The 288,358-nt window shown below is 36.4% G+C and overlaps 4 protein-coding genes across 5 annotated transcripts; 3 read left to right on the top strand and 1 right to left on the bottom strand.

Moving 5' to 3' along the window:
• The first annotated feature begins 5,421 nt into the window (after positions 1-5,421).
• Positions 5,422-68,547, top strand: LOC125242686 (myoneurin-like). Its single transcript, XM_048151554.1, has 9 exons — positions 5,422-5,745; positions 41,510-41,532; positions 51,846-52,006; positions 55,971-56,162; positions 58,289-58,919; positions 59,499-59,689; positions 60,061-60,147; positions 66,560-66,989; positions 67,242-68,547. Exons 1-9 carry the CDS (start codon positions 5,714-5,716, stop codon positions 67,391-67,393), a joined length of 1,899 nt encoding a protein of 632 aa, XP_048007511.1. The 5' UTR covers positions 5,422-5,713; the 3' UTR covers positions 67,394-68,547.
• Positions 68,548-78,596: 10,049 nt separating this feature from the next.
• Positions 78,597-80,659, top strand: LOC125224615 (zinc finger protein OZF-like). The gene is made up of 2 exons (XM_048128037.1): positions 78,597-79,206; positions 79,271-80,659. The coding sequence occupies exons 1-2, from the start codon at positions 78,597-78,599 to the stop codon at positions 79,735-79,737; spliced, it is 1,077 nt and encodes a 358-aa protein (XP_047983994.1). The 3' UTR covers positions 79,738-80,659.
• An 18,590-nt stretch (positions 80,660-99,249) lies between these two features.
• On the top strand, positions 99,250-198,605 carry LOC125242685 (acetylcholinesterase-like). Of its 2 annotated transcripts, none has more exons than XM_048151552.1 (7): positions 99,250-99,389; positions 149,864-151,194; positions 166,037-166,179; positions 168,887-169,039; positions 189,499-189,662; positions 191,903-192,060; positions 193,582-198,605. In XM_048151552.1, exons 2-7 carry the CDS (start codon positions 150,009-150,011, stop codon positions 193,692-193,694), a joined length of 1,917 nt encoding a protein of 638 aa, XP_048007509.1. In that variant the 5' UTR covers positions 99,250-99,389; positions 149,864-150,008; the 3' UTR covers positions 193,695-198,605. The 2 variants fall into 2 exon arrangements, with proteins under 2 accessions (XP_048007509.1, XP_048007510.1); XM_048151553.1 differs by lacking the exon at positions 99,250-99,389 and adding an exon at positions 132,145-132,248.
• Positions 198,606-212,265: 13,660 nt separating this feature from the next.
• On the bottom strand, positions 212,266-276,513 carry LOC125224803 (corticotropin-releasing factor-binding protein). Its single transcript, XM_048128263.1, has 7 exons — positions 276,181-276,513; positions 252,230-252,335; positions 251,348-251,508; positions 247,522-247,717; positions 238,747-238,925; positions 223,913-224,021; positions 212,266-213,880 (listed from the first exon to the last, which is right to left on the bottom strand). Exons 1-7 carry the CDS (start codon positions 276,247-276,249, stop codon positions 213,711-213,713), a joined length of 990 nt encoding a protein of 329 aa, XP_047984220.1. The 5' UTR covers positions 276,250-276,513; the 3' UTR covers positions 212,266-213,710.
• Between the last annotated feature and the right edge of the window lie 11,845 nt (positions 276,514-288,358).

Here is a 288,358-nt window from a genome sequence, read left to right as displayed (position 1 = left end):
GAAAAAATCAAACTTCTATGCCAAAGAAATCAAAAGATACAGCCGTTTATACCGCAAACTTTCGTCACTCGCAGAGCACTTAAAACCGACATCCCATAAACTAATAATCTTGAAATTTTTTACGAAGCAATGTCTTATAGCAAAGAAAAAGGAAAAATTAAAAATTCCGGAACCCGTAAGTAAATTATTACTTACATCATATAATAAAAATATTTTATTGGTGCGCAAAAGGTTTATTTCTTATTAATATGATATTTGAACCAAGACTGATAAGTATCACTTAGCTACCGTTAAGAGGGTTCCAATTCACAGTGAATAGCTAATTATTACTGCAATATACACGCAAAAATAGTCAAAACAGGATACTTTTCCATTCAATAACCGATTTTTATAGCTCTCAAATGTATATTGAGTAACGCTCGACTCTCACGCAGTGGATTCTCGGAAGAAGGCACCTACCGCCTTCCGAAGCCACGTTTTGCCACCCACTGAATGGGAACTCTGCAACTTGGCACGTTCATTCGACTACATGTTAGCCTATATGCTTGGGAACCGATTGTGGCAGTAATGAGCACAGCGATCTAGAATATTTACTATGTTTTTGGGTACCTAAGGGACTGAGCAATTTTATACATATGTACGTTGGGATAGATAGGTATCTGATGAATAGGCTACTTGACCCTTTTTTAAAGTCTGTCTTATATGTCTTAAGTACTGTCCAATTAACCGAAATAAAATAGTACCATATTTTATTATGACCTAAAAACAGCAAAAAATATTTTTAAAGTATACTTTTAAGTAATCTGGCGAAAACAACACAGTCATGTTGATCTATAGATTATCTGTGCATCAGGTCATTCTACTCGAAAACAACATTTTCTGACTTTTAAGTAGGGGGAATCCGCTATGAAACGGACGGGTTATGAAACGGACACATCGATATTTTTAAAAAATCGAGAGAACATGTTCATGTGTTATGGTTATTGGCAACGCTGATGATGATGTAAGCCCACAATAATGACATATCCCGGCGGTCATTACTTAGTTCACTATTTCGCACATGTAGAACCGCGCAAGTTTAGTAAAAAATGTAGTACTTATATTTGTAAACTGATTTAAAATTCCATAAAATTTTAAACTACAATTGTAAGGATTCTACTAGTTCCGATATATGCTCCAAAAAATACGGCACGGTGAGACATAATCTTATCAATACTTAATTATTTGGAATTTGGGTTGAATGCTTATAGGTGAGATGCGCAATGAATCGGACAGGTACCGCGGCATTGAAACGGACGTACAATAATCTACCAGTACTGTAGCTTTTTTTAACCGGTTTTATTTATTTTCATCACTATCAGATGCCGCCAAAGAATAGGATTCGTCCAGAAAAAGCTGCAGTAAAGTCTGCTGTAGAGTTTTTGTAGTTGTTAATTTTATGACCTCGGTTTAGGTTCTACCAAAGTAATTGCCTTATTCAAATAATTATCATTATGTAAAAACAGTAACTTTGTCAAACATTGAGTATTTATGTGCCTCAAAGCAAGGCATTGGTTCCTTGTCCGTTTCAAGACACCCACTGTCCGATTCAATGCTACATGGTTATGTAACGGACATCATCATCCTCCTTGCGTTATCCCGGCATTTGCCACGGCTCATGGGAGCCTGGGGTCCGCTTTGACAACTAATCCCAAGTTATGAAACGGACATAAATAAGATAAATCAAATATTGATTTTTCTCACTAAAAATGAAGTTTCATTAAATATGGTGCATTAATAATTATACTATAGTGTATCCGAAATGTATAAGGAAAGTTAACAAGTTCCTAAGTTTTTAACTACAGTATGTAATCTTGCTTCAAAGTTAAGTGTCCGTTTCATGGCGGATCTCCCCTATGTGCCATTAAGTTCATTATGTCAGTGATTGTTTTGACATGAAGTAAGTTCGAATTTGATGACGTCACTACATCGCTGATAGCGTTTTCGGCGGCCAAAATAAAAATAATAACTACACACATTTTTAGTCGAAAATACGTAGTAATCATACCTTTTTAATACACAAAATCTATAAATATTGGTTTCTTATGTCAAATACTATAGAAGATAATCATTTATTGTGCCAAATGTGAGTCTAGTAGCCTATTTGTTCAGAAGTACAAACATAATAAGTTTATTTATACCTCGTATTCCTCACTGTCATAATTTGGGACAAGCAAAGAGAAAAAACATCTACCTATTTTGAAAATATGTATAACAATTTGACCCCTTGGGTAAAGATTTTTCATACGTATGGGTTTTTGTAAACCTATATACCGGGTGAGCCATGTAACAAAAGCTAAAAATCAGACTAAGCTCTAAACTATACACTGAGAGAAAATACAACCAGTTTTCATGTTCGTTCAACAAGTTTTTTGGTTAAAATAGCGCCTACGTGCTCTTTGGTTCAAACAACAAGCTACTTGTCATTTGAATCGGCAATATATTTGAATCAACAAGTCGATTTTATAATAACAACCTGACACATAGTATTGTTTTAAACATACGTTTGGCTGATTCAAACGGATAAACCGCAACAAGTCGAACTTGTTAAATTCACAATGCAAATTTCTCTCAGTGTATGATACTAGCTTTTGCCCGCGACTTCGCTCGCGTTAGAAAAAGACAAAAAGTAGCCTATGTTACTCTCCATCCCTTCAACTATCTCCATCTAAAAAAATCACGTCAATTCGTCGCTCCGTTTTGCCGTGAAAGACGGAAAACAAACAGACAGACACACTTTCAAAAATTAAAGACTTCATAATTTTTAAAAGTCGCTGAACAAATGTTGGTCAGTTTCAGGAGTATAGCCTACAGTTTAATTTTTTGCTTTTCTTACAGGTCCCACAACCTTTATAAGACTGGACAGGGCAGGCTCAGTGGGTAAAAGTAATAGTGCTCGACAGCGTCCCAGTACTTAGCCCTTTTCAATCTTAAGTCATTTTCAATGAATGTGAGAGAAAGATGTGATTTATTGGGCATTAGTGCCTTGGGTAATTACTGCCGCTGGGTCAGTGTCACATTGTTTTCCTAAATTTGTTTTCTGTCTGTAAATACTATTTATATTTTTATCTCGATCTACAAATTTAGTTAGCGTTATTTTCGCAATTTAAACGAAATTATCTTTTTTACTCAAAACAAATAACTGAATACCTAAACTATATGTACATTTTGATTGTTAATATATTACTAACAGTGTTTACTTTCATAAGAAATGAAAGAATTTGATTATCTAATGTAATTGAAATTAAATCGCCTAGCAGTATATTTAAATGCCATAATTATTGCAACTAGCGTGAAATTTGCACGAATTACTTCTAAACCAATACGATATGGTAGATGCAGCACATTTGGTTTCTGGGAATATTACACAAAATAACACTTGTCCGGTGTAGCGTTTCTTACACAAACGTTTACCAATGATTTGACGACGAAGTAAGACACTAATATTAAATATAAGTACCTAAAGTTAAGCTCAGGTTTTATAAACATATTTTTACTGTATTTTTACGTTAAAAAAAATCTATCTGTTCCCTTAGCTATTTTTTGTAATTTTGAAGTTAATTCACTAGATGGTGTCAGTACAATAAAACACTATTTTCAATTAATTAATACAAATAAATTTAAATCAATAAATAAATATTATAGGACATTCTTACGCAGATTGACTGAGTCCCACGATAGACCCCACCCCACGGAGTGATTTAATCCGAAATCTTAGTATCTAAGCCTTAAGTATTGTCTCACCTGATTGAAAAACTGACTACTAAAAAGCTACATGCATGAACTATTTCAGACGCCAAAATTTTATATTAATTATTCAAAAAGTTCTCAAATTATTCCACTTTTAAAAATAATCTCTTATTCTGAATACAAGAGTTGAAAACTGTAGACGGTCAAGCGATTTTTGTCACTAAAAAGGCGCGATATATCTACGGGAACTTTACCCCTAAATTTTTAAAATTTACTTACCGCCTTTTACTATATTTACTGACAATATTTGCTTGACCGGCCGTCTAGGTATATTAGATTCCTAAATTTTAAATAAACCACGTGAAGGAAAGCTCTTAAAGACAATATCCAGAAGTTTTTGAAATCGTAACCAAATGCCAACAATGAAAATGATTGATGCTGGCACTTCTGCTTGAGTGAACAATCTAAACAAGTCGGTGCATTCGGTAGCCGATCAATTTTCAATTACCGTCTTATTATCTGGGGTACTTTCACTCATTCGAAGGCTTAATTAATTTACTTAATAAAAAACGTCAATTGATTTTTTTTGGCCGCATTGGTTGCAGTATTCTTTGATATTTTTGTTGATATGATATCAGGATTTCCTAAAATTATTGCCAGTCACTACTGCGAAATCCTGATTTTAAATTGGTTGGGGAGCTCATATTAGATGGCTTATATTATTCCTTATTTATTGTATTATTATATTTTGTATTTTTGACATGTGTTGTTTATGACATTAAAGGTTTTGAATTGAATTGAATTGAACTGAATTTAAGTTTACGTTCCTAACGCAAGTGCATGCAATGTACAGTCAACCAGTTTGAAACCTACCCAAATCAAATTATCCATGTTAAGTATTTTGCTTTTTAGATTTTTTAACTAGTCACACTACGATATAAATATGTAATTATAATGTATTATCTATTTCAGTTTGAATTTATAAATCTTATTCTTATTTATGTTATTTACTCTAAATAAGTTTGAAGTATAATAACATAAAGTTGGATAAAGTGCAAGCGGCAATGAATTAGCGCGGAGTCATTATCCGGGGTACTTTCACTCGCCGAATTAGACAAAGCGACCCGGCGCCGCGCCGGGCTGCAGTTTCGGTGCAGGAACAAAGGCCTGACTTGCAGGACTGAGGCTGTTTACTTGCAATTAAAAATAAGTAGGAAGTTATTACGAGAAAAATGTTTTATTATTTAGTATTAAAATATTAGGTATTAAAAATGTAATTAAGTTTTTTTATATACCTACATACTTGATTATCATGTTTTCATATTACATTTTTAGAATACTGGCATAAAATTAAATGTTCAATTTAAATATTTTAAAATTTTAAAAAATATGTTCAATATTTTTTTTCAGTCTCGTATAAAAGTTTGCAGTGCAAACATTAGCAATCAGAATGGTATTTCTGTTTATGCAACAATGGTGCTACGAGTTTTCAATAAGCGGCGAGTGAAAGGCGACGGCAGTGCGCTTGACCGTCTCGGCGCGAGGACGCAAGGGCGCCGTGCGTCTTGCCGAAATTATTCGGGGCTCGCTGCACAATCGATTTTTCCCGTCCGATGCGGAAAATTCTTCGGGGCGGGGCGGGTGTAGCGCGGCGGTCGGAGAGGGGGCCCCGGGGGGGCAGGGGGGCAGGCGGAGTGCAGCGGGGCGGTGCAACGCGCGCCGCCGGCCCGGCCGTCGACGGGCAGACAGTAGGACGGCAACGCCACTGCGAGTCGGTGACCAAGGCGCGAACAGCGCGCTCGCACTGTGACATGTAGCGCGGCCGCCGCGCTCACCCTCGCGACTCCACCGTCGGTGGCGGCGCGCCGATGCGCCTGCCGTCCCGCGCCGACGACGCCCGCGCCGCCGTGACCGAACCAACGCGAGTACCGAGTGAATCCCTCTCTTGGACCTGAAGCGAGCCCTTCAGCCCGACGACCGTCGGATGGAACCCCGAGTGCGCCGATTCGCATCAAGGTTAGCTGAATATTTGAATGTGAGTGTTGTGCACCGGCCGGCCAGCTCGCGCACCCCTTTAACCCCCTGATCGCGGCTACATACGACACTGTAATTGCCTATAGGTGGGCTCGGAACACGTGAAAGGGTGACCGCGAGTGACTCATATGAATTTCCACAGCCAGATTGCGACTAATCTTTTTTACAACGAAGAAAAAAATATGGTTATGATTCTCACCCTGCATTTATGTATGTATTCATGCATTTTATCTCTCATGGTGTCTAGACAGGTTATTTAAATATAGGTACACGTCAGACCATTTAAAAGTCACCTATAATTCTAGACCGTAACGGTGCACTATTGTCAAAACTTTGGGCGATTTCCGTCTATTTGTTGTTCGACAGTTGAAAAAAGTCATTAGGTATAGTCTGTCTGTAGTGTTTTGGCGCGAGCCGCCTTTGGCCGCTGAAACCACAGTAGAGCGACGGCAAGATGCACTCCTGTAAGTTTTTGTTCGATTTATTTTAAGAAGTTAAAAAGTATGCGAAAATTCTAACCAAAACTTACAATATTATTATTGTTTCAAGTATACAATTATTGATTAATTAAACACGCGTTGACAAGCTTTTTAGTTGTGATTGACTCAATGTGTTGTAAATTTTGCATGAATTAGTGTAACTGTAATTTTAATAAGTTATCTTTCAGTCTTTAAATTATTCTCTAACAGTTAATGTCATGTTTTGGAACTGATTTAAGCCTTTAGTTTGGATTTTAATTTTAGTAGAGTTTAAGTTTAGTAGAAGCGGATTTGATCTTAGACAAGTGTATCAATAAGTATTTTAGAAGTTTTTTTTGTGCGTGTGAATACTTTTCGATGTAATAACGGAATGTAAAACAGATCTAGTTTGCCCTTTAGAGAGCAAGGTAAGACAATCGCTTTTGTTTATAAAGCAGTTCCTGAATCAAGTCTTAGTTTCCGGTTATTAAAATCGACTCATTTAGGATGAAACTAGGCAAGAAAACGCAAAAAATAACTGAAAACATGAAACAGATAGTTTTTAAAGAATGCCTATAGTAATATCATCATCATCATCCTCCTTGCGTTATCCCGGAATTTTCCACGGCTCATGGGAGCCTGGGGTCCGCTTTGACAACTAATCCCAAGATTTGACGTAGGCACTAGTTTTACGAAAGCGACTGCCATCTGACCTTCCAACCCGAAGGGTAACTAGACCTTATTGGAATTAGTCCGATTTCCTCACGATGTTTTCCTTCACCGAAAAGCGACTGGCAAATATCAAATGACATTTGGCACATACGTGAAAAACTCATTGGTGCGAGCCGGGGTTCGAACCCGCGACCTCTAGAACGAAAGTCGCACGCACTTACCGCTAGGCTACCAGCGCTTCAATGCCTATAGTAATATAAGTACATACAATAGTTTATATAGAACCTATTTATGTTCTGTCTACGTTTTGCGTTAAACAGCTGTATAATCAAGTACAAATACCTAAAGTAACGGGAAATAAAACTATTAACAGATTCACAGGAATTTATAAGACACGCGCGCTATTTTTAATAGGTTGTTCCTGTAAACGTTTTCAAAAATGGAGTTTCAAGTAACTTTTAGAAGAAAATTAAGTCAAGTATACTTTATTTAATGGAATTTATATCAGTGGAATCTAAATAAATATAATTACAATGAAGGCAAGTGATCAGTAACTCACACTAACTAACTTGCGCTATGACATAGGGTTCCTCAAGAAGCAGGCATTTAGGGTTCTCAAAGGTCGGCAACGCATAAGTGATTCCCCTGATGTTGCTTATGTCCATGGGCGGCGATGACTGCTTCCCATCAGGCGGCTCGTCTGCTCGTTTGCTGTTTATTTCATAAAAAAAACTATCCTTAGCATTTATTGTTAAACATATAAGCAAAACATATAAAAATGCTTTATAAGTGAGTACAATTATCACGTAAACACGTCCGTCACTGAAGCTTAATAACAAATTAAATTAGAATAATAACAATTAAATGATTGAATACATAGTGTCATTTCAATTGCGATGCTAGTGGATGCACTAATTGCCCTATGCTTCCATATGGCCAAATAGGCAAAACTATACATTTTTATAAGTCTTGCAACCGCATCACAGAAGTGGTTTGATAGTAGCAGTTATTTTTATCCTCATAAACCGTTTCCGTCACTAGAAAACAGTTTAATTTAAAAAAAATGTTTGGGCGAAAGTTCAATGTCCGTAGAAATTTTGAATCGCGCCTCTTTCAAGTGACAAACTTGCCCAGATTGTTCCTCTACGCAGCGCCGGCGCTGCACGCTGGCCGAGCTACGTTGGCGTAGCGTTCGAAAGTAGCCAACTGCCGCTGGGTTGTCGATGGCAGTGGACATTTTGACAAATTGTCATGTTTTTATTGTCGTTTAGTTTAAAAGGGGCTTTTTTTTACACAGATGCACGACATGTGGTAAGCTCAAGAAGGATTGATGTGAGCAATCATACGACGATATCTATATACGGGTATTAAATGTTTTTATTGGATACATAATTATAAAAAAAAAAAATACTAATCATGAACTAAAACCTTAATCTATAAAATTCGATAAGGTAAAAAAAACAATTCAAACCCAACAAATACCAAATCCAAGGTGGATTTCATCATAATTATGAAAGAAGAAAGAAATATTTAAATTATATTTTGATAAAATAAGATATCTAGAAACGTACGACCTAATCGTCTTATCATAATTATTTATGTAATTAAGTAAAAAAAGAAGAATAACAAAAATTATTCTTAAGACATTTTAAAGACATTTTTCATAGTTACAATAATTCAACGTTAATAACACATACAAAAAATACAACAAAAAACCTCAGACATCATAAATACAATTTATACTTAACCTAAAATTAAAACTAAATATAAAATACTCACTACTTTAATCTATAAATAAATACCTAACTAAACAAAAATATTAAAAACTAGGTGAACTCCTTAGGCATGGTGCCGTAGACACTGGCAGAATTTCTAATATACTAGGAATATATGTACAAATATTTAAATAGAAAGTTTTTTAACGTATTTCTCAAAAAAGTACTTTTATAATGTACGAGTGCATACATTACATATACAAACATACTTGAATTATTTCCTTCCTATCTGTACTTAATAGATTAGTGTCAGTTTATTCCACTCAGTTCTTTACCTTTTTACATTCTAGTGGCCCGTTAATTTCTTAATTTCCTTTGTGGGACGTAATTGAAAATTTTATTTAGTTTATTTATTTGAAAAATGATCTCAAATAAATGAAAAGTACATATTGATTTCACAAATAAACTAACTAAACTATAAACATAAATATATAAAATACTAGGCAGCAATATTTGGCTCTGTAGAACTAAACAGAAAATGACAAAACAAATATTATTAGTAGTAATGTAATTTGCGTTTTACGAAAATTACAACGTTAAAAACGTTTTTAAGGTTAAGAACTACGAGTTTAAAAGCGTTCATTGTAGGTACTACAAAGACACAGTCTTTAAATTTGATTGTGAATAATTTAATCTAATATTTTCTTTTTAAATTATACCTATCGTATTCGTTGACTAAATATTGAACACTATTATAAAAATAAGTACTACCAAGGACCCGGCATAGTTTTGTGAGCAAATTATTTGTATAGGATTTTTTTAAACCTTATTTTAATCAATCATAAATATCTGCAAACAATATTTACTATTTATAAAATAACTATGCTATTTATTTAAATTTATTATTTAAAGGTATATGCTTTGTTCTATTTTCGGCTGGGTTGCAGTATTTATCAAATAGTTAATATTGCTGTAGTCACTTCTTTCATAGACTTATATTAGTTTTTTGGTCATGCTTTATATAAAAAAATGTATTGGAGATGTGTATATATTTAGTAAAAGTTAACATCAAGATTTTTTAAGTATTTTTATGCTGATTTTCCGGACTTTGGTCTGGGCATTGCATAATTATATTATGGAAAACCTACTTGTATAGGTACGCGGTATCGTAAATCAAGATCGATATTGATTTTGGCAATACCTAGAAATATAGAACTATGGATAATACCGCATGCGTTAATGTTGTGACTGAAAACTCTGCAGCTATATTTCGCACAAAGTGGACAGTCTGTGACTTTGAGATACCTTGAAATTGCGAAGTAATATCGTTGTAAGTCTGCATTGGTTAATAAATTTAGCATTGTTTGGTTTCGTCAACTGTAGACAAATTGTATCAAAAGATATCTTTATTAAAATTAATAATTTCTCATATCACGCAAAATACATCAAATACTACTCTCACAGGGGTCTCTTCAACGTCCAATCGTGTGTTGCCTCCTGAGGGCCTACCATTAACCAGGTTTGACGTTGTTTTCTCTTATTCGCACTTGTCTTTTGGTAATTACAAGTATGACAGGCAGGTAACACCGTTCGCGGTAGACCTTCCGTCTCCTGCTCAAACTCACATCTAAGGATTTCTTGTGACCGTGCCTAGATCCAGATTCTTGCGGTCACATATCTGCATATTTCTAATATGGTACCAACAATATTCGCCATAGCGTTTTATTTATTTTGAAAATAAGTAGTTAAATTAAACTTATTTATAGCCAGGGGGCCGATTTTTGAGTCTCACGGCTTTCGAATTCAGAAAATTGTCACTGAAAATAATAGGCAATTCACCGTTTTCAACCGGTATTTTAGTGACAGTGAGACTCAAAAATCGGCCCCCAGGATAGTCTCGATACGATCTCGCATCATGTGCCGCTTGTATCAATTTCACGAATAAAAAAAAAACCATACTTATTTGCCTAATATTATGAACAATTTTACTGAAAACAATTGTTGCTATTGTTAAATATTACATAAGGAGATAAGTAAAAATTTAAAATGTTGAAAATGAAAGATATGCTTATTTTTTTTAGATAGCCATTAATACGTTATATTTAAAATAATACAAAGTTTTAGAAACCTGTTTTATGAGAAACAAACTGATTTCGTGACACCACTGAAATTGCTAGTGAATAGAAATATCAGACACGTATTTTTTTAGCTCCTCTGTATTATGTTATGTATAAGAAGTGTATAATTCATAAAAAGTGCTATCTAGCCACTATCACAAAGGGGTTAGGCGATTGCGTGACAAAGTTATGGCTCGAGCATGAGTCAGTCATGAACATCATAACTGTTTAGGTTTGAATTCTAGGGAAGAATTAGTGATACTAGGAAAAAAAAAAAAAACTAAAAACATTATAATTGATCATTGGTATATGTAATACTAGGAGACAACCGCTCCGGTTAATATTTATTTTGTATGCAAGACTTCATAATTTTTTATTACTTATATACATATAAGCCTTTTGAATCACTCTATGTATTTAAAAAAAAACCGTATCAAATTCCGTTGCGTAGTTTTAAAGGCTAGTCATACATAGGATAGGCAGCGAGAAGCGACTTTGTTTTATTTTATATTATTTAAATATGTAGTGATTAGTGATATCACTATGTTGCTGTATTTAAAACATAATTACAACATATACCTATGAAATAAAACGTCATAAAATTATTACAAGTTACATCCACAGTTCCTTTTGCACACATTTTTTTATTCAGTAGTTTAGAAAGTTTTTTTAGTAGCCAAACATTTTGACAGCCTAAAAATCGAATAAGACGAAACAGGCAACAACTATTACAATTTAAAACTAGCAATAAAATAGTATTTACCTAAGTCAATTCAGTATTAGAAAAAGGTACAAATTAATTATTGCGCACATACATTGTAGAACCTTAGTACTAGATTATTATATGTATATCAAAAAAACCGCAACACGTTAGTCTAATATTTTATGCAAATGCTAATTGGCATTTAATTGCAAATAATTTACAACGGTTTTGCATGAAGGAGCTTCATTGAGGCATCCTATAGGTAATTAGGTACTTATATTTAAATTGCGTCTAGTCGTGGGACAGGAAAGGTGTAAACGATAACAAACAGAGCGCTGTCCGCTTATGGACGTACCCTTAATTGTACACAAACTTGGCAAGGCCGCCGTTTGGCTTACTACAAGTGTGTAAAACAATAGTAATATACGTAGGTATGATTTAATAGTGTTCATCAGAAACGCGTTTTAAGGATTTGGCACCCCGGCTTTTCCATCCAAGAAAGTACCTAAATAATTAAATTTAAGAAAAAGTCGGCTGCAGCGCCTAAAAAGAACCTGCCTTCCCAGGCCATGCACTGGTTGGCCCTATAGGGCATATACATATGTTCATATCACAATTTTGGTTTTCTTTCAAACCTTTAATTTCTGAGAATGGCACTGAAGCTTGAACAGTTTCATGCGATGTGCTTACCCCGTTTTGAGAATATAGGCGGAATGAATAAATATATTTTAATTTAATCGATTAAGTTGCTTACATGTTTAGTAATAAGTTGTGCTTATTGAATAAAAATAAATTATTTAAATTAGCATTTCAATAAATATTTTTCTCTCAGGCCGAGTACATATAATACATTTAATGATGACAACGTATAAGTAATATGTATGTAGTTAATATAAATAATAGTCTCCACCTGTAGCAATTGTAAGACTCGTTTTATGCAAGCATTTGATTATTAAACTAGAGGATATGAAATTATGGTAACTATTCACATTTTAATACAAACTTATCATGCAAATTAGAGGATTAGGAGGAAGGATTGACACTCCTAAAAAAATAACTAAATTTGAGAGTTTTTTTATACACATATTTATGCTGCGATTATTAAAACATTAGTCATGTTCTGGAAAGTAAGTAAGTGTGTGGGTTTGAGAGTGATTAACATGCTTTATCTGTGGCGTTAAATGATACAAACAGCATCACACCTGCCCCACAGATTAAATTTAAATGCATTAACAATAATGTTATTTTATACTAATCTCGTGGTAAGGGTACGCACCCATACCATGAATTTGACACTGCACAATGCGCATTCCCCAGCGAACGCGCAATCAACTTTTTTTGCATCTTGCAAAAAAGGTACGATAAACTAGAATATTAAAACTAAATTCCCTTAACGAAAACTTATTATTTACTGTTCAAACAAAATGTAATAAGACATTTATAATAAGAGTTTTGAATGATTCACGGTTAGTTTCGTTACATTTATATTGACCAGGATATAGACCGTGATTACCTTTTCGGTTTTTGTCAAGAATATCGGTAGCTTGGCAAAAACCAAAAAGGTAACCGCGGTCTACATACTCGTATATGCAGCGTCAATATATTAAAAACTTGTCCATACCAATCGCGGAAATAAAAAGATATATTTTTTTCATTCGGGAACGTTCGGATTTCTGAAAGCATCGCAATAGCAAGAATCGCAAGAATTCTTTACTTCATGTCCATGTTAAATATTTTAATATTCATACATTTTAAAACTCACCAGCATTCAAACTTATTCTGATTTCTGTCAAGGCGACAGTTTCGCGAGGGGATTTTTCCATTTAATTTTTATTTATCTTGCACTGTACAATGATAAAGCTTGTTTTTTTCTACTTTTGGTAGAACTGTATATGACCATGATTAGATCGAGAATATAATTATTATAGAAAATTACTGTTCAAGTAAAATGTGTATTTGTGTAGTCACTTCTCTCGGCATGAGATTAAAACTTTTGAACATCAGTTTTGACAATTTGGCACATACTCGTACCTACTCATATTGTACCGTTAATTTAATATTTGTGTTAAAATTTTCAAATCGTACTCGTAATATAAGCGCTATCGAGACTACCATAATATTTCTTGATGGCTTCGAGGTATGTTTTTTTTCTTAGACTTTATATCTGTCTATTCGGAGTTGTGCCGTTGGCTTCATGTAATATGGAAACTTTTATTTTGTCGTATTATATTTGTCATTATGTATTTTACAGGCGCAATGACAAATGCAAATGACAACGGGTCGTAAGATCAAATCCTGTCATTACTAGACTTTTTTTGAAATTGCCAACACCATATTATTTAATTTTAAATAACTTATTAGATTTTTTTTATTATAGGTATAAAAGTAAACTCGGTAGTAACATACCTAAACCTAATTAAGCAAAACATATGATGATTTTTGGACAAGTTTTTTTCACTATTCGAAAAATTATCAATATTCGTATTGCAGCTCTTTTTTTAAAATACTTGCATCATAAAACAACGTACCTAGTTTTTGTCAGTACAATTTGAAATGTATCATACAAGTGTTAAAGCTGCCTATGTAAATACATTCTTATATATTCTTGTGTAAACACGTAGGCAGCTCAATTTTATGAATACCTATATTAGATATGATCCAAATATGCATGTAACGCTTACAAACGATATACATATTTTTATCTGAAGGATGTCTAGGAAAAGTCGTGTATCCACGCGCGCATATTTCCTATACTTTTATAAAAGTTAGTCGTTATGTAAAATATCGACATGAATTAATAATATTAATGTGGCAAGATATTGTTTTCGATTTTTTTAATGCAATTAGTAACTGTCTATACCTATAGAAAGTTTCAATAAACATCGTAGAAAAGACATTTTTGCTTATCTCTATTTGGCCCGAAGCATTAAGTCCGCCGTTTGTACATTTTTGTTGTTTGTGCAAAAAAGTTTAAATCAATAAATAAAAGCTGCCACTTGACATTGTCACAAAATCTTTAACCTATAGTTATTTCGGCTAAAGCACTCAAACTAACCGTTCAAATTGGCAATTCAGGTCGCTAAAACTAGAATGTTTAGGATGAGAGATCGCATCGCGGGTGGGTGCAACGACGCTAGGTCGCGTGGCATTGACGCGGAATCCATCCGCGTATATTTCGGGCATGGCAACTGTATCTGCAATCGAAAAAGTCCGCCGTCTACGCACTCATGCAAGCCGCACCAACACACATGTAGAATAGACAGGCCAGTTCTAACTTACACATATCATTAGGACATCTGAAGATTGTCATTCGGATATCGTGCTTGCGTGTAGCTGTACCGGCACAGGCGAGACGAACGACGACTGCATGACATCTTTCGGATATCGTTCTTATGTCGGGGAACATTTGAATTGACCGTATAGGCGTAGATTTCGTCTACACGCGCGGCGCGAGCGCACCGGCCAGACTTTACCCTTGAGAGCATGCCGTTACGAAAATTGGTGCATTGATAAAAAATGTGATAACCTAATTAACCGGTGCTAGAATGTCGCGGTGTTAAACGTGTCAGCCATCGATGTCTGGGGGGTACGCGATCACTCTATAAATAGAACAGGCATTGAGTCATATACATACATTTAAATAAGAGGTATTCACTTATATGTATTATTCATTCTCTTCTATGATATAAATATGTAGGTACAATACTTTTTTTGCACATCTAACGTGCTATACAAATAATTATTTTATTGACACTTCTATACAACCACATGATTATATCGGTAAGATGTCAATGCGACGAGATCGTGAGATATATTATTATTATGTCAGTGTCAAAAGTGACTTTTCTTAAGACCCCTTACTCCTTAGAGCGCTCATCAATTTCACGAAACGGCCATCGATAGATGGCGTTGGCGCTCGGTACGCGAGCACCGGCAACTCAACGCGCGTTTCAACGCAGACACGAATAATCTTGATAGTTTTGAATTAAATTGCTAATAACATAATTTTCAATTTTATATGGGGACTCTTTATTTAATTTCATATTCATGGTATGGTAGTAGTAAATAAGGTATATGAATGTAGTAAAAGTATAGTATTAGTCTACATGTACATATATAAATTCAGGTTTCCTAATTGATTGATTCAACAACCAACACCGCTGAGCCGAAACTACGAAAGCTAGAAAGTCGAAATTTGTATAGATTGCATTAACAAAATTTCGAAGAGATAAGAATCGATTATGAAAATTTACACCCCTAGTAGAGGGAAAAAGGGGGTGAAAGTTTGTAGCGGGATCAATTTGTTTTTTTTTTTATTAGGAAAATTTTAGTTAGGAACTTGAAATTAGAGAATAGTTTAATAGTGATTTCTGTTTTTTAGGGTTCCGTAGTCAACTAGGAACTCTTATAGTTTCGCCATGTCTGTCTGTCCATCCGTCCGTCCGTCCGTCCGTCCGCGGATAATCTCAGTAACCGTAAGCACTAGAAAGCTGAAATTTAGTAACAATATGTACGTCCCATTAATGCAAATACCGACTAAGTGACTTTTTGACGAAATCGGGTTTTTAGCACCTATAGAATAAGGTTTTCAAGGGCTACAATATGTTAAAACCCATGTATTGATACGACGCTGCATTCAAAAGATAGCTTTCGCATAAAGTTACTTAATGGTCAATTTGTTGCATTATAAAGTGCCAGAATGTGATATGAATATTTAATATAAACTTTTATGCTTTATCCGCCAAGTAGAACCTTTTAATGGTGTATAGTGTTTTTTTGCATTTAAACATTTTGTTAAAGTAGCCATCTTATGTTCTACAAAAAAGTTTAATGTGTACATATTTGATTTTTGCAAATAAAACTATCAACAAAATTCTTTATTTTAAGCCAGGCTAAATACACCAAATGTCTTTAAGATGTTTTTCCAGAAGATGTTTGTTTACAAACATCAGCAATGTCATTCTACCAAAAAGTTGTATAGGGACTATAATTCGTTTTGCATGTAATGTGACGAAGGAAAGGATAACGATCTATTACTGCAAATACGGACTATGTGTAAATAGGCGATTTTGAGATAATGCGGTTTTAAAGTTTGAAGGCACGTTTTATATGAAAACATGAAGAAATGTACGTTATGTGTATGGCATTTTAAAACCTATATTTTTTTGTTTACTACTTTGTCGTATATATATTCAGAATGTATTTAGTTGACGATCAAATACGATTTAATGAAACAGTCAAATACCTACTTAGTTGGTTTTTCCTGTAGAAATAAATGTTTGCATATTTCTCTTCTTTATACATATAATCCATTATATATGATGTTCTCGTGATTAGCGTGCGTTGAGAACCTCTTCCTTTTTTTTTAAATAGGTTTATAATACAATAACACAAACGGTTTAAGCTACAGGAATCGAATTTAGTGTAATTTTATGTTTCATAACTTCGATGACCGTTACTAATTACAGTGTTACATTTAAATCAAATCTTTTTGCCACTTCACCGACTGGTAAAGGCTCTCTTAGTTCTTCGAAAACGGACGAGAGAGTTGCATTTTATCCACAAAATCTTGTAGATTGCATTAGTGCAAAGTTATTTCATACTAATTTTAATTTGGTAACCTAAGCTGGTTGGCAAATAACCTTAAATTAACCTTTGAATTACGATAAATAATACAAATCGGTTCAAACGTCTGTGAGTAATCGCATAACATGTATCGTTGTTTTAACAACTCGAAGTGGAATTAGCCTACGAAACTAAATTCACTGCGCCAAAGTCACTGTATTGTAGACGTAGGTAGATGATATTCTTATTAATAAAATAGTGATAAAGTTATTAAACGTCATCTTCATCGATGCTGATTCCCATACAGCGACATCTAGCATCTACTCGTATTTTGAACGCCTTACCAGTTGAGGAGGGTAATAGATATAAGCTTAAGTTAAAAAATTGGTTGATAGAAAATGTTTTCTACAACCTAAATGAGTTTTTTCTGAAATATCCCGGGTAATAATTATAAGTTAGCCAGTAAGCTAATATAGTCAGTAGTTTTTAAGAATATTGTACGCTCGAAATGGCAACTGTTGATACTGTATTTCCTGTATATTATACCATCTTAGTACACAGTTAACAATGAATAAACTTTACTTTACTTTACTTACTAGCATACCTACGGTACGAGTAGACTTCAGATGTCACAACTGTGTACCACTTCACCAACTGCAGTATTAATTGATTGAAACCACCCATGGTACTCTTTAGGTATGAAATCTCTGTCACAAAGGCTGCATAAAGCCTTGAGGATACTTAGCTGGAGTCGAGCCGCGTCGTATCGAGCCCTGCATACATTTACAATGAACGATCAATCCGATTCGACGCGTCGCTAATGGACGTAGTTTCATAAGAAATTCAGAAGGCGAATTAATGAGATTCGACTCGACGAGTCTAGTGGGCACCAGGCTTAAGTTCATGTCGAGATCTGGATCACAAGGCAAGGAAATCAACGCCACAAATTGAACTCCAGTTCAGTAGAACCACCTCAAACCTCTTAACGTATTATACCATATTTCTATCTCGGTCTAAAGCTCGATAAAGAACTAACTATCTCTGCGTTCAAGAAAATGGACTTACGCAGACTTTTTGACAAAGGTATCATAACTAAATAGTACCATGAGTGCTTCCAATCACTTAATACCTAGTTAGTCTAGCATTGGCAGCCGTGTTACGGATGTGTTTGTATCGAATTCCACCAGCGATGAACATGTTGATTAATAACTTTTTATCACTCTTGCGCAGTAAGTGTGCAATCGCACGCAGGAGTATCAGGAGTAACAGAAAAAACTTTTTCCCAAGGGAGTGTTCAAATTTGTATTTTGGACTACCATAAATACTTTTTAATCTTTTTATTGCAAGTGTGACGAAAAACACTGCGTATAACTGGGGGCGTAAGAATATTGCAAACTTGATTGCTTTAAATCGCCCCAGAAACCCATGTAATTACCGTCACACATTACTTTTTCTAACTTATTACCTCATCTATGCCTACATTTTAGTTACTTTGGCGTAAATGATCACTACAAAACTTTAAATAAACTATTACTTCAGGTTATTGAGCATACAAAAACTATTTACCTATATTAAATGTAACAGTGTAGATAGTGAAATTTTGAACATAAATTATTTCGGACGTCGGATTACTGAGACAGTGAACTAGTATGTAGTAAGTACCTATGCATATTATGCTATTACCCAAAAACGCATTAACCGATTTGTAAAATTCTATTTGTCATTTCAAGAGGATGCTATTGCGTTACTTCTTGTTAAATTTTACTGAAATCGGTTAAAGTATTTTGTGAAAAATCTCCTAAAACCGGTTGAAAAGGATTTTTTTCAAAAAATTTTTTTTGAGAATAACCCTTCAAAACCTCAAATAAAGTATTATTAATGGTTAGTAATGTTAAAAAACTTTTTATTACAAATGTAACACTTTAATTAACAATGATAAGTGAAGTTTTGTAACATAAAATTAGAGCAGCTATATTTTCTGCAGCTAAAACCGCCTATGTCATTGAGAATATTTAATATATTTTGAAATAAGTTCAAAACTTTTGTATATTTTTTCTTTTTTTGCAAATCATAAGTAAAGTGTATGAAAATCAAAGCTTAATCAAAGGGAAACACTGCTTTATATGTATTAATAAGAGAAATATACACATTTTTATTTCTACAGGAAAAACCAACTAAGTTTGCTACTATTTTTTTAAGTCGTAGTTTTATCGGCAATCAAATACAGCCTGGATATTTTTTACTATTAAGTATTAAACAAGACAATACGGGCTGTAGACTGCTGTATACAAATAGTAATTTTTTTCATGTTATCATATAAAATCATACCTTCAAATATTAAAATCGCATTATCTCAAAATCACTTTTTTGCACATAGTCGGTATTTGCAGTAAGGGGACGTGTATATCAATCACGTCAACAAAGTGCAAAAATGAAAAATGGAAAAAAATGTTTTATTAGTGTAAAGTGTAAAGTGGGGGCTGATTTTTTTTTTCATTCCAACCCCAACGTGTGATATATTTTTGGATAGGTATTTAAAAATGAATAAGGGTTTACTAAGATCGTTTTTTGATAATATTAACACTTTCGCTACCAAGAACCCGACTGTCGGGCACACCGCTCGTAGAAGCGTAGCCGATTACATGGGTTTCCCCGTATGTAGCGAAAATGTCGTAGCGCCGCGTAGAGCCCGGTTTCGAAAGTGTTAATATTTTCGGAAATTATCACAGTTATACTGACTTTCATATTTTTATAAGAACAGCATGCACTTACGTCCAGAACAGTGACATTTGGTGCATTGGAACTGCTCATGATGTGTCACTTTTTAACCGTCGCCTCAAATCTGAGAGATTTGAGGCGAGGTTCTCAATTCGTCTGTATGTTTATTTATTTTTTTCATTTTTTTATGTTTGTTCCTCGATATCTCCGTTGTTACTGGACCGATTTAAAAAAAATATTGAATGTATATGAATACAGATTGGTCCCATTTTTCTCAGAACCCAGTTCTGATGATGGGATCCTGGAGTAATCGAGGGAACTCCTCGAATCTGAAAGGCATACGTATGGTGATTTTTGTGTTTTTAAAGGAACAGCATGCATTTAGGTACGGAACAGTGACATTTGGTGCAGTGGAACTGCTGATGATGGCCAGAACGGAACTTCTCAAATCTGAACGGCACGCTTATAGTGACTTTGGTATTTTTATAAGAACAGCATGCACTTTCGTCCAGAACAGTGACATTTGGTGCAGTGGAACTGCTGATGATGGTCAGATCAGAACCGATCTTCTCAAATCTGAACGGAACACTTATAGTGACTTTGGTATTCTTATAAGAACATCATGCACTTACGTCCAGTCCAGAACAGTGATATTTGGTGCAGTGGAACTGCTGATGATGGTCAGAACACTCAGAACCAAACTCTTCAAATCTGAACGGCACGCTTATAGGGACTTTGGTATTTTTATAAGAACAGCATGCACTTACGTCCGGAACAGTGACATTTGGTGCAGTGGAACTGCTGATGATGGTCAGAACCGAACTCCTCAAATCTGAACGGCACACTCATAGTGACTTTGGTATTTTTGTAAGAAAAGCATGCATTTAAGTTCAGAACAGTGACATTTATTTAGTTATGTTTGTTAAGCATAATTATTGAGTTTTCAAGTCAAAGTTTGTCAAGCTTCGATTTCTTATAATCGGATTCATGAGGAATTGAGAAACTCTCAAACCTTAGCGTTATACGTATATTGATTTGTGTTGCCATCAAATAATTAAAGCATTAAAAGCAGTTTAAAAAAATACCTACACATTTCTACATAATCCAACATTCGCAAGTAGCTTTCACCACAACCCGAAAGGCGGCGGTTTTTTTTTTTCTTAAAAAATATTAAACGTTTTTTTATGGGATAGGAGGCAAACGAGCAGATAGGCTGCCTGATGGTAAGCGATCACTGCTGCCCATGGACACCAGAAGCACCAGAAGTGTTGGAGGTGCGTTGCCGGCCTTTAAGATGGATGTACGCTCTTTTCTTGAAGGTTTGATGATCGCATTGGTCCGGAAATACCGCTGGCGACAATTCATTCCACAGTTTAACTGTGCATGACGTGACCAAATTTGCAAAACGTTGCGTCTTAGAAACATTTTAAAGGGTGAAAATCAAAATATGTACACCGTGTCCAATAAGTTTGAATACAGCACAAATAGCCAATAAAACAAAATGAACAAATAGTTACTACATTATTATTATATTTTATGAATGGCACTCTTATTTACTACATTCACAACAAATGTTTTGGAATAACTCCAGCATTAACTTGTTTACCAGCCTCAAACGCTTCTCAAACGGATCACACGCGGCACGCACCGTTTTCTTCACATTTCATCCCAAATACTCTCAATAATCTTTTTGAAATGATCTAGGTTTATGATTTTATAAAAATTTAGTCTTCAAAGCATGTATGACCATACAAAGTAGTCTAATACGCCTAAACCTGGAGGCCTGGGTGGCCCCTCATGTTTCGGATAAAAAACTGCCAAATTAGTCTGAAACTACGCTAGAATACCATTTGCCGAATGTGCTGGAGGTGCGTCTTGTTGGGACACATGATACTCATTCCCAAGCATCCTTTTTAACTTTAAGGCATTTTTTTCTCCAAAACCTTGGTTTTAAAGAAAAAAACGTTGATTTTAACGCTTTTATTTGTAAGTACTGAAGGTAGTTTACCTCGCTTACATACTGCATCCCACACCTGGGCCGATGGTGAGCTCTGGAACCTAGGCACATTTTTCTAGTTGCCCGGAACGTTATCTATCCTCGGTACCCATAATAGTTTATTTTGGACACGTGGCGTCTGTTTTATCACATACAGATTCTGCTTATAAAAAATAACTCGTCACCTGCGTGCCGAGCAAGTATTTTGTTGGCACTTTACCTCTTTGTTTTTCTTAGACACTTCGGAAATTTCATGAACTTTGTGCTTGTATTTTATTAAAAGGAATATACTCTTCAGTTTAAATAAGAATTTGATGGCCTGTGATCCCTATATCTTTAGAACTGAGGTAAAATGTGAGTATTCGGACTTATTGGACACGGTGTACATGTTCGTTCTAAAAGTAGCTGATCAAGCATCGTCGGTTTGGAAAGCCTGCGGTAAAATTTTTGCTCATTACTATACATATTCGATATAAAGGGTTTTGAGATTTAGGAAATAAAACAACGCTTCATTAGATTTAATTTAATAGCATTATGTAATTATAATCTCAATGTAAGTGAAAGCAGTCTTATTTACAATAAACTTAAAAGCGGAAACAAATATATGCAGAAAGAAAAAAAAGAAGCTGTCAATACTGAATCCCCTAGGGTGGCTATGTATGAATAGCACAGAAAAGTATTAAAATAAAATAAAAACCGGCCAAAAGCGTGTCGGGCCACGCTCAGTGTAGGGTTCCGTAGTTTTCCGTATTTTTCTCAAAAACTAACCTATAAAGTTCAAAACAAATTTTCAAAGAAAGTTTTTGTAAAGTTCTACTTTTGTGATTTTTTTCATATTTTTAAACATATGGTTCAAAAGTTATAGCGATTATTTCCGAAAATATGAAAATTATCAAAAATCGATCTTAGTAAAACCTAATTCATTTTTAAATACCTATCTAACAATATATCACACGTTGGGGTTGAAATGAAAAAAAATATCTGCCCCTCTTTACATGTAGGGGTACCCTAATAAAACATTTATTATTATTAACGACCTTCCACATATTTATAATGAGCCCAAACATGATGGGGTTATGATGAGGAGAATAGCAGTTCTGTTGACCACCTCCTGACTCCATCATGAGAACTTGGACCTCGTCTAGTTCGATGGTGCTCGTCAGCCCAAATCTAATGAGCCCGAACATGATGGGATTATGATGAGGAGAATAGCAGTTCTGTTGGCCACCTCCTGACTCCATCATGAGACCCTGGACCTAATCTAGTTCGATGGTGCTCGTCAGCCCAAATCTAATGAGCCCAAACATGATGGGGTTATGATGAGGAGAATAGCAGTTCTGTTGACCACCTCCTGACTCCATCATGAGACCTTGGACCTCATCTAGTTCGATGGTGCTCGTCAGCCCAAATCTAATGAGCCCGAACATGATGGGGTTATGATGAGGAGAATAGCAGTTCTGTTGGCCACCTCCTGACCCCGTCATAAGACCTTGGACCTCATCTAGTTCGGTGGTGCTCGTCAGCCCAAATCTAATGAGCCCAAACATGATGGGGTTATGATGAGGAGAATAGCAGTTCTGTTGACCACCTCCTGACTCCATCATGAGACCCTGGACCTCATCTAGTTCGATGGTGCTCGTCAGCCCAAATCTAATGAGCCCAAACATGATGGGGTTATGATGAGGAGAATAGCAGTTCTGTTGACCACCTCCTGACTCCATCATGAGACCTTGGACCTCATCTAGTTCGATGGTGCTCGTCAGCCCAAATCTAATGAGCCCGAACATGATGGGGTTATGATGAGGAGAATAGCAGTTCTGTTGGCCACCTCCTGACCCCGTCATGAGACCTTGGACCTCATCTAGTTCGATGGTGCTCGTCAGCCCAAATCTAATGAGCCCAAACATGATGGGGTTATGATGAGGAGAATAGCAGTTCTGTTGGCCACCTCCTGACCCCGTCATAAGACCTTGGACCTCATCTAGTTCGGTGGTGCTCGTCAGCCCAAATCTAATGAGCCCAAACATGATGGGGTTATGATGAGGAGAATAGCAGTTCTGTTAACCACCTCCTGACTCCATCATGAGACCCTGGACCTCATCTAGTTCGATGGTGCTCGTCAGCCCAAATCTAATGAGCCCAAACATGATGGGGTTATGATGAGGAGAATAGCAGTTCTGTTGACCACCTCCTGACTCCATCATGAGACCTTGGACCGCATCTAGTTCGATGGTGCTCGTCAGCCCAAATCTAATGAGCCCGAACATGATGGGGTTATGATGAGGAGAATAGCAGTTCTGTTGGCCACCTCCTGACCCCGTCATGAGACCTTGGACCTCATCTAGTTCGATGGTGCTCGTCAGCCCAAATCTAATGAGCCCAAACATGATGGGGTTATGATGAGGAGAATAGCAGTTCTGTTGACCACCTCCTGACTCCATCATGAGACCTTGGACCTCATCTAGATCGATGGTGCTCATCAGCCCAAATCTAATGAGCCCAAACATGGTGGAGTTATGATAAGTAGAATAGCAGTTCTGTTGAACATCTCCTGCCTGACTCCATCATCATGAGAACCAGAACCTCATCCTGGTCCCAAAATATAATAATAATTCAAACTCTCAACAAACTTCACGTATAACTTAAAATCCAAAATCATATGAAAAGCATGTCGAATGCTAAAATTGCATAAGGTGTAAAAAGGATCAAGATTTGTTTAGTCGCAGTTTACGGCACTTCTCGGAACTATCGAGCTGCTTACGAAAGCTAGGTGCGCCGGACGATCAAACGCAGGTCCGTTGTCTTCGAGCGCTCGGCGCAGACTGAGCGGGCTCGCGTTAGCACAGTGTCTTTTATTCGAATTTTAGGTGTTTTAAAAACATATCTTTCGACAGAAAGGTATGTCTTATATGTATGATTTTTTTCTTATAGGTCAATAAGAAGTTCTAGTTTAGGATAATATTATTTAAGAGTTACAAAAAATGCAGGAATCGCAGGAAAAATACATAATGTAAACCTCTTTTTATCGAAAAAATGGGGAGGATACGGAAGGTTATTTATCCACCATTTCAAGTAAATCTTAAAATGTCAAAGTATTAGCTAACTCGTACAGGATATAACAAATAGGATTGTGATCATTTATTACCCCAAATAACATTTTTAACAGCACAATCACGATTCTAAACGAGCTATCCCACTATGAAAATTGAAAACGTCTTCCGAAAAAACTGATTTTTCGGAAGTATAAAAAGACATATTTTAAAGTAGTACCAATTGACTTTCTAGCTTAAGATATGTACTTTTAGGAACATTATCATTTTTTTAATAATCATTTATAGTTTCTTTATAATTTTGAATGAAAAAGGTTCTATTTTGCAAAAAACGCTCGTCTTTAGGAATAAGGCCTCTTAAAATTACCTGCTTGTTTTTTACTCGGACATAACATTTCATCCATATTGTATGTTATTTATAGTATACTTTCAATACAGAGGTCGCGAGTTCGAACCCCGGCTCGTACCAATGATTTTTTCGGAACTTATGTGCGAAATGTCATTTTGATATTTGCCAGTCGCTATTCGTTGAAGGAAAACATCGTGAGGAAACCGGACTAATTCCAATAAGGTCTAGTTACCCTTCGGGTTGGAAGGTCAGATGTCAGTCGCTTTCGTAAAACTAGTGCCTACACCAAATCTTGGGATTAGTTGTCAAAGCGGACCCCAGGCTCCCATGAGCGAGATGGATAATGATTGTATATTATTTTATTTATGTTTGATCGTATTTTTTTTTTTATTTCGAATCGGCTCATCAGAGGTAAACTTTAACGTTCGTAATTTAACTTAAACATAACATCATTCCAGAATCATCGTTCAAAATTAAGTACTAAATTGAATATTTTAAAACGATCGTCTAGCCGGACAGGTAAACTAATGACACCTATGTAATGCGAGAAAAAAATAAGTCACCTTGCATTGTGAAAATGTTAGTTATTCTTAAAATTTAGCACCCAACCTTTTAGCGTTTTGTGTATAAACGTTATGCGCAATATGCAACTTGCCATACGACTAACATGAGTAAATATTGAGTGTATCAGTTAGGCACTAGAAACAGCCTAGTTATTTTAACTTTTTTTTATTTTTTTTTTATTATTATAAATGGGCTTACTCTTGACCACAGACTAGCTAAAGGCAAAGACGTGGCCTACGATGGAGTGAGCTCGCCCAGAAGATGCCTGTTCACTCTTGATTTGAAGGTTGCCGGGTTATATGAGCTCGGAAATATAGCCGCCGGCAAGGAATTCCACTCCTTGGCAGTGCGCATAAGAAAAGAAGAAGCAAAGCACTTTCACGATTTTAATTCCTTATTTAAATTTATCTGACGTTTCGAGGACGGCGTTGTCCCCGTGGTCTCGAATGAGACTGGCTAAAGACAAAATTGACAGAATCAACATTGAACAACCCGCACTTGGTTTTGTTTATTCACTTGACCGGTACGCACTATGGATGTCACTGTGCCAACAAACAACACTCATGGTGTGACATTTTCAGTACGAGATATTAGAAAATGATGTGATCTAAAATAAAAACCGATACTATGTATATGAAATAAGGGTCATACGACGACCGTTCTGGCCTGACCCTGCCCGATACGCCGCGGTCCCGGGTTCGAATCCCGGTAAGGGCATTTATTTGTGTGATGAGCACAGATATTTGTTCCTGAGTCCTGGATGTTTTCTACGTATATAAGTATTTGTATATTATATTATATTATATCGTTGTCTGAGTACCTGCAACACAAGCCATCTTGAGCTTACCGTGGGACTCAGTCAATCTGTGTAAGAATGTCCTATAATATTTATTTTATTTATTTATATTGAAAAATTAAAAACACATAGTAGGTATTTACATTTTTGGTGGCTATTTAATTATAATTGCATAAAAATGTGACCAGTAAAACGTCAATTTAAAGCATAATTTTATGTGGTATAGTCCCGTAGTAGTGTATAATGTAATGAGGTAGTATCTAGTCGGTCTGACGCTTACGTCCTTTTGTATTTAAGCTTGCGCCTACGCAGCTCAGCGTCGTCATAGAGTATATGACAAGATACAGACGACTATATAATTATACGGTCAAACAAGAACATACTACCTAAACTTAAGATTATGGCTTGGATGAGCAGATTAGATTATATTTTAGTATTAAACAATGTATTGTACAATATTATAGTTTAGCCTGCGAGACCCTGAAAGCATTTGTTTTGTTTTTGAATTCGGAACCCTTTGTTACTCAATAATAATTCGAAATAAGTTTTGGAAATTGTACAAAAAAGAGAAAAATAAAGTACATAGTTTTGAATTGACCGCGACGCCAGTCCTCACGATTTCATATTGATTCCATATTAGTAAAGACATATGTAGCTCCGTATAGACGGATAAAGTCTAAGAAAAAAACGTACCTCAAAGCCCTAGAGAAAAAGGTACGGTGGTCTAGATGGCGTTACGCCATTGGGGAACGCTCGGCTAGATGGCGCTAATATTAATACCTATTTGACATTTTAACACATAATATCAAGCTAACAATATGGCCCAAATTGTCAAAACTGAGGTTCAAAAGTTTTAAGCTTGTGCCGAGAGATGGCAGTCTATGCACTGTGATTACACGTTTTACTTTGACAGTAACTCTCTATAATACTCGATGCTCTTTGATATTAGCAAGTCGTTTTGACAGTTCTTAAAAAGAAGCTGATTTGACTAGTAGGAAACTAGCCTATTATCTATTGAATAGGTACAGTCAACCAATTGGAACCCTAGGCCACTCTACAACCATGTCAAAATGACAAGCAGTAAGAGATTTCTTACAATCTGATTTATAACGTCACTATGACATAGTTCTACAGTGGCCTTAGGGTTCCAATTGGTTGACTGTACGTATGTATGAATGAACTAAATTTCAGGGATAAAAAAGCGAATGTTAGAGGGGAGTAAATCTAGATATAATTAGTAGATAGTAAATTTAATTATGTTTGTGACACTGCAAGTTGCAAATAATATTTAGATAAATATGCTTCCATTTTTCGAGCTCGAGTTTGTTATCAATTAAATAGAACTAAAGAAGGGCATTCACAATTTGAGGAAAGTCTTTTCTAAAGAACTTATTTCTCTATGTCAATAAGTGTTATTCCTTTATGAAAACATAGAATGTAATAACTTATATTAATATTAAATCAAAAGCGCCTGGATAATACCATTGCTGTCGCGAGATCGCACATCGAGTCTTTGAGTTCATGAACCCTGCAGTTATCGCGGTAACGAAAATATCAAATCCGGGTGTATAGCCAAGACGCCAATCGTTTTCGCTGTACGAATGGAATCTTTTGACTTGACCCTCTTTTGAGCTTTTGGCCATTTATGGGTGTATGGATCAAATCAAATCAAAATATTCTTTATTCAAATAGGCTTACAATAAGCACTTTTAAATTGTCAACAATGTACAATATTCATCTTATTCTAAATATCAGAGCAATTCATTGGTGCAAGAACAATATTGTTTTAAAACTACATTGAATTAATAAAATGATATCAATCTAAATTGTATAAAAAAATACTAGTCTAAAAACTTCTAGAATAAATTCTAAATGTCAAAAAAAAATTGTATAAAAATACATTGAATTATCAATATCATCATTAATAACCTATATAATTAATTGTTATCAGCGATTCAGCGAGATCTTTAGAGCGTTGATAGGTTTTACGGTTACTGGAAGAAATTACGTTGTGTAACACAATTGTTTACATATTTCGTCACTCGTCAAATGCACTTACGGGATTCGAACCCAGGATATCGGCTTCACCTGTTAGGCCAGGCCGAGCCGGCTCTTTATCTGCTGCCAGTAACGCCATATTTTCAAAAGTTGTACGCTTTTACATAGTACACTGAGAGAAAATACAACCAGTTTTCATGTTCGTTCAACAAGTTTTTTGGTTAAAATAGCGCCTACGTGCTCTTTGGTTCAAACAACAAGCTACTTGTCATTTGAATCGGCAATATATTTGAATCAACAAGTCGATTTTATAAAAACAACCTGACATCATATTGTTTTAAACATACGTTTGGCTGATTCAAACGGATAAACCGCAACAAGTCGAACTTGTTAAATTCACAATGCAAATTTCTCTCAGTGTACGACATTTTTTTACTTCATCTTTAACCTAAAAATTAGGCAACGATATGCATTTAAGGGTTAAGGACGCTCGTTGATGTCTACTAAAGGGCTATCCTTTTTCCTTCCCAAATACTCATATCTCGTCTTAAAACGCTATTAGAAATGAGTGAATGATTTTTTATGAGATAAGAGGCAAACGAGCAAAACGGTTTTCTGATGGTGACACCAGAAGGTCCAGAAGGGTTGGAGTTGTGTTGCCGGCCTTTACGATGGAATTACGATCGTTTTCTGAAGGTCATATCGGTCCGGAAAATCTCAGGCGACATTTTTATTATGTCTTAGTCACTAGTTTTAAACGTTGACGGTTATTGCGAAAAATTAAGTTTTAAATGTGCCCCCGACATTTCGAGGATAGCGTTGACCCGGTAGTCTTGGAGATAGTCACTAAAGTTGACAGCAACATTTTTAAGGGGGGGACTTATCCGTGGTGATTTGAGTAAGTGTTTGATAAGTAAGCATGTAAGTTATATTTAAACTAGTCTAAAACAAAGCAAGTCGTTGTCATCACTAAGTGGCAATGTGAAAAAAATGCCAGACAAATATTGTGACAAAAAAGTCTAGTTTTTTTCCCCATACCAAATATTCTTGACTTAACTATGCCTAACGTCACGCGTCATGTTAGCAAAAAACAACTTACTACTAGTTGCAAATAGACAACGTAGGAAAAAAGTTACGTAGGTATATTGGTAAGGTATGGTGCATGTAATTACCCATACAACCATTTCAGTCGCAAAATCTTCAAATCAGTAACTAACTGTCAAATGTGACATAACGCGTGGTAACGGCGTGCAAACAATGCGACCGTATTGATACAATAACAAAATGTAGTCGTCGTGTGCACTCGTTACGGTAACAAAATGTGTACGAATTTGTGGCTGTCAATGTCACTGTCAGAATGACTTTTAACGACACTTTATTAGTCGACGTTTGCACACATAACGGTAACAACATGTGGACGAATTTGTGGCTGTCATTGTCACTGTCAGAACGGTTTCTGACAGTGACATTGACAGAATTTGTACACACATGTGTAGGTCTGATTACCGAACTGCTCCTAAACCACTGTATCCGCAAATGACAATCTGAAATACGAAGGTTTCTCAAACTGTCTCGTGAAGTTGTGGACTGGTTGCTTTGAATCATTTAAATATGAGCGAATTAAATAATAATAAACGACGACGACCATTTAAGCACTCTTCGACATTTTATAGAAATGTGGGAAAGTTAAGAAAAGTGCAGAATGATAATACAAATAGATAAGCACTTTATAGTTACTTAATGTATTAAATATATAATTTTTAATTCTTATTGATAAAAATGAAGTGTAGTGTTGCTTTACACAATAAAAGTAGGAATCAAATGAAATAGAGTATTTACTGTGATATTAATAGAATTTCTGTTGCGCAATGATAGTTTTTTCAGTACAGATGCTGCTTTTTTTAACGCAGTAGTGCGAGCAAATCAAGCAATGATTCATTTCTTGTCTGGTCGAAACTCTTAGCTTAGATTTAGGTACTGAAAATCGTCGTACGATACACGTGCGAAAAGAACATTCACAACTCGTGTCGATTTAAAACACTCCCTTCGTTCGTGTATTAATTTATTGCTACTCGTATCGATTTTCCTCTTTTCCGCACTCGTATCTACAAGTATTTTGTTTGGGTTACAAAAAACACATTATTTACTCTACTACGTTTTATTTATGTCTCTTTAACATTACAAATTTGTAGACATTTATCTATACAAAAATCTTGACAAAAGAAGTACAGATCGCTGAAATGAATGTTGATAGTAATATTAATGAAGACTACTTCAACAAGTGTCAATTGTGAAATGCCGCACAATACTAGTTGCTCTATAGAAGACCATAATAATATGATCCCCGATCCTTTACAACCCAGCAGCTCGGTACGCACGTTACAATTTTTTTTAAATCTTCTTTAGTGAGGGCAACTGAGTACGACGGCATATTTAATTGTTTATAAAGTTTGAGGATACCTGAAAAAAATGAATACAAGAAGCCATTCTGCTTTCGGTCACGCGTGTACGCTGCGACCATTTTGCGACCGTTTGTTGACCGTTTGGTGACCGTTTGGCGACTGTTTTTTACATGGAATATTACCGTCTTAATCCATATTTTAACAACTTTATTGCTTTTCTAGGCATTATTTTTATTATTTCAGTATAGTATATGCACCAGAGCACTAAAACTTCACCAATCAATATACATAACACGCAAACACCGAGTAGTCAATAATATTATTACTGGTTAAACTGAGGTAAATTGATGGCGCGTTGATAAATTTAGACTTATTTTATGAAATCACTCGAGCAATTTAATTGGCCATGGTAATTAGCCCACATTATATTACAAATGCAAACAATATCTATCTTTAACAAATTCTTACGCCATTACATTTTAATGTCAAATGATTTTATTTATTTTTTACTTTGACGTCTCTGACAGTCGCCATTTGAAAAGAATGAAATGAACGAATGATTTTGGGAAAGTAGTCGCCAAACGGTAACAATGTGTGCACGCGTAGTGCACACTTCTGTCACTTCTGTGACCATTTGTGCCTGTTACCAATCGTCCCCATTTGGGTCGCCGCGACTAAACGTCGACCGTACTGCGACTAAGCATTGAGACCCGAAGACCTGTGTGTACACAAAATAGGAGGATTTGCGTAGGAACGGCGACCGATTATGGTTATATGGATAACTTAAGTCTAGTTACATATATTATCTATTTTGGTGTAAATCTTTTTAATTCACATAAAGTTTTAATACACACTTTTATTTCTGACCGTACTAAAAGTAAGGAAGAAACTTTTTGAGAACATCTATTTATGGTTTTTTTATACAAGAGGTCAAAAATCTTAGGATTACAATGACCATTTCATTCTTACGTCAGTTCGACTCATGGCCATCAGAAATAAGGAAGTACCTTTCAGCAATTTTCACCACTGATAAAAAAAATATTTAAAGCGTCTAGACAATTATGTAGGTACTTGTTTTGTTCGGTGTTATTAAAAAAAAATATAAATGAAATATGTCAATTGTGTTTTGATTATACTTAATTTAGGCTCTATAGTCGTTTTACTTGCCAATTGTTAATTTATATATTTTATCGTCTGCTTTTTTTAACCTTCCGTATTTTTTTTATCACTTGTTAGTTTCATTGGTATATCAAAGCTGGAAGTCACCAGGAAAGCGCGGCATTTTATTCCTTCTATGTTTTTATTATAAACACAAAAAGCAAAAAGAAACGAGTTTCTAATGGGTTGGCGACACGCACGTGACACTCCTTGAGTTACAGGCGTCCATAGGTGACGGTGACCGCTTTCCATCAGGCGGACCGTATGCTTGTTTGCCACCGACGAAAAAAAAATACTTATGTAATTTGTCTTGTATGTGTACGAATTAAAAATATTATATTCTAAAATATTAAAACTAGATTCCTCTCGTCACATCACCATCCGACACAACAGCAAGCCATCCGCCTCTGCATGGGGCTATAAAAACGCACGCACTGTCATTTTCTCGTTCGGCCATTCTCATCTCTATAGCAAATAATGGCACAATTACGCTGCGCGCGTGTGTGCGTCAGTCACGAGTCTCGCCTTGGGTTCAGGGGAATAGTTGCTAATGCTTACCATGCTCGGGCTTTAAACATTTAATGACTAAAAAAATAGGCAGCGATATGCTCTTAGATTCAGATTAATCATATTTACGAATCACATGAATAAGACAAACAAACAAAGACATTTTAACCCTAGCTACCCAGAAATAGACCAGTCCAAAACTTGATTTATTGATGCTACATACAATTGTACACCATGACAAGCACTTCTCAACTTAAAAATGGTAGTGACCAGTTATCGTAATAGTTTAAAATGGTATTAGGTTTAGTGGTCAACTCGTGGCGTAATGTTTTTAAATAATTGTAAACACTTCTTAATAGCAGAATCAGGGTATTCCCAGTCTATGGTTGTTTATTGGTAAATTGGTAAATAATAGTTGAGATAATATCAAAGAAAATATGAAGAAAAGCCTACAAGGTCTTCTGTCTATCACCTTAAACCCGAAAAAAGGGGATAAAGTGTGTACGGGGGAAGGAAAAAATCATTTGTGCATTAAATGCCTGCGACAACGTTTTTTAAGCGCTCTCTGTTTCGGAGTACTTATCAACAACTGGTGTGAATATAGCAGAATGATGTTCCTTTAAAGACTAAGATACTTTTATTAGAGTCAGTCTACGCTAGTACAGCGAAGTAGCCTGTCTAAAGAAATTGACTTCTGATAGCAAAAATCATGTCCCACTTTATAGTCTGCGTCGCGTGGCGAATATTAATTGTGCTACCTGTATGATAGCCTGAGCTATGTTAATCATACATAACAATTTAAAAATGTATATGTAGCTACCGAGGTGATCGAAGCTACGAAAAGTCACGTCACACATATACACCGAGTTTTTTTTGTTTTCCGTTAAATTGACACGTAGGCTCATTATCAGGAACCACCCTGTATATAAATCACTTTTAGTTAAATTTGCAAAAAAATTTTTCCTCATTTTATACATAATACTTAAATGAATTTATTAGTGGGAGAGACCCTTAAGAATAACACTCCAGTTGAGGAGTGTCTTTTCAAAAGGACTTATTTCTATAAGTCAACAGAGGTTATTTTTATCTATGTCTTCCTAGAGAAATAAACTTTGTTGACTTATAGAAATAAGTCCTTTTGAAAAGACACTCCTCAGTTAGTGTCAAGTGATTGACGGCACATGTCAAAACAAATAACATAAGGAATTGGTAAAGGCTGTCACACATGTGTTCAGTAATTATCTTTATTTTTTTAATAACTCGATAACCGTAAGAGATAAGACGCTAGTTTCTTAGAGAAATTAATTGTATTTGATCTAAAGAACCCTCCCTTAAAGTTAACGGAATTCAATAAAAACAGGGTGTATTATTATATATATTATTTTACTTTCGATTGGTAAGTAGTTTCCGTCAAAGATTATCATATATAGGCTGGAATCCCAAATAAGTAAAATATCACTACTACATTTGTCATTTCGAGATCTCAACTTGCCCACATTCGCACATCGATATGAATATATTTACTATGTACTCGTATTTACACTAATGCATTTATGACTTACCATAATGTGTAAAGTTGTAAAGACAAATCCTTGCATGTTCTAAGTGACAAATTAAGTCCAAGGTTTTATAGGAAACAGTATTTCTGGTCTTTTGTTTGACTCAAGATGTCTGGGATATAAAATGTCTCATTATTCTCGTAATATTTCATGTTAGTTATCATTAATAATTAATTAAGGACAAAATAGGTATTGTTTTTATTTATTTACCTTCTTTTAAACACGCTATCAGTATTTATTTAACTATAATAATAGGCATTACAGGTAATTTTATCAAAAGCCTGCATCTCATAAAGGGGTAGGCAGAACACATGAAACTACAGAAGTTTCAGTGCCACTTTTGGCCCTTAATTAATAAGGTTGATAAGGTTGAGTTAATAAGGTTGAAAGAAAAAAAAAAAAAAATTGTGATATTGCATGCCAGCCTCATGGCCTACGCGACGTAGGCTATGCCACAATTTAACCCATACAAATATTTGTAAGGTACAGTCAACAACACATGCCGAAAACATGTACAGGCAATAAAGTTCTATATACATCTTTTTGGCACTTTGTCTGTATTCACAGCTGTGTTGTTGACTGTACCTACAGCGGGACAAATCTCGACTGGGGGGGAATTGTAATTGGTCCATTTTTTCTATGTTTTATAATGTTTACGTTATATATGGTAGGCGTGTTCAGTGGATACATGTAGAACTCAAAATCATAGTGTAATAATGGAAAAAATAGATCAGTAATAATTCCCCCCCCCCCCCCCCCCCCCCAGTCGAGATTTGCCCCGCTGTACTTTACATAATTATGCTCCAAAGCTCAGTACTTCTGAAGAAAAATTCTGGGACTTGAACATTTCACATCAAGCATAATTGCATGACGTGATAATTAATTATAGTTTGGAAAAGTTTTCACTGTAGGATTCTACTTAGGACTGTAGGACTCTCCTTCGTTCAGTCAGCTATATATTCACTGTTACAGATTTACCGATACGCGTGAGTGAGCCAAATAAAACAAAGTTTAATTACCTATCTGTAAACAAAAGATAGGAACTGAAAGCCTTCAACAAAACTGCGAGCACTAACTAGTAGAAAAAAAATCTAAACAACAACTAGAGCAAAGGCCCAGAGCCGTGTAGATTGAGATTGAGAAAACAAGGTCAAGCGCCTGGTAAAAGTTATGGCCGGCTGATATGGTCTAGCAATGATGATGGTCAACTCCTTACAGTATTTTCTAACACAATAAAAAATTGTCTTGAATATTTAAGAAAAGTTAGTGGAACTTATTGCTTTCTTTTTTTTTGGTAGTGGATAAGTGGCCGTCGGGGCGATCAAGCAAATATGCAGATATTAAACGCCTACATTATCCCATATGCAAACATTATTTATTTATTTAAACTTTATTGCACAACCAAGAAACATGTACATATGGCGGACTTAATGCGCATTGTAATATGCCTACTTGAAAAATAAATATTTCATTTTCATTTTCAATGCTAAAAGGCATTCTCTACCAGTCAACCATTGGGTTACACAGATATATATAATTATGTTGTGCAGGAGAAATAATAGCTAACAGAGACAAATATAATCGTGACATCAAACATAAATTTACAAAACTAAGGTTGAATACTAATACTTATATAAATTTATATAAAGATAGATTAATAATTATATATAATTATACATTATCCCATATGTTCATTTTAATATTTTCGATTTACAATCTAATTTTTGACGATCATGATGAGAAGGTAAACATAACTTTGTAAAAAACTTTGTAAATGTAACAAATTTATAGTGTAATTTTTATCATGAAATAAAGAAATCTAAATCTATCTAAATCTAAATCTATATTAAACCTTGAGAATATTAGGAAGGTGTACCGGTTCCGGACTCCTTAGTCTATATTATAGCAAATTTAAAGTGAACCTAGATGCCCATTACTTGTGGCACGTGATAAAGTTCAAGTTACAGTTGACTAGTAATGATTTTTTGCCAGTTTGTCTAATTTTAGAACACGGCAAAAATAAACCAACAGCGTCAAAAACGGTTCCAAACAAGACGAGTAAAAGCGAGACCATTAAACGGCTATTATTTTCCGGTTTCATGGATTTTTTTATACGTATCAATTGAAGCCGCGACTTTGCTATGAGATTATATGCTTTAGTTCAATTCTAAGAAAGCTTATAAAAGTAACGACTAACACATTAGTGAAGGTACTTAATCAGTCCAAGCATACCTATTTAATACAGTAGCAGACGCGGAAAAAGTTGAAAGAACATTGAACTTATAGAACTTACCGGTTTTTTAGTACCCTAATTGGAGAATACCTATGAGTGGATTGAATAGCGGTGTTACAGTAGCGAAAAAACCGGCCAAGAGCGTGTCGGGCCACGCTCAGTGTAGGGTTCTGTAGTTTCTTGTATTCTTCAAAAACTATTCAACTTATCAAGTTTAAAATAATTTTCCTAAAAAGTTTTTTATAAAGATCTACTTTTGTGATTTTTTTTTCATATTTTTTAAACTTATGGTTCAAAAGTTCGAGGGGGGGGGGACATTTTTTTTTTACTTTAGGAGCGATTATTTCCGAAAATATAAGCATTATCAAAAAACGGTTTTAGTAAACCCCTATTCATTTTTAAATACCTATACAACAATATATCAGACGTTAGGGTTGAAATTAAAAAAAAAAAACACTCCCCACTTTACGTGTAGGGGGGGTCACCCTGATAAAACATTTTTTTCCTTTTTTTATTTTTGCACTTTGTCGGCGTGATTGATATACATATTGGTACCAAATGTCGGCTTTCTAGTGCTAACGGTTACTGAGATTATCCGCGGACGGACGGACGGACGGACGGACAGACAGACATGGCGAAACTATAAGGGTTCCTAGTTGACTACGGAACCCTAAAAACAATTGTACGATCGAATTCACAAACCGTGAGCATGCCAAAAATATATTTACACGTGTCTATGGCAATGACCATAGGGGTCGCAAAGGTAGCTATAATTAGAATTTTAGTTTGTAAACATGTTTGTGGACGCGACTTTACAAACGATTGAGACCTTAAAGCTTTGCAAGAAGGTATAAGAATGGTCAGTAGGTAATGTGGAGCGTCGGACATAAGAAATGGCACGAGGCGGTAGTTGAGTTCATGAACCTGGAACTCACTATTACTCCGTTTTTTTTTTCAAGATTAGAGTATATAATAATGGCCGATTTCACCTAAAATTCATCAAATATTTCAGTCATCTCTAAACAAAGGTCTTCGAAATAAGTTGTTCATGTTACGGTTAAAAGAGTCAAATATGTTATCTTTTAAGTTGTTTTCCTAAAAACCGCACGTTTTTTCTAATAATTCTAAAAAAACGGAGTATAGGCCGTTAACATACATAATTATTATATAGGTACAAGTACCTATACATAGACATAACATACATTTTACATATTATAACTTCACACCACCCAGAAAGGGGAAGGCAGAGAATATGACACGTTTCAGTTCCACGCTTACCAATTTACGGGTAGAAAGAAAATGAACTTGTGATATTGCAGTGACAGGCTGCCAGCCCATTGCCCACACCATAATTGAACCCATATCCCACGGTCGACTTCGACACCCACGGGCGGAAACGGGGTGGTGATATTCTTAAGTTCAGTCGTGAGTTCAGTCCTATCCAGGTCTCATACTAAGTACCTATTTACTGAAAATTCTGATTAAGGGATTCGAACCACGGTTTAGCAGGCAGGGTCACTTCACTACCTGGTACGCAAGACCAGTCATCAAATACAAAAAAAATTACTAAAGAGGCAGGTTCCTCATCAAAACTAACTAGGTATCTTTGGAGTGACTATAAGATGTTCGAGGTATAGCCACAAATTCGAAAGGTTATAGCCTACTTGCTTTTGCCTGCGGCTTCGCTCGCGTTAGAAAGAGACAAAAAGTAGCCTATGTCACTCTCCGTCCCTTTAACTATCTCCACTTAAAAAAACACGAAAATTCGTCGCTCTGTTTTGCCGTGAAGGACGGACAAACAGACAGACTCACACACTTTCCCATTTACAATATTAGTATGGATACTGTCATACCTGTCTAGATTTCTCAATTCGAAATCTCGTATCACATAAAATTATATTCTGAATCTAGAAATTAAAAGTCAGTCGACTAATAGGCCGTTAGGTAGACGGGTTTTGCGGCCAGACGAAAAAAAAAGGTTGAGACTAACACTTTGTGGCTAGGTAGGTATTTCCAGTTTTTTGTTAGTCTGGTAATCTCAAAGTTACTTAGACAAAATACAAATGTTCTATAGATGTGTCTTTATTCAATCAATGTATAACACATTAAGCTTAATAGAGAGGCGTTAAATAAATTTACAGCTACAAAATATATCACACTTTTAAGGAACCAATTAAAAAATGCTACATTTCTTTAAGTACTTGACTGTCAAGGCTCATTTTACAATCAGTCAAGAATATTATCGTACAGTTCTTAAAGAAATTGAAACCAAAAAATCTACATTTTTCACGAATATTTCTTCAGATGACCGTGGTGGTGGTGTTGACTCCATTAAAATTAGACTATTTCAACTGTTGATAATGGTTTTTAATCATATTTTAGGAAACTTTTATGAATTTATAAAAATATAGCTGTACCTACATGTAAAAAAAAACAAAGGATACATAAATGGCACGCTGATAAATGATAAAATCCTACTAAAGAATGCTTTGGGAAAAATATAACATACTTGTACAGACCGTTCTTAGAAGTAACCAGGTCCGTCCATAGTTGCATTTGACCTACATAGTTAACCCGAGGTCATTATTGTTCCCCCATCCCGTTTTGCTGGTTTTGCTAAATAATAACTTATCGTATAGTTTGCACGTGTGTATAAACATGTCAAATACGCATTGATGCATCGCACCGTATCGGTACATTGCACATAAATTGATATTTTCGACTTGTCATCCGGAAAACATGGTTTGAAAACAATAATTTTGAATTTATTGCATCGATGTTGAAGTCGGATAGGCGTTACCTCGCGCCCCGTGCAAAAATCAACGTGGGTGCAAGTTGCAACGCGCAACATTATGCTTTACGCCAGAAACAACACGCAGTGTGTTTATCTAGTTCTTGATTATATGTATACGTAATGTTATTGTATTGAAACAATTTCTGTAAAGACGATTTGAAAAATTGAGTTTGATGTCTTCATCAAGCAGTAAAAAAAGGCAGAACCGACACGTAAGTAGAACTTCCACCGTCATGCTCATACCTACGAGTAAGTAATTAACCTACACTTATAAGCTAACTTATCTCTTTTGAGTGCGATTAAGACTAAGGGCTAATGTCATAAGTAAAGCACAATAATGTTCCAATAAACTTCCTTGAATCCCAAATATACATATAAAAAATATAAATTAACGATGTTCTTGACTATTCCAGATTTGAAATCGATATTATAACAAGTTCTCGAGATATTTAGCAATTTGACTGACGGATTGGCTGACGTCACATATAAGGGTTTCTTTTATAACTTTTTGGTACGAAACCCTAAAAATGTAGCAATTTCGATAACATTGACCTTCACGAACTCATTTTCCTTAACACACACCGGGAGATTTAAATGTTGTCGCTGGACTTAATCAGAAACGGGAAACTGTAATGTGTGTTGTACATTATCACAGCGAGATATGCTATGAAATGTAATGTTAATATAATTAGTATTGTTACGCCACAGTTTAAACCCTAAGGTACAGCGGGGCAAATCGCCACTGGGGGGCAATTGTAACTAATCATTTTTTTCCATTATTACAATATGATGTTGAGTTATACATGTATCCACTGAATGCGCCTACCATACATATCCGGTGTACACTCTATTTAATAATGCAAAACATCGTAAAACAAGGAAAAAATGGACCGGTTACATTTGCCCCCCAGTCGAGATTTGCCCCGCTGTGCCTTATACGTTTCTGTTGAGTAGTAAGATTCAGATAAAAGACCCTCACTTTGAAAAAAATCACTTGGCTTTTTATTAATCTCAAGAGAGAACTCAACGATTTTAAGCTTGAATAATGTATCAGAATCCATACTAATATTACAAATGGGAAAGTGTGTGTGTCTGTTTCTTTGTCCGTCTTTCACGGCAAAACGGAGCGACGAATTGATGTGATTTTTTAAGTGGATATAGTTGAAGGGATGGAAAGTGACATAGGCTACATTTTGTCTGTTTCTAACCCCCACTTCTCTAAAACGGGAGGTGGAAGTTTGTATGGGGCATTCCGCAATTTTCTAATTTAACGCGAGCGAAGCCGCGGGCAAAAGCTAGTATCTTATAAATTTTATAATATTGAATACAAGAATGTAAGTATAAAAGTTAACTTTATCCGAAAATACGCGAAGTTACTTATACTTACGTACTTAGATTTTATACAGAATGACTGGCACAATGACTAGTCAGGGCCTCACGAAAGATGCGTAAAACTTTTTTGTTACGTTCTGTTTTTTTTTTTGTACGGTCGTTGAAACATGACAACAGGAGGAAAACCAGAAATCTAACTCTGACCCATTGGGGTCACATACACATTGGTGTAGTTACGATCCTTAAAATGCAATTTCAAATATTTTTCCCCACAAGGCTCTATTTTTCCGAGTTCTGTTCTGTACCAAAAAGGTATAAAAGGAATCGTTATGGTATTCGTCCGTTTTCAGAAATCGATGCGAACCGCGTCAAGAGATTATCAAGATTTTACAGTCAACTGACAATTATCATCAATTGTTACGCCGAGATAACATGCATTTCTGGTTTCGTAAAGTCTTCCAAATATATAATTTAATGGTATTTAAGCTATGTCCAAGGTATGTTTAATTTGGGATTTTGTCACTAAAATACCGGTGGAAAATGGTAACTTGCTTATTATTTTCAGTGACAATTTTCTGAATTCGAACGAGTGAGACTCAAAAATCGGCCCGCTGATCTAACATGGTCGTGTTTAAGTCTAGTTTGATATATGGACGTCACCGTAACATTTTATCAGATAATATGCGTATTGATCGTTATTTACGACGCCAAGCCGACGCCGGCGTCACCTGAAATCATTAAATTTTCAGCAACTGTTGATAAGGTCGCAAACGGATGTCCAATACATATGGCAGGAGGCAACTGTTCAAAGATATCGATAACTACAATCAGAAGGGCTTAAGAGCCATAGTTGCAGCGGAGATAAAAGGCAGGTCATGCCTGAAACGCGCGTACTAGCTATACAATCAATTTTTATCGGGGAAAATGAGATACTGTACGTACGTATGTCCTGGGTCTGAGAAATAAACTAATAAGAAAACTATAGGGTATTAAAAAAAGGATAATTTATAAAATATAAGTTACATTATGACAGTTTTGAAAATTTTAATTTTAATTTCAGACACATATACCTAAGACGAAAACGTGAGTACGTATAATTATTTTCTAAGAACCTGGTCATATTAAGACTCGTTCAGATCCGATTTCATCCAATCATAATTCAAGTTCGTCTTTGTTAGGTACCTATTTGAAATGTAGTGAATATTAACATTTTTATTTTATTTGACTAACAATTTTTTTTAAATCTTCAATTTAAGGTATGGGATATGTCAGCCTTTTAAGTCCTTTCGGTTCCGCGGACCCGCACGGCGCGTACGCATTAGTTCGCACGACCTTGATCTCCACGCAGCGCGCTCGGAGTTGCGCGTGTAACTCGTAATATTAGCACCGCCGCGCATGCGAACTGCATCCTCTATAGAATAAGGCGGTGCGTACACTAGATCCGGATGCGGCTCAAAATAGCGCACGTAGGCCATATCGCGTTCCATATAACACGAAACTCTTGCGTTTAGTGCACCACCTATTTAATGCGTTCCCGCGATATACATAATATTTCACTTAATTTAATTCATAATTCATAATTCTTTATTGCAAACCATGGTTACAGTACAGGTATTGAATGTAGTATGATGTCTCACATGGACCCTGCAAGGGCACAGCATATAATAACTTATCATTAAATTTAATTATTATTATTTAAAAAAAGAATAAATTAAACATTGAAAACATATATATATAGCTAAAAAAACATTAATCCATAGAATTTCTCATAAAATAAAATAGTACTTTTTCCCGAAGTTTTTCCAGAGAACAGTCTTCCGTGATCATAGCTAGTGGAAATTGATTGACACGTCGGGAAAAGGTAAAATGATATTATCCAATTGTTTTCTTTAAATATCGGGTTTCCAGTGGTAATGCAATATAGAAATCTGCGATCTATTAAACTATTTAGTTGCCCTTCCAACTTAAACTACAGGGCGCATTCTGATTTTATTCAGATCTGTATATGCATTTTATTTATCACTGTCAGTCTGTCAGCTAAAATGTCACTTTGTGTCTTCTTTTCGGTAGTATAAGGAAGCTATTTTAGGGCGAAGCCCTTATTAGCCGCGTTTGAAGCGTACCGTGCGTTCAGTAGTTGATGATGAGACGAGCCATCTGCGTCTCCTGCATCTCCAAAAAACTCAACCAGGCTCTAGTATTATCTGCCCCACGTAACGTGATGGGACTCTAACGATGTACCTAAACATTTGCAACTCAAAAATGTCTTGGCTGTCCACCGATTAGACTCTGCTACCCTACATACATTCCAGGCAGAATCCGCACGTAATAAATAAGCCTTGTGCATCCTGAGTTTTATGCAAAAGGTTGCTGCTCTGCAAGCATTCACCGACAGCCTCAAAATACAGATGAAATGTCGAACTGTTGTTCTGGATAGTGGCATGTTTGGAAGTGATGAACGCTATGTCGTTCGTGATTCGTCCTATTTTGCTGACAACCGAGATCTCGTCGCCTGAAACTGGCTCGGGACTGGCAGCGTCTCTGTGGAACTGCCACTGACACGTGCAAGCGTCGCTGGGGCAGAAACGAGCATATATCACACGCATCACGACTCGGGCCGAAAATGTATAAAACCATATGTCTTTCTATGTACGCATTAGTTCGAACGACCTTGATCTTCACGCAGGACGCTCTGACTTGCGCGTGTAACTCGTAAATATATAAGAAAGTGCTAAATTTCTGACGTCAGAGTGCGTACCTACACCATTTTTGTGCTTATCATGTCATTCACAATCAGAAGATCATAACTAAATGCGTTTATATCAATCTTACTCATATCCGAGATGACATGAGCGATAATTGATTTCTAGAAGACTTTTCGTCAAAATTACTGAACCTTATCTTATCTTGTTATTGTGATCACAATACAAATGTATGTACTAAATGCTATTTTTATACATATTAAAACTGTGGAACAAAATGTGAAAGTGGAACTAATTTTTTATGCAGAATACTAATAGTGCAACTAAAGTGAAGGAAACTAAAGTGAAGTGCAGGAAAATGGTAGGGGTAAACAAAATGGTTAAAAGGGGTAGGTATGACATCTTGTTGGAAATTGTAAATTGTTCTACTTTTTTTAGAACTTCATACCTTGGGAAACCTCGGCATCCCGCTCCTCATTCCATAGTCAGGGCATCCATCAAGAAAATTTATCTCAACGATATCTTCTTCATACACATGCAGTTAATAAGTAATTCAATTTTCCCACCTAGATATTGACACTATGAAGAATATTTAATAAATAAATAAAATAATAAATAAATATTGGGGGACACCTTACACAGATCAACCTAACCCCAAACTAAGCAAAGCTTGTACTATGGGTGTTAAGCGACGATATACTTACTTATATATATAAATACATACATACATATATACATAAAAAACATCCATGACTCAGGAACAAATATCTGTGCTCATCACACAAATAAATGCCCTTACCGGGATTCGAACCCGGGACCGCGGCTTAGTAGGCAGGGTCACTACGCGCTAGGCCAGACCGGTCGTCAACATATTTTTCATCATCATGTCATTTTACTTTAAACATATTTTAAGCAGGTTACTCACGTATTAAAGTCGATAAAACGCTCGACATGTTTCGATCCATTTCCGAGGATTTTTTTCAAAGAGGACCCCGCCTTTACTCGTCGAAATATTTTTAAATATGTTTGAGTCTCATGGGAGTTTTATATGTAGTTAAAATATTTTACTTTAATAATAACTTTAACAAACCCTCAAAGCGATTGCTAATAAAATCGTTATCTAATAGAAGAGTTAGAACTATTCAGCAAAAAGTGACGCAAACGTTATAGATAAATTAATAGTTACGTATGTACAAGATAAGGTGCTGCTAATACGAAATATCAAAGATACAAAATAGTGACGGCGTCGCGTCGTTGGACGCATACGCCCTACGCGGTATAAAATCTATTCATATGTAAAAAATAGTAAAGTATCGGCAGTGAAATAAATTAAATTATTTCAATAAATAAATAATTTGATGGAGCTTAAATTTTAATGTGATGTAACAATGTGAAAATCAAATGTGAAAGAGCAATTGACCTGTGACCTAGTAATACATAATAATGTTTAAAACGACGAGTTGTAATCACATACACATGGTTCTGTAAGTAATAAGACAATTTATTTTGCTACCAAAATTTACAAAAAACTAGAAATAAACCCCATTTTTTTTATTATAATTTATCATACTGGGTGGTTATGATTTTTTGAAACTTTTTATCTTTGAGAATTCTGGGGTCAAGAATTTTAATTCTTGAAAAAAAAAAAGTATTTGGTTTTAGGCATGATTTTTCTGCAGCAGGATCCCTACAACTAGGTAGTGCACACATCGAAAAAATATTCAGCTTATTCACTTGGACACAAATTTCAGTTTTTTTTAGAACATATTTATATGTGTAACCATGCTATGGAATGTAAAAATTCTGAAATAAATGTTGATTGATGTATATAAAAAGTTATAATTACACACTTATCGGCATAGCCTCGTCCTTTAATCGGACACTCCTAGTATGTCCACTCCTTAAACGCAATAGCTTGACAATTGTGCTGCGAAGGTCACACATGAGATCAGCTGACGCCATATTGACTGTGTGGTTTACATCTACAAGTGTAATCGCGTTCTACGGTAATCCTGAAGACCTACGTTACATGTAAGTGTATAGGTACATGTAACCAGCATAAATAAAATTACCTACACCAAATAGTTAAATGTTATACCTACTTAATTATGTATTTAAAAATAAGTTAAAGTTACGTTGTCAGCAGCTGTCATCAATCATGCAGTTGTACAGTTAACCAATTGGAACCCTAGGTCACTGTAGAACTATGTCATAGTGACGTTATAAATCAGAAATTTATTACTGCTTGTCATTTTGACATGTTGTTGTAGAGTGGCCTAGGGTTCCAATTGGTTGACTGTACATGGCGGAACTGACGTTTTAACAGACTCAAATCTGTATAAAATTCTTCAACTCGCTATAGGTTCAATTTGACCCTTAATAATGCATTTTTTACTTTTCTCTTTATTTTGAATGCCGTGTATGTTAAGTGTTAAAACATTCAAGGCTGGAAATGTTGAATCTTATAAATTGAAATTTTATTATAAATTGAAATAGATATCATACACGAAAGAAAAAAAAACGACAAGGCCCACTTGGTGGCCACTGGTGAAGACGTTAGCCGCGTAAGCTGAAGACCCGGGTTCAATTCCCGGCTCGGGCACCAGTGGGCCTTGTTGTTTTTTCTTTCGTGTAATATCTATTTCAATTTATAATTTATATAATATAGTAGTGTGACTACTTGAAAAAATAACAAATCAAAAAATATGTAATAAAATAATTTGATTTGTTGAATTTGTTCCCTAGTTGAAACTTTATAGTTTAAGTAGAAGTAGTTCGATTTCTATTGGTAACTTCAGATACATTTTGAGCACCGCCAAAAATATTCACATCTGTCGGTCAAAAATTTATTTCGCGTGTTACGTAGAGACGTCATGTTAATACGAGTAGTTATGTATGTATAACTGTCAATAAAAAGTTTCAAAACTTGAACTAGAACTTCTGATACTAATTAAATATCACGTAATCCTTTAGCATCCATTGAATATAAATGGGTACCTACCACAAGTCAGTAGTCAACGTAGTAATGTGGGTACAGTCACGTGCTTGACTGGCGTTGCTGATGCTCTAGTAAGTGATAGTACTGATAGTAGATATATAGAATTGGGTATGACTATGTGTGTAAGACATTTTTTTTTTCAAATAGAAAATTACCTGATCGCTACGTTGCGGAAAACAGCCCGAACTATATTAGGTATACAATCCCTAATTAATATCCAAAGCTTGGAAAAATGGCCGTTATTTAGAAAATGTTACCTTGTTCTCTACACCATAAACTTATATTTGGTATTTACTTCTGTCAACGTTTAAATATGGCACAACGTCTCTAGACTATGTACGAACAAAACCATTCATAAATGGGTCCTAAATTTTAGTCATGACTTCAAAAAGACTGGCGTTTTCCGAGCCAGCCTAACAAAAATCCAGCAAAAAACATAGGTCATACACATGCGGTCAAAATAATAATTAAAAATAGAATTCGCGTCCGCCTATCAGCGGAGTGGGGCGCAGACGGCGCGATGACATCACACGGTGCAGTGCCGCGACCGGCAGCTATTACGCAACATACGCCCTTGATCTTGACTGCGTTTGCGCCGAGCGAGCGCAAGTATGGCGCTCGCCGGCTTAGCTCCTTCGGAAGATCGACGATTTCTCCCTAATTACGCATGGTGTGAGTTTTGGTTTTTTTAGGGTTCCGTAGCCAAAATGGCAAAAACGGAACCCTTATAGTTTGTCCGTCTGTCCGTCTGTCCGTCTGTCCGTCTGTCACAGCCGATTTACTCTTTATAACTACGGGGTATAAAATTCTAAAAAAAATAGAGGTGATGCATGCTAATTAACTCTTTCAACGATTTTTGGTTTGATCAAAGTATCTCTTATAGTTTTTGAGATAGGTTGATTTAACTGTAATTTTGGTTAAGTTATTGGTTTATTATATTTGCTGCTACGGAACCCTTTGTGCGCGAGCCCGACTCGCACTTGGCCGGTTTTTGTATTATCATTTTGAGCGTTTGAATGCAACATACCTGTTAGAGGTATCCAGATTTTTTGCGAACTTTCGCTACGTTTTTCATTGTAAAACGTATCACGCTTAGCATGGGCGACATAGGCCTATTTTGAAATTGAATTTTTATGAATCGGTTTAGTTGTTGTATGAAGTAAACCAGTTACATACGTGTTTGTAGATACATATTATAGTGTAACATGCATGGTTGCTAAGTATGTACGGTAAACACAATGCGGTTGGTTCCCATTAACAACGACGAGTAGGTAGATATGCATATATATGCATATCGCTATATTATGCGGCATTGGCTAAAAGTATTTTCAGATTTTTTATCAAATAACAAATGAATTTTATTAAAAAAAATATGAGTAGGTAAATAAAAGAAACTCTTACACGTGTCTCGTGTTATCAAATAAACGAGGTAACGCCCGGATATCTTGTAAAAATAAAATATATCTTCATGTCAAGGAGTCAGACGCGGACATTTTCAGTACCTAATACCCTTGTCTGTTACGACATATCTTGATAGCGAAAGTAGGTATGTACTTGTATGCTCTATTGATCAGATAGATAGTTAAATAGTAAGTTACTATTTAGGTTTAGTAATTCCATTTTAATGACAGTATGGATTGGTATGTATATTGGTTTGATTTAATATGATTTATTTTCTCTTTTATTTTTTTGATTTTATATGAAGCTGTAATAGCTTCGAAAAATTATGTCTAAGAACCGCAAGTCTCTCGCGGGCTTTTAACAGAGGTCAGTAATTATAATTACACACAAATGGTATTTCTATTAGTAAAGATTCCATCACGATTTTAGATCCTGTACCCGCTGGGATTCCCTGACTGCGCGGTTAGATTTTATGATAAAAAAAAACGGTAAACTAGGCCCACATCAGCGTGCTGCGAACCATATAAAAAGTCCTTAACTTAAAAGTCCTTGGCCTGCTATTATCATACAAACCGACACGTGTAAGCCTTATCAGTACGATAAACCAACAAATTAGCAAAAAAAACTAAAATTTTAATCAAAACAATATCCTATCATACAGTTATTACTAAGACAGCTGATAAAATAGTAATGATGGCATTAAATATAATACATAGATAAGTGATAGGTAATGTTAAGTCATTGCGCGTGTAAAATAGGCCTCTGGACGCTGATAACGGATACACGTGCGTATGCTGTATGTTATGTACCTAAATGTGTGAATATAGTTCCTATAGTCTGATACGTCTCGCGCAGCGGAAAGAGACTTATAAGCGTATGAACTGCGAACTTTTTATGGCGTTCTGGATTAGCATTGCAGTTAGTCACGACGCAGTGCGATCTTAGCTTAAATGTAGCGTATGTGACGGGAAAACCAGTCTCATTGTATTATATCTACATATGTATTATACGCAGATCTTAGGATGTTACAGCTTAAACTATTTTGTTCATTGTCAATTTATAGTTTTCGAACAAAATCTATAAGGGATCGTGCTAACAGGCCGAACAGGCGGGTAGAAACATATTGCGTATTGTAGGTATAAATTCGTATGTGGGACAACCGTCGTCGCTCAAATTACTTGAAGGTGCCTTTCCTTTTTATCTAAATGCGATAATAAATCCAAATTTGCGATAACTAGAAACACATCGGATTTGTAATCTGCAATTGGTTAAACTCCACGCCTCAATTTGATAACTAACCGTATTTTTACCAATAATAAATACATGATAACTTCTGTGTAAACAAGTTAGGTACTTAATTAATACCATAAGATTATATTATGTAGCTAGGTACTTTTGGCTAGTTGTTAGGGAAATAAAGATAATAAAATCACTGCCAAAAGTTCCATAATACCGTGTAGGCTTGTGTCGTTCACGAACTATGAACTGTTAGGAATAAAATCCCATCAATGACCGAAATGAACTGAATCTTTCCGTGCTCTGAGAATCGGTCTTTGCTCATTTAGTTCAGTATAGGATCGGCGAGCGCGAGCGGTTTGGATCGAGAACGAGTGTGTGACTGCGCCGACCGAGAGCGAGAGGCTACTTAGCAGAGCTACAAAAAAACGTCAAGTTTTCATATTCAACTTCGGTTACTTACAACCTTTCGACCCGGAATGTTACTATCTGTGGACTATTCGTATCATTTTGACACTATTCGGTCCCATTCCTTCTGATCTTTCCGACCGCAGTGGTCGCTGATCTGGCTGAACTAAATGAGCAAAAGACCTAAAAGAGCGAACTAGTTCGTGGGAGCGATTGAACGAGATCGGAGCGCTCCGATCAACGAACGAAACGGCACAAGCCTAATACCGTGGCACAAAAAGTCAATCAATCAATTGGAGCGCGCGGTTACAGCCAAAATGAGCCATTATTTTTTTTTTTACTTTTTGGAGACATGAGTACCTATATATTTAGGTACTTTTGGGCACATTTTTCTGAGAATTGTTTATACTTTCACGCCTCTTATACCTACTATACATGAAAGAGTGTATTAAATTTTTTCCAAATCGTCACTTTTTGTCTGGAGGTTTGTTTTTAATGAATGAAGGTGACACTCTGGAAAATTACGTAAAAGTACCTACATATGATTGTGTGTAAAATGAGTCCAAAAAGTCAATACTTTTATGAAAAACACTCAAATATCAATTCTTCATTCATTCTTACAAAGTGCCTCTAGGTATTCGATTAGGTAGGTACTGTGCCGTGCGTGCCGTCGCATGAAGGGTTAAAGGTTTTGAACCATCGTATATAGATTTAACCCTTAAATGCATGAATTTTTCTTTTAACGAGATATGAATATATGTGATAAACAATGGTTTTCTGACTCTGGGAAAAATAATAAAAGAAATATTCAATACCGATTTTAATACTAAATCAGTGTTAGAAGTTAAATAGGCCAAAACTTATTTGTATAAATATTATTAAATATATAATTATTGGTAAGTTTTATTTGTAAAGTTTGACTACTATTAGAAAGGTACACTATTTGTGAATCCCCATGATAAATTGTTTAAACATAAACTAATTACTAACTCCGAAAAAATCTGCCTAAATCACATGCTAAAAATCGCCTAAATCACATGCTAAAAATCGCCATCATCCTGTTTTTTCACACTTTTCCGCCATTTCACCTTTATCCTTAAATAATAAATAGTAAATCATAATATATATTATTTATTAAATAAAAATAAATACTGAATAATAATTAAGCTATAAATGTGATTTTGGATATCTACATATTGAGCCACAGGCCATCATATATATGATGCATATATACATCACCATGCATTTAAGGGTTAAATAACCAAATTCCCAGAAAACGGGCCTATAATGGCCTTTTTTTAGTTCCACGAATCGAACCCACCTTTGCCAGCCAAGGTTACGGGGAGCTAGTCTATTTTGGGTTTTAGAAATCGGTTAAGTAATAGCCAAAAATCGAAATGGTAAACCTGTTTGTATGCGATATAGGGTTAGAATTTGTGAAATAAGAACTTATGCGCATTTCGCTACGTACGATCAACTTATTTGAATCATAATTAGGTCACTCTAGAACCCTGTCTTATTGACACCGTGCATTATTGGCCATAGAAGTCACTTTTGACGTTGACTGTGAAAAGGTTCTACAGTGGCCTAGAATTCAAATTGGTTGACTATATCCTGACGCATGTCAATCTTAGTTTTAAGGTAGCATATCCACGAACGCATCGAACACGTATTTATGTCGAAATCAAAAATATTATTCTGGCTAACATGAGCTTTAATTACGTTACTCGATAGAGGAAAATGTATGTAATTTTTGGTTTTAGTAACCGTTTAGGGCCGTGTTCACTTTGCTATTGTTCACAACATCGCGCAATGTATATTTAACGTACGGAAGTACTCACGTTAATATATATGGTGTGACATGAGGAAACCGAAAGATTTTAACTACGTATTTCAGAGGGCAAAATAAAGATAAAATGTTATATGACGTCAAGCTAACTTCGCCAAAAAAGTTTTTTTTTGTGTAATTTTTTTTTTAGTTTTTTTTATGTATTTTCACAAAAAAGTAAATGTTATTCGTAAAACTGGCACTTAAAATAAAAATTTACATTAAAAAAAAAAAATGCTTTTTTGCAAGTTGTTAGTTATTTTTTGACATCTATCAACGAGGATAGTTAGAATCTATCCTCGTAATGTTATGTCCTATATAAACCATCAAAATAGCGTTTTGTTCTGAGAAATAATAAGTAACTGTTATTTTTTGAAATGCTTATATGAAAGTAGGCGAAATCCAGAAAAGTTTATATGACATTTATTTTTTTAATATGATGAGGAATACGCTGTTAAAATTATTCGCTTTCCTCATGTTACACCGTGTATGTTGCGATTTGCGACATATTTCGAGTCATAATTATGTAGACCCAACATCAGGCAGGCAAACGATGAAACGTCAGGCTGTCCTTTTCGCACTATTTGTAAGTGCGAAAAGGTCGGCCTCGTTATCGTTTATCGCGCGACCATGCTATCGGTGCAGGAATGAGTCCAATTGACTCGAAACATATCGCCAATCGCGATCGCCAATACGACCATTTGAATAATGAATAGGTCTCACGAAAGTGTAACGTCTATTAATGCATTAAAAACTCATGCTAACGATAATCCTGTGTGAGACATAGACATGTAAATAACATACGATTATCTATTGTTTACAGCGGCGGGAGCTAGCTCAGACATGGGAAGTGAGCACTATTGCCTAAGGTGGAACAATCATCAGAGCAACCTGCTGGGTGTTTTCAGCCAGTTGCTTCACGACGAGAGTCTGGTAGACGTCACGCTCGCCTGTTCCGAGGGCGCCTCCATAAGAGCTCACAAGGTATGTTTAACTTTTATAAAGTAGGCTATAGAAATCTGAACTGCAACAAAACATGTTTGCTAGTTTATGTCAGTTATAAACTGAAATAGATACCATACACTAAAGAAAAAGCGATCGAAGCCCACTGGTGGCGAAGCCGGGAATTGAACCCGGGTCTCCATCAGCTATCGCGACTGACATGCTCAAGCCACTACACCACCCCGACCGCCCGAAGCCCGAATGCACCCGTCGAAATTTCTCTAGTGTATGTTATCACTTATCTCTGAAGGCTAGGCGCCTTTGACCAACTCTAACGCCGTGGCTTGCGTGGGCGACGGTCGCGCGATGGTCGCGCGACGGCGATGCGACGCATACGAAATCAAACCTTATCGATATGGTATGGAAGTATGAGACGCGACGGCGACGGTCGCGCGACGGTCGCGCGATCGTCGCCCACGCAAGACACGGCGTAAGGGCGAGCAATGTGGGCTTGCATCTCCCATATGAATCCTTTTGCAGGATTACGCCATAGCGAGAGAGATGGTCCCAGCACCATCCCAGTCCCAGCCCACAAATCTCAAAATATTTAATAAAATAATTTGATTTGTTTCCTACATACTACAGTTATTTTCAATAAAATTACGAACGTATATTTGGTGTTCCAAATAAAAATGTAAGTATTAGGTAGGTACTTAAAAATTGGATCAAAGGCACAATGTTTGTCTCGAACGCTGCGCTCTCACTGAAAGAAATAATTGCTTTTCATCCCTCGTTTTACTTAGTAATATCTGGGCGACCGAGCTTCGCTCGGTTCTATTTTAATATATCACGTCTTTAGATAAAAAAAAAAACTCTTATAAATACAAAAACAAAAAAAAAAGACAAAAAACAAAAACTTAATTTCTGACCGGGATTCGAAACCCTGACACCTACGATCTATCTGCGTACATTAGACCGACCTCGTGCGACTGAGCTAAGCGGAATCGATGCGCGCGCGGCGAAATTAAGGACCATATTTTACGTTTACAAATGCGAAAGAAAAACTCATGAAAACTCGAAAATTCGCGTTTTCCGGGATCTAAGGCTACGCTAGATCGATTTTTCACCCCCGAAAACCTCCACAAAACAAATTTCAGCGAAATCGTTAGAGCGGTTTCCGAGATCGTCGGTATATATAAATAAATAAATAAATAAATAAATAAATAAATAAATAAATATACAAGAATTGCTCGTTTAATAGTATAAGATTCTATATGTATTAGGTATTAAAGTGACATTGCGGAAAAATGAATTATTGGGACACCTTAACACAGATCAACTTAGCCCCAAACTAAGCAAAGCTTGTGCTTGTACTGTGGGTGCTAAGCGACGATATACATACTTAAATAGATAACTACATTTTAGGACGATTTAATTAAAGTACAGCGGGGCAAATCTCAACTGGGGGGTAATATTAATCCATTTTTTCCATTATTACACTATAATGTTGAATTATACCTACACGTATCCACTGAACACGCCTACCATATCTAAACCGGCGGACACTCTATTTAATAATGCAAACATTGTAAAACATTGCATTATTAAATAGAGTGTCCGCCGGTTAGATATGGTCCAACATTGTAAAACATGGAAAAAATGGACCAGTTACATTTGTCCCCCAGTCGAAATTTGCCCCGCTGCACCTTACTATTTTTCTTAGCAAATCTTATACATAATGCAAAGACATATATTATGTAACTCCGTATAGACGGACAAAGTCGTACTCGTAAGAAAAAAACGTACCTCTAAGCCATAGAGAAAAAGGTACGGGTAGCCTAGATGGCGTTACATCTTTGGGGGACGCTCGGCTAGATGGCCCTAATATTGATATTTGACATTTTGACACATATCAAGCTAAGAATATGGGCCAAATTGTTAAATCTGAGGTTCAAAAGTTTTAAACCTGTATCGAGAGATGGCAGTCTATGCAATATGATTACACATTTTACTTTGACAGTAACTCTCTATAATACTCGATCCTCTTTGAATGCAAGTAATAAAATAAAGGAACCACCAGTTTACTAAACAAAACGGTCATGATTTAGTATTTGCTGAGATAAATCAAATTGGCAACTGTCAAAAATGTACAATACTCACCTCGTCTTGTCCCTTTAATTTGTTGGTTGAGGCCCGCCTCTGCTAAAACAGTTTAGTTACTTTGCGATTTTTTCCTGGCTTTTGTTAAAGCGTAAAAAGTATGAAAACAACACAAAAACTACCATCCGTTGATCTATTTAATTACACGTTGCTGAATTAGGTACACGAGCTGAACGGGCGGTGGTAGACTCAAACGTTAACCCGGCGACAAGTACAGATTGTACCCATAAGGTGGTATTAGGATACACTACGCGATAACATTTTTATCTTCACCACATTATAAGGATAGCTGTATTCAAAAATATATTTCACGTTAAAAACTAAATTTTGTGCCTCGCACAACTAAACTGTGGGATAAAGTGTCACCAAGCGGTATAGCACTACTATCGTTCTCGCGCGCGTCAAGCGCTACCTACTTCAAGTATGAATTCAAGTGAATAGGCTGTCAGTCTTACCATTTATCTTCTCATTTGTCTTTATACCAAAAATAATTAATGCATTACGTAATACAATCTAAAAAGCGTCAAGTCTTTTCAAAAGCTCGCTCTCCGAGATCACGGTTGCTTCGAGATCTGCATTTTTTTTATTTGATTTTCTTAGCACCCCCGCGGAGGGTGTTGAAAATTTTTTTTTGATTTTGTACTTTTTTTTGCGAGAGTAGCTTTCCTACCAATTAGGAAAAACAAATCATGTAGTGTATTCAATTATTGCTTAGATTGTTTACTTAGGCATTTAATTTATTAATTTATTTAGCATTTTGCATTAGGTCAAGGTATGACATTGGATTAAACAGTAGAATCGTAAATAAATACAGGAAACTATTATACACGTGTATTCTTTTTTTGTCATTGCATATAGGTTTTGCATAATAATTACATAACGGTTTCATACAAAATATGTGACATCGGATTATTCGGTTATCTATATTAAATCGAGGGAACGGGATGTAGGTATCAGTGGTTGAAATTAATTATTGCATTGTAGACATGATTTCGTTCATATCAATAATTATATTAAAACTGTATTGATGGATGGTAAAAGGTTTGGTAATTCAATTTGGACAAATAAGCTGTTGGGTCTTAAAACTATAGCTGCATTTCTTATCCACTTTTATGCGATAAATAAGTCTATAAGAAATAATAGTTGCTAAGCGTTGCATACCTAATCATCAGAAAAAAATATTATAGAGCTTGAGTTTTTACCTAATTATAGGGCCTGAGTTTTGAAATTTATTATACTTTCAATGTTTCGAGGACGACTTTGTCCCCGTGGTCTCAGAGAAAGCTAAAATTGACATTTTCTAGCTGCGCGACTCTTCCCTCAGACCACGGGAACAAACGCCATCCTTGAAAAGTTACCATCGACGATTTCAAAATCATCATCATTCACACATTCGGGCCGATTTTTGAGTCTCACGCGTTCGAATTCAGAAAATTGTCACTGAAAATAATAAGCAAGTCACCGTTTTCAGCCGGTATTTTAGTGACAGAATCCCGTATGCGAGATTCAAAAATCGCCCCCCTGATCCCAGTCATTTGAGGTCGGCGCTGTATGTCTGTTTTGTCCTTCTTTCACGACAAAACGGAGCGACGAATTAATGTGATAGTTACAGGGATGGAGAGTGACGTAGGCTACTTCTAGCCCCCCCTCCACTTCCCTAAAATGGGGGGGGGGGTGGAAGTTTGTATGCAGTATTTCGCAATTTTCTCATTTCACGCGTCCGAAGCCACGGGGAAAAGCTATATATTAGGGTTCCGTATCAAAAAGGTACAAAAGGAACCCGGTGCCGCTCTATCCGTCTGTCTTGTGTGTTTCTGCTTTAAAATAATTATATTTCTGACTACAGGTCGTTCTGTCTGCGTGTTCATCCTACTTCCGTTCGCTGTTCGTGGACCACCCGTCGCGGCACCCCATAGTGATCCTCAAGGACGTGGGTCTGGAAGAACTGAGGACCCTGGTCGACTTCATGTACAAGGGGGAGGTCAACGTCCAGTACTGCCAACTGCCCGCGCTCCTCAAGACTGCTGAGAGTCTTCAGGTATGATACTTACTACGGAGTAGTACGGAGACGCAATGATCCTGAGTGATCTTGGCGTCTGAAGCCTTTACCAGAAAGAAACCTAATTTTTTAAAAGGGGTTCTCTCAAACTTTGTCAGTTGCAGAGAGGATTGTTCTCTTTAATCCCTTCTTTAATGCCTTCTCAGCCTTCTGGCATTGAGTTCGCTTTTTGTACACTGTGCACTGCGCAATAAAGTGTAAATAAATAAGTAATCTCAATAAAGGTGGCATTACATTGACAGATTAACACGTTCGCGGACGCTCAGTCACCCTCTGGGACACTAATATTTTGTATGGGAATTTTTCGACTGCTATAGCATACCTGTCCTTAGACAGCTTATAATATTAGGGTTATTATGTGACGAGGAACGCTATAGCATTCGGATGCTATAGCATACCTAACAAAATACAGAGGTAAAATTTGATCTTATGTGACACCGTATGCTATAGCATACGATGCTATAGCATACCGTGACACAATACTGAGTCAGAATGTGATCTTATATGACACCGTATGCTATAGCATACGATCCATAGATGGTGATAAGGCAGATTCATTCTGTAGAATCATATCAAATAAAACATTTAGTGTTTCTGGCTGCGGGGATGATGCCCACAAATAAAAGTATAAAGCTTGTTCACGAATACAGAGTTTTTTGGTACAAGAAGAATTGTCTAAATGTGTTCCTACAGATTCTTTTGGAGTACCTAACTTTCGTTTCGTCAGAACTGTAGTCACCCGTTTCGTCATTGAGACTAGAATAATGTTTGTTCAAACCTGCTGTTGTATAGGTGCTAAAGGCCTTCGTTTGGTGCGATGATTTCTGGGTAGAACTCATCCACTACCTCTCACTACGCGATGATTCGCCCAGCTTTATATACTTTTTTACAAGCATCTAAACCAAGTTCAAGTAGTTAAACACCAACATAATTCACTCAAAAAGACATAATTTAACGTAAACAGTCGGTATCAACCAGAAATAGGGTTTATTCACAATTATATGAGCAAAGCAATGACTAAGTACGAAGGAAATTACTCAAATAATAGGTATAAACATGCCTCGGTTTTCTTAATTTATCGTAACCAAAATCACGGTGTATTATTATAAAACGACAGTGGACATGTTTGTTAACAAAACCGCAACACAAAAATATATAGAAACTGTAAAAATAATTACTTATGATTTTTTAACACTTTCGCTACCAAGAACCCGACTGTCGGGCACACCGCTCGTAGAAGCGTAGCCGATTACATGGGTTTCCCCGTATGTAGCGAAAATGTCGTAGCGCCGCGTAGAGCCCGGTTTCGAAAGTGTTAAACAATCCGTAAAATTGCGTTTGCGCTCGAAATTTGGCCACATTTCACGGGCCAACTCCCGGTGACACTCGCGGGGCTACTGAGCAAATTTACATACAAAGAGGTATTCTATAGCATACGCGTTACAAAAAGGTGAACTCGATTTGTGACGCCACAGCATATTTTTTAACTGCGATAAAACTATGTAATGTTGCAGTATGCATACTATGATTCTAGTGAATGGTAGAGGAAATGTTGGTGAATAATATTATACTGTGAACAAGCAGATTACTAAGCAAACAGACGCAGAAATTCAAACCAAATAACGTATTCTATAGCATACGCGTCACCAGTAGTAGTAGGTACAAAAACGTATGCTATAGAATACGCGTCCGCGAACGTGTTAAGATGGTTAGAATTTGAGAATTTCTATTCTCCAGGCCCCGTAGCCGAATGGCATTTCTCCGACGCCAAACGAAAGCGATACGCCGCTGGCTCTGTCGCGCCAATACGCAAGCGCGATAGAGATAGATATCTACTAGCGCTTCGTTTCGTGAGCGTTTCGTGAGCGATTGTGCCATTCGGCTAGCCACCCTGGTCACGCCATGCCTCTCAGTCTTCCAAGTCGTAACATAACTACACTACTACTAAGATGTGCGTTAAGATTTTGTGTTTTTCAATAGATTAATTTAGTATTTTAGTAGTATTATCATGTCATGGGGATTTTGGAGTACCTTAAGCAGTAATTATTTAATTATTTAGTAGATACCTAGCTCAATAATTAACCTGTTTTTTTTTTACTTTACAGGTCAAGGGATTAGCTGAAATGACTACATTAAGTGCAGCTGGTATCGATACAAGGAACGTTCCTGAACCAATGGATGAGTGCCAATCCCAGGACACGAAAGAGTGTCAAGAATCCCACGAAAGACTAGACGGTAACGAGAAATGGGAAAGAGAAGAAAGGCGCGACGCGAAAGATTTGCGAAGTGAGAGAGAACACAAGGATCGAGAGACAAGAGAACCTCATCCAAGAGAAAGTCGGGAGTCGAGGGAATCGCACAGAGAGCATAGAGAACCGAGAGACTTAAGAGAACATCGTGACCATCGCGATGTTAGGGAGCATAGAGAGGCGAGAGAGCCGAGAGAAGCACGTGAACCTAGAGAAAATAGGGAACCGCGAGACCATCGCGAAGTTCCAAGGGATTTAAGGGACAATAGAGAAATTCGAGAGTCTAAAGAAATAGAGTCATCGCCTCCAAGAATATCACCATTATTGTCGGTTCGGAGATTTAGAAATGAGAACTCCACAGAACCTCCCACCCTAACGCATCCTCCCCTACCGAAGGATGAGCCGCCTGACGAGCCAATGCGTCCTTCATCGCCAGAGGACGACGCAGTGTCAATAAGATCAAATGGGGCGCAAAACGAAAACATTGGTCAGTACAAAACTATACTTGTTACACAAAGTTAAGTTTACTTACAGCAATTTTATCATTAAAAATCGGTTAAGCCTTTTCCGTCACTAAAAAATTCAAAACATGTAATTAGATTATAGGCGCGAATGATTACCGGCGTTTTTTTATTTTATATGGGCGTCACTTTCGCCTAAATTTATCAAATTTGTCTACTGAAAAAATTAGTGTGTCTGGATAAATTTGATAGTGTAAACAATTTGATTACTTTAGAACGGACTTTGTGCTGTCACTGTCACTTGTCAGTCAGTGTCAACTGTCAATGTCAAAATAGAAATCCGAGCCTATCGACGGCATCGACAGTGTTTATTTATTGTAATAGCATTAAAAACTCTCAAATAAAATAAAACATGCCGATTCTGGAAAATAAGAAATTTTGGATTATGAAAATCATCTATTTCTGTCAACAAATCATGCTGTTTCCGACTTGAACATCATGTAAATAACATAAACTTTACCATTCTTTCTACGAACTGAACGAGGCAAAATAATGCCGCAGCGATGTTTATAGACAAAACTAACATTTAAAAAATCACGTTTCAGGTATAAACATGACTATAAACAGTCACGGCGTGCTGGGGCCGCGATACTCGCCAGTGGAGCAGCGTCTGAGCGTTCTGAACGCGATTTCACACCCTGGTCTACCTCACCCGTCACACGCGTCGTTGCCCAGTCCACGCAATGAGCCAATAGCAGGCCCGTCGGGTCTGCCGCCGGTGCAACAAGTACCCTTGGTAAATTATTCCTTAGCTACTAAATTGTAAAGTGTTTGCATTGAGCTACCGCCTCAGGAGGTCTGTTTAGCCTCCGGCCTGGCAATTGAATAACAAATGTAGTCCTACAATGACTACATCTACATCTACAAATAGATAATTATATATTCTGATAAAATATCTGAAATCTGTTTTAGAGCAAAGCTTTGTCTCCACAATATTATTTTCTATAATTATAACCTCTGTTATGTTTAGTGATTTGTGTCCTGTATTGCATCATCATCCTTCTTGCGATATCCCGGCTTTTCCATGGCTCATGAGAGCCTGGGGTCCTCTTTGACAACTAATCCCCTATTGAATATTAGTAAAACTGCTTCTGTTAACAATTCCAGTCATTGAAAAAGGAAGTCGACTGGGATCGGAGTAATGAAGACAAAGGCGGCGAGTCATCCACAGACTACCGAATACAGCATGAATCTGTGAGTATTCCGTACATTTTATTTGTGTTGTACTCAGCTGATAACGACCTTAGTAGGACAGGTGCTTTACAAAGGTATTTGAAATGCCCCCTTGATCCTCGTAGATAACCAAGTTTGATAACTGGCTTTGTATGAGGAAAAAATATTCTTCTTTGCTTACCCGGTTTGGAAACAAGAATTTATTTCTCCTCGTAGAAAACCCTTATTTTTTGCAGTTTTCTACAAAGAATTTATTTTCTTCTTTGCTTACCCGGTTTGGAAACAAGAATTTATTTTTCCTCGTAGAAAACCATTATTATATGCGGTTTTCTACGAAGAATTTATTTTCTTCTTAGCTTACCCGGTTATGAAATGGGATTTTTTTTCCTCTCATACATTAAACCTATGAAGAATTTTTTCTTCTTATTGTTATGAAAGATTTTTTTTTCATTATTGTAAGTTTTCTATGAAGATTTTTTTTCTTCATAGCTTACCTGGTTATGAAATGGATGGGTTTATTTTTCCTCATTGATAACCACTACCTACATATTTCATGCAGTTTTCTAAAGAGAAAATTATTTTTCACCACACCGACTGGTTTTACTAGCCAGCTTTGGGGCATCAAGTTGTGATTTGTAAGGAATAACTTTGCACTCTTGAGATAAAATGCAACTTTGTCATTTGTTTTTGAAGTATTAAGAGAGCCTTTACCAGTAGGTGTGGTGAAAAAGAATTTTCTCTTTAGAAAACTGCATGAAATATGTAGGTAGTGGTTATCAATGAGAAAAATAAACCCATCCATTTCATAACCAGGTAAGCTAAGAAGAAAAAAAATTCTTCGTAGAGAACTGCATACAATAATGGTTTTGTATAAGGAAAAAAAATCCCATTTCATAACCGGGTAAGCTAAGAAGAAAAAAATTCTTCATAGAAAACTGCATACAATAATGGTTTTCTACGAGGAAAAATAAATTCTTGTTTCGAAACCGGTAAGCAAAGAAGAAAATAAATAGTTCGTAGAAAACCGCATATAATAATGGTTTTCTACGAGGAAAAATAAATTCTTGTTTCCAAACCGGGTAAGCAAAGAAGAAAGTAAATTCTTTGTAGAAAACTGCAAAAAATAAAGGTTTTCTACGAGTAAAAATAAATTCTTGTTTCCAAACCGGGTAAGCAAAGAAGAATATTTTTTCCTCATACAAAGCCAGTTATCAAACTTGGTTATCTACGAGGAACAAGGGGAAATGCCACATTTATAATAGAAATAAATTTTATAAATGATTTCATTCCGGTCACACTAAGGTCTCAGTTAGTGCCAGTTCATATTGAAAGGGAGACCTTGTGGTGGTTGCTTACATTGTAGTAGGTTCTAATAGTTCTAACCACATTTTGCCATGTGATAAATAAATAAATACTAATGCGGAAACTGCAATGGAAGCACTGACTGCCATAAGGTCCCTTTTAATGTAGGCTGTCACAATTTTTTGAAACAATTTTATATACATATGTGAGTGTGCACAGGAAAACGTCCCACTTTGTCGATTGCTATAAAGCCGCTTTGTCAGTTTATTCATATAAAGATTTATGTAAATCTCGCCTTAATTGTGACCAACAAAGTGAGACGTTTTACTAAACAGACATTATATGTATGTTTATTTACCTTTTGAACACTGTTTATAAGCCAGCAAACTGTATATTAATCTGACATAAAGAGTAGTCAGCATTAACTAAGAGACAGTCTGAAAGTTCAAGATATGCAAAATCAAAGAAGAAAATCTGTTTGTCTGTTGTCAATCATTGATAAGTATGTAACTTATCTGTATGATATAACAAAGCTGATTGAGTGATTATGATACTGCATAATAAAGCCTAACTTTTTATATTTATTTATATTTTTTATATTTATAATTGTTCACAATAAATATCTGGGAGGTCCTATCACTTAGTAAGTACTATTATTAAGGATAAGGATATATGTAAAATAGAATTTCTGTACTTCATATTGAGTCCCGAAGGCATCAGAATATTTCACAAAAATGGTAATAATGAGTCATGTACAGACGCCTCTGAACACGACTCTATTGTCAAGGTGATAATATGTGGTCAGATATTTTTGCGCGCCCGGGCCCCTCAGATATGGGCATTTTCAGAATTTGGGACACCCCAATCAGCGAAAGTTGTTAAAAAAAATTCACTCACTGTCAGTTTTGTGACGATAATTAAGCATGAAGTTTTCATAAAATTATTGTTTTTGTGTTAATTACATAAACTTTAAGCGATAATCTACATTCAGAATGTGTAAAAAGTAAATTTTTAGACAGCTTGTATGCTTAAAATTGTCGTCACAAAACTGACAGCGAGTTAGTTTTTGTTAACAACTTTCGCTAATTGGGGTGTCCCACTTTTCGGGATTTACTCACAAAATGAATTATTTTCTTAGAAATTATTTTTAAGTTTATATTGTATTTTTAAGTACGGTCTCGGTGGTTTACCACTTTTTAACTCTATTTGAAACACACAAGGTCGAAAAGTGGTAAACCACTTTTTTGGTTGACTGTACACACTTTTTATTAACTTTTTGAGCTTAATTTTAAGTTAATAAAATGTAAATAAGTTTGGTGTTGGTGATGTGAAGCTTGCTTACTTTAAGTCCCTTTGGTGTTCAAAAGGTTTCAAAAGATTATATTTTAGTCTTCGAACTTTGTAGTCTGAAATATTTTCTTTTTAAATAATGTATACCATGTCGTTGTAGACTAGTTAAGTAGTTATTTTATTTAAAGTTATCACAAGTTTTGAATGTGTCAGAGTTACAACATTTTTAGTAAATTGACATTATTTATCTTTATAAAGTAGACTATGTATATCGTCACTACTTTAAAAAAATCTCGTATCACGCTGTTCCTCAAAGTTAAAACGCAGTAAGTCTATATGCATTCCATACATACTTACTACAATTTTCTTTTCATTGTCAGACGAAGATATGTTTTTTTAAAAGTAGTGACGATATGTATTGACTATGTCGAGAAATATATTTGCCTTTACCATTTATTCAATCAGATTTTTGATCACTCTTCTATGTTTCGTTCTTCATTAATAAAAATTTTCGTTTATTAAAATTCATACGAATTAATTCCCAATACTTAAAACTGAGTACGGTTAAAGCAACCAAAATGTTGTGATAACTTTCATGTGTGTCTATGTGCATTGTGCATGTTGTATATATTATCTACTTACTACTTTTTCATATATAAAAATACTTGTTACATTTCTGCACAAAAAAAAACATATCATATCAAAGACAAACTTATGGCATGGCCAAGCAAAATACATGATACTCGTGTATCTTTCTCATTAAAATATTTAGTATAACACTTTAAGTTCTCGCGTTTGGACACATTTTTTTTTAAAGACACACGGGTCGACCACAATAAAATAACATTAAGTATTACCTTTTATCCAACGTTTCGGTCAGGTTGCACTAGCCGTGGTCGCGGAAGACCAAGCCGAAACGTTGGATAAAAGGTAAATAATGTTATTTTATCGCGTTCGACCCGTGTGTGTCTTTCAAAAAATATTTATTATTTCTGTAGGTGCCATAGGTTCAGAGAATGGAAAGTCGTAGTGCTTTTCCAAAAAAAGAAACAATTATTCTAGTACTGTTTGCAGACTACGTATACAAACCTACCTGGCAGTTAACTTTCAATTCTTTCAAAATCTGCGTGGGTAGCCGAATGCACAAACGCTCACGAAATGAAACGCTCGTAGATATCTAAGGTCAGTGTGGAGAAGACCGTCTACCCAGAAAGACCGTCTACTGAATATAACTTTTGTATTTATATATCTATCACTTCTTTCTTACACCTCCGAAGGTATACCAGTTTTTCATCCTTAATCCATTGGGCTTCAATAGATATCCCTAGAACGAACTAGAGTTAACAAAAAAACTTGATTCGTGTTTCGAACTCGACCATCGAGTTCAACAAGGTTACTATTTGTGCATTATGTATATGTAACGTGTTAATTTAATAATCGTTCTTCCTGTCTAGTACAATTATTAATGCTCTTAAAACGCGTTCAATTTATTGTTTTATGTCCTGAAATATGTAACTTCGAAATTGTGCCTAGTCGGAAAGACCGGCATGTCTTATACTTTTAAACGAGCAATTCTTGTATATTTATTTATTTATTTATTTATTTATTTATTTATTTATTTATTTATTTATTTATTTATTTATTTATTTATTTATTTATTTATTTATTTATTTATTTATTTATTTATTTATTTATTTATTTATTTATTTATTTATTTATTTATTTATTTATTTATTTATATACCGACGATCTCGGAAACCGCTCTAACAATTTCGCCGAAATTTGTTATGTGGGGGTTTTCGGGGGTGAAACATCGATCTAGCGTAGCCTTAGATCCCGGAAAAAGCGAATTTTCGAGTTTTCATGAGTTTTTCTTTCGCGGTAGTAGATAAACGTAAAATATGGTCGTTAATTTCGCCGCGCGCGCATCGATTCCGCTTAGCTCAGTCGTACGAGGTCGGTCTAATGTACGCAGATAGATCGTAGGTGTCAGGGTTTCGAATCCCGGCCAGAAATTAAATTTTTGTTTTTTGTCTTTTTTTTTGTTTTTGTATTTATAAGAGTTTTTTTTATCTAAAGACGTGATATATTAAAATAGAACCGAGCGAAGCTCGGTCGCCCAGATATTAAGAGTAAAGCACCTTTTTTAGGCTTAATGGGAAATAAGTCGAGTTTAAACGGGTGTTGTAGGTTAATTTTAATTATAAGTTTCGGCTTTGCTTTTGTCTGGACCTGAAAAAAGAAGGTTATCAACCTCATTTACGGGACATATGACGGTCTTACCTTATAAATAGCAAAATGCTGATATGTTGAAAATATCAACGTTATTTGTTTTAATATCTATCAAATTACTCCCTGTTATTACAGAATGAACATGATTTTGATACTTATTTCCATATGAAATTACGCGACAACGAGCACTAGACGGTCTTTCCGTACTCAGCGCGTGGGGATGGTCAACCCGCCGAGTTAAAAAAGTGATTTTTATCACATAAGTTTACTTTAATTCACCAAAGTATTATAAAAGCTGTGTAGAATATAAAATTTGCTAGCCTATAGGACCATGCGGATCACTCCAGACTACTTTAATAGTCTAGTTTTATCCACTCAAACTTTATTTCAAATAAAGTATGCCGGTCTCGCCCGCACTGACCTTATGTCTATCGCTCTTGCGTATAGGCGCGACAGAGCCAGACTAACTTTCGCGGCGTTTCGTTTTCGTTTCGCGTTGTAGAAATGCCATTCGGCTACGGGGCCTGAAGTTACTGAGCCAGACTACCTTTCGCGGCGTTTCGTTTTCGTTTCGCGTTGTAGAAATGCCATTCGGCTACGGGGCCTGAAGTTACAGAGCCAGACTACCTTTCGCGGCGTTTCGTTTTCGTTTCGCGTTGTAGAAATGCCATTCGGCTACGGGGCCATATTTATTTTATTGGTTTTACTTTGTTATTCACTCTCATCTCACGTTATATTTTTTTATATTGGTTTATTTTTCACTGTTATACTGTCTCCTCATAATTAAAAATAATATTAAATGTATTTAAAAAGGTAAGGTCGCGTAGCTTTTTTACACAGCTTTACTTTTATGTACCTAAACCTAACTAATATAGATATTGTGCGTAGTAGATAACTCATAATGAGTAAGTTTATTTTACAAATTTATCTCATGCAAAAACAAACTCAAATTTTCACATAAAAGTTTTGCGGTTAAAATTCTCTGGGCCTTGCCTTTTTCTTTTGCCTAGATATAATATATTACCGTCCCCTCCCCTTTTAATATTTCTATACTAAAAGGTCCTTATTATAAGAGCTTCGATTCGCATTACTAATAAGACAATTGGTTGGTCCTCCAATGACATCCCTTGCCCAATCATTATGCAGTGTAGTTATTGGTGTTTTAAGTTGTGTGGACGTTGATTTCCAATTCAATGCATGCTTTTTTGATATGCTGCGCTATTTTGAACATCGAGTACTATGCCTTGCTGTCAAGAAGTTGACCTTCATATTGTTGGCCATCATTTTTATATCCATTCATTTTGTTTGATATGTATTTTGGGCAGATGTATATTTTAACTTTGGCCATATACATGCATTTGTTTGAGTACGATTCGGTGATTCAGTGAGCGCGTTGCTAACCAACAAGGCATTACGCGTCGTGGCTCCCGCGTATCTCCTGCACTTTTATTGGGCAAAAATGAGCGTCAACTTCTTAGATAGACGATTAAAAATTAACCAAGACTGCATTACCATTTAGACAGTAGTGGTAGCGATATTGCACACATTTTGGTCCGTGGACAAAATTGCAGACGAAAAAAGAAGTTGATGTTCTTTTTTGTGGTTGCAGGAGTACGAAGGGTCCGCTAGGGTGCGAATTGAGGAGGGGGAGAGAGGGTACCCGTGCATACACTGCGGCGCGGCCTTCCCCCACCAGAGCAAACTAACGCGGCACATACTGACCACGCACACGCTCGACACCCTCAAGTATCGGGACGCTATACTCGGGAGGCCGCTGGGCCTGCCGATGCTGGGTCAGTTCGCGGACCCGCCCTACATGTCCATGCCCACTGAGGAGTCGCCCATAGACCTGGACATAGGACCCGTGGAGCCCGGGAACGTGGTCTTGTGCAAGTTCTGTGGCAAGAGTTTCCCGGATGTGTCGTCGTTAATAGCCCACCTGCCGGTGCATACGGGCGACCGACCGTTCAAATGTGAATTTTGCGGAAAGGCGTTTAAGCTGAGACATCATATGAAGGACCATTGTAGAGTGCATACGGGTAAGTTTCTAACAAATTTCTTAAGAATTCATTTACTTATATTCAAAGTTTTGAGCATCTGAGCGTCACAAGAACATCAACCCACCTATGTACTAAAGGAGCTCAAAAACCGAGCAAAAATGCCTATCATAATTAATTATTGATGAATAAAAGAAACTTTGTACTAACTATTAGACGTTTTGTGCGCTGAAAGCATTTAAGTACTACCTAAGTACCTATCACAATATTAATCTTCCAATATCTTAATTACAGGTGAAAGACCTTTTCGGTGTGTGTTGTGCGGTAAAACCTTCTCTCGGTCGACTATCCTGAAGGCGCATGAAAAAACCCACTACCCGAAATACGCGCGAAAATTCCTGTCACCGAGCCCAGTGGACACCGAGGAGGAAAGCCCGCACCAATGAGTATGGGATCGCTATAGTGTACAATTGACGCGCGAGTGTATATTTACCAATAATATACCATATTATTGGACATAGTCAATGAGCGAGCAGTGGTAGAATTGAACAAATGGAGGACAATATGTTGTAATTTATTAAGAATGTGATTAAGCGCCGCAACTGTGATCTGAACGATATGAATAATATTTGATATTTCACTAATAGATAATTGACACAAAAGTGGTTACTTCTCCGTTTTCTTATTGAAGATGAGCGTTTAATTTTTCTCATTTCGTCTGCTTATGTTTTATAAGCGTTTGGAACGTTAGGTGCTTTCTTTACGCTTTAGGTAATATGGAAATCTCGTCGTAGGATGAGTCTTGTAGACGGCATAGCCAAAGTTAGCTAGTGAAGTAAAACTTCTTTTTTTAATATTATTTGTTTTATATTTAAAAGAACGGTTTCATATGGAGAATGCGCTCATTTTTCAGCTTCTTATTTTGAGAACGTTCCTTAAATGAGCTCTCATGTTTGTTTGCCATTTCAAAGCTTATTAATATCTACTAAACGAGGACTGTAAAATAATTGATTTAGAGCTGACGTAACCTTTAGAGACTTGCATTATTAAATTTATAAGTAGTTCATCTCTCAGAGTTGATTTGATAAACCCAATTAAAGATTGATAATGAGTGCTTTAAGTATTATTATTAGAGACCATAGAACAATTGCACTCAATAAAATATAGTTTGTAATGATTAAAAATTAGGGATATGAGATTTTTACTAATTTTATGTCTTTTCGAAGTAAATGACGCACGCTCCCCTGAGGTAATTCAAAAGCAATATTACGACATATAAAATGTACATAACATATAGTTTGATAATATCGGATTTATAGGAAATTTATTAGAACGTAAAAATAATGCTTCAGTAGCTCCGTATTTGGTAACTTGGGGAGGGTTGTGGATGTGTGATCCTGGGAATCAAAGCTTTAAACGCTGTTTCTGTTCTGTCCGAATATAGTCTATGCCTCTTCACCCACGGTTCACTCGGTCGGAAACACCGTTCTGGTTCCGCGGATTATATTGGCTACCATGCGCGTCAACTTGAGATGCAAGAGGCATAGCCTGAATATATTAATATATATCAAATTTTCAATCTATTTTCATACTGCAGAACCATATTAGTGGAGTAAAAGTAAGGTACCCTGGACATAATTCAATAACTCGTCCTTTTTGATATTTTATTGGGTATTATTATTAAGCATCAAATAGTAATTATGTACATAGATAAAAAAAAAGACGATCGTATTCATATCTTATAAAAATCATGAGATAAAGTACATTATCCCACTTTTCGCTAACAGCAAAATAGTTAACCGAAAACTTTGTTAGATTAACTTTGTGGTGCACTCAGATGCGATCAGTTATTAGCGATATTACACAGAAAATAAATCTGATTGTGTACTTTTTTTACCGTTTTCATTTAATGTGAATATCTAGGTAGGTAAAAATGGTGACCATGATATATATATCAATTTGCATTGTATTAAGTATATATAGACATTTAACACCGATCTTAAACATATATTTTTAACGCTTAAATAAACATGAATTTCTCAGTAGGTATAAATTGTAACTGAGATTTTTTTGCTTAAGACCAGGTTTTTGTGTACTATAATCATGATTTTATCAAAATTAATACTGTGAAGGTCGCGCTTAAGAAACTGTAAATGTCAGTAATTTAAAAGGGTGCAAAGTTGTCGTAGAGCGGCTGTCGCGGGGCGGGGGAGCGCGCGGGGCGCGGGCCTGGGAGAGCGCGCCGCGCACCGGCCGCGTCACCGCGGCGGATCGGTTAATAGGTTAGGGACGTAAGGTACCGGCCACACCAGAGCGTCGCGTGTCTCGGGGCGCGGACGGACGTCCGCGCCACGCCACCTGAGTGTAATTCAAAAATCGTCTCCTCAGTACATTTTGTATAGGAAGGACGTAAGACGCGCCCCAGGCGGCGTGGCGGCGGCGTGGCGCGCGCCGCGCCGCCTGGGACTTGGTGCCAATAGGACCATCTCGGGGTTATACCCGTTCGATTAAAAAAATAATTTGAAAATCGGTCCACGATTCTCGGAGATATCGAGTAACAAAAAAACCGACCAAGAGCGTGTCGGTCCACGCTCAGTGTAGGGTTCCGTAGTTTATCGTATTTTTCTCAAAACAATTTTCCTAGAAAGTCTTTATAAAGTTCTACTTTTTTGATCTTTTTTCATATTTTTTTAAACATAAGGTTCAAAATATAGAGGGGGGGGACGCACTTTTTTTCCTTTAGGAGCGATTATTTCCGAAAATATTAATATGATCAAAAACCGGCCAAGAGCGTGTCGGGCCACGCTCAGTGTAGGGTTCCGTAGTTTTCAGTATTTTTCTCAAAAACTACTGAACCTATCAAGTTCAAAACAATTTTCCTAGAAAGTCTTTATAAAGTTCTACTTTTGTGATTTTTTTCATATTTTTTAAACATATGGTTCAAAAGTTAGAGGGGTGGGGACGCACTTTTTTTTTTTCTTTAGGAGCGATTATTTCCGAAAATATTAATATTATCAAAAAACGATCTTAGTAAACCCTTATTCATTTTTAAATACCTATCCAACAATATATCATACGTTGGGGTTGGAATGAAAAAAAAATCAGCCCCCACTTTACATGTAGGGGGGTACCCTAATAAAACATTTTTTTCCATTTTTTATTTTTGCACTTTGTTGGCGTGATTGATACATTGGTACCAAATTTCAGCTTTCTAGTGCTTACGGTTACTGAGATTATCCGCGGACGGACGGACAGACAGACAGACAGGGGGAAACTATAAGGATTCCTAGTTGACTACGGAACCCTAAAAAACATTCAGTCGAATTGAGAACCTCCTACTTTTTTTGAAGTCGGTTAAAAAAACAACCTTTATTGCCGGCCGGCATACGGCTAACCGATTGAAACAGAAACATAAATGAAAAGAGAGGGCGAACGGCGACACCTGTGTGTCGGCGATTTCAAAGGTAAGCGCACGTGCACCCGATCTCGCTACCTACGCCCAGGTGCGGGCGCGGCTTTCGACCTTCGCGCCGTGCAATAGAATTTAATGTCGGCTGCTCGTGTGCGGTCTGTTTGTTTTATAGAGTGGCGGCATTTTCAACATCAAAGGGCAAAATTCTGCAAAATTTTGTGCAAAATTCTGTTATATCAATAACTTCTCACGTCACTAGATTATCGACTTTGAATGTCGAGTATATTTATAGTATCATCACTTTATTTCAGTGTACGAATTTCGTATGTGTTAAAAATCATTGTTCTAGCTTCATAAACCAGGGAGGAAATAATGGAGAGCGTTTATATGTCTTGTTTTGCCTTAATTCAATATCATCACATATTTTTGTTGCTGATAAAATAATACATCCTATATATCAAGGCCTTGTAGCTCGGCGAAAGAATCGTGATCGCGGAGTGCGCCGGCACTGATTATAATTATTTTGTCCAGTTATTATAATAACCTATACAAAAAGTACCGATAGAATAGGTATTCTAATCTATATCTGCATAGAACTATTTAAAACAAACCACAAAAGTTCATAGTTGATCGTTATTGGTACAGTCAGCAACTCAGCTGTGAATAAAGATAAAGTGCCAAATATATGTATACACATACCTTAATGTACCAAGTACCAACACTTGTACAGGAAATAAAATACTCTATACATATTTTTGGCACTTTGTCTTGCCAGCTGTGTTGTTGACTGTACACGATCTAAAAAGGAGCCGAACGGTTATTATAATTACGCGGCGACTTGCGTAGTCGGCGGCCGCGCGATACATAGTGCTGTCTCTGTTCAGGCCCCGTAGCCGAATGCCATTTCTCCGACGCGAAACGAAAACGAAACGCAGTCTGGCTCTGTCGCGCCAATACGCAAGAGCGATAGAGATAGATATCTACTAGCGTTTCGTTTCGTGAGCGTTTGTGCCATTCGGCTACGCACCCTGTTCTCACTACCACGAATTTGAAGAACAATATTGCTGTCTCTCTCAATCTTTAGGCGTCATTCATATATTACGTCATACTAAATGTGACAATCCATGTTAAAGGATTAAAAAAGCGTGACATTGGGGGGTCCAAATAGTAGTCCATAAACCACGTCTTTGACCAACGTGAGTGATATCTCTGTCACTCTTTACGTCTTTACTAACAGAAATTTAAATAACAATAGTGCTATCTCTGTCACTCTTTACTAACAGAAATTTAAATAACAAAAATGCTATCTCTGTCACTCTTTACTACCAGGAACTTAAATTATTATAGTGCTATCTCTATTCTCTGTCACTCTTTACTATCAGGAACTTAAATTGTTATAGTGCTATCTCTGTCACTCTTTACTACCAGGACCTTAAATTATTATAGTGCTATCTCTGTCACTCTTTACTGTGTGCGGGAAGTGCACATACCACGAGTTTGACTAACATGAGTGCTATCTCTATCACTCTTTACTACCAGGAACTTTAATTATGATAGTGCTATCTCTGTCACTCTTTACTACCAGGAACATAAATTTTATTATTACAGTGCTATCTCTGTCACTCTTTACTACCAGGAACTTAAATGATTATAGTGCTATCTCTGTCACTCTTTACTGTGTACGGGAAGTGCACATACCACGAGTTTGACTAACATGAGTGCTATCTCTGTCACTCTTTACTACCAGGAACTTAAATGATTATAGTGCTATCTCTGTCACTCTTTACTTCTAGGAACTTAAATATTTTTTTCGGTTTCGGTTTTGGTCTTGGTTTCGGTTTCGATTTCGGTTTTCGTTTCCATTCCCGTTTCGGTTTCCGTTTTCGTTTTCAGTTTTGTTTTTGTTTAAACTAACAGAACTAAAACTAAAACCAAAACCAAACCAGAAACGGGAAACCGGATATCGGATACCGTATATCGGATGCTGGTTACCGGTTACTGTCTACCGTTTACCGGATACCGGTTACCGTCTACCGGTTACCGGTCACCGTTTACCGGATACCGGTTAACGGTCATTGGTTACTGGTTACCGGTTACCGGTCACCGAATACCGGAGACCCGTCACCGGTTACCGGTTACCGGATACCGGTTACCGGATACCGGTTACCGGATACCGGTTACCGGATACCGGTTACCGGATACCGGTTACCGGATACCGGTTACCGGATACCGGTTACCGGATACCGGTTACCGGATACCGGTTACCGGATACCGGTTACCGGTTACCGGATACCGGTTACCGGATACCGGATACCGGTTACCGGATACCGGTTACCGGATACCGGATACAGGATACAGGATACCGGATACCGGTTACCGGTTATCGGTTACCGGTTACTGGTTACCGGGTACTAGATACCAGAAACCAGGTTTTGATTTCTGGTTTCTCATGTTACAACGTGTATAGATTAGTCGATACCAAGTCGGACACTTCCGATTAGGCGATTTCGGCTCGCATTGTTACGCAGCATTCGAGTGTTGAGTTTCTCACACATGAGGCCCCCTAATAAAATTTGTACCACTCATATTATTGATTTGACTCTCGCAACACAAACACCTCATGCCCACACAAATACACACAAAATAAAATCATTCACAAACTTCAAATCATTCAAAAACTCAACAGTCACACGCGCTCCTCGCGGTCCTCTAAGAACTCCCTCGCGAGAGTCGACACTTCAAAATGAAGCGACATCGCATCGGCTCATCATCCACAAATCCGAAAAGATCCACCGATAAATTTGTACCGGAAAGACCTCACCGCGACAATGTCATATTACCCAAATTACTTCAAAAATCCTCTGAAAGTGAAACAGTTCATTAGGTTTACCGTAAGAGTGAGTGAGACAGACACGCACTGTGCTTCAAATTTGCCTCGCCAAAATACGTTACACACGACTCGAAAGAATACAGTCTTAAGCGCCGCAAGCTTTCATACATATTACGTTGTTGTGATCCAAGCATCTCGTCAAGCTCGATAGGTACTATTATTGAGCTAACGACTTGACCAGTTTAACGTGACCTATCGGACTAATTGATTTGTATGACTTTTGTCACTTGTAATAAGGGAGCTCTCTTATACTGGACGGTGAAATATTTGTTATCGAAGCGTTTTGAAAACGCGGCGCCCTTGATATGAAACACGTGTTGACGACTCGCCGCCCGTTCCCGCTACTACTATACTAGCTATACCTACTCTGTGCACGACCTTATTCTGCAGGTAATAACGTTCATATTAAAGCGCAAGTAAGAAAAATATCAATTAAGTAATGAATCTTACATATTTGTTGTTTAATTGATTTCGTATAGTACTAAGAATATATTAACGGCAAAATTTACCATCTTTCAATTTAGTTAGGTATTTTTCCTTTCCTAAAATTATCAATATTTAAGATTTTGAACAAGCGCCAAAAGTATTGGTATAAGTTTTAATAATTTATCAACACACGTAATATTATATTCATAATAAATTGCAGGATTACGGTTAACAATATTTTCTAGTGAAATACGCCTGAAAATGTGTAACTTACTAAACCTTCTTTATAAATGATAGTTCTGTATGAATTATTTATAAAAATTAGATGTTTTTATATGAAATGCAGGTGTCACAACATAATACAAGCACTTTTTCCGGATTACATTTAATACTTTAGTTATAAAATCAAAAAATATTCAAAGTTCGTTTTTATTTTTTTTTAAATTGAATCAGAACCCTAATTTGATTAATAATTTGTATTTTAACTATCACTAATGATACTTTATACGACAGAAAAAGAAAATTACGGTTATCGAATTATGTCCAGGTCAAGCTATTTTTCCTGGTCTATATTGTTTTATTGTACAGAAAGTTTCAAATGCTTTATTACTTAAATATAGTGAAAGTTGAATCGTTGATAACGTATTCGGTTAGTTAAATATTAGATCAGCTATGCCAGTTTACGTTTATTACAATTACAATATACAGTACAAGTTTTAAATCTGTTATTACGAAGCATTTGAAACTTGTCTCACAACCACTGTGTTCAATAAATTCAACAGAGTCAAATACAGGGATACTTTATGGATTATAACATTAATTTTAATTCACATTTATTTGACTACTGACTGTACTGTGTACTGTACAGAGGTTTATCGACCACAAACATAAGACCTATAATTTAACCAATGATTTTTGAACTAAAGCTTTGATTTGGTACTGATTGGAAAGTTAGCTCACTTTAGTCGTAAGTTTTCTTGATAATATTTTAACTTTTTGTTCTTTATTGCCTACGGTACTCCCTCGTTCGTGCAGTTTTGATTATTTAAATTAAGACCGAATATCACTATTGTAAAAAGAAACGAATACATAATAGATAGTAAACTAGTCGATAGATAAATACCCTTATAATGATTTTCAAAATCTATGTGACCTAAGTACATGGGGACATATCATCATTTTAACTATCAAAAAGTGTTTTTGCACTTGTATTAACATACGTAATTTGTTTAATTTTTGTATTGTTGGATTAGTAGAGTAAAATATATTTAATGTCAGATTCTGTTTAAATCTAGGCGTTAAACACCTCTTAACGTGTATAAGGGGGTTCGTAGCTGTTTATTTTGGAAAAATATCAAATGAAAGTATTATAGTTAATTAGGAAAAGAACTGTGATATATAAAAAAGTAAGGACACCATCTGGGAGTTAAAATTTCGATCTCAGAATGTGATTTGAGCCGTTTTCGTGTTTGGGACCTAAATGGTCGATGTGATTTAAAAAAAATATTTTGTGATTAAACCTATGGTTTTAGTAACTCGTCTTTTAATTTTTACTTATGGAGATTTATGAGATAAAATTAAGTATCTAAATTTAGGTTTAGGCCTCTTCAAAACAATTTTATTATAATGGTCATTATTACATTTATAATGTATAGAACAAATATAATTTAAAAACGCGACTTCGACGTTTGTTTTCGATATAGGTTCCTTTTTTAGGCGTTTTGTAGTAAAGAACTTAAGTGCTGCACCGTACCTTAAACGCCTAAGATCATTCCGAAATGATTCCAGTGTGGGCAAAAATATTATTTTTATGCAAATGCCACCGATATCTCGTAGTTGTACTTATAATGTATTTGTTAAGTATCAGACATAGGAATCCGTGGGGCAAATTTTCTTGACAGGGACTTTCTATATCAATGATCATTTTTAGTAGTGGTCACTTATATATTTGCTTGTAAAAATACGTTTTTATTATAAGTGTATATAACCATAAATAACTCAATTATCGTTTTTACGTGTTTGAAATTTTACTTGTTTTTTTTCTTTATGACTCCCATCTACTACTGTTAAAATAAACCAGAATTTGTTCCATAATAATTTCATGTTTGTCTTCAGAACAACAGTTATAAAAAACACACTATTTTGTAGGCTATCTCTGGATATAGAACGAGCATCGATAATTTTGTTTAACGATACAGGAAGTCCCTTCCTGTCAAGGTAATGTGCTCCACAGATTCTTATGTCTGAATAAGTATACTGTCTGTATGACCATTGTCCTTATTTCTTTATGTTTGGGAGTACCGTTCGCATATATTCATGCTTATTTGATTCAATGGAATGTAAAGATACTAAAGATATTCTAATTGTATTGAAATTATGATGTGGTAGTGTTATAGGAGCTCTTCCAAACGCACGTGGTAAGGATAATTAGGTATAGATTGCGCAGTAACTGTCTACGACACTTTGTTTAAATGGTTTGGAGAAATGTAAATGTGACTGTGCGCGTCTACATTTAGGATCACTTATAAATAACTTTGAGTACATTCCACTTAAACTGTATGGTACATTTTCTTGTTTCATTTCTAAGTGTTTGTCGTTTGTGTTTAGTTGGCGCAGTCGGTAGGGATGGTTCACAACTTTACTATATACGAGTAATAGAAAAAGTATGTGTTGAAGAAGAATATGTCTCTTAAATTATAGTACATATTTTTACATAATACATCAGACTTATAATAAGGAAAACAAAAGATATGCGATTGCAAACATGAAACGACAAATTACTATTAAATAATTATTTCATGTAAAATTAAATTGTTCAATATCATGTGTTCAAAAGAGCAGTTTGAATTTTATGGAGTAATTTAAAGTACTTTCCCTTATCTAAACTATTAGTGAATTTCCCTCGTCGTGGAGACGGGGCAACCAAATTCAAAGTTGGTATTTAAATTTATAAATTGTAAATGCATTTTAGAAATAGATTGGTAGATGCGCTACTTCCCGGAGCTAGATTGGTTAAAAATGTCTCAAAGGCAAGAAAATGAAAAAAAAAATACACGAGAATGTTGCTATTTGAAAAGCTGCACTCTTTTTATTTTTTGGAGTCTAACGTTACCAAACTTTATAGTAATATGAAAACCTTGATTAATGTTCCTCTTCTTATTTTAAGAAAGATTGAATATTTACAATTTACATAAATAAATAATAGCAATAATATCAATAATAATGAAGCGAATTATCAAATTTGTACGAGTTTTTATCGAAATAGTTTAATAATAGAACAGAATACAGTTGAAAGGCTATTTTGTTTCCTAACTTTCAGAGGTACTATTTATTAATAATCAATTAATATTTATGAATGATAATATTAATAGAATTATATCTTTATGTATTGACGTTGTAAATAGGCAGTATGGTGAATGTTGTTAGTCAATTGTAACATACATACAAGAACAATAGATTCTACGACCCCCAAGTGCAGTTATTCAAATCTTAACATTAACTAATGTTGCCACGCCCTGCGATCACTCACGCCGTTAGCACAACTACATTTAATATATACATATAAGCGTATATATGTATATATGGTTATTTAGAAGTTTTTCTTAAGTATCTACAGTGCATGATATCTGAAACACTAGCACGATCTCTTGTTTTCAAAATTAGATTTAATGTAGATTCATTTTATATCAAATTGTGACCACAGTTTTATATTTAGAGTGCCTCTTGCCTATACAAGACTTATATAAAGGCTGCAAATCACGGAATATTATATGTAGCGAATAAACTATAGTAAAACTTAAAAGTTGTACATTTTATGGTGAAAATTGTAACTTGAGTTATGATATGTAGCCAGCGGGGCGAAGTATGTTCTAGAAGTTCGGGCCGAGCGTTCCCGTGGACGACGGGCGCTCGACTACTCCGAGGCTAGCGCATTCCAATCTTGTGATACCCCTCGCGAACAGCCAGGGGTACTTTTTACATACATTAACAATAGTTTTATTTAAACTAGCCTTTAGTATATTACACTAAGTTTCGTCCACGAGAGTTGTGTAGGTATTGTAGTGGGAGCGTTAATTGTTACTTTTAATTAACCTACCATTTTTAAGTGGCATACCTAAATATAGAACTTAATTGCAATTTTTCTAAGTTCCTGTAGGTTTATTGTATATTGTACAATTTGTTTTAATAATAATGTGTTTAATATAAATGATTTAGATTTAAAATGTTTGTGACTACTATATTTGTTAGCGTAATATTTAAAACAGCATTGGCTACAAGAGACAGACGTGACAAACATAACGTTAGGTCACAACAATAAATATTTATCTGGTAACAATTTTATTTTGAGTGCACTAGTAACTTTGCTGTTTTGCAAATTATGCTAGCAACCATTTTTATTCAGCACAAGTTCAAATAATGTAGGTCCACTTAATTTATAGAATTGTTTCTTCACCGAGAAATCGATGGATTTTCATAAGCTGTTTTATTTAACAATCATTGTTGACATTGTAGATTAGAGAAAATCTGTTTTGCCTTTTAACAATATTATCTATTGATAGTTCATAATGTTGTAACAAAAGCTGAATTTTGTTAAATATATATTGCAGCAATCATAGTTACAGAATATCAAAAAGATCGAGGATCAAATTGGTGTAATGTTTCGTCAATTGTGCAACAGTCTTAACCGAGACCCTTTGCTGTTGACTTTTGAAACAAATATAAGCATATCATAGCTGTAAAAATACAATTTTGACAAATAAAAGCTCTACAATCATTACAAAACTCGTCTTTTCTTCCTAATCCTTTTAAAATGTTTATTACAAGGTACGTTTGATTCGTTTACTATAACTCTTACGAAAATACTGTGTTATTAGACTTATGACTAAATAAGCAATTATTTATTTTACAGATGTGTCTGGACATGACATGCAGGTCACCGAGCATCCCGAGCCCTATTCCACCGCGAAGCCCTACCGCGCTACCGATCTGGTCGCCATTACTGGCGTTGCAAGCGTGCCGCTTACGCAGGTACCTTAGCGATGACTGCATGACTTACCAAAACAGGCACCTCCTGCACTCGGAGCGACGCCGGTGCGGGGTCTGCCTCGCCTCCTTCCCCTCCACCTGGCTGCTGGAGCGCCACGCCGCCCTGCAACACGCCTCGCAGACCTCATGCGACGACAAACCATTCGTCTGCGAACAATGTGGACAGAGCTACAGATACAGGTCCGCTTATGTCAAACACAGAGAGCAAAATCACCGAGCCAGGCTGCCGGCTGACAAACTCTTCACCTGTGACGTCTGCGGAATGCAGTTCCGCTACCTCAAGTCGTTCAAAAAACATCGCCTGAACCATACTTTAGAGCGACTTCACACAAAGAACACCGACCAGAGTGACAGTATGGATCAGGTTTCTAGCACAAACGAGGCTCTGTTAGGGCGCTGTGGCGAAATGGACCTATCCATTAAAAAGAAAAACAGACCCGAGAGCACCAGAAGCCCCCCGATAGAAGTTCACGACGAACAAGACAGTACCGTCGATTCGAACGGCCCATCGGACTCCATAGTGACAGTTGACGATTCGACCGACTGCAGAAACTCTAGTGCCGAAAGTGAAAGCAAACGGGACGACACTCCCTCGGGGGAGAGAAGGCGCGTTCCCGTCTCATTTGCCAGCGTTAGCTCAATCGCAGACAGTTCAGAAAGCGAGTCTCGAGCTGATAGCAAACACGACAGCGCCAGTCCACATTCGGGGATTATGGGATTCTTGCAAAATGACGACAGGGCACGCGATAGAGAGAGGAGGATTTGCATGCCCATTTTGCGGGAAATGCGTTAGGTCCAAAGAGAATTTAAAGTTGCACGTGAGGAAGCACACAGGGGAGCGTCCGTTCGTGTGCTTGTTTTGCGGACGAGCGTTCGGGGGCAAGAGCGACCTGACGCGGCACCTGCGCATCCACACAGGCGAGCGGCCGTACCACTGCGAAGCGTGCGGCAAATGCTTCGCACGCGCCGACTACCTGTCCAAGCACCTCACCACACACGTGCACAACGCACGCTGATGCGCCGCGCCCGCGCCCGCGCCCGACGCCCCTGCTCCGACCGCGCCGTCCTCCGTTCAATATTCGCATACCTCTATATTTATTGACCGAGTCATATTATAACATTAAATCGGAATATTTTTTAAAACATTTTTAAACTTTACAAGACGATATTAAGCAGGTTTTATTAAATAGCTCACAGGACTGTTTTTATTTTAGAGTTGTTTATGGATAAGTAGTTAATTGAGTAATTTTTGATAATTATCTAAGAGGATACACTTTCGAATGCTAGAGATGACAAGAAGTGGTTGCAGAGTAATATGCCGTTGATCGTTTGTAAGCTTTACAGACTTTATAGACTCACGATATAAATCGTTTGCATGTCAGTGTCAGGATGATAGACCTGGTGCCGTAGCCGAATGGCATTTCTGCGACGCGAAACGAAAACGAAACGCCGCGAAAGGTAGTCTGGCTCTGTCGCGCCAATACGCAAGAGCGATAGAGATAGATATCTCGTTGGCACAAACGCTCACGAAACGAGCGTCTCGTTTCGTGAACGTTTGTGCCATTCGGCTACGTAGTACCTTGATTTTAATATTTGTGTGTTTTTTAATATTTCTTCCTTTAAGTTTCTTCCACGCAGAAACCCACATCTACGACATTATTTAAAAGGATTGGTGTTTGACTCTTAATTGTTTTTTTTTTTCTCGCTTTTCATTTAGTTGTGTTGTAATTCATACTTGGAAAGTGCAACGGTATCAATAGGTACTCAGTTTCGAATAAGAATACTTTAATGAATGAAGAGCGAAGTTCACCGTCCTATATATCTGATTCTTACGACGGAAAAGGATAACCATAAATATTTTATAAAATTACCTTCTTTTACTTACTTAGGTTTAGTATAATTTCACAAGTCAACCAGTTAGGGTGTAAGGGTAATTTTATTTATAGGTAACTGTACACTATTCCGGGATAGTAAAATGTGGTACATTATTCCGGGATACTTTGGTTTTTGTCGCAAAATAAGGAAACTATCAGTAAAATCTTAATTTAAGGCAGTATTTTATTAACTATAGATCAAATAGTAGTTATTAAAAGACATTTATATCATCTTTTCAAATTAATTTAAAGCATATTTTAATTAAAATACCCGCTCCCGGAATAATGTACACCATTTTGAAGCGGTGTACATAATTGCGGGAGTATCCCGGAATAACGGAAACACAGTCCGCAATGTTTTTATGTTTTATTACTATTTGCGGTGAAGTATATTTATATATTTGATGAAAATTTATTGAGTAAAGATTACAGATTATAGTGACATAATTACGGTACATATATTTTTCAGATTTTAGTCTCATAATTGAGTACGAAATGTATACTCGTTGAGTAATACGTGCGAAATATTGGAGTGTGGCATCGACATTAAATTTGTTTTATTTCACAAAATTAAAGCACAAAGGTTACTTATTTCGATGTTTTGAGTATAATTGTTATATAATCTTCCAATGTACTAAGAAAAAAATCTTGTTTGTCTTTTTATATAGCCTTCGTTTTGACTGCCGTAATTAAGTACACGACTTTATATGAGTGTATCTTATTCCGGTATGCCTACATATATAAAGTATATTAAAATATAAAAACACAAAATAAGGTATAGAGACCCGACTATTATGTTTTTAAACTTTCTTAGTTAGCTAAAAATCTTTATACTGCATATTGGTTTGTCCGTCAGTCAGTCTGTCCGTCTACGATTTAGCTCAATCATTATTACTACTAGAAAGCTAAAATTTACATGAGGATAATACATAATAGGATAGACATATATAAATATAAAATAATACAAATTAGTCAGACAGTCAATCTGTGTGAGAACGGCCTATAATATTTATTTATTGAGTACTATTTATTTATATATAAGTACATACTTGAATAACGTATCACCACCATATATGTATACGGTGTAGCTCAGTGATCACCAGTACCAAAAACTGAAATTTTCACGAGTACCGTGCAATTCTTATAACCGGAAATAGCTTCTGGATTTAAATTAAATTTTGAAAAAAAAAAACTCCTACATTGTAAAGCGTTTTTCATCAAACATGGCTAAGAACACTCTCGACTAATTCAGCTTTCAAACGAAAAAAACTAATCTAATTTAGTTCATCCATTCGAAAGCGATGCCTTAGACAGACAGTAAAACTTATAACACCCTGTCATTATATCGTACAATAGTTATACCGTAAAATATCATATTACCCATCCCACCCCAACCCATCAAAACATTGCCAATTATAAAAAATACAATCTGTATAAGCATCTATCAAAACGATATGTGCATTTATATATTTATGTAAACAATATTTTTAATTCGTTTTTTTACATTATGCTTCAACAACGTGGACTTTAAAGGTATCCCGTAATTACGTACAACGACTCCCGGAATTGAAGCCATACCAAAATTGTATCCCGGAATAATGGGCAAACTAAGGGTTAAGTAAAACAACGGTAATTTCTATAAATTAAAAGTTACGATGCAAAATAGTGTCTTAAATCCATCGTAGAAGACTTATCCTTAAAATAAAATAAAGTAGGAAACGTCTTAAGTTCCCGTAATATGGGACAGTTACCTTAACTAGCACATTATTCAGATCGAATTTGTGTGTGACGTTCTCCTATCCGTTGCAGAGTGATCCAATGCAATACAAACGGGTGATAATGTTATTATATAAATACGTAATTAATATATTATTTTATTCATAACGACAAAGCCACTTATGTTTGTGTTAACGAAGTGCTTCACATACTTTCTTTTGCCATATTTTTATATGTCATTGTAATTTTAAGGTTGAAGTAACTCATTCCATTGAAGAGTATCTAGAAAATTGGTAGTCGCGATGATAGATACATAAGTAGGAGAATGCAAAAGCTGTGATTTGTATGATTAAGACCAGTCAACCAGTTTTAGGACATCGAAAAAGTTTTGTATAATTTAACATATGATATAAGCAAATAATTTTAAAGAGCGATTAAATAAGTAAAGCTAGATTTAAGAAATCTCTCTGTGCCAAAATATTTACCTCATACAAATAAACAGTGAAATATATTATAAAGAACTTTTTGCCGTGCTACCTTTATCAATATTATACGGGAGAGACAAAATCGCTTCTTATATTGATATAGGTAAGCCTTACGGATCAGGTTTGATTTTACAGAAAATACTATGTACAATTTTATACAATTAGTTCAAAGTTATAGCATTTTTACTTGTTCTATGTATTTACTACATAAAATAAACCACTTTTTCGTCCAGTCGAACCAAGAGCTCCTACGTTTAGGTAAGGAGCTGGCGACTCTAAATAAGTTACTGCGTTTTAGTACAAATATACTGGCCTGCACATTCACTACAATATGTTTAACACGTGACATCAGCCGCTCGTAGACGATGTCAACTGCCGCCAATGTGATAATCTTTGTTGTTATTCTCAGAAAGGAGATTGGATGGAAAATTACAGGTTGTTCTTTTATTCTTTTACACTACAAAGATAAAACGTTGACATAACCTAAGAAATGCTCAATTTTCTGTGCAACCTCCTTTTCAACTAGATCCCAAAGTAACTATACAGTGTCAATTATGTACATTATTATATAGAATAAGTGATTTAATACCGGCATTTTAAAAATAAGTAATTCTTATTAATTGCTATTTGCGGGCCAGTATTTTTCTGAGAATAAGGCCTGATTTAGACGGCGTGAGAACTCGCATGCGATTTTAGTTACATTGCGGGCTGTTGAGGTTAGATTAATTTTGCACAGCCATCAAATACCGCAATGTAATGAAACTCGTATGCGAGTTCTCGTACCGTCTAAATGGGGCCTTATGCAATAGACATTGTAAAATAGTTGTCATAATCTACATTTTTAAGTATAATATTGTATTTTATGATAATAATAGCAGCCAATGCAACGAAGTTGAATGAAACGGGAAACAATATTATTTAATTCATATACCTGCTAGGGTATGTACTCTAATGGGTTCTAATCATACCTACGTATATGTATAGCTTGGGTTTGATAATTGTTATTTCATATGAAAGATACAGTTGAATATTATACTTATTTAAGTTTGCCAGAGGGATTTAATAAGTAATATTTAGGTAGTCGAAAACTTCTAAGTATAAACGAGAAGCAATACTCTGAATTTTTATTTTTACTACTATTTTAATACTCTTTACAGAAGGAATAAGTCAACTGGTCCATATTAGGAGATGTGCACATTTTCATTGCAATTATAAAATAATTATATTGTGTTCTCTGAACAACATGAGATTAAATAACTTAAGAGAAAAACACTGCAATATCGACTTGCACCTGGATATTGTTGATCAGTTTTCATGTTTTTTCTGTAAATTTTGAAGTCTTTTAACAATACCATCGAAATAAACAATGAAATACCATGTATAACTAAATGAAAACAAAATGTGTATATGTATAATGTAGATATTTGCCATTATGTCAAATTTAAAACAATATGATATATTAATATTCAAAATTGATGTTGACTGTTTTTATAATTATATGATCGGTAGTTACTTGATGTTGTGGTGTAATTAGTGTCTTATAGGTGTAAGGTCATTGACCACTCATAGCTGCTCCCGGCGTTGCTGTCGTGTTCTCTGACAGAACCCCGATTGTTGCCAGTTTTATACAATATGTAAGTAGGTATCCATTTTGATATTCCATAATATTGATGATTAGAACATCAAGCCAACGTTTCAGCAATTATGAGTGGTTCATTATTTTGAACTCTCTTAGTGTTAACTATTGGTGTGGTATTATTTATATTTGTTCATGTAATATAAATATCTCTAATATAAATAATTTTAAATCAGATTCATAATTATACTCAGCACTGCAGAGGATTGTAAATATGCGAGTACTAACCAGGACAAATGTGATAAACTAGGATGTAAGGGTTCTCTTTTGTTTAGTTTTACAATTATTAAGAGGAAAGTTTTACCATTTTAATTTTAAAAACTAAATTTATTACATATCTTCTCACAACAGCTGCGTTATTTCAAACGTGGCATATTTTGTTATTTGGCATATTTTAACTTCAGAGTTTAATGTTTTATCTAAATGGGCATTATTTATTTTGTACGTTTTGGAAGGAATTCCAGGTGGAACTTTTGGAAACCTACCTCAACTCCTACCAAAGTCTGGCCCTAACCGTAGTCTCGAAATTCGGTTAAATAATAGGTATCATGACGCACAATTTTACCACAGTAAATCGTTATATCTCCGTCCAATCTAACTATGAGTGTCTTTTATTTTTAATCATCGACAGAAGTGTGTTATTTATAATAGCATGACTATAAACTCTGCGAACTTTGCCATTTTTCTAATTATTTTTAATTAGTTCTTTGTCTGTGAAGCATGTTAATAATCTAGGGATAGGATGCGATGAAGTAGCGACTTTTATCAAATTAGACGCGTCGATAGAAGCTCGTTCTATAAGAGCTCTCTTGTAGGCATCGTAAATAGCGAGGTGGGTGATGATTGTGATATTAATTTAAGTCGCAACAGTGGCCGAGATATGCTCCAGCGTACGCGATTCAATGAAGACCGATTCTAGACTGATTTTGGGTAGAACAAGTGCATGTAGGCCAGAAGTTTCGCCGTTTATAATATCGTAGCGAATCAAAATATAAAATATAGATTGATTTTAACGTTTTAAAAGCCAAATCAACGCAATAGTTCACGATGTCAAAACAATAAGAGAGTTTACCTACTTAAGTTTTAAACATAACATATACAGAATTTTTTATATACCAATCTTAAATTATTTTTCAGATGTATTGATTTTTATACGTCTCCATATACAACGTTGAATAGAGGTAAGTGTAGGTATCGTAGATGGGTCTATTAACCGCGTGGTGCTACAAAGTGTAATGATATGTGATAGAAACTGTTCTACAGAGACATTTTATTTATTGAAGCTTCCATAGGTAATTAAAATATAAACTACATTAAATACTGAAAACAGCATCAGCAATAATTTTGTTTAGATGTTAACATAAGGGTTTTGTTTTGGTACAGTATTTTTAAAAGTATCTTGTGTCTCTAAGAAGTTGTATTCAATATTGTAAGAATGTTTGGTGTATGGTGCTTAGCCATTTGGATAGAAAAATGGATTACGCAATTTGGTCGCCGTGCCCTGTTGCACCTTGGAAGCTAAAAGGTGATATGTATTGGTTAAATATGAAGGACATGGGCCCTGTAGCTTCCAAGTGGCAACAAAGAAGATTGATGTTAGGCGAGGCGAGCCTAGGCGAATTGTTTCAAATTATTTCCGCATTTGCGGTAAATGTTCAGATATAATTTCGTCGTATAAGGCAGAACCTGCCTAATAAGTAGCTAGTAAAATTTCAATAGTAACCATTTGTCTATAGACAACAATAGTTTGAACGTATTTTATTATGTGTTATTTATGTGTTGATTATTGAAGGACCATTTTAACAATTTACTGGACATTACATTAGGTTCCTTAATTTCGTTTGGTATGAATATTTAGGTACATTGAAGTAACAAAATACCAAATTATTTATTTCTCACTAAGTGATATGATTCATTTTTAAATAATTATGTTTTCAACTAAAAACTGAAACACAAAGTTGTATGAGTTATGACTGCAACTGTTTGTGTGGCATGACTTTGACTTATATCATTACACAGTCAAAATAAATTAAAGCGCATTAAAAACATAAATAATTTTCAGATATATTAAACAGGTTTCTATGCTTTTGAGTGTAGATTTAAGTTTTACTTTTATTGTTAAAATCAAGTAGTCGGTAGTAACTTGCTGTTTTGTAAATTAATATATTTTTATTTTTTATATTTACCTCGTCAATTTAATTTTCAGATAATATTATTATTGTTAAAGGTGTCATGTTTTTTTTTAAATATTTGTAAGATGATTGATAACCCAACAATTTAAGATAATTTATTTTAACACAATGACAACCGATAAAATAATGTATTTCATTTGTGTATCTTTAGGCTTACCACAAGTATGACACTTTCAATTTTGTTGACGTTTGCGTACATAGAAAGTACAGTAAACGGCGATAAAGAATGCACATCGGTCTTTGGAAAGAGACAATTAACGTCACATAAGCAAGAAAGAGACAACGCTCTACAAAGATGAAAAACCTATGTGCAATCATTACCTCCGGGTACTGTACGTCCGCTAGCGAATATGTAAGCTTCACACTCGCGGTAAGCTACTTGTCCATTGTCCAAATTAACTTAGGTATAGTTCCATATTTTGGATGTGTATTATATCTACGATCTAAATTAAAAGCTATTGTGTATATTATTTCATTCAATATCGATGTGCAAAATTATAGTAAATGTCTTGGATCTCTAAAAATAAGAAAAAAAAGACAAAAATACTTTACAAAATTTCTAAATGTGCAATAAATGTGTGTTGTAGTGTTACCATTAGGCGTAAAATTTTTCAGCGACAAAAACATTTTTACTCGAACACGCAAATGTGAAAGTATAGACAATTGTGTGTTCAACATGTATTTGATCTCATTATTAAATTAGTAAATGTGTTTTTGTGGCACAATAAATTGAATATTTGGCACTTTAAAAAAGGCACATTTTCCTAAAGTAATTGAAAACGGTTTGAAAACGTGTTGAAAATGGATTTGTTGGTAATTAATTTCATAATGAAATATATTTGTTTCATTAATTGAAACGTCTTTTATTTTTATTATTAGACAACTCCTTAGATAGCACCTACCTAGACTCTTAGTCTTATCCATGACATGACTCTCTTAGGCCGGCATCAGACAGTCTTAATTCATAATCTGATAAAGAAGATTTGTATACAATCTGTCATAGATCAATCTGAATTCTTAAGATTATGCGTGGAGTTGAGGACAGTTGCAAAATTGTATAGAACTCCGTGCGTTATGATTTTTCAGATTATGAATTTTAAGACTGTCTGTTGCAGCCTTAATACACGTTAGGCCGGCAACAGACAGTCTTAAAATTCATAATCTGAAAAAATCATAATCTTACAAAAATCAGATCAACACATTGCCACACACATTCTTAAAATTCAGATTATTCGCTATCTGTCAGATCAATCTCGATCGTACTCGATGAGCACAGATTACTAATAAATTACTAACGTAGGTACAGTCAACCATTTGGAACCCTAGGCCACTCTACAACCATATCAAAATGACAGCAGTAAGAGATTTCTTATTATGTGGTTTATAACGTCACTATGACATAGTTCTACAGTGGCCTAAGGGCTCAAATTGGTTGACTGTACCTAATTTGTTAGGTAGGTAGGTTGCAGTCCATGTTGATTTAAACTTTCAGGGTTATAACTACCTACACATTAGTATTATTCAGCTAAATGGGACTTCGCGTATTATTACATTCTGAAACTAACCTTCGACATTTCGAGGAAGGCGTTGTACCCGTGGTCTCGGAGAAGACTGGCTAAAGTTTAGCTAGCTAAAGTTATCGTTGTTATTACCTATACTCTGTTAGCTCCCGTGTAGGTAATGGATTGCAGTCCGCCTCAGCGAATCCACCCCTAGTAACAACTAGTTTATCAACTATAACTAGTAAAAAACCGGCCAAGAGCGTGTCGGGTCACGCTCAGTGTAGGGTTCCGTAGTTTTCCGTATTTTTCTCAAAAACTATTGAACCTATCAAGTTCAAAATAATTTTCCTAGAAAGTTTTTATAAAGTTCTACTTTTGTGATTTTTTTCATATTTTTTAAACATATGGTTCAAAAGTTAGAGGGGGGGGGACGCACTTTTTTTTCCTTTAGGAGCGATTATTTTCGAAAATATTAATAATATCAAAAAACGATCTCAGTAAACCCTTATTTATTTTTAAATACCTATCCAACAATATATCACACATTGGGGTTGGAATGAAAAAAATATCAGCCCCACTTTCCATGTAGGGGGGGTACCCTAATAAAACATTTTTTTCCATTTTTTATTTTTGCACTTTGTTGGCGTGATTGATATACATATTGGTACCAAATTTCAGCTTTCTAGTGCTTACGGTTACTGAGATTATCCGAGGACGGACGGACGGACGGACGGACAGACAGACATGGCGAAACTATAAGGGTTCCTAGTTGACTACGGAACCCTAAAAAAGAAAAACAAACGCAACCTTCAGTTTCAACTCGGTCAATACCGGTTGTAAGCCGAACAATCGATTTCAATGAAATTATAGCTCCATGTTACTACACAGTGCCTGTAAATTTCATTGTCATTAGTAGTTTGAAGAGCTAGCCTCCACCCTATCAGGATTATTGATATATCCTTGACCTAGTTGAAGCACAGCCCATTTGAATTGAACGCTACTGAAAAATGGGCGGACTGAATTATTCAGATGTATAAATCAAAATGTTTTCACGAAAGTTTGAGCTTTTTAGCAGAAACACCATGGATTTCAAACCTTAACCGAAGTTTATAAGACTTTTTTTGGTAAGGCAAAAATGTAGAATAAAGAAATAGTTGTGTTGATATACTTAGATAATGGAAGTTAATAATTGAGGAAATATAAAGCGCTTAATAAGACCATCACGATTAAATTTCAAAATGATATAACCTCGTAGGGCCCACCATAGTTAGTTTTCCCATTTTGAATTTGAACTTTGTTCTATAAGTAAACTGGTGCGAATTTCGTTTGTTTTAAAAATCAATGAATCAATGGAAATTCTACTTTATTTGGTTCATGAAAGATTCAAATTCGATTGCAACAATATGTACATTGTAATGTACATTGGGCCTTACGAGGATAAAACTTAAATGACAATGATAAAAATTACATGATGATGATGATTTTATCCTGTTGTCCCTCATCAGGGGCATAGGGCTCTTATGAAGGATTTCCACTGTTCCCGGTCCGAATTACATACTTACGTAAAAAAACTGACGTGTGCGAGTCAAAGTAACATGTTTTTTGTGGCATATGCCGCATATGTAAACGGTCGCAGTTTTTCCATCTGTCACAATTTGAGTGCCAAAGATAAAAGGAGTTCAGTCGGTTCGGTTCGGGAAAATCTTTACTTTACCTAACTCAAAAATGTCCTTTGAAACGGAGAAAAAGAAAACTTAGTAATGAACCTCCAGGTCTTTTTTATCCTAATTACTTAGTACCTACATTGTAGTACACCAACTCATTTGTTTATGTGACTGTTTGTGTTCTAAATAAATAAATAAATAAAAAACTTCTAACACTGGAAAAAGATAGGACGTTTCGCGAATATTAGGTATACCTACCTATTTACAATCGTCATACCTACAGGAAAAAATTAAATTCTGAATATTTTTTTAGTGTCGGTTAGGTACATATTAAATTAAACTTCTACTGTACTCAATATAAGCTAGTATGACCTGCTTTTGGAAGTATTTATATTTTATTTGAATGGTGACTTAGAAAACTGTAGTTAAGTAGGTGTTCAATGTCCAAGTTGGCGTGATCTTCTGCATCTAAACTACCGTTGATATATATTTTGTAGGTACCTCGTCGGAATATAGAAGATTTTTCAATGGCATGATAATACGAATAATGTTCAAAAGAAATTCATGATGGGTTTTATTTAAATAAGTGCCTTATGATTGTACATGTATATTATGAATTCGTAACACATGCCAGCTATCTGAAAAATCAGAATGTATGTGGACAACTACATCATACGCGGTGACAAATTTCCGTGCATTCGTTCTATTTTTTTCAAATCATGAATTCCTCAGATTGATCTGATTCAGACTTTAGACTCATCTACGTCGGGAGTACAAAATTGAAAAGTGGCAAAATTCTGTTGTCTCTTTTTCTTATATTGGATTTGAAGGGGATGTGGATAACACTACAACGTTGCCACTTTTGTACCGTTTTTTTGCTAAAACGTAAATAATTATCTTGATGGGCATGACTTTTAATACTGAACGTCCAGGTCCACGTGATTTCTCCGATTTCAATTATATTTTTCAACGAAGGAGCCTACCAATTTAATTTTTTTTTCGACGAATTCTTTCTGGCAAGCACAATTTATTGCGGCACACGATTTAAAGGCACTGATTCTATTGTAAGCTATATTAATTTGTCACGGCTTGGCTGGCACGAATAATACCTAAATGGAACCATTAAATAAATCATCAATATCTGACAGTAATAAGCGTAAGTTTTAGTTCTGAAGAATCTGAAGTGAACATCAGGTATGATACACCAAATAATAATGATAACTTAGAAAATCTTCAGCTACCACGCGTTCGAAACAAGAAGACTTATTCATTCAATCAACCTACGTTTGTTTGTTACTGATGTTTTGTTTTCGTGCTTTCCTCGTTCTCTTGAGTTGGGAACATGAACTTTATTATAAACGGGAAGAAAGTTTACTTCAGGTTCGTATATTTTTAAAAGGCTGTAAGCAGCCAATTTTGTCGACGTAGGCAGAAAGGGCACGGAATCTTGTTTGCATACGTCCAGAGGCATTATCCGACCTACTTTGTCCGACGGTTTATCATCCCCTCATATTTTATTTTGGGCGCAAGACGCGCGAGCCACTGTAATTTTACTATATGATAACGCTCGACCTCATGTCGCATTTACCGTTCGCCAACAGCTGCAGAACTTGGGCTGGGAGACGATACCCCACCCACCTTATTCTCCAGATCTCGCACCATCAGACTTTCATTTGTTTAGAGCCCTGAAACGACATTTGCGGGGTAAACAATTCAATGATTTCAATGATGTACAGGTGGAGTTGAACAACTTTTTCGAGGCACAGCCATCAGAGTTTTCTGGGCGAAAGGCATCAAAACTTTGCCGGATCGTTGGCAAGAAGTCATCTTCTTGGCAAGAAGTCATCTTCTTGCCAACGATCCGGCAAAGTTTTGATGCCTTTCGCCCAGAAAACTCTGATGGCTGTGCCTCGAAAAAGTTGTTCAACTCCACCTGTACATCATGGAAATCATTGAATTGTTTACCCCGCAAATGTCGTTTCAGGGCTCTGCAGGGTTTCAGGGCAGATGCTAATGGTGATTACATCATCGACTAAGCTTTTTGTATAGTAATAATAATAAATAATATAAAACGTAAACCAAGTGTCTCATTACTTTTGTGTCAACCCAATAAGTATCTTTTCCCCTCACTAGCTCGGAAACACGTGTTTTGTCCTTTAATACCAGCGGGTAAAACGCATTTTATCCTCTAGAGGATAAAGTAATTTGACCTTGAATATAGTTATTTTTTCTGCTTTAAAATTGATAAAAGTGAGTGAATCTAGTGATGACGATGATTTACCACCGGTGGAACTACTGGAATCAGTGATAAACGTGTTTTTTGCGTTGTACTTTCCTCGCTATAGTGAGGGGAAAAGTTTTGTGTTACACTCGGATGCAAATGCAAATGTAGGTATGTAACTTTGCCCCCTTATATAACAAATAACTATTATGCTTTGTTTTTTAAATAGTTTTTTATTTGACTGACGGTGTGTATGGGGAGCCATTGAAATACGATTGTTCTTATATAAAACGAGGCAAACGGCGAACTGGAGCATACCAAAATATTTCCCTAATCAGCAAGTCAGAAAGCTACTAAAATTAATGCGTTTATGATTGTTATATATTTAATTACTCAAGCAGGAAAAGTGACCAATACCTATTAAATAGAAATAATCATTAATATTCTGAAGGCATTCTGCCATTAGTCCCACGAACCTTGAATATAAATACAAGGCAGGCAAAGTGACCTACTTTAACTACTATTTTAAAACACTTGAGACTGAAAAGACCTATCATGATCCATTTCACGACTTTCAGATGAATGTTATTAGGCTTGTGCCTGCTCGTTCACTCGGTCAATCGGTCAAACGAACTAGTTCGGTCTTTTAGTTAGTTCCTTTAGCTCAATTCGGTTAAGCGGCTAGGGATGAATTAAGGTCCGATACCCATAATTCCCGACTGTTAACATAGGTAGGCACGATTTTTTTCCCTATCTTTGGTAACTAACTGAATATAGTTCATTTTAAGTACCTTTGTACTGTACTGTTTGGTTCTGTTATCTAAACTAAAAACCTGATGACCTAAAAATCTGAACTAAAAACCTAAAGACCGATGAAGACCGTGCAGGAGATTTAGTTCGGTCCTTCATAGGACTTCATTCCTAACATCAGTTTTTGTTTGCTGTACCTCTAAGCCTGAAACACTTCAGGATATCCTAGTTCAAATGTAGACCCTCACTAATTTTAAGTATTTGTTCGATATGACGTATTTGTATGCAATAAGTACTTTTTTTTTTCATAAATTATGTTTATGTTGTTATGTTAGTTCTTAGTTCATGACCAACACAAGCCTAAATGTTATTCTATACGTTCTTGAGAGGGAGGCAAGTTTGAAATGTTTGCTGCTCGCTTCTCAAATTACGACAACCTTTAAGGTGCTCGTCAAAAGTCATGTTGTAAACAAGACGAAGTTGGGATTATTTGAGTGTTTTTATTACACTTATTAGGGTGTAGGATTTGAAGATTTCGCAGAGATTCGTGAGACTGGTGACAGTAATTAGTATTAAGAGTGTGTATCTAATGTTATACTAACTTAAAGCGGTTTTGCAATACGTTCGATTCGAATCCGAGAAAATATGATCCGTCGTAGCTGTAGAACTATTTGTATGGCAGTTTACGCACGACGACGATAGTTCTACGGCTATGACTGATCTTATTTTCACGGGTTTCACGGGACGGGTTTGGATCAGATTATTTGAGAGATTATTTTCACTCTTGGCATTTATTTTGCGATAACTCGCTGATATATTTTACCAAGGTAGAACATATTTGTGTTCCTTATGACCTCAGGAATCAGGAATACGTGATTACAATCTGTCTCGCCTGTGTTTTACTCAATTAGTCATTCCCATCCTGTGACACATCCTGGTACTGACAAATTAATTAAATCATTACAATATAATCATAGCAGTTAACGAAAGTTATTGCTCGAGTGCCGACTAAGTTGCAATTCCGATCGCATATTCATCCCTTTATTTATTCACTACAATGTAATCAAGAAAGTTTTCACCAAACGCCCCAATTTCGTCGAAAATTCACGAATAAACGGCAACCGCGAGTCTGCAATTATTTAATCGTTTTCGAGGTGTTGCTCTACGGAAACTGTGGATTCGTAACAATTTTATTGGATATAGATAAATTCTGCTAATCCCCTAGTCTATTGCTGCTTGGTAAAAGACGATGGTAGTGCTGACTGGGGCTAGCGAGCAATGGAAGTGTGGATGAATAGAGGAATCGTTTTATAAGAAACATATGGTATTGGGTCATAGTATAGGGTGCCCGGGCTCGACGATTCCAGTCGGGAGCAATCATCCACGACCAATGCTACCAGCCTTGAGGAAAATGTACAACATATAATGTTTTTTGGACCCACTTTTTACATGTGATCTGAGGATTTCTTATTTACTCGTTAAGATATGTAATATGTAAGCGATAATGTCCCTACATTGGCCTGAAATTTTACGCTTTTCGGTCGGTGGACAGAAAAATTGTTCGTTCTTACTGTTTATGTTAATGTTTGTGTGCAAATAAAATATTTTTTCACCACACCAACCGGTAAAGGCTCTCTTTGCTATTCGAAAACAGATAGCAAAATTGCATTTTATCCACAAGAGTGCGAAGTAATTTCATACAAATTTTAACTTGATGTCTTGCGCTGGCTGTTAGAATTTACTTAAAAATAATGATTTTGAATTCTAAACATTGAATAAATTGATGGATTTGATTTAGTTTCATGTTTTATAGTCTGTATTTTGTTCGTGTTGGTGTGGTGAAAAATTTTGTGTTTCAAAAGTTTGTTTAACCTTCGTTTTGAAACCCTCGCAACGCTCAAGATTCCACTTTTTGAACCTCTCGCTACGCTCGCGGTTCAATATTGGAATCTTTCGCTTGCTCGGGTATCAATATTGGCACGTGCGGTTAAACAACAACTTTGCCCCCTTGTAAAACAAATAACTATTCTTCCTTTCTTTCAGAAATAATTATGTTATTTTCCATTAAATTTTAATGACATTAACTTGCTCAGTCATCTGTCTCTGGTCATACAGTGTATTTCATTACAGCTATGAGACACATGGATTGATCTGTCTTTAACGGTTTGGGATCCGGAATGTTTTGTAATGGTAATATTTAGCACCAACTTAGTTCCTTAAAAAGTAGGTCTTGAGTATCGTGAGTTAATTCGTATCGGAATCTTCTTCTCTCTCTGCTTCTCTGCATCTCTGCTTACCATTTTGTTTTTACGGAAAACGTATGTAATTTTTGGTTATAGTCGTAACCGTCCAGGCACTGCCATTCACACTGAATTAGTGATGTGCAAGTTGCGGAAACTTTCCAAAAAAATCTTAAATTTCTTGAAATATTTACGAAACTTTCATGAAAAATAGAGGGAGTTTAAAGCTATAAAAGTTTTCCTATGTGAAAATTTCAGAATTTTGGAAACTTTCCGTCGACACACCACACTGAATACATGAATATGTCATATTCCGTGACGTTTATGCTACCGCTAACGTCTTCTAAGGGCCAGTTGCTTCAGCCACAGTTAAAGCCTGACCAAAACTGTATGACTAGTTACGCGCCATGTCGTGGAATTTCTTTTTTTTTTATGGGATAGGAGGCAAACGAGCAGACAGGTCGCCTGATGGTAACATTAGAACTATTTTCTTTATACTAAATTGAACTGTCGGGTACGTATCACAATGTCTAAAATTAAAAAACCTAACGTTAAATGACCTACGTTCAAAATACCTAAAATCCAAATACTTAATGATTTTAAATACCTAAGCAAGATTCACCTACGCACGAATTACCGAAATTGAAAATACCTATTGGACTAAATACCTAATGTTTGAAATACCAAAAACTATGTAACCTAAATTTTATACACCAAAATTTGAAATACCGTATGGTCAAAATACCTAAAATGATTAACCGGTCAAAATACCGAAGTAGTAGGGTAGGTTCCGCGAGCGTAAAAGAGGGTATTTGAAGTATTAATTTTAAGCATAGTATAGTTACGCATAATTTATCTAGGCATATTTTTGTTTGTTCGAATATATGTTGTGCATAAAGGTTTTTCGTCGAGTGGTTTTTATGCATAACATTGTTTAGTCGAAATTTATCACGCAGAATTTTTATCATAGCTAATACTACTATATTGATGTTGCAGTTCTAACCTAACGTAACCGACATTCGTGCATTCTTAACAAAATATTGTATTTCTTGAGGTCGCAGTTCTAACCTAACCTAACCGACTCTCCTGACTGCATTTAGTATGGGTGGTGTAGTATCTCAATAATACCTTCTAATATTTAACTTCACGGACTGGCGATCCTGCACAATGTTGCTATAAGACAGCGACAATCCTTTATTCCGATTTTCAACTCATCGAAATCGTACGTTCTATCTTCAGTTCACTTGCCTGGAAAATGCACATGTTAACGTTATAGGGAGACCTAAAACTCTCGTGAATCTGTAAGATGCGTGGAAAGACTACGACCTCTGTTTGTTTCTCTATTTTTCTAATGATCTCTATTCTAAATTTACTTTGTTACCTTCTGGAAATATTTCATGTTTTCTTCCTGACAAATGTAGTAGATATGCTCTTGTAATCCTTTTTATCTGTTTACTGGCGTCTGTCTGTAACTGCAACGATTTATGTTCAAAATTAGATTCTATTTCTCCTACATGTAATAAACATAGTATTGATCGATGCAGTTCGCAACGGCGAAACTTACCTTTCTAGTCTACAACATTTTTAACTATTTGTTTGCAGAAAAACATTGAATTAGTTTCATATTTTAATTTGACATATTTATTTATTGATTGACATCACCATGTCAATCAATATTCTTTGAAAGTTTTAAAATGACTAAAGAGTTAAGTATGTATACTTTTAATGTAGGTTTATTAGTTTTAGACCATATTTTTATAATTGGCTAGCGATAATATTTAAATTTTAAATTTAGTTTTCTAAATTCTCAAACATGGGTATATAAGCGGCCCTCATGTCAAACCCGTCAGTCATTATTTCGTCGTTTCCTAAGGGATAACGAGTTATAAAGGGTCCGTGCGGGGCCAAGCCAGGCCCCGCACTCTTCAAGAAAACCCTCTTCATGTCCTCTCCTCTTTCGGCGAGCTGCGGGCCGTGCATCCACCTCGTGAGCTGGCCTGTCTGCTGGGGGCTCCTACGAACGCTGCTGGTTGTGCCTGGCGCTCGGGCGCGTGAGCTCCTACGAACGCTGCTGGTTGTGCCTGGCGCTCGGGCGCGTGAGCTCCTACGAACGCTGCTGGTTGTGCCTGGCGCTAGGGCGCGTGACCTCCCTGCGAACGCTGCTGGTCGTGCCTGACACTCGAACACGCAGGCTGCAACACTGCGCTGAGACATAGATCTGCGCGTAGCCGACGCTTGCCGCTGCGCGTCGTTACTCCGCATCATCCTAACCGCTGCACGTCTTTACCTCGAGTCTTCCCACGCGTTGCGTGCCGCTGCTTCGGGACTTCGGATTACCTGACTTATTAGTTTTTTACATACCTCGTGTCATATCGCCAAATAAAGAGCCGTATAATAACTTACCTACCCCTGATTTACTTTCTTATTTTCATTTCATCTCTTTAAATTCTCTTCACCCTTTAGGTTAGCAGTTACGTACTCTTGCAAGACTCTTGTAAGAGTACGTAACGCTACAGTGGTTATTCTGATTTTAAGAAATATTCCAAATAAAATGTTGCAAATCAATGTTATTCATAAAAAACAATCGGCGTAAAAAGTATTATGCGAACTCATTTTCTTACAAAGTAATATTAGTATTATTTTATATTATGTCAAATAAGTTTTCTGCCAAATTAACATTCGTCGAAAATCGATTATGCGAAGTCTGTTATGCGAAAATCGTTTCGGACAATTAAAGGTATGCCAAATAGAGGGAATCCGATTGGTTTAAATCCTATATTAGAGTAAGTTTAGGTTAGGTTAGAACTCCGCCCTTACACAACAACGAACGGCTTTTAAAGTAGGTTTAGGTTAGGTTAGAACTGTGACCACGCGCAAAAACAGTTTACAGATTAGGTTTAGGTTAGGTTATTAGTACCGTGACCACACACAAAACAAACAGTTTACAGAGTAGGTTTAGGTTAGGTTAGAACTGCGATCACACAGAAAAGAACGGCTTACAGAGTAGGTTTAGGTTAGGTTAGAACTGCGACCCTACACATCAACGCACGACCTTTAAAATAGGTTAGAAGAAGGTTACGTTAGTTGTGACCAAACATAAAAACAAAAAATTTACAAATTGTAAAATTTTAGAAAAATTAACAATTGAAATATTTAGGTATACACAATTACACAATTGAAATAATATTACGCGTAATAAATTTTATTTAATGTAAAACAAAATGAAATGAAAAATACAAACCATAATACCACGATATAAAGTATACTCGGAATAAGTTATCTACGAAGTAAAAGTCCACGGTTTAATTTGACTTGTATCGATCATTCTACGATATGAACTGTCGATGAAATGAAATTATTTTAAACGTTGTCTTTGAAATAATATTCGATTAATTGTCTGTCGACGATTCAAGGATAAACTGGTTATTTAAGCCCCATTTATTAGACATTTTTGATTTTCGGATTTACATACATACATACATACAATCACGCCTGTATCCCATATAGGGGTAGGCAGAACACATGAAACTACTAAAGTTTCAGTGCCACTCTTGGCAAATAAGGGGTTGAAAGAAAACGAAACTGTGACATTGCAGTGACAGGTTGCCAGCCTCTCGCCTACGCCACAATTTAACCCATATCCCATAGTCGCCTTCTACGACACCCACGGGAAGAAAGGGGGTGGTGAAATCATTTTTTCGGATTTAATCATTAGGTATTTCGATTTTAGGTATTTTCAACGTAGGTCATTTAACGTTCGTTTTTTTAATTTTAGGTATTTTGAACGTAGGTCATTTAACGTTAGTTTTTTTATTTTAGACATTATAATATGCACCTTTTTAAACTTTAGGTATTTTGAATTTCGGTCGAAACACCATTATGTATTTTGATTTTAGGTATTTTGAACGTAGGTCATTTGACGTTAGGTTTTTAACTTTAGACATTGTGATACGTACCCGAACTGTCACCCTATACATAATAATAACAGCGCCCTCATGACAATAATCACATATTTCTGGTCAGGCTTTAACAGACACGTCAACATCCCGCAGCAAGTTTATGGGGATTCCAAAAAAAATTGTAATCGATAAATTCGGCCACAGACGGTTTGGTGCAACCGACCTTAAAACACCAGAAACTCAAAGTAAACGCCGCGTTTCCATGCATCTTTTTTCACGTCTCCCAAACCCCGGAAAATGTTTTCCCCTCGCTCGCCACCCAGCGGCTCAGTCCCCAGTCTATCGAGTCCGCCACAGGCGACGCACGTAACCGCCGCGGCCCGCGAGTGCGCGTGTGTGAACTTATAACAAGCTTATATCTGTACCCATAGCTACGGACAGTACAGTCAAGGTCAACATTCAACTATTTGACACCTGTTGTGTATACAAGTACGTTATATATAAGTACCTACGATTAGTTTTATTGGTTAGTGATTAGTATTTATTATTGTAGTTTGAGCGACGAATGGAATTTTAATTGGATTTTTTTTTATAAAAGAAATTAAATAGCTAAGATAAGAAAAGCCACATTTTGGCTCTTTTTAGTTTAGCCTAATAGCTTTTGGTAGTTAAGGTTACAGTTTTAAAGCAGTAACCGTGCTTTTAACTTTAAAAGGTACCTATTTATTTTTTAGTTCAAAGAGCAGTTAAAATTGTTACCTGAGTTTATTTTGCTGCATAGCTGAAAGTAAATTTTATCTGCGTTATTTAACTGTATTTTTACCGTCATTATGGTAAATACGTACTTAATATTAATTTATTTAGAAGTTTGGATTAATAAATCCATGAAAACTTGGTACTGAATGAACAATAAAAAAAACAATTAAATGTAATCAATTAAAAAAATACATACTTAAAACCTGAGATCATCTAAGCGATTATAAAATATAATTTACAATATTTTTACATAATATAAATCTATCTACCTCGGTCAATGACGAGTATATTATGGTCCAATGTATTTTGTCTGCATGACATGTCGTCCCTTGTCTATATACTATGTTGTGTTGTGTATGTTATATTTATGTATGTATTCTTACATACATCTATTTTAACTAAGATAAAATAAAAAATACATATTTTGAAGTCACAATTGGCATTTCCGGCACCAGCTCGAGCTCAGAGCGGAGTAACGGCGGAAGCGTCGGATCCATTCAAATAATTCAATTAAATCACGAGAGAGGGCAGTCGAGCTTCACTTCACAGCTGCACGGAATAGGGATGCACTTTATAATGCTCGATATTCTTTATATATTGTTATATATTTATACCAAGTTACCAGGTCCAGTCGTCAGCTACAAAGATATGAAGAGCACTTACAGAAAAGCATAAAAAATATGTATATATACACATTACACGACCTTAATGCGCCTCAGGCTAAAGTCTTGTGTAGGTACTAACACATTTTTGACACTTCGAACGTATGTACATTTTTATTGCTGACTGTACCTAATCTGTACTATCCTAATTAAAATATATTTCAAAATATGTTATACGTCACTTCACAGCTGCACGGAATAGTGATGTTCTTTATGAAGCTCGATGTTTTCTATTTATTCCAATTTCATGACTGATTCTGACAATTCCTGCGACGTTTCAATAGACGGACACATCCTATCGTATGAAGTGGAAGGAAAGGAGAGGAAAAGCAGACCCCAAAATGAGATGGGAATAATCATGCCGAGGAGTACCTAATCTGTCCTATCCATATAAAAATAATTATATTTTCGATCGATGTTTTCTATTTTTTATTCCAATTTATGAGATAGGTACAATTAGCAGCAAAGATATGAACAGTCAAGGTGAAAAAAAAAATGTGCGGGAAACAAAGCCCTGTAACTATACACATTTTTGGCACTTCAAACACGTGTATTTTTATTGCTGACTGTACCTAATATATATTGCAAGACATGTGTTTCAGTAGAGTAGATATGCGTAGACGCGGAAAACTGATGTCGCACCAAAATGACAACACAGGGATATGATGTACCTAACCATTCGACGACAAATAGCCGTCATTATAATATAGGTAGTCAACGAATGCAATTACCGGCGCCCTTAAGGTTAGGTAAATATCGCATAGCAAACTATCACCATTGCTTTACATGTTGTATGACTAATGTATGTAACTAGGTCACATACGAAATGCCATGAAAATAAAAAGAAGTAATAACATTCCTGACAACTTACCAAAAACAGCCTACGTAATTTTGTCGGATTCAGCGTTACCCTTTCGGTATAAAACTTTTTCTAACTTCATACTATGAAGTTCATAGTGAGACTATGACAAGGACAAACAATAACTTTCGCTTTCTCTGTTACTCTTACTGAAAGGTTGATAGGACCATCTTACTTTCCACAAGACTGATAACATATTCGTGTCCGTAACAAGAAAAACAAATGATAACTTCAAATAGGTTATCTGCAATTTGAAGAGACAAATAATACAGATTGTCATTTTATAGTTATTTGTTATACAAGGGGGCAAAGTTGTATTTTAACGCCGAGTGCGGAATTGAAAAACGAGCAAGTGAAAGGATTCTATAGTTGAACCACGAGCGAAGCGAGTGGTTCGAGAATAGAATCCTGAACTTGCGAGTTTTTTAACACACGAGAAGTAAAATACATTTTCTCAAACATGCAATGAAATATTGTCTTTACGTTCCTTAAAATGGGCTGGGAAGTATCGCTTTTTGGGCGCAACAACTCGAGAGGACTGTAAAGGGATTTCATATTATTTTTTAGGCCTAGGCCTGCAAAGTAACTTTTTTTTATAAAATATTGTCCTTTAGAGCATTTTTTTTTATTTCATTGTATGTTTGAGAAAAGTACTATACATGCCTCGGCGTGAAAACGGATTCCCGGCCTCGTATCCCTATCCGGCCTCGCTCGCACGCTCGCTCGGCCGTATATACCCACTTGGCCGGAAATCCTCATTTTCCCGGCCTCTGATGTAATGTACTATTGCACCCGAGTGTAACACAAAACTTTTCCCCTCACTATAGCGTCTATAGCGAGGAAACTACAACGCAAAAAATGCGTTTATCACTGCTTCCAGTAGTTCCACAGGTGGTAAATCATCTTTATTACTCCAGATTCACCTACTTTTATCAATTTTCAAGCAGTTAATTTCACTTTATTCAAGGTCAAATTACTTTACCCACTAGTGGATAAAATGCGTTTTTACCCGCTGGTAATAAAGGACAAAACACGTGTTTCCGAGCTAGTGAGGGGAAAAAACTATTACTGATATACAATTTTCGACCTTAATGCACTGCGAATTCGTCTACCAACATTTAAATAAAATGGGTAGGAAGTCAAATTTTTTTGACTGTACAATTATAATAACGAAGCAATCCTTTAATTATATCCTTTTTGCTGTGTACTTAACACAGCAAATAGGAGTGTACAACTTTCTAATGGGTTGGCAACGCGCATGTGACACTCCTTGAGTTGCAGGCGTCTATAGGTCACGGTGACCGCTTTCCATTAGGCGGACCGTATGCTAGTTTGCCAGCGACGCAGTATAAAAAAATGGGTTATTTTGGTAATTCAACTGTCATCTTCAGATGCGCTATTTTGGTAGCGCTTTTGAGCTATCATAATAGGGACTTCTTATTTTATTCGCAGTCGCTTTTCGGTGAAGGAAAACATCGTGAGGAAACCGGACTAATCCTAATAAGGCCTTGTTACCCTCCGGGTCGGAAGGTCAGATGGCAGTCGCTTTCGTAAAACTAGTGCCTACGCCAAATCTTGGGATTAGTTGTCAAAGCGGACCCCAGGCTCCCATGAGCCGTGGCATAATGCCGGGATAACGCAAGGAGGATGAATAGGGACTTCTTATTCGACTTCAGGGTACGTAGCCGAATGGCATACACGCTCACGAAACGCTCATGAAACGAAACGCTCGTATATATCTATCTCTATCGTCTTGCGTATTGGCTCGACAGAGCCAGACTACCTTTCGCGGCGTTTCATTTTCGTTTCGCGTCGCAGAAATGCCATTCGGCTACGACACCAGGGTGGCTAGCCGAATGGCACAAACGCTCACGAAACGAAGCGCTAGTAGATATCTATCTCTATCGCGCTTGCGTATTGGCGCGACAGAGCCAGCGGCGTATCGCTTTCGTTTGGCGTCGGAGAAATGCCATTCGGCTACGGGGCCAGATTTCACATTTCTGGCATCTAGCTCATCTAAGGGACGCGGGGAGAGAGCCTTCGCAAAATTGTTCACAAAGTCAATTTACACACACACTTGAAATCTTGTTACTTGGAGGTTGCCAAATTTTGGGATATAAATATTTTATTTTTACCATAATATTGTACCTATGCTAATATATGTTTAAAAATGGTTTGCGTAGGTAATTTTACTAAAAAAAGTTTTTGTAATAAGCTTCGTACGACGTGCGTTGGTGTTGGTACGGCAAATTAGTACCGAAGTAAATAGGTACGTAAATATTGTACACCGAGCATTATCAGATTATCACGTTTTTACTGCATAGTACTTTGAACTCACGTCACAATCATTATATCTGACAACAAAAAGCTGCTCGCCGTGTCTTCAAAAGTAAAACAGGTTTCGGTATAATGGCACGTCGGGTCGGGTTCAATTATGTTTTAGGGAATTCATACGATTGCCAGGCTGTGTTGAAGTTTAAGCACACATTACCAGTCACTTAACCTGCGTTGTTCATGGATTGTGCGAGGAATCATCATGCTAAGCATTTTCATTGACAATTCTATCGATATCGATAAAATCTCTATTCTAAGCTATGAATCCCACACGGTGATCAGCTTTCCATGTCATCATTATGCAATATCCTTGACGTCTTCTCAGACACAGCACCCTGCCATGTATTTTAGCACTACTGCGAGTCTCCATCTTGTTGTTGGTTTACCTCTGCCTCAATTGCCGCGGATGGATAAAATGAGACCACAGAGAACCTCCTATAGAGTGGCAGTCTTGTATATTTGGTTCGCGATACGAGTCACCAGTGTTTGGGGTGCGAGGAGCGGGCGGGGAATGTGTTAAGCGCGCTGTGATTGGCCGTTTCAAGGACGGCGGGCAGTCGCGCCAGATGAAAAGGGACAGAAGTATGACTGTCCCTCTACTGACGCGTAAGTGGCCAATGTAAGTTGACCTATGCCGGCTCTGAATAAATTATAAATATGACTTATTTGTGGAATGTAATGCCGTCTGTTTTTAAATTTGAGCTTCTTGTTACCTTTCCACACCATTTCACACTACAGGTGGACATCTTTAAGGCATCAAAATACCCTTTTCCAATTTTTTTGTGCGAAAAACACGCGCTGCTTTCGGGTCTGTTACTTGGTCGATACTGATCGGGCACGGCGAGCGCCCGCGCTTATATCAGTGCAAATACTAGGAAGGCTGGCACCCGCGAGTCGTCTTGTAATAGATGTCTATAGGAGTTGGTCTGTGAATGAGACAAATGTCGATATCGATAAAATGGGTTTCAAATGTTTACTTCTAAAATTAGAATCGTTTGAATGAATGTTGATTTAGAAAATGTAGGTGTTCAAACGTTTATGTAACATTGTAAATGCCTCCTGTCAGAAACACGGGTCCCTTTTCATTTCATCCGCGCGAATAGGATACGAGTGGGTGTTGAATGATTCCCGGTTAGCTTTGCTGGTGATAAGTTTGATGATGTATTTTATTGACGGCTCTGGATCCTTCTAAAAGGAAAAAAATCTGATGAACTTATTTTTTATCATGCAGAAACGCCTGCAAGCAATATACTACTACTACATAGATAACAAATTATTAAAAGTAGGGAAAAATTAAAAAAAAAATGACACCTCCACTGCACTGAACCGGACACTGCACTGCATGGTCGCAGGTTTGAGTCCTGCCGATGTGAATTTTATGTAGTATAGTTATAAATACCTTACTTACTTACTGCGATGGCTCAGCAACCCGAAGTGGATCTTGGCCTCCGACACTATATTCCGCCATTCATTTGAAATTGATGGATGGTCCCCTTAGACTATTTTCAGGTAGGACTACGGGATCTCATAGCTGCCCTTACTGACCCGCTATCAAAATACACCCTGTATAAGTCCTCATAGTAAAAATTAAAAAAAAATTAAATGCACTTTTACTAAGTTTTGAAAATAAAATGAAGTCTTCTTTCAGCAAAATATGCTATCTATGATATTTAAGGTACTTTCCCTCCATGTGGCATCGCCGTGGGACACCCTGTATTAAACAATACTAAATACATAGTTACCTATTACTTATTTTTCAAATGGAAATTTATATTGAACATATATTATTTCCACAACAGTTTGTAGGTAAAGGTTTCGTTTACCTTACTTTAAAGACATAAAATAAGATTTAAAAATAAGTAAGTAGATACTTACATCAAAAATATGAATCTGTTCGTTTTGGTTTGACGAAGCGTCATATTTGACACTGAAATATCTTCGACATATCCTAATCATATTTTATTTGTCTTTACACCTTACAAAACATTCAAATTAATAGTATGCATTGGCAGAATTACATATTGTAGGTTGGTACCAAATACATATATGTGCGGGACAATATCATTTGGGTATTATTTGGGTATTTGGGTATCATTTGGGTAGTTCTAGTCTAGGTATTGTAATGTACTTACAGGTAAGTATATAACTTGTTAATGTAGAAAACTACGAACACGTTCCTAAAACTTTTATCGATACCTAACTTATCGATGAAAGTTCCATCCCTACAGCAGCTACCACCGCGTCACATCACGTGACTGGTTTCGTTCGGTGACAGAAATGCATCATCGCGCAATAAGACACCCCGTCTGTTCTGTCGTGTTCAACCGCAGGACCTCATTCCTAATGCCGATGCACACCTTCGTCAAATTTAGTTTGATCTCCAGTAAAGTGGAGCTGATATGAACGCCAAGGATATAGTTATGATGGTTCTTTGAGTTGAAGTTTCGTCATTGCTAAGGTGATATTAACAGAGACAGGCCATGAGCGCACAATACGTAATATTCAGAGTGAGCTCGTGTTTCGGAGATTGCGTTTGCTGAGCTGAATAGAAACCAACCCCTGTAATGCTTGCAAATTATGTTAAATAGTTTTAACATGATAGTATTTTTATGTCTTTGTGGAAATTATATGTTGCAGTTGGTAAACATGTTTAACTACGAAACACGATTAGGTGCATATAAGTATATGCACTAGTTCAACTTGAGGTTAAGTAACTTCAAGTAGAATAGATAGATTAGCAGTTATTAGTAGAATGGAAAGTAACGAGAGAACTTATAAACACTAAGAAAGAAGTTATTTTTTTTATCAAAGGTACTGTCAGAATATCAGCGTTGTGGCTTGTCACATTGACATCATTATACCACAGTATAATAAAGAGTACAATCGTACAGAATGGCCACTCCCGCTCCCCGCTGAAAGTGTCGCCCACCCCTTTTCGGTTACCTCACAGTTACCGCCTGTCAAAAACGCGAACAGTCGACCTGTCATATCTCACTCATACAAGCATGGTACGCGTTCACCTACACGAGCTTAGAATGTGTGTTAGAAACGCGCCTCTTTCATATATTTGATCGCCAGTCTCCGAGATGTGACTATACTGAGCCAGCGCCTTTTCTATGCCATGACACAAGGTTTTATAATGTGCCCTAGTTGATAGGTTAGTTTTTAGTTTTTAAGGAGTGTACGCACTACGCACATATTTATTTTATGACATCTTATTTTTTTATGTTAACCGCGTGGCAGTTCTAAATGCACAGCACCACAATTGGTAAGGACTCTCGAGAATATGTACGACAAAGTTTTGAATGATTGACCAGCTGCTACCACGAGGAAGCGAATCAAAGCGGCCTAAACGAAGTGACAATCGTTGACGCTACGAGGCCATCGCAAACACAATCTGGCTCTGTCGTGCCACTACAGAAAAGCGATACAAAGAGCTATCTACGAAACGCTTACGAAACGTAAGAGATTGTGAATTTGGCTATAGGTACTCTGACCCAATTAAACTTGCAGCCCTAAATATATTGTTCCGCTTGCTAGGCAGCTCTCGACAGTTCGTTAAATATTAATGGCTGGAGTTATCGGATAACAATACTTAATTATTAATTATTTGGAAATCGAACTCAGTTATGCTTTTAAACTTAGCGACGAATACTGCAGAGTTGTTTGTTATTAGTGTCAATAGTTTAAAAGAAAGCCAGGTTAATTAAAAAGTATATATACCGCGCTCTCCACTATTTTTCCAGCTTGAGCAATGTTTTTTTTTTTCAAACAGATATATAATTATTTTTACCTGTGTCGGAGTTGAGGATTTTCGCTTTATTTTAAAACAAAAAATATCGCAAATGCTATCTTTACAGACGTGATGACGTGTCGCGCCATAGCGATCTAAACTCAAAGTGTCTCTCTCGCTTATGTGAAAGAGCGATATACTAAAGAGGCCCGAAGCGTATCGCTGTCGAAACTTGCTAGGCCGGCTAACCAGATAAATTTAAGGGTATTGGAGATCCCTTTCGAGTAGCTGTAGATATGTCTATAGCTTAGCTCCAAAGACTCTTGGGATTTAAGAACGTTTACGCCGGAGAATTTTAATCCGTGCAATATTTTTCAAAGCCTTTAAGTTTTAATTAAATGAAAGATACTTGAAGCGCTAATTATTCCAAGCATAATAGAATAAAGGTTGAAATTGCTTATCTTATACAATGAGATCCGCGAGCTCGGGGAATCGTGGACACGATACGATTTATATTCTGTTTCTAGGTGATTAATTTGCATAAATCTTAGAGAAAACTTGCAGTAGAGGTAATTTATTATGACTAATGAGGTTTTCAAGCGTAATTATTACTTTGAATCTTAAGCTTTACGTATGATATGTAGGTACTAAAAGATCATAATCATGTATTTCCAGATAAAATTCAGGAGTTTATTAAACCCACGCTGTTAAACTTTTATTCAAGCCGCATCGCCATCCTGTAACCAGCATAATTATTTCAAGAAAAAAAAACGAAAAAGATGATATTACAGGCTAATATATTTTATTCAGGTCAATGCCCTATCAAAAAGTAAGTAAAATCACGCACAGTGCTAATTTCACATAACACCTGAAACCTCTGCCGACAACTGGATACATGCTTTATCAGTTACTACAACTGCCTGCCTGCTTTACGAATAATAAATAAGTAAATAAAAAATACAATACAAGTATTCTTTTTTGCACACCCTAAAGACAACAATACAGAAGGACACATGAGGACTAATGGGAAATTTGGAACTAGATTTAACCAGCGGAAAATCCAACTCTCCCTTACGTCAGTAAAATATATTGCGACTTCAGCATTTTCAGCCGCCCCGTCCCGATTATCTGCACTTAGCTCCAAGGGCTACGGGCGACCTTTAGCGACCCATGACTCGACTACTATCTATAATATATGTGGCAATCATATCATTTGCAAATTTAAATAAATCTAGGAAAAAAACAAAAAAAGTAGTAGAAAAAGGAGTGTAGTGTCCTTTTTCCAAACTGGTAACATTATTGAGTGGTACACATGACAACTAAGCATTGCATCAACTGTCGTATATAATCCTGTGAGTATAGTTTGCACTTAAATTATTTAGCCTTAAATAATGGTGTAAAAGAACATGCCTACTTATCCAAAACATTAAACAATATTTTCCCAAATAACTTTCGCCCCTGAGACCTAACGCGCGTGTCTCCCCTAAGTGATATTTGCCAAGTGCCTTTTAAGCAAGAACCACACCCCATGTAAGACTATAAATGTCGTAAAATGTGTGTATCTAAGTCACACGTGATGGTACTCACGGTGAGTGGGGAAGTAAGCACTTTGTTATTCGTGGTGTTTGTAACTTTACTTTTCAATCGTATTATTCGTATTATCGGTAAAATTATGATTCTTTATGCAGCAAGTTTTTCTGTAACATTTTTTTGTAGCAAGACGTAATGGAAGCAGCTGTTTCTCTGTGCTGTTTTTCTGTCAGTAAGCAGAATTCTGATCAGTAGAATAATCTTCATTCTAAGAATCAAGTCCTTTCATTCCTTTCAAATTCGAACCTTTGTTTATTGTTAACTAGCTTTTGCCCGCGGCTTCGCTCGCGTTAAATTCGAATATTGCGAAATGCTTCATACAAACATCCACCCACCACTTTAGGGAAGTGGGGGGTCAGAAAGAGACAAAAAGTAGCCTATGTCACTCTCCATCTCTTCAACTATCTCCACTTAAAAAATCACGTCAATTAGTTGCTCCGTTTTGTCGTGAAAGACGGACAAACAAACAGACACACACACTTTCCCATTTACAATATTAGGATTAGGATAATCTCACGAGTACACTTGACAACGACGTATCTTAGATGCCTCAAAGTTACATTAAGTCATATTTCTTTGAAATGATAAAAAGTATCTTGATGAAATTTTAATGTATATCGTACCGTTCAATGCGGCTACTTACATATCTATTATATTTATAAGCCTTAGTTTAGAACTTCATGCCTTATATCTTAAATACCAAATCTATTGAAACTTTAAGTTAAAAGATCGGCCTGTCTAAACGTCTAATCAATAAGTTTTAAAAGCCAAAGTATCTTTTCAGTCTAGACATTGCCTGACCTGACATTACAATAGTTACAAAAGGCGCGGAGAGATGGGAAATCGATGTAGACTGAGGGCCCATTTAGACGGTACGAGAACTCGCATACGAGTTTTATTACATTGCGGTATTTGATGGCTGTGCAAAATGGTATGTACCCTCAACATCCCGCAATGTAACTAAAATCGCATACGAGTTCGCACGCCGTCTAAATCAGGTCTATAAGGACCGGCCGGTTGCGTTTTTACAGGATCTATCTACTTTCTAGACGATATTCTTAATATTCTCTGAATTTATATGTAGGGTAAATATAAATCGTTAATTTGTTGCATCACTGAAACTACGAGTAAACCTGGGAAATCCCATTATATAATTACAAAAATAACCCACCCGTCTTAAAGGCCCGCAACGCTCCTCAAACCCTTCTGGTGTTTTGGGTGTCCATTGGCAATAGTAATGGCTTACCATCAGGCGACCTATCTGCTCATTTGCTGACTATCGCAAAACATTATGTTGAGTTTATTCATATTACAAGCGACCTCGGTTTTTGTTTTGGGTCACACCAAACTTGAATACAGCAAAACCGTTTGAAGAATCACTCTATTATACATAATTATAATATTTATTTAAAGGATGCTGATACGCAATGTGTCATCCCACATGCATTTTGCAATAAGATGTCAACTCAAAAATTTGACGCCAAACAAACGCTCTCGACTATTTTCTCCCTGGTTTTTGAAGATAGAGCAATGATTTTTTCAACCCAGATTAATATTATTTTTATCTGTGTCGGACCGTTTTGATTTTTTGATATTCTTATTTTTAAAGACGCTAGAGCCCATCAAAAATTCCCAAAAATGGCCTTATTGATTGTGGCGCAAAGAAAGATGTGGTATTCTAAATTGGTGGCCATTAGCCAAAAAAACTAAACGGTCCGACACAGATTATATTATTGTTATTCAGATTCTCAAATTACGATTGATTAAGTTTTGAAAGAGGAAATAGTCGAGAGCGGAACCTCGATTTTTTCGAACATTTTTTCGCAATATCTTTTAACTGAGTTGTTCTTAATGGACATTTTTTTTCCATAAATCTGGTTAATAGCACTAGTATATTAAACTAGAATTTCCTAATTAAAAGGAGGGCTCCTTTTCATTTTAGCACTTTCGCTCCTGTGTCGTCTTAAAGTTGACATTTTATTGCAAAGTGCATGTGGGATAACACATTATTGCGTATCAGCATCCTTATAATGCCATCATCGTGGAGGTATAGTTATACCAAAATCTAACGCTCACAGGTCAAATCATCTTCAAAAAGTTGATCTCAAGACCAATTCAAATATAATACACTCGGGCAAAAAGGGAAGCGCTTAAAAGTGCTTTTATCCTATTACAAATTACAATCCCTTGTGGAATATTTCTGAGTTAGTGAATATTAAAGTTAACGAAATACCCGTGAATTCTGGCTTTGCGTGTACATATGTCGTGAAATGGACTTTGAAATATCAATTTGAGTTGGAAGGTGGATTTGTTGGATATAAAAGTTGTTTTTACGTATCAGTATTCGGCTGTGTGCTCGGTGTGTTGACAGAATATAAATAAGCGAGTGGTTGGGCTTGGAAGAATATACATTATATAGCTCTAATGTGTTGGTGGTAAACAACCAACCGAGCATATAAAGATCATCTGATGGAAAGTAGTTACAGTAGATAGGTAATGGACGTTGGATGCCCTCATCTCCAAATGTGTTGCATATTTACGTGTTGCGAGGCCCCAACACACCGCAATATTTAATCGTTCTATTATATTATATTTGCTTGGGTTCTGTAAGGTGTAGTTATAGCTACCCCAGTTAGACTCTACTAAAAATGTGGAATGACAGCCGCTGTAATGTGGGGTAAAACACATAATTATAGGGCATGTTATTCCAACATCCATAGCTCTCTCATGGATGTACCTAGTTCATGGATATACTCGAATCTTGACGTAGTTTAAGTATATAACCTGATCCAAAATTAATAGGAATTAAAGTAAAAGAAATTCATCACATTGTTCGAACACACAATATCTACTTCACAGTACACAAATACTGGAAAATAATTTCCACAAACCAGCTTTGCAAATAAAAGAGTTAATTTTATTGTGCACGGTCGGAATATTCATCCGCTGGGACAGTTGGCATATTCGATCACGTCACGCAAGGACAGGTGTTGATTACCGGTCTGAGGTTTCATTAGGCTTGAAATGAGTGATTTGATAGTTCCATTGTTTTATAAAATATTATGTGTACTATTTTTCACCACGCCAACTGGTAAAGGCTCTTTTGCTATTCGAAAACAGATAGCAAAATTGCATTTTATCCACATGCAAGTAATTTTATACTTTTAACTTGATGTCGTAAGCTGGCTGGTCAATTTTACTTTAAAAGGATGATTTTGAATCACAAATATTGAATAATGAATGGATTTGATTTAGTTTCATGTTTTAAAGTAAGTATTTTATTCGTTTAGGTGTCGTGAAAAACCTTGTGTGTTTCACTCGGTGGCAAAACTTTCTTTAACCTTCGTACTTTGAAACCCTCACAAAGCTCAAGATTCCACTTCTCGAACCACTCGTTACGCTCACGGTTCAATATTGGAATTTTTCGCTTGCTCGGGTATCAATATTGGCACGAGCAGTTAAACAACAACTTTGCCCCCTTGTAAATACCTAACTATGACCTACGTACCTTGAACCCTTCCACGAGATTCCATGTTCTGTATTAACAATAATAATAATAGGCCTTTGCATCTATGAAAGATGATTTAAGCAGCGTCCTTACGACACTTGCGTTCTGTATTAGACAATCAATATTGGCACGTGTGGTTAAATAGCAACTTTGCCCCCTTGTAAAACTAACAACTATTCTAAGCTGTTGCAGCAGCAGTTGATCAAACTAGAACTATGATTTTCGACAAACAATATTTTTAAGTCGCACATCCATTGTTGGTTGTAAATGTCAAGCGCATTAGATATTTATTGCTGGAAGTAATCATCTTAAGCGAGGCATCTGAACTGTCTTAGCTCCAGGAAAATGTCAACTGTTGGCAACTGTCACTAGAAATCAAACTGTCGTGTTTTCGTCCTTGAGAAACATCATTTGTACTTGTCCAAGTGTCTCTCTGTTCAGTCGTGTAATGGTATAAGAGTCGTGATAAAATAAAGATACTGTACTCACCGCAATACTAACTTTGAGACTGAAATCACATTGGTAACACTTTCATGCTAATGGAGACCCAGTGAGATAGAAAGGAATAGTACTATAACATCAGTCGCCACTTGGTAATCATGGTATAAAGAAAAAAATAGTTATGTGCAAACTTGTATTTTAACGCCGAGTATGGAATTGGAAAACGAGCAAGCGAAAGGAGTCTATAGTTGAATGTGGATAAAATGCGTTTTTACCCGCTGGTATTAAAGGACAAAACACGTGTTTCTGAGCTAGTGAGGGGAAAAAGATATATAACACCTTTAAATTTTACAAGTTACTCAAACATGGATTTTTTTAAGCACTTAGTAAAAAATGTTTCAAATTTTTATCTCATCAGATATTTTAAACTCATTGCTAGTAATTAACGGTGAAATATTGATTTTTTTTTATCAAAATATAAATAACTACAAAATTCTGTCACACGTCATTGACTATAAGCTGATTTAAACGCTACGAGAATTCATCTCAACAGTTCGCAGTGTAACTAAAATTGTAGGTAAGTTCGCGCGTCGTGTGAATGGACCCTAACTGCCTTAAGTCCCGCGGTAATAAAAAATACTATTAGCGACGGTTCAATAAATAGGTAATTGCAGTTACTGCTAAACAACCTATTTGTGATTTATAGGTAGGAAGTAAAGTTGTGTTACTATAATGAAGGCCCAATTAATACGTTTTACCGTTTCAAACCTAACCTTTCTATTGAATTTCTTTGTACTATTGGATTGATTCATTTCAAACTTTTAGTCGTGAGCATTTTGCATAATCCTGCAGTATCAAAATTACTCTCATATTTTGTTATGTACATTCCGTAATCCTTAGGATTATGGACTGTAGGACTGATTTACTCACACTGTAAAAATATCATTTATGTTAACTTTAGAATTAAAAAGAAAAAACAATTGCCACATTTATTTAACGAAAATGTACTGCAGTTAATAATGATATAATTTTTAACTAAATAACTACGGTTTAAGATCTTTATTCCCAAAAAGAATTTACAAAATTCACTTACTTGAGAATACAATTTTTTATAACTTATATAGACTAACGTGCATTTAAAGTAGGTAGGTTTACAAAAGTTACTTAATTATTAAGGAATATTATTATTATTATTATTATTTTTTAACTCCATAATCAATGCTATATTATGGCATTCTCTACCAGTCAACCGGTTTAGACCAGTGAAGAAAAATTGCAGGGCTATGTCCCGTTTATAAAATCAACCCTGAATTTATACTGTCTATAAAAAAGTACTTACTTACTTACTTACTGCGATGGCTCAGCGACCCGAAGTGGATCTTGGCCTCCGACACTAGATTCCGCCATTCGCTCCTATCCTGTGCAATCTGATGCCACTCAGTCACTTGAAGGTCACGCAGGTCTTTCTGGACCTCGTCGATCCATCGGTACCTGGGCCTTCCGACCGGCCGTTTTTCAGTAGATCGCCACAAGTGAGCTCTTTTGGCCGCACGATCCTCTCCCATCCTCTCCACATGGCCGAGCCATCGCAGACGAGAAGCTTTACTCTCGCCGATGACGTTGGGCTCGCCCACTAGCTCTTCCACCTCCAAGTTCTTCCTGACTCTCCAAGAGCCATCCTCTCGTCTCGTAGGGCCTAAAATCTTTCTGAAGATCTTCCGCTCTGCCACTAAGAGCTTATTCTCCTCCTTCAGGGTCAACGTCCAAGCTTCGCATCCATATACCAAGATCGGCCTTATCACGGTCTTGTAAATCCTGATCTTGGTTCTTCTGCTGATGAGCTTGGACGTTAATATTTTGTGAAGGGCTGCTGAGCATCTTAGGGCATTCTGGATACGGATGTCGATTTCGTCTTCTCTCTGGTTGGTGTCAGTTATCGTGCAACCGAGGTACTTGAATGATGATACGCGCTTGTAGCAGTTCCCGTTAATGGTTATCCCGTCTCGGCGTCGTACCATTCTCCGTCTTTGCATGTGTAGATACTCCGTCTTCTCCAGACTGATTCTAAGCCCCACTTTTCCACCCTCCTCATCCAGAGCTTGTGCCAAAAAGTAAAAAAGTATCTAAATATTATATTGCCTATAAAGATATGCCGACTATAAAGGAGATTTCAATTTCAATGTCAATTTATTTATTCAGAAATAAGCTTAGGTACAGTTAACACCAAGCGCTTAAAAGTTAGGTTATTACATAATAATAATACAAACAAGTCACTTTATACAATACTATTGGGTTGGTAAGAAAGTAATGAGCGAATCATAACCAATATTGTAATTTTTATTTAATTTATTATTTTAATCATTTATCAAAAATATAACGGCCTTCGATATCTACTACTTGTCTCCATCGTTCTGGTAAAGAATGAAAAGCATCGGCGAAGAAGTTCTTAGGTTTCGATTCAAAAAACTCAGCTATGTACTGTCGTAGATGGGCTTGATCATCGAACTTTTTTTCATTCAAGGCATTGCTTAGCGATCTGAACAATGCGTAATCCGTAGGTGCCAAGTCTGGAGAGTACGGTGGATGAGGTATCACTTTCCAACCTAGCTCCAATAGCTTTAGCCGAGTCACTTTTGCAATGTGTGGGCGAGCATTGTCGTGTAAGAAAAAACTTTAGCATGCTGTGGACGATTCTGACAGATTTTTTGGTTTAAATTTTCAAGCTGATTACAGTATACTGATGCGGTAACAGTCATTCCACTTGGTAGGAGTTCCCAGTGAATAATACCATGAATATCCCACCAAACGGACAGCATAACTTTTTTCGGGTGAGGCTCTGTTTTTGGTGCCTCTATTCCTTTTTCGTTTGGAGCTAGCCACTGACGTTTGCGTGTGTGATTTATATATAAGACCCATTTTTCATCTCCAGTGATAAGATGGTCCAACCAGTTGAATGTGCGGCGAAAAGACAGAAGTTGTATGCAGATATCGGCACGGCGGTTTAGTTGATGTCTATCAAGTTCGTGCGGTATCCAAACACTGTATTTGTAGTTTGTCCCAACTCGTGTAAATGTGTTTCTATGGTGACATGAGAGCAGCCTAACTCGGTAGCAAGAGTACGACTCGTTAGCCTCGAATCTCCTTCAATTAAGGTTTTTAATTTGGCTACATCAATCTTCACCGGTCGACCAGACTTAGGTTGATCTGATAATGAAAAGTCGCCACTACGAAACCGCTGGAACCATCGTTTCGCCGTGGCCTCAGACACAACTTCAGGAGCAACACGCTGACATATATTACGCACTGCTTCGGCGGCTGAATGGCCAGACTGAAATTCATATAGTAAGCAATGCCTTACATGCACTTTTAATTCGTCCATTTTCTTCCTTATATTAGCTCGGCGACAGCTAGTGAATGACTGACGAGAAACTGTGCGACTCGCCCTTTATATACTTTCGACCATAGAAGATTCTAGAACTCTCTCAAAAATTTTATGTGGAATTCAATCGATCGCTCATTACTTTCTTACCAACCCAATAAATTACTAGCACATTATACAAAGTTCAAGGCACTTGACGTAACGCCTACACAAAACTCGATATCACTGTCATCCGCCACAGGAAAATAGGTTTCCACGATAGAATACGTTTACATCGCCACTGAATAGGAAAATTTCATTCGTATCAAACGCTTGCTCGACATAGATTTGTTCGGCTCCTATTTATGTTGCCATATTTACCTGAGTTCGTGGGTTTTATTGTAAAGTGAGTTACTGTTTTGATATCTCCCGCTTTAGAATAAATATGAGTATGAGTATGAGTAGAAATAAAGTAAAAGAGTATAGGAGTTAACATTTTAATAACTTGAAATAACCATGCATGAACCTAAGAGAGATTCAGAAGTTAACGTTCCCAAGAAATATATATGGTCCTAATTTATTAGTTGCACATATTTTAACACATGATACTTTACATTAAAATAATTAACTTTAAATATAAATTAAGAAATCTTTTCATGTAACTTTTTTGATTTCATTTTCCTAACAAAAAAATTTATTATAATTTCGTCTAAAAAAATCATCATGTGCATTATCACATGTCACAATAACACTGTCTGTCATGTCAACAATTGTTTGTTGTAAATATCGTAAAGGTTCGGCGGGAAAACTGCACATGTCATTGAAGTGGCCAGTTACAGTTAAGTGGTACGTAAAAGAGGTACTAGAATCTGTTCAATGAGTTTTCATTTAATAATCACATAAACAGGGTGTTTTTACGTAGCAAATTTGTTTTTCCGTTTTCTCCAAAAAACATCGTAAAAGCTATAATGTTTCACGGTTTAATATACTCCAGAGACCGAGTACTATCAGCTGTAAAAATATCTGCATCTAATAAATTAGGACCTTATATACGTGGTACTAAATATTCTTCAAGAGGGCCTAAATTCGTTACTACTTTGAAAAAATCTCGTATCTCACACTGCTTCACAAAGTTACAACACAGTGACACTATATGCATTCCTTAGATACTTACAACATTCTTCTCTTCATTGACAGAAGAAGATACAAACTTTTTAACCGACTTCTTTTCTACTGAAAATAAAGAAGAAGAAGATTATAATAAATTCGGGTACATTTTATGTATGTTACCTAATAACTCCGAGACCCGCGGTCTGATTTAAATTTTTTTTTGTTTGAAACGAGCTTTCTCCAAGGTGGTCCCTTATTAATCTGGAGCTATTCTGATGATGGAATAAAATAAATAAATAAATAAAAATCTTTTATTATGCCAGAAAAAGTGCTTAAACTACTTACATTTTTATTTGTCGTAACTATTCTATGGTAAAAACCAAGACAAAGTTAAATTAATTGTATTTCTGACCCCCGTACTAGTATAAACTGTATTACGGTGGGCCAGTATTCACCGAACTCACAACTTGTTTTTTACATTGAAGTCTGTAATATAACTTATTAAACTAACACATTATTAAATGAGTAACTAAATGAAACTTTTTTTTTTATATTAAATTCCATGAAGAGTTGAGGGAACTCCTCAATTTTTAAAGGCACATGTATGGTGATTTCGGTTTTTCTTAAGTAACTCGAGTAGTTTCTCTCGAAAACTAGCACTTTCATAAAGTAAATGAACCCGAATATATAACCACCTTCTTTATTTTCAGTAAAGAAGTCGGTTAAAAATATGAAAAAACACACACAAACACACAAGGGAACTAGGCTAGGCTAGGCTAATCAGGTCAATGTTATTGAAGAAATGTCACATGTCAATTATTTTAACAAGAATACGCCTGTACAGTCAGCCAAAAAAGTGGTTTACCACTTTTCGAACTTATGAACTTATGACCGTACAATAGAGTGGCACCATTGCTTTCTAATGTACGAACAAGCTTGTGACCTCTATGAGTCCTCTAAGATTTATTATCAAGCACGCCAACAAAGGTCAACTCTTTATCTATTTCAATCGTACTTTGTGAACAATAAAATACAAAAGCTCCTTTACAACTTTGCTTTTATAGAATGTATTAATGCAGGTTTATTGGGTATAAAAGTATTAACTCTGAAGTTTATTCATAACAGTGGGTGTAAAATACTGAAATTGTTCAGATTGTAAACTAAGATCCATTTGTCAAAGACCAGCGTGATAATAGATATAACATTTTTGGTTTAAAAAACCGTCATTGGGAAATATTTACCCCCCTTTTAATAATCGTTTACTAAAGTTATCAAGCCGATAAAGTTCGTTTGTCCCTTTCCATCACACCATTAGTTCGGAATACGTTTATGAATAAGGGATTTCGAGTATTTGTGTGCATTTTCTCTTAAACATATATTAAAACAGAGTTTCGCTCTTACTTTGCTGACCTACGAAGCGACAAAATTAAAATTGAAAGTAGGTTAGGTAGGTAGGTTAGCAGTCTTCACCCATAAATAATTATGTTACCACCTACGGGAGAGCGGTGTCTCTTGACACAAGTGTCATTTGTATGCTTAAAAAGAGGCACCAGCCCAGTTGTAATAACGATTTTTGTGTTACCACAATAAACATTTTTTAATTTTCATTTCATTCATTTTCATTTTCAAATAATATAAGAAAATAAGGTAGAATAGAAGTCAGACATAGATACCCATAGTCTAAGTGAGTACGAGTTCTTGAGTGGAGACCGCGTCTCGGCAAGCGTAGTGTAGGACGGCCTCAGGCAAGGTGGAGCGACGATTTGCGCGGGATGGCTGGCAGCAGCTGGATGCGAGCAGCCGAAGATCGGAAACGGTGGCGTGAAATTGGGGAGGCCTATGTCCAGCAGTGGACTGCGATAGGCTGATGATGATGATGATGATGATGATGATGAGTCTAAGTGAACCAAAATTATCATGTGGGCGTAGCGAGCGCCAAACTTCTGGGTACTCAATACCTTACATACACAAATATACTAGTTTCAACAACCTTGAGGAAACTAGTCTAATTTGGTACGGCTATTCCATCATTTTATTACTTCTTAATCCCCTCGAGGTTTTTGCGTACAGAGCCTCTAAGCTTCAGTTAAGCCATATTGGTTTAACTTCGTAAATTTGGAGAGAAAATGTTAGAAAAGAGGCAAATCTCTGGATGGGATGCGTAATGAGTAAATAAACATTCAGCCCACGGATGAGGGGCAGCCAGTGAGACTGAGAATTAAGTGTGATTTATGGGCATCGTGTGCCTCCCTGCGGCGGCTTGTTTGCACGGGAGAAAAGTACAGCAGGCGTATGAATAACGGCGGGCCAAATTGCTGGCATAGGACGTCGGATTTAATTGATATAGAATATATCAGGAAAATAGCGCTTGAACATATCGTCACTACTTTTAAAAAAACTTGTATCTTCGTCTGTCAATGAAAAGAAAATTGTAGTAAGTATGTATGGAATGCATATAGACTTACTGCATTTTAACTTTGAGGAGCAGCGTGAGAAGTAGTGACGATATCTTTTATCTGCGGGGCCAGCAATATATAGTCTTCTCATAAGAGATAAAGTGTAGGTACTATCAGCTGCAACAGCGCATGGCGTATTTATCAACGAATTCATTCATAATTTCTCAATGCACTTTTGTAGCTGATAGTACATAAACAACAGAAGAAAAGTCAGAAACGTAACTATTAGTCGCTCCAGGCTATCGGAAATCAAGATTACCGATAACCTGGGAACAAATCATGCAACAAATGAATGAGAATAAAAACATCCCTTGTGATGGAATTCGTTATTAGAAAAAAAAACTTCAAATCAAAACTTTATACCTATTTTAACAACATTTTATTCTTAAATATCTGGGCGACCGAGCTTCGCTCGGCTCTATTTTAATATATCATGTCTTTAGATAAAAAAAAACTCTTATAAATACAAAAACAAAAAAAAAGACAAAAAACAAAAACTTAATTTCTGGCCGGGATTCGAAACCCTGACACCTACGATCTATCTGCGTACATTAGACCGACCTCGTACGACTGAGCTAAGCGGAATCGATGCGCGCACGGCGAAATTAAGCACCATATTTTATGTTTACAAACGCGAAAGAAAAACTCATGAAAACTCGAAAATCTCAAGTGTCAATTATTGCCACATGTTAAATAAAACTAGCAGAGTAGCCTCCATGATTAAGTATACAATGGAATCAATTAAAGTTTCAAATTCAATAGCGCAAAAATGAGTCAGGGTTTTAGGATTGCCAGTGTCCGAGGTGGGCTAATTAATAGTGTAATCGACAAGAGCGATTACACTATTAGCCCACCTCGGACACTGGCAATGAAATACATATATGAAAGAGGCGCGTTCCTAGCAAACAGTCTAAGCTCGTGTAGGTGAACGCGTACCATGCTTGTATGAGTGAAATATGACAGGCCGACTGTTTGCGTTTTTGACAGGCGGTAACTGTAAATGAAAATGAAAATGAAATATTTATTTTTCAAGTATTACAATGCGCATATGAACGTCAAATAAAGCTACGCCGGCTCTAACCCTACGCCTCAGCCTCGAGAAGATTTCAGTCCCCCCTCAGTTGGGAGGGGGGTATCCACTATGGGACCGGCAAGAAACTTGGCGGGTAACTTCTTTTCAAAACATTACATCTTATAATTAACATGCATTAAATTTAATAACAAGATACAATTTAACATGCAAAAGTATTCATCAAAGAATATGAACAGACTAGGTACTCTATGGAAATTAATTTCAATAAATTATATTATTGCTTAATAATACGTCGTTCTTCTTCAGAGAAAACATATCAAATTGTCACAGAAGAAAAAGATAATATGAATCTCAATATCATTAAATATGTAATTTACCTACACAACATAAAATATAAAATATTTGATGTGCTTTCTTATCTGAACTGTGTCCTCTATACATAATACAATTATTTTAATTGCTATTCGTTTTTTGTAGTTTCTGGTTCGGGCCATGCATGTTTGTCTGTCAAATAGTCCTCGACTCTGTAATAAGCCTTTAACATCAATGATTTTTTTAAGAATTTCTTAAGAGCTGGGAGGGGTAATCTCAAAGCAGTGTCAGGTAACTTATTATAAAAATGAATGCATTGCCCAACAAATGACTTCTGTACTTTACGGACACGAAACTTCTTTATGGCAAGCTTATTTTTGTTTCTAGTGTTATAATTATGGATATCAGAATTCTTAGTGAAACAGTCTAAATTCTTAACAACATAAATTATACTATCATAAATGTATTGGGAAGCTACAGTTAAGATATTAATTTCTTTGAAGAGTTCTCTTACTGATTCACATGTAATACAAAGATAGACTGTATGTCAGCTGCTTTGCCCCAAACCAGAATACCGTATGACATTACACTGTGAAAATAACTATGATACACTAGGCGAGCTGTCTCAACATTAGTCAGTTGCCTGATTCTCCTAACGGCGTATGCGGCTGAACTTAATTTGCTTGCTAGTTTCCTTATATGAGGACTCCATTGTAGATTTTTGTCCAATGTTAAACCAAGAAACAGTGTTGTATCTACCATCTCTAAGCATTCATCATTCAAAATTATTGTTGTATCGATTGGTTTAACATTCGGCAGAGAAAATCGAATACATTTGGTTTTCTTAGAATTAAGAAGTAAATTGTTGACAGTAAACCACTGCAGTACATCAGCTAACGTGCTATTAATTACATTGTAATCCGTAGATTTTCGGTCAACATTAAAAAGCAGTGATGTATCATCAACAAAAAGTACTATTTCACAAAAGTTTTTTACTATACATGGCAAATCATTTATATAAACCAAAAACAGGAATGGACCTAAAATTGAGCCTTGTGGCACTCCTAATTGGACTACAGTCCCGCTAGAGCGAGTTTTGTTAACAACTACTGTTTGTGTTCTATTGCTAAGGTAAGAAGACATAAAGTTTAGGGCATTTATAGACAAACCATAGTGTTCTAATTTCAAAATGAGCGTTCCATGATCCACACAATCAAAGGCTTTTGAAAGATCACAAAATATGCCAATTGCATCACAAGAATTTTCCCAAATATTATATATATGTTTAATGAGTACCGAAGCAGCATCGGTCGTGGAACGGCCCCTTGAGAAACCGAACTGTTTGCTTGTAAGTAATCTATGTCTGTTGAAGTGTCCCAGTAGATCATTTAACATTAGCTTCTCAAAGACTTTACTTAGTACAGGAAGTATTGATATGGGACGGAAATTGGTTATATCTGTGAGGTAACCGAGAGGGGATGGGTGGCATTTTCAGCGGGGAGCGGGAGTGACCATACTGTACGATTGTATTCTTTATTATACTGTGCTAATAGTTAATAATCTATTGGCCTATGGCTATTGTGTTTTTTGCGTCGCACGGACATATTTGCATGATCCGTTTAATGTTATATCAAACCGTCGCGACTAAGCTGAGGCCAATTGTTTACATGATACCCTTATATTTCACGCTTATCACACAAATTGGTCTCTAAACATTATGTCACTGGTCGATATCGTTTTCTACTCGATATTATAGGTTTGTAAGTAAAGTGGGCCGATGTGTGTTCTTAGGCAATTACGCATTTATCGAAATTGTTAGTTTGATTTTGTGTCGTCTAGTTTATAATAACAGTAGGCATCTGAAGCGACAATCGTTGACGCTATGTGGCAATTGAAACACAACCTGACTCTGTCGCACCACTTCAGAAGATTGATGGGAGAGTTAGGTACGAAACGCTTAAAGCTCGGCCACATGTGCATTTTGATAGCGTAAGAGGAGCGGTAGCGGTAGCGTTCCGCCAGCGCACCGCTATCATTGCGCTCCGCTGACGCTACGCTATCAAAACCCTTTATGTGTGGCGGAGGCTTAATAAGCGTAAACAAACAAAATTGGAACCGCAGATGATCAATATGTTTAAGTTCGAGCTCAAGATTTTAGGTTTAGTAGATACCCGCACCTAGTTAAGATCTAGGGACCGATTCTTCAATAGCGAGTGCTTTATTCTCAAAAATCTATTGCGATTCCATGCATAGAAATTCCTAAAAAAGTTGAACAAAAAACACGAAATCGACTGGTAGACATTGAAAAACTGTTTAAGAAATGAAAATAACTGAACATAACATAATATTTATGCCATTAAGAAAAGTGTTAGGTATTAATGTCAAGGCCATTGCAAAAACTAAACAACATTACCCAAAAAACGTGTTAAAATGCCGCAGGTCAATGCGCAAGGACTAATGGTCCTAGCGCAATAGAAAATAGTCCCATCTACCATCAAATTCCGGTACTGTTTGCTACTATAATTTACCACGCTGTAAATAAAGGGCGGTTTACAAGCCGCGTAACCTTCGTGGAGCGAGCGCTAATCGTGAGATTATATGTCATTAATCTAATAATTTGGTCAGTGTAATCGTGGGTTACCGCGCGGCGCTGCTATAAGCAGGTAATAGCCGAAAGGCTACAAGTACTGGTGCAAGTAACAAGCGTGTAGGTATTAAAGTTTATATCAAATGTCCAACTAACTTTTCTACGGTAGTTCCCAGTAACTTTATTTGCCATCAGTCGGAATATCGACGCACTAATTTGTACGGTATGTGACATGACATAGGTACATACTACATAAACTTACGACTGAAACTTCTAATTTGGCCACTTTTAGAAATTAAGGGGTTGGAAGATTTTGATATTGCAGTGACAGGATGCTAGCCCATGACCACATTCCCGGTCGACTTGTGACCCGGTGGAAACGGGGAGCAAAAACTCTTGAGCCATTACCACATGAAGGAAAAACAACATACCGACTTCAGTAAGAAAAGCAATGATGGTAACATTGATTCGGACATCATGCATATGTAGGACAAACACTGGCTGGCTTAAATGGCGTGAACTCACAGGTGTCATGTGCGATAGGAAGATACCCCTAAGAGTGAAAGGCAAAATATACAAATCTGCAATAATACCCGCAATGCTATATATGGTTCTGAGTGCTGGGCTGCGAAGAAATGCCACATAAACAAGCTACACCACAGAGATGCGCATGTTACGCTGGTCAGCTGACACTATGACACTATTAGATAAAATCAGAAACCAGTACATCAGGGGCAGTTTCAAAGTCGCACCGATCTCAGACAAGCTGGTAGAGAAACGCCTGCGTTGGTACGGACATGTGCTTAGGCGACCTTCAGACCACATGGTCAAAATAGCATTGGCGATACCAACGACGACGCGAAAACGCGGGAGACCACCGGACACTTGGTCGACAACGGTGAACAAAAGCCTGCTAGAACTACAGCTAGACGAAAACCTAGCTCAAAATCGTGCTGAATGGAGAAGAAGGACAGCGAAGGCCGACCCCAAGTAAATGGGATAAGGTCAAGGATGATGACTTCAGTAAGAAAAGTCTATTATTACTTTCTATCTTATCTTATACTTTTAAACGAGCAATTCTTGTATATTTATTTATTTATTTATTTATTTATTTGTTTATTTATTTATACATACCGACGATCTCGGAAACCGCTCTAACGGAATCGCTGAAATTTGTTATGTGGGGGTTTTCGGAGGTGAAAAATCGATCTAGCTTATCCTTAGGTCCCGGAAAACGCGAATTTTCGAGTTTTCATGCGTTTTTCTTCGCGCGCCATCTCGTGTGCAGTAGTTGTATTGTTAAGACAGAATTATTTCGGTCGATGTAAGTACTATTTATTATAAAGACTAGATGGCGACACAGATCAAGGCGTCGTATACGAAACAACAAACATTAAGTAACTTATAATTCGCGGGCAAGGTGTTATAATTTTTTCAAGTCATTTCATATTAATGAAAAGAATACTTAACACAAATAGAAAAATTCACTATTTGAGCTTTTGTGGTGTAACGCGCGCCATCTCGTGTGGAGTAGTTGTGTTGTTAAGAAAGAATTCTTTCGGTCGATGTAAGTACTATTTATGATAAAACTAGATGGCGACACAGGTCAAGGATACAAAATAACAAACTTTGACTAACTTATGAATTTTATGATTCGCGGGTGACAACACTTACGTATTCATTAAGTGTTTTAATTATTATTACGAATTTTAAGCTTCTTCTATTATCTCAGTACTATTTTATAACTCAATACTTCAAACAGATGTGCTATTACATTCTAGAATTATCCGGAAATAATAGGCACATACCGCCATCTCTATTTGAGCTTTCGTGGCAAAACGCGCGCCATCTCGTGTGGAGTAGTTGAGTTGTTAAGACAGAATTCTTTCGCTCGATTTAAGTACTATTTATGATAAAACTAGATGGCGACACAGGTCAAGGATACGAAATAACAAACATCAATGACTAACTTATGAATCTTATGATTCGCGGGTGATAATTCGCGGGCAAGGTGTTATAATTTTTTCAAGTCATTTCATATTAATGAAAAGAATACTTAACACAAATAGAAAAATTCACTATTTGAGCTTTTGTGGTGTAACGCGCGCCATCTCGTGTGGAGTAGTTGTGTTGTTAAGAAAGAATTCTTTCGGTCGATGTAAGTACTATTTATGATAAAACTAGATGGCGACACAGGTCAAGGATACAAAATAACAAACTTTGACTAACTTATGAATTTTATGATTCGCGGGTGACAACACTTACGTATTCATTAAGTGTTTTAATTATTATTACGAATTTTAAGCTTCTTCTATTATCTCAGTACTATTTTATAACTCAATACTTCAAACAGATGTGCTATTACATTCTAGAATTATCCGGAAATAATAGGCACATACCGCCATCTCTATTTGAGCTTTCGTGGCAAAACGCGCGCCATCTCGTGTGGAGTAGTTGAGTTGTTAAGACAGAATTCTTTCGCTCGATTTAAGTACTATTTATGATAAAACTAGATGGCGACACAGGTCAAGGATACGAAATAACAAACATCAATGACTAACTTATGAATCTTATGATTCGCGGGTGATAATTCGCGGGCAAGGTGTTATAATTTTTTCAAGTCATTTCATATTAATGAAAAGAATACTTAACACAAATAGAAAAATTCACTATTTGAGCTTTTGTGGTGTAACGCGCGCCATCTCGTGTGGAGTAGTTGTGTTGTTAAGAAAGAATTCTTTCGGTCGATGTAAGTACTATTTATGATAAAACTAGATGGCGACACAGGTCAAGGATACAAAATAACAAACTTTGACTAACTTATGAATTTTATGATTCGCGGGTGACAACACTTACGTATTCATTAAGTGTTTTAATTATTATTACGAATTTTAAGCTTCTTCTATTATCTCAGTACTATTTTATAACTCAATACTTCAAACAGATGTGCTATTACATTCTAGAATTATCCGGAAATAATAGGCACATACCGCCATCTCTATTTGAGCTTTCGTGGCAAAACGCGCGCCATCTCGTGTGGAGTAGTTGAGTTGTTAAGACAGAATTCTTTCGTTCGATTTAAGTACTATTTATGATAAAACTAGATGGCGACACAGGTCAAGGATACGAAATAACAAACATCAATGACTAACTTATGAATCTTATGATTCGCGGGTGACAAAAGTTACGTATTCATTAAGTGTTGTAATTATTATTACGAATTTTAAGCTTCTTCCGTTATCTCAGTACTATTTATAAGGTAGTGGTAGGTCTGTGATGTAAAAAACACAAGAAATAAAATAGAACACCGAGCGAAGCTCGGTCGCCCAGGTACTACTTATTTAAACAAGTAATTCAAATTGGTGCCGTGTGGTGCTGGCATCATAAAATAATAGCATCATCTCATCCCGTCCCGTAAGGTCCCGGTCCCATCCCCTGGAAAACTGTGGAAAACGTGAACAAAGGTCGCCTTTAGCCTTCGCGGGGTCCTTGCTCACAAGATCTGTGCACGCTGCCACCATAGTCAAAAAATATTCAAATCTCCGCCTATTGTCGGTAATTCAAACCAAAAAATCCATACAGTTGGAATGCCTAAAATTTCCGCTCACCACTGTGCGAGCTACACGGTTATTAGTTACCGTACGGATCTCGACAGCCATCCAGCTTGGTTTACGTTTTAATAATAATGGGCACGCAAAACAAATTAAGTAGAAAGGGGACGAACGGCCCGGAAACCGGTTTTTCACACAAATGAAGACCTCAATATCCTCCCCGGAAAACATTATTTTAAAAAAATTTAATGATATGATGGAAACAATTGTGCATATTTAGTCAAATAGTGATCCCACGTCGTTTTAAAAAAAAAATACTAGTGATATGCTAATAACGTCTGCCCCATGACCACACCAGATAACTCTTAAGGTGTTACGAAAAAGTCTACAGCGTGATTTCATTGGAAAATAATACTTAATCTACAGTAAGTAATAATCTTAATTTATAATAATCTATAGTAATCCTACTTTCTGGATACTTTTTTCCATATTACGTTTTATTACAATTGTGTTTCATTTTCACATCGTGATGATGTTGGCTCCTATTAAATAATTTTTAGTCCTTAAAATAAAAGCGGCAACCTTCAAAAACCTAGTTATAAGGACTTTGCTACACTCCACCGGGGTCCATGTGAATCTTTTTATATATATTGTAACACGAATTGTACATACCATGGTTCGCAATAAATATTTACTTTACTTTACTTTACTTTACAAGAGTGCTGAACAGGCATCTTCTGGGCGAGCTCACTCCATTGTAGGCCATGTCTTTGCCTTTGGCTAGTCTGTGGCCAAGAGTAAGCCCATGCATTTAAAAATAAAGAAAAAAATCAAATGTAGAGAATTATGAAAAACATATTTTCCTTAATTTCAATATCCTGGGAGGAAAAAGAACACTATGTTTGTATCGACAATCAATCGTTACCATCCTCTAAAATATTTTCTAAGGGAAACGACATTTTCTTTTCAACCCGCGGTATTCCTTTGCATTGTTTAAAAATGTGGTTTTATTATGAAAGCTCGTGAAACTTAAGGGTGGACGATTTATTTACGCAATCGCGAAAACCGTGATTGTAAATTTCAATTAATATTTGCATGTTAATGAACTTTTACCCATGAAGGTAATCATAAATTATTGTATTTAAACACAACTCCTGGCGAAAATTGGATTCATATCCGTGAAATCAAGTAGAATTTATTGTAAATTATATTATGTATATGACCTTGTTATAAAAATACATAAAATACTTGTAAAAAATTACGTATTAATAGATATCGCAAGTCCTTATTTATAAATGGCATTGCGTCCTCACGCCCTTACACCCGACCTTGTTTCTATTTTCTCTTTTCTCTTCAACAAGCTTAGTATAACGAAAAAAAAAATTCCGAATCCTTGAAGTAAAGTAGTAGTACTCTTTTTTTATCTGCTATTTTTACTACGGGTCACTTGTTTATTTATTAAATTATTACCCCCTTCTTCATAAACGCTCACTAAAGTTATCAAGCCAATAACAATCGTTTGCCCCTTTCCAACGTATTGGTATGATAGAAAGGGACAAACGCTGGGACACACGGATTTAAACGGGTCACTTGTTTATTTATAAACGCTTACTAAAGTTATCAAGCCAATAATAACCGTTTGCCCCTTTCCGTCGATTGGTGTGATAGGTGTGTTTTTTAGGACAAACGATGGAAGGTTAATATTTTATTTTATAGAGGCTTTCGAACACTCCTGGTGACTATGCCAGCCTCATAGGAGATTTCACGTGTGCTCCTATCCCTCAGATCTGAATGCAAGATATGTTTTCGAATATGTAATATTCTCTCAGCTTCTTTTGATACCGGTTGAGAAAGCCAGCCATTTAGAGATTAAGCACTATCCAAACGGGTCACTTTAGCACGTGATTTGTTTTTAATTTTTCAATTTGACAGAACATCAGTATTTAATTGATATAAATCCGGCTTGCAGAAGGAGTGCTCATAAAAAATGCATGCTATCAACTGGGAATAGCAAACTGGAGCGAGTAGATCTGATAATAGTGCTTTGTGTGAACGCTTCATGATGAAATACATTAAAAGACGAGAACGGGGTCATGATCACATGAGTGTTTCAATGCGTGTGTCCAGTACCAAATGTGTGACGAACATGCCTCTTTATAATTATAATCCAGGGATCCTAGGGCTGGTTCATTCCTGGGGCAGAAGATTGGCATTGCCATCCGGCGGGGAAATGTGGCCAGCATTATGGGTATACTCTTCCGCAGGGAGCGGATTTGGGAGATTTTATTTGATAGTTTAGTTTATAAGGGTAATTTTAGATATTAAGACTGATGTATGTGTGATTATGTTTAATTTAATGTATATTTCGTATTTGAAATAAAAATATAAGATTAATTGTTTTATTATAATTTCATTCTGAAAAAAATGTTATTGGCGGATATCAGAATATTACGAACGTACCTATATAATATGTAGAATTAACATACATACACACATACATACAATCACGCCTGTATCCCATAAAGGGGTAGGCAGAGCACATGAAACTACTCAAGTTTCAGTGCCACTCTTGGCAAAAAAGGGATAAACAATAATTGTAACGTAGAATTAACATCAAATCGAATTTGTATTTTTAAACATAATAGGTACCTTTGTTATGAAAAATTTATTCTGCTCACGATGTCAGATTTGTTGGGTTTATTATATGTGTAAATAAAGTTCTTGAGAACACAGAACAGGTGAATTTTGGGTAAATCCATTTTAGTCGATTTTGGGTTCAACGAAATGCGTACCGCTCATGTCTTGCCGCTGTTCAGATCTTCCAGACTAATTTTAGCAAAATAATGAATTTTATTTTCTAGGGCCATCGAAAGTAGGTCATGTAAAGATAGGTCGCCCATAAATAGACCACCTATTTGCATCCGCCGTATTATGCAGAGTAATGACGTCAGAGGGATGAAAAGTTTTATTTACGGAAGTGTTCGTTGTTCTGTGCTTAATGGATGTTTCAAATGTTTCGCTATGAATGCCGTATTTGCGTATCTCGTTTGCGCTCTGTTAATGAAATGTAAATAAAAACAGGAGGGGGTAGTAAACGACGTTAATGACTCTAAGACGTGTAAGCAGAAAGTAGGGCGTCATCCTCCTTGCGTTATCTCACGCTTTGACAACGAATCCCAAGATTTGGCGTAGGCACTAGTTTTTTTACGAAAGCGACAGCCATCTGACCTTCCAACCCGAAGGGTAACTAGGCCTTATTGGAACTAGTCCGGTTTCCTCACGATGTTTTCCTTCACCGACAAGCGACTGGCAAATATCAAATGACATTTCGCACATAAGTTCCGAAAAACTCATTGGTACGAGCCGGGGTTCGAACCCTAGGCCACCAGCGCTTATGTAAGCTAATAAATGATAAATGATGATTTTGAATCATAAAACCCTGGGTGTCGTAGAAGTCGACAGTGGGATATGGGTTAAATTGTGGCGTAGGCGAGAGGCTGGCAACCTGTCACTGAAATGTGACAATTTGGATTTATTTTAACCCCTTTTGCCAAGAGTGGCATTGAAACTTAGTAGTTCATGTGTTCTGCTTACCCCTTTATGGGATACAGGCGTGATTAAATGTATGTATGTATGTAAAAATGTTATAACTTGATGGATATCATTTAGTTTTATCATTTAAAAGTTAGTAGATGTTTGTGATCACTATTGTATACGAGAAAAAACGAGCAATTGGATAAGGATATTCAGGATCAGTAAACCAAAGTGCCTATTTACTTTATATTTAGCTTTAGCCTAATTTATGAATTGTAACAACTTTGATAATTGAGGGAGCAAATTTATTCTTGTTCTTCTGACCATTCGACTCATTCGAATTTCATGGGCGCTAGTCATAACACTCATGTAAGGGAAAAGCTAGACGCGACGCCATCTATCCGATTTTATTGCTAAATAATTCATGAGGCAAATGCATCGCATGAGGCATATTGATTTGTATTAGAGATGGGCCGAATACGTACTTAGCCGAATACGAATATTCGGCCGAACATTCGGTTCAGCTGTTACCGAACCGAACATTCGGCCGAATATTCGGTTGCGCCATATTTTAAATTCTGGCTTACGGTTAAAAACTTTTCAATGATTGGTAATGGGAACATTTCTCTTACTAAAGGCTCTAAATGTTCCTATAATTTAGTGCATAAGAAAATATTTGATTTTTTACAATATTATTAGAGAAATACAAAATTTCAACGCATTTTTAACTTTATTTGGTAGTTCGTTAGAATGCTGAAATAGGATGTCATTATCCGATGAATTACGAAACAACATACGCTATTTATTTTCTTTGTTTATTCGTTAAATATTCGGCAATGTAACCGAACATTAAAAATCCTGCCGAATATGCCGAATATCGAATATTTACCGAATATTCGGCCCATCTCTAATTTGTTTCAGATTATATGCTACACATAAAATTCTCTTTGGAGCTTTGCTCAAGAGTATTACATTATGAGTTGATGGCAATTCAATCTTCATGTATTTAATTTTGCGTGTTTTAAGCTGTAATGATGATTTGCACGGATATGGCGTGGCATGGTACGAGTAGGTACAATGTTGACGGTAGATGTTGACTACAAAAATGATAAGACTTTTGGTAAGTAACAAAACTTATACATGTAGTCACGGGTCACGGAGTGCTTATTTTTTAACCGTCGCCTCACATCTCTCAAGAAGGACGGTTCTCAAGGCATCTGTATGTTTTTTTTTTTTAATGTTTTTATTACAAAAACTACAGAAACTGTCGGCCTAGCTGAAGTGATAATCGTTGACGTTACGTGGCAATTGAAACGAAGTTTGGAAATACTTGACATGGTAAACGGGACTTAATCGCCTATAACTAAGTTTTTTTGTAGGAAGTAAGAAGCGCCTGGCATCCGTTGGCTCGTTGGGTGGACGACATTCGAAAAACTGCGGGGCACTTTTGGATGAGATTAGCCTAGGACCGGGATAAGAGGCGTACACGAAGGGAGGACTTTTCTCAGCAGTGGGTGATTAATGGTTGATATGATAATGATGATGATGATGAACTAAGTTTTTAACAAACCTCCGACGTTTAAAGGACGGCGTTGTCCCCGTGGTGTCGGAGCAGACTCAAGATTAAGTACCTAGTACCTAGGCGACCGAGCTTCGCTCGGATCTATTTATTATATCGCGTCTTTAGACAAAAACAAAAACTCTTATAAATACAAAGAAAAAAAACTTTGTTTCTGGACGGGATTCGGACCCTGACATCTGCGACGTGCCTGCGATCATTAGACCGGCCCTCTCACGACGGAGCTACGCGCGGCCGACGAAATTAGCGACCATATTTTGCGTTTACTAATGCGAAAGAAAAACGCATGAAACCTCGTTTTCCGGGACCAAAGGCTATGCAAGATCAATTTTTCACCCCCGATAACCCCCACATAGCAAATTTCAGCGAAATCGTTAGACCGGTTTCCGAGATCGTCGGTATATATATATAGAGATAAAGAGAGCCTGGGACAACATCCAATCGGAAGTGTACGACGACCTTCTTAGCCACAGTACAGGTTCTGAACGTGCCAGACTCTTGGCTGTGGGGACTAAGGAGGCCCCTGGTTGCATGCATTCCCTTCGGTGCACACTGGCACTTTTTTGGAACCCAACCCACGAGTGACCTAGCCAAACAAGTGGAAACAACCTGTCTCTATCGCGCTTGCGTATTGCGCGACAGAGCCAGCGGCGTTCGTGTTTTGTCGGAGAAATGCCATTCGGATACGGGGCCTGTTTGCTACAGAAGAACGATAGCTACAGAAGAACGATAGCTCTATCTCGCTCTTACGAAGCGTAAGCAATCGTGATGTTACTATAGGTGGTGGTTGGTGGTGTATTACCGAGTACGAAACTATAATATTACTGTAAGTGGTGGTGACAGCTACTGGTTTCGTGTAAATCAGCTTGAACGCGTGTAAGTCGTGCATTGGTTTGATTTATTATTCTCGTGCTTTGTCTTCACGTAATTTACTATAATATTGTAGGTAGTTGTAAATTACGGACTATTAGAGTTCAAACGACAAGGCCGCTCCGGCACTATTATTGTTATGTTATTATACCACTTTTGATACCAGTAATAGAAGTTTGATTTAGGGGTAACCGTAAACAGTCTGCTAATATGGTTGTAGGATTTGAAACATGCGAAAACTTATGATTTTTTGCGATTTTAACATTTAAAAAGAAGTTGTTATTCTTACTTAGGTACTAGGTACAAATGGAACCCTTAGTGCGTTTTCACATTATCCGATCCGATATCGGATGTCGGCTCAATATCCCATACATTACAGGCGCCATCTTGGATTTATTCTATTGAAATCCTTCCGACATCTGATATCGGATCGGATAATGTAAAAACGGACTTATGGTGCCGCTCTGCCCGTCTGTCTGTCTGTCACATTATTTAAAAGAAAGATAGAGTATCTTTATTAGTAGAACCAAGCGTGTTTTTGATATTGAGAGGCATACCGCATCAAAAACACGCTTGGTTCTACTAATAAAGATAGGGGGGGGGGGGTAGGTCATAACCTACGAAGCAATACTTTACTTAGCAAGCTGAGACATTACCGGGTAATAATATTTGTGTATATTTATAGATATCCTTATATTTTTCATTAATAAAGTTATCTTGTAAATGTGTAATAAGGAAAGTAATTAAACAAGGAGAAAACGCTTCAATATTTTCGTTAGTACGACTGACCTCATAGGAGATTTAAATTTTTATTATACAGAGTGTAACAAAAATGGTGGTGATCCGTTTTAGGGCGTACTCAGTATCGTATTCTTATCAGGAAAAAGTAGAAGAAAATTTTTTTTTCGCTAAAAAAATTTTCACTTTTGTATGAGCCGGGCCGCGCGAGTCGGTCGAATCTCCATACAAAGATAAAAAAATTTTTTGCGAAAAAAATTTTTTATCCTACTTTTTCCTGATGAGAATACGATACTAAATACGCCCTTAAACGGATCACCACCATTTTTGTTACACCCTGTATAAGTTAATGTCAAATAATAAGTATGAAATAATTATACCTCAAAATAATTGCCATGGGTTTACAAGTGGTAGCTAGTACACATACAAGAAACAATCGATGGACGACTGTAAATAGGTATGTCAGTCGATCGTAAAATCCGCACGACCGTAAAGTTTCTATGTAATGTTTCGACCGTAGTAACATTAAACCAATAGATTGTCAGGGAGAGATTTGTTAGGTTAGTTTTGATGTTCAGTAGGCCTAGCACATGATGGCCGCGAGAGTATGTCGCCGCGAGATAGACTACCCGTCCTTATGTCATTAATACAGTTAGAAGAAGACGTGTCATCTATCTCGCGGCGACATACTCTCGCGGCCATCATGTGCTAGGCCTACAGAGAGCTCCTGGTACCTGAGGCTGGAATCGAACCAGCGTACTCTGCAATCGCGGCAGATGCCTGTTTATCCGCTCGGCCACCCAGGTCAAAGTTGCTGAGGTTGAAATTATCTCTCATATGAGTACGCTGGTTCGATTCCAGCCTCAGGCACCAGAGGCCTTGGTCACTTTTTCTTTCATATGTGTAATTTATTTCGGTTTTAATTTATATTATATTATAGTGGTGTGACTACTTTAAGATAGCACAAGTTGAAATATTTTCAATAGATTATAATTTAACTTGTGTTAATTAGAATTGGTTCAAAGAGCTGTCTAGTAGTAGGTGCCCCGCGTAGAGGATTTCGTCGACTCACTAAACAAAACTATTTTAAATAAACAATTGGCGTAAACTCATGGACATTGGAGTCGTTTTAATTTTTTTCGTTATTATTGCTGTAACAAGAAAGTTTACTTTTAAATAATGCTTTAATAAATTTACTATTATAATGTTATGAAAATGATTTCATGTTTAGAGTAATCTTTGTCTTATATTATAGCATATCCTCAACGCATCCATATATTGTGATGACATCATTCTTTATTAAACAAAACCGGCCAAGAGCGAGTCGGGCCACACTCAAAGGGTTCCGTAGCAGCAAATATAATAAACTTATTATGTCAATTTATCTCAAAAATTACAGTTAAATCAACCTATCTCAAAAACTATAAAATACTTTGATCAAACCAAAAATCGTTGAAAAGTTAATTACATGCATTTCTATTTTTTTTAGAATTTTATACCCCGTAGTTATAAAAATAGAGGGGGGGGACATACTTTTTACGACTTTGAGAGCTGATATCTCGAAAACCGTTCATATTAAGAAAAATGTTTTTTAGTAAACCCTTATATCATTTTTAAAGACCTTCCAACATTATATCACACGTTGGGGTTGTAAATCGAAAAAAAAATTTTCATCCCTCAGTTACATGTATGGGGGCCCCAATAAAATTTTTTTTACTTTTTAGTGTCATAATTTTGTTGGCGGTTCATATACATATTCCCATCAAATTTCATCACTCTAGTACTTATAGTTTACGAGTGAAATCGGCTGGACAGACGGACAGACGGACAGACGGACAGACGGACAGACGGACATGACGAAACTATAAGGGGTTCCATTTTGACTACGGAACCCTAAAAACGAGATAAAAGGCGTGAAACCGTGGTTGTTTTAACAGGAATAAAACCCGTGTCCAACGAAATGAATGAATACGTGACATGTCCTAATTTTGAGAACAATTTGAATCAATGTGGTGAATTTATTTGAGAGAACAAAATTATAGAATAAAAAAATAGACCTATTTGCACGAAATAGTAGTATTTTTCAAAATTATAAAATCTTTAAAGATAACTATTTTTTTTACATAAAGATACCGGATTGCAATACCTACGTAACATTCTTCATAACACATTTTATAAAAGTCGCTTGTAAAAAAAAAGAGTGATAAAGAGAACCGATTCTAAGAAGTGTTCAGCCAAAGACTCAGGTGGCTAATGGACGAATCGCTTAACTTTCTCGGCGCTCCTGCTCAATTCTAAGCTAAATCGGATTACAGACTTAACTTTGCTGTTATTGACCCTTGGGGATTTTTGGATATATCTGCATGTATTATAAAAAAGGTGAATTAATGTGAGATACATACATACATACATACAATCACGCCTGTTTCCCATATAGGGGTAGGCAGAGCACATGAAACCGCTAAAGTTACAGTGCCACTCTTGGCAAATAAGGGGTTGAAAGAAAACGAAACTGTGACATTGCAGTGACAGGTTGCCAGCCTCTCGCCTACGCCACAATTTACCCCATATCCCACAGTCGCCTTCTACGACACCCACGGAAGAAAGGGGGTGGTGAAATTCTTAACCCGTCACCACACGGAAATGTAATGTGATTATTGGTAATGTGTAAAAAATGTAATGTAAAAAATATTAATATTCAAAATTACGAGCGTGATATAGCAATAATACGCATTGTCGCTATAATATGAGTAGTCTTGGTCGACTTCTAAGTTCTAACCCCCTTATTCATAAACGTTTACTAAATATATTATTAAATTAAAACGGGACTTAATCGCGTAAAACTTACGTTTTATATTTAACCCGACGTTTCGGACATGACATTACGTCTACCCGTGACCACGGACGTAATGTCATGTCCGAAACGTCGGGTTAAATATAAAACGTAAGTTTTACGCGATTAAGTCCCGTTTTAATTTAATAATATGAGTGAAGATCGTGTTAGTTTAAATCAATATAACGTTTACTAAAGTTATCGAGCCGATAAAGTTCGTTTGTCTCTTTCCGACGTATTGGTGTGATAGAAAGGGACAAACGAACTTTATTTATCGGCTTGATGACTTTAGAGAACGTTTATGAATAAGGGGGTAGGTGTCTAAAAATTTCAAAAACAACACTGATATATTATGTAAATAAATAAATAAATATTATTGGACATTCTTACACAGATTGATTGAGGCCCACGGTAAGCTAAAGAAGGCTTGTGTTGTGGGTACTCAGACAGCGATATATATAATATATAAATACTTATATACATAGAAAACATCCATGACTCAGGAACAAATATCTGTGCTCATCACACAAATAAATGCCCTTACCGGGATTCGAACCCGGGACCGCGGCGCAGCAGGCAGGGTCACTACCGACTGCGCCAAACCGGTCGTCTGTATAGTGAAGGTAAAGTTATTGTTGAAACACACTTTTCGACTGTATTTCTCTCTTTTGCATCTCTATCAAGAACCTTCTTTAGAGCAGATACAAAAATGAGCCTTAACTCAATATAAATTTTTAAGTAAATAATAACTAAATTTTATTGTTAATTTTACGACTTTATTTGTTTCGATAATTCAAGAATGCATTTAAGAAATTGTTGACTACTATAATGTAAAATGAACACATTTTGATATAAAACCTATTTTGATACATTTTTATTTTGACTGGTAGAGAATGCCTCATGGCATTAAGTTCGCCTTTTGTACATTAAGTTGTTCTTTAGTGCAATAAAGTTTAAGTAAATAAATAAAAACATTTTAACATATAAATATAGCAATTTGGCAGAATTTCTTTTACGTTTACAGTTGATTCATCAAAAATGCAAGTTAACGATGCTTTTCGCGCTATATTAGTGGAAAAGAAACTGTAACAGAGCATGTGTAATATGCAGAGTTAATTTCCCTTGCGAATAGGTACTCAAAATTAATGAGAACTGAAACTTCTGAGATATACATTGAATATTTTGTCGTACGAGACTTTCACGTCACTAGAAATGAAACTGTAGAATATTTAAAACGTACGAGAAAATATTATATATATATTTCTTGGCCTGCCTTAGTGTTCCACATTCTATAAAAAACATACACCTGCGATAGATGTTAGGTACTTTAATTGCTGATTGAGAAACGGGCTTTACAATTAACTAACACTAAGTAAGTGTCAAAACTATGACATGTCAATCGCATATCGAACACACAAAGCCCGTTTCTTAACAGCAATTGATGTAACATCTATCGCAGGTGTATGGTGTTTTTAAAAAAAGTTACGAACTAAAACAACGAATTATGCTATTCTGTTTTCTATAATGGACCTAACTATATGCCCAAGTTAACGGAATTCAATAAAAACACGGTGTATAACATATAATTTTTGAAAACATTTTGCAAACAGAAATAAGAACAATTTATGGAAAATTTCAATCCTAACTATTTTTACCTCCTTGCCTACGCTACTCATGTCTATAGCTTGTAGGTACTACTGGCATGCCAGCCGCGTACAAAATTATTGGCAAACGGACTGGCATGCCAGTTGTGTGTAAGCTACAGGCATGTGTTTCGTTAGCTTAACCTATGTACATAAGTAAGTTACTTAATTTAGGAAGTAGGTAGTTTGACAACAACTAACTTCGCTTTCAGGAGTAATATTCGGTGTTAAAATATTATTTAAGCTTTCAATAACTTAAAGGAAAATAAAGTTTTGCTACATGGTTTTTTGCTGGATACAAAAACTGAAGAAACAATTTAAAGTCAATGTTCAATAAACCGTTTGCTTAGGGAACAAACTGGCATTTATCGGTTTCTTTATTTAAAAAAGCGGCCAAGAGCGTGTCGGGCCACGCTCAGTGTAGGGTTCCGTAGTTTTTCGTATTTTTTTTCAAAAACTGTTTAACGTATCAAGTTCAATATAATTTTCCTAGAAAGTCTTTATAAAGTTCTATTTTTGTGATTTTTTTCATATTTTTTAAACTTACGGTTCAAAAGTTAGAGGAGGGACACATTTGTTTTTACGGCGATTATTTCCCAAAATATTAAAAATATCAAAAAATCATTTTAGTAAACCCTTATTAATTTTTAAATACCTATCCAACAATATATCACACGTTAGGGTTGAATTAAAAAAAAAAACACTCCCCACTTTACGTGTAGGGGGGTACCCTAATTAAATATTTTTTTCCATTTTTTATTTTACCACTTTGTCGGCGTGATTGATATACATATTGGTGCCTAATTTCAGCTTTCTAGTGCTAAGGGTCACTGAGATTATCCGCGGACGGACGGACGGACGGACAGACAGACATGGCGAAACTATAAGGTTTCCTAGTTGACTACGGAACCCTAAAAAACGCAATTGAGGCAAAATAAGTCAAATTAAACTCTAAGCTACAACAGTAAGATCCTGCTTTCTTAATTATACGCCTTCATAATTCTCAAAAAGTATATAAGATTTCCATGAAAATGAGATTCGGAACGAGGACGGAAACTTTCCCAACATGTTCGGTTTATACTTTCGTGCGTAAAACTAATTCAAACTTTGTGAAAAACATCTGGGGATTTGTTAAAAATTACTGTTTTTATCAGGGATACTAATATTAAATTCAATGTTGTTGATTTAGTAACATCTTTTAAATATTTGTACCGAATAAATTTTCAACATAAAATATAATAGTTTATTTTTTATACAAGGGTGCAAAGTTGTATTTTAACGCCGAGTGTGGAATTGAAAAAACGAGCAAGTGAAAGAATTTGAGCGAAGCGAGTGGTTCGAGAATAGAATCCTACAAAAAAACATTTGCACCTTGCACATTTGTGAAATACATTTGCACCCGTGTGTAACACAAAACTTTTCCCCTCACTATAGCGAGGAAAGTACAACTAAAAACGCGTTTATCACTGCTTCCAGTGGTTTCACAGGTGGTAAATAATTTTTATCACTAGATATTCACCCACTTTTATCAATTTTAAAGCAGAAAATTTGAATATATTTAAGGTCAAATTACTTTATCCGCTAGTGGATAAAATTCGTCGAGCTAGTGAGGGGAAAAGTATAGTTGTAGATATCGTTCTTACCTTTTTTATGCTCTGCGATGTTCATCATAAGGCAAGCTTTGTTTTCTCTCTTTGATATTAACCTTGCCACAAAAGAACTTGGGTCACTTGGGGCATATAGAAGATTGTGGTTATGGCGAAACAGTCTCATATTTAAACACTTTAAACACTGAGTAAAGGCAAACAATACGTTATTTTAGTATTGTCACTGTTTTTGCACATTTATCGTTTTGTGAATAATACGTTATTTTAGTAGTGTCACTGTTTTTGCACATTAATCGTTTTGTGACATAATTTTGACACTGTAAGAAAAAAAAAAAACCAAACCGCTCTATGGTAAAGAAGGAAGCGTTGGAATATAATCCATAATTATAATCATACTAGCTTTTTCACGCGGCTTCGCTCGCGTTAGAAAGAGACAAAAAGTAGCCTATGTCACTTCCATCCCTTCTACTATCTCCACTTAAAAAATCACGTCAATTTGGCGCTCCGTTTTGCCGTGAAAGACGGACAAAAAAACAGACACACACACTTTCCCATTTATATATATATTTTTTTTGTTAGCCTATTTGAGTGTCCCACTGCTCTCCATGACTCCCTGTTCTCTGTTTCCTCCGGCCAGTTCTTCAAAAAGGCGTCAAGATCGTTTCGCCATCTTTGCCTGGGCCTGCCCGGCCCTCGCTTCTTCGTCGGCATCCACTTGGTGGCTATGTTAGCCCACCTATCCGGATGCATGCGATAGACGTGGCCGGCCCAGTCCCATTTAAGCCTGGCGGTTTTTTTGCCAACATCAGCAATGCGAGTTAATATAAAATTAGTAATTAGTATTATTATTAGTAAGTAAGTAAGTATGGAAGTATGGATTAATCATGTATAATATGTACTTTGATCCGAGAGTTTAATAAGGAATCGTACCATTCATACATCTTCAACTCGTTAAAATGTAGGAAAAGAGGTCAATTGTTATATTTTAGAAAATATAAGTTAGTGTTTTGAGGTTTCCCTTGGTATAGTGTAAATTTATTGTCAAATTAAAGTTTTACAATGGGACCTGGGGAATGGGCCTTGGTATTGGGTTTTTATATAATATATATAATATTATTACGGGCATACTTAATAATAGCAAGGATGATTTATATAGAATTTACAATCTTCATACTAAGAATCGTACATCATTTTTTAGCGCCACCTATTAAATACTATCATAACTACACTGATAATGCCTACAAATTTATTTTTTTCAAAATGTTTATTGGCGTGATATCATGATATTAAAATAAAGAAATATGTCATTTGATCTTATAAAAAATAAAAACAAACAAAATTGTTTTGGAAAAAATATGATTTCCAGGCTGCGAAACAGCGCCATCTAGTTTTAAGCCTAAAAAGCCAATACTTTTCAGGTGTAAGTTTACTTTGTATGGGTTTTGTCAGTCCCGTATTATATCGTTCTTGATACTAGACCACTAAATATTTACCGACTTACTTATCCTTCGACATAGTCTATAACATTTCTGATTTCAAAACATAATAAATCATGTGTCAAAATGAATAAAAACTATATAAAAACCATAGATTTATGTTATGACCAAGATTTGACGTTTAGTTTGACAAATTATATTTATCAGAAGACAGAAAGTACCTAGTCCTTTTTGTGCGTTTATCGTGCTAAAACTTGCAGTTAATCCCAAGAAAATGGTAAGTGATATATGTTACAAAGATTCCATGTAATAGTAAAGAACTGAGTAAGCCATGTAACCTTCTATACTTCAACTAGCATAGTAGAGATTATTTTGTATTTTATTGTACTTATATATTAGAGGTGATACAAAATTTGACAAAAACTAAATCATTTTTTCCTCCTTAAACCCCCTTTAATTAAAATACAATACAAAATTAATACAAATAATTTAGCTACATACATACCATAACCAATTTTCTAATCTAATATCAAAACCCGTGTCTCAATCATCAGCTCTGGAGACAGTTTGCATGCCGGATAAGGCATGAATGCTTGAGTCGCTCGACATCGTCGAAGTAATTATTCAGGAGGTCCCATCGCTAGGGAGCAGGGGCAAGCCAGCGCTATTTTAGCTTGTTGCCATGTCACTTTATCATAAAATATAAAAACAGTAAGCTCAGCAAGTCTAGCACATGATATTACTAGCAAATATATGAAAAAGGCGCGTTACTAACACACATTCTAAGCTCGTGTAGGTGAACGCGTACCATGCTTGTATGAATGAGATATGACAGGTCGACAGTTCGCGTTTTTGACAGGCGGTAACTGTGAGGTAACCGAGAGGGGGTGGGCGGCACTTTCAGAGGGGAGCGGGAGTGGCCATACTGTACGATAGTACTCTTTATAATACTGTGACATGATTGTCGCACGAGTATGTCGCCGCGAGATAGATCACAGGTCTTTTTCTAATTGTATTAATGACATAAGGACGGTTAGTTTATCTCCGGGCGACATACTCTGGCGTCAATCATGTGCTAACCCTACTGGTCCGAGTTTATTTAACCAACCGCGCCAATTAAAAGCAATTACGTTATCTCTGCCCGACTTTACTGAAATTAGGGCGGCGAGAGTTCCGTTCTTTCGGCTACTTGTAAGCAATGCATTGGCAGTGAACTTGGAGCCGGGGGTGTGTCTTGCAGGCTGCAGCCTCAAGGCCGTTCCACCGCATAGCATTGTATTGCCACATCGATTTATCGAGCGGCGCGCGCCGGCCTCCCCCCTGCTACCGCCGCCACTTTTCTCGTCTCTGCCCGCCTTATTGGGTTACTTTATATATTTTTTCTCTTTCCTTTCAATCAAACGTAATATGCTTCGTAGGCTCCGCAGGTATCACATAATACTTTCGTACGCATTTTGAGTGGCCCCTGGTCTTACGCGCGGCTCTCCCGTCGCATCCCAACTTTTAAAGGGTTGTATACTAAATATATGCTAATATATTAGCTACGTTTTACGGTCGCGTGTTAACTTGAACCAAATCATAAATATATTTTTATTAAAATTACGTTCGAAAGCAGCTAAGTGGAATAGGTAATGTGAAAACTTTTCAAGGTTCCTAAGAGTTTAAGCTCATCAATTTTAATTTGTGGTTCCGTTTCAGAACGGCCTTCGGGTTCATTTTTATTTCAAAAAGGGCTTGATGATTATTATTCTGCTGAAAGTATTTTACCACCATTTCAGCTGATTGATAAGGGATAAACATTCACTTATATTACAAAAGCTTTGGCAAAAAATAACTGAAGGATGATTTCAGAGCAAATATGCCTTGTTCAGTTGTTCAAGCTTATTTTTTTATCTTGCAAGTAATTCATATCAACAACTTTATAGGTTACAATAAAAAAGGAACAAGTTCAAAATATAATAATTGTACATTAACACCAAAACATTTACAAAACAGTCGTCACTAACAATTTACCAAAGTTTAAGTATATAGGAGCGCTGAAACTCCGTCATTAAGCCAAACAAGTACCATTATCCAAAATTCAAACCGTCAGTGTCAGTTATTTCGAAGTAAGCCCTTACCGAGTAACCCCCGCGTGACGACGGGTTAAGAATTTCACCACCCCCTTTCCGTAGGTGTCGTAGAATTCGACTGTGGGATATGGGTTCAAATAGTGTTGTAGGCGACGGCCTAGCAACCTATCACTGCAATATCACAATTTTGTTTACTTTCGATCCTTCAATTTCTAAGAGTCATACTGAGATGGGCAGTTTCACGTACTCTGCCCCTTGTAGCCGTATTCCCGTGAGTTATGCATGTATGTAAACCCTTACCGGTACCGCGGAGACAAGAATTTACTGGCAGTACGTTAGACGGGAGTTAGCTACAACCTATTTCGTAAAGTTGTAGGGAGGATCGGTCTCGGACCTCGTTAGGTAGGGAACAGTCTGCATACAGAGTAACCCTAAGTTAATTTACAGCGAATACTGCTCCCCGGGGTCGCCCGCTGATCTCAACAAACGGCTTGACGATATACTCTACTTATCAGATACATGAGATGAATCTATTCAGCTATCAAAGTTTATATTGGAAAAGTTGGGATGTATTTTCGATTGAAAAAGTAGTATTTAGAGTTAGAAGATATAAAAGGGTTGGCCTGGAAATTTTTATTTATTTTAGAGCTATAAAATAAAGTCCTATGATGCCGATCATACACCACAGTGACATTGACATTTGTGACGTTGACAATTCTGTGCCTATTCCTTGGTTGATAAGTAACATTGTAACTCAGCGTCAATACTTCCCTGTTAAACAGGCAATGCACGACGAAATAAATAATTAAGATATTTTTGGTTCCTTATTTATTAACTATTTCCGTATGTACAACGTATAAATATTCATACAGTCGCAAGTACCTAGGTAATTTGTAAGTTTTGTTGAGTGCTTGACTTAAAATTATCCAAGTAGGCAATATCAAACAGCTTTGATAAAGAGGATAATTTAAAAAGCAAACCAATTTCATAACACTACTATATCTGCAACATCCACATAGGCGCGTTTGCTTTGCCGAGTAAAACGAATAAGGTCAAGCGGGAGAATTGCGACTACTAAAATATAAATTACAACTTTGACTGCCTGAAACTACTATCAACGGTAATTTTAATGACAATTGATTGAATTTTCTCTATCAGCCTCATTTAGATTAGTTATCTATCGTTGTTCACACATTCCATCCATCTTTTCTTAGGCCTTCCACTACCATTGTATCCATCCACTTACATATTTACCACTCGTTTTATAACATTGCTTTCATCCCTCCGCATTACATGCCCATACCATGCTAATCTACTTCCTCTCAATTTCTCTGTCACTGGCGCTACTTTCAGGCTTCCTCTTATATACTCATTGAGATGGCAGAAATAGTTATAATTACCCCGCTCTGAGGGGGAATTACAACTATTGATAAAAAGTTTCGTTACGGTGAACTTACACTGGTAAACCGGATATCATGTGGTTTGTCAAAACGTAAGGAACCTAACTTAAACACTCATTTTTATGTAGGTCTGTCGGTTTGTATAAAAAAGCACTTACAAGATGTCAGCGGCGTGATTTAAACTGGTCTCCATACTAAGTAGTGATGGGAATCGTGCCTATTAGAAATCTGTCGATACTATGTCTATACAGTGCATACCGTGTACCCGCGCACACCTTATTCTCTGTTCATAATCAGACCAATAAGGGACTAAATACATAAAATAATGGAATGCTTGAGAGGCTGTCTCTCACGCGCATACTACCAATTTCGTCGAAAACTTCACGGTCGTGTAGATCAGAGATCATAAGGACTATCAACACCATCTCCGGTGAAATGATCAAAGAGCTTAATACGCTATCTGGACATATATGGAACTACAGTACATGATGTAAAATATGGAAGATATTTCGATTAGTTACAACTGCCCCGTAGTTACTATTACCCCGACTGACCTTACTACGAGTAGGTAGTTTCAGCCGATCGCGAGCTTTGCGGCTTTCAGAGCCAACTTCACCGCTTTCCACACACATACTTCGCTAATTAAGACTGATGTATTTCATATGCCATAGTTCACGTAAATCTAATGAGAGTTGCGGTTACTTCCCGCAATAATTAACTGAAACATGGGTCAAGGGAAGTCGGGAAAGTAAAAGTTGTATTATATAAATTATTCAGACGGCGTGGAAAGCGAAAATTTAATTACATCTGTTTTGGATAATTGTCGACAGAAAATGCAGTAAATGAGTTCGTAGTATCTTCGTTACTTTTCTTGTTGAGAATTTTTTTTCGAAGTACATGAATTAATGCCATAGAATAAATTAATGCCTTCGGCGTATTTAAAAAAAAATAGCTAAAACTTTATTGTAAAAGCTTTTTACCAGGTAATGATTAATTCTAAATAAATAAGTATTGTAGAATTGAGATTAAAGTCTTAAAGGGAAAAGATCTTATAAATGAAAATAAACATTCATACAAGACTACTGAATGACCTATGTAGTTATGTTATGATAAAAGTTAGTCAACCAATCATACCTACCGGTAAATAGGGCAGAATAAGTTGAGTTGAAACAGCTGTAAGTTGATCAATGTTGCAGTGTTTTAAATCGTTTTAAAATAAGCATATTGAGGTATCTACTTGCAAACGGTGAGACGCAGCTACACACATATTTTTCAGTTCGGAAATTTAACAAAGGTATATCTCAAAATTTACGTTATTTTCTGTTCCGCCGCCGGTAAATGTGGTATTTTTTTCTTTATTGTATTATTTAGTTTATATTTAAATTACCTCTGTATTAGACCACCGTATTGTCCCCTACAAATTACTTATTGCCTACTTTTCTACTGTCTTAGAGTTGTCAATACTTTGTTTGCTTTGCATAGCTACTGAGACAAACGATATCCCAGGTATATAAAATTTGCGTAGCCGCAATCTGGAGGCAGACCCAACTACGGATTATCGGTCCCCGGCGAGCGGTCGAAGTGCTCGATGAAATAATGTCCATTCTGCCGGCGTAGCCGAATGGAAATCGTCGAAGTCAGACGCCAACAGAAATGCAGTCTAGCTCTGTCACGCTAATAGGCAAGAGCGATAGAGACAGATAGCTACGAAACAGATATTATCGGAGTGTTTGTGCATTTAGCTATATACCCTGGTCCGATCCCAAGCCCGGGCAGAACCTTTCCGTAAATTGATAATAAGTTTATATCGACTATCTGTTGAATGTGGGCTTCGATCGGGCACAAATGGTACTGAAGGTATAATGCTCATGAATTTCCGGCTTCCTAAATCGTAAGGGGAAAGTGGTTTTTCGGCGTTAAGAATATAGTGTCTCGCATTGTAAATAAAGAAGGCCCTTGTATTCAATATGGTTTCCCCACATTTTATATTGCGTACGTTCGTTTTAGAGTTCCGTAGTCAACTAGGAACCCTTATAGTTTCGCCATGTCTGTCTTTCCGTCCGTCCATTCGCGGATAATCTCTGTGACCGTTAGCACTATAAAGCTGAGATTTGGTGTTAATATGTATATCAATCACGCCGACAAAGTGCAAAAATAAAAAGTGGAAAAAATGTTTTATTAGGGTACCCTTTTTCATTTCAACCCTAACGTGTGATATATTGTTGGATTAAAAAATGAATAGGGGTTTAATATAATCATTTTTTGATATTGTTAATATTTTCGGAAATAATCGGAAAAAGTTAAAAAAATTGCGTCCCTCCCCCTCTAACTTTTGAACCATAAGTTTAAAAATATGAAAAAAATCACAAAAGTAGAACTTTATAAAAACTTTCTAGGAAAATTATTTTGAACGTGTAGTATTTGAAGTTGAACAGTTTTTAAAAAAAATACGGAAACCTACGGAACCCTACACTGAGCGTGGACGCCACGCTCTTGGCCGGTTTTTATTTTGAATAAATTGGCAGATATGAAGCTAACCGTTTTATGATCGAGAAAATTTTATGAGGTAGCACATTCATAAACGAATCAGATGTAGTATTCAAAAACCAATTACAAAAAAAAAATCTTAAAGAGATCTGATACTAAAAATATGTCATGCATTTATTTTCATGAAAACGCGCGAACATGTCAAGCAAATCCCTCAAAGGGATATCGCCTTTCCTACTTCACAATGTATGGTATTAACCCTCGACGCAAAAATGACGGGGTCTTCTGCGTCTGTGTGTCTGTCTGTCTGTTTTGTGTGTGTGTGTCTGTCTGTGGCATCATAGCTCTCGAACGGATGAACCGATTTAGATTTTTTTTTGAAAACTGAATTAGTCGGAAGTGTTCTTTTGCCATGTTTCCTGAAAATCGGCCCACTATGTCGCGGTCGGGGGTTTTTTCAAAATTTTAATTTTGTAGTTAGGTTATTTTTAATGTGTTTTGTACAATAAAAAGGTACTACTACTACTACCACTAATTCGTGTAGCCTAAGAACAAGAAATACTTGATAATGTTGACCGAAAAGTAGTACGATAAATACGAACATTTCCAGGGAAAAACAATGGAAGCTATTACAAAATAAGTCTGTAACTATACTAACTATTACATTACAACACACTCATATCCACAAGAGCTACCCTTCAATCAGATTGTGTCACAAAAACAATGGTGTTGACCTTCCTGACCGCTAGCGTTTATTATCAGTTATCAGTTAGCCGGATAAGGCCGTTACACCCGTCCGAGCCACTCTATCTAACAAGCTGATTGTGATTGATTTACCATTTCCATGCTAGAAACCCGTGATCTTTTACGAATTCTACGGATATATGCGAATCATTTCCTGTGAACTCATCTTCCGATTTTTGTTTTCGGATTTCAAGTTCTTGGAAAACGAGGGTTGGACAGATTTTAGACTCAATAATTGTTATTCTGAGAACTAAGTATCTTATATAATATAAAAAATCGGAACTATTTTCGGATTGATTGAAAATAAGTATTAGCTCTAGAGCTATCTGGACACGACATGGGTCTGAAATGTCAGTGTGTATTCGATTAAAGTCAATGTCAAAATTGACGTTTCATCAAAAATATAACGTCATTTTTGACAATGAGTCCATATCGTTTACAAAGCCAATATTAAACGAATCTTAAGAGTTTGAATTGGACCGTACATTTTATCCCCCTTTCTTCATCTTATTAGGCAGTCAGTCATATTTTTATAGACCCTTTTTTATTGCTCATACGTATGGCCACATTATACGGGGATATTTTGGGCAATGTTGAACTTTGTGGCCGCTATTTCCTCCTTATTTTATTTATCTTTTACGAATTTTAAACATAACTTTCTTAGGTATATTTGAAAAATTATTTTCTATGTCTGGGGACCGATTTTTGAGTCTCACGCGTTCGACACTGATTTAAACTTTCACGATTATTACACATCATTATTTTTAAAATCGGGACTTAATCGCGTATAACTACATATTAAACTGACCTCCAACGTTTCAAGGACGGCGTTGTCCCCGTGGTCTCGGAGAAGACTGGCTTGAAATGACATCAACACCTTCTGACAGCCGCGCGAGTTTTTCGAACTACCCGCACTTGGTTTTGATTATCAACTTGAACTGTTTGCGCACTAGGGATGTTACTCTGTCGACATACAACACTGACGATATTTGATTTAACGACTGTCGATATTATTTTCGGCTTACACTTATTAATGACAGGATTCCATGTGGATGAGATCCTAAAACCTTCGTCCCGATTGAAATTGCGATGTTTTTTGATTTCAATGGCTTCACGCACTTTTCTACTGTAGAAATGGCGTTCCGTGGAAAGGACTTTAGGGTCATGTAGTTCGATCCAGTGGTTTGGCCCTGACTCTAACAAATGTTCAGCCACGGCAGACTTGTTGACCTGACGATTTTTCACAGCCGCGATGTGCTCCTTTACCCTTTCTTCTATGGTGCGCTTAGTTTCTCCAATGTAGGAGCTACCACAACTGCAATCAATTTTATAAACGCCAGGTGATTGAAACGGTATAACGTCCTTAGGTGATCTTAGGCTTCCTGCAACTTTGGATAATGGCGTGTACACCGTCTTTATAGAGTACTTTCCAAGTACTGTACCAACCTTATCCGTCACACCTTTAACATACTTACACTTACTTACATACTTTGGAGGTCAGTTTAATATGTAGTTATACGCGATTAAGTCCCGATTTTAAAAATAATCACGCGTTCGAATTCGGAAAATTGTCACTGAAAATAATAAGCAAGTCACCCTCTTCAACCGGTATTTTAGTGACAAAATCCCGTGTGCGAGATTCAAAAATCGCCCCCCTGTTACGAGAACTACTGGAAGAATTATTTATTTCTGATAATACTTGTTTATTAATTTTAATTTATTTGTTTCAGGTACTATCGCACTATAAACAACCATTCAACAGAGGCGATTGGACAGAAATGTGTTTCAATAAACGCCTGATCAAGCTCGCCGACTACTTCCGATTACAGTCTAATATGACTCGTTAAAGAGCCACCGATAAAAAAGACAGTCGACATGACATGCAATACCAAAATCGTAATCACGAAGCTAATAGTATGCTTCCTCTTGTCCGGCGTAAGAGGAAGATCATGGGCCAGCCACCATGATACTACCACCTCCACTACTCAAACTACACCCACCACTACTCCCGCTCCAAAGAACTTCCACAATGATCCGCTTGTCGTCGAAACTAAGAGCGGGCTCGTTAAAGGTTATGCCAAAACAGTCATGGGTCGCGAGGTACATATATTCACCGGTATACCATTCGCAAAACCGCCTCTAGGTCCACTTAGATTTCGGAAACCGGTCCCAATCGAACCATGGCACGGAGTTCTAGATGCCACCGCTATGCCCAATAGCTGCTATCAAGAACGATATGAATATTTTCCAGGATTTGAAGGCGAAGAAATGTGGAATCCTAACACCAATATATCAGAGGATTGTTTGTATTTGAATATTTGGGTGCCTCAACATTTACGAGTGCGCCATCATCAAGATAAGCCTCTGGCTGAGAGGCCGAAAGTGCCGATACTAGTGTGGATTTACGGTGGAGGGTACATGAGTGGGACAGCAACCCTTGATTTATATAAAGCTGATATTATGGCGTCATCAAGTGACGTTATAGTGGCTTCAATGCAATACAGGGTGGGAGCATTTGGATTTTTATACTTGAATAAATTCTTTTCGCCGGGCAGCGAAGAGGCGCCAGGTAACATGGGACTTTGGGATCAACAAATGGCAATACGTTGGATAAAAGACAACGCACGGGTATTTGGTGGAGACCCTGAGTTGATTACACTGTTTGGGGAGTCTGCTGGTGGAGGAAGCGTGAGTTTGCATATGCTTTCGCCAGAAATGAAGGGGTTATTCAAGAGGGGTATTTTACAGTCGGGAACTTTAAACGCTCCTTGGAGTTGGATGACAGGAGAACGCGCTCAAGACATAGGGAAGGTGTTAGTTGACGACTGCAACTGTAACAGCAGTCTTCTGGCCGCGGATCCGAGCCTTGTGATGGATTGCATGAGAGGAGTAGACGCTAAAACGATTTCCGTGCAACAATGGAATTCATATACGGGAATATTAGGATTTCCGTCAGCTCCGACTGTCGACGGCGTGTTTTTGCCAAAAGACCCTGACACTATGATGAAGGAAGGTAGCTTCCACAACACTGAAGTGCTTCTCGGAAGTAATCAAGATGAAGGTAAGTTTCTATTCTTATAATTTTCTATGACAAAATTACTTTGATTATAATCAAATACTTTTTTTACGTACCTACATAGAAAGCTATTCATATATGTCCATGTCCAATCAGGCAGGTTATATGTATGCTTATATCGATGATGTAATAAAAATGTCAGGAAAACACACTTGTTACCTAATCTCGTTACTTTTCCCTGTCACCCGAAAGGACTTGCGTTTGATTATACCTGGGTGGAACAACGGTACACGTGCCGCAAATTAAGTTCAGTTAGGAACACGTGTTAGAAAAGTCTTAGCGGTCAGCCTTATTCTTATAGTAAATTTCTATAGGGTCTTTATTTTAATAACACCTTGTATTTTAATGTTGCACCAATAAAAACGCTTTCGTTTCTTCAAACAATAATCACTATAATCAGTGTTTATTGCTCATGAATCATAATATAATGTAAAATCTAGTGTTTTAACACAAGCCATGATCTGACTGATAAATTTGTGATAAGACTAATGTGAAGAAAACATTAAAAATTACAAGTATTAAATTGACAAATTACATCGTAGTGACGATGGTCAAGCTGGGTTAGACGGTCTTATTTTCCATTTATTTAACATGTTTTCGAATCCTCATTGACAATTAAAAAATCCTTCGTATGAGTCAACTTTACTCAAATTACGTCCTATCATTATTTTAAAAATTATAAATCACTATAAACTTTTCACTGCAGAAAAACATCGTATGAGAAAGTATATTACCGCCAAAAAAACCATACGCACATTTCATATGTGGAGCCCGATCTAAGCCGGCGTGAGGGATTAAAATTCAATTTATGTCTTGTAAGAGAATTCACAGATGTCACATATTATACGCTGCGTTATCAAATAACAATAGAATTATCTACTGGAATAGGTATTACAAAAAAATTCAGCTTCTTAGCTGCGGAGCATTGATTTGTGAAACTTTTAAAGTCTCGCGTACTCTTACAACGTCTTATATATTTCGAGGTCAACTCTGTACACAGTACACACCTGCCCAGCGCACTGTATTCCCGTGGTCTAACGAGCTGGCAAGCTTTCGACTCCAGCCAACCAATATAGATGTGATCTTAGCACACCTTACTGCTACGAATATATGGTTCTAAACTCATTTGCTGCAATGCTCGCTTGCGTTTGGTATGCGATGCGAACACGAGTTCTGTCCACGCATGCGTAGAGCAGTGTAGACACAACAATAGCTGTACGCTTCTAGAGACGTACTATCAAGTACTACAGACTCGCCCACGTAGCTACGCTCCCCCCAGGTGGAACTCTGTTGCCACGCACCCCACTTGGGGGGTAAGTCGCTACTTAAAAACCGTCAACGTGAAAGAATCTACTGTGTAAATATTTTTCTTTTTCATATCATTCTGTTAAACCTTTTATCGTCGTCAACAACTGTCCTCGTTGACTACGGGTACAAATGATATACTCTAAACCAAAGTCAGTAAGCAAGTGCTTGTCCAACCACACGAAGACGTACCTTATTTATATTTTCTTCTTTATATTTAATCTTTCTTTTCAATAAATAGAAATCGTATATCGAGGGTTTGCTGGTGAAACCCGATAAGTAGAGCAAACTGATGAAATAAAACTATGGAAACGGATTAAATCGCGTATAATGAAATTAATGAATTTAAAATACATCCCGACGTTTCGAACTCTTTACAGCGTTCGTGGTCAACGGGTGACTGAGGAAAAATTAAAATGTGCAAAAGCTACCCACTTACAAGAAATATTAACGAACCATGACCACAAATAATATAGATTTCTAAGGCAGGTTCACACACTATTAATAAAGCTAGTTATACAATATTCAAAAAATTTACCATTACTCTGTTAAAAAATAATTAACCAATTAATCTACACAAAATTGACAAAGAAACAAACTGCAAATATCCAACACCATACAACACAAATGCCTCACAGCCTTCGTCGTGCTTGTTCCATTATCAGATGTACTACTGGATCCCAAGCCGGTGGTAAAGTAAAGCCATCCTCTCTCACCCACCCTCAGTCACCCGTTGACCACGAACGCTGTAAAGAGTTCGAAACGTCGGGATGTATTTTAAATTCATTATACGCGATTTAATCCGTTTTCATAGTTTTATTTCATGAGTAACTATCGCGGTAACCGAAGACAATATTAGAGCAAACTGGTTTTTGAAATACGAACTATGTGCAATTTCCACAATGTTATTATTTCAAGGACAAATTTATCTCGATTTATTCACTAGTAAACCCTCGATTTGTCCCCATAAATTGTTATTTTTATGCAGCCAGAATTTCAAGGGTGCTTTGCATTCTTTACCAGTTTCGTATCATGACTACTAAATTTAATTTAAGATCTGAAAACGTAAATTAAATTTAACGTTTCATTTTATTACGAACGTAGTACAGTAGATAGAATAAAAGTAAAAGCTAGGAACTGTTTGCAGTCGACGGCCGCGGGCACGTTACTTTAAAGTCATAAACAAAAGAGAATTTCTAGTAGTCGTCGTACTCGTACTATACAATCGTATCTATGTATGAATGTGTGTACATACTTACTATGGTTAGGAATATCTACTGTTTTCTTTAGAATAATTTTACTTTACATAGTACTAACAATCTTAAATATTAAGGTCTTAAATATTATTATGCATCTTCTGGGCGAGCTCACACCATCGTCCACGTCTTTGGCTTTGGCTATTAGTCTGTGGCCAAGAGTAAGCCCATTTATAAAAAAAAATACTTTTTGGATTAAAGATAATTTTTTTTTCGCAAGCGTAGCGGGTTCTTAGAGAAAGATTTTTCCTTAGGGAGTTATGAAATTTTGTAATACCATACCTGATGAACGTTTTTAATTTTTTTACACATTTTTTTTAATTTCAAATGTTATAAAAATGCGTGTAACTCGGGCCTTACACCCCATGTCGCACAATGTGCTTTTTTATTTCTTACGACCTAATCAAAATGTATAAAAAGTGGTTGTCACATGAAAGATAAATAATTTAACTTTCAATGCCATTAACAAGAGCTAAAGAAAAAAGAAAAAAAAACTTTCACGGCAGTAAATTATCAAGGGAGATTTATGACCCTTTTAACTTGTTGCTATGAGAAATATGGATTTCATGAATTTTCCTTAATTGCTTGAATTTAGAGTATCGTGAGATAAAATTTTGTCGTTTGAAAACTGAGATTTTTAAATAATGTACTTCATTTGTTACACGCGTTTTGGTCTGGTTAGAGCTTTGGGAGACAAATTACATTTTTTTTTTCGGTATGTTGGTCACTGATAAGAGTGATAAGCTGTTCGTCTGGGTCGTTCGGTGGGTGTTACAGCAAGTTCTGAAAACTTCAGACTCCATAAGAAACTTTTACTATCTAACCACCCACCCCCTCAATAGTAAAAAAAAAGCTTTCCCATACAAAACGTCCACGTCCAAACGCCCACAACCAGAATTTATGAAACATCCAAATATTTATCGCAATTTCAGGGTTGGTTCCATAGTAAAAGTTGCTCTGTGTAGTGTGTACACTCAGTTCATCCTTACTTGTCCAATCATGTAAACAAACACTGCTGGAAAACATTATCTCACTTTTCTCTGGAATTGCACATTAACCATCACTAAAAATGTTATTACACACTTAAATAAACTCACAAAGTATTGAAATCAATCAAAAAACCACTGAAAAATATCGTTTCTAAAACGATTTTCATCAATAATTGTAATTACGAACGGATGACATCAAAAACTCCAGACATTACGAGGTCTAGATTGTCTATGAGTCGTAATGTTGGGATGACAACTTATCGTTATGAACGATCGATATTAACGTTTGAGTTTGTATAGCTTGGAAAAAATGTGTTGATATTAATTATAATAATTTATCAGATTTATTAACCGACTTCTTTACGTTTTATTTCCTACCTCTTTACAATAAATATTTTACTATCAGTATATTTTTTGTTGTATTAATGTTAATGTTAGGTACTATAAAATGAATACCGTAATAGCCTTTTCCATAGGATTGTTGCAAATGTGACGAAACCTAATTAAGTTTTGGTTTTTACATAGATTTTGTGTGACGTAAAATTGAAAATCGTCTGATGACATTAGCAGCGTTTATTTACAAATTATCGTTAATACATCATTTTATCGACATTTCCAATCACTAGTAATTGTCTTTGATCATATTTGACGTTTCGTTTGTTTACATGATAGGACAAGTAAAGATGAACCGACTATACATTAAATACATATGGAGTGTCTCACTGTTAGATTTTGTACACATTAAAAAGTTAAATAGCAAAATTGTATCTTTTTAAGAAGACTACGAGTGTAAATTGCTTGTAAATAGTTAAATATAATATAAAGTCACCAAGTATTTCATAAACAGATGAGTTAGTCGTAAAATAAAGTCCCTAAAATTATCAAAATTGCTACAAAACCCAAGGGTAATTAAAATGTTAACGTAAATTTTATAGCCAGCATTTACACTGACGACCTGCCAGGCTCCTAAAGTAATCCTGAGATAAGCGCGGTGGGCTGTAGCGGCGCTAGTGATGTGTTACGTATAAGGAAATATATTATTCTCCTGGCTTGGATACATACGTCAATAAATTCACGGGTGTTTTCCCACTTCTATAATTTAAGCACTTTTAACAGTTTTAACATTCGACGGGAATAAAATTAAACTCAAGATTTAAACTAAAACTTATAAAAAATGTACTCAAATATTTTATTAATGACTTTCATTATGGCATAAACCGTCCCATAATTAGTATAACTTTTATTGTTAGTAGTCAGGCAAAACTTGAAATGTGCACAATTAAAAATATATTTTTTCTCGTGTATTTGCAAATAAAGGTTCCATATTCTCCTGTGAGTTTCACACACGGCACATCACTATAGCACAGTATAATAAAGATTACTATCGTACAGTATGGCCACTCCCGCTCCCCGCTTGCCCACCAAACTTAAGTTCGTTCAAAAACGCGAACAGTCGACCTGTCAAATTTCACTCATACAAGCATGGTACGCGTTCACGTACACGAACTTAGAATGTGTGCTAGGAACGCGCCTCTTTCATAAATTTGATCGCCAGTGTTCGAGGTGTGACTATAGTCACTAATGAAATATTATGTGAAATATGTAGCAAGTTTTATATTGGAGTAAAAGTAATTTTAAAAGTAGGTACCTATGTTAGTCGCTTTCTCTACACATCCTCATACAAAAACATCTTTGCCGGTGCTGTAACTGGTTATATTTTCACCTGAGTTTCACACACGGCACATCACTAGTCACTCATGAAATATGTGAATCTGTAGCACAGCGCTGCGCGGTGGAGATTGCATAACCCGTGCACTCGGGAATATCACGAGGCGAGGTAATGGCGGCTTCACTCTGTAGCGATGTTTTTTTTTTAAGTTTTATATGAGGGTAAAATACATTTGAATGTAAGTTTTTAGTAACTAACTGCATCCTTAAAGTTTGTAGGCTTTTTGAGTTAAATTGTATGTGTACAATTTGTTTAAAACGGCTTACGCTAGTCAAGCGCGGATCCAGCTTCGTGCCCATACTAGCGTCGCTAGTATCAATGAGACATTCCATAGGTTAGAACGAGATAAGTATACATGTTAGTACAGTCAGCCAAGAAAGTGGTTTACCACTTTTCAACTCTATTTCAAACACATGAGGTTGAAAAGTGGTAAACCACTTTTTTGGCTGACTGTACAATCAGCGATAGTCCATTGAATAATTTTGAATCTTTAGGTAAGGGTCAAGAAACTACTACTCAAGTTTCAGTGCCACTCTTGGTTGAAAAAAAAAAAACAAAATGGTGAAATTACTTTTGTATTTCGATTTATATCTACATTTTTATACAAACCACTTTTTGAAGTTGAATTAAATTGTCTTCTTACGTGCATTAAAGAAATTATTTTTAGGGATAACTTGAAAAATTGGGTTAATGGCTACAGTTCATTATCAGCCGAACCGGATACTTAATAAGATTAAGAAATAGCTCGGTATGAATAAAAAACGCGTTTCATTGTCGCAAGGGCTTCACTAATTCTGTAGGCCATTATTACTTGAATTTAAAAAGAACTGACTGAAAGAAGGGCCAAAAAAGAAAATGGTGAGAAATAAAAAGAAATTACACTATTTTTAACCCCCGACGCAAAAACGGCGGGGTGTTATTAGTTTGACGTGTCTTTCTGTCTGTATGTCTATCTGTCTGTCTGTCTGTCTGTCTGTTTGTGTGTGTGTCTGTCTGTGGCATCGTAGCTCCCGAACGTATGAACCGATTTAGATTTTGTTTTTTTTTTGTCTGAAAGCTGAGTTAGTCGGGAGTGTTCATAGCCATGTTTAATGAAAATCGGTCTACTATGTCACGGTCGGGGGTTTTTTCAAAAAATTTTGTTTTATTTATTTTGTTCGTATATTACTACTTGTCTAGCATTGTCGTGTAAGAAAAAACTTTAGCATGCTGTGGACGATTCTGACAGATTTTTTGGTTTAAATTTTCAAGCTGATTACAGTATACTGATGCGGTAACAGTCATTCCACTTGGTAGGAGTTCCCAGTGAATAATACCATGAATATCCCACCAAACGGACAGCATAACTTTTTTCGGGTGAGGCTCTGTTTTTGGTGCCTCTATTCCTTTTTCGTTTGGAGCTAGCCACTGACGTTTGCGTGTGTGATTTATATATAAGACCCATTTTTCATCTCCAGTGATAAGATGGTCCAATCAGTTGAATGTGCGGCGAAAAGACAGAAGTTGTATGCAGATATCGGCACGGCGGTTTAGTTGATCTCTATCAAGTTCGTGCGGTATCCAAACACTGTATTTGTAGTTTTTTCCCAATTCGTGTAAATGTGTTTCTATGGTGACATGAGAGCAGCCTAACTCGGTAGCAAGAGTACGACTCGTTAGCCTCGGATCTCCTTTAATTTCTAGAACTCTCTCAAAAATTTTATGTGGAATTCAATCGATCGCTCATTACTTTCTTACCAACCCAATATATTATCGTTATTTGTTGCAAGAGGGCAAAGTTGTTGTTTGCACGTGTCTATATTGTTACCCAAGCAAGCGAAAAATTATATAATGAACCGATAGCGAAGAGAGTGGTTCGAAAAGTAGAATCTTGAGCGTTGCGAGGTTAAACAAATTGCTACCAAGTGAAAATATTATGAATTTTGTTAGCACATATCTCATACTACAATTAAACATGAAAGGGATATATCCCAAAGTCTACTTCTACGACACCCAAGGAAAGAAAGAATTTGATGAAATTCTTAACACGTCATCACTCAGTATGGTTTGTTTTATCTATTCAACGCAAAACTGTCGAGATACTCTACCTATTCATGGAAAACTTGATTTACATATTTATATTTCAATTATACATCAATTGATTGACATAAGAAAATTAAAACTATAACTAACTAACTCAGTGATCCAAATCTTGGCCTCCGAAACGAGAGATCGATCTCCTGTCCCGATCCTGCGCAGCCTCTTGCCAGTCACTGACTTGAAGCCGACGCAGATCCTTCACCACACTGTCCTCCCAGCGGTACCTGGGTCGACCCGCCACCAGACCCAAGAACGCTCTCTTGACAGCCCGATCGTCTCCCATTCTGAGTAAGTGGCCGAACCAGAGAAGTCTGTGGGCTTTCGTTTCGCCGATGATATTGGGTTCGGCCACTAACTCCTCGATCAAATCGAAGCAAATTAAAAGGTCACAAAAAAACACAAACGACAATTTATAATTCAATTAGTTATTTCCAACCCCGCCCCCAATAAATAAGGGAAGCGGAAACGCACGAAACGAAGCAAAATTACGCAGTAAAATAAATCGACACATTATTTTCCGAAGCTCGTAACTAACCTCAAAATACATGCAATATTAAACTTTACTTGTACAGTTGCTGTCAGATATATCGGAACTGCCAAAGCTGTCATAAATATCGAAACGAATTCTAAAGTCGTGACAATAGAGGAGTGTTCCCATAATTGTGAGAGCTTTGGCAGCTCCCATATATCTGATGGCGACTCATAATACAGCGCAGATTTCAATACAAATGCATGAAGAAACCTGTGGTTGATGAAGTAAGTTCGTTGAATAGAGGTGTTCCTTTTTGTTATCTTTTTAAACAGTAACGAGGGGGTTGGAGGTTTGTTGGCCCGATTAGGGTGATGACGTGTCAAACTGTTCGTTAGGAAAGAGCTTGGAATAAAATGTGGGTAACTTACCAAATGTGGGTAACTTACCCATATTTGAGAAAGTTGACGACTCATCATCAGTCCAAGGAATTTCTAGTATTATTTTTATTTGTTTGCCTGTTGTGTCCCACTGCTGGGCAAAGGCCTCCCTCTCTTTCTTCCACGGGTCTCGGTTTAAGGCAATGTTTGGCCAATTTCTAGTAAAAACTAGTATTAATATTTGCAGCATGAAAGTTAGTGACACATTTTATAATATTTGTACTAAAATCAAGGTCATAATTTCGAAGTTCATCAAAAGAAAAAAGAAAAGAAAACTCGTAAAAAAAATGTGCTTTCAATTTATGTCAAGTATATTTATAGGTACACAAGCTTTGCCCGCGGCTTCGCTCGCGTTAGAAAGAGACAAAAAGTAGCCTATGTCACTCTCCATCCCTTCAACTAACTCCACTTAAAATATCAAGTCAATTCGACGCTCCATTTTGCCGTGAAAGACGGACAAACAAACACACACTTTCCCATTTATAATATTAAATAGTATGGATAAGTGTGATGTTATGAGAAATACGTGTTCAAATATAGTTTGGTACAAACTTTAAATATTATTCTCTCGTTTTTGAAACATAAGCCAATATCCGCTAGATGCTCCATCAATGATTTTTAATGGAATACTTATAGTATTTGCAATTCCTATTTAAATAAAAATATTAATAATTATGAACAAAACTAACAGTCTCTTTAGCTACGGTCGTAGTTCTACGTTGTAGCCGATAACGTGGATTTCCCGGTATGTAGCGGAAATGTTTCGTAGAGGCAAACCATGACGTAACGTATATACTTATAACTGTTGCAGTATATGTACGTGTAATACGTAATATATTTGTGCTACTTGATGGGATCAAATGAGTGGGCATTTGGATCATGTTACTTCTCGTACCTGTAATTGTATTACTAATTTAGTGTATTCTGATTAATATCAGGAGGGCGATTTTTGATTATCGTATACGGGATTTTGTCACTAAAATACCGGTTGAAAACGGTGACTTGCTTATTATTTTCAGTGTCAATTTTCTGAATTCGAACGCGTGAGACTCAAAAATCGGCCCGTAGGTTATCAATTAGATTCATTACTAATCACGATATAATTAACGAGCTGTTACGAGTATTAACAGGCCAATTCAATCCATGAACAGAACTATCGTTCTAGAAGTTGTCTGTTTTGCTATCCCGCGTCGCGCTCACGCCATAAGGCTACTAATAGACTCATTTATTTATTAAATACTAGCTTTTGCCCGCAGCTTCGCTCGCGTTAGAAAGAGACAAAAAGTAGCCTATGTCACTCTCCATCCTTTCAACTATCTCCGCTTAAAAAATCACGTCAATTTGTCACTCCGTTTTGCCGTGAAAGACGAACAAACAAACAGATACACACACTTTCCCATTTATAATATTAGTATGGATATATTTTAGATACAAGAACGGCTAACCAATTAAACTTGTACACTTGCACTATGGTACAATACATGATTATCTTCTGTAGTATTTAACATAAAAAACCAATATTTATAAATTTTGGGTATTAAAAGTGTACAATTGTACATTGATGACTATGTATTTTCGATTAAATGAAATGAAATGAAATGAAAGCATTTATTTCGGACAAAAATACATCCATATTATGTTAGTAATAATAATAACTTAAAAACTAAACTAAATATACGTTAGTAGAAAATATAACTACAATTGGACTGAAGATGCAAAGACATCCAGTGCGTGAGAATAGGGCTGTCCACCCTCTCAGCAATCACCTTCAGGAGAGTGTTGGTACTGCCTCGCACGCGCGCACAGAGACGCCACCCGCTTCCGCATCACGGCGTGGAAACCGTCCGTCCTAAATTAAAAATGTGTGTAATTTTTTTATTTCTTTTGGCCACCGAAAACGCTGTCAGTGATGTAGTGAGGTCATCGAATTCGAAGTTACTTCATGATGACTTCATATCAAAGCAATCACTGACATAATGAACTTCATGCCTCATACTTAAAAGTCAGAAAGATGAATGTCGCAAAAACTAAAATCATGACATTCATGACCAACATTCCGGAAGCCCAAAACTACACTTTACCAGTAGACGTGGTCAGTATCTACATTTGATTGGGCCATAAAATCACACTTGGCTCAGAAAACCAAGTAGCTGAAGTCGAACGCAGGATTGCACAAGCACGACAAGCATGGGCAGTCTTCGGAGCGAACAAGGCAATTCTTCAGTCGAAGAAAATCACCTAACATCTAAAAACCACATTCTTCAACCAGTGTGTCTTGCCCGTCTTTCTTTATGGAATGGAAACCACCACATTGACAAAAAAATCGGCTGAGAAACTGCGTGTTGCACAAAGAGCCATGGAGCGGCCAATGCTCGGAAACACGCTCATGCACCGAAAAAGGAACGAGTGGATCAGGCAGGTCACAAAACTTAAATATCTGGTGGAGGAAATATGTCAGAAAATGTTGTTTTCGAATAAAATGACCTGATGCACAGATAATCTATAGATTAACATGACTGTGTTGTTTTTGCCTGATTAGGTAAAAGTAAACTTTAAAAATATTTTTTGCTATCTTTAGGTCATGTTGTAGTCCTAAGGCACCCCAGAGGTGCAAAGGGCCTTCACAAGCTCGCGCCACGCCTTTCTATCTTCAGCGACCCTCGTGGCCTCGCTCCAGCTCAGACCAGCCGCTCGTAGCTCATTTTCGACGGACCGCTTCCATGTGTGAACAGGGCGCCCGGGGCCACGGCTTGCATTCTGCGGTTTCCAGTCGAAAGCAATGCTCGCATTATTTCTTCCCCCTCTCCGAAGAGTGTGTCCAATCCATCTCCATTTTCGTGTCGCGATTTCCTCGTCAATGGGTGTTTGCTGGCATATACTCCACAGGTCTTGATTTCGGATAGTGTTTGGCCAGAAAACGCGAAGGATCGTTTCGCAGCCAAACAGTAGCACAGATTTCACTATGGATTCGAAGAGGGAAAGCTTGATTCGACTCGTGAGCACATTTGACTCCCAGACGGCCTTTAACTGAGCAAACGCAGCCTTCGCCTTTTTTTTTTATTTAACAAAAGAGACAATGTACACAAGCATATCATTAAAGTTTCGCCAAACAGTGTATATCGTATCTAATGTAATTTTGTTTGTGCTTACTTCTGTTGTTTCTCCAATAAAGAAAATAAAATAAAACAAACTGTAAAACAGTTTGTTGGCGATGCGCTCCATCTTATCTAATATTCTAATATCTAAATAACAATCCACCTATTAGATATACACCACCTACAGACAGTACATCTGTTTCCAATAATGAACCCTATTTCGACGCCACACAAGTAATTATGCCGGTAGATACATACGCAACGGTCGACCTGTTAAATTAGGTATTATCCTGCAAGATAACGTGCATACCTACTATTGAGCCTAAGCATTTTAATGGTTTTAGTACCTATAGCAATCAAAATAGGGTCAATTTCTGGACACAATTTTACATGACATAATTTAGGAGTTTTGTTAAAGTAATCTCAAAAATTTTGTAAGTTATGTACTTATATAATATTAACTAATTAATTAATGTTTTTCTTTTGGGGCTCTGATTTGCATTTTATGTGTTTAAAGTCTTATGCTGTCGATGTCGTCGTCCGCTCCACCTTTCTCAGTCAACACGCTCCCTAGGTACACAAACTTGGACACCGAGTCTAGGCTCTCGCCCCCCAGTGTCAGCGGATCCGTTGAACTTGACTTCACACGCATGCTGACTGTTTTGCGTTTGTTAATTTGCAGGCCCATTCTGTCTTTCGGTGAATTGGACAGTACTAAATAAACAATAAACAGATTTAGTGTAGAGGGGGAGGGGCGTATGCACCCATATGTGGTTAGTGTTCCATTTGTCCGCACAAAACGATTTGCCTCCACTTTTGTGATGCAGACTGCAAAGGAATACTGAATCCGTAAGCTCAATCTTACACTCTGTCTTCATTTTCCATCAGGCGTGACTAGGGTCAATTGCAATATATAATATATGTCACCGTAAAATTGTAAAAACCGTTAGTTTATAATTTCACTAGCGAGATTATGAACTAACGATATATTGTGAACCGTAACGTACAATTCACAATTTGACGGATTATTTTTACGTTAGATTATAATCTAACAAAGCGAAACCGTCAAATTTGAAACTGTCACGTTATATAAATCTGTAAAGCCTGTAAATTGAATATGCCTGCTAGTAATAACTAAAATAATACCGCCTTACAGAAGACCGCAGCCAAATAGCACTAGACCCTACTCATAATGTTGTGTTTCTGCCGGTGAGTAAGGCTGCCAGAGCTCAGCGAGGGTGCGGTGTGCTGATGACGGGAGGACTTACGGAACTAACTTGTTCCGTCTATTGTCCTTTGAGTCGTCGGCAACCCGAACCCTCCTAGGAGCTTGTACACTCCTTTTTGCTGTGTACTTAACACAGCAAAAGGGAGTGTACAAGTTTCTAATGGGGTGGCAACGCGCATGTGACACTGTTTGAGTTGCAGGTGTCCATAGGTTACGGTGACCGCTTTACATCAGGCGGGCCGTATGCTTGTTTGCCACCGACGTAGTATATAAAAAAAAAAAATTAATTGTCCATTATTGTCCTCGTGGCGTCGATGGGTAACCAGTTTACCTCGTCATCCTCGTGTAAATCCCGCTTAATGTAGGCGTATTTGAGTAAATATAATTCAGGAAAGTGATGGTTACCGATAAAGTGAGTTAGCTTTACCTTACCATGTGTTTGATGATTTAGAATACTCGTACGCTAGTCAATAGCTGAGGTCTAAACAAAGAATGTTTTTGTATTGTTGTATTTTCAATTTTATTCGTGAAACTTGAACATCTTGAAAATTAAATTTTGCAATGTGCCGCTTTTTGACATCAATAAAACAGCGTTTTTCACTTTGCATAAATAGCAACTTCTTATTTATTCTATGGGTAGTTTTAATGGTATTAACTCTGAAAGTAAGCTATGTAAATCGAAAAAAGTTTTGTTGAAATTTTAGTCTTGAAATGTGCTCAGGAATACGCTGTTATAATTATTCCGTTTACTCATGTTACAATGTGATATGTAATTTTTGCTATACAATTATTTCATACTATTATGGCTATAATTACTTTCATACAATGATTGTTTTTACCGTGACGTTTACACTATCCAGCCATCGTAGGCCACATTTTTGCCTTGGCTTCTCTCTCTGTACCTAACCAAGTACTGATACTGATATAGATCAAGCAAACGTATCTACTTAGCGTGTCAAATGAACTCAGTGAAATCCACTGACTTTAATCGATAGCTTTCGGGCGTCAATTTTTGTAAGTTGAAGTCAATCAAAACATAAAAAATGCCTCGTTACGTGATATTCAATTGCAACAACACAAAAATTATGAACAATCAAGAGCCTGATAGAAACAACTTCAGTACAAAATTTGACACGCTCTGCCCTTATACAAATAGATGAACTTGTTTCTTCTATATACATAAAGTTCTGTGCTGATAGCACATTTATTAAAAAAATACACAGTCACAAACTCACAGTAGGGGCTCTGTTGTCTGCGGCTTATACGAGTAACGATGTTTACCGAACGCCCGAAGGCGATGGCCCGGTAATACGTATTATGGCTCGACAAAAAGAAATTATCTTTATGTAAAAGGAGATTTAAGAACACGAGTTTCTATTATGACGATGTTTTCAACATTGGTAGATGACAAAATGTGCTTGGTAAAGGATATATTCAATTATTTCATTTGTTATAAGAAGAAAATGTGTGAGAGACTAAAAAAAAAGTTTTTTTTTGTAAAAATTAGGAGAGAATTGTGGCGTAGGCGAGAGGCTGGCAACCTGTCACTGCAATGTCACAGTTTCATTTCTTTCAACCCCTTACTTGCCAAGAGTGGCACTGAAGCTTTAGTAGTTTAATGTGCTCTGCCTACCCCTTTATGGGATACAGACGTGATAGTATGTAAGTAAAGCAACAATATTTCGGTATTTGTTTCTTTTATTATTTATTGAGACTTTATTGCATTAGACAAACCTTGTCGTACAAAAGGCTTATCTACCAGTCAACTGTATAATACACAGCCGAGAGATTGTCTAAGTTAGCAAGTTGAGACCGTTCCACTTAACTACCGAGTTTTAGGGCCAGTTGCATCAACCACATTTGACAGACACATCATCGTCACGCAGCAGGCGTCTATGGAACTTCCCATACAATAAAAATTAACGAATGCTTTAACGGTGACAGACGGTTTGGTGCAACCGGCCCTTAATCCCAAGAATTGGTGTTCATACGAAAGCGATAACAATCTGATCTGAGGTCTTATTGGAATTAGTTCGGTTTCCACACGATGTTTTCCTCCGCTGAAAAGCGATTATGAAATACTGAATGAGTTTGATACTAAAATAAATCACAAATTTACCAGGGTTAGAACTTTCTACCTCCAGATTAAACCTCTAGCATACCCGTCAATCGTACCGCTAGGCCTACCATCCCTTGTTCTTCTTGACATTAAAGTAATAAACCTTTTTCTTTCACAGGGACATATTTCTTGCTATACGACTTCTTGGATTATTTCGAAAAGGACGGACCGAGTTTTCTACAGAGAGAAAAGTTTTTAGAAATCATCAACACGATTTTCAAGGACTTCTCTAATATCAAAAAAGAAGCAATAATATTTCAAGTAAGTACTAAAATATATTTAATTTTTACAGTTTATCTATTGCTGTCACGTAGAACGCCCTTAGGGCTATTTGCATTTAGCTAAAAAATACAGGACAAAATATGGGAGAAAATATTGACTTTAGGTCTTCAAACTTGTAGGGTATTAAGAACAATCAGTTTTATTTGAACAATGACACAGTGATATTACAACAATACCATTAATATTATGTGCACAATACATCCGTCGTATTTTCTCGTTTCGTATTTGTCGTGCTTTTTGTACTGAGATTGGCTGAAATAGCAATAGCGAGACACGTTCGTGGGTATCCGTAAAAATATGAAGGAAAAACATTTCGCACTACATCTACCTATCATTTTTTCTTCTTTTACATCTATAGGTAAATAAATCAAATAAATATTATAGGACATTCTTACACAGATCGAATGAGTCCCACGGTAAGCTCAAGAAGGCTCGTGTTGTGGGTACTCAGACAACGATATATTTAATATACAAATACTTATATACATAGAAATCATCCATGATTCAGGAACTCTGTGCTCATCACTCAAATAAATGGCCTTACCGGGATTCGAACTCGGGACCTTGCAACCTTTCCAAAGTTACGTTTCTACAATTAAAAACGTAAGTGTAGCTTGGTACTGTTCAAATAATATCCTATGTTTAGTAATGTAGAAATTGCAGAACATTCCCAAAAAGCGGAAACATTCTTGAGAATGTTCGCAGAACATTTCCGCAACATGCAATTTATTATTTAAACAAGAGAATATACTTGAAATAATGTTTAAATGGGCATAATATAAAACTATATGTTATTATAGGTATAATATTGTCTATTACAGTTAGCTATTTTGTTGATAAGTGATAAGTTACATAAATTCTCACTATAAGTTGCTTAAATTCTCACTATACTTCAGGGAACATTTCGACTTTCAGACTTCACAGTTTTAGTCCTGAGTCTCCTGACTTTTTTAAATTAGGTACCAAACTATTATTTCTTGATGCCTGTTTTTGGTCATGCCAATATATGTAAATACAAAAAAAAACAAACAAAATAAAAACAAAAAGATCGCTGTCAGGATCGAACCTGAGAACATCGGCATACGAAGCCAGCGCACTACCACAGGACTACGTCTTGACTTGCTGAGTTCGACGAAATTATGGTATAAACTACGAAGTTACTAAGTATTCTGATAAATTCTCGTTCTCGAGAACATTCTCAGAAGTTACCGAAAATTCTCATGAGGAATGTTCTGCAACTTTGGAAACTTCTCGACCGTGCATTGCTACCTATGTTTGATCCAAGTGAAAGCTGTTGCTGGGATCTGACATGTAGTGTCTGTGTATTTCGTTCGCAAATTTCGGAATGTTTTTCAGTTTTCATGAAATCTAAGGTTTCACTTGAATAGACTACATACATATCATATATCAAATACCGTTATAATTAATGCACGGCTACGTATGGTATATCATGATATGGTATGTCGCGATGCATTTCCCGATCCCGGGTTCGAATCCAGATAAGGGCATTTATTTGTGTGATGAACACAGATATTTGTTCCTGATGTTTTCCACGTATATAAGTATTTCTATAATATATATAATATCGTTGTCTGAGTACCCACAACACAAGTCTTCTTGAGCTTACCGTGGGACTCGGTCAATCTGTGTAAGAACGTCCTTATAATATATTATATTTATTACGATATTTCAGCAGCATTGACAAAATCAGCATTCAGCATGGTTGAATTTTCAAATTCTACATTTTGTTTCATGTACCTAATAATGATAATGTATGCAAATGTACGAGTAAGTAATCTCAAGATCGCATGCATCTAAACGCAGACAGAGGAAGAACTAAAGAGGAAATGTCATTTGCAATTACCGTCAATATCGTAAAATGCTGCTGTCCGTTTCAAACACGCTTTAAATCATTTTAGAGACTAACATACATACATACATACATACAATCACGCCTGTATCCCATAAAGGGGTAAGCAGAACACATGAAACTACTAAAGCTTCAGTGCCACTCTAGGCAAATAAGGGGTTGAAAGAAAACGAAACTGTGACATTGCAGTGACTGTGACATTGTAGAGACTAACAGCTAGTATTATACCGTTTAATTTCATTAAATTATACCTAGCTTCATTTTGTTATGCGTACTAGTGACAGAAGCACCTACTTAGTGCGTCTGAGTTATATTTTGCGCCGTCAAATCGTTTTCGCTGCTACGTTTTACAATAATCAAAAATGGAAAGTAAATGATTGAAATGTGTAAAAATATTTCCAATACTTTCAGTATCCATTTATGTACCATGTTCTTTATTATAACGATAAATTCATAATATATCTAGGAAGAACAACCACGTCTTTTAAAAGCCAGGTTCAGGATATTGGTCCTCCATCGTGTTAAATAGCTACCAATATTATTAACGTATTACTTGCTTAATAGATCTAGACTAAATAAAGATCCCGTCCCGTGACGGGTTAAGAATTTCACCACCCCTTTTCTTCCCGTGGGTGTCGTAGAAGTCGACTGTGGGATATGGGTTAAATTGTGGCGTAGGCGAGAGGCTGGCAACCTGCCACTGCAATGTCACAATTTGGATTTCTTTCAACCCCTTTTTGCCAAGAGTGGCACTGAAACTTAGTAGTTCATGCGCCTCTATAAAATAATATAAAATATTATTAATTTATTTTCCAGTACACTGACTGGGAGGAGATCACCGACGGTTACCTGAACCAAAAGATGATAGCTGACATCGTGAGCGATTACTTTTTCGTCTGCCCTACCAACTATTTCGCGGAGATTCTGGCTGACTCCGGCGTTGACGTCTATTACTACTATTTTACACACGTGAGTTTTTATACAGTGATCAATATTTCGTCACTACTTTTAAAAAAAACTTTTGTGTCTTCGTCTGTCATTGAAAAGAAAATTGTAGTAAGTATGTATGGAATGCATATAGACTTACTGCGTTTAGACTTTGAGGAACAGCGTGAGATACGAAATTTTTTCAAAGTAGTGACGATTTGATTTAAACTCTTGACAAAATCTTTAGATTTGTTCTTAGGTATCATAAGATAGAATTCTGCCATGTCATGACTAATTGGTGTACCTATAGATACATCAATTAGTGGCAACAAGGCTATATCTTATTTTTTTGGCCATATTTATCTACCCATGTAGAAAAAAAAATTAAAGATGTATCAAAGTTTTCCCTGTTTATGTCATGACTATTTGCTGTAGGTCCGAGTAATTGAAATGTTTCACAAACCTGTCAGGTTACGCCGTCACACTCGTATTTTTGTGAATCCCGACCAAAATAAGTGAGCGTCGATCCTGACTCTCAAAGATTGCGTGATGAAGACGCTCTCCAAACAGCCACGGCTAACACGTTAATTTGGCTAACGAACCAAACGCGAGGGCTCTACAGACGCGCTGCCGGCTACGTTCGCTTTTTGCTAACGCTGCAACGCTAAGCTCAAAGCGAATTCCATGTGGCCGTGTTTTGAGGAGAGTAAATGTTGGTTTCATATGAACACGTAACAGTGAGGTTTTAGACGAAATGTTTGGTAACATTTAGATTTCAGTATGTGTGCTAGTTTAGTTTATTAACGATGCTTAAGCTTCTCTGTGCTTTTAGTACATCTAGGCCACATACAATTTAAGTAGGTAGGTTTACATAAAGCGTCGAATGTAGTTTGTTTATGATAGTTCATAAAAGTCGTTTGTGGACAGGCTTTAATTATGTAATAATTTTGTAAAAAAATATTTTCATCATGTTCTGATGCTTAGATGTTACATTTCTTAATAAATTTAACGCATTTTATCCACTAGTGGGTAAAGTAATTTGACCTTGAATAAAGTCAAATTAACTGCTTTAAAGTTGATAAAAGTAGGTGCATCTAGTAATAAAGATGATTTACCACCTGTGGAACTACTGGAAGCAGTGATAAACGCATTTTTTGCGTTGTAGTTTCCACGCTATAGTGAGGGGAAAAGTTTTGTGTTACACTCGGATGCAAATGACATGGGGTTCTTCAAGAAGCAGGTATTTAGGGTTCTTAAAGATCGGCAACGCATAGGTGACTCCCCTGATGTTGCTTATGTACATGAGCGGCGATGAATGCTTTCCATCAGGCGGCTCGTCTGCTCGTTTGCTGCCTATTTCATAAAATAAAAAAATTGTATTTTACTTCTCGTGTGTTAAAAAACTCGTAAGTTCAGAATTCTATTCTCGAACCACTCGCTTCGCTCGTGGTTCAACTATTGAACCCTTTCACTTGCTCGTTTTTCAATTCCACACTCGGCGTTAAAACACAACTTTCCCCCCTTGTATAACAAATAACTATTAATAGTGTCTTAAATTGGTTATATTTAAGCCAAATAATTCTGTGGGTACAAAATAATATATGTTGTTAAACTTTAAAAATAAGTGCTATTTGGATATGATAACAATTCCATTCATCCTAACTTAAAATTAAATGCAAAAGTTGGACCATAACAAACAAACTCGACGAGAATAAATTGTTTACGTCGAAACTTGAAACAAACTTGGAATCGCACTTTCAATTGACCTTTGATAATGGCTTTCCGATAATTCATTCATTTCATCACCAATATCGACGCCTACGTTTGACCTCCTCAGAATATTAATTAATAAATTATATTAATTTGATTTCATCGGTTGATTGGTCTGCCGCATGCATCCTGAGAGGTGGGCCAAAATGGTTACCAAGTGGGACCCCAGTCTACCATAGATGATTGAAGGTTGCAGGCAGACCGGAAAGGTGATAGTGCTACTTGGGCACATTTTATCTGCATTAGCGGAAAAGTAAAAGCGAACGGGTTGAGTAGAGAAAACGAGAGAAGACCTTTGTATTTGTATAACCGTAAGACACTGAAGAAGAATGTTATACAAAATAATCCATTTTTCCTGATCTTTTGATAACTGTTACCAACTGATACTGATAAATTTAAATTCCAATGAGTTTTCAACTTTTCATTGTGACTCTAATTTTTAACCGCCTTTCAAATCTCAAGGGAAGGGGTTCTCAATTCGTCTGTTTTTTTTTATGTTTGTTCCTCGATATCTCCGTCGTTACTGGACCGATTTTGAAATATTTTTTTGATTGAATGTATATGCATACAGATTGGTCCCATTTTTCTCAGAACCCAGTTCTGATGATGGGATCCTGGAGAAATCGAGGGAACTCCTCAAATCTGAAAGGCATACATATGGTGATTTTTGTGTTTTTAAAGGAACAGCATGTATTTACGTACGGAACAGTGACATTTGGTGCAGTGGAACTCCTGATGATGGTTAGAATGGAACTCCTCAAATCTTAACGGCACACTTATAGTGACTTTGGTATTTTTATAAGAATAGCATGCACTTACGTCCAGAACAGTGACATTTGGTGCAGTGGAACTGCTGATGATGGTCAGAACGGAACTCCTCAAATCTGAACGGCACACTTATAGTGACTTTGGTATTTTTATAAGACAGCATGCACTTACGTCCAGAACAGTGACATTTGGTGCAGTGGAACTGCTGATGAAGAGCGAGCCGCCCCTGGTTAGAGTTCCGTTCTGATAATCATTCTCATCTGTAAGTACCTACTTCAGAATCATCCGAATTTCAAAATTGGTTCAGAAATGACGGAGATATCGAATAACAAACATTAAAAAATATACAGACGAATTGATAACATAATCCAACATTTGAAAGTATTTATCACCAGAACCCCAAAGGAAGGCGGTTTTTTTTTCTTAAAAATTATTATATTTAAAATAATCGTATTTTTCAATGCAATGACATTATTTCATTGAATATCATATAACACATCTTATATAACAGCTCATTTCTTTGTAAATTATACTAAAGGAACTCTACAGAAAATTTGCGGGTATTTTAGGGAGGTTTTAACATGTTTTGAAAACTGCCTTAGAACCCTTCGTGTACCTATTACATTGTTACATTTCAACCGTTAATCAAACTGATGATCAACTTCAAAAGCTATCATGTATTTGTAATAGGTTCATTATTGACATTTCCTTGTCTATTCAATTCGTAACATGGATCTTGGGGCTCTTTGTTCTGACTACAACTAAATCAACAAGGGATAATATTGAGATGTACAAGTATGGCTGACACCACTGAAAATAGTGGGTTAACCCGAGGTTAATCCACCATTTTATGGAATTGACAGTTGACTGACATTGTTATAAAAAAGGGTGATGCAAGTGCAGTGATGCATGTTTTGAAAACTGCCTTAGAACCCTTCGTGTACCTATTACATTGTTACATTTCAACCGTTAATCAAACTGATGATCAACTTCAAAAGCTATCATGTATTTGTAATAGGTTCATTATTGACATTTCCTTGTCTATTCAATTCGTAACATGGATCTTGGGGCTCTTTGTTCTGACTACAACTAAATCAACAAGGGATAATATTGAGATGTACAAGTATGGCTGACACCACTGAAAATAGTGGGTTAACCCGAGGTTAATCCACCATTTTATGGAATTGACAGTTGACTGACATTGTTATAAAAAAGGGTGATGCAAGTGGTCCTAACAAAAATTTAATATTAGTAGAATAGAATAGAATTAACATTTATTCGTGAACACAGGCAAGACAAAATACACACAATAACAACAAGACAGAAATGAATGAAGTGCCACGAAATGGCCTCATCTCAGCTTGTTGCTGGTGACTTCCAGCGCTGATCTCGAGTTATACTTCATTCATGATAAAACTTTTTTTAATACTTTTTCCTTGCCATTGGTAATAGTAGATTATACACCAAGGGAATAAAACATCACTGTTTTATGTCACGGGCGCGACATTGAATCCTGAACGTAACAAAGGACTCCCAGTTTTACTCCCGAGCGTAGCGAGGGAGTTATAGAAGACTGAGTCCTGAGTGCAGTGAGGGATTCAAGCGCCCAAGACAAAAACAGTTTTATTCCCGAGGTATATATATACTCTACTTTTCTCACCTTATGCGAGACAAGAAAAAACAGCAAATTCTTGAAATGGAGCTATAAAATGATACCGCCGCAACTTGTCACAACTCGTTTCTGACAGCATTTCAACAAATGAAGATCGTGCGTCAAATGAAAATCGAGTCGGTCGCGGCTTCGGTTTTTGAAAATCGAGTTGGCCATGCCCGCCGCGGGCATTACGGCTTAACGAAATTAGACTTTATCGTCATAGCAATAAGGTGCAATTATTTGCCAATTACATTATTGCGCCGTGTGTAATAATGAATTTTCATACAACATTATATCACGGTTGTTGACAAGGGATATAATGTCATGCTTTCCGTGAAGTTCTAATGACATATTATAATCCGACTTTGTCGAGCATGAGGTGTGAAAAGAAATTTAATGTTATACGTTGTAGCTTAGTGTAATAATCTCCAATATTATTTTTCTCCAAATTATATGTATAACACTAACTATTACTGACCGGTCTGGCGCAGTCGGTAGTGACCCTGCCTGCTGCGCCGCGGTCCCGGGTTCGAATCCCGGTAAGGGCATTTATTAGTGTGATGAGCAACAGATATTTGTTCCTGAGTCATGGATGTTTTCTATGTATATAAGTATTTATATATTATATTATATATATCGTTGTCTGGGTACCACAGCACAAGCCTTCTTGAGCTTACCGTGGGCCTCAGTCAATCTGTGTAAGAATGTCCTATAATATTTATTATTTGTATGTCTTTCCCATCACGGAACAATGGTATTCCGGACCTTTGGGAGGCGTGCGCGGGGCCGAAGCCAACACGTAGAGGCCCTTTCGACACTTTAATGAAATGTAAGGGGTACACCGAGCGGATGTTGCCCGTGCCCGTATCATGGGACACACGCAGAGGCAACACCCGCCAGGGTGTAAGGACTATTTGAGAGTTAATGGAATCTAAAATGAACTGGTCTATTTTGATGAAAGTGATGGACTAAATACTGGGCTATGGATAAAAAACCGGACGCCTGCCTAATAAAACGGTATCCAATTTTATTTCCGGCAGACGGTGACTCGTCCCCACAAGATGGGCCCCCACAAAAAGCGACATCCAAGATGGCTCAAGGGCAACACCGGTGTGAGAACTCAAGGGTGTCGAGAGGTGTACACCGCTTTCTGCCCAGTGGCTGTTAAGCCACTGCACCAACTCGCGTCTTATGCAAATTTTCACTTCCACCCCTGGGGCATATAGCCCTAACGACTCCACTCTGGTCGGCCAGCCAAGGCAAGCCAGAGGTAGAGAGTACTGTCCTACCCACCCGCCTTACGGGTAACAGAACTCCCCAGGAGCACTCGGGTACGTGGGGTCGCTGTTCCCCAACAGCTCGCCACAAGCTGCCCTGCGTTGACTGATTGCACTGGTAAAACCAATGGGCGATGGGGTCGTCACATCCCTACGCCTATTATTATTATATTTATGTGTTTCTCCGTTTTTAAAGTCTCGGGTCTTTCGAGCCCGGTCATTTATAAGGCGTGCGTGGGGATATAGATCCAACACGTAGAGGCCGTTTGGAGATATTTGATGTCATGTAGAACGCCTGCTGGAACCCATTCACAGGTACATGAATATCTATTCAATTAGTATCTACCCGTGAATCGGTTTCAACAGGCATTGGAAACTATTGTAAATAATAGGACTGACTCCACGAGACAGGCCTAGCCTAGTGTGGTGGTCAAAGGTAAAAATTTTTGTAACACTTTTTGGCAAATAAACTACTTTTTTTTTATTATTATATGGATAGAATACTGGTCTATGGTTTAAGTTTGGGTGGAAAAAAGACTGGGCTATTGCAGAAAGAAATCGGACACCTGCCATAACATTGTTGGCACAAGTTATCTAGGCAGGCGGTGACTTGCCACTCGGTAGATGGGCACCTGATTCGCCATCGTAGAGACGGCCAGGCGTAACACCGTTATATTTATTATTATTATTATTTATTATTTATTTATTATTATTACCCATTTAGGAGTCTATAAGGTTTTGCGGGTTAGGTTTTTCTCCAGCGTTGGTATGTAGCATGGTCGTATGGTATTTTATCACTTGCCAATATACATTGTGCAGTTTTAAGCTATCTGTTCTAGTACAGCAGTTGACAAGACCGTCTCAAATTCGTTGGAGACAACGATACTTAACGCAGAAATAAATTTAGATAAACGAACTCGACATTATAAAGGTGTACCCAGCGACCCCTGTGCGGCTAAAATGAGACGAATGGTTGCCGATAAATCATACGTTGGCCGTTGATGGCGCGATTTGTCAGAAAATAATGATATTATGACCTATGAGGGTCAAAACATTCGGGGTAACGGACGTCCTTTATGGGGATATAAAGTTAATGAATTTGAATTTATTTATGTAAGACTTTTCTTATTCTGATCTGTGCACTTTGAAACTACAAAATAGTCACATTATAACATATGCTGATGACACTGCACTGATAGTAACTGGTGAAAACTGGGATAGTGCCATAAATACTGCCGAAAACTCTCTCCGGATAATTTCTGAATGGCTTACGGCAAACCTTTTGACCCTTAATGTAGCAAAATCAAAATTTTTAACCTTTTCACCTACATCATCCACCCAGCCCACTACTTCACTCAAAATTGTTGCCCATAGCTGCCAGGATTTTGCTGAAAACACCAATAATATATGCAATCGCTCTGGACCTGGACATGCATGCACATGCCCGTCTCTTACTCATTGTCAAACTATCCAATATCTTGGTATAACGATTGACTCACATTTACGCTGGCACCACCACATACACAATTTAACTAGTAAAATCCGCAAACTTATATACGTTTTTAAGAACATAAGATCTGTGGTCGGACAGCAGGCAATTAAAACGATATACTTTGCACTTGCGCAATCCGTCCTAACTTATTGTGTCGGAGTCTGGGGTGGTGCACACAAGACAACTCTTTTGCGTTTAGAACGGGCTCAACGAGCGGTCTTAAAAGTAATGTCCAAGAAACCCTTCCTATTTCCAACAGTTCAGCTCTACCGTGACTGTAACGTCCTAACGGTTAGAGGCTTATTTATTCGCCAGGTGATAAGTAGGAAGCATAAAACTCTACCATTTAACCCAGAACTTACACGTAACAGGCGACGTTCGGACCGTGTCTGTGTGGTGCACCGTTTTCGACTGAAGCACTCTGGTCGTCATTTTCACTATCTGAGTCCAAAATTATATAATCGGGTTAATAAAATTATAAATATCTACAAACTAACAGTTAAGGAATGTCAATCAAAACTCTCTTCCTGGTTGATGACCTTAACCTATGAGAAATTAGAGGATCTTGTAAAATAAAATAGGTCATATTTTGTTTAAATGATTTATCCATCCCCCACACACACACACACACACACACACACACACGCAAACACACACACACACACACACTATGTATGCCCCTGCATGAATTTGTAAATGTACCTGTAGATTATCCCTATTATTTTTCTACATTGATGATTATTTAATACAACCTCATTATTGCAACCAACTCCTGTTAGGTATACATTGTAAAAAATCTCGTTGAATATTTCTCCTTGTCTCCGGGGTGAGAGCCTGGAGATCTGTCTTACAGGTTCACGCCTAGTTCAGACTCCAGTCTCTCACAAAGGATAGTAAAACTAAGCTGTTCTAATTTTAGTTCAAATTGTTTGTATGTCCTTTGTGAGGTGAAAATAAATGAAATTTATTATTATTATTATTATTATTTCATTTTTTCATATTTTCTCGGCTTACACCGGAATACTGTTATGCACGGGCCTAGGCCAAGTACATATCAGGTAAGTATAATATGCATTTATTATACCTCATCAACATCATGAGGCTGAGTATTTATGTCCCTATGAGTCGCAAGAGTCTCCATGTTTACAGAGAGTGGATCAGTAGTTGGTGCTGTAGACAGATTTAAGGTTGTGTTGGTTGTTGATCTGGTCACAGCAGCAGGAATCTCTTGGTCCGTTTGTAAGAATTTTCTTACTACGCGACATGTGTTAAGGATGACGGCTTTCTGAAGGAGGTGAAATGTTTTAGGTGGTAGTTTCAAAGTCTTTAAGGATTGATGCAGCTGTTTAGGTATTACCCCTGTAGAAGATAAAACGATAGGTACTATAATCACTTTCTGTAGGTGCCATATTCGAATTATTTCATCTTTTAACTCAACATATTTGCTCAGCTTTTCGGCTATAGTGCTTTGTAAGTTATGTGTGTTAGGGACGGCAATATCTATGAGGTATCCAGTTTTGCAAGTTTTGTCTATTAGTGTGATGTCAGGTCTATTATGATGAGTTGTTCTGTCAGTAAGGATGGTTCGGTCATAATACAGTTTGGTTGTTGAGTTGTCTAACACACTTTCAGGTTTGTATTTGTAGTATGGCTCTATTTCAGTAATGAAGTGTTGTTGATAGGCAAGTCTTTGGTGGATGATATTAGCTACTTGATCATGTCTATGCTTATAGTCGGTCTGGGCTATTGTTTTACATGCACCTGTAATATGTTGTATGGTTTCCGGGCAGCTATTGCATTTTCTACATTTATCGTGGATTATGGTCTTTGTAATGTATCGTTGGTAGTTTCTCGTCTCTATTACTTGGTCCTGTATCGCCATCATAAAGCCTTCAGTCTCGGGGAAGAGCTCACCTCGACTCAGCCACGCGTTCGACGCCTCTTTGTCGACATTAGGTTGGCATAAGTCTTGATAATGTCTTCCGTGGAGAGACTTCCTAGCCCACTCAGCGTGCTTGGTTTTGTCATCTGTCTGATTTTCATTTTTCTGTGTTGTCATGTCTTGCAGATTTAATGGTGTGAGTTTGCGGTCATTGAATGCTGTTACTTTATGAAGTGTAGAACTCTCGGCCTTGGTAAAAAAATACTGTCTTAAAGATGTGATTTGTCTATTATGCAAGTTTGTTATGTCAATGAGGCCTCTCCCTCCTTCTTTCCTCGGTAATGTCAGTCTTTGTATACATGATCTTGGATGGTGTTTACGGAGTCTGGTCATTGTTGTGTTAATTGTGCGTTGCAGTTCTTTAAGTTCAGATTTGGTCCAATTTATTACACCGAATGAATAAGTAAGAATAGGTATGGCAAATGTGTTAATGGCTTTTATCGTATTTCGAGCATAAAGTTGTGATTTTAGGATCATGTTCAGTCTGTGTCGGAATTGTTGCCTTAGTTTCTGTTTGATATCTTTGTACTGTATGTGGCGTGATTGATTGTATCACTACATAGTATAAAACAAAGTCACTTTTTCTGTCCCTATGTCCCTATGTCCCTTTGTATGCTTAAATCTTTGAAACTACGCAACGGATTTTGATGCGGTTTTTTTTAATAGATAGAGTGATTCAAGAGGAAGGTTTATATGTATAATAACATCCATAAAATAGTGGAGAAGTACTGTTATTTTTGAGGCTTCTTATGTGATGTCGTAAATAATTACATGCGGGTAGATTATATTTATTTGTCTACCCCGAACATTTATATAAATTAATATCGGGTAGTTTTGTGTTGTTTACATCTCCGGTGACATTTTGCTGGGACGTCAGTCTTCCGCGACCACGGCCAGTGCAACCTTGCCGAAACGTTGGGAAAAAAGGTAAAAATAATGTTAATTAATCGCTTTCGACCTGTATGTGACTTTAAATATGTGTACAAAGCGCGAGAACTTAGTGTTATCTTGATAAGGGATAGGGATAGCGATAGGGATAGCGATAGGGATAGCGATAGCCATAGCGTTAGCGATAGCGATAGGGATAGAGATAGGGATACGGATACGGATACGGATACGGAAACGGATACGGATACGGATACGGATAATATGGGTATCGTTAGAGGGATACGGATAATCGGTCGGCGGTCTCTTACAATCAAAGTGCTCTAAGACGATCGTTGTTTGCCTGCTTGAAGATTACGTTTGCGATAAGTATAAGCAAAATGTAAAAAATTGTAAGGGATAATAGAAAAAAGTACTTTTTACCCACCGATCATATAGTGTCGAAATACGGGCTATGTGGGATGTTTATAAAGGTTTCCCCAGCGTATATAGAATTACCTACGCTGTGGTCGATGTGTAATATTTCTACAATCATTGCAAGCAAAAGTATTATGTGCAATCGAAATAATCGCAGATAAATATACCAGAGAAACCTAAGGATCCAAATGAAAATCTTAATGAATACTTTTATTACGCGGGCGAAGCCGCGGGTAAAAGCTAGTCCTAGATATTTATAAGTCTCTTCTTCATTAAGTGAGTCAATAATTTCCCCGGTTCTCAATCTGTAATCGTGTCGGTATATCTGCCCAGCTTTGATAGAATTTATTTTACATTTGTCTATCCCGAATTCCATTTTAATGTCATTGCTAAATTGTTCTGTCAGGTCAGTCAATTCATATAGGTCAGTTTCGGTTTTAGCGTAAAGCTTAATGTCGTCCATGTATAACAGGTGGCTAATTTTCTCAGTGTGTCTGTCCATATCTGTATAATCTAAGTTATATCCCGCTGTTGTTGAATTTAAGGTATTGGAGAGCGGGTTTAATGCTAAGCAAAACCATAGTGGGCTCAGGGAATCGCCCTGAAATATACCTCTCTGTATTCTTATCGGGTCAGTCTCTATTACATTTGTGGGAGTGTTCAGCTTAAGTCGGGTTGTCCAGGTGGTCATGGTAGTCTTTAAAAGAGTAATGATTGTCGGGTGTATTTTATATATCTCCAATACTTGTAAAAGCCAGGAGTGAGGAACTGAGTCGTAAGCTTTTTTGTAATCGATATACATCGAGTATAAGTCAGATTTAGTTTTGGTTACATGCTTTAGAATTACAGAATCTATAGTTAGTTGTTCCTTGCAACCCTGGCTGAACTTGCGGCACCCTTTTTGTTGTTCAGCCAAGATGTCATTGTTATTAAGATGGTTGTATATTAAATGTGTTATGCAGGCTGTCAAGATCTTATAAAGGGTCTGCAAACATGTTATGGGTCTATACTTAGCAGGGTTTGCAAGGTCATTGTGATCTTTGGGTATCAAAAATGTAGTTCCTGAAGTGAGGTAAGGTGGAATTGTATTAGGGTCGTCAGTAAATTTATTTAAGTAGTTGTGCAAGAGGGGATGGGTGTTGGTAAATTTTTTGTACCAGTAATTATGAATGTTATCCGAACCAGGTGCTTTCCAATTATGTGAATTACTGAGAACTTTCTTAAAAATGTCAATCGGTATATGCTGGTAAGTCATTTCTGTTGTATGTGTGCTATTTCTATTAATTTCAGTCTTTATCCACTCGGCTTCAGTGTTGTGGTGAGTTGGGTTCTCCCAAATACCTGCCCAAAAGTTTTGCAAGTCGCGCGAGTCCGGTAAGTTACTGTTAGGAGTAATATTCTCAATAGTGTTTGTAGTGGCCTGTCTTACATTTCTATAAAATAGCTTCTCGTTGTTAAGGAATTGGCTATTCTGTTGTTTTCTTAACGTACATGCTTTATATCTGTTTAACCGTCCTGATATGAGTGCCAGTTTTTGTTTTAGTGTGTCTAATGTGTGTGTGAGCTGTGTGTTTGGTTCCTCATGTATAGAATGGGTTTTGTATTGGTTAACGATATCAGTTACTTGTTTGTCTAGGTATGTGCTTCTAGTCCCGTTAATAAAGTGTGTTATTCTACCTATTTTCATTCGTATGTCTTGTTGTCGTCTCTCTAATCGTCTTTGCCACTGCGGTCGTTTGTCTTTTTTAATAGGGCGAGATCTAGGAGTGTCTGCGTGTTCCAATGATATTTTTGCTCCGTTAAGTTTAGCGGCAGTCCATGCTGCACTGTATATAGCCGTTTGCAAAATATTGAACTCTGTGTCTATATTAATGTATTCAGGGAAAGTTATATTGTTAAGGTATTGTACAATATCTGCCAGTTTTTTTGATGTTTTTTGTTTTGGTATGTAAGGTCTACAAGTCGGGTCAGTGTCTGTAAAATATTCGAATGTTTGTTTAAACGTTTGATCTACTAGTAGGTTTCTTTCAGGTGTGGGATCATTAGAAATAGCGTCAGCAGGGATATCTAGTTGTATATTTTGTAAAAACTGGGTTTCATAGTCGGGCTGTTGGACTGTATTAATTTCTTCACTGTTCGAGAATTGGTCACCGGAACTGTAGATACTCATAGATAGTTCGTCAGCAATCTGTTGTTTTAGCTCTGTCAGTCTGGTATCTGTAATGAACTTATTGTTGATTATGACTCTTCTCTGATCAGCTATCCGTTGTTCGCTGAGATGTGAAAGTGCAGGGAAACTGTTAATAAATGCGTCGTGTAACGGTTTTCTGTACGAGGTTCTGTTGGTTTCAAGTTGGGTAATTCTATAGTATGATAACATGATCGATTCGTTCTGTTCGTTGGTCCATCTTAATCGTGTTTGCGGTTGCGTACTGTGTGATTCTCGGTCATGAGAAGGGGCGGGTGTGTAGGTTGTGGGAATACTAGAGCGTAGGCTTGTTAATTCAGTTTTTACTTCTTCATAAATCTGATCCAATGTCTCTTGCGGTAGCAACTTACTTCGGATGATTGCTCTCCTCTGATCACCTACTCTTTGTCGACTAACTGTCATGCTTGGAAATCTTTCTATAAATTTTAAATGTAGTGGTTCCAGGTAAGCTTTCCTGTCTGTATCCAGTGCCGTCAGGTAAAGATAAGTGCGCATAATAAACTTATTCATTTCGTTCGTCCATCGTTTGCGCAGTTTGGAAGCTTCCGAGGTGGGTACAAGCTCAATGTCGGGAGTGACATCTCGTACAACACCATCGTGCGTGCTGGCGGTAGATAAAGTAGATGTTTTCTTAGACATGTATGACGGCCGCGTGGAAGGTACTGATGAGAAAAGGGATTTTTCGTCGTCTGAAAAATTTGATACAGAGCTATCTGCGCCCCGCGGGCGGAGATTATATTTCCTGGAGGAAGAAAAACATCGTGAGTTCGCGGCTGTAGTAGATTTTGCGATAGAAGCCCGCCTGATCAGCTCCGTATCGCCGCTGGTTCGCATGCTGTGGCACCCAGCAGCGGCTCCAGGTGCGCCCCGACGATCGCCCTCGGGCAGCGGCCCGTGTGCGGCTGTAACAGATTGTTCGATGGGAGCCCGCCTGCTCAACTCCGCATCGCCGCTGGATCGCATGCTGTGGCATCCAGCAACGGCTCCAGATGCGCCCCGACGATTGCCCTCGGGTAGCGGCCCCGAACGCAATTCTCTCGATCTCAACTGCATTATTAATCTAAAGAAGGAGGGGATAGAAAGCCAGGAAGAAGAAGAAAGGATAGGATAGTTGGAACCTTAGTTTGGGAAGGGTAAAGCCTAGTTGATATTGGCGCATTTACATATTTGTATCTCCCGTGATTGGGGTGTGGTCTAGATGTTATGACCTCGTATCGTATCACCAACCCGTAAGCCCGCCCACCACGGCAAGGTGATTCCTTTGGGGGGTTATTATTATTATTATTGTGAGTTTAAAAAATGCTTCAGTAACAAAATTAATCTTCTTGATTTTAGTAGTTAGTTATGTGATGGCTAGGCCAGATCTTTGTTTTAATGTTTATTTTTCATAAAATAATTGGTTTCGAAAAATTCAAACCCTTGATCATGGAGTGAATAATGATCATGAAATTCTACATAAGTAGGATGGCATTTCATGAAATGATCAATACCTAATAATTTGACGACCGGTCTGGCTCAGTCGGTAGTGACCCTGCCTGCTGAGCCGCGATCCTGGCCCAGTATAATAAAGAGTACTATCGTACTGTACTGGTCCTGGGTTCGAATCCCGATAAGGGCATTTATTTGTGTGATGAGCACAGATATTTGTTCCAGCGTCATGGATGTTTTCTATATATATAAGTATGTATTTATCTATTTTAGTATGTTTAATGTCGCTTAGCACACATAGTACAAGCTTTTCTTAGTTTGGGGTTAAGGTGATCTGTGTAAGGTGTCCCCACTAGTTATATATTTATTATTATATGTCAAGGCCATACCATTTACATTATTTGGAATTAGTCTTGATCCATGTATAATAATTATATTTACGACAATTTACGACAAATTTCGCTTCCACAAGTCAGACAAAGGCGTAAGATTACTCAAGCGGCGACGTAACAAACTAACAAATGATTGTGGTCAGTTTTAATAAATTATGGGTCAGACGTGGCCGGTGGCAAAGGTCACAGATTAACAGCGATGTATTTCGGGTTCCGGCCGACGCTGTTTCCATTTCTGTTCTGGACGCGTCTGGTTTGTGCCTCGGATATTTCCATCACATGCAACTGAGGCCGCTTTTGTTGTCACAGGGTTTGTGGACCGTTCATCCCAAAATAATTATCGACCCGATAGATTTAAATAGGTAAGCCAATTTAAAAAAAAGCTTACACAGATGTGAATTTTCGCTCATATCCTTTACTCAGATTACTCAGGCAAAGACCTTGACCACGAATTATTAACAAGTGCTACGTCAATTGCTCAATTAGTAATTCTTCAAGAGAAACACTTAATTTACGCTGCCACAGCTTACTTGCCTTAGTTATGTTTGATTCAGTCTGTCAATTGCCGTATAATCTGCATTTATTCTGACCTAATGAATTACGTACTCGCGAGGGCATTACATATACAAGATGTTGACCTTTAGTGGCCTGACTACATCATGACATCGCATAATAGGTTTGCCGCAGGCCAGGATTGTAACTGCGATCGCTTACCTAGTGCAAACAATTTTAATACTCCAGCATACCAGTATAAGCGCCCTTTTGTACTACGCGCAGTAATTAAGAAGATTAAGGATAAAGGATTATGGTGGTTAGTATTAGTACTTGACTCTTTAAGCAATGGTAATTTGCGGGCAGGCGGGCAGGCGTGCGCATGCATTATTAAATGAACCTGGCGAACGAAACGGCTGCTTTTAATTTTATGCCCGACTTTTTAAACCTTAGCGCAGGGGAATTGTTCCGGCCCTAAATTTAGATATTTGCCAGCCGATATGAAGGGTCGAATTGAATTATTGATACCGTTCAGTGAGCCGCTGTTACGGGGAATAAAGTGGCTTTTAGGTATTCAGTTACTTTGATATGATAGGAACTGATTTAATTTTGTCACACTTATTCCTTGCCATATTTTTTGTTAAAGTCGTAAGTAGATCGTTTGCCGTTGTCATAGACAGTAAGACTTATATTGACTTACATAAACCGTGATTAAATTACTTAAAAAATACCTTTTTGATTTTTGTCGAGTTCCTCTATATTTCGACGCAGTTAGAGGAAGGTTGCTATCATTGGACCACTTAACTTCGCTGCTCTATAATTCATAGATTTTAAGTCAAAAAATAAAACTAGTTTGAGAAGTTTTAATTATTGATTTATGAATTACCTTATTCACAATAAAAAAAGTATAATAAATTTAGTGAAAAATCGTGAAAAAGTTTTCATAAGCTGTTGCCTTCTTTGGACCAGAGTGGCGACTTTGTGGTACAATGAGGACCACAAAGTCGCCATCAATGGACTTAGGGAATTTAGACCAATGGTTCAATCAAGGAAACTTATGGAAATCGACAAAAAATAAAATTTTAATGAAATATTTTTTATACAAATTTTATAATTAAAAAATATATATATTCTTTTCATAATAATATGAACTAGTTTTTTCTTACATATTGTCTATTTGCGCACGGGTGAATAATTCTAAAAAATGTTGCCATGATTGGACCGGTCCGATGATAGAACCCACAGGTGGTCCATTGATAGCATGAGCAACTAGGTATCATATCACAAATAAAAATATTAAAAAATAGAGAAAACAAATGCATGGAAACTGTTGTTTTAAATTGGTCATTACCTAATAAATGTTTAAGCGTTATACTTCAACACACAAATTCAATTGCCAATGTATTTATACTTCCGTGATTTTATTCCTTCGCGTAATTTAACTTTAACAGCGCTGGAAACACACTTGGACGCGTCACTCTATTCTGGGAAGCGAGGCGCGACTGAGGTTACGGGATGGCCCAAGGTGAGGCATAAGGTCATCTTGTACCTTACTGGATTCCATCTAGCACGATTAGATTTTGAAATATTTAAGTGTTCCAATCAAAGCGTTGGTCCAATGATCGCAACCTTCCCCTACGTGCATTATGATCAGGGAACGGTGAGCTTTCCGTTTTAACATGGGCAAAAAATAAACCTGCATTGCGCATTCGTGCGAAAAAAAAGCACCGTGCTTTTATGCACTGTAAAAGTGTTGTAAGGTTTTTATGAAATGAAGCTTTGACTACGATAAAAAATTTAACCTACCATCGCTAAAAATACTAGAGCGTGTCAAATACCCAAAATAACTCTCGATTTAATTAAAACATAATTCAATTCGCTTTTCGAACTCGCGCTCGAAATAATTTACTTATCTGGGTACCTAGCCAATGTTACAATCACTTTAGGTAACGCTTCCTAAGCGTTTATTCCATTTCTCGTCTGTCACTACAGAAGAGCGGTAGGGAGAGATAGCTATCACACTATCATCCTGGCTCTGTCTCACGTCACACCACTGTGTGACCAGTGTGACAGAGCCAGGATGCGTTTCGATTGCCACTTTGGCTAGGCCGGCTGTATTATTCAAAACTACTACCTACGGAAATATTAATATTACTAAATTACACAATTTGGCATCAAGGTAAAATTTGTATGCTTTGCAATAGTGCAATAGTTTGTGGATTAAATATGCAATTTTAGTCATTCGTGTTGGAAGTATCAAGAGCGTCTTCAAGTACCAGTTGATGTTAATGAAATAGTAAATTGTGTATTAACGGAAAGTGAAGGATTACGAACGACAGGCTGTTTGAAGCTTTAATAACTCCAGTTCGTAATCCATCAGTCGCCCGTGATATATACAATATTTTTCATCACACTCGCGAAGTAAGTAATAACCAAAATCTTAAACTAAATGTATTTGAACATTCGTCCGCCGTCCGCCACCCAGGTATCACGCCCTAGAGCGCTTAAATAGCTCATTACGTATCATACTCGTACTCATATCGTATGCAGGCATGTAATAACACCTTTACTAACGAGTGTGATGAAAAATAAATATCAGTGCAACTTTTAACACGGATGTCTTGTAAAGAGCTTATGCTAATCATGGTGAACTTTCGTGCTATGTTAAGTATGTCGTTTATATGCTAATACGAGTTATTACGGCGGCACGAGTACAAAATACATTTCACGATAAGTATGGCAGCGTTACCGCTGAAGTATGTAGATGCCTACATAATACATATAATTTCATAAGACGAATGGATTTCTGTAAAATATAAATATAGACGTTTCTATTTACATGATAGACATAGACATACAAAGGCTTTATTTAATATCACATTACAATGTTAAAATTAAAATAAGTGGAACAAACAGGTTGATTTTTAATTTCTGATTAGCAGAAACGTCTGCAATCGATGCCACTAGGTTTAGAATAAATTAAAAAGTGAAAAATGTACCTATTTCCTATCACAACCGTGTCAAACATTTTATCGTAAAATGTAAATATTGCGCCTTTCATACTTTATAATTTTGGTAGATACCACAACCATTATTATTTACAAGAAAATATCAATTTTCTTTTCTCCTAGATAATACAATCCTAGACGATTTCTATCAAAGTAAAATTTGTAGTCAAGTTGCTTTGATCGCCATCCCTTGACACAGGGTTAAACCATGTAGAACCTCAATTTCGACATTCCTCAGTTTTCGTTTTTGAATAAGTATTGTGTCACTGGCTGAGTTGACAACATCCTGAGTTGATATAAATCCTGGGTCCACACAGCACAGTAAGTGACTTTCGCGCCTTTGAGATAGGGCATTTTTGCGAAAAACGATTCAAAAACCTTTTTTTTTCGAAAATAAGTAAATTTAATGTTTTTCCTACTCCGAATCACGAGCCCTTTAGATCCTACTAGGTAAAAAAAGCGTCCCAAATTTAATTTATCTACTTCGTTACCATTTTTCAAACACTTTGTACAGCAGTTACAAAGTGGAAAATATGCAAAATAATATGTAGAAATTTTTGGGACCATTTTTTTGTCTCTTGTTTTTTGTCCTAGATCGAAAGGGCTCGTGATTCTGAGTAGGAAAAACATACAATTTACCTACCTTAGAAAAAATATTTTTGGTGATTGTTCTCGCGAAAATTCCTGATACCTTCATAGTGCCCTCTCGACAATGCTCATATATCAGGAATATAGTCAGGCTTTACGTAACGTTAGCAACAGGTGGATTTGCAAAAAAACTACCACGTTGAAAGTCCAGACCAAAACTTGTAACTAGAAATTCTACTGGTTTGTCCACTTGGTTCCAAGAGGTCTCTAATTAAACAGGTAAACGTGAACTTTTCTTCTTAATATCGAGTTTCCAACAAGCACTAATTGTGTGCTTACCTCTAATAGCTACTTCCAATTAGTTCCAAGCCAACAAAAACTTCTCTACCTAACTTTAGGTTTAATTAACGGAGACGGAATTAAGGAGAATTCATTATAAGTAATAGTTATTTGTTATACAAGGGGGCAAAGTTGTATTTTAACGCCGAGTGTGGAATTGAAAAACGAGCAAGTGAAAGGATTCTATAGTTGAACCACGAGCGAAGCGAGTGGTTCGAGAATAGAATCCTGAACTTGCGAGTTTTTCAACACACGAGAAGTAAAATACATTTGCACCCGAGTGTAACACAAAACTTTTCGCCTCACTATAGCGAGGAAACTACAATGCAAAAAAATGCGTTTATCACTGCTTCCAGTAGTTCCACAGGTGGTAAATCATCTTTTTTAGTAGATTCACCTACTTTTATCAATTTTAAAGCAGTTAATTTGATTATATTCAAGGTCAAATTACTTTACCCACTAGTGGATAAAATGCGTTTTTACCCGCTGGTATTAAAGGACAAAACACGTGTTTCCGAGCTAGTGAGGGGAAAAATAAAATTCCATGGCCGAAGGAGGTTTTTCATTCGCAGGATTCTTTTGTGTAACACGCTTAATGTCATCTAGGTGAAATTTAAAAGTAATGAATTATAAAAATCCAAAAGATTTTTCTTAGCCACAAATAGGTAACATATTTGATTATAATGTACTAGCTTTTGCCCGCGGCTTCGCTCGCGTTAGAAAGAGACAAAAAAGTAGCCTATGTCAGTGTCCATCCCTTCAACTATCTCCACTTAAAAAATCACGTCAATTCGTCGCTCCGTTTTGCCGTGAAAGACGGACAAAGAAACAGACACACACACAAAGTAATGTCTAATGCCATCGATTGTAATAAATTGCTAGAATGACTACATAATGACCATATTTGAAAATTACTTTCAGCATTGTCTGTTGCCTAGGTACTCATTACAATGATATTTGAATAAATAAACGATATTTATTGTAATAACCAAGCAAAATACAGGGTACCTATTTACTCGTATTATGTCATTTGCAAACGAAAACTACGCTTATTATACTCGTACCATCTTAAAAGACGATATAATATAACCTAACCATAAAATTAAAATTTTGAAAAAACCCCCGACCGCGACATAGTGGACCGATTTTCATGAGACATGGCTAAGAACACTCCCGACTAACTCAGCTTTCAAACAAAACAAACTAAATCTAAATCGGTTCATCCGTTCGGGGGCTACGATCCCACAGACAGACACACGAACAGACAGACAGACAAACAGACAGACAGACAGACAGATAGACAGACAAACAGACAGACAGACAGACAGACATACAGACAGACAGACACGTCAAACTTATAACACATGACTGGCGCGAGAGTCGTCGAGGGATAGATCACACGCCTTCTTCTAATCATATTCATGACATAAGGACGGGTAGTCTATCTCGCGGCGACATTCTTTAACCCTGCTGGCACAGTCACCGGCATAAAGAAGTGATGGTTTCTGTACCCTATCCAGACCCTATCATACTAACGTCTTGTTTGAAATGTCACACGAAATTGTCAAACGATTAAAAGCGACAAGGTACAGAAATCATCACTTCTGTATGCCGGTGACTGTACTATCCATACTAATATTATAAATGGGAAAGTGTGTGTGTCTGTTTGTTTGTCCGTCTTTCACGGCAAGACGGAGCGACGGATTGACATGATTTTTAAGTGGAGATACTTGAAGGATGGAAAGTGACATAGGCTACTTTTTGTCTCTTTCTAACGCCCCACTTCTCGTATTTAAAAAAAAGCTAGTAATAATATACATTTGTTTCATTCAATTTCCAGCGCACAAGCACAAGCCTCTGGGGCGAGTGGATGGGCGTGATGCACGGAGACGAGATGGAGTACGTGTTTGGACACCCGCTCAACATGTCTCTCCAGTACCACACGAGGGAGCGAGACTTGGCCGCTCACATCATGCAGTCTTTCACTCGATTTGCTCTTACTGGGTAAGTTTGTTTCACTAGTTGGTTGTAAATACAGCTCTGATTGCCATAATAGTTGTAACTCAAGGAGGTATGTGTTCGGACACCCGCTCAACATGTCTCTCCAGTACCACACGAGGGAGCGAGACTTGGCCGCTCACATCATGTAGTCTTTCACTCGATTTACTGGTTAAGTTTGTTTTAATAATTTGGCGATGTAGCTACATATGGGGTTGTCGAAGAACATTGTAACTGTGATACATATTCCGACACTCGCTCAACATGTCTCTCCAGTACCACACGAGGGAGCGAGACTTGTCCGCTCACATCATGCAGTCTTTCACTCGATTTGCTTTAACTGGGTATGTTTCTACACTACTCTGACTGTTTGACGGAACGCACAGCTCGAAACAAGAAAGCAAAACATAATTATGCATCCGTACCATACGGGTGATCGCGCACAGCGCATGCACGTTTTGATATTAAATCTAGCTCAGCTGATCGCAAACCAGTTGTAAGCTGAGCATGTATTGGCATGAACTAAATAGGGATATAATTCATATTTGGATGTTTTTCAAAAAAAAATCCCGAATTTCACGTCTTTGGGCTCATTCTTATCAAAATCACGAGCTGATTCGATCCCGATGATAAAAAAATGTGTCCCAAATTTTCCATACAAAATTCGAGTTTCCAATACGGTACACTCGTAGTAAGTTCATACTAAAATCGTGACGTAAAGAAAAAAAAATGTGGACACATTTTTTTATCGTCGGGATCAAATCAGCTCTTGGTTTTGAGAAGAATGAGCCCAAACGTCTAGATTTGATGAAATTCGATATACGGATTTTTTTGGAAAAACACCCATTAAAACTATTTTGTGTGAACATTGAAGGTACCGAGGTACATTAAACCTACACACCAAAATGTAGTTTTGAAAAAATGCTTTTATTGATTGAGATTCTTACAAAAGATTTAGTCTGAATCCGCTTCGAAGTTTCTTTCTTAAAATCTTGATTACAAAAGGAAAACTCGTTAAACTTTCGTCCGACTTTCGGTAAAAATCAGCTTAGATTTTGAGATTGTGCGACAAATGTATTAGATGTAGATAACACTGTTTAAGCAGTAGTTTAATGTTCTATGCTACCGTTACTTATAGTAGATAACTTGCTAACTAAAAGGGGTTCTTTTGGATCTACATTGATGTACTGGGTACGTAGCCGAATAGCACAAACGCTCACGAAACGAAACGCTTGTAGATATCTATCTCTATCGCTCTTGCGTATTGGCGCGTCAGAGCGAGAGACTACGTTTCGCAGAAATGCCATTCGGCTACGGGGCCAGCTCACGAAACGCTCACGAAACGCTCACGAAACGAAAAGTAGATATCTATCTCATAGCTCGTGCGTATCGGCGCGACAGAGCCGGACTAACTGGCGTGGCGTTTCGTTTTCGTTTGGCGTCGGAGAAAGATTCGGCTACGCACCCTGGGTGCGTAGCCGAAGATGGAAACGCTAGAAAGAAAAGTAGATATCTATCCCTGTCGCTCTTGCGTATTGGCGTGACAGAGCCGGACTACGTTTCGTTTTCGTTTGGCGTCGGAGAAATGCCATTCGGCTACGGGGCCTGGTCTAAGTATGGTCTAAGTATGGATAGAAGAAGGGTATTTATCATCATCCTCCTTGCGTCATCCCGGCATTTGCCACGACTCATGGGAGCCTGGGGTCCGCTTTGACAACTAATCCCAAGATTTGGCGTAAGCACTAGTTTTTACGAAAGCGACTGCCATCTGACCTTCCAACCCGAAGGGTAAACTAGACCTTATAGGAATTAGTCCGGTTTCCTCACGATGTTTTCCTTCGCCGAAAAGCGACTGGCAAATATCAAATGACATTTCGCACATAAATTCCGAAAAACTCATTTGTGCGAGCCGGGGTTCGAAACCGCGACCTCCGGAACGAAAGTCGCACGTAGTTACCGCTAGGCTACCAGCGTTTCAAGAAAGGTATTTATATAAATATAATTTACCATTTACGTACCATGTTTTTATTCATTTGCATAGTAATCATCAATAAGTCATCTGTGTCTGGACAAATTGTATGAGAACTGCAAACGCAACAAGTTGCAGTTGGGTTGGGTTGCAGTCTAGATCCTTCTTAGTCCTTATGTCCTTAAGATGTGCACTGCATGTGAACAAAGGGTATCAGCAAATTAGTTCAATTGTTCTTTTTTTTTATTATTCTAATAGTGTATTTTCTAACTTCCAGCAAACCCCACAAGCCCGAGGAAAAATGGCCGCTGTACTCTCGCGCATCGCCCCATTACTACACGTACACTGCGGACGGGCCCAGCGGGCCGGCGGGGCCCCGCGGCCCGCGCGCCAGCGCCTGCGCATTCTGGAACGATTTCCTCAACAGGCTCAACGGTCTGAAAGGCATATCACGTATTTTACCTTCATGTCGTCTCAGCTTTGCTTTTCTAGTTTGCTATTTATTTGCTGTCCGTCCTAGATATTGAAAAGATAAAAATAGTAGTTTCTCGCACTTTTATATTTCGCTTCAGGATGTCAAACTGGTGTTTGACAGACTGCTCTTCGAGTACACAATTAATACCATACAATTTCATAAAACTCTACGACCTATTAGAGGAGAAATGGCCGCTCTAAGTCGTTGCGTATGTATTTACCGGCATAATTACTTGTATGGCGTCGAAATATGGTTAATTATTGGGAACAGATGTACTGTCTGTAGGTAGTGTATATCTAGTAGGTAAATTGTTATTTTTAGATAAGATGGAGCGCATCGCCAACAAACTGTTTTACAGTTTGGCGAAACTTTAATAATATGCTTGTGTACATTGTCTTTTTGTTAAAAAAAATCTATTAGAAAGAGTCAAGTCAAAATAAGTTGGAAATGGTTGTGATAGCCCCACTTGTGCAAGCTCCAACTTATCGTAGCCCCACTACTACACGTACCTACACTACGGACGGGCCCAGCCTGCGCATTCTGGAACGACTTCCTTAACAGGCTCGACGGTCTGAACATGCCATATCGTCGTATACCTTCATGTCGTCACAGCTTCGCAGTTCCTTTAATGTAATTTTAAAATATTTCATACCTCAGACATATTATTATGCATGAAATGTGTTAACGACGCAACAAAACAATACTTTAATAGATCCATTAAATTATCATCCTCATCCTCATCTCCTCGCGTTATCCCTCCATTTGCCACGGCTCATGGGAGCCTGGGGTCCGCTCTGACAATTAATTCCAAGATTTGGCGTAGGCACTAGTTTTACGAAAGCGACTGCCATCTGACTTATTTATTTATTTATTTATTTATATTGACAGAAAATCATTGTGATCACAGATTTTCAATAAGTTCGTTTATAAAAACTTAAATTTCGTAATACTATATTTACCTCTAAGTAGTACTTATTCCTTAATTTGTTAATTTCAAAAAAATAAACATTGCAAAAGAAACATTCCATATTATTTAAAGCCTCGGTCTTTCAGACCCTCCGCGGGCGGTAGGCCACCCCGCGTCCGTACGAATGCTATGTTTGAAAAAGGTCGTTCTCAACGGCGACGCGCGGCGGGCACAACCAATTTCAAACATCTGCGAACTCCGAACACACCATACGGGCATTTTCAAAAATTGGGACCCAAAATTTTACTCGATGTCAGTTTTGTGACGACAATAAAATTAAGCCTGAAATTTCAATAAAAATATTGCTTTTGTGATAATAACGTAAACTATAAGCAACAATCTACATTTATAATATGAAAAAAGTTGGTTTTAGACAATTTTTATTCTTAATTGTCGTCATAAAACGGACATCCCATTCAGACGTGCAGTGACCCGTTGTCCGCGGTGTCAGAACAACCGAGGCCTGACACATATCACGTTTAATAAATCTAATTGGCGTCAATTATATTTCCAGCACTGGAGCGTGTCCCCTGCGACGGGGCAGTGACTGGGCCCTACAGCAGTGTAGCCGGCACTACTCTCCCAGTGGTCCTTCTCACGGCGCTCGCCACCACTGCTGCCCTCTAAACATGTAACTAGTGTACAAGTCCGAGGAAAATGTGCTTCAAACAAGTGTTTTAGGAAACGGTATGTGAAGTGGATATGATATTAGACATGGTGATCAAACGTATTTCTGATGGAGATTGGATAATTGGATATTTTATAGCATTTTGGATATTTGGAATGACTGGCAAACGGAACTGATTCTTATAGCTTAAGGTAGAAAACGTATGCACTGGTTTTAAATCAAGTTAATTTCCGTAGATAGTATAATTTCCATTAATAGTAACGTTATAATTTAGGTAGGCACACAATGTTCCTTGTCTAGTTGTTTCGTCTGTTTGATGTTGCAAAAATTTTATTTTAATCGTAATTAATAATGTTAAAATATTAAAAGTTTTAATGTTTGATGTTAGGGCAAACATGTATGAAAATGTTATTCGTAATTTTAATATTATGAAGTAAACTGCTGATGGGAGTCTGATGTGTGTTTTCGCGTTTCTAACACCACAGTATGAAATAAAAAGAGGACATGAATATAGCGCTTATATAATATTAAAATTACGAACAGCATACATGGGCTCAGGTTTTTTTGATGAAGAAATTTTAGTCTTTAGAATTTATGTGTGTTAAAATAAGTACGTACTGTTAATTAGGAAATCTGTTGTATTTAGTTAAAATGCTTTGATTGTAAAAGCAATGCTTTCACTGAACATTGGATTGTCACTATACATATCAAGTGTGCCTCTGCTTCAATAGCATAATAAAACATATCTTTATTCTAGTGAAATTTAGAATTTTATATAAATATATGAATATATTGTAAAAGTAGAGCGTATACTATGCGACGAATTTTTGTTGAGGTATTTATTATTAATATATATAGGATGCTACTAAATGCGTACCACTCGAGGATCTTATGAACTTCAAATTCTTATGACTTCAAACAGATGATAGAGTATTTTGTAAATAATACCTTTTTATGAATAAATGCAAAGTTATTGTTACCTACTTACTAACGTAATATATAATAATATATGAAAACGTAGAGATATCTTTTAATTTGGAGCACGTATAACTTACCTTCGTTTATAGGTGGGAACCTCTATTTTCTTTAAACTCTTTACCAAAATACCTACTAATTTAAACTATAAATACAATAATGTTATGTACGTTTTAATATATAAATCTAGATAAACATGAAAGTTATCCACTTTTACATAGAAAATAACCAGATATTTCAGTGTAACCTCATGCTTATACTATGAGCCATACAGTTTTAAGAAATTCCCTTCTGAGCCTGAACTATGCAAAATATGTGTAAACTGTAGCTTATAAATGCTTTAAGTGAAAATCGTCTTATGAATTTATATTACGATTTATATATTTTTAAACATGAAATTTGTACCTACTAATTCGATAGGCATAATAAACGTATTGGTATTAGATGTGATCGTCAATTACTATCGAGATGTGGGCATGGAATATGTGAGGAAACAGAAGGTATGCTTAATACTTGTACAAAAATTCGGGAAACAATATAGTAGGTTTGTCCCTTGCATATCTATTCTACAACAGTTACGTGTATGAAATAAGTAAATGACATAATAAATTGAGATATTTCAAGCTCGCCACTGATTTATAAAACACATGTTTTGTAATCAAAACGAATAAAACAAAGTTTAGTTACGATAATATTATCCAAAATATTCACAACACAAAAACTACTTCATTGCTGCAAGTGTAACATTACGTAATTTACATATTACGAAATCTTATCCAATGATATTAGCAGTCATCAGTTTTATAACTACAGAAAACTCGAAAAAAAAATCGAAATATATGTATGAATCTTTCAACGTCCTCTATTTTCTATTTTTTATAATTAAAGTAGTCTGATTGTTATAAGCAATTCCACTTTTTGGACACGTCCATTCCTTCAATTGCATATATTATTGTATTGTAGTTTACCGGTTCCGGTATCGCACTTCTATCAGCAATTCTTTATATTAAGTGTTTCAGTGCTTTAACTGTTAGGTTTAGCCTATTTTTTAATTTAGCAGCATATATAAAATGTACTATAAACTTCTGATTCGGGATTTCTTTACAAAACCTTAACTGAATACTCTTCGAATAATAATAACTTTTGGCAAAATGCGTGAAAATGTTGTCTCAAATGCAAAATATTATAGAATGTCAATCATTAAAAAAGTAACATAGAAAATCTGATAAAAAATAAGGGCAGCATTGATTAGCGAATAACTGATGTTCCAATTAACATGTCACTTGAAGGACCGCTATTTTTTAATATAAATCGTCTTGATATCCACGTTTACCTAATATTTTGCAAAATCGTAAGTACCTTGTTAGGTGTTCCTTATTTTACTTTTATTCGTATTTCACTGTGTTCATGATCAGATATGTCATTTGTCCTCTCATAGATTATTAAAAGTAGGTACGGGAGTAAAGTGCACACCGATTGCTTCTTATGCATTTTCCGTATTTCAAGGGTCTTGGGATTTTTGGAATACCTACAAAAAAGATGTACTTTAATGTTCAAGTTTATTGGTTCTGAAATTGTTTAAGGGATAAAGATAACAAAAACTGTTTATTTAGTCCCACTTCAATCCAAGAGTAAAGAACTATGCTACAGGTAAACCTTCATTTATTACTGATTTTTTATGAAGAATATGAGAAACTTACTTATTACTTGTTATCTACGAGCTGGTTTCAATTCTGTAAATTCTGAACCTTACATTTACTTATGTACCTAGCAATTTGTACTACAGATCGTATTTGTACGTCTACAATGTACCGCTGTGACAGTAAATGCAAGAGAAATATTGTAAAAAAATGACATGGGACCCTAATTTATGTACCGTCTCCTACTACTTAGTATGCTCAAGCTTTCCAAGACTCTCGGTGAATGCGGAAAAGCTTTTACTTTGAATAAAGCACGATTTGAGAAGTTGTATGGGATAGCTTTAATTAGTTAATATTAAGATGTAAAGTGATCTAAATAAGGGTAAGCTAAAGTAGTGGTGTATAATAAAGTTATTTGAATGAATCTCATAATAATATGTTAATATGAAATGCATATTGAAATATTCATTAACAGTTAATGTGACCACATTCACGTAATACAAAACATGACATATTTTAAAAAGTGCGTTTAAATGTTTTATGTGATATCCGTATCGTTAAACGCGTGCGATCAACGTAAGGTACCGAAATCGCAAGCAATCAACGCTGCATGCACAAAACATCCGTGCGCATTAGAACACTTCCATATTGTTTATTTTTTGTTATTGTGATATAGATATGCAATGTATTTTAAAATAACATAACAATATTTTAGTCCTATTTATGCACTATTAAATAAACAACATAGACAGAGTTTATACAATTATAACAATAGTTACTGAAAATAAATATGAGATATAATGATTTAAGTAAGTAAAAACTTTTGACCATTTATCTACTTTTCTTTTTCCTGGGCCTAAAATTCTTGATCATGAATCAGCAAAAAATAATGATATCCTTATGTTTAAGTACCCAGGTATGGTTGTTGCATACGTACAGTTTTTTAAAATAGATTTATTGTAATCAACTCATTAGATTGTAGCTCGTAGTATTCGTAAATTAAGTTTAGATTGAATGTGATGCAAATTAATGCAATTAGTGGTTTTGATAACTAAAGAACAACTGCTTAACCTCTTGAAAATGAAGTACAGTCAGCTGCAGAGAAAAGGAGATCCCCTGCCATACAAATTTGTGTGCAAGCGGGTCTCCTTTTCTCTGCAGCTGACTGTACACAAAATCTGAGATTAAGATTACTCAACCCAGTAATAGATACCTAAGAGAACCTTTAAAAACAAAGACGAATAAATAAGGAAGTGTGCTAATCTATGTATGTAAACACTTTATCATATTTATGATATATTTAGTAAAATAAAAACATCTACAAAGGATTTATGTAAAATGTGTAAATTGAACTCGCAGTGTGTGAATGAATTTTTTTATTAGTCCCATACATTTTGCACTACTTATTGTTTGATTGCCATTATGAGTAAGTGACTCTTCATTGAGTAGTGAATATGTGAAATGTTATACCTAGATACGACATGGTAACATGATAGTGTGTTTGGATGACGTTTTTGATTTAAAAAAAATGTAATTTCACAGTGCACGATTGTAAAATGTAATGCTGTGTTACTTTTTTGATTAAAGAAATTGAATGTGCGATAAGCTGAGTTTACACCAGCAAGTTATTGCTGCAAGTTTTGAGAAGCAACTACGGGTAAGAGTGAGTGGCAAATATCTGCATCTCTTTCTTGCATATACCTCTGTTTCAAAACTTGCAGCAATAACTTGCTGGTGTAAACTCAGCTTTAGTTTTGACGGTGACAGACGAAGTTTCATTAACGTTAAAATATGATATCCTGACTTACACAGTTTTCAAAACGTTCTGAAGATTAGCACACTTTATTACTTACTCCTCTTTTGATAATACATTCAATGTTTTCTTTCAATCTAATACCTATTGATAAAACATTTAATTTCCATAGAATATACATAGAAACTTCGTGCCATACATTATTAGATGTGTAGAGATTTATAGAGAACTAACAGTGTATGTTTGTTAGGGAAGGTAAATGTTCAATGTTATTTGTGAAGCTTCTACCCAATATACGAGCCGCAGTGTGCATTAGATTCCGCTAGGGTTGCTAAAGACTCATATTACCGATGTAAATTTTAAGGGCTACCAAGAAACCTATCAAGTGTATTGGCTTGTGACGCTCAACGTCAAGCGATAACAGTTTACGATACAAGTAGAAAATTCTAGAAAAGATGACAGCTGACATCAAGAGATGATGATTGAGAAAATGATTGTGAAAAAAATACTTGCTTGTATTTATTTATTTATTACCTATTTTTTTAAATCCAGTGATCAGTCCAAAATAAGTTTGCAATAATTTTGACTGCCTCGTCGGTGAAAATGTCATTTAAATAAAAAAATAAAAATTAAATTTGTTTATTTCCGTTAAAATACATGCATACAATTATGCTGACCTCCACACTCTAGACAAATGCCTGTCCCGTGGAGATGATTTGAGACTTAAGTATCAATTTAACTTTAAACTTAAATTTGATTCGAAATTTTGATGCTTACAGAGATGCCACACCGCTAACGCATTTTTTAAGCATAAGGCCATGTGGATCAATATAAAGAAGTACTCTACGTCATAAAATAAAATAAAAAATCCTTGTCTGGTGAAGCTATTCAAGAAACAAGGTGAATTCATTTATGCTTAGATTTTTCCACATTCTCACTTGATAACAAATTCAGTCGAAGCGAAAAGTACGATGAGTCTTTATCAGGACTAGACACCGCTTTACATTAGGTGCTAATATGTATACATGTGGGTATGTGCACAATTTTTTTGTACTCTTGACAACTAAATGCGAATGACGTTGACAATATCTGTTTTATTTGTATCCAGGTATGGCTTGGTTGTAACTGTAGGCTTTTCACGTGTTAGTTGAGTGTGGATCTTTTAGAAATTGTATATTTTTTACTACAGTATTAAATATAAGTGCGGATAAAGTACCAAAAACATGTACAGTCAACCAATTGGAACCCTAGGCCACTGTAGAACTATGTCATAGTGACATTATAAATCAGATTGTAAGGAATCTCTTACTGCTTGTCATTTTGACATGGTTTAGAGTGGCCTAGGGTTCCAATTGGTTGACTGTATTTACAGCCGATTTTCTTATTTATATCAAGGATGATTTACAATCTTCATACTAAGAATCGTACTTGAATTTTTTAGCGCCACCTATTAAATACTATTATAACTACACTGATGATGCCTACAATTTTTTTTTTTCAATCTGTGTATTGACGTGTGATCATGATTTTAAAATAAAAAATATGTCATTTGTTCAATAAATAAAAACACGTAAAAATATTTGGGGAAAATATGATTTTTGCCACTTCCAGGCTGCGAATCAGCGCCATCTAGTTTTAAGCCTAAAAGGTCCATACATTTCAGGGGTACGCTTTTTTGCATGGGCTTTTTCAGTCCCGTATTAAATCGTTTACGTTGTGGATACATATTTTTGGAACTGTGTCCGCATCTATATTTAATACCTTGTAATATTGTACATTTAATGTATCAAGGTAGTCACTGTAATTATATCAATTGCTTGTAAAAAGAGATCCAATTTTTTTAAAAATCCAATTTGGTTGGCCAACTGGACATGTATTTTAAAACGAAACGGTATTAAATTAGTTTGGAAATGTTAAGCTCTACTTCTGTGTGTATTGGAGCAGTTCCCGGCAACTTTGTACATAGCCACATCAGCAAATTTTAATTGATCCTATTTTGTTACCCACATTTAGTAATATAGGTCGACTTTCGTAAGATATATACAGGTTCATTGTTATAATTAAGATAATATAGATACTAGAGAACCTTAATGACGAAATAAAACTTACTAAAATCTCAATTCATCAAAAAATTCTTGGTAACAAAATAGGAATAATAAAACCAAATTTAACTTTTTCCTTAATTTTTGTACAAACTTTTCGAGAACTGCTGTTTGTTGAAACAAAATAAACCACTTATCATTAAGTTTAGTACCCACCTAAGAGGTATCGGTTTCACTTGCATGTACACTAATATGAACGGATGATCTTGAATATCACTAACTAGTATTTTTCCGGAAATGTTCACGTATTTGTCATGTTAGTTCAGTCAATGTCAGTACATCTTGTACTAGCATGACACGTTCGTACGTTTCCGTAACAATACGAAGGCAAATCATTTCGCACTACATATGTATTTGAGCAGTTCCCGGCAACTTTGTACATAGCCACGTCAGCAAATTTTAATTGATCCTATTTTGTTACCAACATTTAGTAATATTAAGTCGACTTTCGTAAGATATATACAGGATAATTGTTATAATTAAGAAAATACAGATACTAGAGAACCTTAATGACGAAATAAAACTTACTAAAATCTCAATTCGTCAAAAAAATCTTGGTAACAAAATAGGAAAAATAAAAACAAATTTAACTTTTTCCTTAATTTTTGTACAAACTTTTCGAGAACTGCTGATTTGTAATTCATTTATTAACGGCACTTGTTGGTTGACATTTAAATTTAAAGTAAAGATCATTTAGGGTAAACTACAGCTCGGTTTGGAACTCATCTGAAAAAAAAAGTACCACAAGATACACAGTTGTATTTAGTGAGAAAAGGGTTTCCTTCGTAGTAGTTTTCCGGAAACGTTCGTATTTGTCATGCTAGTTCAGTCAATGTCAGAACATCTTGTACTGAGACTGACTGAAATAGCATGACACGTTCGTACTTTTCCGTAACAAAACGAAAGCAAATCTTTTCGCACTACAACTGTATGGTAGTGTATGAACAAGAGATTTCCTTTCGCATGATTGCTCCGTAGAAGCTCCAAGGGTGTAATAAAGAAGTGGGGATGTATTTAAGATTAATTCTGCCAAAGGAAAACTTTAGTTCAATCGATGCCGTATTTGACCGTTTTTCGGCTTCTGCACTATCAACTATGGATGGCAGTTTACCCTATTTGAGATTATTAGTTTCACTTAGTTCATCTTGCTACTGTGCGTTCGCTAGATGGCGCTGGTTCATGAAACGGGTCAGCGGGTGTTCGTTGTGAAATGATGATGATAATGACACGTACAACAATACAACACTTCTTGAGCTTACCGTCAATCTGTGTAAGAATGTCCTCTAACTGGCGCAGATGCATGTGACAGATTTTATTTATAACCACCATCAAATAAATCGAATCGGCTGAGATCTGAAGACTCACTCTGGCGCCTTCAAAATAAAGGCAATTTCAGATATTTGTGAGCGTCCTGCCACTCTGGTTTATCGAATCTGATGTAGAATGCACAATATACATTCAACCAATTGGAACCTAGGCCACTGTAGAACTATGTCATAGTGACGTTATAAAGCAGATTGGAAGAAATCTCTTACTGCTTGTCATTTTGACATAGTTGTAGCCTAGGGTTCCAATTGGTTGCCGTACAATCAAATGCAACCCGCGTATGCACTCGTTCCGCACTTTATAGCGTACGCGTAGTAGTATGGATGTAATATTTCTTAAGACTTAGCTACATTATGTAAATTCGTTTGTACAGTTGGAATTTTAATAAATTAATTGTTCTTCCTAAAGTGATGTCACTGTAGTAAGAATAAATATTTTATCGGAATACTTTTAGACAATAGTTATAATACTTTGCTTTAAATATCCAATTAATATCTCTTACCTGGAAAATAATCAATAAATTGAATTAAAATGTGTTATTTTTTATTTAATTTCCAACATGTTATCCGGGTAAATAAATTATGCTACTTCATATGAATCAGGAGCATTATTGATTACTAGCTTTTGCCCGCGGCTTCGCTCGCGTTAGAAAGAAATTAAAAGTAGCCTATGTCACTCTCCATCCCTTCAACTATCTCCACTTAAAAATTACGTCAATTTGTCGCTTCGTTTTGCCGTGAAAGACGGACAATCAAATAACACACACACTTCCCATTTATAATATTAGTATGGATGTGCACGACTGGTGCTGCCCTCATTTTGTCGACTTTTGTATGATATACCTATACTTTAAAGAAAAAAATTGTTTCAACGGCTGCCATTCTACAGGTCCCATTTTTTAAACGAAATAAATGCTTATTTCAACCAGCAGTATTCACGATTTAACATTTCAAAATAGCACTTGTTTAGAAGTCCTCTAGGTAGAATTTTACGAACTAATAAGATCAATGGAGACATGGAGATGACCTGACGGTGTAGTGTAAAAACATTAATGTAGATGGCGCTTATGTGCGAAACTGTGTGATAAGTTTATAAAGAAGGGGCATACTGAAAAGTTTGGATAGATGTCGCCTCTTTTCGATATAGGTATGGAAAATTCTCATTCGCACTAGTGCAAGAAAATATCACCAATATTTATCATCACTAGTTACAAATGTTTTTCTTTCAGATCATTAATCGATTTTAAATTCGAAAAATGTGGCGATAAATTCAACACGATGTTACGGGAATTACTTATTAGCACGTGTATCGTAGAATGTTTTAGTGCAGCACATTTGGTCGTCTACATTTTCGACACACCTAAGGTGGCTCGCTTTCCATACAAAAAACATCTACCATTTATTTAGTCACCGCACACTACAACTAAATAAAAATATGCGCATACATCTACTATACATTATCCATCGTCGCAGTATTGAACGAAATACATTGTTTCATACAGAAATCATGGACAAATCCATGTGAATTTTTTATTAATTTTACGAAAATGTGCGTGCCAAATTTTGTGTACAGACACAGAGCCGTCATATTTCGCGCATTTTTAGTTGACATTGTCATCAGTGACACTTGGCTCTTGACAAGTAATTATTTAAAGATATTGGTTTACTTAACTCAAGCAGACTCAGAAATAATGACTCATTTTGTCAATAAAGATACATATCGTGTATTTCGACACTGCTAGTGTAAATCGAAATGGCGTCTCGGTCAAATGCATTGACTATGAAGCGGGAGATCTCGAGTTCCATTCCGGAGTCTTTTTTAATCATTTGGACTTTTTTGGATTTATTAAGTTTTTTTTATATTTTTTAATAGAATAAATATTCTATTAAAAAAGACTCTTACTATATTTCTTTCCTATTTTATATTTTCATACAAAAATACAATACAATCTTTATTATGCCTTTGTTGATAAAATAAAATATTACACGTCAGGTCAGGTACATAGGTCATAGCGTGGGCATAGTATTAGTAATGTGCTGACTTCCTTACATTTACTGAGCTAGTTGACCTATGTTATTGTTGTGTGAATGTTTTTCTTCAACAACTAAATAGTTATATATATGAATATGTATGTAGGTATGTGGGTAGCTTTTGCACATTGTAATTATTCCTCAGTACCCGTTGAGCTCAGAGACCACGAACGCTGTAGTGTTCGAAACGTCGGGATGAATTGTAAATTCAATATACACGATTTTAATCCGTTTTCATAGTTTTTATTTTATGAGTAACTATCGCGGTAACTGAAGACAATATTAACTAAATGGTTACAAATAATAATTATCATCAATATAATCTGGTCCAGGCAGGCAATTATGGTCGCGCGATAAATGATAAAACATCTGGCCGTCCCTATAATCGCACTTACTAATAGTGCGACAGGGACGGCCTGATATTTTATCGTCTATCGCGCGACCATGCTACCCGTGCTGTACTAGCTTTTGCCCGCGCCTTCGCTTGCGTTAGAAAGAGACAAAAGTAGCATATGTCACTCTCCATCCCTTCAACTATCTCCACTTAAAAAACATGTCAATCCGTCGCTCCGTTTGGCCGTGAAAGACGGACAAACAAACAAACAAACACACATTATCTTTGGTGAAACAACGAATTCTTCCACTTCAGATTATAAAGTAACCAGCTTCTCCCATTTATAATAAACTAGGTTTTGACCGCGGCTTCACTCGCGTAAGAAAGAGACAAAAGGTAGCCTATGTCACTCTCCATCCCTTCAACTAAATCCCCTTAAATAATCACGTCAATTCGTCGCTCCGGTTTTGCCGTGAAAGACGGACAAACAAACAGACACACACCCTTTATTATTTGTAATTTTAGTATGGATTTGACATTATTATTTATATTTAAATAATTATATACGTATAGCCTAATTTCGTCGGTAACAGCGTGTTATGTAATGGCGTCGTTGGTGAACAGTCGCCTGTCACGCCGTGAAACTGCGTTCGAATCCCGGGATTCTATAAACTTTTTGTATTTTTTTTTGGATATAAATTTCGTATTTTTTATTGACCGAGCAAGAATGGAGAGCCGAAGGTATCAATTTTATCTTAGAGAACATATTGATTTTTTTAAGGTCATTTTGATTTTCTATTTATTAAGTTGAGATATAAAACACAACTTTTAATACCCTCGCTAAATATAATATATTCTCGAAATTACTCCTTAGATAAAAAAAGTCCACTTGAGTTTTTAAAGCACTACGATACTCAGTTAACTATTGCATTTTCATTTACTAATTTAAGATTTCAAAAGCGATTTGAATACCCTTGTTCCATCGAAAATAAACAATTAGAAAAAAAAATCATTCGAATCGTACTTTAGAAACTAAAATTTATCTATACTTTTTGGAATTTTTTAAAATATCAGATTAGGATAATTATGTTAGAAATTCTGAGTTCGACGAACCCAAAAATTATTACCATGTAAGAGTAATATAGGTTTTTAATCTTTTTTGTGGAAAACGCTCAGTAACTACTGTACGAGTACATATACATTTATGTATAATAATAAAACAAAAAATAGTGTCTCATAGTGTTGTGTTCCTGCCGGTGAGTAAGGCTGCCAGAGCTCAACGAGGGTGCGGGGTGCTGACGACGGGAGGACTTACGGAACTAATTTGTTCCGTCTATTGTCCTTTGAGTCGTCGGCAACCCAAACCCTCCTTTGAACTTGTACACTCCTTTTTGCTGTGCACACACAGCAAAGGGGAGTGTACAAGTTTCTAATGGGGCGGCAACGCGCATGCTCTTTGAGTTGCAGGCGTCCATAGGTTACGGTGACCGCTTTCCATCAGGCGGACCGTATGCTTGTTTGCCACCGACGTAGTATTAAAAAAAAAGAGAAAAAGTCCTGGATTCGAACCCAGTACTTCCATGCAAATCATGCGATGGCACGTATTTACCGCAAGGCTATTTAAACAAGCTGTCGCCGCGTGAAATTATCGACTAGAAGGAATACAAAAACACTGTTTGTATGTGTGAGTGGTACTTAAAAATAGTGTAAAATAGTAAATTTATCTACATTAAGGGGATTAACGTTACAATGAGAAGTTGAATGTATGTTGTAATACGTCAATTTTAATATTAAATGTTCGCGAAGCATAATTGAAAGTATATAAATGCCTGTACGACTCTACAAAAAAAAATAAGACCGGTAATTTGCAGATTAACGCCATCTAACGCAGCCTGAGCTTCGGGTAACCTAGGCGAGCCACCTTAAAGCTGAGTTTAGACGTGCAAGTTATTGCTGCAAGTTTTGACACGCAACTGTAAGTAAGAGTGAGTGGCAAATATCTGCATCTCTTTCTTGCATATACTTCTGTTTCAAAACTTGCAGCAAGAACTTGCTCGTCTAAAGTGCCTGGCTTAGAATGTGCTCAACGGTGTAAATTGCGATTGCCAAGTCAGTCCATTTTCTTTAAAAAAATTAAATATAATTAATATTGATATGGTCGTTATAAGATATTATTAGGTTAGCTATAAGTAAACTACGTAATAACTTACGGCAGAAGGTCCTTTAAGTAGGGACTGAATAAATTAACCGACTTGGTATTAAAGGGATCTCAACTCTTTTTACGCCAGAAGAACTGAGTGGCGAGACTTGGTGTTTTTACAAGTTTTGTTTTTGATGGGATCTCATTTCTTTTTGTAGACTCTCTGTAGTCCAATTTTTTTCCTTCTTTCCTATTTAACCTCCTCATACACGCATTAATAGTTAATAGGTATATGGCCCTGGGGCTGATAGGGAATATCGTGTTCATGTACCTACACGTGAGCGTAGCAAACGCGAAATTTTGACTAAGAGTATGTAAGTAAAAAATGCATTCTGTCTACCATTTCAAAGATATTTGATAGAAATAATAAACGAGAGCGAAGCGAGCGCGAATTTTTTTCATATTATTGACTCAATATATAGACTCAACCCGCTAGTGGACAGGAAGGTGGGATTCTATCAAAACCCTTGTCTTTCATAGGCCAAATGTACTTGCAGGTCCATAACTGTATCGGGATGCCCATTTCGGTGTTTTTTTTTTCAGTAACGCCCTTCGGTTTCCTAGTCTTCATCACGCTTGCTCCTTTGACTCTCTGAGACGTTTTTTTTTATGGGATAGGAGGCACACGAGCAGACAGGTCGCCTGATGGTAAGTAATAACTGCCGCCCATGGACACCCGAAACACCAGAAGTGTTGGAGGTGCGTTGCCGGCCTTTAAGATGGGTGTACGCTCTTTTCTTGGGTCGTATTGGTCCGGAAATACCGCAGGCGACAATTCTGCTGGAATAAGTTTTATGAAGAACTCCACTTCGGACTGTATTTTAGACACACCTCCAACACCTCTGGTGTTTCGGGTGTCCATGGGCGGCGGTGATCGCTTACCATCAGGCGACCTGTCTGCTCGTTTGCCTCCTATCCCATAAAAAAAAAAAAACATGATATTTAGATTACGACGTAACTTTATAACTACGTAACATTAATTGATGCAAGGCTACACCACATAATTGATAGGTACAATTTCAATGGATTATTGTCTTTCAAAGGTTTGTCAATTACTAAAATCCTCCTTTCATTTAATTGCACCTTATGAATGTTGTACATATTGATACATAGTTTCACAATCATTTCAATATCTGAAATAATTCCTGACACATCTCGCTAGCTGGTGGCCTACCGGTAAGAGCGTGCGACTTTCGATACGAAGGTCGCGAGTTCGAACCCCGGCTTGCACCAATGAGTTTTTCGGAATTTATGTGCGAAATGTCATTTGATATTTGCCAGTCGATTTTCGGTGAAGGAAAACATCGTGAGGAAACTGGACTAATTCCAATAAGGTCTAGTTTACCCTTCGGGTTGGAAGGTCGGATGGCAGTCGCTTTCGTAAAAACTAGTGCCAACGCCAAATCTTGGGATTAGTTTTCAAAGCGGACCCCAGGCTCCCATGAGCCGTGGCAAATGCCGGGATAACGCAAGGAGGATGATGATGACCTCTCGCTATTTTGGAATATGTGCGCGCCCACGCAATATAATATTTTTTATTGGATTTTTTTTACATGTAGGTACGATTTTGTCGGCCCCCTTACCATTTGGTGCCTAGAGCGGTCGCTCCACTTGCTCTACCCTTAATCAGCTATACATTCTTTCACCTCAACCCATTGTAAATTAGTTGAAAAAACGTACACATATTTACGATCTCGACTCTACCTACTATTAACGACTGTAGCACAAGTTTTTTTTATTACATTTGAACATAATATTTAAGTAAGTATTTATATTTAATTACATTTTACAACACATTGATTATAGGTACTCATATATTTAATTGGTGATGTAGGTAGAATTGCAATTTACTTGTTTTAAATTTTTGCTGTACTTGGCGTGGGCTCGCCCTCATATCTATATACATACATAAAGTCGCGCATGTATTTCCCAACAGGGTACGCAGAGCACACGAACTCGTTTCAGTGCAACTGTTGGCAAAATTATGAAGGGTTTGCCAGCCTATTCGTCCAGACCACAATGGAACCCATATCCCATAGTTGAATTATACGACTCCCACCATGTAAGGAAATGGGGTAGTGAAATTTTCAACCCATCACGACATCGGGTATCTGTATAAATTTACATAGACAGGTACACGGATTTATTTATTGTAAATCAACTGCAAATATACCATGGTAATCCCTTATATTGATATGAGATTACAATGTTATTTATGCAGTTGGTGTATCTGAAAACCTGGAATGAAATTGCAACATTTTTTAATTTTTATGTGATTTATACACTAAACACTAACTGTATTCTAAATTTGGAGCTTCCAAGTATACTAAAAGTGTCTTATTATCATTGATGATCGTGTGTCAGTCAGCCACTGAGTGACAAAACTAAGAAACTTTGGCTAGTAATTATTCCTAAACTATTGGTTCAAATTTAATGAAACTTGGAATATACCGTGTTAATACAATGACTACTTGGGTGCTGAAAATTGATGCTTCTAGTTTTATCCAGAACGGAGTAACAGGGGGTTGAAAATGCTCTGAAATGCTTCGAGAAAAGGATGGTATGGTATGGTATGGTATGGTATGGTATGGTATGGTATGGTACGGCCGTGCCTCTTTTTGCTCGACTTGGCGGGGGCACTGCCGTGCCCCCAGAACATTCACAGTGTTTTTTCAACTCGTTCCGTTTCCTTATTTTCGCATTTATATCGTAAATAGAGCTATCATTGGCTTGAGACATCTCAAGATGAAGACATCTGAAACCTGGCAAACTTGTACGTATACTTCTACCACACCTCGGACACTGGCGATCAAATATATTGAAAGAGGCGCATTCCTAGCACACAGTCTTAGCTCGTGTAGGTGAACGCGTACTATGCTTGTATGAGTGAAATATGTCAGGTCGACTGTTCGTGTTTTTGACAGGCGGTAACTGTGAGGTAACCGAGAGGGGGTGGGCGGCACTTTCAGCGGGGAGCGGAAGTGGCCATACTGTACGATAGTACTCTTTTATACTGTGCTTCTACCCAAGTTAGACTACCGTTTAACTCACGTTTAACTCAATTTATACCGGCCATTTACCACAGTCGAGTTTCCATTAAGATCACAGGGAACCGAAGAAGCAAATACGAACGGTGATTGCATTCAACCTAAATTAACTTGTAACCAAATTATTTATAAAGTAAACAAACTAATTAGTCGAAAAGCTGACGAGGTAAGTTGCCTTAAAAGCAAATTTCTGAGAACGTTTGCTTATTTAGGTTCTGGTGAAATGTTATTGACGTAGACTAGAATATAATTAGGTTTATAAAACACTGATTCGACAGATACTAAGTCTGAACAAACAACTTGATTCTGTAACGGTTATACATACATACCAAAGAGGATCGAGTATTAAAGAGAGTTACTGTCAAAGTAAAATGTGTAATCACAGTGCATAGACTGCCATCTCTCGACACAGGCTTAAAACTTTTGAACCTCAGTTTTGACAATTTGGGCCATATTCTTAGCTTGATATGTTTTAAAATGTCAAATATTTACATCTAGCCGAGCGTACCCCAAAGGTGTATCGCCATCTAGGTCACCGGACCTTTTTCTGTATGGTTTTGGGGTACGTTTTTTTCTTAGACTTTATCGGTCTATACGAAGTTATATAGGTCTTTGATACATACATACATACAATCACGCCTGTATCCCATAAAGGGGTAGGCAGAGCACATGAAACTATTAAAGCTTCTGTGCCACTCTTGGCAAATAAGGGGTTGAAAGAAAACGAAACTGTGACATTGCAGTGACAGGTTGCCAGCCTCTCGCCTACGCCACAATTTAACCCATATCCCATAGTCGCCTTCTACGACACCCACGGAAAGAAAGGGGGTGGTGAAATTCTTAACCCGTCACCACACAGGTAACGGTTATATAAATATAAAATTTATTTTTCGTGAACATTTTCTGACTACCTATCCATCTATTTATCTTCTTCGTGTTTATTTATTAAAAGGACAGCTGCAAAATTAAATATTTAACACTTAACACTCATCATCCTCCTTGCGTTATCCCGGCATTTGCCACGGCTCATGGGAGTCTGGGGTCCGCTTTGACAACTAATCCCAAGATTTGGCGTTGGCACTAGTTTTTACAAAAGCGACTGCCATCTGACCTTCCAACCCAAAGGGTAGACCTTATTGGAATTCGTCCGGTTTCCTCACGATGTTTTCCTTCACCGAAAAGCGACTGGCAAATATCAAATGACATTTCGCACATAAATTCCGAAAGATTCATTGGTGCGAGCCGGGGTTCGAACCCGCGACCTCTGGAACGAAAGTCGCACGTACTTACCGCTAGGCTACCAGCGCTTCAGCCAGTGTATTAAACACTTAACACTCCCTGTAAAAAATATAGCTAAGAACTTATCATATCATAAGTCCATAAAATAACTTCAATTAATATTCGACCTAATCTGTAGGTAACCTAGGTAACATCGGTAGACAGTGACCCGTATATTTATATGGGGTATGGACTTGTGGAATTACTTTTTTGTGGTCCAAATATGGGCCACTGGACTGTGAGTGTTAGGCACTGGTCCCACCGCGACCTAGTAAACTATGAGCTGTCGGCTATATAAATGAATAAAACCGGCCAAGAGCGTGTCGGGCCACGCTCAGTGTAGGGTTCCGTAGTTTTTCGTATTTTTCTCAAAAACTACTAAACCTATGAAGTTCAAAACAATTTTCCTAGAAAGTCTTTATAAATTTCTACTTTTGTGATTTTTTTCATATTTTTTAAACATATGGTTCAAAAGTTAGAGGGGGGGGACGCACTTTTTTTTCCTTTAGGAGCGATTATTTCCGAAAATATTAATATTATCAAAAAACGATTTTAGTAAACCCTTATTCAATTTTAAATACCTATCTAACAATATATCACACGTTGGGGTTGGAATGAAAAAAAATAGCAGCCCCCACTTTACATGTAGGGGGGGTACTCTAATAAAACATTTTTTTCCATTTTTTATTTTTGAACTTTGTTGGCGTGATTGATATACATATTGGTGCCAAATTTCAGCTTTCTAGTGCTAACGGTTACTGAGATTATCCGCGGACGGACGGACGGACGGACGGACGGACGGACAGACAGACATGGCGAAACTATAAGGGTTCCTAGTTGACTACGGAACCCTAAAAAATAATCACTCCCGTGTAAATAAAAAAGACACGGCGATGTTTATAGTTACTAGCCCAGCGGTCAACTATCAATATCGCTGTAACGCTGTTCGTTTTTATAGCTGATAGCTCATAGCTTACTAGCTCGCGGTGGGACCAGTGCCTTAATCCTAATGGATGTTTAGTCCACAAGATTGTCGTTTTTCTTTCTAAAATTAAATTAGATAAAAAAATGAAAATACGAAAAAACTACTCTTGCCTTGTATAAAATATTCACCACATTTACTTATTAGATAACCTAATAGGCTCATAAGATCAAATTTACATTTACGTGTAACCTGATATAAGGGGATAAAATTAGATTGCTCTGACCTACATATCTCTAAGTTAAAGGGAAGTAATAATGTCGATTTAATCCCCTGTAAAGAAAGATCTGTGCGTTAGTTATGAACATATTTTTTTTTGTATACCACGTCGGTGGCAAACAGGTATACGGTCCACCTGATGGAAAGCGGTCACCGTAACCTATGGACGCCTGCAACTCAAGGGGTGTCATATGCACGTTGCCGACCCATTAGAAACTTGTACGCTCATTTTTTTCGGGAATACCTCGGCAGGAAGCTCATTCCACAGCCGGAGCGTCAGCGGGAGGAAATTCCTATGAAACCGCACGGTAGGCGACCATTTAGGTTGCAAGGTGTGTGGATGAGCGCCCTGTCGATGGCGAGCGGTGCGATGATGAAAAGTGGACGTTGGCATAATGTCAAACAGTTCCTCAGAACACAACCCAACGTACAGGCGATAGAACTCACATACGGAGGCGAAGTTTCTCCTTAGACTTAAGGGTTCAATACCGCCTACCTTTTTTACTGAACCCCTCAAATGCCTAGTCCCGTATCCGTCACAATTGGATTTAAATAACAAAAGTTATTAATTCAGTTGCTAAAATATTGACATCGGCATTCCAGGGGTTAATAAAAATGGGCTACATTGGACCTAAAAACATAAAACTTCTAATATGTAGCCTATGTTTAAAGCAAAAGGCAAAATTTACTTTGCTTTCATCTTTATTTGATCTTTATATTATTTTTTAGATCAAACTTATATTTCCATTACAATTTACATGTTAATGCAATGAAGTTCAAATGCATTATACGAAAAATGTATAAATTATATTAGCTTTATATTTAGGTGGAATGGTATGATAGAGTAATAGCATGCCAATGTGCATATGCCGAATGTGTGTACACGTTATTGTGCGTCTAGCAGCTAATATATATGTGTAGATATTTAAGAAGTCGTGCACGTCTACGCACATTCAGCCAGTGTGCACAGGCCCTAACAGCATAACACGCTGATTTACTCTTTTCGGACAATAATATTTCAATGGAATAAAAAAGCTTAGTAGGAAGTTTATTTTATTTATGGACATTTTGGCTAGGACACATTTTAGTAGGTACATTTTTATATTTTTCTAGCTCTTACATGACTAGATTGAGATACTGACACAGTTAGCTATTAAATCTACGTACAGTTTTAATTTAAACATGAATAAAGTAGGTACACGAAACTAGGCCTTATTCATTTTAATATACCCAAAAATAACATCACTAAGTAATAATAGTTTATCTGTATTTTATACAGTAATAAATATAAAACCCGTAGATAATTGGCACTTAAATATAAATTTAATAAATTCATATAACTATCTAAACGCAACTTTGTTGATGTTTTTTTATGTAACTATTACTATACTAACAGAATTTGCCGAAACATCTACAAAATAAACTATAGCCAATATTTTTATTAGTTAATGTGCAACATGTGAAACTCAATTCGAAACATTTTATCAAACAAATAATGACATCTTGTTACTTTATTATCATTTGTTTGGATCGCTTAGTCTGAGAGCCGTGGCACCGAAAATAGTGGTAGCGTTCCGAGGAATGATTGCTATACCTAATTGATAATAATACAATTTATTACAAATAATTTCGCTGCACAATCGAACACATACTTGCATATTGCCATCCGATGACGCAGCGGAACGGTTTTATCCTAACCGCGGTAATTGTATAATAGTTATGTAATATTACGTTCATGCTGCAGTCAATCGAAATTTCATTGCTGTTTTTAAAATACGTTGTAAAACTTAAGTAAACTAAATACATTAGTAGTTAGAATAGAAAATATACTTAAATATCCTAAAAATTAGTAGTACATATTCTGAAGAAACTTATTGGGTCATACACATTTTATATAATAACATGCTACTCGGTCGCGTCTTTTCTATGGATATCACAAAATTATGGAAACTTAAAGCTTTTATTACGTTGCTCCCTTACAAGCGGGATACATTAGTGCTTAAAAATATTATACAAAAGGTATGTATATCAGAACGGTTTTATTGACGGATTTTTTTCTAAAATGTGTTTTGGCCTTTGCTACTCGTAACATAAAGTCGTGCCACAGCTCAAGGTTCTCGTCGGTCAGTTTAGATATCGGGCACCTCATTCATCGCGTCCATGCCGCAAATCAAGTCGGCGTGTTCGATGTCCTCGGCAGCGAGAGGGTTGAAGGCCAGGGTCACTGAGTTGTGGAACCGGCCGCTGGACACTAGTCGCACCACGGTGTCTTCACAGGCGATGAGCAGCGGGCGGCGTGCTAGAAAAGGCATTTTTTTTATATTAAGAATTAACTTTGTGAAGAACAGAGGCGTTAGATATATAAATAGTGAAATTGTGTTATCATTATTAAGTATACTAAACTTGTAAGCTAATTCCTTAACCCCGAAAGTAGATGTAAAAAATTTGCTTCTGAATTAATACTTAATCTATCATTTGTTGATTAGAGTCAAAATCTGTGACGGATACGGGACGGGACTAGGCATTCGAGGGGTTCATAGGTAACTCTTAAATGTCGATTGCTTTTAGTTTTTAAAATGAATACATTTTAACTATTTAAATTCCATTCTTAATGGCTATACCGAATTCAATAGAAAAATAACTTAAGTTGTTATTGTAACTATGAACATAAGTACAACTAGGAAAAAAAAATTTTCCTCAGGAATTGCATTGCTTACAGTAACCGAGGTAAGAAAATATTATTTTTTATTTAAGAAAAGGTCACATAATATGCCGAAGAGCTAAATTATTCGGCCCAGATTTTATTCGACCCTTCTTTGTTTATATTACATTAAAGGAGCATGTAGCGATAACTACCGAAAGTGCAACCCTTTTTAACGGCTTTGGTAAACCAAATACCGACCGGTCTGGCTCAGTCGGTAGTGACCCTGCCTGCTAAGCCGCGGTCCTGGTTTCGAAACCCGGTAAGGGCATTTATTTGTGTGATGAGCACATAAATATTTGTTCCTGAGTCATGGATGTTTTCTATGTATATAAGTATGTATTTATCTATTTAAATATGTATATCGTCGTTTAGCACCCATAGTACAAGCTTTGCTTAGTTTGGGGCTAAGTTGATCAGTGTAAGGTGTCCCCAATATTTATTTATTTATTTATTTATTTAAAAAATACCCCCCTAGTACGGAGCCGGATCTACCTTTGCAGTAAACAAACATATATACTTTACAAATTATTTGCTGCTGCCTGAGATGGCCCGGTTCTTATAGTCTGCGTTTTTAGGTATTTAAATAAAATAAATATAAACAAAATATACCCTCAAAAGGTTACTAACTATTAAAGCCACTTGAGGGCACGAGAAAAAAATATACGACCAAATAAAAATAATATACTTCTCACTGGTTTTACCAGTGCAATCAGTCAACGCAGGGCAGCTTGTGGCGAGCTGTTGGGGAACAGCGACCCCACGTACCCGAGTGCTCCTGGGGAGTTCTGTTACCCGTAAGGCGGGTGGGTGGGACAGTACTCTCTACCTCTGGCTTGCCTTGGCTGGCCGTCCAGAGTGGAGTCGTTAGGGCTATATGCCCCAGGGGTGGAAGTGAAAATTTGCATAAGACGCGAGTTGGTGCAGTGGCTTAACAGCCACTGGGCAGAAAGCGGTGTACACCTCTCGACACCCTTGAGTTCTCACACCGGTGTTGCCCTTGAGCCATCTTGGATGTCGCTTTTTGTGGGGGCCCATCTTGTGGGGACGAGTCACCGTCTGCCGGAAATAAAATTGGATACCGTTTTATTAGGCAGGCGTCCGGTTTTTTATCCATAGCCCAGTATTTAGTCCATCACTTTCATCAAAATAGACCAGTTCATTTTAGATTCCATTAACTCTCAAATAGTCCTTACACCCTGGCGGGTGTTGCCTCTGCGTGTGTCCCATGATACGGGCAAGGGCAACATCCGCTCGGTGTACCCCTTACATTTCAAGTGTCGAAAGGGCCTCTACGTGTTGGCTTCGGCCCCGCGCACGCCTCCCAAAGGTCCGGAATACCATTGTTCCGTGATGGGAAAGATATACTTAATATTTTATTTATAGGGTACGAAGATATATCTTACTAAATAATAACACACTGAGAGAAATTTGCATTGTGAATTTAACAAGTTCGACTTGTTGCGGTTTATCCGTTTGAATCAGCCAAACGTAGGTATGTTTAAAACAATATGTGTCAGGTTGTTTTTATAACAGCCCATAGGCAAGCAAGTATACTTAATATTTTATTTATAGGGTACGAAGATGTATCTTACTAAATAATAACAATAAGTAGTTCTTCTTTATGATAGTTACAATATTTAATTATTCACCATCGTCAATGAATTCAATTTACAATTCTCCAACGTCCCAAAATAAATCCTGTCCTTAGGATAACACTGAATCGCGGATTGAGCATTCACATACACTATTATTCCTTTGTGTGCAGATTTCTGAAAGAAGTTCTGCTTCGCCGAGAAATTACTAATTGAAAACATCAACCGATATTGAAATGAGCCAAAAAAGGACTCTAGGATGTTCCGAATATAACGTAAAAAACTAGCTGACCAGCCACTGTGCATATTTTTTATTTAGTTAATTTGTTTTATAGTTGGATTTGGGTACAATTACACTGAGAGAAGAAACAACTAGTTTTCATATTCGTTCAACAAGTTTTTTGGTTAAAATTACGTGCTCTTTGGTTCAAACAACGAGTTAGATTTTGTTAAGTGTAACTAGTACATTTTACAAGTTACTCGTCATTTGAATCAACAATATATTTGAATCAACAAGTCGACTTTAAAAAAAACAACATGACACATATTGTTTTAAACATATGTTTGGCTGATTCAATCAAATATCTTTTAACAAGTTTGACCTTGTTTTTCGAACAAATTCGACTTGTATCATCAATATTGTGATTTATTCCGTATACTAAATTGTTTCAAACGGTTAATAATCTTAAAACTCTCAGTGTGTATGTAAATTTATACAGCGGTATTTTTAGACAGAATCTGTATTTAGTCTAAAAGAAAACCGGTTTTACAACTATATTTTTTTTAAAGACAGAGGCCTTATTGAGAAAAACTGCAAAAGTAACGTTATAACGTTATACCTACTTTTAAATAGTAAGCTATTAATTGTACATTTTATGAAATACGAAAACTTCTATTTTTAAATATATCAAAAATAGAAACGAAATCTAAATATAAACCACCAAAAAGGTTTCACTATACCGCAGCCAATACCAAACACAAACACTCAAAATCTCATTGGCTACGCCACTAGAGGCACATACATCCCTTCAGGAAAACCCTTTGGTTTGATAAACATGCAAAGTAGTTCGGATCGTGATAGAAATTTGATTTTGGCAGCCTAGTCGAAGTGACAATATAATTGTTGACGGTACGTGGCGATAGAAACGCAGTCTAGCTCTGTCGCACCACTACAGAAGAGCGATAGGGAGAGCTAGCTACTAAACGCTTACGAAGTTTTAAGCAAATGTGACGTTGGCTAGGTAACTTGAATGGTCGCTGTAATCAATACTTATTTCAATATGATATTTTAATAAATGAAAGGACGTTCACATACGACATTATATACGATACGATAGATACATCAATTATAAAGAATTCATATTTACCTTTGGGAGAAGAAATGCACAAAATAAATCTCTTATATAAACTAGCAAAAACGTTATTTTCAAACCAAAGGAACCTTACAATATATGATTTTATTTTTTATTAGACATTGTTTTTTATTAATGAAAAATTTACAATATTACTTTGTATAATTATTAGTAATGAGTCCTGGCCATAGAGATCAACATAATTTTATTATTAGTGAAACAGGTACTGGGGACCAATGGTTAATTATGATTAATGTGGTAATTTTTCTAAGAAAGTAATAAGAGTTTCGTGTTACTTTAGGTAATGAATGAAAGTGTCATCATTGACGGTAAAGCAGATAATTAATTTGATCAGATAATTAACTAAAGTTATGTAAGTAACTCTTAAAATGAATAAAGATTTTTTTTTCATTTTTAATCTTTACCTACTCACATTATGTTTGGAACCTACTTGGGCACACTATTGACAAGATATACACTTATACCCCCTTATTCATAAACGTACTCTAAAGTTATCAAGCCGATACACTTCGTTTGTCCTGTCCCTTTCCGACGTATTGGTGTGATAGAAAAGGACAAACGAACTTAATCGGCTTAATAACTTTAGAGTACGTACGTTTATGAATAAGGCGGTTACAGTATAAATCATATTAGGCCAAGCATTAAAAAGGTAAAGAGGAATGTGAAAAAGTGTGTGTGCTTTGACGTTCATATTATTTAATTCGTTCATGATCATCAATATCATCATGTCGCTAGAATGCGTAGTTTCTAAAATTTAAGCTAAAAACTGAAATAAAAGACTGGGGACTGTTGAAATGTTTAGTTCCTAACAAGGATATAAGACTTACATATTTCATACCAAAGAGGATCGAGTATTATAGAGAGTTACTGTCGAAGTAAAATGTGTAATCACAGTACATAGACTGCCATCTCTCGACACAAGCTTAAAACTATTGAACCTCAGTTTTGACAATTTGGCCCATATTCTTAGCTTGATATGTTTTAAAATGTCAAATATTAATATTAGCGCCATCTAGCTGAGCGTAGGTACCCTAAAGGTGTATAGTATGAATTTTCTGAGATGCACTTTTCGGTTTTGCCCTAATCTGTTAAACAATGGCCTTTGTTTCTATATGTTTTAAAATGTCAAATATTAATATTAGCGCCATCTAGCTGAGCGTAGGTACCCTAAAGGTAATGCCATCTAGGCCACCGTACCTTTTTCTATATGGTACTGAGGTACGTTTTTTTCTTAGACTATCTGTCTATACGGAGTTATATATTTCTTTGTTCATACTAAGAATCGTACCTCGATTTTTTAGCGCCACCTATTAAATACTATCATAACTACACTGATGATGCCTACAATTGTTTTTTTTTTTTCAAAATGTTTATTGACGTGATATCATGATTTTGAAATAAAGAAATATGTCATTTGTTTGGGAAAATATGATTTTGGCCACTTCCAGGCTGCGAACAGCGCCATCTAATTTTAAGCCAAAAAGGCCAATACATTTCAGGGGTATAATTGTATGGGCTCTGTCAGTCCAGTATTAAATCGTTCTTGGTTCCTAATAAGTCCAAACAAAGTTATAAAGCCAATAGTTTTGTTCAAAACACTTCCTTTTTTTCCTTCCTTGTACAGTGTAGGTATAGTATGAATTTTCTGAGTTGAACTTTTCGGTTTTGCCCTAATCTGTTAAACAAAGGCCTTTGTTTCTATTATTCGCGGTGGTCAGCTCCCGTTTCCACAGCACGTGCTAAAGTCTCAGTGTAGTTAATAAGCAACTATCATGATAGCAATAAGGTTCAAATTTATTAAACAGTTTGCAGTGTGCAGGTAACTTTTTTTGAAGATGACAAAACGAAAGGGCTTTTTATGGATTTGAACCTTATTGCTATCATAATAGTTGCTTTTTAACTACACTGAGACTATAGCACGTGCCGTTTAAACGGGAGCTAACCGCAGCGAATAATAGAAACAAAGGCCTTTGTTTAACAGATTAGGGCAAAAGCGAAAAGTGCATCTCAGAAAATTCATACTATAGTTACACCTTTTATCAAGCATTCATTTCCTTGCCTATTATACTAGCACGACAATTTTACAAATGTGTTACTTAAGACCTCAGGTTAATTTTGCTATGAGTAATGAGGTACATTTTGTGAGAAACATGGGCCATTTGCGTTATTACCTTAAATCATCTCGGCATACACGGTAGCACAGTACATAAGATATTTGATACTAACACAATGAATTTACAAAAGTATTTTACTTAATATTTTATTTTTATTATAAACTATGGAATGAAGCGCTGGTGGCCTAGCTAGCGGTAAATGCGAAATGTCATTTGATATTAGCCAGTCGCTTTTCGGTGAAGGAAAAAATCGTGAGGAAACCGGGCTAATCCCAATAAGGTCTAGTTACCCTTCGGGTTGGAAGGTCAGATGGCAGTCGCTTTCGTAAAACTAGTGCCTACGCCAAACCTTGGGATTAGTTGCCAAAGCGGACCCCAGGCTTCCATGACCCGCGGCAAATGCCGGGATAGCGCAAGGAGGATGATGATAAACTGTGGAATAAACAGTCACTTGTGGTATTTCCGGGCCGATATGACCTTCAAGAATAAAAGCGTACTCCGATCGTAAAGGCCGGCATCGCATTTACAATACCTCTGGACAGAGGTGTTTCCGTTCTCCATGGGTGGTGATAATCGCTTACTAACTGGCGGCAACAAAGTGTTTGACATCTTGTAACAAAAAGGACTGGATAAAATATCCATACTAATATTATAAATGGGAAAGTGTGTGTGTCTGTTTTTTTCCATCTTTCACGGCAAAACGGAGCGACGAATTGACGTGACTTTTTATATTTAAGTGGAGGTAGTTGACGTGATGGAGAGTGACATAGGCTAAATTTTTGTGTCTTTTTAAGCCCCCACTTCCTTAAAATGGAAGATGGAAGTTTGTATAGAGTAAAAATCTAAAAAGTTTTTTGTGAATTAAATCAAAATACAAACACGATTATATTGCTGTAAATTTTCAATGTTTACTAAAATTTAACGCGGAGATAAAGGAAGCTTATTTACGTTCAATTTGGCGATAAAGCTACAGTTTGTATGGCAATTAAAATTAATATATAAAAAAAAATCTACAAGTAACTATTAATAAATCTACTGGAAAAAAAAGGAAAGGTTAACAGAAATACTTAATTATTCTTGTTCGACCTGTCCGCAAAAGCCGCAACTAACAGTATTAATTTATCCCCAAGACTTTTCCGAATAATAAAGATGGGCGCTTATTCTGGTGAGAAATTGTGCGAAACTGCAACCAAGAACTATTTAAAACTGGACTGACAAAATACCATACAAAAAAGCGCACCCCTTAAAACTAGATGGCGCTGTTCGCAGCCTGAAAGTGGCCAAAATCAGATTTCCCCAAATATTTTTTCGTGTTTTTATTTTTTATAAGTACAAATGACATATTTCTTTATTTTAAAATCATGATATCACGTCAATAGACATTTTGAAAAAAAAAAATTGTAGGCATCATCAGTGTAGTTATGATAGTATTTAATAGGTGGCGCTAAAAAATCGAGGTAAGATTTTTAGTATGAAGTATGTAAATCCTATATAAATAATCCGTGCTGCAATATTTTAGTCCACCTGCTAAAGCCCGAACAGAAGTATAATACTATCAGCAGCGGCTGGTCCATACAAGCCGATTCCCACCGGCTTGCCTAAAATTGATTACTACTAAAGTACCTAATGTTAAGGTGGGGTTCTTTTTGCTCAGTGTTGCCTAGCAGAAATTTTCACCAGTCGCCAATGATGACTATGCGCCATGTTGCGGAATTTCAAGAAAACTATTTATTTCTTGTCTCCGTTTAGGTACATGAGATTATCAACAACGCCCTCTTGACAATGCTCGTATAGGACTCAAGGCCAGGCTTAAATAGTCATAATGAAAAAAAAAAAATGAAAAATAAATCTTATACTATTAACCGAGCAATTCTTGTATATTTATTTATTTATTTATTTATATATACCGACGATCTCGGAAACCGCTCTAACGATTTCGCTGAAATTTTTCGTTCGTTTCGTTTTCAGGGGTGAATAATCGATCTAGCGTAGCCTTAGATCCCGGAAAATGCGAATTTTCGAGTTTTCATGAGTTTTTCTTTCGCGTTTGTAAACGTAAAATATGGTCCTTAATTTCACCGCGCGCGCATCGATTCCGCTTAGCTCAGTCGTACGAGGTCGGTCTAATGTACGCAGATAGATCGTAGGTGTCAGGATTTCGAATCCCGGCCAGAAATTAAGTTTTTGTTTTTTGTCTTTTTTTTTTGTATTTATAAGAGTTTTTTTTTTATCTAAAGACGTGATATATTAAATTGAACCGAGCGAAGCTCGGTCGCCCAGATATTAAAAATTAATGTGACTATAGCCGCCGCCATGAATTCCTGAACTTTTAGAATACCCTGTGCCCATGAAGAATAAAGGTAACCTCTATTTAATTCTTCAATTTCTTCATGGTTGTGTCATAGCCCAAACGTCACGGAGTCATCGGAATCGGAATAAATTGTGACGTAGGAAATTGTTTTATAAATTAGGAGAAAAGGAGGTTTAGGAGAAATTTATCTTTCAATTTTAAATATGAATCAAATTTACCTATTTCATTTTTGAATAATTAATTGAATAATGTATATTCTTATGAGAATAAATGTCTTAAACCATATTTTCACACATACAAATATATTACAGGATGAACCCAATGCGATATTGTAGTAACATTTTTTTATGCCTATAGTTATCAGAATCAGTCTGATAAAGAATAATTCAATTTATTATCATACAGCTTGGCACCCCGTTGCTACCCACTGGGCGATATGCTATAAATAATAATAACATCAACTTCATAGTGTTTTCATGGATAGTGCTATATCGCTTTCGGCATTATTAAAATATTAGTCCACGTGTTTATACATAAAAATATACCTATAAGTAATTTGTTCTTTTGCCAACTTGTTTTTTCAATGTCTGGTCAATTAGTAATGCATATGGAATATGCAAATAAAACCTAATTATGACTGAGTTTTAAAATGGTATGGTAGTAAATATAACGGAAAGGTTATATGCAATTTTAAAAGGTCAGATGGCAGTGGCTTTCGTAAAAACTAGTGCCTACGCCAAATCTTGGGATTAGTTGTCAAAGCAGACCCTAGGCTCCCATCGAACCTTTAATTTACATTTATATTACGCTTCTTGAATAACCCTACTGTCCCTACTTACATTAGACGGGAAATGACATTTGAAAGTAGTTCTTAACACATCCTGCACGTTCTACATAAAGACTCTGCACGGGAAGCATGGTCACGCGATAGACGATAAAATATGTCCCTATACAAATAGTGCGAGACGGCCTGCTATTTTATCGTCTATTGCGCGACCATGATTCCCGTGCTACGTGATACCAGCTTTGAGCTATATTTAGAACGATTGGATTTTTATAATGCACACGTTCTAAGTAGTAAGTTTAACGTCATTATTATTAAATTAAAACGGGACTTAATCGCGTAAAACTCCCTTAATCCGTGACCACGGACGTAATGTCATGTCCGAAACGTCGGGTTAAATATAAAACGTAAGTTTTAATTGTCCCGTTTATCGTGTTAGTTTAAATCAATATAAGTTTAACGTGTATAAATGCGTCTCTTGGTGTAAAAATGCGTTTATTGTATAACATGATGATTAGGATGATGACGATGATGATGAATTCGAAACGCGTAAAGAGAAGGAAGAGTCGTGAAACATCATCATCCTCCTTGCGTTATCCCGGCATTTTGTCACGGCTCATGGGAGCCTGGGGTCCGCTTTGACAACTAATCCCAAGATTTTGGCTTAGGCACTAGTTTTTACGAAAGCGACTGCCATCTGAGCTTCCAACCCGAAGGGTAAACTAGACTTATTACTAGAATTAGTCCGGTTTCCTCGCGATGTTTTCCTTCACCGAAAAGCCACCGGCAAATATCAAATGAAGAGTCGTGAAATATTTGGAAAAAATACATACTAATAAGTAGGTAGTAATTTATGCACACTGAGAGAAATTTGCATTGTGAATTTAACAAGTTCGACTTGTTGCGGTTTATCCGTTTGAATCAGCCAAACGTATGTTTAAAACAATATCTGTCAGGTTGTTTTTATAAAATCGACTTGTTGATTCAAATATATTGCCGATTCAAATGACAAGTAGCTTGTTGTTTGAACCAAAGAGCACGTAGGTGCTATTTTAACCAAAAAACTTGTTGAACGAACATGAAAACTGGTTGTATTTTCTCTCAGTGCATGGCGCTTTTCTTTTTGACTAACCTTATAACTGTTTTAAGCAACTAGATATACTATTTAAAGAATAGTGACTCCTTTGAACACAGAGTTTTTCGACGACTTATCTAACCCAAGTGACGCAGTTACCCGTGTAGATCTCACGCCCACCCATCAAAAACCACCACCCACTTGGTCAAAAGGATGGGGCGCAAACACTTACATACGTCACTGCGGAAATGTTCCCATACAACCTCCTCCCAGGGGATGTCGTAAGAGTACGTATACCTATGTTTTTGTTCCATCATACATTATAGAATCACGGGGATCCCGGTTGACCTTAAATAATTTATGTCAAAAAAAGTTTACCTTCTTTGGAGTCGAGCCCACACATACTGTCATAGACTTCCATCTTGGTGTGATCTAGGCCCCCGGCGCCACCGATGTCCACATAGTCCGGCAATCCTCGTTTTTTGCACTGCACAAACATACACAACATAATTTCATTAAAAATATTTCAGTCATTAAGTATATACTTCACTAAATAAACATTTTTGTTCTTCCAGTCGTTTAAAAGCAGGCTCCAACACATCTCACCTACTCGTAGATTGCTTTTTTAACTACTATTTACGCTTTATTTTTAGCAAGAAACAAAGGAGCAAATAGGTAGTAAGTAACAGTTAGTAATATATTTAATGTAGTACTGCAAGATAGAAGCTTGCAACTTGATAATCAAGTTTATAAATATTTAATTATTATAATCTCTTAAACCGCTCTGCAGTTAACAACTGTCATAATTACCTTGCTTCTTTTGCCCGCGGTTTCGCTCGTGTTAAATTCGACAATTGCAACTTTCACCTCCCATTCTAGGGAAGTGAGGGGTTAGAAAGAGACAAAAAGTAGCCTATTTCACTCTCCATCTCTTCAACTCTCTCTACTTAAAAATCACGTCAATTCGTCGCTCCGTTTTGCCGTGAAAGACGGACAAACAAACAGACACACACACTTTTCCATTTATAATATTAAGTATAGATAATTTAGCGTGTTTTGCTTTCTTTCAACAATAATTAAGCAAATAAGTCTCTCTAAAATCAGATAAGGCAATCAGAAAATGAGTATACGGTAAACGAATAATGAAAAAATATACCTAATCAAATTATTTTGCGACGAGACAAAATTTAATCATGAAATAAAGCGAGGAGGAGAATCTTGAGCAGTTTCATGTGGTCTGACTCCCTGCCTCTCTTGGAAAAAGTTTATGTGTATAAGTATGTATGTATCGTCACTACTTTAAAAAAAACTTGTATCTTCGTCTGTCAATGAAAAGAAAATTGTAGTAAGTATGTATGGAATGCATATAGATTTACTGCGTTTTAACTTTGAGGAGCAGCGTGAGATACGAATTTTTAAAAGTAGTGACGGTATGTTACATGGAGGTCTGGTTGACATGAGTATGTATGTTATATGGAGGTCCGCATGTCCAGAATACTGTTCAATATAATGTTTCATTGTATCTTTGCCCATTTGACTTTATTATGTCAAATGAACTCCACTGAGTTGTCCGTGTTTAATCGCAGCTTGAAGCTTTTAGGCGTCATTTTTTGTAAGTCGAAGTCAATAAAAACATTAAAAATGCCTCATTACGTGATATTTAATTGCAACAACACAAAATTATGAACACTCAAGGGCCTGAGACATATTTAAAATCACTGGCAAGTATCAACTTCAGTACAAAATCTGACACGTTCGGCCGCCATACAAATAGATGAACTTGTTTCTTCTATCTGAATCTAATTTTGTGGTCTTTACTAATTTGAACGTGTGGAGTGACAGCTATATAATAAAATACTCAATTTCTTAATGTTAGAATTTTATCGTTGTGTAAAAATTATAACAGTTTTGAGAAAATTATATTGTTAAAAAGAACCTAAAGTAAAGTTGATGTTACAAAGCGAAGTGCAACCAAGCGGCCCTGTCTCGAGCACAGGAGGAGGTTCCAATGCACCTGCTTGTGGAAACAGGTGGCTTAATTATGAAAACAAATTAACGTGGTTCAAGAAACGTGAAGCAGAATCAGGTTAAAATGATGTTATATTTTCAAAGTACCTTTTAGTAAAACACTTTTTTACTGAAGGTGAAGAATATATTATATAAATATATGTATATAAGTATAAGGAAGCTGACTACAGCATTAGAAAATAATGTGTACCTATGATAATTAATTTCTTCCAACGTCTGGTTAGTTTGCTCTATCTTAAAATTTTCACTTAAAAAGGGGTTGAAAGAAAACGAAATTGTGACAGTGACAGGTTGCAGCCTCTCAGCCTCTCGCTTCAGCTACAATAGGCTACTAGACTCATATCGTATTTGGCACAATAAATGATTGTCTTCTGTAGTAAAGTTTATTTGACATAAAAAACCAATATTTATAGATTTTGGGTATTAAAAGTGTATGATGGCTAGTTACGTGTTTTCGATTAAAAATGTGTGTTTTTAGGGTTCCGTAGTCAACTAGGAACCCGTATAGTTTCGCCATGTCTGTCTGTCCGTCCGTCCGTCCGTCCGTCCGTCCGTCCGTCCGTCCGCGGATAATCTCAGTAACCGTTAGCACTAGAAAGCTGAAATTTGGTACCAATATGTATATCAATCACGCCAACAAAGTGCAAAAATAAAAAATGGAAAAAAATGTTTTATTAGGGTACCCACCCTACATGTAAAGTGGGGGCTGATATTTTTTTTCATTCCAACCCCAACATGTGATATATTGTTAGATAGATATTTAAAAATTAATAAGGGTTTACTAAGATCGTTTTTTGATAATATTAATATTTTCGGAAATAATCGCTCCTAAAGGAAAAAAAGTGCGTCCCCCCTCCTCTAACTTTTGAACCATATGTTTAAAAAATATGAAGAAAATCACAAAAGTAGAACTTTATAAAGACTTTCTAGAAAAATTGTTTTGAACTTCATAGCTTTAGTAGTTTTTGAGAAAAATACGGAAAACTACGGAACCCTACACTGAGCGTGGCCCGACACGCTCTTAGCCGGTTTTTTTTTATTAAGGTAAACATCCCAATGGATGACACTGACCCAATGTATGACTATTTCACAGTTAATTTAAAAAAATAATAAAACGGTTCAGAAGTCCAAACTGAAGGTTTGCCAACGCGCTATGGAGCGCAGCATTCTAGGTGTCTAAAGGACCGATCGAGTCCGAAACACTACGCTGCGCTCCAAAACTCGCATTGCTGATGTTGGCAAAAAAACCGCCAGGCTTAAATGGGACTGGGCCGGCCACGTCTATCGCATGCATCCGGATAGGTGGGCTAACATAGCCACCAAGTGGATGCCGACGAAGAAGCGTGGGCCGGGCAGGCCCAGGCAAAGATGGCGAAACGATCTTGACGCCTTTCTGAAGAACTGGCCGGAGGAAACAGAGAACAGGGAGTCATGGAGAGCCAGGGGAGAGGCCTTTGCCCAGCAGTGACACTCAAATAGGCTAACAAAAAAAAACGGTTAACGGTATAAACAAGATACAGGACTTAATCGATCGTCAGCGTTATCTATGAATTTTGTTTTGAATTTGTGAATGATAAGTTTAGTAATTTTTATTCTGTGGGGTAGTTTTTGCAAGGAGGTGCATCTAGCTGGTTGTGCGTCGTAATTTTTACTAAATCTGTTAAGAAACTGCATTTGAAAAGTGGAAATAAAAACCAGGATTTTGAAGTTACTGGTAAAACATCATTATAAACTGTTAGGTGATACATTAAACAATTGATTTAGTAAATTGAAAGTAGATTATTTTCCTTACTTTAGTATTTTAAAGACATGTCATTCACTGGAACAAATTTTTAGATTTTACTAGTGTATGACACCCACGTCATTCATTGGCACAAAATGTAATTTCACAAGTTTTTATTTTGACAATAAATTAAGTAAGTATAACATACGTATAATATACCCTGTAAAAATAAATTTTCTATCTATCACGCGAGTAGTGTCTGACATGGGTATCATACACTGTTTTACTATGGATATAGAGTGAATGACAGGTACGTATCTACATGTCATTCATTAGATCTAAAGTATAGTGTCATACACTGGTGACAGATATAGATAAATAAAAGTAAAAATGCCTCCAAACTCTAAAAAATATAGTTTAGATGACGTATTAAAGGCATTAGACGAAGTATCGAGAGGGATAGCTGTTGCTACCGCAGCTAATAATTACGGAATTACCGTATCACACTGTCATACATTAGGACAGCCTATTTTTTTTCCATAGTCATATATTGGGACATACGAGTTTTCGCGTGTTATCCATTGGTACAATTTCAGGTCTCAAGGGAAACTGAAATTATAAAGAAATGTTATTACTATTATACAATGTAATGTTTCACTGACATAAAGGAAGGATTGGTTCATAAATCTGCATACACCAGTAGTCTGTATGGGTGACATAATAAGTAGTTTTCATAGAAAATGTCTCAAATCCCTCCTAATAGTGTCATTCATTGGGACATTTACCGATATTGGCCACCGAAAACGCTGTCAGCGATGTAGTAACGTCATCTAATTTGAAAATCACCCTGGGTCCGTGGGGTTCGGGCGCCCTGAGTCTCTTTGGAAAAGTTTCAAAGAGACTCAGGGATACAACTGGCGACTGTAGAGTTGGCACTTACCTCGCTCAACCAATCAGTTTGGCAGTCCAGCGAGGTAACGCAGCCAGCATCTGCGGCACCTTACCGTGGGGACCTTTTTTAGATTTAGTTTATTTTCAGTTTTATATTCTTTCTATATATAAGAATTTTTGTATTTAGAATAATTATTTAATTTATACACTTGCATTTGTGCTTTTGTGGGTGATGACAACAAGGTCTACATCGGCCTATTTGAACTTACTTCATGTCAAAATGTTATGCCTCACACTTAAAAGTCAGAAAATGTTGTTTTCGAATATAATTAATTACCTGATGCACAGATAATCTATAGATTAACATGACTGTGTTGTTTTCGCCTGATTACGTAAAAGATAAAATATGGTAATATTTTATTTCGGTTAATTGGACAGACTTTAAAAAAGGGTCAAGTAGCCTTTTGAACCCATATCCTACAGTACAATTCAAAATATTTTATTTTTAACAAAATTTTAGCTAATAAGTTCAGATAGGAAAAAGGTTAAGAGGAAGATGAAAGAATACAAATTTGACATACTTTAAGCCTTCATAATTTAATTAAGTAGATTTGCTTGATTAAAAGATCAAGAAAATTCCTTTCAGTCAAAATTAAAACGATCTGAAAATCAATTTCAAAGGAGCTACCTATATCAAAGATTTTTAAGCTTTATGGTAAACGTGGCAGCTACTCTTGAAATAGGACGGTAATGATGAAACGAATCATTATTTTCGGATTAAGAACGTTTCTTGTGAAATATTGTACATGGGTACGGTAAATGTTGTAAGAAGACCAGAAAATACCTAACTACATAATAATTTAGGACTTCGGTTGAAGAAAGCACGTTGAAGTAATCATTTGGTAGGTAATTCTGATGAATTACTGATTTGATAATCAGTTATAATTTTGTGCATGAAGTACTTGTTATTTAATTTATTGTGTATTCTAGTTAAAGTTAAAATTGAATTGACACGAAAAAAAGGTTTTTTTAAATTAAAGTTTTGATTTTATTTAAGTTTTTATTTGGGTTGCGTGTTACATATTGTGATACAGTATTTACATTTTTTTAGTTTTCCTTTCAGATGGCCTTTAATTATAAACTGTCCTAAATATGTGTAGATACACATCATCTACAATTATATAATATACTTCGATATCCGCCAAAGTACGCGGAGATCTTCTTAAAGCTCTGCAACTAACGTTGTGCCCGATATTTTTACGGTCTTCGTTGCAATATAATTATATACAAATGACTGCACGAACAACTTGCCAACAGTACGTCCTCTCTCTACGTATGTAGATTTTAAAAACATGAATTGCATTAGATATGCAAGCTGAAAGTTTAACTTCCCTGCGCGTTGCGTCGAGTTTATAAAATATTGAACATATTCTAAGTTACCTTCTCATAATGTACTTCAAAGTCTCGAAGATTGGCCGTGATGAAGTTTCGCTCTTTGATAAAAACCATTTTCCCCAGAGACCGTCCTATTACCTTGCTAAAGTAACGGGTTTTAATTTTTTTTATGAAAACCAATCCTAACATACTACCTTCGGCAACATTGCAAATTGTTACAAGTGTTATGTATATTTATTTAAAAATATTTTTCCATCGAAATTCTAATTTTGGTGTAGCGTCCAGAGCCTGTTTTTAGCGGATTATTGCTATGGTAAATCCAGTAAATCCGCAGCTACAAAGATAACTTGCCATAACTTCATTCTTTATTACATTAAGTATATTTTAAGATGACATAAGTCAATATTATTATACAATTTGACACTTATAACTGAGCACCAAAAGTTGTCCGGGGGAAAGAACCAATTTTGGTGGTAAGTATTGAAATCATTTTTATGGTTAAACGAGACGCAGCAAGACGAACAAACGTGTCGTAACATGACCATTCAGGTTCGTTCCTGCATTTAGACATGACACAAGTGTCGTACCTTGCTGGATTGGTCCGCCCCACACAAAAATATCTAATTTTGGTGGGTCGTAATATTTTTCCACCAAAATTGCATAAATTTTGGTGGTGAACAAATTGTGGGCAGTAACGTTTTTGTTTCTATTTGAAAAGTATTTATTACATGTTAAAAGTTTATTATTTCAAGTAGAAAATATTAGAAAAATGAATAAAAGGCTTTATTTTTGATTTTATTTTTTATTTTTGTGGGTAGACCAATTTTGGTGGCGACCATGTCATTGAAATCGTAATTTCTCTAAAACTACTTATTATAATGAAAGGTCATTGATACATAACATTGCTAATAATTAGTTATGTAACATGAGTACATAATTTCAACAAAAATTACAAAACTAAAAAAATCCACCAAAATTAGGCAAATTTCGAGTATGTTGAAATACACCCTTTTGGGAAATAACGTATTTTAAGATTTAATTTCGAGTATTGCTTTATTTTGTAGTCTCATTGTGTAAAAAGCTATTGAAATTACCTTTAAAAACAGACTCGAATGAAAAAAATACTGTGCCATTAGTAACACGTCTTATCTATCTAATTTTCTCAATGAAAACAAATTGAATAAGTAATATTATGAATAAATTACTTTCTTTAATAACGTCTACTCGTTGTACGATAAAAAGCAACAGTGTTCAGCAACCTGGAAGAATCTGCCAACCAGCTTGCATAAAACTTTGCGCTTAATTTAAAAGTATCTTCATTACACCTAAGTACTCCTTTGTTTAGTAAAATACTTTACAGATACTTTGTAGAAACCCCGTGTTCAAAATAAGTATCTATTGAAAGAAAAATAATGCACTTAGTTGTAGAATATTTCTCTTTAATTATTTTTTCTATAAGAGGTAGGTACTAGTTTTCACAAGTAAGACTGAAACTGTCATCTGGCGTAGACATAACTTAAAGGAGTTAAGATATGAGTTAAGCAACTTAGGGAGTTCCCAGAGGAAAAGTAATAAGTTCGAAGGAGTTCTTATAACTTGGTTTAATGGCTAGTTATATCATACGTTTATGACGCTTTACAATTATCAAATGGATATTACTAGGTTATCTTATTTTGGTTTTCATTTTGATGTAAGAAAGAAACTTAAAGGTATTATAGATGGTCGCTGGTTCGAGTGCTGCCCGGGGTGTCAACATTTCCATGTCTACTTTACAAATACTATAAAACATAAACATCCATAGACAAGTAAATATTTAATTTTGACAAATACGCCAATAACTATGATCATAAAACTTGATAAGTAGGGTAGGTAAGTAATCAAGCGTTTCCCCAAATTAGTAGTCAACAATTTTTTTTTTATTTTTTATTTATTTGGGTAATTACAAACAAAAATCTCTAATTAATTATAATTACACAGTATCGTTAAACCAATAAGGTTTGTCTCGATACCTATACTTGATATATCATAATTATCATTCGGCTTTCAACTTATCCTAAATAAATAACTTTTCACCACACCAACTGGTAACGGCTCTCTTTGCTATTCGAAAACAGATAGCAAAAATACATTTTATCCACCAAGAGTGCAAAGTAATTTCATACAAATGACTTTGATGTCTTAAGCTGGCTAGTAGATTTAATTTACCTATTAATGATGATTTTGAATGATAAATATTGAATAAATTGATAGATTTGATTTAGTTTGATGTTTTATAGTCAGTGTTTTATTCACGTTGGCGTGGTGAAAATTTTTGTGTTTCACTCGGTGGCAAAGTTTGTTTCACCTTCGTGCCTTGAAAAACTCGCAACGCTCAGAGATTCCACTTTTTGAACCTACGCTACGCTCGCGGTTCAATATTGGAATCTTTCGCTTGCTCGGGTATTGGCACGTGCGGTTAAACAACAACTTTTCCCCCTTGTAAAATAAATAACTATTATTTTAATTATTTTATAAAAGCAAGAACACGTGTAGAGATTCCCTGTAAGTAAAGGATCTTATTAACATATGCAAGTATTCTCTTTGAATGTTACGAGCTTTGAAGGAATACTTAAAAAGACTAGGAGATATGAAAATGCTAAAAAAATAGTACGTTACACAAGTTACGAATTCCCTCTCTCCACGTGTATCGAAAGACATGAGTAGGTACGTCACCGGCATAAATAAGTGATGATTTCTAAACCTTGTCTTATTATTATAAATAAATATTGGGGACACCATACACAGATCAACTTAGCCCCAAACTAAGCATAGCTTGTACTATGGGTACTAAGCGACGATATACATACCTAAATAGATTAATACATACATACACTGAGAGAAAATACAACCAGTTTTCATGTTCGTTCAACAAGTTTTTTGGTTAAAATAGCGCCTACGTGCTCTTTGGTTCAAACAACAAGCTACATTTGAATCGGCAATATATTTGAATCAACAAGTCGATTTTATAAAAACAACCTGACACATATTGTTTTAAACATACGTTTGGCTGATTCAAACGGATAAACCGCAACAAGTCGAACTTGTTAAATTCACAATGCAAATTTCTCTCAGTGTAGAAAACATCCATGACTCAGGAACAAATATCTGTGCTCATCTCAGAAATAAATGCCCTTACCGGGATTCGAACCCAGGTCCGCAGCTTAACAGGCAGGATCACTACCGACTGAGCCAGACCGGTCGTCCGAGACGTTAATACGACAAATAAAGTACTACTTTGCACACTAGTGCCAATATCATAGTTCTGTACTTGTTGTGATACCTATTTGTATATTTTTGTATACCTGTGAACTTATTTATGCCACAGGACTAAATAAATTCAATATATAGTTCAATACTGTGTAAACGTCGTACGATTCACGTGCGCAGAGGAATTCGGACCTCGTGTCGATTTTATTACCTACTCCAATTGGTTCTTTTAATTTATCGCCACTCGTTTCGAATTTCCTCTTTTTTCGGCGCTTGTATCGTAATGTACTAATTGTAACATAAGAATTGACTAAATTATTCTAAAACTTTAATATTCATATAAGTAGTTATGAGTGCCCATTGCCCATATCAAGTTCAAGGTAATAGAATTATCATTTAATGCAGTTATGTATTGTGGAAAATTCAAAGCACGTAATATTTTTGCCAAACCTTACTTTCATCGAACTGCATTAATGCTGACGGGGTTTCGGTAATAAGTATGCCAATTAAAACCTATCGATATCGAATGATGCATGACATCATTGACATCGGCATATTCAGCATTCATCTTTATTAGTATTAGCAATGCATCACTGCATTATCCAGTTTTAATGATCATTTGATTGAACTAGTTAGGTACAGTCAACCAATTGGAACCCTAGGCCACTGTACAACCATGTCAAAATGACAAGCAGTAAGAGATTCCTTACAATCTGATTTATAACGTCACTGTGCCAAAGTGTTTTTCGGGGAGGTGGGATGACGCTTGAGGGAGAGGGGTCTGGATCCTCGCTCTGGGACCTTCTGATGCAAAGGTTATCCATCGCGGTTCAACGGGTTATGGGTACTTTTGCATCGGGAAGCTCACGGGGGGGCTTGGTAGGTTAGGTTTTTGTATCTGTGTGTGTAATGTTAGGTTAGCTCTAGTTTTTAAGTTTATGCATGTTAATGTAAGATTATTGTATTTATTTATTAATCATGTCACTTGAATGTTATTGTGAAATAAACAATTTGATTTGGATTGGTTGACTGTACATGTACTTATAATAAATAGAGAAAATCTGTAACTTCGGTCGTGTTTTTAACTCCCGACGCAATAACGACGGGTTGCTATAAGTTTGACGTGTCTGTCTGTCTATCTATTTGTCTGTCTGTCTGTGTGTGTGTCTGTCTGTGGCATCGTAGCTCCCGAACGGATGAACCGATTTTAACATAGTTTTTTTTTGAAAGTTGAATTAGTCGGGAGTGTTCTTACCCATGTTCCATGAAAATCGGTCCACTATATCGGGGTTTTTTTATTATTTTAATTTTGTGGTTAGGTTATATAGTTATTGCCACTCGTTTCGGATTTTCTCTTTTTCGCAATTGTAACGTAATACAGTATGTAAACTAACGAAAACCATTTACTGTAACCCGTAAATGTCCAGGTGATACTGAGAAACTTTTACTATGGGATCAACCCCGAAATCACGAAAATATCTTCTGACAGTTTCATAGGTAGTTTTATTTTATAGTAAGTATTTCATATGGGAGAGTAAATTTTTATTTCGCGTTTTGGGTGTTGGTCCCATAGTAAAAGTTTCTCAGTATCACCTGGACATTTACGGGTTACAGTAAATGGTTTTCGTTAGTTTACATACTGTATACTATTATCCTTGTCGTTCATTTACGGTATCGAGTAATGCATAATTAAAACGACAAAAACTCAAAGTAGAAGCTCAAAATAAATTCACGTTCGAATACAAAACGTAAATATTTGGAAAGCTGGTCATCTGGGTAAGCCAATAAGCCAGTTAGCTTAACAAACTGATACATCGCCTAACAATATACGTATAAAACATCCCAAAATGGGAGTATTTGGGCTATTTTTTTTCAAAGTTTTTGCGCCCTTTTTTTGGATTTGGAATTTTTTATGTGGTTTTTACTCAAAATCGCGAGCTCTTTCAATCCTAATAGGAGAAAAAAAGTGTCCCAAGGTTTTTTTTCCATTCCGTTACCATTTTTCATACATTTTGTATGGCGGTAACGAAATGGAAGGTTTGAAAAATGTATGGAAATCTTGGGACATTTTTCATCAGAATCGCGTGAAAAATACCCATGTTACAAAAAACCCCGACCGCGACAATAGTAGACCGATTTTCATGAAACATGGCTAAGAACACTCCCGACTTACTCAGCTTTCAGACAAAAAAAAAATCCAAATCGGTTCATCCGTTCGGGAGCTACGATGCCCCAGACAGACACACACACAGACAGACAGACAAACAAACAAACAAACAAACAGACAGACAGACAGACACGTCAAGCTTATAACACCCCATCGTTTTTGCGTCGGGGGTTAAAAAGTCGCGAGGACAACTTTGAAAAAAAAATGGACCATTTAAATTGCGTTCATGGCAATTAGCGTTCTACAGCCGAATTTCAACAAAATTATGGACTCATTCATTTTGAACTTATTAAGATAGCTAACTTAAGAATTTCAACATAAATTTATGTTTGACTCATTCATTTTGAACTTATTAAGATATGTCTACCTAACTTAAGAACCCGTTGTAACAAACATAAATTTAATGTAGTTTGTCCGCGTGGTGACGTGTTCACCGACGAAAAAATTTCACAAAAATGCCGAAGTGTTTTGCAAACTCGCCCTGAGGGATAACATTTCATAGGTAAATACTATTTATCGTAGATGTCGACTCCGAGTTGAGTAATACGTTTGCTTGTGTAAAACGTTCAATTACACAAGGGAGTGTGTGTTTTGCGCGCAAAACTGACAAAACGATTTATCACTGAAATGTCACGATTTTGTTTTCTATGACTCGCTTATCGTTCGCGTGTAAATTTGCTAAAAATCGCAGGTGTGTTGAAACTTGATCAGTCTCCTACTAACAAATTTGACCCTCCCGAAATCTGTGGTCTCCTACTAACTTTGCCCTTTGCGTACTTCCTTTAGGAATAGGTATAAAGATGAGGGTATAAACTTATTATCGTATGTTATACCCGGCTTTATGTGATTAAATATCAAAATTTTACCTTTATTCCGACGTTTCAGGTTGCACTAGATAGCTGTGGACACGAAAACCCCGGACGTACTCGGTCGTGATATTAAATATGTGTAGGTACCTACAAAACACGAGAGTTTAAAGTGGGCTCCGTGAAATCAGACTCTGATCTCCTTTTATATAAAAAAAATATTAATACGATATAGTACTTCAGAGAAATAAAACTAGTGCCTACGCCAAATCTTGGGATTAGTTGTCAGAGTGGACCCCAGGCTCCCATGAGCCGTGGCAAATGCCGGGATAACGCAAGGAGGATGATGATGATATTTAGTGCTTCAGAGAAATGGAACAACTGTAATAGAGGTAAATAAAGTTCACCTTGAACCGATTTTGTGTGTACCTATTATGTACATTTTACTAAAGAACCCCGCAGCAAACATAGGGAAAAAGTGGTTTCAGTCAAGTCGCATGAAATTTTAGTATGATGTAGATTTAAGTCTCCTGATTATTTTTTTATAAGGGCACAACTCCCTCAGACTTATACTTTCAGAAATAATCAAGTATATATTTTTCTATTTACGCGACGTGTTTTTAGAAATCAATATATCTAAATGATACTCACTGACAGTTACTGACAGTTATTAATAGTTTCCCGATATCGGATTGCAATATCGACTTTCTGTAGGTTGTCGATTGGAATACGTCTCAAACCCCGAGGAGCGACAAGATTATTGCAGACAAAGCAAGGATTTCTTGCTGCCATCATCTAGTATGCTTAACATAAGTGTTGTGATTAATTAAAATGTGCTTATAATTAAGTACGTAATTATCGAAAATAATAAATCATCTTTATAATGTAGCTGTCTGTCACATTGACTTTCATTTTATCAGTTATCTATGTTACGAACTCTATGCAAAACAGAGCAAAGAGGAGGAATTACGTAAAATAGGTAATTTACATATATTTTGTATAAAACAATTAAATTAATTATTTTCGAAAGTATAAGTCTGAGAGAGTTGTGCCCTTATAACAAAATAATCAGCAGATTTAATTCTACATCATACTAAAATTTCATGCGATTTGACTGAAACCACTTTTTCCCTATGTTTGCTGCGGGGTTCTTTATCATAAATCAAATCGATTAACATTTCGTTTGTATATTTTGTATATTTTAGACTAAACCTTAGGTACCGAATTTGTTTGTTACATGACAATGTTTGCGTTTCATTTCTTATTTATTTTTGCTCTCATGACAACCAGGCAACCATATGAAAAATTAATAATGTTTCTCAGTGCGACGGAGAACTTCACACCTGCCGAGTTCCTTTGTAAATTTATTCGGGTTAACTCGCAAACTAACTGTCGCATATATTATAAATAAAATATCTCAGATTTGCATTTAAGGCTCCTCGGAGCCGGAATATAATTTCCTCTCCTAAGAGTTTGCTTCACCCAACGTAACGGAAATGAACGCATCGGAAATGGCATTACCTGACTGATGGTTCCAGTTCAAGTTAAATATGGAGCGAGTTTTGACCGTCTGACGATGAGGTCGATAACCCGAGTCGAGACTGAAGCTCATTGGCTGTATTCAACGTAAGAAGCGACATTGGCAGGACGTTGAGTATTAAGAGGCTAACTCTAGCATTGGAACCAATGCTAGTTTACCGTAGTGATGAAGATTACTTCAGTCAACTTTACGAAAATGGCATTACCAGCCCCTCTAGCATAACTTTTGCCTTGTCGCGTCGAGTCCAACTTTCGCCTTGATGTATGGAAATGGCTATTACTAAAAGATCTGATTGACAGTTCCGATTTCTAAGACCAACATTGATGAGGTTTTGACACTTTTGACTCGGTATACGACGTCGACGTCGAGAATCCTCACCGAGGTTGGAGCTAATCTGTTGATGTAATCAGTCAACATAGCGCAAACTTTACCCGAGTAACGGTCCCGATTTCTAAATAAAGCAGCAAATGGGTTTTGACAATGTGGTCAAAAGACCTCAACGTCGGACGCCTGCCCGACCCTCTCTTAACTGAAGCTAGTTGTGTAACAACGTAAGTTAGTCAACGTAACATATTATTCATATTAAATATATTATATAACCTGACTGAGGCTCCCGGCTTCTAAGTCAAGCAGCGAGTGTGTTTTGACCGCCTGCCCCACGTTGAGGTCCAGTACCCTCACGGAGGCCGGGGCGATGGCGATGAGGGAACAGTTGCCGGCAGAGAAGAGTGAAGAAAAGGTAGTATTACCTGACTGAGGGTCCCGGTTTCTAAGTCACCCAGAGAGTTTTTTAACCACCTACCCGACTATAAGCTTGGACAGTTTGTTGTCGTCAACATAACATTATTGAAGGTAGTATACCTGACTGAGGTCCCGGTTTCTAATTCAAGCAGCGAGTGTGTTTTGACCGCCTGCCCCACGTTGAGGTCCAGTACCCTCACGGAGGCCGGGGCGATGGTGATGAGGGAACAGTTGCCGATGGCGCCGCGGTTGCAAAGGGTGAAGAAAAGGTAGTATTACCTGACTGAGGGTCCCGGTTTCTAAGTCACCCAGAGAGTTTTTTAACCACCTACCCGACTATAAGCTTGGACAGTTTTTTGTCGTCAACGTAACATTATTGAAGTTAGTATACCTGACTGAGGGTCCCGGTTTCTAAGTCAAGCAGCGAGTATGTTTTGACCGCCTGCCCCACGTTGAGGTCCAGTACCCTCACGGAGGCCGGGGCGATGGTGATGAGAGAACAGTTGCCGGTCACGCCGCGGTTGCAAAAGGTGAAGAAAATATAGTACGAGTATTACCTGACTGAGGGTCCCAGTTTCTAAGTCACCCAGAGAGTTTTTTAACCACCTACCCGACTATAAGCTTGGACAGTTTGTTGTCCTTGTCGTCAACATAACATTATTGAAGGTAGTAAACCTGACTGAGGGTCCCGGTTTCTAATTCAAGCAGCGAGTGTGTTTTGACCGCCTGCCCCACGTTGAGGTCCAGTACCCTCACGGAGGCTGGGGCGATGGTGATGAGGGAACAGTTGCCGGTGGCGCCGTGGTTGCGAAGGGTGAAGATGCCTTCGGACCCGAACATCATCACGTTGCAAGCTGGACAAAATAAACGTATTTATAATAATATACCTACTTAAATCCATATTTAATATTATAAAGGGGAAAGTGTAAATAGTTAAAGGGATGGAGAGTATCAAAGGCTACTTTTTGTCTCAAATTTCGAATTTAACGCGAGCGAAGCCGCGGGCAAAAGCCAGTTGTTTTTATTATGAAGCGGAGTGATAAGTGCGTTTTGTTTTCCAAGAACTTTTTTATGATTATCAATCGTTAGTAGGTTTCAAATAGGAAGAAACATTTTATTAAAAATAATTTAGGTAGGTTTAGGTACATTACATGTTAAAAAACATATTATAAAGGTATACTCAGAGGTAATAACAGGCGATTTTAAGTATATCTGAATACCTATCATGCACTTCATAGTACATACATTTTATTAAAATAAATTTTAAGCTGTTTGTGGACCCTGCGAGACACAATAGAAAGACTTATGGACGGCTATTTTACTTAAGGTTCAATGAATAGAAGTACTAGAGGCTCAGTAGTTCTTCAGTACCTAATTTTGACATTTCAGAATACGTTTTTAGGGTTCCGTAGTCAACTAGGAACCCTTATAGTTTCGCCATATCTGTCTGTCCGTCCGTCCGTCCGTCCGCGGATAATCTCAGTAACCGTTAGCACTAGAAAGCTGAAATTTGGTACCAATATGTATATCAATCACAAAGTGCAAAAATAAAAAATGGAAAAAAATGTTTTATTAGGGTACCCCCCCTACATGTAAAGTGGGGGCTGATTTTTTTTTCATTCTAACTTCAACGTGTGATATATTGTTGGATAGGTATTTAAAAATGAATAAGGGTTTCTTAAGATTGTTTTTTGATAATATTAATATTTTCGGAAATAATCGCTCCTAAAGGAAAAAAAAAATGCGTCCCCCCCTCTAACTTTTGAACCATAATGTTTAAAAAGTATGAAAAAAATCACAAATGTAGAACTTTATAAAGACTTTCTAGGAAAATTGTTTTGAACTTGATAGGTTCAGTAGTTTTCGAGAAAAATACGGAAAACTACGGAACCCTACACTAAGCGTGGCCCGACACGCTCTTGGCCGGTTTTTTTTTTATGATATAGCCATCAAACGAGCAGAAGAGCCGCCGGATGGGAACCAGTCATCGCCGCCCATGGACATAAGCGACATCAGGAGAACCCCTTATGCGTTGCCGACCTTTGAAAACCCTAAATACCTGATTCTTGAAAAACCCCATGTCATAGCACAAGGGAAACTACTCAGAAGGTAGCTCAATTCACAAATTGCACGTTCTGGGCAAAAGTGAGCGAGAGGCCCGTTATTCGCTAGATTAAGCGTCACAAAAAATGTGTGTGGTGACGGGTTAAGGATTTCACCACTCCCTTTCTTCCCGTGGGTGTCGTAGAAGGCGACTATGGGACATGGGTTAAATTGTGGCGTAGGCGAGAGGCTGGCAACCTGTCACTGCAATGTTACAGTTTCGTTTTCTTTCAACCCCTTATATGCCAAGAGTGGCACTGAAGCTTAAGTAGTTTCATGTGCTCTGCCTACCCCTTTATGGGATACAGGCGTGATCGTATGTATGTATGTATGTAAAAAATGTGTGCAGGTAATTTGGTTCAAGTAATATCTTAGCGGGAATAGGCGAGACGACTAAAAAACTATTTTGTCCGTCAATTAATTTATCAAAAAAAGGCATGGCAAATTTTAGACACATATATTTTTTTGTTTCTTGTAGATTTACGAAAAATGACGACGGTACAGTGCGTTGAAGTTTCGCGTAACATCACGTCTCCGTACAATTTTTTCTTAAAAGTGACGTCAGAAGCGCCCACTCCGGAACTTTGATGCGCTATATCTTTGTATTTTTTCATTAATTTTTGGTCGATCTAACTGACTGACGGACTAAACACCATTTTTTTGTGTAAGTAGTCGTTATATCTTCCTATGTCTGTTATTTTCCCAGTAAAAAAAAAAGTACCTACTTCTTAGAGATATGTCGTATATTGTTTACCTAATGTGTTATCTTAACTTGTAGGCACGAATAATATTAATTTTTGTTATTGAATAAATATTTCAGCCCAATTCTTATCTCGATAAACATTCTGTTCATAAATAAGTATTGGATTTTTTCTCGAAATACGTCTCGGAACTTCGTTTGCAAACGCTGCGCTGTTACTAAATTAATACCGATTAAATTTCCGACACCGCTGCAGGCGACATCCGAAACAAAAATAGCCGCGTGCTACTGAGCCTACATATTTAAACACAAAATTGCCCTGATATTTAATACTGACGTATAAATGAAGGTATAGAAATTCGAATTGTTGTTGGTTGTTGGCAGGGTGCACATACGAAAGTCGCAAAAAAATCACCATTATTTCCATCATATCAAGATTCCCCTTTCGGAATTATCCGAGAATTTCTGTCATTCGGAATTACCCTAATACACCTTAAGGCTGCTTTCAAAAAAAACGTCAAAAGAATGTAAAATTGATAGTTTTAGTCGGTGAAATACTACACTTTCCGTTATCCAATAGATTTATTTAATTCAAGTTCCAGTTAGAGCATCTTATTATCTTGATTTTTATAAGACTGGATGTTTGAAAACTAACTCACTAAATTAATTATGAATTTTTCTCTAATGCACGTTTAGAAAAACGCACGTATAGAGCTGAATCAGTCGATCTTATTTGTAAAATTTAGACAATTTTGAATATTAAAACGGGTAAATTTATAATTCGTATATCCTGTACCACAATCATTTCAGACTAGATTTTTATTTTAAGTTTTTGAAAAAGAGTAAACTAGCCTAAGGCGAATTCAATTTTTTTCAGAAATTACCTAAAATTAAGTGACAATTTCTTTGAAAATCTACATCACATCGAAGTAAGTTTTGTACTAAATTAATCTGCAACGTTTACTTAAATTGCTGTTATGCCTTAGTGATTATAAATTGCTATTATTGATTTTTGCCAATTTTTTGAAAACGAGCCTTCACCGGTACAATTATTACCACTTTTGGACATTTTCTCATATTTTGTTAGACCAAGTAGAAAAAGTCCTATAATGTGATATATATTTATAAACTACTCGCAAAGCCCTTTAATTTGATACCACACACGGTATGATCGAGTGCTCGGTTGCGATTTCACTATTTTTAACACGAAAGCCCTCTTAATGTAAAAACAATTGTGTCAGGTACAGGGGCATTTTCAGAATATGGGACCCCCAATTAGCGTAAGAGGTTAACAAAAATTAACTCACTGTCAGTTTTCTGACGATAGTTTAAGCATGACATTTCAATAAAAATATTGATTTCGTGTTAATTACATAAACTTTAAGCGATAATCTACATTAATCAAATTCAATTCAATTTAAGAGCGGGGCTCTTGTCGGTGCAGCTTGATGAAGTTGTCTCCACTTTGGTCGATCCGAAGCCAGCCTTTTAGTGTCCTGGTACGACACGGCCCTTACATGTTCCTTTACTTGGCTCATATAACTCTTTCTTGGCCTTCCTCTTCCTCTCCTTCCATTTAATTTCCCTTCTATTATGTTTGTGATGAAATGGTCGTGTCGTAGCAGGTGGCCTATCATCTTTCCTCTCCTATTTTTAATAATATTCAATAAGGTCCTCTTTTCCTTCACTCTATTTAGGACTGCTTCATCTACAAACCTACATTCAGAATGTGAAAAAATGTTAATTTTTAGACATATCGATACCTCTGGGTTCAATTGGCGTAAAGGACATTTTGGCGAAAATGAGTTATATATACAGTTTTGTTCAGAATTTCAAGCGCTATCGATCTGTGTAGTTAAAATTTCGATATCTCTTAAAAAGTTGCCTTTACGACCAAGATTTTCTACTATGGACTTGCAAAAATAGCTTTTCTGAAGGGGCGTAAATATCAAGTCATTAATTATAAATTATTATTTGTGTCGTAAAGGAAATCTACAAATAAAAATATAGTCGCAAGTCACCTTGTTATATATTGTTGACCTTTAAGCCCTTACTTTTTAAGGATCACTTTCTATAGTAGTGTGATAAAGTTGGGCGTAAAGGACAAGTTTTTTGTTCTTCGTCCTTTACGACCAGCACTAAAAATATTTTATCCGCAACTGTAATCGATATCTTTGGGTTCAATTGTCGTAAAGGACATGTAATGCAGGTTTCAAGAGAAAGATAAACCCACTTTTTTGTTTTTTTGACCTATATTTGTGACGTGTATAAGAAAAATATGCAGATTACGAGTATCTTTAACCTAGTGTAGCAACCGTAGTGATAAACTAAACGATTTAGAAGATAGATGGTTGTAAAGGACACGTCAAAATGTTATAACGTCCTTTACACCCATGATTTGATACGGTCGTAAATGACGGTCTTAGATGATTTTTATACAAAGTCGGGGCGTAATTGTAACCGAAATGGTACAAATGTTGTTCTAAGTTTACAATTAAAAACTGGAAAAATGTATCAAAACGTACTTAATATGGCATAGAATAGCTCTACATCAGTTTAATGCAGTGTATTATTTATCTAAGCTATCTTAGCAACAAAAAAGAACAAGACTAATATTTTATATCCAGTTTTGTCATAAAGAAACAATATTTGCTTAAAAACTATCTAATACTTTGGCAACAAATTCAAAGTTATTTTTTAGTATTCGCCGCTGTCTGAATAGTCAGTAGGTTACGCATTCAGTCTTTAATTCTAGCAGGGAAACGCTTTCGTAGTATTATTATACTGCGGCGAGATGTAGGTAATTAAAAAAAACATTATGGTAATCAGGGTACGTACCCAAATGCACAAACGCTCACGATAATATCTATTTCGTAGCTATATATCTTTATCGCTCTTGCGTATTGCACCAGACTGCATTTTTGTCGACGATTGCCATTCAGCTACGCCGGCAGTAAACTTTAACAGTAGACTATACTAACATTAAGTGCGACTGCGACAATAACAGGTGCGTTTCGCTAGCGAATGAGCGTTAGCGTTTGGTGACTTGGCTATGTACCCAGGTACTTAAAGCATTGACTATAATATTTCTAGGATTGAACTCATAATTAAAATTATTCTTATTTAACAGGTTTAAGACTAAATAACAATCTTCTATTTTAAAATTATCAAAAATATGAATCAACATAGTAGGTAGTCTTGACTATATATACAGTTTGTATACGCGTCCTAACTTGCGTTTATAAATAAGTACTTAACTCTTAGTTATTCTTAAAACTTCTTTCTACTTTAGACTTAAAATTACTGTCGTATTAATATAGTCTACTATTCACAGTTGCTGATTAAAGTTTACGTGATTACAATTAGTGTTTTACTTAAACTACGAAATCGTTTCCCTGCTAGAATTAAATACTGAATGCGTAACTTATTGAGACAGCCGAGCGGCGAGTACTAAAATAATAACTTTCCAAAATATTAGATAGTTTTTAAGCAAATGTTGTTTCTTTATTGCAAAACTGGATATAAAATAGTCTTGTTCTTTGTCACTGTTAAATATTTAGATAAATATACACTGTAACACTAATGTGGCTATTCTATGCCATATTAACTACGTTTTGATACATTTTTCAAGTTTCTCAATTGTAAACTAAGCTAAAAACAGTTGCCATTTGTACCATTCCGGTTACATTTACGCCCCGAATTTGTATAAAAATCATCTAAGACCGTCATTTACGACCCTATCAACTCTAATTGTTCAAAAAAATCGTGGGTGTAAAGGACGTCCATAGCATTTTGACGTGTCCTTTACAACCATCTAACTTCTAAACCGTTTAGTTTATCACTACGGTTGCTACACTAGGTGAAGGATACTAAAAATCTACATATTTTTCTATATACGTCACAAATATAGGTCAAAAAACAAAAAAGATATAAACATTTTTCTAAAAAAAAAGTTGTTTTTTGCTTCTCCTGAAAACCTGCATTTTGTCCTTTACGCCAATTGAACCCAAAGGTATCGAATTATTATATGCTTAATTGTCGTCACAAAACTGACAGCGAGTTAATTTTTGTTAACAACTTACCTACGCTAATTGAGGGGAACCAAATTCTGAAAATGCCCATAAACAACATCAAGTAAGTAGTGTAAGTACATATATTTTGTATAGAGGGATGATCGATAATGGTATACACAAATATATATGAAAACATGTTTTTTGAGGACGTTAACAACGAAAACGACGATAACACAAAAAGACAACCTAAGAATAACTGTCTAATACATATTATGTAGTTATATCTAACACCACACTTGTGATGTGGTACCTAACTTTACATGAAATACTGTTTAAATAGAGGTAATCGAAAGAACCTAGGGATCTCTTTTATTACTTACTTACTGCTTACTGCTAGCCTTTCTCCGCAGACGTTTTGTCTGGTTGCCTTTCTGAACTCATTTTCCCATCTCATTTTTTGTCCACCATCCTTCCTTTTACCATCTCTTGGGTACCTTGGACCATTGTACCTTTGACCATTTTTCTTTATTATCTCGGAGCATGTGGCCAGTCCATTTCATTTATATTCATAGGGATCTTTTTTATTAGCTGATTTTAATTTCTATAACGTCAGTGATTTAGTAAGTTTTTAGATTAGTTTTTCGTTATTTATGACTTATTTAAGCTTAACAACAAGCCGGCAAACACGAACAAAAATAAACTAAAGCTGCCTGTATAAGGAATCGGCGAACTTTATTTTCAACCCTGAGAAAGATTTTCGTAAAACTAATAATGCAAATATCCGATTCAATTTCCAAAGACTGAACTTACTATCCGATCAATACGTTTACATTTTGGTAAAGTTTTTATATTGCCTCTTTTCTTCATGTTCCCTTTTAGGAAAGGAATACCTTTGCAAAAGACTATAACAATATTGTTCCTTGTGTGGTTACGGGCTAAGAATTTCATCACCGCCTTTCCTCCCGTGGGTGTCGTAGAAGTTGACTGTGGGATGTGGGTTCAGTTATGACGTGGGCGATGAGTTAGCAACCTGTCACTGCAATGGCACAATGCCGGTTTCTTGTTAACATGTTACTGCTTGTTGCATGTTGTTGAATGGCGCTGAAACTTGAGTATTGGCATGTGCTACTCCTACCTCTTTTGGGAAGACAGACGTGAATTAATATAACTATATGTGTATATAATAGGTATTGTAACTCTACTTGATATAAACACTCAGGCTCGGTATTATGAAATACCTATAAATAACAGATTAAACTTTCAAACAATTGTTTAACTGCGTCTAGCCATAAATATTACTCGAGTATTGTTATATTTCGATCTATAAGACAAACGTCCATATCAAGTCCAATACGATCCATTGTGATAAAAGTACATCACTCTGGCATTGAGCAGTATTCACATTTAAGGAAAATTCTGTTGTGATGCCATTATGGACAAAAAAACACAAATCCTTAAAAATAAGTATCTAAAATTAGTTTCTAAAAACTGACGGCAATGTACCATAAACTAGAGTCATAAAGCTGTTAAAAATATAAATTTATTCATAGATTGGTACATCTGTATAAAAAAAAACATAAAAAGAATTTAAACTACTAAACTTAATCTAACACGGAATAAATATATTTACAAATAAAAAACAGGAGCAAGCTCGGCGCCGGATGGTAGGGTGCCCAGAAGGCTGGTAGCATTGCCGCGCTGGATCGCGATCGCGAACCAGCCCTCTCTGTTGTATTGATAATGATTATAATGATAATGATATTACTTTCAATAAATCTTACTCACCGTCTTAATAATAATAAGACCCAAACGCACGAGTAATACATGTGTGTGTAAATTAAATTAATACCAAATTAATACCAAAATAAAAAGTTATTTTGTTCTAACTACGTAATTTTAATATTATATTTGCCAATTGTCATTGACACGGCGCGAGAACGCAAGCATGTTTTGTTAAATTGCGGTAAGTATTTGGTTGTGGGTTAAATTGTGGCGTAGGCGAGAGGCTGGCAACCTGTCACTGCAATGTCACAGTTTCGTTTTCTTTCAACCCCTTATTTGCCAAGAGTGGCACTGAAGCTTTAGTAGTTTCATGTGTTCTGCCTACCCCTTTATGGGATACAGGCGTGATTGTATGTATGTATGTATGTATGTATTTGGTTAGTATGCTCAAAGACATAATATGTAACTCCGTATATAATAGACAGATAAAGTCTAAGAAAAAAACGTACCTCAAAACCATACACGGTGACCTAGATGGCGATACACCTTTGGGGGACGCTCGGCTAGATGGCGCTAATATTAATATTTGACATTTTAACACATATCAAGCTAAGAATATAGGCTAAATTGTCAAAACTGAGGTTCAAAAGTTTTAAGCTTGTGTCGAGAGATGGCACTGTGATTACACATTTTACTTTGACAGTAACTCTCTATAAGACTCGATCCTCTTTGGTATGCTGAATTAAATTGTAGTTAAAACCTAATACATTGTACTTTTTAGCTGAAAGAACTCGCACGCGGACGAAATTTAAATAAACCAGGCTATTTTTACGTGTTTTCCCGCTCACCGTTAACGCGATGACAGAGATTTAAAAATGTTTTATGGTAAAATATTCAAGAAAATCAACTTACGCCTCGGATTTTTCAGATGACGCACAGTGATGGCGAATCCCTTGCCCCTGGCCGGGACTCTGTACTGGATGAGCGCCGCATTCTGACGCGCCACCAGCTTGCGCGGCGGACGCCGGTCGCAGGATTCCACCACTCGGTCATCGTCCCAGGCGTCTGCTGGCCAGACCTGGCCGTTCAACTCCCAGCCGTCCACCCACTGTAAGGAAACCTTTATTAGAACCGACATTGATCCTGAAAAAAAGAGTACAAATAAAAAAGTGGCAACGTCCTTGTGTCGTGGCTTTCAAATCAATATGTGTGGGACTATGGGACCATGTTGCCACTCTTTAATTTAGATATTGGTGCCTATACCTAATGGGAATAAGCCTCTAGGTACAGGTGACTGCTTTCGGGAAGTTGGTTTTGATGCTCCATGAATGTGTGTTTAGTAAAACGTCCCACTTTGTCGATTGCTAATATTGCTATAAAGCCGTTTTGTAAGTTGATTCATTTAACGCTTTTTTTTAATTTTGGAACGCTTTATTAAACACACTCACAAATAACCCCTCAGGTGGCAGAGCTACAAGTTGCATAGGGGAGAAGTGGCGCGGTCATTTTAAAAAACATTCCGTTAAGTGGCAGGCGCCGGGAGCCGGACTCTGGGAAAAACAAGCTGATAAGTGGCAGGGACCGGCTCCCGGACCCCGTGCGACGATATACCTAAATATATAAATAAAACCGTCTAAAACTATATCTAGCTTCCTCATACTTGCACGAACCATTCGTCACTAAACAAGGACGGCATTCAGTAAAGGTTCAACACCTTCAACTTCAAAACAACTTGAAATATGACCCAATTTGATTGGACCATCCGCCTGCCATGTTTGAGACACGTGTTTAAAAACCGTCTTTTTCGCAAAAATTGTACTGTAATATATTAAAAAAAGAGATATAAGTATATATAAATGTATATTTAAGTCCCTGAATTACTTTTTTCTCCAATTTACTGTTTTTTTTGCCATCTGATATTTGATCGAGTCTAGCAAAATTCACATAAATGGAATGTATTTTTTTTCTATGGAATGATTTTAGCCGTTTCATAATGAATCCAGTGATATATGGTTTATGCACAATATCCCTACATTTTTTGAGTAATTATAATTTTTGTAACATAAGTAACATTCGCGATGACCACCCGTGAGGGCCCCGCCACTCAAGGGTAAACTTTTTCTGTCATTTTAGCGGTATCCTTGCCACTCAACAGCTTTTTATTTCAAGTCCGGCTCCCGGTTACCTGCCACTTTACGTGCGGTCGGCTCCCGGATTTCGCCACCTGAAGGGATAATAGTTTCACTGTAGTTACAGATACACAATAACGATACTATTGGATCAGTGAGACAGAAATACTGACGCCGCAGGATGGCTTGTCGTTATTTTTATTTTTGTCATTTTTGACATAAACTTGCTGATTTGTTTATGGTAGTGACGGACGTCGACATAAATACCTACCTTATGTAGTTTAAGGTCACTCACACTTGCAAAAGTATGAGATTTTGAAAGTAGCAAAGTTTTAGAACCTGGCCATCGTAGGCTTAGTATTTTAACTATAGTAAGTATCACCGAATCGATAAGCCAAAAGGTTTGCCTTAACTACCTAAACTACCTATGAAATAAATAAAGACATCATTATAACTATGGCCGCCATTAAGTCTTTAAATTACAACATTATATAATTATTTGTTTATTATTTGACTACCGAATCAGCCTCGAGTGTGTAGTAATGTGAGAAGTAAACACGTTTCATTAATATCAATTCTGATTTGATCATGAAATTTGATACAATAGCAAACAGACCTACCTACTCATTTTCCTCGTATTTCCAAGAAGCATTAGTATTTTAGTTGGAAACTAATAGTTGAAGGAAGTATTAATTAATAATTAATTAATACTTCATGTATTAATTAATTACGAAATTCAAGTAGACATACCATACTCCCAATTAAAAAGGCATTTTATTAAAGTAGACTTACTTATCTTTACTAGCATATCAATTTCCTGGATATCAAAAGACAGCATTTGCATCGTAATCGAAACATCTTCGATTACTGCATACAAAATCGCTTTAATACATGCTTTAAGAATCGGCAATTTTTTATGCTACTAAGTAACGATTCGATAAAATAATTATATGTTTATTCAAAAAACTAGTTCACGAGAATGTTTGCTAAGTTTTATTTAGCGTATGCAATATTTGTGCCTCGTATTCATATCTGATGTAGCAATTCGCATACACTCAAGCATTTTATCATTTTAGGTCAGCGACAAACTGTCTGCTTTGCAAAGTAGGTAATTTGAATAACAAGTTAAGAATCTTCAATTATAAAAGTAATTGAAAAATGCAATCTCGTTGAATGCAACGTAGTCAAAGGACCCGTATTCAATGCATAACCTATTAAGTTTCCCTATAAAACCTTTTACTCCATTCAATTTACTGGTGAATTCAAATCTCAGCCAATCATATCAAATTCAATTGGATTTTTTCTAAAAGTTTTTTCTAAAAGTTTTTTCTCGTTACGGGTAACTTTTTTTTAATAAAGTCAAAGAGGAAATGATTGAAGGGTGTCTTTGTTGACAGTAAGATAATTGGTTTATGAATAGTTAGTGAACCGGCCTGGGTACCTATAGCCAACCTTACAATCGCTTACAATTCATAAGTATTTCGGAGCTATCTTTCCCTATCGCTCTTTTGAAGTGGCGGGACAGAACCAGACTGCGTTTCGGTCGCCACGTAGCGTCAACGATTGTCAGTTTGGCTAGGCTGGCTTAGGTATTCTGTCAGACTCAGTTTCGGCCGGAGGATTCATAGGATTATAATCCTATGAATCCTCTGAGCGGGCATTTAGTGAACTTAGTACTGTAGCTAATGTATTAATGTACATTCCAAATGATTTCTGACATTCTGTTTCTTAAATTGAAATTGATAAGCACTTCATCATCATCATCATCATCATCATCATCATCATATCAGCCCTTTGTCGTCCACTGCTGAGCATAGGCTTCTCTTCTAGTACGCCACTTGTCCTGGTCCTGAGAACTTCATACATAATCTCTTCTTTCAGACCTTTAAGAGTACAGTTTTTTTTGCAGCTCATAAAAATACTTTAGGAGATTACCTTTCTCGTAGGTGATGTGAGAAACCGCATATGCCACACAGCAGAAAATTATGTCCTCCTGATTGTTTTTCTCCGTTATAACACAGTCTAACCCCCTTATTCATAAACTTACACTAAAGTTATCAAGCCAATAAAGTTCGTTTGTCCTTTTCTATCCCACCAATACGTCGGAAAGGGACAAACGAACTTTATCGGCTTGATAACTTTAGTGAACGTTTATGAATAAGGGGGTAAGTATGTAACCACATTGATCCGCATCCTTATGTATGAGAAATCGCTCGTTAGTATGAGGAAGCGTCGGAAAGCAGAACGCATGATCATACTAATAACGGCTAACCGATTTCACGCCGATAGGTTTAGGGAGACCCTAATGAACATCGGTGGAGAAGTACTTACAGCAACCAGCCCTCAATTCTCGCAGGGCACGTCCATATAGTTGAAAGTGACCTGGATGCGCTGGTCAGGCTTCGCTCCGGGTCAGGCAATGCCCTCGTCTGATGGCGACTTGAAGAATATCTCTCCCTCGTCGGATGTTAATGTCATTAGAAAAGGGCTTTCTGACCCGATATAAGATTTCAAGTTAAACTTTTCTTCCCAGTTAAAAATATTCTAAACTCCCTTTTTTCTTTTTTGTACTTTATTTGTAGTTTTTAAAATACTCTAGGATTACTTACTGCAACCAGCCCTCCATTCTCGCAGGGCACATCCATGTAGTTGAAGGTGACCTGGATGCGTTGGTCAGGCTCCGCTATCATGTAGATGCCGCACACTATGCCCTCGTCTGATGGCGACTTGAAGAATATCTCTCCCTCGTCAGATGTCATCAGAAAACAGTCTAAGAGAAAAAAAAATTGGAAGATGTCAGTCATTACAAAAAATGTAAAAAAATACAGTGTTTTTTATTATTTCACGCCCATCGTCTATTGTGTATTTCTCTGGGAAGACACATTCGAACAATTTATATAACATACTAGCTTTTGCCCGCGGCTTCGCTCGCGTTAGAAAGAGACAAAAGTAGCCTATGTCACTCTCCATCCCTTCAACTATCTCCACTTAAAAAATCACGTCAATTCGTGGCTCCATTTTGCCGTGAAAGACGGACAAACAAACAGACACACACACTTTCCCATTTATAATATAAGTATGGATGACGTATAGGTAATTAGAGTCAGCTCCTTTAAATAGGTATCCTACTAGATGTTCAATTGAAAGCAACATTGAGTGCTACTTTGCTAAAAATAACTCTCGACGAACAACTCTTTCTTATATGGTTAAAAATAAGTATAGGTATATTTTATTTGTAAAACTTTTCGTATTCATTTGATTTCTATCTTATTTATCCCCATTCAAGATGTATACCAATAGCTAATTATAAAACTGATCAATAGTAAAATAAAGGGAAAACAAAAATATCTTTCTCTTTTGAAAAATATATTAAATTTTGCAATACCCACAAACATTACTTTGTAAATTCAAACAGGTTGAATGTTCAGATTGAGGTTGACGCTCGTATCCTATTAGCCTAATAAAATAAATCAGAAACGTTAGATAATTACCTTCATTAGGGTCTATTACTCGGTGTGTAGGTCTTTCAACCCGCCTTCCCCTCTGATACCACGAAACGCCGTGCGTAGATATTCTTGGACGTCCCCGTCCCAACTCCTGAAAAAAAAAACATCCTTAAAAATGAAGTCGTAATAATTTTATGGGTCGTGAACTCCATTCGCATGTCCTTTAGAATATAGGAAATGACGATACACATTTTGTATTCACAGTATCGTTTATTACTTTAACGAAGACTCGAAGTTATCATTTATGAGGTAATATAATCGAGAACGCAACGGAATTGCGTAGGTGGAAACCCTTTGAGACGGGAGATCATGTAGCTCTTTTGCGAATGTGATCAGATCTGTATTATCTTCTTAGCAGATTATCGCAGAAGTCCTTTTCTCTTGACAAGTAATATTTTTTTTTTGATATTTTGTTTTTCATAAAATACAACTTATTTAAAGAAGAGCATATTGTCTACAGGTGAAAATTTAATACAAGTAGAAAATGATGTCATTGTACATTTTTTGTTCACATTAACTTTGTACAAGTAATTATATTTGATTCATACATATAGGATAAAATTAATTTATAATATACCAGATACGAGTACCTACCATAAATTTTTAGTACATTATTTAAAGTCGAGAAGGTCTCGGAAAATTAAATTCATCTGAAAATTATGTACATACATAACCCCCAAAAGAATACTAGAGCCTATAACTACTAGAGCCAAAAAATACAAATTAGTTTCTTTGCTTTATGTTATCTAAGATTAAAAACTCATAGTAGAAACATGATCGCAACGTTATGACCACACAGAGATTTAAAATGAAAAATTGTATAAGAACTAGACCACGACATCGGTGCAATTTGTTACACAAGCTGTTCGCAGTGTTAGAAAGTGTCAAAGTCGCAACGGCCGTCCTCTGTTTTCCAGTATTAGATGTGAAAACTTTTCTTTACATTCACAAAATGGCCAATATTTCAGACCACACCATGTGAAACTGTATTGAATAAGGTACTGGCGCATATGATGGCCGGTTCTTAAGCTTTCCCAAATATTTCATGTTTTTGTAAAGTGAATTATTAAGCTCTCCGTTTCTTAGTAAAATCTTGGTAAAATAATCTGCAACTTTAAATGAAACATGAGAAAAATAACACTAAATTGTCTGTCAACGTTAAAATAAACTGAAATCATTTTAGAGACCATTGAACAATTTCACGGATGATAAACTGAATGCAAAACCCAATAAAATCGAGTTTGTTTCAATTTCTATAATAACATAATAAGAATAACTAATTATAATTATATTACGTACTTGTTTTTAATAGTGATTACTAATACCTACTCGATTATAAAAATGTTCTTAACGGGATAATACCTGAAGAATGCGCAACAAATATTTGCTTCTTATCCAATTACTAATCTTATCTCAAGAATGCTTTCATTATTTAAAGTCACACACAGGTCAAACGCGATTAATTAACATTATTTTTACCTTTTTTCCAACGTTGGAAAAAAGGTAAAAATAATGTTAATTAATCGCGTTCGACCTGTGTGTGACTTTAAATATGTGTACAAAGCGCGAGAACTTAAAGTGTTATATTGCTTTCATTATTGTTTAATCCACATTGACTGTTTGTCTAATATTAGTGACGTGTTTGAAAATATGCCAAAATTAAACATACGTGGAATCAAACATGATATGATACCCCCTCATTTCGATGTTTGTGTAATAGAACATGTCAGTTGCTATGGCGGGTTCTTATTAAGTATAAAAATTTTGTTCTCTACTATATGAGCTGATTTTTCCCGTATACGTACGAGATTTTATCTAATACCGTAGTGGAAGAGAATTTTCTCACACATTCACATGACGTATTGCGAGAAAATCTCTTATTCCGTGTGAACGACTTTGATAGTTGCCATACATAAGTTCGCTGCCACAACGGTATTCGATAGAACCTCGTGTTGGCACGACACATGGCAAAAAATTACGCCGTGTAAACTTAGCCTAACAAGTTAAAAATAAACGTTAAAAATAAACGGCAATTTCACAAACAATTTCCGACAAAGCCTATTTGTGAAACAGAAACTGCCCTTGCGCTCAGTTTTGTTTCAGCCAGATTCATTTTCACTGATTTTTACGTCAACTCACAAAGCCGTCTCACTGTCACGACCTTTTCCAAAGGGAACATGCAAAATGTATGTCGCCTCCAAAGCTTTTGTCAAAGCGGACGCGGTCACGTTTGATATTTGTACACATTTCATTTCCGCATGATTGACACTAGGTTAGCTTCATTCAATAGACGCGCCATCGCCTTAAAAGATGAAATATTACGCATATTGTGTCACAAAAAAGGGTATGCTCACAAGCTTTGTGATAGTGCCCCTGTGGCCTATTTGGTTAATAAATGATTTGTATTTGTATTTTTAGCAGTCAATAAATGTATGTTTGAGTAATTCGCGAAAAGTTTGTACATTTGGATCACGTCTCCGATTTTGATAAAAATTGGTAGGCTGATAGAGTCCATTATGCTGAGCAAGATCCACTAGGTTTCCCAAAATGTCCCAGTAGTTTGTATGAAACCTTCCTTTTTTGTTACCAGATTTCTATACATTTTCGGTAACAAAAAAGGAACAAACTGCTTGGGACATTTTGGGAAACCTAGTGGATCTTGTTCAGCATCATGGACTCTATCAGCCTACCAATTTTTATCAAAATCAAAGACGTGATCCAAATGTACAAACTTTTCGGGAATTGCTTATATACATGATCTGAAGACGGGGTCTGGCCTAACGTATGACCCTGACTGCAACACCAATAATCCTGGGTTTGAATCCCGGTAATAATTTATAAATTTTATTTGTGTGGTGAACACATATTTTTCTTCTTCTGTTTGTTCCTAAGTTGGCGATGGTTGTTTTCTGTGATACAATAATTAATGTTTGCATGCAAAAGTATGTGACTCGTTATGTATTTATCTCTAGAAGGTTGTGTATCGTTGCCTAAATAATAGCTACCCACATGCTTAGTTTATGATTAGTTTGGCCATAATATATGTCAATTTGTGTGAGCTGTCCCCCATTATAAGATATTATAATAGATATTAAAAATTAAATAAAAGAATCAATCAATATTGATTATTATTTTTTCTTTCGAATATAAAGATTTAAAAAAATCATCTATATAGAACATTCTACGCAATTTCTATCACGCTCGACCGAATGCAATGTTAAGTGCTAAAAACAAAACACTGCACAGACACACCTCTCCACATGAAAGCCTGCGCTGTTAAAGCCCCTTTTGTTGACTTCCCAAGTCCTGAAACTCCGGCGGCAAAAACCAGTCTAGAAATTTTCACCGAGAACAATCGCAACTTTAAAAACTCACGATGCTTTATGGGTTATAAAGCTTGATTCACATGTGTGTGTTGTGTTATTTCGTTACGCAATGCGTTTATAAATTTTCACCTCACTAGCTCGGAAAGGACTTTTTTATTCTTTAAAAACAGATAGCAAAATCGCATTTTATCGACAAGAGTGCAAAGAATATTTGAAATCCGAACGTGTCATTAGTTATTTTTTTAAATATAATTTCTTGTAAAGGCATGTCCCAGACAAGACAATTTTCTCCCTGTGCTTAAATTGTCTTAACAAATCATGTGATTTGAACGTAAAAATAATTTCATATCGAATTGTATCCGACAAAAAACATTAAATTCAAACAATTTTATAACATGATTTTACCATAAAACACTTTAAATCGTACAAGAAATTGTATTTTTGACTTTTCCGCTGTACTTATTCAGAACGCACCTTAAGTAACATTGAAATCTCAAAACGCGTAAAACGGAACGCACCCAAATAGATTTTTCTTCTTGATTCTTAATTTGGAACGTTTGTGGTGTCAGTCGGTGGGTGCATCGTGTAAATTGTATTTATTGCGTGTTTCCTCGCTTTAGTTAGGTGAAAAGTTATGTGTTACACACGGGATGCAAAGTTATTTTACCTCGTGTGTATTGCAACACTCTCTACGCTCAGGATTCTATTTTTTAACTACTCGCTTCGCTCAGGATTCTATTTTCGAACCACTCGCTTCGCTCGTGGTTCAACCATAGAATCCATTCGCTAGCTCGTAGTTCAACCCTAGAATCCATTCGCTAGTTCGTGTTGCAATTCCACACTCAGTTAAAATACAACTTTGCTCCCTTGTATAACAAATAACTATTAACCTTTTAACCCTTTTTTTTTCATCTAAACTTATCCTCATAAGGCCCAGCGTACTTGTACAAGTACAAAATTAAATTTGAGTTTTGAACTCTCATAAAAATAAAAGAAAGTTCCAAATTCAAAGTCGGTAAAAATAGTGAGAAAGAAACTATGAGAGGATTAAAGTGAGGTTTCAGGCAGACCAAAAAAGAGATTGCGGGATGACTTATTGGTTTATTGACTTATTGACAAATTGGCAGGTTTATACAAATTACAGATTTGAGTGAAAAAAGCGAGCGAGAGGAGGCTTTTGCTCAGGAGTGGGACACTAAACCAAGTCAGTAAAAAAAGTTATAAGTACCTATTTATATTTATCTTATTTATCAGACTTCAGCGAAATGAGTTGTAGCTTCGAGAAATGCGCCACTGGTTCTTTGCATGAACACAGACATGGAAATAAAGCGCTTGTATTGCGCAAATAGCAAATGAGGAGCATCATCAAGTGTCTGTTGATTCAAGACCTTGCGACAAGCATATTATTCAATACAAACCGCCCGGCACGTCCGATCTCCTTTCTATATCTGTGGTCATAATACACCAATGTGAATCCGGCTTTAGTGTGTACCGTGCAGCGATATGCTGCAATGCTTGTACCTGGATTTCCTGTTTTTAGACAATATTTGCAGTATGTTGTTTTATTTGAACAGCGGAACAATATGTGATAGCGTTCCTTTATTGTCACGGGATATTGGAAAGAAACATAAAATCACAAATGTCATATATACCATAGATCAAGCAAACGTATCTACTTAGCGTGTCAAATGAACTCAGTGAAATCCACTGAGTTGTCCGTCTTTACTCGCAGCTTGCAGCTTTCGGGCGTCAATTTTTGTAAGTTGAAGTCAACCAAATGATAATGAGGTTTTTATCGTGAAAGTCATGAGTGACAATATAACATTAATAACTAAGGCATTTAGTACCTTTTATTCAATACTTTTTAGATTTTTTAGTATTATCTATGTTTTAAAAGAGCGGACAATGATGCACAATATATAAATCGTCTTAATTTTACATGTCATTGATCTGGCGCAGTGCGTAAACTAATAAATCAAGTGTTTGAATGTTTACGGCCGGTTGCATCAAACCGTCTGTCACCGTTAAAGCGTTCGTTAAATTTTATTGTATGGGACGTTCCATAGACGTCTACTGCGTGACGATGATGTGTCTGTCAAATGCATAATTAAGTACTCAAAGGTCAAATGTGGTTGATGCAACTGGCTCTAAGTCTACTTACTAATAACACAGTTTATTCACACAGAATATTTGTGTGATTTAATAAAAAAAAATAGTTTTTTTTTTTAAATACTATTCTTATAAATACATTCCCAAATAAAAACCTTTTGTTTACTCACGAATACTGCAATTATAAATATGATCAAGCATAATACGTCGGTTGCAGCGTTAATTTAAAAACGGAAAGCGTCTGTGAGAAAAACAGAAAGCGCAGGAAATTAGCTGTCATGGTTAGAGATTCAGACAAAGATATCAAGGGATCGATCTGAGCAAAATGGGAGCATATGCATATCGGTGACATGATATACGTCATACGTCAGATATAAGGTATTAAATATAAAATAAGTAAGAGGATATTCTTACATAAATTGACTGTGTCCCATAGTAAGCTCAATAAGGCTTGTGTTGTGGGTACTCAGTACTCAGAGGACGATATACATAATATACAAAATATTTATATACATAGAAAACATTCATGGCTCAATAACAAATATCTGTGCTCATCACACAAATAAATGCCTTTACTGGGATTAGAACCGCGGCTTAACAGGTAGGGTCACTATTGTACACGCTAGGCCATACCGGTCGTCTTAAATATAAAATAAATATTATTAGGACTTTCTTACATAATTACATTGACTGTGCCCCACAGTAAGCTCAAGAAGGCTTGTATTGTGGGTACTCAGACAACAATATAAGTACATAATATAAGCACACTTCGTACTACTGAAATATGACATTAACGTTAGTTAAATTTATTACTGAGCAAAAAAAGTTTTAATTTATTTCCGGAATTCATGGTCACCTTACAATAAAGATACTTACGCCAACTCTTTACGTTTGAAAAGTAGTTCACTGAACAGTGAAATTATATTTCCTTCATAATCAAAGTACTGTCATAACGGTTAAAGAGGTTTTAAGTTTATTAATTAAGTGTTGTAGGGTGTCCATGATATTAAATTGTGTTTTTAATAAACGGGATAAAATTGCAATTTATTTAAGAAAATATATGTGTTTATAGGTCATGAAAGGAAAGTACCTGTCTTAAATATCATAAATAGAATACTTTTCTGAAATAATACTTTGTTATTTTTAAGAGTACCTATGTAATAATTCAAAGAAATTCTTAAAATTGATAATTTCGTCTGGGAATGGAACCGACGTAATCATGAAAAGAAAAACCGGCCAATAGCGTGTCAGGCAACACTCAGTGTAGGGTTCCGTTGTTTCCCGTCCGTCACAATAAGTGTCCCCAGTTAAGAGTTAAAAAAACAATTTTCGGTTTGTTATATACCTACTTACATATTACATACTTACCGATAATTATCAACTTATAAGAAAAAGAAGGCCTCGGCATTCGGCCTATAAGAAGGCCTTGAGAAAATTAGTTTCTTTGATCTCTAATTCAGTACGAGTATGAATATTACTAATATACCTACAAAATAACAAGGTACAGAAAAACAATACTTCCCAAAACTGTAAGTAAATGTGTAGGCAATAATGATAAAAGGTAACTTACTCTTATTACTAAATAGTATTGATATGAAAGAGAATCATGTATACAGGGGACTAATGTAAAAATGTGACTGACATCTCTTGGCACAAGATTATAGTTATTTGTTATACAAGGGGGCAAAGTTGTATTTTAACACCGAGTGTGGAATTGAAAAACGAGCAAGTGAAAGGATTCTACAGTTGAACCACGAGCGAAGCGAGTGGTTCGAGAATAGAATCCTGAACTTAGCGAGTTTTTCAATACACGAGAAGTAAAGTACGTTTGCTCCCGTGTGTAACACAAAACTTTTCCCCTCACTATAGCGAGGAAACTACAACGCAAAAAATGCGTTTATCACTGCTTCCAGTAGTTCCACAGGTGGAAAATCATTTTTATTACTAGATTCACCAACTTTTATCAATTTTAAAGCAGTTAATTTGGCTATATTCAAGGTCAAATTACTTTACTCACTAGTGGATAAAATGTGTTTTTACCCACTGGCATTAAAGGATAAAACACGTGTTTCCGAGCTAGTGAGGGGAAGAAACATTTAAACGTCTGTGTTGACTGATAATTTGGACTTTACTTAATGAGTATCGTCTAAAATGGCCCATCCTTATTTTAATATGTATATTTTTTCTAATTAAGTATTAATAATGTAAGGTAATTTATGGCGTATGATATTAACAAACGTGGTTGCATAGTGTAGTTACATAAGTTGAAATTTATTAAAAACCGGGCCTTTTCAGCTCATATGGCACAGTTCTTAATGGTCAAATCGGGTGTCCATGGGTGGCAGTGATCGCTTACTATCAGGCGACCTGTCTGCTCGTTTGCCTCCTAGCACATAAAAAAAAATAGTATAAGTGCTACGAGCTTGTATAAAATCGATCAGCAACCAAAGTCCTTGCGCCATCTGAACTAGCAATATGTATTTTGTTATGTTTTCGAGGTACCTTTTTCCTAGACATATCTTTGATGTTGTTGTCAATTTTCCAATTTAGCCTGAATATATTAATATAGAGACCCGAGGCACACTTCTTTTCACAAAACTGTAAATATCCAGGCAACATGATAAAATGTATTTTACTCTTATGACTAGTATCGATATTATTTACAATTTCCCAAAGTAAGCAATCATTTTTATACCTACGCGTAAAGGCTTTCCAGAAATACCTATGTGCCAGGCAGAACATATTGCTCGTAGATGTGGACCTACGTACCTACACATTATGTTTTCTTTTCTAGTGTAGGTGTTTATTTATTACCCGTAACTATGACTTTTAGTCTTCGTACTTTATTTATTATTTTATTGTTCACCACGTTTTACTGTGAATGTAATCTTAACATACTAATGTTTCACTTGAATCTGTAACATGAGTTTTAAATGTTTATGAAGCTATGTTATATTATAACTAATTTTAAATATTATACGTCCGTCCCTTCTATTGAATAGAATATATACAATCGGTTTTTGCATATCCAATTTCTAACATTTTATTTATTTTATTTTATTTCAAATACGTTACACAGTATGACAGTAAAAACCAAAGCACTGAGTAACTATAAATACATAAAAGCATAAAAAATCAAATAATGTAATATGTAATAATAATAAATTTAATATTTAATTGATGCAATAATTGTACAGTAGATATAAGATATGTAGAAATAAGTACCAATTGTGACCTGTAATATGTTATTACCAATAAATGATGTCTATGTCTATGTCTATGTCTAAACACATAAAAGTAAGAAAAAATCAACACATCACAAAGTATCTAGATTTAGGTGACAACCTAACGTCGAGGCTTCGTTGCGTCGTCTGTCCGGACGTAGAATTCGGCAGGTTACCCCGGAACCGTCGAAAGACTACACCCTTCGGCCAGAAGTCTGCACTCGCGATGGTGTCCTGCACAGCAGCGGTCGCGGCACGCGCACAACAAACGAGCTGAAGTGCACGTGCATGTATGGAAGACCACAAATATATCAAATCGTAATTTCATTCTCTTTATGAAATGTGCAAGATAAAAATACTAGAGCAGTAAATTAGGAAATTGAGATTTTTAGTTTATTTATGGCTATTTCCTTTGCACATCGCAACATTTTTTGTACTAAGTAGTATTGCAGTGAATGAATTTAATTTTCAAAATATTTAAACAAACCGCAGTCAATTTGTGTAAGTATAAGCATGTACGTATTGTATATTCATTCGAGCCTAGTTTGTGTCAGTTACGTTTAACTACTGTTATTGGCACATTCAGTGGGATTTAATTAATACCAACGTGTGTGTCAATCCATCTGATTCGATAAATACAGTGGTATGCATTTGAACTACTTAATGTACTGTGATTGTGATGTCACCAGCAATAACATGTTACTCTTCGAAGGTTGCAAATAGTACATTATGATACAAGTGCGTAAAAAAAGAAGTTCGAAACGAGTGGCAATAAATTAAAACACGACCGAAGGGAGTGTTTTTAATCAACACACGTAACGAATTTCCTTTTCGCACGTGTATTGTACGACGTTTTTCAGTACAGATGACGATCCGAAGTCGACCTGACATATAATGAACCGCTTCCCGCACTAGGGCGTAAAAAAAGCACCATATGTAGGTACTGAAAAATAATTATGTTTCATGCTCTTAAGGCCCTACTCATAAGATCGTGTCAGATATTTTTGCGGCATTTGATGAGTAATATGTTTTTGCTGGTGACTGTACTAACAATTTTAACGTAGGTTAACTTTTAATAAGAATAATCTAAACATGATTTAATTGTAATAGCTTTCATGTACAGTCAATTTTAATCCTATGCCACCTCAGAACTATGTCACATTTTGCACCGTGCTTTATTTGCTGTTGAACTTTGACGCTTACTGTGAAATGGTATTACAATGGTCTAGGAGTCCAATTGGTTGACTATACATACTAAGTAGTAGATACGCACAGTGCAAGTGCTGTGGCTCTACAAAAAAATATATTGTACTAGCGTTTGCCCGCGGTTTTGCTCGCGTTACATTCGAAAATTGCGGAATGCTCCATACACACTTTCACCTTCCATTTTAGGGAAGTGGGGGGTTAGAAAGAGACAAAAAGTAGCCTATGTCACTCTCCATCCCTTCAACTATCTCCACTTAAGAAATTACGTAAATTCGTCGCTTCGTTTTTCCGTGAAAGACGGACAAACAAACAGACACACACACTTTCCCGTTTATAATATTACTTATGCACTTGTGGATTATGGTTACCTATATTATATGTTAATACCGTATGAATAGAATGATTCAATAAATTATTTTGACTGAATCTACATGATGTCTCCCGAATCACTCTGTTTATAAGGAACTTAATAAAGCCCTTAATTAAAACCGAAATAAATTACACATATGAAAGAAAAAGTGACCAAGTCCTCTGGTGCCTGAGGCTGGAATCGAACCAGCGTACTTTCCAATCGCGGGAAATGCCTCTTAATAGTGTGACTACTTTAAGACAGCACAAGTTGAAATATTTTCAATAGATTATAATTTGACTTGTGTTCATTAGAAAAGCCCTTAATACCTAAATATCTGACGTAAGTATATTTTTATGTTTTCGATATGCATAGCATTATGCTCCCATTTCAGATCCTCCTCAGATCGGTCCCTTGACATCTTTGTCTGAATCTCGAACCATGACAGCTACTCGTAATTTCCTGCACTTTCTATTTTTCTCACAGACGCTTTCCGTTTTTAAATTAACGCTGCAATCGACGTCTTATGTTCGATCTCATTTATAATTGCAGTATGAGTGAGTATACACAGATACTCATCTTGTAGGTAGTTAAATAATTGATTATAAGAAAAAAACACAAAGTGAGTGAGTTTACAAAGATAGTAAGCGAATTTTAGAGTTATCTTAGTTGGTAGGGTTATTTTCGTGTGAAAGTAGGTAGGTATTTCGATATTTGATAATATCGAACTAATTTTAAGGTGAGCGAATTTTAAGGGTTCGTCAGATTATTGCGTTAGTACAGGTCGTGGATTTACAAATATAATTTAGGTAAATTTGAATTGAGTACGTAACGTTTTCTCGTAAACATGTTTAGGGACAACTTAATCTGATTTTACCACATTTTAAGGAAAATTGAAATTCCTCTGTCGAGTATTTTTCCGTGTCGGATTACTTTAATTTCACAAAATCGGGGGCAGACATTTAAAAAAAAAGCCTCAGGATGTTCCAGATATAGTAGGAAGTAATTACAAAGTCGAGTAGGCATCATGTTCATCATCATGATATTTGTATGTGTGAAATAAATAAATAAAATAAAATAAATAAATAAATGTTTGGCCTATTTGTAAACCATTTACAACGCGCGATGATGCTTTGAAGTTACTGTGGATACACTGAAAATGTTACCTGTGGGACAACATCCTGTTAAGGTGGCTCGCTTTCCATACAAAAAACATCTACCATTTATTTAGTCACCGCACACTACAACTAAATAAAAATATGCGCATACATCTACTATACATTTTCCGTCGTCGCGGTAGTGAATGAAATACATTGTTTCATACAGAAATCATGGACAAATCCTTGTGAATTTTTTATTAATTTTACGTAAATGTGCGTGCCAAATTTTGTGTACAGACACAGAGCCGTCATATTTCGCGCATTTTTAGTTGACATTGTCATCAGTGACATTTGGCTCTTGACAAGTAATTATTTAAAGATATTTCCATTTTCTTTTACTTTTTTGACGATCACAATATAGATTCTTATAAATTGACATAAATGTAATTTGTACTGTAATCATGTTGTGAAATAAATATATCTAATCTAATCTAATCTATTGGTTTAGTTAACTCAAGCAGACTCAGAAATAATGACGCATTTTGTCAACAAAGATACATATCGTGTATTTCGACACTGCTAATGTAAATCGAAATGGCCTCTCGGTCAAACGACTGACTATGATGCAGAAGATTGTGGGTTCGAATCCGAAGTTTTTTTTAATCATTTGAACTTTTATGGATTTATTAAGTATTTTTTATTTTTTTAATGGAATATTTGACTATTACTATATTGCTTTCCTATTTTTTATTTTCATACAAAAATACAATACAATCCTTTATTATGCCTTTGTTGATAAAATAAAATATTACACGTCTGGTATAATACATTATACATAGGTCATAGTGTGGGCATAGTATTAGTAAAGTATTGCATTTACTGAGCTAGTTGACCTATGTTATTGTTGTGTGAATGTTTTTCTTCAACAACTAAATGGTTAGGTATATACAAGAATATGGGTAGCTTTTGCACATTGTAATTTTTCCTCAGTCACCCGTTGACCACGAACGCTGTAAAGTGTTTGAAACATCAGGATGAATTTTAAACTCATTATACGCGATTTAATCCGTTTTCATAGTTTTTATTTCATGAGTAACTATCGCGGTAACTGAAGACAATATTAACTAAATGGTTACAAATAATAATTAATAATCAAACGAACTTACCTGTGAAGTTTGATTACAATTATACGAGTATCCAAATCCGAGACAACAAATATTATTTACTATGCAGCACACGGAATCGTACCGTCCAAAGTCACACATTTCAGAGATATAAAATTTAAAAAACAAGTTCTCGCCATGCATACCTACTACCTTCAACATAGCCCAGCGCCCTGCGGCGTAAACCCATCATTATTTTAGAGTAGATCTTTTTGTGTCGTGAAACCATTTTATTGTTATTTTCGGGGATGGGGGCGGGACTTTGTTGTCTCGGATTTGGATACTCGTATAATTGTAATCAAACTTCACAGGTAAGTTCGTTTGATTATTAATTATACTTCCTATCCAAATCCGAGACAACAAATATTATTTACTATGCAGATGTTCAGAGCCTTGCATGTCAATACAAATACTGAATGCGAAAATAAAATAAAGTATGGACATCAAAATATGATATAGTGTTAAATTTCGTATGAGTACCTACTTAATGGTATTAAGTATCTGATGATGTGACGTCATGATGACGTCATCAAGCAAATTAAAAGTTATTCCTATTATTTAAAGTTAAGTTATTCCTATTATTTTATATATAACCTATTGAAAATGTTATAATTATATTAAGCTTTAACTTATGAATGTTTTTGATATTCCCTGGTTATGGTAACACTGATTAGTTTGCAACTTCTAAGGTCTTAGAACGGCGCTTTTTGGCTTTTAATGAAATGTTTTTAAATTAGTATTAATTACGTTTTAAAGTCAAGGTCATTATAGTTTCATCAGTTTTCATTTAAGGTTTTTCTGATGTACAAGAAATCTCATGTAAAATTATGCGTAGCAACAAATTCCCTTTTGTGCATTGGCAATGCAAGCAATAAGCATACGCAGTTACAATTTTTATTTATATTCCAAGGTGAATTAAAAGTCAAATTCAATTACTATGCAATTAAAAAGTAAGTCCATACAATGCCTTAGTATACTATTTTCTAAATATTGTTTTAAAACGTCATATCACTTTGTTCATATAACATAAGTAACCTGGTAAGTATTATATTAATTTATATAGATGCCAACAAAAAAGGCTCCTATACTTAAAAAGGAAGAAGTAAACTTAGCTAGTTACTAGTTTAATACTTAAACAAGTATTATGTAATTATTGCCGATGTTTTGAGGACAAACTATACAACATTCAATTTTAACATCTGATTGTAAAATTATATAGAAGGCAAATGAGCAGACAGATCGCTGTCACCCATGAACACCAAAAACCTGAAGCATTAGAAGTTTTTTTTTTTTTTTTTTTTTTTTTTAAGGTGTGTTTGTCCGGTAATCCTTCAGAAGACAGTTCTGCTTATTCCACACTTGCCACAGTTTCCTTTATTAATTAATTGAGGGAGTAACAAACAACAAACATACATACTAATAAAATAAAATAACGTTACAGTAAAGCTGTACTATGTATTGTGATACAAAACTACAATTAACAAGAAAGAAAATAGGTAGTTGTGTTATACAATCAACTATCATAACTATTTAAACTTTCTAGTTATTAAGCGAGACAGTATGTCAATCAGGGATTTCAAATTTAAATATTAATTTCATTGGAAACTTTATTTTCTAATTGGATTTATTAATCTAGCTGTTCACGGCTGCAATAACTCTGCATAACTGCACAACTATATTGTGTGTATTAGTTTCCATCGGCGATTTTACCCCGGGTATATAGGCCTAGATAATGTGCACCACCCACGAGTCAGCCCCTGTTTTCCGTACCACAATTCCCCTATAGTTTAGAGCTCTAAATATTGTATTAGATTTCTCTTTCAATCGAGGTATGTTAATTAAAGTGTAGGATATAGTCGTTGCTCGCCTGAAAGGGATTTATTGCGCCTTGATTATTTATTTTCATCATTATAACTATTATAACAGCGAGTAATTAATGATGACACGTACTAAGCATTGTAAAAAGTGATTTGTGTAGGTATAGGCTGTGGTATAGGTCATAGAGCTATGACTGAAGGGTTAATACGGCGTATATTTTATTATTTTAGTGTATGCATGATGCTCATATGGTGTAGCAACATTATATTGTATGTCTTGTCAGAGCAATAGTATTAGCAATTTTAAGGAAAATAAGATTTACATTTTTGTTTACTGTTCAATCATTGGTTCATTGGTTCAATCCTTAGACGAAAGTGTTCTTATATTCTTTCTGTATAATGTGCGTTAAGTAGGTAGGTACCTACATAAGTTATATAACAACACTATTAAATCTGATTAACAAGTCTCGAGATAATGTAAATCTCATTAACATTAACACTTTTAAAGCGGAGTAATGTTACTATCTTTAATTTGTGAGAGACCAAGGAGCGGAGCGGCCGAAGAATAAACAGATTGAATACAGCGAGGAGAGAAGCAATCGAAGAACGTTGGAGTTGCGAGCGAAGAGCGAAGTGACCGATGAACGTAGCGACAGAAGCGTGAATCCACCGAAGCGTAAACCGATTGAAAAAACACAGTGGACAATGCACTGTGAGACCGGAATTCTCAATGTAGTTTGAACGAAAGAAGAGCTCCTGAGACAATTTGTGGAGAAAATATAGTCATTTTAAGGTTGACTTGATATGCATATAGCTAGAACGCTATAAATACAATGTTCTCTATAAAATGTATCTATAAAAGTGGAGCCATCGATACAGTTTTGAAGCAAAGATCACACTATTAATGTTTATTTTATTTATTTCCTAATAAAGTGGAGCCCACAAAGTTTCAACAGTCAGAGAGCGGAGATCTTGACTTCATTCGTGGAGAATTACATAGTAAGTTTAATTTAAAATGATAACATTTTGTTTTAATTTCTTGTGTTTTATATATATAATTATGGTTAGTATTTAAATTTATCATTATTTTTTAACTAAGTTGTTTAAGATTATTTTAATTCCTTATTTATTGTATTATTATTTTTGTATTTTTGACATGTTTTGTTTATGCCATTAAAGGTTTTGAATTGAGTTGAATGGATAGCCTATCACTGTTAAAATGTGCCACAAACAGCTACTACGCCTTAAGCGGAGCCTTCGATACAACTTGTGAACAAAGATAGCAACGTTACTGTTAAAGTAGGGCACATATAGCTACAACGCATTTAGCGGAGCCCTCGACACAATTCATGAAGAAAAATAGCCACGACACTGTTAAAGTGGGGCACATATAGCTACAACGCATTTAGCGGAGCCCTCGACACAATTTGTGGAGAAAAATAGCCACGACACTGTTAAAGTGGGGCACATATAGCTACAACGCATTTAGCGGAGCCCTCGACACAATTCATGAAGAAAAATAGCCACGACACTGTTAAAGTGGGGCACATATAGCTACAACGCATTTAGCGGAGCCCTCGACACAATTTGTGGAGAAAAATAGCCACGACACTGTTAAAGTGGGGCACATATAGCTACAACGCATTTAGCGGAGCACTCGACACAATTTGTGGAGAAAAAATAGCCACGCCACTATTAAAGTGGGGCACATATGGCTACAACGCATTTAGCGGAGCCCTCGACACAATTCGTGGAGAAAAAATAGTCACGCTACTAATAAAGAAGGGCATTTTACTGTAGGTTCAGATATAATTTTGCATGCCATTTTTGGCTAAACATGTATTGCTACTCAAAAATAGTAATGTACCAACTAATGTATACCATGTTTATCGCAATAAAGTAATTCATTCAATTCATTCACAAATGGCTACAACGCATTTAGCGGAGCCCGCGACACTATTTGTGGAGAAAAATAGCCACGCCACTATTAAAATTTGGTACATATAGTTACAACGCATTTAGCGGAGCTCTCTCGACAACATTGTAATCTCAATTTTCATCACTCATCAGGGTTTTATTTCTTTTCTACCCGATACTCAACCAATCATCCTTGACGCTATTATACTGGAGTACTATTTCAAGACATGCTTACAATATTTATTATTGACACAAGTAAATCTTTATTTACAATAAGCTCTTATAATTATAATCTCTAATGTCTTAACAATGTCAAACAATATCTAATGTTCTAATGTCTTTATTTTTATTTCTTTATGATTTAATTGCTGGACATAGACACATGTCATCCAAATAGTAGGTAATTACTTACAAAAAGAGACTTGCTCACATAGGGTACTTGTCTTCACACAAAACTGATAGAAAAAATTTGGATGTGATCATGATGCCGAGCTAGAAACCCGTAATGTTCGCATAAATCCTTTCGTCGGCATCGAAGTACGGCCCGTACTATATACAACAGCAAGCAACAGGCAACACTGTCAACACATTTGTGATCCCTTTTACCACGGCATAAAGTCTAACGATAGTCAGTTAAAGGTGTTGCTGTTTGTGCCATGGATTCGGTATTAGTTAAGGCGCCTTAGGTAAGATCGTGCAAGCGCGTCCTGTTTTAATGCATCAGTTACTGGCAATGTGCAGTCGGTCATTATATTTATTAATACATTATTGAATGAATCAACAGAAAAAATATAGTTTAATTATTGGTTCCAGTAATTGTAAATATTGCTACAACTATTGCTCGTTTGACTTATAAATATTGTTGAATGTTGTTACAATTTAGATAACGATGCGTTTTTCTTTTAAACTTTTTATAAAAGGCGCTTTATCACCAACCAGAAAAAATATGTTTATAGATCAGACATGTTGTTAACGTATAATATACTGTTCTATACGCCTACGATATATACGAGTAAAATCATATTCGTAAATATTGAAGTCAGAGATCACATCGATTGTCAGTAGGTAGTTTAATAGTTACATATTACTGTAAGTAATCTGTGATTTACGTATTACTTAAACACATATACTAGTACTTTCCTACTGCAACTTAAGTATTCATACCGAAAGCCTTTTGTTTGAAAAAGAAGGTAGTCGTAGAAAATCCTATCGTATGACCAAATATGACCGCAAATAAGTTTAGTATTTCGTTAACTTCTTAGTTCTAATTATCAATAGGCAAGTGAGGCAAGCTACTTAAATGATAGTACAATTGTGTGTTAATGTGTAAAATCACATTAGCTCGTAGCTACGATCGAATGAAAAACGAAACTATTATACACTCGCCGATAACTAGACTAAACTCGCCGGTACTATACGGCGGTCGGCAGTTGTTCAAATATGGTTTGAATTCTATAATCACCATTTAGCGCACTATAGGTACATAAGTAGGTATTAAATCACTTACCGAACTTCATAAATTCACAACATTTACACTTTTAGAGGAACACTTATTTTGACGAAATTACGTGTGACTCGGACGACACAAAAACATGTAATGATGATGGGTTTACGCCGCAGGGCGCTGGGCTATGTTGAAGGTAGTAGGTATGCATGGCGAGAACTTGTTTTTTAAATTTTATATCTCTGAAATGTGTGACTTTGGACGGTACGATTCCGTGTGCTGCATAGTAAATAATATTTGTTGTCTCGGATTTGGATAGGAAGTATAATTATCATCAATATAATCTGGTCCAGGCAGGCAATTATGGTCGCGCGATAAATGATAAAACATCTGGCCGTCCCTATAATCGCACTTACTAATAGTGCGACAGGGACGGCCTGATATTTTATCGTCTATCGCGCGACCATGCTACCCGTGCTGTACTAGCTTTTGCCCGCGGCTTCGCTTGCGTTAGAAAGAGACAAAAGTAGCATATGTCACTCTCCATCCCTTCAACTATCTCCACTTAAAAAACATGTCAATCCGTCGCTCCGTTTGGCCGTGAAAGACGGACAAACAAACAAACACACATTATCTTTGGTGAAACAACGAATTCTTCCACTTCAGATTATAGAGTAACCAGCTTTTCCCATTTATAATAAACTAGCTTTTGACCGCGGCTACGCTCACGTAAGAAAGAGACAAAAAGTAGCCTATGTCACTCTCCATCCCTTCAACTAAATCTCCTTAAATAATCACGTCAATTCGTCGCTCCGGTTTTGCCGTGAAAGACGGACAAACAAACAGACACACACCCTTTCCCATTTGTAATATTAGTATGGATTTGACATTATTATTTATATTTAATTAATTATATTATGTATAGCCCAATTTCGTCGGGAACAGCGTGTTATGTAATGGCGTCGTTGGTGTACAGTCGTCTGTCACGCCGTGAAGGTGCGTTCGATTCCCAGGATTCTATTAACTTTTTGTATTTTTTTGGATATAAATTTCGTATTTTTTATTGACCGAGCAAGAATGGAGAGCCGAAGGTATCAATTTTATCTTAGAGAACCTATTGATATTTTTATTGTCATTTTGATTTTCTATTTATTAAGTTGAGATATAAAACACAACTTTTAATACCCTCGCTAAATATAATATTTTATCGAAATTACTCCTTAGATAAAAAAAGTCCACTTGAGTTTTTAAAGCATTACGTTACTCAGTTAACTATTGCATTTTCATTTACTAATTTAAGATTTCAAAAGCGATTTGAATACCCTTGCTCCATCGAAAATAAACAATTAGAAAAAAAAATTATTCAAATCGTAGTTTAGAAACTAATTTTTATCTATACTTTTTGGAATTTTTAAAAATATCAGATTAGGATAATTATGTTAGAAATTCTGAGTTCGACGAACCTATAATAAAAATTATTACCATGTAAGAGAATAGGTTTTTAATCTTTTTTGTGGAAAACGCTCAGTAACTACTGTACGAGTACATATACATTTATGTATAATAATAAAACAAAAAATAGTGTCTCATAGTGTTGTGTTCCTGCCGGTGAGTAAGGCTGCCAGAGCTCAACGAGGTTGTGGGGTGCTGACGACGGGAGGACTTACGGAACTAATTTGTTCCGTCTATTGTCCTTTGAGTCGTCGGCAACCCAAACCCTCCTTTGAACTTGTACACTCCTTTTTGCTGTGCACACGCAGCAAAGGGGAGTGTACAAGTTTCTAATGGGGCGGCAACGCGCATGCGACACTCTTTGAGTTGCAGGCGTCCATAGGTTACGGTGACCGCTTTCCATTAGGCGGACCGTATGCTTATTTGCCACCGACGTAGTATTAAAATTAATTAGGGTAATTGAGCGACATTACACTCTTCAATTATATGAGTATATATTACAGTGTTTGTCTGTATTTAGAAGGCTTTTGTAATTACCTAATTGTAGGTACATTGACTTTTTTTGACATAAGGTTCATACCTAATATCAACAGGTATTTATGATAATAAATACTTACAAAAAAATAGATAACATCATAATTATTTTGTAACATAGAAATTAGCATCCAAACTATACTTTTACGCCTAGTAATTAGTGGTGGCAAAATATTGTATATTTCCGTAAAACAATATCAGTCATAATTGATTTGATGACTTCATATGTGAATAACTTTTGTGGTTTGTAAAATATACATATATTATTTAGTTGTTTCTTAGATCGTAAATTTTAAACTATATGGCAAACGAAAAAAATACTTCAGTAAATCAATCCAAATTAATTAAATTTGACACTTTCTTTAGTTATCTTGGAATAAAGCCCTCAAATGAATGACAAACTGTTACCTAAATATCGTCACTACTTTTAAAAAAACTTGTATCTTCGTCTGACAATGAAAAAAAAAATTGTAGTAAGTATGTATGTAATGCATATAGACTTACTGCGTTTTAACTTTGAGGAACATGTATGTAATGCATATAGACTCACTGCGTTTTAACTTTAAGAGCGCTTTCAAAAAATCTGCTTGCTCGCATTTCGACGCCGGCGGCGCTGGCGTGCGCCTGTGTGCAGACGCACACTATAACCAGAAGCATAACGATTGTAGCCTGCGGTACAGACATAGCGTGCGATCCTCTTCGAACCAACCCTACGTGCGGCTAGAGCGAAAGGGATAGCATTCATGGTCGGTACCGCCACGCCGTCAGTAGCGTTGCGGACTAACCATTATTGATACTTGCGTAAAAACACCACCATATATATTACATATTTGCATACATGATTTTGTGCATAAATACTTGACCTTTTAGTTTAATTATTAAACTTATCACAGTTTTTTTTATTAAAACGTGTGTACTTGTAGCCTTGGAAGAAATAAATTAAAAAACTTTTATAATATAATAAATTGTGTATATAATATTGTCTTCTGTTACCGCGATAGTTACTCATGAAATAAATTCATGGAATCAGATTATATCGCGTATAATGAATATAATCCGTTTTCTTAGTTTTATTTCATTTTGTATATGATATGTTTTCTAGGTTCTTTTCGGTGAAGGAAAACATCGTGAGGAAACCGGACTTATTCCAATAAGGTCTAGTTTACCCTTTGGGTTGAAAGGTCAGATGGCAGTCGCTTTCGTAAAAACTAGTGCCTACGCCAAATCTTGGGATTAGTTGTCAAAGTGGACCGCAGGCTCCCATGAGCCGTGGCAAATGCCGGGATAACGCAAGGAAGATGATGATGTTTTCTAGGTACATATACACCGTGTTTTACTTAACACTAAAAACCTGAAAACTGTTTGTTTAGAATCGAGAGTAGAATCGATTGAGCTATATCTTGATGGGGGTAATATTTTTTGTTTTAATTTGTATTATTAGTTATTGTTTACGTGTCCATTCTACAAATTTGTAATACAACATTGTGCATATCATATTGTTAGAGGTTGTATACCTTTTTCAGTATTTAAGGGTATTAATACTGGCTGGTTACTTGGACGATTATTTTTTCCGCTACGAGATAGACGTTGTGCGTCAGTTTAATTTTAAAGTTTATCATAAGTCTTAACAAATTGAACTCGTACCTAATTACAACCTTGTCATTTTGAATTTTAGGTTTGAATTTGCTTACTGAGTCACCTCTCCAATTTGAAGTTTACTGTGACACAGGTTAAAGTGCTTCACATTGACATAGCTGTCTATTGGTAAACCTTATGTCGTTCAGTAACGTACACAATTAAACAGTTTGAAGGTTTATGATGGTAGCTAGCAATTATTTTATTGAGTGTAGAGTTAAAAGCCGAGTAGAGCTGCACAGAAAATTTAAAACTCAATTTAAAAAAATAATAATCATCAGATTAAAAAATGAACATTCTAGATACGTTTAAAAAAATAAAAATCAGTTGGGGTGTCTGAGCTTTTGAGTGATACCGGAAACACCGTGTATATAATGGAACTAAGATCGGTTTTCTTTAATTTTAAGTAGTTTTTTTTTAATATTTAAAATGTGTTTTTAGGGTTTCGTAGTCAACTAGGAACCCTTATAGTTTCGCCATGTCTGTCTGTCTGTCCCTCCGTCCGTTCGACCGTCCGCGGATAATCTCAGTGACCGTTAGAACTAGAGTAGAGAGCTGAAATTTGGTACCAATATGTATATCAGTCACGCCGACAAAGTGCAAAAATAAAAAGTGGAAAAAATGTTTTATTAGGGTACCCCCCCTACACGTAAAGTAGGGAGTGATTTTTTTTTTCATTTCAACCCTAACGTATGATTTATTGTTGGATAGGTATTTAAAAATGAATTACTGAAATCGTTTTTTTATAATATTAATATTTTCGGGAATAATCGCTCCTAAAGGAAAAAAAAGTGTCCCCCCCCCCCTCTAACTTTTTAACCATATATTTAAAAAATATTTTAAAATCACAAAAGTAGAAGTTTATAAACTTTCTAGGAAAACTGTTTTGAACTTAATAGGTTCTGTAGTTTTTGAAAAATAAAACTACGGAAGAGCCGAGCGGCTATTTACCAACGCGGCTTTAAAAACCGGCCGAGAGCGTGTCGGGCCACGCTCAGTGTAGGCACTGAGCGTGACCCGACACGCACTCGGCCGGTTTTTAAATATTATGTTGTTTTAATTGCATGGAGCACAGGAAGGTCCACATCTATGTATTAGTTTTTTGTAAGGAAATATAACTCTACGCTACGCCTACCTGCTTTAGTTGACTGTTGACACACTGAGACAGTGGATGCGCCAGAGTATAAAAGAGTGATTACCATCTCTTGTCAAAGATCTTGTTGAGACGAATCAAACGAGCCCAAACACAGAAGAGTTTCAAGACCTGGTTGTTGAATACTCTTGACTACCTTCCGGCTTCACCATCAGATCCTGGGTACCATCTCTTGTCAAAGATCTTGTTGAGACGAACCAAACGAGCCCAAACACGGAGTGGTTTCAAGACCTGGTTGATGAATTCTCTTGACTACCTTCCAGCTTCATCATCAGATCCTGGGTACCATCTCTTGTCAAAGATCTTGTTGAGACGAACCAAACGAGCCCAAACACGGAGTGGTTTCAAGACCTGGTTGTTGAATACTCTTGACTACCTTCCGGCTTCACCATCAGATCCTGGGTACCATCTCTTGTCAAAGATCTTGTTGAGACGAACCAAACGAGCCCAAACACGGAGTGGTTTCAAGACCTGGTTGATGAATTCTCTTGACTACCTTCCAGCTTCATCATCAGATCCTGGGTACCATCTCTTGTCAAAGATCTTGTTGAGACGAACCAAACGAGCCCAAACACGGAGTGGTTTCAAGACCTGGTTGATGAATTCTCTTGACTACCTTCCAGCTTCATCATCAGATCCTGGGTACCATCTCTTGTCAAAGATCTTGTTGAGACGAACCAAACGAGCCCAAACACGAAATGGTTTCAAGACCTGGTTGATGAGAACTCATGACTACCTTCCGGCTTCATCATCAGATCCTGGGTACCATCACCTCTTGTCAAAGATCTTGTTGAGGTGAATCAAACGAGCCCAAACACGAAATGGTTTCAAGACCTGGTTGATGAGAACTCATGACTACCATCTGACTTCATCATCAGATCCTGAGTACCATCTATTGTCAAAGATTTTGTTGAGACGAGTCAGTAACCTAAAATGATATTCAATAATAAATAATACTTACTAAAAATATTAGTCATGTTAATTAGTTAGTTACCAAAGTCGTCAACCCAAGGATCAAAGTTTTCGGTCGCAGTATACATGCAACAGTACAGCCAAACACGCACACAAGTGCGGTTTTGGACACGGCGGGTGCCGCACACAATGACAAAATAACTTCGCGATCGTCGAGCCGCGTGCGGAGCGGACTAACATACGTCCTGCCTCTACAAGCTCTGGCGCGGTACTGACATCGCAAGCGCGCGTAACCGGTAATAAGGAGGCATTTTTAAAAAATCGTCAAAAATATTAAATTGCAATTAATAAAAAACTTTTGCATAAAATTTGTTTGAGTAAGCGTTGCAGATTATTTTTATATTAAAACTATCCAAATTTTATAAATTAGACGGACTAAGTCAGCAAGGAACAGCGTGAGATACGAGATTTTTTAAAAGTAGTGACGATATTTAAAGTCCTATACAGATACATTGCAAAAAAAGTTGTAAGGGTCGGACTTAAATATCTTCATCCGGTATATTTTAAAAGTACTGTTAGCTTTTCTGACACTTACCGGCAAGAACAACCCGTTGATCGCGTCGCACATCAACACCACGGCACCGACGTACAGAAAAAATTTCATCGTTCCAAACTATAGTCCACAGTTCGCAGGAAAGTTGGGTAAGTCGAGCTACCGGCGGGGATAGCGACGTCGGACTTGTGAATGGGGCGCGAATGCTCCTACTCCCTTTATAGGACTAATAAATGGTTCTGCGCACCCTCCGCTGCGCTTGTTAACTCACTGTTGATTCTTACCACTTTTTTTTAATCAATCACTTCAACGCTTCAACACACGTGTTTTTTAATCGCCATGACGTAATTTCTTTTGATACTGTACAGACACAAGTTCGAGAGAGTAATGTTATCACTAGACAATGTACAGCCTACATGTTTGTAGCACGAGCGATGTTATCTGTATCTTTTATTTGCTTGGTAAATATTTTGAACGCACTTTAAAGGTGGACATTTGATATGAGTAAATGTCCGTGCTAAGAATAGACAGAAGTCGTAGTAAAAGGGGAGTTGAAGTTATTGGCATAAAATTGCATAATATTTTTAACAGTCTAGTAAATATAAATGCACCTTAATCGGGTACTCTAATACATCCATCATACTCGGTAATTAATTATGAGTTATGCACTATCATGATTTCAATAAGAGTTTTGAATGATTCACGGTTATTTTCATTTGACTTATATTGACCGGGATATAGACCGTTTTCCGTGATCATGATGCATGCAACTGCGTCGAAATATCGGGAGCTCGACAAAAATCAAAAAGGTAATCACGGTCTATATCCCGGTCAACATAAGTATCACGATTTCGTTTTCTTTCAACCATTAATTGTTAAGAGTGGCACTGAATCTTGGGCAGTTTCATGTGCTGTGTGTCCCTTTTGGAGTCGTGAGTTTATGTGTGTATGTATCCATATGTTTGCTAGTTATTTTACAAAAAAATATTAGTAGAAAAAAATAGAGATATTTCCCAGTTAATTTTGTGTATAGTATACGCAAGCAAGCAAACAACTATAAATCACTATAAGGCGTAGTAATTTAAAGTCGCAAAAACTAAATTCATGTTACATGTCACGTCTCGGGCCGAGAAGAGGAAATTGTGTCGTAGTGGGTTGATTAGTTCAGAAGCTGGGTGATAGGCCCATTTCCAGCTTGACTGGGCTTTAAATGAATCTTGCATTAGGTACATACACAAGATGGCATGCAAACAATACCATCATTCAATCAAAACAAGACAAAACAAGGTAAGTGAAAACTGTAAGAAGTGCCAACTTTTGTATGAATTAATGAATGAATGAATTAATGAATGAATGAATTAATGAACGAATGACTTTATTACAACTTGTCTTGCATTTAAAAAACAAGATAGGATGAAAACAATAAACTTACTATACGATACACTAGCTTTTTCCCGCGGCTTCCGCGTACTAAAATTAATCTTATTAAAACGTTGAACTTTGTACCCCCATTTCACCCCCCTAAGATTTGAATTTTGAAATATCATTTCTTATTGCTTTACACCTTATAAGGAACCTACGTGCCAAATTTGTAGTCTCTAGAACCAACGGTTTCGGCTGTGCGTTGATATGTCAGTCAGTTAGTCGGTTTCTTCTTATATTTAGATTTCATCAAAACAAGACAAAACAACGTAAGTGAAAACTGTAAGAAATATCAACCTTGGTCCTGGGCCAGATCGGTTATCTTATCAATAATTTTATTATTGATTAATATAGTTAACAACTACAAAAGAAAACTAATTTATGTTTTTTATACAACTTTGTGTTGGACATAATATTAAGCTCACTGCCATTTACCAGCGTTATACTGTAAAAACTGACGTAATTTTAATGAAATTAGTTTCACAATATTCAAACTGGATATAATTATATATACAATGCCACCTGTATTTAATTTTCGTCTCCATAGTCACAAAATTACTAAATCTAGTAGGTAATAAGCTTATTAACAATAATTTGAATTTCAATAGGCGTCGAATTAAGCAGTCACAAGGTGTCATCACAATATTACGTTACAAGTCTATTTATGTTGCTAAAGCTGTATTTAAATTTATGAACGACTACACTAACGGAGATACCCTATGAGCGATTCGGATTAAATATAGATCCTATCTGTCAGTGATGTTATCTAAATTTCTACAGCCAAAACGTTACTTCAGAGAGAGATCAGATCCATATATTCAAATTTCAAAACATTAGTAATAGGTATACACAGTCGTTTACATAGGTTCGTGAATACATACAGAGTGTAACAAAAATGGTGGTGATCCGTTTAAGGGCGTACTCAGTATCGTATTCTTATCAGGAAAAAGTAGAAGAAAATTTTTTTTTCGCTAAAAAAATTTTCACTTTTGTATGAGCCGGGCCGCGCGAATCGGTCGAATCTCCATACAAAGATAAAAAAATTTTTTGCGAAAAAAATACTGAAGACGAAGATACTGAATACGCCCTTAAACGGATCACCACCATTTTTGTTACACCCTGTGCAATCATGAACTTGTTATAGCAACCACAATACGCCTGTTAAGTCAAAGGTTAAAGCTAAGTTCAGATGAACGTGCGGCGTCGCGCGGTTTGAGATCGTAAACAAACAAATGAGTATCATGACCGCGCGTGGCCAGGGTACGTAGCCGAATGACTCAAACGCTCACAATACGAAACGCTCGTCGATATCTATCTCTATCGCTCTTGCGTACTGGCGCGACAGAGTCAGACTGCCTTTCGTTTTCATTTCGAGTCGCACAGCACCAGGTGGCCACTAACCACGCCATGCACAGTACGCTAGATCTTGAACCGCGCATCAGTGCCAAGCCTGGGAAGGTGAAGGTAGCCAAATTTAATGCACAAACGCTTACGATAACAAGGTTATTATTGCTAGCCATTGCTCTTATCTATTGGAGCGAAAGAGCCAGACTGCGTTTAGATCGGCGTCTGGCGTCAACGATTGTTGCTTCAGCTAGGCTGGCAGAACAGATGAAACGCGCCAAAGCGCGCGTCGCCGCGCATTCATCTGAACTTAGCCTTACGATCTCGGCAGTAAAAATATGTCTGAAACGGTCGTCAAGGCTGTAATTATGGTGTAGTCTTCCCCCTACATTATTAACATTATTAAAGAATAACGAGACTTTTGCTTAGACACTAGACATTTGAAGTATGAATTTGCCATGAAAAATAAATTAAATCTCAATATTGCACAGACTATCGATTTGATTTCTAAACCAGTATCATATTGAATCATGAATCCGGAAAACTACCGAAAATACAAACAAACAAACATAGATACACGCAGATGCGGTGGGGGACTTTTTTTATAAGGTGTTAGTGACTAGTGATAGTGATAATAATCATTCAACTTTTAATAAGTACGACTGAGATAGGACGGTAAGAAATTTAGGCGACCATTTAGGGACAATTTACAGTACAGTTAGGCTTCAACAGACATAACTTTTGTAAACGACCTTACTTAGTAGGAACGTAATTGGAGGAACAAATTTGTGTATTGTACAGGTGTACTTTTCCCATTATTTGGGGTCGGCGCAGCAGATCATCTTCCTCATTTCCTCTCTATCAGCCGTCATTTCCATACTAATACCTTTCACTCTCATATCATTGTTCAGACATTCCATCCATCTTTTCTTAGGCCTTCCACTACCATTGCATCCATCCACCTTCATATTTACCACTCGTTTTATAACATTGCTTTCATCCCTCCGCATTACATGCCCATACCATAATCTACTCTTACCTTCTCTGTCACTGACGCTACTCTCAGGCTTCCTCTTATATACTCATTCCGAATCCTATCGTCTTGTATTGTACAAGTATATCAAAAGCAAAAGCTCAAGTAAATCTCATGGTGACTGTACCTAGCAAGTTACACATGTGTTTGTATTTATAAGTGTATCCACTAATCATAATTTTAGCTGTGCATCCAATCCTGAATTATGGTTTCATAAATAAACATACAATTTAGTGTAGTAATTACAGTAATGTTCATCTGCTTTCAACTGGAATACTTGATGCTTTAATAACTGCGTTAATTTCAAACTCAAATTTGATGGCGACGAATAAATGTATTTTCATTCATTTGTGTTTGTAGCTTATTATAAGCAAATGTCCTAATAAAACAAAGTCTCCTGCCACGTCTGTTTGTGAGTCTGTATGTTCTCGATAAATTCAAAAACTATAGAACAGGGGCCCGTTTCTCGAAAGGTACAAGCCTTGTATTACAAGTGTGTTTCCATGACAACCCATACGATTTGACAGTTCGCGCACTTGTAATACAAGGCTTGTACCTTTCGAGAAACGGGCCCCTGAACGTATTTATTAGATACGAACTCTAAGCGATTGTGACGTTGGCTAGGTAGGCGGCTGGTGAAAATTTCTACTAGGCAACACTGAACAAAAAAAAACCTACCTTTACTTGTACGGATTATCGGAATCGACTTGTATGGATCCGCCGCTGCTGCAAGGTACACAGGCCATTCCCGTCCGGTGGACTGAATTGATAGTCAGTGGATATGGATACCCTATAATTTTGAGAAGATCAAATGAATAGGAAACTAAATTAAAATTGACTTTCTGTAGCTTTTTTAGTACACGATATGTAAAATGTGGCGTTATTATCCACACTAATATTATAAATGGGAAAGTGTGAGTGTCTGTTTGTTTGTCCGTCTTTCACAGCAAAACGGAGCGACGAATTGACGTGATTTTTGAAGTGGAGATAGTTGAAGGGATGGAGAGTGAAATAGGCAACTTTTTGTCCCTTTCTAACGCGAGCGAAGCCGCGGGCAAAAGCTAGTGTACTTATAAAAACAGTTGGAGTGTTCTTTTTTAGTACAATTCGTGTAATAAAAAAAAGTAAATTTCAGTTCAAACAATATTGTAAATTGCAGATCTGAAGGCGTACCGCAAATAAGAATTTTGTTATGTACGACGAGTCACAGGCTTTGACCTGCTTTGGGAGACAGAGGCTCAATCCCACTACTTAAATGTGATTACTTACGTTACAGTTATTATGTGGAACTGCTCATATATAGGAACATAATTATAAATCACCCTCGCAACGCTTAAGAGTCCACTTTTTGAACCACTCGCTACACTCGCGGTTCAATATTGGAATCTTTCGCTGGCTCGGGTATCAATATTGGCATGTGCGGTTAAATAACAACTTTGCCCCCTTGTAAAACAAATAACTATTGATCTGATTCTGTTAATTATTTAACACGGTATTTTGTTCTTTTCTATATTGTATTCCCATTGGGACTCTGAATTTTAATAGTGATAGAAGTCAGATCTACGTGGGATTTTTCGTATTTTCTGCTCTTATGATCAATTTATATAGTTAACAACCCACAAATTGCCAGTTGAACAGGATAGCTTGTTAAACAATTCGAACTTTGTTTCAAAGAGAACCATTAGGATGTCATTTAAGATAAAGTAATATAATAAAAATGACAAAAGAGCTTTTAAATGTTCAAGGAGTTAACTTCATGGTTGCCTTCATTCTAAATTAAATCAAACGAATTATGTAAGCAAAGAGACCAATCTCAGCCTGGTTTGCTTAGGATGGTAAAAGATCAATAAAATTAATGTCAAATTGATTTTATCGCGTCGTTATTTGCATCAAAATGTAAATATGATTTAAGATAATAAATTCAGAATTTCTCGGAAATATTAAATGAAATGTTTTTGGTAGGCTTCACTAAGACGTGGACTATTTGTTTATACATTCACCAATGGTTTTAATCACATTGTGATTCCGAAAGTCGCATAAAAATCACCATTATTTCCATCATATCAAGCTTCCCCTTTCGAAATTACCCGAGCATTTCTGTCATTCGGAATTACCGTAAGGCACCTTACCTAACCTAAATCATCGTAACCGCTTCAGAAAAGAAGATTTACTATTTCACTTTACCTGAATAATATTTTATATTATGAATATTTTGAAGATATCATGGTATTTTTATCTAATAAGATAGTTTCGCTAATTACCTGCCACGGAAAAGGATGTCCGGAAGGGCCGTTCAACCATTTAATTAGCTTGAGCTTTAGCTCTTGAAGTAGACGTCATATACAGAAGAAAATACGAAACCTTCTATTTGTGGAGGCCGGATGCTCTAGTGAAGTGTCTAGTGAATTAGCAGCGTGTGTAAAGGTGTAGTTTTGACTGTCAAGGACATGTCCATAATAACCTAACCACAAAATTAAAAAAAAAAAAAAAAAAAAAAAAAACTCCCGACATAGTGGACCGATTTTCATGAAACATGGCTAAGAACGCTCCCGACTAATTCGGCTTTCAAACAAAAAAAAACTAAATCAAAATCGGTTCATCCGTTCGGGAGCTACGATGCAACAGACCGACACACATAGACAGACACCTCAAATTTATAAAACCCCGTCGTTTTTGCGTCGGGGGTTATAAATATAAATACGGGAAATTTTAATCAGGATCTAAACGTATGTGATCCTGTAGGTACACAATCTTGAAGAATACGATATACTGAAATATACAGGATATATAATAGCTACTCTAATCGATCTGATTTCAGTACCGTCATACCGCAACTTCAGCGACTCGATATATTTTATGAAAATTTTGTGAATGTGTGTTAGCGCATTTTCAGAATTTGCAAAATTAGTGACAATTGTTAACAAAAATTAACTCGATGTCAGTTTTGTGACGACAATTGAGAATAAAATTTATCTAAAAACTAACTTTTTCATGTTATAAATGTAGATTATTGATTAAAGTTTATTAACACAAAAGCAATATTTTTATTAAAATTTCATGCTTAATTGTCGTCACAAAACTGACATCTCACTAATTTTGGTCCCTATTTTTGAAAATGCCCGTTAACCACATTGATATCAGTCATTGTATAGTAACTAGTAAATTGATATAATAATAAGTGGCCCCATCATGACATCACATATGTACATGCCATCTAGGGTTTATATAGTCACAATATTATAATATTTTATACAATCGTGATATAATACAAAGCTTTTCAGTCGAGTACCATGTTTAGGCCACGAAGCTTGCTGAGTGGCCTAATAGTACGGTACGAGAGTGAAAAGCTTAATTATATCACTATTGTATACAATACTTTTTCTACGAGTCATCATCTTCATCATCAATGGACGTAAATATCATCATTCATGCAAGTTGAAATTAATGTTAATAGAGTCGTTCACCGTTGTATCAATATCGAATTACCCAGCAACCAATTGTTTGTAATAACCGTCTCTGATTGGCCGATAACGCGACAGATAAAAAAAAATGTGTTTCAGATGCAGGAAAATTTGCCAGGTATCGGTATCCAAATTAGTATAGAAATTGTATGAAGTTCTATTTTTGAAATTATTACAGTTGACTAAAGTCAACTATAATGAGCTTATTATAATTGAGTCGGAACTGCCATAGAGTATCCAACACTGAAAAGTTAGCACTTATAGTTTAGTCTGTGGTGTCCTAATTGACAGATTACAGTCGACAAGTAGAAAAATATTATTGTAATCTTATGGACTGTCAAACATTAATACAATGATTAACATTATAACATAATGATTTTAGTGATGTGACTGACTGTACCGGTGGTAACACTTGGAGTATATTTACTTAAATTTGCGCATGCAAGTGTATTAAGACAAGCACATTATATAAATTAATTTCTTACCTTAACAGTGTATTAGTACAATGTAATTATGACTGTATATTATAAGCGAGTTTATTACTATGTTAATCCTTCGCTTTACCTCAGGGAAGATTCTTGTTTCTGCTCGAATACAAGCGTTTCATTATACAACCGAGTGTAACCCGCGTACTGTATAATAAATTAATAATGTAATGTACACCGTGTTTTTTTTTGTTTTCCGTTAAATTCGACACGTAGCTGGGTTCATTATCAGGAACCACCCTGTAAATCACTTTTAGTTAAATTCGCCAAAAAAATTTCTCATCATTTTCATCCGTACTAATATTATAAATGGGAAAGTGTGTGTGTCTGTTTGTTTGTCCGTCTTTCACGGTAAAACGGAGCGACAAATTGACGTGATATTTTAAGTGAAGATAGTTGAAGGGATGGAGAATGACATAGGCTACTTTTTGTCTCTTTCTAACGCGAGCGAAGCCGCGGGCAAAAGCTAGTACTTAATAAATGAATTTATTAGTGTGAGAGACCCTTAAGAATAATATTCAAGTTAGTGTCAAGTGATTGACGGCACATGTAAAACAAATAACATTAGGAACTGATAAAGGCTGTCACACACATGTTCAGTAATTATCTTTATTTTTAATAACTCGATAACCGTAAGAGTTAAGACGCTAGTTTCTTAGAGAAATTAATTGTATTTGATCTAAAGAACCTTCCCTTAAAGTTAACGGAATTGAATAAAAACAGGGTGTATAGTTGCATAGTGATATTTAATAAATCAATCGACTATGCGAATATAGGAGCAAAAAGTACAATAATACCACCGATACCAGGGTACGTACGTAGCAAAATTCAAACTATCTCTATCGCTCTTCTGTATTGACGCGACAGAGACAGACTGCGTTCGATCGGCGTCTAGCGTAATTTTTGGGCTAAGCCGGCGGATTGTTACCAAGGCACGTAGCCAAACGCACAAATGCTCACGACAATATCGTTTCGTAACTAGCTTTCTCTATCGACGCCAGCTCTGTCGCGCTAATACGCAAGAGCGATAGAGAAAGATAGCTTCGAAACAGATATATTATTATCGTTAGCGTTTGTGCATTTGGCTACGTACCCATAATTGATTACAAATATTACAATCATCAGAATAATAAAATATCATTCGATCCGAATTGAGGTTTGCATTGATGTCATCTTCCTACGCTAATATCGAACTAATGTCTCAGGCTCTTATTGTTCATAATTTTTGTGTTGTTTTTTCACGTTTTTTTTTTTTTATGAAATAGGCAGCAAACGAGCAGACGAGCCGCCTGATGGAAAGCAGTCATCGCCGCCCATGGACATAAGCAACATCAGGGGAGTCACCTATGCGTTGCCGACCTTTAAGAACCCTAAATACCTGCTTCTTGAAGAACCCCATGTCATAGCGCAAGGGGAACACCTCAGAAGGTAGCTCATTCCACAACTTGCATGTTCTGGGCAAAAATGAGCGAGAGGCCCGTTTGTTCTTTCACTTTCTCTAACTAAAGTAAAGTTACACCAAATCATCAAATAATTATCATTTACATTTTTTGTTTACTTACCTTACATCTTCTTTGTAAGCCCCGACGCAAAAACGACGGGGTGTTATAAGTTTGACGTGTCTGTCTGTGTGTCTGTCTGTCTGTTTGTCTATTTGTCTGTCTGTCTGTCTGTCTGTCTGTCTGTCTGTCTGTTTGTGTGTCTGTCTGTGTGTGTGTCTGTCTGTGGTATCGTAGCTCCCGAACGGATGAACCGATTTAGATTTCGTTTTTTTGTCTGAAAGCTGAGTAAGTGTTCTTAGCCATGTTTCATGAAAATCGGTCTACTATGTCGCGGTCGGGGGTTTTTCAAAATTTTAATTTTGTGGTTAGGTTATTCTAGGTTAAAAGTATACAGGTAGATTTTTTTAATGCAGATTTTAAGAAATAAAAGCTTTTAACATAAGGATAAAGTACACAAATACGGTCATAAAGTCTTTTTGTTTTTTTTTTTTTTTTTTTTTAATCTGTTTTTTTTTTTTAGATATATTTAGGAGCCTTGGTCCATGGGACTATGTCGGCTCCGTTAGGCCACTTCATATTATCAACAATAAATATACAAACTCATTATAAAAAATAAGTCAAAACAAAAGTAGGTAAAAAAAAAAACAACCGAATTTGTATATTTATCTATAAAAGAAACTATATACAAATTCAGCAGTCTTTGACAGGGGTTCCGCGAGAATTGATTGGAACACCCCTATGTCGGTCATCGTGTATCCGTGGAGCTCAAAGATCTGCATTCTCTTCGCTCGAGTCCGGACACACTCCATAAGGAAGTGATGCACATCCTCAACAGTTCCACAAACTTCACAGTTGGGCGAATCGGATTTCCTCATCAGATGTGCAAACTTATTCATTGGAATGTGTCCGGACCAAGTCTGTGTGCCCGAACAATATCTAGTCGCTTCAATGAGCCAACTTCCCACCAGGGGATTCGAGGAGGCTCACGCTGTATGGTCCTGTACCAGATGCCCTTCTCTTGGGACTTTACATTAAAATATTCCTTCCAGTAATCATACATTTTTCCCCTGTACCGGGCGACTACCTCTGAGGCGGCAGGGACAATATCAAACCTAGTCCCCTCAGAAGCCGCCGTCGCGGCCAAGCGGTCAGCCTCCTCGTTCCCCTTCAACCCGATGTGCGACGGGATCCACTGTATTTTCAAACATATTCTAGAACTTTGTAATATTATAATTTGTTTCAAAATTTTGTAAGCTAGCGGGAGACCCTGATGGTCGCCAGAGGCACACCGGGATAAATGTTGGATGGAACTTTTGCTGTCTGTGAGGACAACAACTCTAGGATAATTTAGATTTTCGATATGTAATAAGGCTTGATAAATCGCACTAAGCTCCGCGGTCATTATAGAAACTCCAGCCGAGATTTTGAATTGCATTTTTGTGGCACACAATGGGTCGAAAATGGCGGCGCCGATTTTATCATTGCACTTCGATGCATCGGTGAATATTCTATTATAATTAGTGTATTTTTCATTCAATTCCCGAGTCACTTCAATATAGAGAGCATTTGTAAAATATGTGCGCTTTGCATCAACAACAGATTCTAGAGTGCTGTACAACACTTCGTCTAACTTAATTTTCGACACCCAAACATCTAGTTGAAACATCGGCAGAATAACTGACGAGTGGATACGCTCCTCAGAAATCTCCCCAATCACTTCAGCAAGCAATGGTTTTTTTCTTGTCTTGGTCCAGTAACCCCGTTGACACGAGACTCCCAGCTCTTCAATTACATCAACAGTGGCGTTGTTTGACCATGACAGTGATTTCAGACAAAATCTATTGGCAAGGAACCATCTGCGGAGATTCAACGGTACAATGCAAAGTTCACATTCCATGACGTGGATAGGTGTGGACCTAATAAAACCTCCGACTATCCTCATAGCTTGATTTTGAACTGTTTCTAATTTATATGTGTGTTTCTTGGCGCTATTATGGAAGAGGGCACTGGCATAATCCAACCTGCTCCTAATCAAGGCGATGTACAATCTCCGTAGGTGCTTAGGGTGTATTCCCCAAGCCGCACCTGCTAAAGTTTTCAGAATACTGAGGAATCGTTGAGTTTTTTCGACTATATAATTAATGTGTTTTCCCCATAACAGGTTCCGGTCCAACCATATACCTAAATACTTAAGAGTCTTATCAAAGCATAGATCATGTCCTCGAACTGATAGACTTATTGAAAACTTTTTATCACCTTTGCTAAAAATGCAAAGTTTTGACTTGCTAGCTGAGACTTCTAAACCTAAACTGTCCAAAACATTTAGCATGTTGTTCAAGCTGTCTTGCATCAAACAAACACCATCATTTAGATTTTTTGTCTGACATATAACACAAAGTCGTCTGCATATTGAGATATTGAAACGTTGACTATGTCTCTACAAATTTGATGAGTAGCAATGTTAAATAAAAGAGGTGATAGTGGATCACCTTGTGCCAAGCCCTTGTCGGTCCACCGCACCATAGAAAGGCCGGTATCTGGGTCTTGTAAAATGAGATGTCTCTCGCTCAAAAGGCCCATAAATATCTACAAATCTTGGCCCCGACTCCTAGACTATCTAGGATTTTGACCACTTTTGCAACCAACACATTGTTATATGCGCCTTCAATATCTAAAAAGCAAGCTATAGTGCAGATGTTTTTTGCAAATCCGACTTGTATGTAAGACACCAAACGAGCCAAGCAGTCCATGCAAGATTGGCCCTTCCTAAAGCCCACGGTATTACGAGATAAAATCTGGTTTTTCTCTATAAACCATTCCAGGCGCCTTGCTAACATTGAATGAAATATCTTACACACACAAGATATGAGCGAAACAGGTCTTAGCTTTGAGATATTCTCATCATTGGCGTGACCTTGCTTGGGGATAGGTACTACTTGAATGTCTCGCCACTGGCTGGGCACCTCACCTGAG

This window comes from Leguminivora glycinivorella, chromosome 3 (assembly GCF_023078275.1).
Source record: "Leguminivora glycinivorella isolate SPB_JAAS2020 chromosome 3, LegGlyc_1.1, whole genome shotgun sequence".
In the NCBI taxonomy this organism is placed as follows: Eukaryota; Metazoa; Arthropoda; class Insecta; order Lepidoptera; family Tortricidae; genus Leguminivora; species Leguminivora glycinivorella.
This window is presented reverse-complemented; position numbering and strand designations above follow the sequence as displayed.

Bases quoted from the DNA above. Each gene is read 5' to 3' on its own strand.
- LOC125242686 (XM_048151554.1), top strand. From the start codon at position 5,714: ATGGAACCCCGAGTGCGCCGATTCGCATCAAG. The intron at 56,163-58,288 runs GTATGATACTTA...TTTACTTTACAG, and splicing joins AGACTGCTGAGAGTCTTCAG to GTCAAGGGATTAGCTGAAAT. The intron at 66,990-67,241 runs GTAAGTTTCTAA...TCTTAATTACAG, and splicing joins CCATTGTAGAGTGCATACGG to GTGAAAGACCTTTTCGGTGT.
- LOC125224615 (XM_048128037.1), top strand. From the start codon at position 78,597: ATGACATGCAGGTCACCGAGCATCCCGAGCCCTATTCCACCGCGAAGC. The intron at 79,207-79,270 runs GTACCGTCGATT...GACCGACTGCAG, and splicing joins AGTTCACGACGAACAAGACA to AAACTCTAGTGCCGAAAGTG.
- LOC125224803 (XM_048128263.1), bottom strand. From the start codon at position 276,249: ATGAAATTTTTTCTGTACGTCGGTGCCGTGGTGTTGATGTGCGACGCG. The intron at 252,336-276,180 runs GTAAGTGTCAGA...TTTTTTTTTCAG, and splicing joins TCAACGGGTTGTTCTTGCCG to GAGTTGGGACGGGGACGTCC. The intron at 213,881-223,912 runs GTAAACTTTTTT...TGCCTTTTCTAG, and splicing joins TGGGCTCGACTCCAAAGAAG to CACGCCGCCCGCTGCTCATC.
- LOC125242685 (XM_048151552.1), top strand. From the start codon at position 150,009: ATGACATGCAATACCAAAATCGTAATCACGAAGCTAATAGTATGCTTC. The intron at 166,180-168,886 runs GTAAGTACTAAA...TTTATTTTCCAG, and splicing joins AAGAAGCAATAATATTTCAA to TACACTGACTGGGAGGAGAT. The intron at 189,663-191,902 runs GTAAGTTTGTTT...TCTAACTTCCAG, and splicing joins ACTCGATTTGCTCTTACTGG to CAAACCCCACAAGCCCGAGG.